The following is a 232498-nucleotide window of genomic DNA, read 5'->3' as shown; positions in this document are numbered from 1 at the left end:
GAGAGATTCTTTATCTACTTAAGACTCAATAACATCAACCTGAGGAGTTTGTGCTCCCTGGCCTGCAGGCAGGGCAATGATTAGTTGGTTTGATTTGGGGCTGCATTAAACATGGAGGCTATTGTTCCTTTCTGATGAAGGTGCTGTGAGAGTAATTTTCCTTTCCTGGCCCTGCAAGTTTAAGAAATAAGGTCTGGTCAGTGAAGCATGCTAGTTCACATCTGTCAAGACAAACTATGGAGAACTCTGCTTTCCATATGGCATGCTGCCATGTTTCTTTCTTAGTTTTTTTCCTGTGGCATCTCATGTTGTTTTCTGCTTCTGACTCTCTTGACTTGACAAGAACCTGTGTGAGAAAATGATGCAAGCCAGAAGAGGAGTTTGAGTCTTAGTGATAACTTGGCCCTTCTCAGACAGAAGGCTCTTGGCAGAGGCGTCAACTTCCATTATAGATGCTGTGGTCAGAAAGGGTTGTTGTACTCATCTGTTCTGTCCCATAGAAAACAGAGACTCCAACTATGTCCAGGCCACTGATTGTGAATCTTCTCTCTGGAGCCTATACAAGAAGCCTATATGCACAAGGAGCTTTTAAGGAATCTCAGAATTGCAATGGTTGGAAGGGACCTCTGATATTCACTGAGTTAAAATGCTTCCTAAAGCAGGTTCCCTGCAGCAGGTGGAATGGATAGGCATCTGGTCAGGTCTTCAGTATCTTCAGAGAAGGAAGCTCCATAACCTCTCTGGGCAGCCTGTTCCAGTGCTCTGTTGCTCTCATGCTAAAGAAATTCTTTCTTATGTTCAGACTGAAGTTTCTGTGTACCAGTTTGTGCCCATTGCCCTTAGTCCTTTTGCTGGGCACTAATAAAATAACCTTTACACATTCATAAGCACTGATGAGATCCCCTCTCCGTCTTCTTAAGGCTTGTCATATTGCAGCTTGGAAGCTGCTACTAATACTTACTAGACTTACTAGAAAATTACAGTATGAAAGAGATCAAGGGGTCTTTGGTTAATGCACCAGCCTGCAAGCTGTATGCTGTAGAGACCAGAATTCTCATTGTCAGTAACACCCCCATAAAGGAGCCAAGGATGCTGAGAATCACTGACACATTAAACTGCTGCTGTCCTCATCAGAAGGCAAGGATCATAGATGTAATTGAATTGTTTCACAGAAGAATTAATAATTTGATGGAAAAAAATGGATTCCAAAAACATGAACCATCTTTGCCCACTTGAGAAGGTGGGTGATGCTGGGGAACATTTTTGGTGGCTGAGTCTTATCAGGGGGAGGGAGAGAGGTGATGAACTCCATGAGTTGATTGCAGGTCCAGAAGCTGAGCAACTCAAGCATAGTGATGTGCTGTGGTGCAGCTGTAGTGTGTCAACTGGCAGCTGTTGGCTTTTGTTGAGAAGGAAGAAAGAAATTTCCATAGGAAATGTTCATCTTTTCAATTTCTCTCTCCCAGTAGTATACAAACAACAAATTCCCAAAGCTTACTGCTTCTTATCAAACTGTAATGCATGTTCCAAAACTTTTTACAATGCTAGAATGAGTCCAAGTCTTCAAATAGTCAATTATACCCACTTGCCATCTACTTAGTTGCAACTCACAGGAGGAGACTCAGGGCAGCTGGAGTTGGGTCAGGGATATGAGGACTCAGCAGTGGATATGGCAGAGACCTGCTTCTGTTGGAGTTATATGGAAAGAATTCCTTGTTTTGAGGAGGTCCAAATTCAAACTGAAACTAACATGTGGAAGAACTTATTTACAGCAAGGGTGCTGGAGCACAGGAACAGGTTACCCAGAGAGGCTGTGGATTCTCATTCTATGGAGATATTCAAGACCTGCCTGGGTGCTCACTTGTGTGGTCTGATGTAGGGAACTTGTTTTAGCAGGGGACAGGCTTGATGATCTCTTAAGGTCCCTTCCAACCCCCGTGATTATCCAATTCTGTAGGCCAGCCTTCGCAGCAAGGGGAAGTGGAGAGACTTCTCTAGTGTATCAGAACTTCTTTTACACCTTAACTGGGGTGCAGACTCCATTTTCTGTTCAGATTTAGGAATGCTGCATCAATTGTGCATCAGTGATGCCAAGCCTAGACCTGCCTCTCACATGGTGCATGTGTTTTATTATTTTGGAGAGCAAGTTATTAATTCTGGAACCTTCCCAGGTGTTTTCATGCAGATTCATCCATACTTCCTAGCTGCTGTGGCTGCAGCACGTGCATGGAGGTATTCAGCTGAATATGGTGGAGAGACTGTTTCTTTCTAACACTTCTCTTAGCTACAGGGGAGTGGTTAGCAGAATTGCTGTTAGAAGTAGATACTGTATAATTAGGTAATGGCATTATCTAAATTTCAGGAGAAAAATTTTAACCTAGCTATAATGAATACTATTTCAAAGCCTTCTGTTTTCAGCCAGATTCTGTGTCTAAAAGCACTGCTGCAACAACAAAGACCTAGAAACTGAACACATTATATTCAACCTTCCGGGAACAACACTGGATTCAATTTTGTTTGATATCTTCATAAATGATCTGGATGGTGGGACTGAAAATATTCTCACTAAGTTTGCAAATAACACGAAACTGGGTGGTGAGATGGACCTGTCATGGGAGAGCCATCTTACAGACAGACCTTGACAGGCTAGAATAATAGGCAAGGAAGAGTTGCATGAAGCTTAACAAAGACAAGTCCTGCACCCAGACAGCATCATCAAACAGCTCAGTGTAGACTAGAATCTTTGTGCGTAGGGAGATGCTCTGCAGAGTGGGACCTGAGTGCCTGCTTCTTGGCAGACAAGAAACTGAACTTGAGTAAGCAGTACTGCATGCAAATCAGATCCTGGGCTGCATCCACAGGGGCATTATTGGCAGAGATAGAGATGTGATCATCCTACTCTGGGCTTGTCAGCCTGAACCCAAAATACTGCATCTGGTTTGGATCCACACAATAAATAATAATAATAAAAATTGACACAGACTTCTGGATGGGATCCAAAAAGGTGTCATGAAGATGAACAGACCAGAGATCCTGCTCAGTGAAGAAGGACTGAAGGAGTTCAGTTTTTTCACCCTAGAGAAGGGATGGAAACATCTCATTACACCATTTTAGTATTTAAGGTGTGACTACAAACTGTACAGAGATGTTGTTCACAAGGAGCCACATGGAGAACAGAAGGTACAAACTACACAGGAATAATTTTCATCTGGATATAAGAAAAAATACTTACAGTAAGAGAAATCATTTATGGTAACATTCTCAGTGATGAGGTAGAAACACCTTCACTGGAGGTTTTCAAGATGCAATTTTATTGATAGATAATCTCATCTAGACTCCTTTTCCCATGAAATACTGGATTTGATCATCTTCCACGTTCCTTTCTGTTTTGTTCTGTGATTCTGTCACCTATGGCTGGAAGTTTGTGTTTAAACTAGAGTTCTCAGTAACTAAGAACAGTGACAAAGAACCAGCATATGTGATGATGAAAGATAATGAGAAAAAGTTTCCCACCTGCTCTGAATATATCCTTGGCACTGTACCAACCTGCAAGCAGTTTGACCAAGGGCAGGCAATAATCAAAATTCAGCAAGCAACCTTTGTAAGACAAAAGGGTTTATTTGTACATTGATTGGGTTTGTGAAGCCAGTGTCTGGAATCTATATTTCTGTAGACTGTTTTTTTTTTTTTTTTTTTTTTTTTAATACAAAATGGTGAGTGTTTGGTAGCAGCTATAAATGATCTATCATTATTCTTCTTTACATTTGCAAATATGTAGTTTATGTATATATTTATTTAACTGAGTTTCATGCCTGTACAGTGATTTTCTGCCTCCAGTTCAATCACTGTCAAATAATGTTGCTGGTTTCATTGGAGTGACTATGGGTTAAAACTATAAAAAGAGCACCTTTATTTATTTATTTATTTATTTATTTATTTTTATTTTTATTTTCAAAGGGGTATCCTTGTTTCATGTGCTCCTACTTTCTTATAAATACTGACCAAGAGAATCCTTTTGACCATTAAATAGATGATTATTGATTTAAAAACTCTATAAAAATAACACAATGGTTGTACTCGAAAAGTGATTTGAAGAGAATTTTTGTCTGGAAAAGCATAATTTCTGTGAATTCTAAGAATGAAATAGATCAGTCTGATGTGAGGCATGCCTACTTGCATTGCTCTGCAAAAGGCTGGATGAAATATTTTTACAATAAATTGATCATTCCAATAGAGGGCAGTGTGTCAGTGACTCCCTATGTTGCAGCACTGCAGTGCAAAGGAAAAGGAAAGAACATTATAGAAGCTCAGAGGTCCAAGCTCAACACAACACTGTCAAGAAATTATCTTGGGAAACAGCCTAAATAGATACTGGAAAAAGCTTTTAATGCCTTAGACTCTTCTAATGGAGACCAACTGTTAGTTCAAGCAGCACTAAATTGCAGCCTGTAAATCTAAAAAAAGAACATTTAGGGTTATTCTCTGTGTTGTTGTTGCAAGCACTCACATTCTTGGTCATACTTACTTAATAAATCACATTGAGTTGCATACAGACATTAAATGACTGAAAAAGTTTACATGGAGCTTCTTTATCTGACTTCTGTGCTTTTTCTTCTGATTCCTATCTGTGCTTTTTGTTTTGATTCCTATCCTTTCCATGGAATATCATACACTGATGCATTAAAAAAAATCAAAACCAAAACAAAAAACAAAAACAAAAAAAAACAAAAAACAAAACAAATAAACAAACAAAAAAAATTAGATATAGTACTATTATTTTTCTCTTTTTGTGCTTATTAGCATCAGCTGCAATTGACCTTAAACAGCTCTTGCTGGAAGATTCAACGCTTTTGAAATCACAAAGCTTACTTGATTGTACTCACTGAGTATTTTCATCTTAAACAAAAATGACAAATTTGAGTTTTCCTCATGGTACTTTACATCTTATCTCATATAAATGTGGTCAGTTCAAGGAACTGGATATGTATTTGTATGCAGAATAGAAGGTTACAGTAATAACAACGAATCCTGATTTACAAAGAGCCATGACTTCTCAGAGAAGTTATTTCCAGTGATATGATAGGATTACAGAATTTTCTTTTAAGGATGGAAATGTCATTGCAGTTCACACTAACTTGCATAGAACAAGTCACTCTGAGACACTGGAATTATAACTCACCTCAGAGAGAGGCAGAGTAGGTTTCATTAGTAACCCAGATGGCAGCAAGAAAGTGATGCAGACATTGCCAAGACAATCTGGGCTTATTTGATAACATATGGAAACCTTACAGTAAAGATGAAGACAATGCTTACACCTTAAAATTGCCAAGAAATTGATAAACAGATATACAGATGCCAAATCATCTGCGTGCCTAAAGTGACAGGAATAATAAACAATCAGAACAAAACTCTCCAAAACGTATTTTTTAAGCTTGGTGTTGTGCTTGTTTTCCAGCAGGCCTCTCTATTAGCTGTACGATGTTATTATCATTTTGATCATGAAGAGTAATATATTAACTTCTTAAAGTAGCAATTTTTATTTATTTATTTTTTTCTGCAGAGCCTCTGGAAGGTAAAATATTCTGCATTAACAGAAGCTGCTTGGATGGCTATATTCAGATGGTTACTTAAGCACATGTCTTGCTTTAAGCTCATTGGTAGAGGTATTGATTTCTTTGGATAGGGAATGGGCTTAACGGGTGCACACAAGCTAATGCCTCAGACTCCACTGGGACTCCTCAAAAACATGGCCTTCAACCTCTCCTCTGTTATAAGGCAGGGAGGGTAGAGAAGAAAATGGTAATGGTAAAGAACCTTTCCAAGGGACAGAAATAGCAGAGTGCCCCTGGAATGTACTTCTCTGTTTGATTTATCCTTCAGCATACACATGGCAATTCAGTAACTGCAGCAGGCAAAAACAAAGGCCAGGAAACAAAAGGGAGAAATCCTGTATTACCCCACACCTCTGCTGGGAGTGTCTCTAGAAACATTTGAATTTCTACTGTAGTGAGAAAATGTGCATGTTGATTAGAGCAATGTGACCATTTAAAGATGATGGAGATGTGTCATAGCATCATCATGTCCCCAGCAATCCTCTTTTCTGACATTTGATGTACATTGTGATACAGAATATATTGTAGTGCCTCAGCAGAATTGTGGGGGCCCATTTACAAGCCCAGTCAATGAGAAATCTGACTTCTAAAATGATTGGACATTTTGCTGTTAGGAAAGTTATGTCAAAAGATGTCTGATAATACTTCAAAGCCAAAAATTTCACGATGTTTGAACTTCATCAATCACAGGGACACAAAAATACCCTAAACCTGTACTTTGTTAGTCATGGAGTCATTCAGAGAAGTTTTGCAAAGCCGGTCAGCTGCTGCTGTGATTTTCATGGCTCTTTCATTGTAACTGAATGTGGTTTTTTTTATTTCCAAATTGTAACAAAAACAGGGGGATAGAGGACTCAGTTTTTAAAGCCCTCTGATAAAGGATTTTATTAATCTGAAGAAATTCCAGACAAGCTCAGCATTTGCTCAGAATTGCTATTGGTTAATTAGTTGAAATGGAAGCAATGTACACATCAGCTTTATTAGGGCTGGGCTGAATCTGCTGATCATGGAGGTAATCTCTTAAGCTCAGTACTGCATTTATTTTGTGGGGATTTTCAAGGGAAATCACAACAATTATTTCTAAATCACAGATGGTGCCTGATCTGTTTACTCTCATTCATGCAGAGTTCCAGGCTTTTGTATGAAGCATGTCTGCTACACACTCTCTAAGGATGCTTAAATGCCAACTTGTGTTTCCATTGGAGTTGCCCAAGGTTGTTCAAAGAGTCCATTCATGAGAGACCTGGGACCTTGAGGAGCAGTGGGCAACTGTCATACAGAGTACCCTGTGCAATGCAGACAAGACCAACAAACATCTCTGGCCTGCTTCATTGAGCCCTTAAAGGCAGAACACCACATGAAAGATTTGCTCTGAACTTTGGAGAACCATAGGTCCGTGTAGAGTTTTAATGCATGTCAGTAGGAAGGGATAGTTTTTATTAGATGTTCAATATAACTGAGATAAAAACCTTCTGAATTCAGTCCCCTGATCTAACTGAACCTTGTAAGTCTTCTGGATATCTTGTTTTTCTCGTGTACACAGACCATTGAAGATACAACAAAGCTACTGCATAAATAGGAAGGTAAGTAAGCCTTTTCCAGGAACAGAGGCATGTCCCATAACACCAAAATTACCTTAACCTTCCACAACAGGCAGGCACTTCACATCAGGTACAGTACAGATTTGTCTCTACCCTACCAAAGGAACATTCAATCCAGTTTTCAAAAGATTTGTCTTGTGGATAGGGGTGGGGTGTAGAGGTGTAGAGTGGAGGTGAATGAAAAAGGGAAGAGGCAGAGAAATTGCTGAGCCAGACTTTGACTGACCCCGTCTAAATGCTGGACTATTCTGGGGAAGTTTATCACATTTCATGAGATCATTTCTGCTATAGGGACATTGCTCAAAGTGCCTGGTAAGTGATCATCAGATGCACCCATCTTACAGCATGATGCGGAAGGCTACATTTGCATGCACATGTAATTAATTAAACAAACACCTGTAAGTGTGTAATCCTTCTGGGACTGACAATTGTTATCTGATGTTGTATTGTGTGAAGCATTTCACCAATGTGTTCCTTGAAAACTTATATTAATCTCTATCATCATCCATCTTTGAGGAACTGTAATGTGCTAAATGTGTAAGTCAGTTTGTACATGCAGAAATAAAGCTGCCATGAGGCTGTGGAGCTGCACTGACATCAACCTGGCATCATGGAATAAAGGGTTTGTGCTATTTGCCAATTAGTGCCATTCACTGTTTATTTGCCTTTCAGGAGAGGTAGGTATTTTACTACGCCTTCCTAGCCAGGCAAGAAATGTATTTTAGTCCTAAAACATCAAAGACCAAAAGAAAGGAAATACAAACTGCACAAAATTTGTTTGTATTGTTTCAGAATACATTGTTTCTGATTTTCTATCTTAAAAATATATGGGTTAATATAAAATAATGATACTCTAGCAATGCTTATTCAAATACCACCAGTGTACTTATCACAGAGTTCTGTATTTGGAACAATTGAATACAATAACCATGCGACTAGTAAACTGCTAGTTTTCATGAAGTCTGAAACATAGATGCTCATGCATGTACTTATTACTACATTTATCTGCATGTCATGCATGTACTTATTACTACTTTTATATCAGATGGATGCAAAATCTCTGGATAAGTCTTAAATCTCTAGGACTTGAAAACCTAATTATGCTAAGATGCATTTATGGCATTTCAGAACCTAAACTTGCATGATCGCACTGTGATTTGAGAGCATTTAAATACATATCTGGCTTTAAGTTTATGCTTAGCAACTTGCAAAATGAGGTCATGGATATTCTTTCTGAATTTTCTCCCGCTTTGAATATGGGCTCCCAAAAATGAGATGATTGTATATTTGGAAGTCTTCATCTGCAACAGCTAGCACTTTGTTTTATCTTTCATTATTAATTACTATTAGAAATACACAAACAACAACAACAACAAAATCAATGTATTTGTCATTTCTTCTAAATGCAGCCCCCTTTTCTTAAGAGGATAGCCTGCTGTTGTATTATTGTGCAGCACGCCTTCATGCAAATATCTCTAGCTCTAAGTCTTCTACTAGCTGAGGCTTTCCTTAAAATAATAGAGAAATAAACAAAGAAATCCAGCAATTTACATATTCAAAAGTTGCCGCTGTAATTTAAATTGCAAAACTGAGCCACTTTTGGTGCACTGGTGGAGAAACATGCAATACTTAACCTAATAGTCTAAGAGAAATCATGAAAGTGAATATAGACTCCTTATGTTTAGGCTTTTATTTTTACTCTTCTTCTTTTTTCAAAATGCATACACAGTACTTTTTCCTGACAGATTCAGCTGATTTAAAGGGAGTTGGGGAAAAAAAATAACAAAACAGGTTTTATTTTCTTATGCATGTGGTTTTTTGTTTGTTTGTTTGTTTTTAATTTTCTTCAGCATTAAAGAAAGGAACTTCATCAACATTGATTGTCATTTACAGAAAACATTCAAAAATCATGTGTGCATTATTATGGAATGCTAACAGTATTGAACTAATAATTTACATGACATAAAATAAGACAAATATCTATTACATTCTAAATTAATATAGAAACTTTTCATTTGACAGGAATGCTGGTCCTAGGAAATTTATGACAAAAAATAAAACCCTCAAATGGTCACTTTCTAAATGAATCAGGCTGTAGTTTTACTCACATACACATAAATTAGGTCTGTTATATTAAACAAGGGATAAAGATCAGAAGAAAACTGCAGGTGTAAAAACACTGTGTGAACTCCTGGCTTCACATAAATCAATGGGAGTTTTGCCATTGGTTTCAGTGGAACCAGGTTTTCACCCAGTTTGCCATTGCTTGTTTGTGGTTTTTGCTTTTTTTGCATCTACAAGCCAGTTAAGATACATTATAGTTATTATACAATTAGCTTCAGAACAAAAAGTAAAATAAAACAAAATAAAAGAATTGTTGATTGCGAGGCGTTTGATTTTAGAAATGAATTTTCATTCTGCTTTTCAGAGTGATTCATTTTGTTCTATGCATTTTCTTTGATTGTTTTGACAGGCAATGCAACTCTTGTGCGTTACCAACAGTGGTAGCAAGTGGTTTGCAAGTAGCATCCCCCCCCCACAATTCAAATTAAATTGATTTAGAACAATATAGCTACAGCCAGGCACCAAACAGCTTGAGGCCTGGAGATCCGGTCTTAGCATCTCATCTCACTCTAACAAAATGAACTGGAAATAGAATAAAAAAATTAGATATTTGAAAGTGGGAAGTTTATGAAAAATCTCATAATCCTAAAAGCAAGGAAGCATTTCCAGGGATATTTCAAAAATATTAGAAAGTTTCATTTAAATCTAAATATCTATTTTAATTATGCTTTTATTTTTGTACAAATTGGTAATCAGAAAATATTAGCCATTAAAGTCATACTGGGATGCAGGAAAAGCATCCAAACAGTTTTTGTGTTATTTATGCTCCTGCCTGCATTATTATAGCTGTTGATGAACTGGACAAAATTTCTTTCTCTGTTACCATCTTTAAAACAGGTATCTGATGAAGGTCAGTTATGGCTTCAGATTACAGCTAATGAGTGACCTGACCTCAGGTTTTAATAAGCAATTAAAAGCATACAAAAATATTTTGCTCCTTGGAAAGAAAAAAATGTTTCTACTAGTATAACCCATGCCAGAAGAATTCATAAAAGTCGTAAGCTGTACGGAAACATTATTAGCTTAAGCAACCTTTCTTCAAATCATATTAGTCAAATGCAGTCTGCAGTTATTAATACAATTCTCACTGTACAGACTCACTCGGAGCAGGTTTGATTGACAGCCCCATCATTTCCCCCCCCCCCCATTACAAACAGAAGTATGCACTAAACATCAATGGCTGGTCAAAAGGCTTTATCTATTACAATCAGTTTCCATAAAAACTGAAGAGTACAATACACTTATAGGAAGCAAGTACATAATTTGCACTTTGATGTTTTTCCTCTTTAAAAAAAATCATTACAAAGTCTTATGCTTAAACAGAGACATAGAAAAAATCTGTGTATTCGCTGTCCCCGGTTATGTACAGCAAAAATTACAGAGACAGCATACATAGTATTAGACCTTCCACAAGCATATATTAAAAGTAATTACATTTGAAAAAATATTTTATTTGTCTTCTACATTTCTACAATACGTACTCAGGTTTCTTTCTTCTTGTTTTGTTTGTTTAGTTTTTAAGTAACTCTCTTTAGTGTTAATCAGAAGAGGCAGACAGTGCAGTTGTGAAATAAGGGATTTTGTTGCTATTCTGATTCTTAATTTATTTATACCATCCATCCATTACAGCCGGAGTAATTAGTTTAACATGGGAATTATCTCACAGCGATTAGCATAAACCTGAAAATACCCCACGCGTTCAATTTAGCTGGGTGTTGATAACAGCGTACTCAGAGTTCTGTTGTGCTTTACTCGTGGTCATAAGTACAATCGCAGAGCCGCACTGCAGCCTGCCAGAGGTCACACCGCAGTCACGCAAGAAGCAAAGACTGCTGCGGCTAGTTAGTTTGTTTGCTAGGATCTCAGTGGCTTTGTAAGAATAAGTGCATGAAAAAATCCCTGTCTACTGCACGAGAATGTATAGCCCACATTTTGTAAGGTAACATATTGTGACAATTTCTGATTAACGATAAAACACCTTTATTTTGCCTGATTCTGACATTGAAGTGACACATTATAAAAACACAACTGTAGTGCATCTGAATCTGAATCCCCATAGAAGCTGACAGCCTAATGTAGTAACTCTGACTTATTAAGCTGTGTGTCTAATCAAGACAAGCATAAGTGCTATTTATTTATTTATTTGTTTTTACTTTTTTTACTTTTTTTATTATTTTTATTTTATTTTAAATAAGCTGGTTTTATCTGAAACAGTCTTCACAGAAAAGCCTGTTCTGGGGTTGCCCATCTGGCCCCAGTTGGTTTTTCATGCAACCAGTTTTTCATTAGTCAATTAATAAGGGACCAACACAATCATAGTACTGAAAACTAGGAGACAATTCTTTCATTCTGTCCAGACAGAGTTTTATATATAAAACACTTTACTGTTGCCAATGTATCACCATAAACAAGGGTCTCAGCCTAGTCCTGGAGCAAATGCTTTTTTTCCCAACAGCAATATCTTAGATCACAAATTAGCAGCTCCATCCAGTGTGTCCAACAAATATGCAAAACCACTGTGATATCTACATTAGATGAAGTTTTTTCTTTATGTTATTCTACAGGAGACCACGTGCAAAGCAAACATCTTCTGCATGTACAGTTACAAAGAAACACATAATTTATTTATTGCTGCTATATCCAATGGTGTTTTCTTTCTCTCCCTATGTGCTGTGCTTGAATTGTGATGATGAAGAAAATATGCAAATGTAGTACATAATGTTTCCGAACTCCTTGTGAGCAGTATTGCCCTCACAGATTGCAGTAACACCCAGGAAATATTCCTCCTTTTATAGTGTGTTTTGTGCATTGCCTTCTTCCATCAGGATGCACAAAAAGGAAGGATTTTTTTAGAGGATGCTGACACATCCACGATGCCACCAAACACTACCTTTTTAAGTGAGCTACTGACCTGTGAGTTACCACTGGAGAAATTTTAGGTCTCTTATTTTTCTCAGTGGCTTTTGCCTGCAATTTAGACTGAATAAACAAGTGGCTTTTTCAGTAGAGTGGTCTGCTGCAAACCTTTTCTGGGATGGCAAGTTTCTGATGTGTTGGACTCTATGACAGAGAGTCATTCTGACTTGCAGGGACAACACGTGCAGGTACAACACAGCTGAGTGAGGAGATGAAGGCTGGAAGGAAGAGACTGAAAGAGACTACTTCCTGTCTCCTGGGTGCAGCCTTCCTTTTAGACTGTACGTGCACTACATCTTTGGGTAAAAGCAAAGTTGAGTCACATTAACACCCAAGGCCTCATTCACTAAGAAGCACAACTGAAAGGAGAAAAAAAGATAAGCTTCTCTGGGAAAAAAGAAATAAAGTTTTCAATGGGTATTTATCCTGCTAGCAAGAACTTCAGTCATTTAGATATAGTTTCCAGCAACCTGAGAATTAAACTCAAATCACAACGAGCCAGTTGGTGAAGAATGCTATTAGGAAAGCTTCTGTGCTCAGGCCTCTCCTTCCCAACTTTTGATGAGGTTATCCACTCATCTATGTGTCGGGAATTCAGAAGATGGAAATAATCAAAACTTACACAAAACCACTGTGAGAACAATGGCAACGACCATAATGAGAAGTGTGGAAAACATATTGGTTGGATATCCAGAGTCAAATATATGGCTGGCAAGACAGCAAGAACTGCAAATTACAGTTATGTGCCATTGCGATGTTAAGCCTATTGAAAACTCTCTATGTAAAACTAGTCATAAGCAGAAGTGCATTTCACGTTTCATATTAGTAGGAAATGTGAGTCTTTTTCACCAGTGCTGTTTAAAAATGGGTCATGTTTGCTGAAGATGTGAAAAGGACTGGTAAGAACACGGAGAAACACTGCTACAGAAGCCTGTGTGTAGCTGTGGTTTCAAGTTTCCCCAAGAGAAAAGGGCAGCTCATAGACACTTCATTTTGTACTGCTTGCTCTTTATAGGCATTTCTCCATGTGGTAGCTCAACAGTACTGTTGCTATCCCTGCTGACGTAACCATTTATTCCACGTCTTTGCTTTTCTTCTTACATGCCTGCAGCAATTCTGAATAGGATCTCATATTAGTAGTACCTCAACTCAGTACATTTAAACTGCACTTTCTCACGCTGATTGTCTAAATTCAGTAATTTATACAGAGGTTGCTTACATTTTGTTCTGAAAAGGACATATCATAAACAGACTGTTTTACCTACTGACTGGAGGTTGAGTTGGAAACAACAGGTGAGGTGAGTCCTGCAACAAGCTGAGGAAATTCTGTCAGTGAATTCAGTTTATACCAATGCTAATTCTGATCACTGGCTGGAAAGCCTTGTCTGGGTCATGTTCACTGGGCAGCTCAACCAGTGCCCTTCAAAGCCTCTAGCATTCTCTTCCTTATTATCACCATTATACTTATATAGCTATTTTTAATAATGAAACATCCCTGAGTGGCATACAGTGCAATATCTGCATCGAGCAGTGATTGTCATTTACAAAGCGTGAAACATAAAAAAGAAAGAAGAGGATTGAGTCTCCAACACGCTGTTTCTAATGGATGTCAGAGATAGGAGTTAGTCTCCAGAGCAGAGGCAGAAAGTGTTGGGATAGGATGTTAGATGTAGGTACTGTATTACTGCCAGGAGAAGAAAGCTGTTCCCAGGTTTCCATTTCACATGTACTTAAAAAACAAAAAAACAAAAAAACAAAAAAAAAAAACACAAAACAAAACAAAAACAAAAAAAAAAAAAAACAAAAAAAAAAAAAAAAACCACTGCTGTGTTTTAATTTGATATGGTTGCCCAAGTTCTGTATTCCTGGAATGCCAAATAGACAATGGCTCTGAAAGAAGGAACCAACTTCCAGTCTGGACCTTGGTTCTTCTGGAAATGGCACAATCAATGAGAAATCAGAAGGAAGGAAGATGTGGGCAGTTTGGATGTGACTAATATGTGCTTTGTAGCACAGCTTTACAGGAGGTGAGAGACAGTGTGGAAAGAAGCCATCAGTTGTGTAACTCTAGTTAAGCTGCCCGACTGCCTTGCAGACTGCTGTGGACTTGCAGTCCAGTGGTGTGAAGCTGAGGGGCTGATGCATAGCAGTAGTTTTGCACCCTCCTTGTGTAGTAGTTGCTAGGTCAGAAATCCCAGCAACACTAACCCAAAGGGAAATGAACATCTATGCAAGCTGTGACCATGAAAGAAACAAATAAAGTTAAACAATCAATATTATCTTCATGGACAAGTGCAGTAGCTGCTCCACCAGAGAGCCTTAACCTCACACAGGTGTTCAGACAGTGATGATGTTCAGGGCACAGCAGAGAAATCTGAAGTGAACTATAGGAAACTTGAACTAAAAGTATTAAAAAGTAAGAGTGATGACATCTCATATCAGAAGGGACCAAGGGCCTCTGACTTCACAAGGGGTTGAACACCTTCTGTGCAGTAGTGAGATGTCTCAATTTCTAGTGGCCTGTTAGAGCTATGGGAGCCTGACTACACGCAGAATCAATTCCCGAATGCTGCCTGTCACAAGACAGTCCTAAAATGTATGTTGTTTTTGGAAATCAGTTGGTTCAGCTGAATGCTTTCTCTTGTCCTGTTTTTTGTTTTCTTGTTTGTTTGTTTGTTTTCCCTAGCAATTACTACAGAAATCTTTCCATTAGAAGAAAATATGACTCTTGGAATTAATTCTTTATACAAAGAGCTGGCAAGAGTGGTATTTACACCAAAATTAAGTCCCTGTGGCAGTGTAACAAATAGTCTGCATCTGCCTGCTTGATGCCAAGGATAATTTAGATCAATGTGGTCCAATTATCTGAGAGCAATGTGAGAGGACTTAATATATGTTTTAAATATTCTTTTTTTGAATATCTGGGGTTAATCAGTCATTAAAAATTGTGTCCCATCTGAAAGAATTGTCATGAAAAAAATCAACAAGCATAGCCAGTTGCTAAAGAGCAGATGTGACAAGTCCTAGTTCTAGAGGTTTAATTGAAGGGCTTCAGATACTCCTGTGGATTAATGAAAGCCAACAAATAAAGCACTGTAGTAATATTGTCTGAAATGCATTTCATGATTGGCTATGCAGTTACTCAATTGAACTTGTACTATTTCATTGTTTATAGCCTGAGGATAACTTGAATGTATAAAATCTGATAATGAGAATGTAAAACATCATATACAAATCACTGTATTAATAATGATGACAGAAATCCAGCCTGTAGCATTTCATCACTATTTCTTGTTCTGTGCACAGTGAACAAAGGGCAGAAGTACTAATTTACCTGTGTGGCCAAACTGAAATCACAGAAAATTAAATAAATTTTATCAGCACTGGTTAGCACCAGTAAATATATGAATAAATTTTTGCTATGAAAATAAACAAATTTCTTGCTCAAGTTCTGTATAAAATAGAAAAAAAAAAAAAAACAGAACAAACAATTTATAATATTATTTGAAGATAATAATTTGTTTAGCAATATTTGTAGTTTGTGCAGTCCAATTTGTGTACCATTGCTAGTGCTTTTAGGACAAAAGAAAATAATCCATTTTCAATCTCAGACTGGATGCTGCTTGTTCTGTGGTCTCTGGCAAGTCATTTAACTGCTTTGCCTACATTTCTTTATCTTTTAAAGAAAGGAAATAGTCCTTATAGACTGAAGAGATCATGAGGTTGCAGTGACTTAAGAACAGTGCTTTAAGGATAAAACTTCTTATATATAATAATAATTGTTAAATAATATGCCTTTTTCACAGGTGATCTTCATTTTATCATCTTGCCTAAGGTATAAATCATAATACCAGCTAAAGACTGATTGGCTCATTTGACAACAATAAAGAATTTTCAATATGTAATACATGAATGTGGATTATTTGTAAACATATCAAATCTCTTTGTTTATTAACCTTAATGATAGTAATAGTTATCTTACTCTATATTCTGTGTATTGGCTAAATACATTACTTTTAATGTACTGAAAATAATGGGTTGTTATTATAATGGATTTCAGATTAGTATATATATATCTAATACATATATATACACACACACACACATATATGTATATATATATATATGCTCATACTGAAGAAGACAAGGAAAACATGAATCCCCTGCAGTTAAAACTGAGTTCCTATAGGATATTTTTCCAAATATATACAAATTGACCTTGCATAAATACTGGTTAATTATTATTATTATTATTCTTTAATATTAGAAGTAGGTGGAGTGTGGAGTCCTGTTCATGGATTTGTCATGTAAAACAGTCTGCATGCAGATAAAATCAGATTACAAGAGGATGCCAACCTTAGGGCTTAAGTGGTATAAAGCAGCATCAAAAACAATGTTTTACTACATTAACTGAAGACATTTTTATATAATCATTGGAGTATGTGATAGAAATTTGGTATAAGAAGTATTTTAGAAATTGATTTATTCTAGGGCTAAGAAATTTGGAAGATTGCATCATTTTTACAACAAATCTCTGAGGAAAATTAACTTGGCTGTGCAGTTTTTGTATCTGTTTTGTACTCAGAATAGATTAACAGAGAAACATATTAGCTAATGGTTTGTAACTGTTCTTGCAGCAAGTCTAGGACTGCTAAAACAAGGATAGCTATGGAGTCATGAGGTGCGTGCGTAAACTTAGAAAGTGATGGTGGGCGAGGGGAAACTTTACCCAGCATCTGGAATAGGGTGTGAATTACCTGTTGATGCAGGAGAAGGAATAGAGGACTGAGATGGGAACTATGTGGTCTTCTGGATAAGCCAGGGGTTTTAATCTATCACCGACACTAGTTTCTGCAACCACTCTGGAGCCCAGCCATGGCCCCATGGGTTCCTAGTGACACAGCTCTGCCCTATGGCCTGGCAGTGTGGTCTTCAACTCCTCCTCACCAGCTCTCAGTTCATATTGCCTTCTTATTTTGAAATAAGGAAATGAATCTGTTCATATCCCTTCCTCTGCTTCTTTTCTACTTATTTCTGCCTCCTCCTATTTCTATTCAACTCCTTCCACTGGCAATTCCCTAAGGACACTTTTCTGAAAAAGCTCCCAACAGATAGACATGATGATATGGACAGAGACATGGCAAGAAGTAAATCCCTGCTTTTCTGCAGGAAAAAGTTTATGGATTTTTTTTTTTTTTAAAATTTATTTATTTATTTAATTTTTTTTAATTTTTATTTATTTATTTATTTTTAACTCTGGCAGAATCCAATACATTAATCAAGACTGCAATTAGTCTGCAAGATTGTGTCTGTGGCAGTCTTCCACTCCTCTCTGTATTCACCTTTGATTTTGCATGCAAATGCACATAAGATCAATTTGGAGATGGACAAAAAGAAAGCCCCAATCCGTTGCCTGCCTCCTGAAGTGAGCATCAAATCCTATGTATGTATGTATATGTGTGTTTAACATATATGTATATATGTGGAATGGAAACCATCAGTCTTGTTTAGGTGATGGTTTTGTTGGAAATAGTGTTATGTTCATAACACTCCATAACCATGGCTATTGTTCATTTTGACTTTCTCCTCCCTTCCTTTCTCTGCTGCTGCTTTTCAGAGCTACATTTTAGGCTACCTAAGGTTTTCACCGAGTTCACTGTATTTCTTTCAGAAAAAACAAAACAAAACCAAAGCCAGACAAACAAACAAAACAACAACAACAACAACAACAACAAAAAATCAAAATACCAAAAACCAAGCCATGTCTTGCAACTATTTTTCAAATAGGCATACAATATAAAAAAAATTAAAAAAAAAAAAATCTTTTGTGTAATCAGAGAAGTGGGTGGGACAGTCTATGTTTTTATTCTGTTTTTCAGATGACTTCACTGACTCAGGTCCTAAAATGTTCACTCTTACATATGCTGTACCCCTGTAGCAGGGAGAAAATTGACAAAAAGCTTTTCCTCTCTCCACTGAAATCATCCAGACAAGGCTTTTGCACCATTGGTATATTCCTGATGTTTCATTTACAGACTGCACATATGCACTACATTACACATTTCAGGAGTGATCCTGTCATTACACACTGGCTGTTGATGATTTAACTCTGACTGGCAAAGCAAATCGTGATTGCCCAAAGTGAATCTAATATATTACTTGGAGAGCAAGAAATGCAGGACAGCCTGGCTGAGCATCCTTTAAAAGTAGGCATGGGACTTTTAAGCTACAGCATGTATGTATATAATACATACATACATATATATGTGTATGTATATATACGGCATATACATATATATGTATGTATTTCATACATGCACAATAATTTCAAAGACAGCTACAAATTTCCACATGCATTAAACTATCTAAAAACATAGAAATAGGCAAGACTAATAAGTGGAATTTTCTTAAATTATATTTGAACAATAAACAGCAAGAGTAATACTGCAAAGTACTGCTCTATTCTCATTTATATCTACAATAAAATTCTATGAACAGTTGTCTCCCAAAACATATCCCAATGAAATAAAATTAAAAAAAAAAAAAAAAGGTAACACCCAGTGTCCTATATTTGTATACTCATTGTCAGTTCAAAAAGAAAAAAAAAAAAAAAAAAAAAAAAAAAAAAAAAAAAAAAAAAAAGAAAAAAGGTAAACAAAGAAAAGAGAAAAAAGACATCCCCACTCAGGATTGCATATTTACATTCTTCAAACTGTAGCGGTGAAAAATAATTCTATTAAGTGCAGAACATTCCTAGTGTTGCAGTAGTGACATTTTTAATAAGTTCATTATGAAAACATTTCTTTTTGTCTTAACAGTGATGCATTCCATGACTACGTGAAAATTTCATTATCCCCTTCACTTGCAGCCAGTGGTTGAGTCTGGATTGAAAAGCTCCTTGTATAATGGAGGAAATAGTGTGTTCACTATATCTGGGTGAGACTGTTTAAATACCTGTAGTTTCTCTCCGTGCAAGTTGCAAAGTGCAGTAATGGTTGGTATCTTGGCTATTAACTGTGAGACATAAAAGAAGAGGGAGGAAACAAATTTAGTGCAAGTTACTAATTCCAGAATTAATTAATATAGCATCTTGTTGGGAAACTGCAAGTGCCAAAACCACATTTAACAAGGAACTGCCTCTTGGGGCTCTCATTAAAATAGTCTGATTCTCACTAAGGTACCAATAAAAGGATTCATGGACTGAACAAAATATGATTTAAGAGGAAAGAAGAGCGAGGAGAAGAATACAACAATGCTTACTTCAATACAATGGAAGCAGATAGTATGATACTTTTATGTTAATGTAGTAGTGGAGAAGAGGTTAGAAAAAGATACATGTCTGAGGAAGGCTTAGATCTTTTTTAACAATTTACCTTTGTCAGAGTCTCATCATCGAGGTGGTTCTTCTGGATCACATGCTGAAGTGCAAAGTAAATCTTTTCCTGAAGCTTCTGGACCTTCCTTGGCTCTATTAACCAGGCTCGATCTAAGAAAAAGGAAGGCAAGAGCTAAGGACAGGTGTGGGGTATGTCATGGATGAACATGGTGCCCCATGCTAGCAAGTGTTTACAGAAAATGTAATTCCCATGAGGAAGGGCATCATAATTAAAAGATGGTTTTGGAAGCAAAGTATCTTAATCAATTAAAGGATCACCTGAGAGTTTAATTGAGATACACTAAGCATACCACAACAAAATAATTGCTCTGTATTTCTGTTTAAATCAGTATGTTAGAGAAAGATGGGAGTAGAAATGAAACAAGATGCAAAGCATTTCACCATGTTTTGCAGGTACATTCACTGCTCTAACTTCATATTGCCTAAGTAAAAAACATATCATGTAATTTCAATGTCTTAATACATAAATGATGAGCATATTGATCAAAACAGTAATTTCTTTGAAAACAACGGAATGTAATAATTGAAAAATTAAAGCAAAATACATCTCATTATTTACTAGGTTTACTAGGCTAACATTTTAAGACTGTATGTTATACTCTTTATAAAAAGAAATGTCTTCCTTCAAAAGAGTTTCTTTAATAATTCAAAAGAATTATGAGCTGTTGAAATGTCCTGAAGTGCAAATGTCTTGTTATTTAAATATATTCTCTTTTTAAACAACACAAAGAAGATAATCTGGAAGAATTAACAATTACAGATTGAGTTGTTTGGACTTATACTGAACTCAAACCCAAAGTATAGGAGGTCTTTTGTAAAATGTGTATTTTCTCATATCATAGCTTCTGGAAACAACAATGCATGAAGCATAGTAGCAGACTCCAAGACAATCTCTAAAACATAATAGTGTTTATAGCACTGCCAAACTCTCTGTGTTCCCATTCTGCAAACTTATTTTCCTCTCTCTCACAGTCAGACTGACTCTCAGACATAGATTTTAGCTTTGCAAAAAGAAATATGAAATTATGTTTTGCCACAGGGATTGAATCTTAACGTACACATTGAAGGGTGTGGGAATATCCTTTTAATTTCCAATGCTCCTTTCCCTACCTCCCTGAGTTACAAACACTATCCATAGAAATAGTGTAAGTTGAAAGACTGAAGAGTATTTCAGCAGATAAAAATCAGGATTCTGCCATTTTTCTGACTGTCTGCAGAGATATCTGTATGGAAAATGTCCATCACCAAATTCTCTGAAAAGAGATAAACCCCAAGCAGGGTTTACTTAGCAGGTAATCAGACAAAGAAAACAATGTTTGTGCATAGCTTAAAGAATCATGACTTTGGAAGGTAAACCAATACTGACAGTGGCCACAGAAACAGAATTAGCTGAGAGCACACACAGTATTGACACAAATAAGCTCACAATAATATTTAGGCTTTACAGGCTAAGTGTCAAATTTTATGTTCTTGGAAAACATGCCTTTCAGTAGTATTAAATCAACACCTAATAGGTGGCAGGTTTAAGCTAGAAAGATTTATCACAGCTAGAAAGCTAGAAAGATTTATCACAGAGAACAATACTTAAAGATTTATCTTTCTGCCACAAAGATGAGCTTAAAAATAGACTGAGGCTGTGGGAGCACAGGTTTCATCACTTGCCTGTCATGGAGTATGCTGTATATAATGCAAGAGTTCTTAAAATCACAGCGTAGGCTAGGTGAAACTTTTAGTACGAATATTAAGTCTGTCTCCCAAAATGTAGTTCCCATCTGCAAGTTCATTTGGACTTTCCACATACCTCTAAATATATTCAAAAAAGTGGAAGAAAAAGTCAATAGATCAATGGCTACCCATACGGGATTTGAAAAACTGATTCAGCTCTACAGCTTTCCTTTAGGTCTTGACTATTCTGTCTTTGAAGACTGCACTAGCCACTAGGCAAGAAAACACTGTAGAAAAGGGTGAAAGATAAAAGAAAAGGTATTCAGCAAGATTTTCAGAAAAGATACTGGCAAGGTTAATGTCTTACCACCCATTTCCAACACTTATGCAAGTGAAGAGTCATTCTACATCATTAACCTTAGAATCAGAAATCAAGTGAAAGAATCACCTCCGATCACCTTAAAGTACAAAATCTGGATATGTGCTCTTAGTCAGATGGAAAATGGGCCTCAAGCTTAGCTTCATAACCTGAACTATTGTGTTAACAGATGTTCTTAGGTCACCCCATCCCTGCTGATATTGCTCTGTTCCCTGTAAATGCTGAGATTAAGAGCACAATAATCACCTTTCAGTGCAGTGGCCTCTGTAGAAGAAAAGCATGAATATGAGTGCTCCCCAAAGAAAGCGGCTATGTCTCTAAATTAGTGAGTGGAAGAACAGATGCAGTTTATTCTCAGAACCAGCGCTTCCTTTTTTTCACTTTCATGTATGTTCGCAAGATGAAACACTTTACTGTGAAGAAACCAGAACATCTAGTGCAGAGGGAAACTGATTATTTCTCTATCACTTTTTATTATTTTTCAAAGGAAATAAATGACAACTTTCAGTGTCATTACAATTTGCACTGCCTTCCCTTGCCATTCACAGACTTAACCCAGCTGAGATAGAGCTTATTTGAGTGACACAAATTGGCAGTCTTTTAATGGAAGAGAGGTTGCCTCCTCTCAAGGTTATGATGCTTCAGCCCATTCTGTCTAATTGCTTCTTCCATGACTAAAGATACCCTTTCTTGCAGACAACAGGAAGAAGTGGTCAGCATACGTTAAACACTTTCACGTGTGTTTTTTGGTAAAGGAATAAGAGATATTCAGTGTGTCCTCTTGCTAGCAAGTAGGAAAAAACAACTTGGTCATGAAATGGGAAACTGTGGATCACTGCAGTATTTGCACTAATAATACCAGCTTTAACCTTCAAACTAGATAATGGTTAAAAAACTTGGAATTACTTCTGTGTGTCTTAGCAGAGGCTGCTATTCAAGAGACAGCCAGCTTTGAAGTCAGTGTCATGGCTGATGCTTATCATGACTGAAATGTATTACTAAAGATAGTGGAGAAGGTTTTACAACACATGCTTGCAAAACAGTTGTCTCAAGCCAGTGCTCAGTTGTTAGTTATTTCAAGCACTTATTACAGCTGTGGATGTGTGACAGATGTTGCTTAGCTGAAAGACATGAAGAATTGCAAAGCTCAGAACTTTAATTTTCATCAAATGTCTACCTGTAACTAAATGCATTTCATAAATGGCTTGATCAAAAATACATTAAACCAATCCATTAAAATCAATAGGAAACTTTTCATTATTCAGGTCCAGGTCTAAGGTACAGGACACTCAGAGATGATGGAATATTTCTGTGACCAGATTTTGTCAAATTGGGCTACAATTTTTGTTGCCTAGATTACCTGGGTGACAGAAATATTACTTCTTTTTAGTTTGCTAGAAATCACATATCTGAGTATTTTTCTTTCTCCTTACAAATGAGATGCCTTCATCTGAAATAAAGTGCTTATAAGCCAGCACTGAAACCATTTTATTGCTTATGTCTCTTCAGGAAACACCTAGATGTTAAAATAAGAAAAACTTGCTTGTATGATTGAATGATTCAATCATTCATTTCATTTTTTGTTGCTTGGTTCTTAGCACATTGCTCAAGAATTTAACAGTTTAGATTGCCCCAGAATTCCCAGGTTGTCCTTAGCTTTGCATAGAGTCAGTCTGCTGACAGGTCCCTAATGTCAAACAGGTGCAGATGCCGTACATCTCCATCATGGTTTGCTCTTATCTGTGGAGAAAAGTACTGCTAGAGAGGGACCTATCAGGGTACTGTGAGTCCCCTGTCTCAGTAGAAATCAGGGCCCCTGGGAGTTGTTTCCCAGGCAATTTTCACTTCTATGCAGAAATGGATAGTGGCTGAAGAACATATGTAGCAACGGAAGCACACTAGAGGGTCCTTTCTGGAGCAACCAGATCTCATGTTATACATAGGCACTGGCTTGACCATTTCAGCTCCAAGAAGTGACCACAAGAACAGGTCAGAGGGAAATCAGGAGTAGAGTTCTTTCTGGAGGTATCATTAATGATGAGAACAAACATGTTGACACCATCTGTGCTAGTCTAATTCTGCCTAATGTAATCTCCTCCACAGATGTACAAGAGGGCAAAGTGACCTAGAGGAAGACTTTAGTAGAACAGACTGGAAAAATAATTAATGGTGGGATTGTTTGTAAAGACCTTTCAAAAGGTTACTCTTAATGGGAGCTGGAGGCCTAACTTCCCTGAGGCATGTTTAAAATCCTACGCTAAATTCTAAGGTTGCTTATGTGGAGCTGTGGTATGTGAATACTTGAAGAAGAGCATTTTACCTCTGGAATTACTACCTCTTAAATGGAGTTAAGTTCAGACAGAACTTCATGGAGGTTTTTACTGCTTATGTTCTTATTGACATAGAAGAATCCATTAATAGCTGAAGATTCTAACCTGCTCAGGGATGTGAGGTTTGAGCTCACTGAGGATCCAAGCAGGAACGTGCATCACCTTGGGAAACATATTTCTCTGTGATTTGAAGCAATGCCAGAAGGCACTGCTTATCTGCACGAACCTGCTCCATGCCTATTACCCTCATTCTCAGCACCTATTTCTCTCTCATTTTCCAGTCTGTCTTTCTCTTGCATCATGAAATAACTTACAGACACTAAGGAGATGGTCCTTGACTGAAACATAATCAGTCTTTGCCTGTAGGTTAAGTTCAGATAGACAATTCAATTTCATTGTTATTGTTTTTTAATAAATAACTGGTATGTTACATATTTTGCCTATTTGTAAACTTCTGTGATGGGTTCACCAAATTTGGATCTATTTTCGATAGGTATAACTGCTGACATTCTACCAAAAAGAACTGGAGGTGTGTTTGAGTAATGCAGGTATTCTTCCATTAACACACTTCCTAATGCGTACATACATAATATTCCAGTGTAAACCATTATTTAAGTAGGTAGATTGGAACAATACCTGGTGATATCAGAACAGCAGATGAAAACAAGGCAATCTCCTCCTCAGTAAGCTGTAAGGAACACAAATTCTTTGCAAAGTCAAATGCTTCATTCACCAGATCATCTGAACCTACAGACCACAGAGGACAAAGTCAAAATTAGAAATTTATTAGCTCTCTGACCTGGCTTGAAAAGTATATAGTTTTGAGGGGAAAAAAAGAAAAACAACAAATGAGTAAATGTCTGTGTCTTTAAAACATGCCTTTTATCAGCTATTAAAATTCCACTTGCTCTAAAGATCAACTATTTCATCTACCACTAAATCATGCAATAGAACACAAAAATTATAAAAAATTATGGACACAACTTGTACAAAAAGAACACAGAGATTTAGAAAGGGGTTCTCTTTTCCCAGTGTGAAATGTTATTTATAAACACATATTAAAGCTAAGGAGGAAGAATAACAAGTCCTAATTAAATTTCACATATAAAATATATTAATTAACAGTACAAATACTCTAAAAAATATTTGAAAAGGACCAAAAACATCCAGTAATACACAAGAACACATGTTTTATTCATGCAAGGCAGTGCAATGCTATTCCTTATTCAAGAAAAAAATAAACCTGTATGGCAAATTTTTGCACTAAATTACTGTTCTTGAATTTGGTTCTGCTTGCATCATGCTAAATTTGCCAATTATGTCTGCTTCCATGGATTGCCAAAACACACCCACTGACATTTCAGATAGAACTTTACATCATGTTCATAAATGAAGCAATTGTTTCAAAACACAAATCTAAATGAGCTTAAAAGTTTTTGGCTAAACAGCATATTTGCTAAGTCCCTTCATATGTTTTGTCATAGTTCATCATTTTAGTTCCCTCTTTGCTGGAATGAAATGGCTTTTTGCAGGACACAATTAGTGGAACTAATTTGATATGTCAAGTATAGCTGACCTGCGGTAATAAACCACTTAGCTTCCACCATAACCTGTGTTTTAATCAAAGCTTTAGATGGCAGAGTAAAAAATCTGATAAAATCCTTATAGTGTTCTTTTTCTTTAGAGAAAAACAACTAATACTGGCAGGCACTGGAGTATCTTTTCCATTTCCAGTTTAGAGATTCGGAGGTTTGGTTTCAACATTTACTGAGGGTTTTTAATGTTTATCAGGGCTTTCAGAAGGATAAATCTGTCATTATTTGGACCAACATTTATTGAAAGGTTTGAAAAGAAAAAGTCCAACATACCCAAGGCTTTGAACATCTGCATCCCTCCATACTTCCCTTCAAACAGAACAGTATTGTTGAGTGGGTTGAAGGCACGGCACATTCTCACCAAAACCACTTCCAAGCAGCCTACAGAAGAGAAAAAATAGCAAAAGTGCCACAAATTATTGCAGGCCAAAGCCTTCTGGAGGCATCAAGGTAATATCTCACTGAATTTGGGGAAAAAAAATACATCTCCTTGAATTCAATACAGGAAATGAGTAATTTCTTGTCCAGTCAGACTAACTTTTCCTTAGGCTTATTTTCTTCAGCGCAGCAAATTGATACTGTGGACTTAATATGAATTTAAACCTGGGCATATAAAGCTAATTTGAAATACTTTATCCTGAAAACTCTTGTTTCCCTTATTTTACTTTTAGGCTGGGGAAGATCCAAAGGAACAGATTTTTTATTTTTTTTTTCTTTTCTTTCTTTCTTTAAATATTTTTAAATTAATTAATTAATTAATTTTTCTTTTAATTCTTCTTACAGAATTTCCTGTTTAGGGAAAACAAAACAAACAAACAAACAAACAAACAAACAAACTCTGAATTTGAGAATTCTTTTGCAGATAAATTTTGGAATGAAAGACCAGATTTTATAACTTCTTCTGCTAGGCATTAACTGCAAAACAGAAAATATTCCTTAGGTGTCTGCATCCTTTGCCCTTTGCAGCTCTGATGCCTCAATCCAGTCCCACTTAAGCCACAAACCCCTGTGTGCAGAGCAAGGAACACACCCTCTTTCAAATGGAATGAACAGTTCCCTCTTGAAACAGGAAGTACTTCTTATGCTTTAATGAGTCACCTCACACTGCATCACACCTTTTACACATGGAGGGAGCGAGAAACTGATATGACAGGGTGAATGCAGTTAATTACCAGCAGTGGCTCACTTGGTCATGCCATTTAGTCCTGCTGAGTTTAGTAGAGTTATTGCATAGTCACAATAAATCTTGTCATGCTTTCTATGGAGGACAGAAATTACCGCGTCCCACATCAGGGAAGGAAACCCTTTTCCACCTTGCCCTTAAGCACACACGTGCACACGCAGGCACGCACAGAGAGCATGGCCGGAGCACGCTGCTGTAATCCGCTCTCATTTAGTCCCAAACCAACTGGCGCCAGCATGGATTTTCCCTCCTGTGCACTGGCTGGAGGGTATCTCTGTAGTCTCATTAAAAAGATTAGAGATGACCACAGAAGCATTCACTAATGACAAGTGGGGATTTACTGGGTGGCAGATGACTGATTCAACCAGCTCAATCCACAGGGTCCTTCCACTACATGTCAGGTTGGGGACTGCAGTTGCTGCAATGACTCTGTGTGTATATTTAATAAGCACAAGTGGCTGTAGAAAGTAGTGGATCAGAAAACAGTAACATGACTAATGGGGAAAACTATAGAAGGGTTAATGCAGCTAATGAAACAGACTGAAAAGTAAGGTTCTGTCAAAGCAAAAATGAGCCAAAGAACAGGACATGTGAGCACATTTCTACTGTACTGGGAGCTAAACCAGTCTCAAGCACTTGGTGTTTACCCACCTGACTTAAGGAGGAGAATTTGGTCATTCTGGCAGAGCTCCATGAAGCCTGTTATCCGCTTTGCAAACTCCACCACATACTGGATAGCATGAGTGATCTGAATGGCACACTGCTGCCAAAGAGCTTCCCTGGTCTTCCGGGAAAACACAGAAGGAAGAGTAAAACAATAAGCAAGTGAGCTCATCTATGTGCTAAGAACTTGCAGGAATGCCCAGTCTTCTGACTAACTCACCCCCTAAGCCCCCACCATGTCATAACCAGTGGCATCTCTGCTTTTCAAGGTGCCTGACAACTTCCATGAGAGGGCTGTTTTCATAGGTTGATTGCTTTAGTGGTCCAGACTGTGGCATTACCTCTTTGAAGAGGGAGAATACATCAACCAGTGTTAAAATGTGATTTTAATGTTGACTTTTGCACATGAGAGACCAACAGCGGAACAAACAATGTAAACAACTCAGTGTACTCTTAGAGAGAAAGTGGCACAGTGTTACTGAGTCATATAACAGAATATTTTTACTTGTTTGAATCTTTAAAAAATAACTGGGGTATAATTACTGTCTGAATAGTGAGTACAGGAAATTTTTGTCTCACTGATAACTATTTTCTTTGAGTATGCGTGTGTGCAAATGCCTTGGATCAGGTGCAATAACTCTGCAAGCTGCAGTATATTTTCACTTCTGCTTGTACTTAGTCCTGTGGCTTTCCTAGGACAAGCAGGAGTCTCTTCAGTCTCTTGCACAATCAGATAATCTCCAACTGATATCTGTCTGTAGAATCAATGCTAGTGATGGAGGCACAAGAGTGCGAGAGCACATCTTGATTTCTGTCGACTGAGCTACATCTGAAGAGGTGCCAGTAAGAAATATTCTGAATGGGACCTGAGAATTACAAAGGCAGAACAAAAATTCATTGTATTGAGACCTTTTTTTTTTTTTCTATCACTTCTGAAAAACCTCACTTTAAAGAGTAATTTAAATTTATCATTTACTGTTTATGGGTCATATTTCGTTTCTCACAGTGAAAAGATCTGTTACTCACATAGAAAAAGAATGTGCTTCTAACATCTTTCAAAATGATAAGGAAACAAAGGGTTTCTTATTATAATTTTTTGAAAGGCTTTACAAGAGAAAAGACCCAATTCTCATCACATTAAAGTTAACAGAATTTGTGCATAAGGTTTATACATCTGGAAACAAGCAATGTGTAGAAATCTGGATTCTATGACCATGTCTGAGTTTTGACATTAACAAAAATCCCAACATGATGGAAAGCTATTTCTTCTCTTTATGAAATATCACTCTTCCGTTTTCAGTGACCAGGGTCCTCTAAGATACTTAAAAGAATACTTTAACCAGCTTGTCCTTGTCGAATAGTTCATGGCTAACGATTTCAAAACATAGAGAGCAGCAGAAATATATTGCAGGATTGTACCTTGCTCTGGTAAACCTTGATTTCTTCATACGTGTGGGTTTGCCATGCTAGCTGGTGTAATTCCTCCATTGTATATTGGCATGTCTCCAAGTGAGATTTAATGATATTCTGTGCAATTCGATCTGAGGAGAAAGAAGATCTCACATGAGACATTTTGGTGAACAGCAATTTGCAACAGCAAAATGCTGAAAACATTAAAGTTGGAAAAGAAAGATATATATATTTTTAACCTTCCCTTCCAATTATATTTCTCACTTCTTTCCTCCTCTCCCTCCTTTGTCTCTCGTTCTGTCACAAATATTTCTGAAGTTGTCTGTTGCAAGATGTTTCAGCACCAAATACAAAGCCAAAGGATGCTTGACAAATAACAGATCCGCACGTGAAAATAACAGTGAATCTTATCATTATTAGCTGATCAATTTCTGAATCATCTCAGTGGTCTCTAGCATGGTGCTAGCAAGGTGTGAAAGCTGCAACTTGGTAGCCTATGTTTTAGAGTAGAGAGGAACAGCCCTCATACTCTGTGACAGTGCATGATTAAGTTGCATTAAAGTTATTCTGAAAACAGCTTTACATACTATTGCAGGACAAGAAGAATGGGATGCAAGGGGAATAGTAAGCATTGTGCTCTGGCTGGAAATCCCCTTGAGACTAACAGTAAACTTGCCAGGAAAGTAGTGAAAAAAGACCTTTGCTCCATAAGCCACTTGAGTGGATTAAGGATTTTCACAAAAAAATTCTAGCATCATTTCATTAGCACTGGACGTGGAAATGTCTTGATTAAGCTATTGAAATGTGATGATTTCTTAACTTACAGCTTTGAGACCTGTATGTCTAAGTGAGCAGTGGAACTGAACTGAAGCACTTGTGGCAGAATGTGCATTTATCAGAAAAAATATTATTCAAAAAAGGAGAGGACTCTGGTAATGCATTAGCTGAGCCCGAGTGCGTAAAATATAAAGAACTAGGAATGTCATCATTTACTCATCCATATCCTCAACAGTCTCCTTACAGTGGGTGGATCTGGTTCTTTGGAGTCCCAAAATATTACTGTTGTTTTGGCCAAATGTTATCTGAATTTGAAAGCACCAGCAAGAAGGAAAGCTGAAAAATGAATTTAAAAATTCATTTTGCCTGCAATCACTGCTATAGGAGTATGATTTAAAGGAAGTGTCTGTACTACTGTCACAGTTAATAAACAGAGGCTGAGTGGAGAGGTTCTGAAGAAAGCACAAAAGAATTCAGGTTTTTGTACAAATGAGAATATCTAATCAGTCTTTACAGGTACTTTTAACAGGTTGACATTGCCCTTAGGTTTTCTATGAAGGAACAGACTCACGAGTAATGATAGCTAAAAGTGTGTATTAGCAATTACAGAAATCTACCCAACATTTTGCCATGGAAGAATGGATGCAAGTTTGACTTCATGATGTTAAGATATTGCATATAGTAGTTAAAACATTAGAGGTAAATGTGCTTTTTGGAATAAAAACATGATATATTTTAAACTTTTTTTTTTTTTTTTTTTTTTTTTTTTTTTTAAGGATGAATAAAGGATAATTTAAGAAATACTAGTTAATAAACCCTGTTCTGTAAAGTAATTTCAGACTTTCAACCTTATATTGACATATTTAAAACAGTTTTAATAAAATCCATTTTCTGAAAACATCATAAGCTATAATGTATCTGACTGTAAAAAACATAGATTTTTAAAGTTGTGTTCCTGGATTTAACCAGAAGAAACTTAATTATAACTAGAGGAGTGTTTAAATCCTTTATTTAAAACACCACTGTAAGACGTACGGTTTGAACTACTATTGCAGTTCCTCAGTCTAAATGGTGAAGTATTTTGCCCTCTCCAGCCTCTGGCTGATCTCCGTTGTGATTTGTAGCCTAGCTCCACAAGCAACACTATTTGTTATGCAAGGATGAAACTATTCATGTTTTTGACGTAAATAAAATAATATATAAATACAACAAATACTTTAATACTACTGCGTAGCCAGATCAGATGACACTGCTCACACCTTTTCATTTCACTGACCTGATGTCAAATATATTTATATATATCATAATATAATATATATATATAGTATATATATGCAGTTCTATTTTACATCACTGTATATATTGCCAGTCCTGTTGTTTTTCCTACCTCTTACTTATTTAACTTAGGATCAAAGGACTGAGTGACAATGCATGGATTTTCAAGGTTTTGTGGGTATGGCATCCTGCATTTTATCTCTATACACCTTTCCTTTATGCCCTTATGCTTTTGTTGAACTGACAATAAAAATCATTTAGACATGAAAAGGACTTGGGCAATTGCGGCAAGCAACATCTCCAAATGCTGACATCCAAAGAGGAACAAGGTGCAAGAAGGACTTGCAAATCTTGAGCCACAGGCTCAGCAAGGCTGAGTATGTGATGTAAAGGGCACTCTGGGTCTCAGGGGTGGAGGATACTGCTTATTTTGTGTAAGTAGGCTGCCTGCTTACACTCTGAACTGTAGCCCCTGGATGGTGCACATATATCTTATATGGGATGTTCAATGCTGACATGATGCAAAAAGTAAAAGGAAAAGCTTCTCTCAGCTTTGCAGAGGGCCCAGGAAGCAAAGATCCAATGCAGACAGAACAAAGAACATAACTCTCAAAGGGATTTCAAGAAGCATAGTCTATTGTTATGTCATTTATAGATTTTAGCTCTTTTTACTCACATAGTTGGAAACTACGCACATCACTGCAAATCCCATGCAGAAAGGAGCTCCTAAACCATTGGGAATAATGTATAGACATCCAATCTAAATCTATTCTGATGGATGGCAACTGATACTGTGCAGAATGCAAAATATAACACACTTCTGGGAGACTAGCAGCTCTGAAGCATTGCTGACAACTGAGTTCAATCAAAGAATGGGACAATGAAGGAGGAAAGCAACTTAGGTCAGTGGGAGGTGAGTCTTAATACAGAAGCTATGGCCTCAGCTCCATGGCAGTACCCTGCTGGGAGGATTCTCAACAGCTATGTTTCTCCTATCCTACAGGATAGAAGATTCTACTGCCATCTTTTCACACATCAGGTCTGGACTTCAAGTCATTTTCATTTTTGTTTTCATTTTCATTTTCATTTCATTTCATTCCATTTCACCACCTTAAGCCAGAGATTTCAAGGGTCCCCTGACACTAGGAAGCTGCAGAGACGTATCTCTAGCTAGAAATCCTGTTTCCATGGGATGCAAAGGACTGGAAAGACAGTGACAGTCTTATGACCTCAGTGTATTTCCCATTGAAATGTTGTCAGTGTCCATAAGGTACATCAGGTTTGCAACTTTCATTGTATGAAATAACAACTAAAGAAATGTTGCTATTAAGAGTGATAATAAAACTTTGCAAAAGTTTCCTTTATAAGGAGCATCTGCTGCAAGTTTTTTAGTAAAAATTAATGACTTCAACAAAAAGGAACTACCGAGACTGTATGAAAATATACCATCAGAAGTAATAATCACAACTGTAAACTGCATGATTTTAAAGCTTATCTGACATAGTATGTAAACGTTAGGTGTTTCCTCCTCTGATTTTGTCTGGGTTTATTATATCAGAGTTATGGTATGCAGTGGGATCAGCTAAGACTGGATAACAACATGGGGAATCTGAAATGCACAGCATAGCCTGGCAGATTGACTCTGGCTGGGAAACATGGGCAGTGGCTGAACTCCAGCATGCACTGTGATGCAGAAACATTTCCATTAAATAGTTAAGTTCTAAATTTGAAGATTTTTTGTTGTTGTTGTTGTTGTTACCCTGATATTTTTGTTGGAAAACAGACTATTTTTGAACAAATGCTGTAATTCATTAAGAAAAAATGATCTCTAGAAGGAAGTATTTGCTTCCAGAGAGGCACACTAGAAACAAAATAGGCACACTAGAAACAACATCAATAGAGAAAATGATTAATGGCTTTAAACAATATGAGGTCTTGAAAAATCAGAAGTACTCAGAGAAGATACATCTTGGAGTGATCAGCTGTTTTTCATTTCTGGACTGTCCATGTCTTACTAGTTTTCTGCACAGACTCACTATCCTAGTTGTACTGTCGCATTCATTCTCAGGTGTGACAAAGAAGCCTAGATATTGTCGGTTTATAGTGCCTCTGAATTTCCAAAGAAAAGTAAAGCACACCAAAACAGTCTGTGTGGTAAGCATCTGTTCTGTAGTAAAACATGCAAAAATGATAAATATTAGAAGCTGATTTTATGGTTTCATCCTTTGGATTATAGGAATGTCTGCCAGTAGGACTGGTTTCCCAGCACAGATAAGAACGGGAGATTTAATATGTCCTGCTTTCACAGAAATCTCCAACACAACAGGAGAGACAAGAATTTAATTACAGCACACAGCTCAAATCCCCAGTGAGAGATGTCCCTACCAGAACTCGACTAAGCCCTGACAAAAGTGGTGCAGAAGAGGGAAAATGTGCTTGAGATATTTCAAATTCTTCCCACCTCCTCCCCCCAAATAACTGATTAATGGGAAAAATTGACAAAACAGGTTCTTTCTCAAATAAATAAGTGGACAGTCATTGAGTTTGGGGCAGCTCAGACTTGAACAGAGCAAGCTGCAGGTCATAGGAGGGCTGAGGATGTTCTCTCCTGATGATGGAGCCAGAAAGATGTTGAATTATCAGGCAGACAGTGGCATTCACTGGGAGAAATGCCCCCACCGTGAAGAAGACATCAGCCCTTTTGTTCCTCAGATTGTTCTCATGTGACAAGATCTTGACAACAACAGCCTGTGTTTTTTAACAGCCCTGCTGCATGTACCTCCATTACACGCCTCTGCTGCCAAAGCTTGCTCCCGAAAGACTTGCCAAAGATTATAGTAAGAAAAACTGGAAGAAAGTAACAGAAATTGAAACATATCAGAAAAAAAGCTAACTAAAATTTAGAAAGAAAGGCTGAGAAGCTGTAAGTTGAATAGTACTGCTATCCAGTGAGTAGGAGAAATAAGCAGCACCCAGCGAGACACAGAAACAGTATTCAACAATGAATTAATGAGGACTTTGCAATGCAGCACTGTAAAATACAGTCAAATTTATAGTAGGAGATGTCCAGAAGAAGCTGAAAATCATACTTCAGGAAGCTGAAGATGAGAGATTATCTGTCAAGAAGATTTGTTCCTATTCAGAGAACAATTGTGGGCTTTTTGAAAGAAATACTTTGTGTATGCATGTAATTCTATGGTTTGTAAAATGCAATTGGTCAGACAAGATGGTCGCAGAGCTTGTAACTAGAAGGAGTGACAAAAACATGAATGAAAGATGTACACATGTACTGTGAGAAAAACAAAGGCTGTCCAACATGCAAGGGAGCCTGGTAACAAAAAAAATGTCTACAGAATGTGCTCCTGGTTTTGCAGTGTAGTGGATGCAAATTAGGCTCTTAAAGCCCGTGCAAGAAAGGGAGAAGAAAAACACATGATTCTGCAATGCTGGCCAAATGAACAGAGCAGTAAGCCCTATCATCATTAGTGCAACAAAGCTTTGGATGCTTACAGACATGTCATTGCCATTCCACCATCCGGCCTCCTTTCTCCCCATGATTTACTGGGTAAAAGGCACCTCAAGCATGTACATAGGAGCAGCCTGCAAAGGCCAACAAGATGCCACCTTCTGGGACACTTATGGGCCTGGCCATGGCTTCTGTCCTGCCCTTGTCTGTCACCTGCTGAGTGTTTACCAAAACTTGTCAGAACCTAAATTTTTGAGACACCTCCTTCGCTTTTTTGAAGTTGCACAGTAGTTAAAGTACTAGGTGCTCCTGACAGAAAGATAAGACAGATAACAAGACTGAACAGCCAAATTCTATCAGCAGAATTGGCCAAAAGTGTATGTGGCTAGGGAAGACCAACAGTGCACAGACAGTACAGCTACGTAGCATAAATGTGGGTCTACAACTTACAACTTTTAGAACAGCAAATGACCTTTTCTATTTCCATTTTTAGCTATTTGTCTGAGTTCTTCCTTCCTTCCTTACCTACAAAAATTCTTTATTTTAGGTTTCAGTAGATGCCTCACAAAAGGCACTCTGAAAAGGTTATGATAGCTCAAATATGCATTGCACCAGTGGGTTAGGAGCTGCTTAAATCCAAAGTACGTACAGAAAGCTGAACATTGCAACCTAGATAATATAAATCAGCCTAGCACAGACCTGCAGGGGTCTATCATCAGCTGATGAGTCAGCCTTGCCTTTTTCAGACATTTCCATGTAATATTTGGTGATATTCTACTGCAGCACTGAGGAAAAGCTCCAGCTTGGGGTCAAGTTCAGTGCTGGTGGGTATGAGTGTAATAACTCCAAAGACTGCACATGACATTCACCAGCTGTGAATTTGGCCTGCTAAGTGGAAATTATCCACAGGATTTGGCAGTGTCTGCTTCCTACAAGCTCTTTAGTTCTTTCATTTGCCACTCTTTTCTCATGAGAGATCCTAGTTTTTCTCACCATTCTCTTATTTTGCACTGGGAACTGAAGAACTTTGAAGTATGCCTCCTAAAACACTGATAATCATCCCCAATTAAAATGAATAATGAATTTTTAATTTGCCACTTACCCTTAGGATCCAGTTGAGTAGCTGAGAGCTCATCTCAACTTATATCCGAAGTTGAGCTCTCACAGGGATCCACTTTGAATTAATGCTGCAAAAACATCACATCTTTGCCTGGCTGCTATAAGCATGCATACCAGTTCATAAAAATATCAAAACTCTATCTATAAATTCTCAATAAAATTTATTTTATAATCAAAAACATTTTTATACTCAAAATAATGCTAGTCTAGTACTAAATCAACACTTCTCTGTGCTCTAATAAAAGAGAATCACAACAACTTAATATGATCTTTTTTTGAACTAATTTCACTAGGCAGATTCTCAAAAAAATTATGAGACAGCAGTAGAGGCAGCAATGCAGGTACTGAAGAAAAAGTATGTCCTAAAGTGGCTGTCATACAAGAAAAATGGGTCCCCAATTATTTTTTCTTTAAACAATTTGACTGAATTTTTTTTTTTTTTTTTTTTTTTTTTTTTGCATAAAACCAAAACCGTTTTTCCTTAAAGTGTTGGCAAAAAACAAACAAAACCCCCCAAAAACAAAAAAACCCTCCATATTTCATCTATCCCCATTTTTCTCAAACCGTAATTTCTTTCCAAAAGCCTTTGTAGATGGACTTCTAATTTCCACAGCTCTCATTTATTTAACAGATTCATAACACCACTCTGTATGCAGCCTAGGAAGTTGATACAAAACATTAAAACTCTCATATGTGACTAAAAGATCTTGAATATAGCTCAGGAATAATGTTCTCTTGTGTTCAAGTTATTGAATGCTTCGCATCAGGCACAGACTGAACATTAGGGGAACATTATGTGTGTGAATTCTGTATTTCCTCTCTCTCTCTCTCTCTTCATATAAATGGGTGTATTACTTGCGTTTCCAAAAACAAAACAAAACAAAACAAAACAAAACAAAACAAAAAGGCAAGAACAAACCAACCAAAAAAACCCCACAAAAACAAACAAACAATCAATCAAACAAACAAAAGGCTAATCACTTACAAAACATGACAATAAAATTCAAGGTCCTACTCCAAAGGAACCTAGAGTTTGGACTAAGAATTCAGTTAAATCCTAGAGGATTTACAGAGTAATGATACTTTTCCTGAGTCATAGCCAATTTAGTGTAAAATGCATAGTTTCAACTAATTAGAAATCATTTAGCTGGCAGCAAAAGCACGATCCAAGGCAATGGCTAGAGATTACAGGACATGGGCTCTGTAGGCACCATATAATTATCACAAATTTGTTGAGATGAGGTTGAGATGAGCCGCTTCTTAGCTTCTTCCAGCACAAATTTCACAATTATATTAAAACTGAAGTTGTTAAAAATAAGAATGTGTTTTCATTTACTACATTTGAGCAAACACGATTAGTGTGGACATTGGTCACCATAAAAGCTAGAAATACACAAAACATGGAACTGTTTGAATACTAAGACTCTGTAATTAGAGTTGGAAGCATTTTCTTTGTAACAGTCCTCAAAATGTTGGGAGAGCCTATGGTTATTGGAGTACCTTACTCACTGAAATAGACATATTTTCAGATTTTTATAAGTATTTAATATTGTTTAGGTAAAAATGGTTTGAAGAGTAATGACAAAACATTCAACAGCAATTCTATTTTCCTGAAGACATCTGCACTGGATCAGAGTGACGTCGCCACATACATTAAGAAGGTGAAGCAACCTGATTATTGTAAGCAATTGTAGATTAAAAAAAAATAAAATAAAATAAATTCATGCAGTCACAAAAAGGAACACAAGACAGTGCTCTGTACATGAATATCTTGCCTTAACTATTCCAATTTTTTATGTAATTTTCATCTGTGCATAAGTATTTCACTATGAAAAACTGTATTCTGATATTCATCTTCACAATTTGTCTGACTTTCAGGTTTCACTGTATTTTGCCTCAAACACATGCATATTCTCCTCTCATGTTTCACTCCAATCTTTTTCTTGTATGTTTCTACTCCTGTACAAGAACAGTGTTGCTCTTTGAAATGAACTATCAGAAATGTGTGGACTATAAAAAGGCATTGTTCTCTACAGAGCTGGGAACAAAATCATAAACTGCATAAAAGGCTTCCTTTACTATAAGAGGGAAAACAGTCAAGTGCATGAGGTGAGCAATTAAATTTACCACATAGAAGGTAAGCAGTGTGTGGAAAAGAAGTATGGCAATAGGAAGTCACAGTTAAGAAGCTGCATGCGCATTGGGATTAAAAGGAAAAAAAAAAAAAAGAAAAAAGAAAAAAGAAAAAAGTTAAACCCAAGTTTTTATTGGCTTCCTTGTGGCTGCAACTTAGAGAACAACTGAAAAATATTGTACAGGCTGACAAAGAAACACAGTATGGAGCCCAGATTAAGCTCTCAGAAAGCACAGAGTGAGTGTACATACTGTCAGTGCCAAACTACAGGAAAACACCACGTAGAAACACTAAGGAGAAGGCAGCACTGACACTGTTGCTCATATCATGCAGTAGGCAACATATCACTAATAATTCAACGCACATGGGTTTTTGAGATAGCATTCTACTTCTGTATACTGCTGTGATTCCTAAATCATCACTGCTCTGTCCTGCTGATTCTCATCTGCAGTGCTGTGTTTGCTGCCTCACGGCCTTGCTAGACAAGGTCCATCACATGCCCCATACTCTCTATGCCTTGGCACCCGTTCTTGCCTTTTCAAGAGTTTCTCGCAGAAGGGCAGGTATAATTTCTTTTGCTACTGTCATTATTGTGTTGTACAATAGGGAATCTGCTGAACAGCTATTCCTACACCTGACAGCACTAGCTTGCCTCAGTACTCATTATACCACTGGCTTTACGTTCATCTTTGTACATGGTTTATAATATGATCAGATTCACTGTACAGAGCTATTTCTGAAAAGAATATCATGATGTATGGTAATATATGGGATGCATGATATGGTATTTTACATATTTTGACTGCTAGAAATGGTTGCTTTCTAACTGTCTTTTGGATTCTCATTAAAGTGAATACATTCTGTCATGTTTGCTTATGTAAGAAAATATGTCTTCTGAGAAAAGGAGGAATTTTATGTACTTGCTTTAATGTATTTGAAATATTCCTACTTTAAACAAATATTATCACACTTCAGAAATGTGTCCAAAAAGCAAGAATAGAATAAATAGAACAAAGATCACAAAATGTTTCCCATGCTCAACCTCAGCTAAAAGATATCATATAAATTTACTAATTAAATACTTGATCCAGTGATTTATGTTTTTCCAACAGTCATAACCACATGGACCTCATTGTTCTGGGTGCTGCAAAGAAACACAATCAGTTGAAATTTTCAATTTCTTAAGATGCATAATATTCTGAAATAATTATTTTCCTCCATGTGAAAAGAACTCCTAAATACATTCCTACTTGCAACATTTATCACTGTAAGCATAAAGGACAATAACTAAAATGACCTTTTCTGTAACTTCTATACTGCACAGTCTGTAGTGTGATCAAGCTCCATTGACTACTGTGGATAAAACCGATGAAGTTTTATTAGTCAGATGGCATTTGACACATGAACTTATGTAATTGAAAGAGAAGTCAAATTCCATTCAAAAATATACAGAACATTTTACAACTCACAGGAAAACCCACTCTTCTGTGAGAGTATCTATTGTAACTTCCAATAGTTTTAGATTAATTGCTTGATCATGTAAATTTGAACTAGACACAGATAAGAAGACACACTGTGTCTTCCTTATTAGACTGCTGCAGTTTGCACTGAGTATGGTTGAGGAGAAATGCCAGAATCAATATGAGACCATCCGAAGTCGACTGTAGATACGGTGAGACAGTGGATAGGGATTTGAAAATCACAGGGTGGAAAATCTGGTACTTAAATACAGTAACTTCTAGAATGCACTCTTTATTTTCTAAATCTAAATCAAGAGTAAACACAAACTCTGCTCTCTCTAAGTCTTCTTAAGCCAGTAAGTGCTAAAGAACACATTTAGTTAAGTATAGCAACATAATCACGTATTTATGAACATTTGGATTATTTAAACTGTTGGGCTGGGCAACATAAAGTCAGTAAAACCTGTATGTAGACCTGTAATTAGTCTGCTTCTGATCTGTAAATTTCGTTCAGTAAATACATATGTTTACAAACAAAGATTGCTACTCTGGAGCTGAGATAAAAAAAAATAAAAAAAAATAAAAAAAAATAGAAAAGCACACAAAGTTTCAAAAATTTTACATTTTTTCCAACATTTCTACCAAACTATATGGATTTTTTAGTAGCTAAATCTATTTCTAAATAAGTGTTTAAAATCACAGTCTACAATTATAAAAATCTATTTTCACTTCCACATCAGCCCAGATTGACTGTTTCAGCATCGTAATACTCAAATTTATTCCTTCACTTTTCTGTCCATTTTTCATGAAGTAGATATGTTTCCTAACTGAGCTAGGCTGTCAGATAGGTTCTAAATCTTGCAATTCCGGTTTCTTCTTTAAGTGTACAAAAAGGGGGATTAATAAATTAATTACTTAAACAACAACAACAACAAACCAAAACAAACAAAACAACAGAATAAGGGTTATTCGTTTTTATGCATGGACTGAAATGAGCACAGAACTGAAATATTAATTTATTTTGATTGTCACCTTTAAATAGGTAATGGTGGTTAGAAATGGTGCCCTAGGGGTATCTGTACAGAAATGCACATGCTACACATTTTTAATTCCTCACTAGATGGCAACATTGCTCTGCTGAAACACAGCTGCAAGGCTTCTACTCTCGCTGTAAACATCTGTCCAGCAAAATTTGACTGTCAGCTTGGGAGAGAGGATATTAAACCGTGGCTTAGAAAAAGAGATGAGGAAACATTAGAGAGGACTGTGGTTACACAAGCATAGTTTGTGTTTTACTGTGTGGTGAGCTATGGCCTTGAAGTTACAGACAAGAGGGTACATCAACATAGCTGTTATTTGTGTCACCTTAGGAATGGGTTTTAAATATGAATCAGCTGATCCCCACAAATAACCCTTCAAATAACATCTAATGATGAAAGTATGTTCTGTAAGCTGTCCATTAACAAGAAAATCCAACAGTTATCACCCTTGGAGAAGTGCTTTTGCAGCCATCCAGGACAAGGCACAGCATACTTCTTAAGAGTAGGCACAGAAAATTAAATCACTTTCTTCAGAAGATAACGGGAAGGTTTCTACTTAAAGAATAAATGTATGGGACCAGCGTGCAATTGTACCATCAAAGGAGTTGAGAATATTCCCACATGAAGATCTTTCAAGCCAGAACAACGAATAAACTTAATGCTAAGCTCGTGCTTGTGGCAATGGAAATTATTTACTAACTCTATAGCACAGAAAGTTGTGGACTATATGTCCTGAGATGAATGGATGAAGCCAACTAAATTAAGGCTTACATATGCACCAGGTGTTTTTTGCAGTTATTAAGGAGGCTCTGCTTTTACATATATTTTCTGAGTCAGCTTCTAACATTTTGCATGTTTTACTTTGCAGAAATATTCTAGCCAATGAATAAGATTCAAGAAAGCTGTATGTAATAAGGGTTTTGGCAAGTAGTACAGGTGATGCCTCTAGTTCCCATCACACAGCTGTAATAGAGGGCTAAATGTCCATGTTAAGATACAGATAGGCTCAGGCTGGGGATAGGGAAGACAAAGCTTGAGCCTATGTGCATTACTATTTAGCTTTAGTTTTGGTAGATATTTAGGCTCTTCAAGACACCGGATACTTTTAAATACTGCAGAGGTTGAGGAAATCTAATAAAAATATAATTTATTTATTTATTTTTTTAAATTTGTAGTTACAGGAGCTCTGAATATTTGACCTCCTGTACTCTCTGACACCTTATCAACTACATAAATACATAGGACAAACTTTATTTTGTCCACAAATGAACTTTTAACCCATCTGTTTTATCCATGGTGCTCACTACTATTTTTTTTTCCCCAATTTTAAGAAGTCATAGTCTGGTAATCTTAATGACAGCTAAGGCAGGGAAACCTTTCCCTTAATTTCTGCAGACCAAGAACTGAGCCACATATTTTGTGAGAACAGCATGATGCTCAGTTCTGTAACAGATAATGTTATGCACATATATTGAAACAAGACGGTCTTCAATTTGACCAAGTCTAAAAATAAGCCTTTAATACCTGCTAATTTAAATTCACACTTAGGAGCAAGTATTACCATTCCTCTGTGGGACTACCAGGGTCAGGAAACAGAGATCCATTTTTCCTTAAAGAGTTCCTGAGCACTGTCTGACCTCTGCCACTCTCTCTGTGAGGAGAAAACTGTTCCATGTACAACAAAATCCTTGCTTTGAACACATGAGCAGATCTGATGCCAGAGTTTGAACTCTTCCCCCAAAAGGAGAAATTTCTGCCTTCTTCCAGAACTGCAGCTGGCCAGGGAGAAACAGGAACAATCACTGTGTGATTATTAGGCCTGTGTGGTTATTTACCAGCATCAGAGTGATTTCTTGGTGTTTTGAGTTTCCCTCTCTCTCTCCCTTTTTTTTTTTTTTTTTTTTTTTTTTTTTTTTTTTTTAAATCAAGAAATGAAATACTGGCTGGGACTAAGCATAATTCTACCTAATGGGAAATGTCTAAATGTCTCACTTTTATCATTTTTTTTCTCTATCACAGGCTCTGGCAGTTACATGAGAAATTTGTTTCTGTTTATGAAAGACTACTTTTTCTTAGACTCAGCCTTCTATTCTACACAAGACATTATCCTGCTTCTCCTGTGATCAGATGATATGCATTTATATCCTGGAACATTCAACTCATTTGAAGGAATATAATAGTTCTATATGCCACTGAATCTATATAACTTAATTTGTCAGCACCTCTTTCTCTTACACCCATTTACTGACATTGTATTAAGTAAGTAGGCATGCAAAGCAAGATGAGCTATATTTTGCTTGCCATACCACACTGATTATATATTGAAATATCTCCTGAAACTTTTGAACCTCAAAGTTGTTAAAAAGAACAATTTCCATTTATACTACTAGGTCTACTGAAGATCAAGGATCTCTTGCATTTAAATGAATGCATATAACAGTTAAAGATCACATTATGTCTGATAATTTGTATTACTTGGGGGACAATTAAAAAATTAAAATGTAAAGAAAAGAAAGTAAGTGTTACGTAAATCATTTGGTAGAGTATCTGTTGTAGTTTAAGCTGGAAGGTGGCTGAGAACCACGTAGTTGTTCACTCACTTCCCTCTTCCCCATGGGATGGGGGAGAGAATCGAAAAATGCAAAGGAGAACTAGCGGGTTGAGAAAAAATTATTCAGTAAGGCAGGGAAAAGGGTAATAATTATGACAAATATATATACATATAAATATATGGAACAAGTGACGCAGAAGTAATTGCTCAGCATCCCCTGTATGATTCCCAGCTAGCTCCTGAGCAGCAGAAGAGAGCCAGATGCACTCCCACCTCTTTCAGAACTCCTTTCACTTGATGTCATATAGCTTGGAATATTCCTTTGACCAGTTTGAGTCAGATGTCTTAATTCTGTTCCCTTCCAGCTCCTAGGGTCCTTTGCTGAGAATGGCCTTGGCTCTGTGCAACATTGCTTAGCAGCATCTATAAACTTCAGTGTATTATCAGCATTGTTATTCTTCTAGGACTAAATCATAGCTTAATATCAGCCTCTCTGAAAAAAACAACTCCAACCCCTCCGAAACTAAGTATCATAGAAAATATTATTTCTATAACAAAGTCAACTTGACAGGGAAATGAAGAATTGATATTTGATTTCTGAGAGAATCTTACTGCTGTTTAGTGAGCAAAAAGAACATGCTGAGATAATTTACGCAGTTGCAGCAAGTTGTTTAGTCAGTTGCAGCAGGGACCCTTATTAGAGCTTGTATTACAGGCATTTAACATTTTCATTAATAATCTGGAAGAGAGGGTTTACGGCATGTTAAATAAATGAGTAGATAGTTCTAAATTGAAAGAAGTCACAAAACATCAGTGAGGACTGAGATCTAATGTAACAGGATTAAAAGGATAGAAAAATAAGGAAAAGAGATTCAAGTTTAGTCAGAGATTCAAGTGCAATCAGAGGTGTCTCAATATCTGACCCATACATTAAGAATGTAAGTGAGAAACAAAGCAGTAACACTGAAGGAGTAAGAAGTGAACTGGATATTGGTTAGCATACGATGGAGAAGCTGCAACGACTGTTTTGATTCTGGGCTCACCGTGAAAGAGTGTGGCTTGGAAATCTTACAAAAAGCTTTAAGGAGCTCAAGGATGGAAGGATTCTCACACATGCCTTTATGAGGAGTACTGCATCAGGTAAGTGGTAATTGTAATGTGCGTATTTGACGAATATGAGCACAAGAGAAGCACAAAAGCTGGAAATCTGAACCTTGTAGAAAGTCTTTAGTAAGGAAAACAATAAACATAGCTTAGATACTTAACAGTTCAGTATATCATCAGGAAGGGTAGTATAAGAAATTTCTATTAGGTACAAGGACAATGTGGTACAGCTTTTCCAACTCTTACATTCTCTATGATTTCACCTACCAGTTAAGACTATAACTGCTACTTAACATGATTTGAGATTATTTCTAGGTTTCATTGGAGTGAGCAAGATACAGTGCTACAGTAAAATTTAATCTCATTTTAATATGAAATCAATGTACCCTTCTGCTCAGTTTTCCAGCTTTGACTGTGAGACTGGAGCTATGCAGGTATTTCCACAACCCACTTCAGCATTGAGAGATGTTTTCTGCTTGTTTTTAAACCCTGAAAATATAATTTACCTCCACACTAATCCCAGTACTTTATGGTACATCTCTTTCACTTTTTTTGGTAGTGTCATTTCTCTGTTATACTACCTTATCTCTCACTAATACTCTCACTTTCGTGTTGCAGGTATCTTAAATCACATAAAAGCAGAACTTGGGTAATATCAGAAATACAGAAGCCCAGTTTTCACCTTTAAATGGATGAGAGGCAAATCCCAGCACCTCACTTCTGCTGTTGGCTCAGAGACAGACCCTTTGTCATGTTTTACTCTCTATGCTCAGGGCTTTTTCCCCCTTCTGTGCTCAAGAACTGGAACACTAGTTTGATGATATGAAAGATGAAAGACTAGTAAATGTGGTTTGAGGTATTGAGTAGTCAGTTTTAGACCTGGGAAAGCAAAAAGCTTGGTGAAAATCTAAGAATGATGCATTGTTTCTATGTGGTCCTGAAAGAAGTAAAAGTTAAATGCTTTTCTACACCTTCATAAGTCAGAAGATATCACTGACTTTAGTGGAATCCTTTAGTAACTACAGATGTAGTCCAAAGGCCATATTTTCTCTGTTGAGCTTACTACTATAATTAAGTGTAAACACTAAATTGTAGATTATCAGAATGGTTGTATTTCTGATACATTCTTGGGTATCTCTGGGAACACTGCCCATAACTGTTGAAATCCCTTCTGATCTGGTTCACTGTCCTGTTTCAGGAGTGAGGCTAGTACAAATCCCTTTTGAGTATTATTCATATAACAAGAAGAGCTAAAAAGGGAGGTGAAGAAAATGTTCCACTAATCCTCTGCACAGCTACGCTGTGGGTATAGGCCTTTATTGGACAGCCTAAACCAAATGTGACCTAGAACATGTCACAGGCATACAACATGGGCACAATGATGTGTCAGATCTCCAGGGCTAACTGTAAGTCTGACTACATGTATACATGTAAACATCTTAGCATACATTCATGCGGCAGTAAGGCCAGGTCAGAGCTCTAGAAGGTGTTTATGGTGAGACATTAGTTCTTTTGTTATGAGTGCTCTTGAACAACTTCATCTTTTTCTTTTTTTTTTCTTCTTCTTTTCCTTCCTCTTTCCTTTTAATTAAATCCCATTAGAGAAGTGTAGCCCTTTTGATTATATCCTCAACCACAGCTGAATCAGCCTACTTCACTTGTTAAGGTGGGAAGCACTAAATTAGGATGCAAATCTTTCATTGCGTTTATTTACAATGGAGGTATTATCCCTAGTTAAGCGTGAGAGATAAGACGAGAGGCATTAGATGTACACAGATCTCTTAGAGAAGAATCACCTCTAGTTTTTTGAACTGTATTATATAACAGAAAGGCCTCTTTGCATGTTTTCAAAGAAGAAATGAAGGAACAAATGCTTCACCAGGGCATTAAAGCATAGAAGAGGGGATATTCTCACAACTACCTTTACCCTAGCTGAGTTTGCGTATCTCATGAGATCAGACAGCTTGCTCTGCATGTACGCCCACATACCAGAAGTAGGGAAATTGTACTTTTTGACAATGAATTAGCTGCTATTGGGATTCTGAGTGTTGACAAGAATATGGCTGGCTAGCTGAGGACATCATTTAAGCCACCTAGTAATGAGCTCATTTGAAGCAAGTGCCATACTACTAATTATCACTTGGTTCTGATTGATTCATCACCTGCTTTGGTGTTCCCATTTCATAAATAGGAACATAAACTGTCTAGTTTAAGAAACAGAATAATATGCAGAGTTTATTTAACACAGAACTGACTATATTTTGTCAATTACTGTTAGACTGATTTTCTTTCCTTTAGACCCCGTATGTGTGTGCACATACGTATATGAGTGTGAACAGTTAATTACTGTATGACCACATATAGAATGCTTGTATAGCATTTTAATAAAGGCAATATTGTAATCTGGTTTGCATTTACACATTGCAATTGAGAAATAATAATTTTCCTTACCTATTTCAGTCATGGATATCCCCGGAGCTAACTGCCCATTGTTGAAAGAGCTATAGGTAAACAAGTTTGGTACAGAAGTGAGGTCATAGATAGGTTCCTGCTTTATCTGTTTGATTCCAGTCATGTCTAACCCAGACTGATCTGGAGAAGGCTGGGCAGAATCCACGTTGTAATAACCCTCAGACTTTGGCAGGTCGATGACATGCCCATTTGAGTAGGTGCTGCCCGTTTCATTATTCAGATTGCCCAAGCCGTTGCTGATGCTGTTGCTGTAAACCCTTGCAAGGGCTTCTGCCTCACCGCTCTGCTGCTGCCGCTGTTCCTGCAGTCGCTGCTGGTGCTTCTGCACTTCAGCATACAAGCTATCCCTCTGCTTTTTGGACATTCTTCCAAATTTCACAGCTGAAAAACAAAGCATAGTGTAAACCATTGTCATGTTTCTTCTCAATTTCTCTCAACACCACTGGTCCCCTGATATTCACTTTTAGCATCACTTTTGCTGTGGAAACTTATCTTTTTTTTTTTTTTTTTTTTTTTTTTTTTTTTTTTTTTTTTTTTTTGGAAGAGAAAGGATGCAGAACTTTACACCATATTCATCTCACAAAGGAGAAACCATCATCTGCTTGGATTTACAAGGTGACAGTGACTTGACAGGAGGGGCCTTAGTCAGGCAACTCACTTTCTACTGTGAATGTCAGAAAGTCGATGCATCCTTTCCTTATCTCTGTGTTCACTGAACAACCCAGAGCTGTATGAAACACACAGTCTATAGATTCATAGTTGTTGCATTTTACCAACTTTCCACAAACCTTTAAACTGTGCGCTAACAGGATTAGTACTCTGGATGAAAACAAGCCCTACAGCCCTATTATCACATTCTTTCAATGGGGTGTTATCTTCACACTTAAAAAAAAAATAATCTTGCAGGTTAGATTTAGAACCTAGAGGAAAATAACAGATTGGAAGGTAAACAGGACAAATGATTGTTGTCTTCTTCACGGAGAAAAGTCTCAGGGATTTACACAATCAGTTTACATAATCCCCATGCACAAAATCCATGCATTCCTTCTAATGAGAAGGGCAGGAAAACATCAGAGTGCAAAGTAGTACTGTCTCCAGGAATAGGGCTCACTACACTGAGATTGAAATTTTTGAAAATGACAGTCTGATTGCTGAGGAACTACAAGGAGTAAAACCATACCCTATATGCACAGTGGTCATTGATGGTTATCTGTTCTTTATTTTCTCTCTCTAAATTCTGGCTTTTTACTGGCCTAGATATTGAGATGTCAGAGAAGAGGAAGCTATTAATCATGCTTTAAGATAAATGAGATCTGTCAATTAGGATACATTCAGCAGAATTTATCAGAGAACAGATAGGAGGACATTTCTCTGGAAATACTTATTTTATGTATTATGAGGACTATTTCCAAATGCTATTTCCCATCCACTTGTAATGGAGATCAGTACAGAATCATTGCACTTATTAGTGGCTTGGTTTCCATTTTGGCTGCATTTCAGTTATAGTCCTCCAGAAGATTCTGAGCCTACAGATGCTCATAAAAATACATATATATATATATATATATTTATAGCAAAAAATATCCAAACAGTAACAATGAAACACAGAGAAAGAGAACTCTATTAGAAGGAAATGGCATAAAATTCAGGGGATGGTAGCCTTTTCAGTTTATTTTTTTTCTTACCAGCTCCAGCTTACTTGCAGACCTCCACACAGACTGTGTGTACTTTACATAGATACTAGCTGCTTTGCAACCAGTCCATTGTCCATTGCACACTGTTATGGACAATATATAATGACTAGATTTTGAGAAATACAACAGCATGTTTTCTTCAAATGTAGGGTCTCCGTAAAACCAAACACCCACAGTTTACTCTCATTATGTATTTATTAATTGGATTCTCCAGCTGCTGTCAATTAGCATCCTGCCTCTGCATGATAAAAATGAATCTGTTACATGGCTGAAAGGTAAAATTCACATTCAATTTTTCTGTCAAAAAAGATTCATGCAGGCTATTTTAAACTTGCAAGAACTCTCCATATGATTAAGTATAAACACTCTCACATCCACAGTGAGAGAAGAAAGAGATGCTGACAGAAGAATCCCTCTTTGTACACAGCAGTCCCTGCATTATAGGTTGGGAAGACAATGCTGTGTGTTAAATACTTCTGTGATATCTCAAATACTTGGAAGGTATTACTTTTATTGGGAAAGTACATGCTGTTAAATTACTGAAATTTTCCTACAGTGCCCTCCAGAAAGAAGCAATAGCTATGGTGTGAAAGTATACTGCATGCTAGGCCCAAAAGGACTCCATGAATTAAAGGTGAGACAGCAGGGTCCCCCTCAGTCTGCTGAGACAGGTGAGTGGGTTGTTTCAGTGAGACATGAAACACAGTGAGGCAGGAAAAGAACTATTATAAATGTAAAGCAAGCTTATAAACTCTGAACTATCTTTTGAAATAGGTCTTAAAGTAACTTCATCAGTGCCTGCTAATTCCAAAGAACAACTTTTATAAACAAATGCTGTCACATAATCAAAGGTAATATAGCCTTCCTGAAGCAAATGTAAGCTGCCATTTCATTAGCAATGACATTTTTCTCCTATAGATCCAGGCATGGACAGGAGGCAGTGCACCAATTAAATGCTTTTTTTCACAATGCAAAATGCTTGGTCAAGTGTTCTGAATAAAATAAACAGGTGAAAAACCTTAACATTATCAAGGTGTACCTTTCTTTTTAAACAGCCTATTCACGGTCACAGACCTTTAGAAATCATAAGGAAAGGGATGCTTCCTCACACCAGTATTTAATGTTGTTAATATAAAAAGTTATCTAAACTGGAATACAAATTCTTCTCTCCACAGATAACTTTTGTGATTTTGATCAGAACAATGCACTTCCTATCCAACTCTTTCACTTCCAACCTAACATTGCTTTCCATTTTGCTATCTCCAACCCTCTTCATGAAAATAGCTTCCATTGTTAACTTAAGATCTGTGTCTCACAGTGTGTACGTTACAAAGCAAGGAGCTTCTCCTCTCTCTTTTTCTAGAAATCTACAGGGAGTTTAAGTAAGTCAGCAGAGAAGAAGAGTTTCAAAGGATTTAGGCATGAAGCAGGAATCTGACTCCTTACCATCTCTAGACATTCCCAGGGCAAGACATTTCTGCAGTCGGCAGTGTTGGCAACGATTTCTGTTGGTTCTGTCAATTAAACAGTTTCTCTGCCTTGGGCAGGAGTAGGAGGCATTGTTCTGCTGACTCCTCCGAAAGAATCCCTAGGGGCGACGAGGAAGAGAGAAAGAGTATTACCATGTGAGTATATGTGCACACACACACACACACACACACACACACACACACACACACACAGAGCCATGCAAGCTCTCATGTAGCGTAATGTTATTTTTGCTAGGGCTTTGCAGATGCACTAGCCTTGTACAGTGAAATTAAAGAGCATTTACTCCTCATAAGGAGGATTTGTAATTGTTCAATAAAGAATATAACACTACTTTGCTAAAGGACAAACAATAAAGAGTTACAGAATATATTCCTATTGTGTAGTAACTACCATGGATCATCTAATTCTTGCCCTTCACAGATGAAAAGCTTGTCAGCATTGGTAAACAGATAACATTAAAGTACTTGTTCTGACTATTTTCCATCTTTATTGAAAGAAACTTCTAACATCCGGCACTGGCTATACATAGCATTAGAAGCTGAAGTCTGCTGTTAAATTTAATCTGGCAAATGTTGATCTGATCTGGAGAGCCCATACACTTTGGGAGTGAAAAGTAATTCAAATTCAAACATTACAAAAGCACTAGGATTTAATGGCTGTATCAGGTAAATCTGACACACAAAGGAGAAAACAACACCTTTAGACACTACCATGAGAAAGTAAAGATATTTTCCATATCAATGGAATATAATATTAACCATTTAATCTATCAAAAATAGTTCGACACTCAATATCCTGGAGGGTTTTTCTGGCCCGTTGCTGGCTTATTTGGCTAAATTTTTGAAGGTGAGAAGTTGTAATGATTTATGAGCTCCTAAATGCTTCAAACAGCACTGAGAGGTACTGTTACTGTAGAAATGACATGAAGTGGCAGAAATTAAAAGAAAGATGAAACCAGGGAGAAAGCATTTTATAATACTCTTTTCCTTCCTGTAAAATAAAGCACAGGAGGATCAGCGAGTTGAGAGAGAGGGAGAAAAACAAAGAAAATAATTTAATTGACAAACTTAGCAGCTTTAGAAGAAGGTAATTGTATGGTTGTGTGGTGGGCGAGATGAAGGATGGCACAACTACTGCAAGAAACTATGAAGGGAAAGCATCATTATTGCACTTAAACTAGTCACTGGCAGAAGTGACACCAAAGTGCTTGTGACTTTCCGTGTTGGTTTGTAAACAGCTCTCAGTGGAGTCAGAAAGGAAGCGCTGACTGCACTCATCAGGCAAAACCATTGTTATCTTTGTTCAGGCTGACAGAAGATACTAATAAGGGATGGGATTTACAACTCCTGTGGGTTTCTGGGGGAAGGAGTGGGAAAACAACAGGGTGATGTTGTCACAGGACTTGATTTCCATGCTACAGGTAGCACCTGTAATCCCACTTCAGTCCCTGAAAACCAATTTAGGGTGGCACAAGATGTCAGTAAGAGTGGGCAATAAGCATGATGTTCCAATGAAGAGACAGCAGTGATAGTTCCTGAGATCGATGATCCCAAAGAAGCTTACTTCATCCGGCCCATGCTGGCTTTATCAGTGATTACACTGTGCAGTGACTATTAAATTAAGATTTATGATTTGCATGGTTAAGAGCATGGATATCCTTTAGGGAGGCTCTCAGGAAAAGTTCATTGTGGACTTACCTGATCCTAGTTGACCAAACCTTCTTTTAGCAGTGGAGATGAGCTTAATGTTATTGCTAGATGGATGACAATTGCAGATATTTCTTATCTACATGTTGAACCTTACAGCCAATTTTGTTTTTGACGTGAGGAACATTTGCTGCTTTAGATTTTAGCAGCTCTTATGTGATATGGATTTGAGAGAAGAAATGAGTTAAATTATGTTAAAATAACCCACACAACCATCTAGCATCAACTGTGTCTTATCACATAGTACTGTTTTTATCTATTAAGGCTGATCTCCTCTCACAAGAATTTGTTTGTATTTTTTTCCCCACTAACTTCGATCTCTTACAAGAATTTGTTTTTTTCAGTCACTGCCCCTCTTAGGGAAAAATCAAGGATTACATAATGAAGTTAATCTACAGCAGATAATTTATTTCTCCAAGGAGACTTTTGTGCTCTGTTCTTTCAGCAAAGATCTAAGTGCTTTCTTACAGAGAAACCTTTCATTTCATGTTAGAAGATTTTTACATAACATTAGTTATATTTACTGGGAATAATACTGTTCTGGGGAAGCAGGACACAAGTCATTACTGAGGAGTTAAAGGACATACATAAAGACAAGTTTTCCAGTGTTCTCAGAACCGACAAGAAGTCTTTCTGCATCTTAAACAGTTCAATTTATCCATCACTGGCAGCCTGAGAAGGGAATGGCCTCTTAAACTGTCCTCTAGATCCTTGCTGTGCTGTGGATTACAGGAGGCCTCCCACCAAAAGAGGTCACAGAGACACTGGGATGAAAATACATCCTTGAGTTTCACTCTTTCCTTGGTGACTGCTGGCAGAGCCACCACTTTCTTTAGTGGGTCCAGCACACTGCTCAGCCTATGCAGGTGTGCAATATGAAACTGCTGTAGCCTTTACGATACCCCTTAAGCTCTTACGATATGCATTTGCAGTGGCAGAACTAATGCATAGACACAGAGTGAAAGGATTTCCGTTCCCTTGGAGTCTGTAGCATTGCCAGCGGCAGTGCAACCCTCCAATACCATTCCCTGAAACGCTGAGGCCCTCTGGTGCCTGGCCTAATGTGCACGGTCTTGTGGAAGCCCTTCTGGCCTTCTTGTAATACTCTTTCTCTTAATTAGTTCAGATTCTAATGTGCTCAGACAAAAGGAGCTAGAAATGACCAGTTATTAGTATATGGGCTGAACAAAGATGTATTTAACTGCTGGGCAAAGAGGAGCAGTGTTGCACTACCTGAGACAGTGCTTAAATGAAGAGAGAGCTCATGCAGAGATGCCCTCCACTGGGCCTGATGTGAAGGCCGGACATCTTTTTTTCACAAGAGGCTTGCAAAACAGCATTAGACTAATTGATGAGATACTGCAAAACTGGCACAAAACCCATAGATTTTAAACTGCTCTAAGTGGAAGAAAAGCTCTTTATCTCAATAAGTGTCCCCACATAGAGCTAAGAGTATTGTCTCCCCTTGAGGCACACACAAGGGCCAGAATTAAGCCTGATCACATCTACAGGAGACTGTACCCCTCAGTGCACTGTGGAGTCTGGATATAAAGTCAAGATGTTCCTTTTCTGCTCCAAATGTTTTTCTTCTATATCTTTTATTCCAACATTAAAGTATTAGATCAATTAGTACAATCCTGTTTCATGCAATTGTTGTAAGAAGATGCTTATTTCCAGTCCAGTCTCACAAAAAGACAGTGTCACAGGGTAGGCTTTTCATTTAATATCCTTAAAGTTTCTGAAAGAAATCAGACCTTTGAGAATATATTCCTTCTTAACACACTGACACTAAATGCATTGTTTTGTGAATGAATTTATGGATGAGTTTGTAAATGTTTATAGATTTTTCAGTTGTTCTGAGATATCTTAAAGCATTAAGTATGGAGAGACTTTCCATTTCACTCTACAATTATCTGCCCACTTTTGAAAGTACAGGCTTGGGATTTTTAATGTACAAGAAACCAGAGATGCTGCCCTTCATCTTTACAACTTCACTTTTACAGTCAAAATAATTCCAACACATTATTGGTTGTAAAATTCTGGTGTTCCATAAGCAATTCCTTATATATAAAAAAGCACAGAGTCTTTCTAAAATTGTAAACAAAAACCTTTCTTGTGTTTGCTTGGTGTCTGATTAGAGATATTTGAGCCATTTGAGCCATTGAGATTTTTTTTATTTTTTTTATTTTTTTTTTTTTTTTGTCTAGCCTCCCGTTCCAAACAATTCTACTGTGCTGGAGCCTATAAGTAAGAAAGCAAAGGATCCTTTTACATTACCCATAATGTCATAATGTAAGGTGGTTTTTTTTTTTGTTTGTTTGTTTGTTTTTTTTTTTTTTTTTTTTTTCCTTTTGGAGATCACAATTTGGCCTGCAGAGAATACAAAGGGTATAAAATAGGACTAAACTGACACCTGTAAGCTTTTAAGATGTTGAACTGAGATATCACATCAACTTCTAATGCTGCTCAGGCTGTATAGGAAACAAAGTAACAAATCCAGTTCTCAAGCTTATTTAACATGTGTGACTTCAAGTTGCCTGCCTTTTTATCAGCACTTATACTGCATCAGATGCGATTAATTCATGTTTCAAAAGAGGAAGTAACTCTAAAGGCTATTTGATGAAAAGAAGAGCAACCAGTAAAATTAGGCATGAAATGCATGTATATAAGCAGCAGGCTTTATGGCCTTTGGTGTTACTTGCTTGAAAGAGTGTAAGAGTGTATTATTACGCACGTAGATGCCTGAGGCTAATGCAGATGCTGATGACTGTGCTGTATTAAAATCTCATACCTTGCAGCCTTCACATGTGATGACTCCATAATGTATTCCAGAGGATTTATCACCACAAATTTTGCATGGTATCACTTCAATTTGTGCTGAAAAATAAGATAAACATTTTGAGTATATAATTCTAGTTTGTTTCCTTCTTCCTTCACACACAATCTTTCCCCCCTCCCCTGAAAATATGAAACTGCTTTTTATTGTACTGTGTGTTTTTGAATGCTTTGATTTGGCAGATTTTAATTGCTTCACATTAAGTATCTACTGTTCCCCACAAAACTTGTCAACATTTCAAGCTATCTCATGATTAGATATTTTTTCCTCCTACTCTTCTCTTTTGTTTTTACTTGTTAATTTCATCATTATTATTGCTAACGACAGTCATTAGTCATTAGAAATTCTAAATAATTATCTGGATTCTTCCTGCTTACACTTTTACAATATTCATGACTTTACTATTCATTTTGCTGAGGTGGTTTTATGTGTTATATTTTGATGCATTTTTCAGACCTGCAGAGGAGATGAAGTTTTCATATCCTTCAGATTGTGGGTTAAAAGCATACAAAGATAACAGTCTCACTGTCAGAGATGAACTTGTAAATGACCACTTAATCTCTCATCCATTTTAAGCTATTTGTTTGAGAGTCAGGGCAGAGGTAGGTAAGACCCACAGACTGAGGTTAAGTACACAGTGGCTGTGTGATGCAAGAGACAGGAGCTATCTGAAAATGTTTGAGTATGAATTTTTTTTAGATCCCTTTATAAGCCAAATGATTAGGAAATTGCTATTTTCTATGTTCATTTTCTTCCATAGTTATTTTCTTCCCTCAGTTACTTAGAATCCTGTGAATTTCCCATGGCAAAATTGTAAGAGCACACACTCCTAAATGTAAGGTGGGCTTGTGTCTTATCCTAGTCAGAAGAACTGAGGAGAAACAAAAAGTCTATTTTCTTTTCAGTAATTTGTTTTCCACTGTGAGATATCATTGTTCTCCTCAATTCTTTCACCACTTGGAACTAATATCATGCTTGCTTAGTACTACTGGTAGATGTCACTTGTGGTTTAACCCCAGTAGACAGGCAAAGAGCTTCTTGCTCACTAGTTGGATGAGCGAGAGAATAAAGAGTGAAAGTGAGAAAACTCATGGGTTGAGATAAAGACAGTTTAATAGGCAAAGCAAAATCTGTGTGTGCAAGCAAAGAAAAATAATTCAGTCACTACCTCCCACTGGCAGGCAGGTGGTATTCACTTCTAGAAAGAGTATCTTCATCACATATAATGGTTACTTGGAAATGCAAAAACCAAAACTCCTAATATCTCCCTCTTCTACTTCTCTTCCCCCAGCATTTTTTTTTTTTTTGCTAAGCACAACACTATATGTATGGCATAGATCCTTTGCTCAGTTGGTGTCAGCTTTAATGGTCATGTCACCTCCCACTTTTTCGCACACTCCTAGCCACATTGTTGTGAGAAGCAGAGAAATCCTTTGCTCAGTGCAAGCAGGTTTCAGCAATGAACAGAACATTGGTGCATTATCAACATTATTTTCATCACTAATCCAAAACATGCATCATATCAGTTACTAAGAAGAAAATTGACTCAATCCCAGCTAAAACCAAAACAGCATCTTCCATCCTCAGGTTAACATTATCCTCAGTTTACTGCAACATTTGTCACTCAAATACTCAGGCAGTCCTGGTGAGATCTTGCATGGTAGTGCGACCTTGAGGACAACAGTTGCTAGCCCTTAGTACTTTGGTTGAGTATGTTCAACTCCAGAATGGACTGGTAGTCAGGGAAACGAGAATAATTCATAAGTACACCCTAGAACAAGCATCATGTTTCAAATCTGTTGGTACACAAAAAGTCTGCAAATGACAGCACTAAATAAGACATGCACTAAGCATAGTTGTGTTGTGAATACTGTAATTGTACAGTCTGGATTTTGCCCATGCTACTTATTACTCCTTTCAGGAGACCAGTTCTCTAGGAGTTCTTTCCTAGACTTCCTTGAAGTTAAACAACCAAATCTCAGAACAGTCCTGCTGAAAGGTACATTGTATCCCCCATTTCATGGAATTACTTAGAGTAGGTAAGCACTAAGGGTGAACATTAAAAGGTCTCTTCTATATGTCAGTAACTATTCCCCTGAAACACCATAACTCAAAGGAAGGAGGAATGAGGGTCTTTTACGAGTGTCTTAAGAAACATCCACTTCCCACTGTCAGCTCACTTTCCTGAGATGATCTCTCTGATCAAGCACATTTCTAGGAAAAGTAAATATTAGCTTAGACAAGCAAAACAGTTTTTTTCAATTGCCCAGAAGCCAGGATGGATAAGATGAATTTTACTGTAGGAAAATGCAATTTGTTGTTAATATATTTTAGGTGGAGATAACCCAGGCAGAAATCTTGGCCGCCCTTGAGTTTAAGAAAGTTCATATTAGAAATGCAATTTTCTATGTCATCTGTGGTTTTGGGATTAGTTTCTGTATCCTGTTTTGTTTTTGCAGACCAAGAGAGGTAGATTTACTTCTTTCTAAGCTAATGTACACAAGCCATCCAAGCATAACACGTAAAAACAAAGGAAACTCTGCACTGAGCATAACTTCAGCTTCTTGGTAATTTTTCCCTTATCCTCCCTGCAGTAATCAAAACATTTCAACATGCACCTCCAGGTACTGCTTTTTCAGAAGGCTCACAGGTCTCTGCTTGAGAGTCATGTGAAAGGTTCAAGGCTAGGGTCTGGGACCTTGCACTGCTTTATGCTCAAAAGTTCAAAGACATATGTCAATGTCAGAAGCAGTGACTACTGTGACAAGATGAGGAGATCTTCAGGAGAAGTAATGACATGGGAAGAAGAAAATAAAAACAGTTTGAAGGTACTTTTAATGCGACTTGCATATACTGTTTGTAAGTGATAGGAACAGAGACAGAAGTATTGATCCTGTGACACACATTGCATTTAGCAGAGTGCTCATTACTGTGAGCAATCAATAATTCCATACGTGACTTGCAATTATAAGCACTGCACAAGAGGTAAATATTTCTGGATCAGGGCATTAAATGTGATGGCTCTGGATTTCAATTAATATGAAATAAACACTCCAGGCTTGCAATTCATCAATTAATTCAAACTGTTATTCAAAATTAACCATTCTATAAATTAGTAAGTACAGGATCTCTAGAAAATTGCTACCAGGACTCCATAGAAAGCTCTTCAGGAAGTTTGGAAAAGTAGACTCTGCAGTTGCCTGCTAGGTATTTCTTTTTGTACATAAGACAGCAAAACAATTTAAGGGTTCGTAACAGAAAACTAAGAGTGATTAGTTGTACAGGCCGGATGAAAAAGAAGACACTGTATTCCCCAAAACATCTTGAATTACTGTAATTAACACCCACAGTACCAGGTTTCTTTTGCAGATTTAATGATTGTCGGGGACTACTACACATTTTCACATTGCATCTTTGTTCAGACAACTATACTTTTGCTTTGTTTTTCTTCTTTCCTTCTCTCAGACCAACAGTTTAGGGAACTGCATATCCTTCTCATGTGTATAGCTGCTATAAAATAAGAAGCTCACTTCTGAATTCCTTGTAAGTATAAAATACATCAATTCAGTACTGACTCCTGAATACTGAAGTAAAAAGGAAACTGACAAATAATGAAGTCGCCATAATGATAACTTTCAGAAGCATATGGAAACAACTTATTTTCTTCAAAAAATGAGGAAGTATATAACAGCAAAACTACTTATCTGTGCTATTAAAGCCTTTCCACTTGCCTTCTTACCCATCTACTTTAATAATGTGTGTAAGAAAAACAGCTTCTGTCTTTTTCAAGCAATAACATGGGTTTTCAACTGCCCATTTGTTCAATTTTTCAGCAAGCACATTCAGTTTTCATCCTGTCTTGAGAAGTATCACTCAATAAATGTCTGCAAAACCACCATCACCCAAACCACTAATAATGTTTGGATACATGCTGCATCACCGATTGTAACTTCTCTCATCAGTACCACAGGATTGTCCTTCCTCTCTGTGATATTCACCTCCTGCTTCATCCTTAAGGTTAAAGTTCACTTAGTCAGGGAACTTCCTGTAAGTTTATATGATATCCTACAAATTGGAAAGCAGCAGTGAAAATTATTTAATTCTACATGACAAGTATTAATAGTCCACACACACTATGTTTACCACCTGGAACATAATTCATTTTCTCAGGACAACAGGAAGAGAAGAATTCTATTAAGTAAATACAAAATCCCTCTCATACATTTGAAACGAACCCTTTAAAATGAAACATTCACTATTTTGTCATACAATGCCCCAAGAGAAAAAGGATTAAAGATTCGTCTCTTCATTATCAGAAAAAAATTCACTCACTAGCACAAAATTCATTATTTTAAAAGTAGGGCAATAACCAGATTTCCAGTACTGCTATTTTGATGAAATCAGGGATAAATCAAGAAGTTACACAGTTATTTGCTGAGTTCCTCATGAAACAAAATAAAAATTCATCAGTGCAACTAATAGGTCTACAGTATATTTATGAAAACTGCTGTTTACGTGTACAGGTGGTCTGAAAGAAGAAAACAACAAGAAAAAAACAAAGCTTGCATTTCAGCTAAATACCTGAGGAACTTAATTCAGCAGAAACAGGATTATAACCTCTCAGACTTTTAGCTTTTGCTTCAAGGAATAAAAAAGCAAAAACAAAACAGAACAAAAAAAGCAAAAGCCTGAGCTTTTAATATTTAGTTCCTGATAAAAAAGCATACTAACGTGTATTGAGAACAAATACTGAAGAAGAAATCCTCTTTATAGTTTGTTGATCCAGGAGGAATCGCATGTGGAAATCTCAAGGCTAATCAGAGCGGTGGTAAAAAATAAATACATATTAAAAAAATAATAATAATAAAAAAAAATTAAAAAGCTCCTTCACAGTGTCAGATTTCCCAAAAATCTCAAAAGGAATTATTTGGAAGAAAAAAAAAAAAAAAAAAAAAAAGATGAACTGACCCACAGGTCTTTTATCATAGTATCCCTAGATGATTTCAAAAGAAACACATTAATTGTTCTCATATAGTTGCCAGCTCTCCTGCTTTTTCCATCCTGGTATCTGTGACAAGTTTTTTCCTTCCATATTACCACCAATAGAAGCTTCTACAAACAACGTTGCCAAGTAAAACTTGATATCTTCTTTGCCACCAAAATTAGCTATTATCTACAGCACGACTTGAGGTGCAGCTGAGGATACTAGCTACATTTTCCAGCCTCTGATGTACCTAATGCAGTAAGAGCTACATCATTAACAACATCTATGTCAGCTAATTAACACTAGGTAATGTTAATTAATATGTCTGTAGTTACATGTTTGCTGTCAGCCATACCACAAATGACCCATTAGAGCAAGCAGACATGACCACTCTGCTTTGTAAAATCGAAACATTTATACGCTGTGGGACATACAAGTCTGGAACCTGGGATTGGTGCCATCTATGAAGACTGCTGGGTCCACCCATCCCAGTGTATTACTGCAAAGCTGATGATTTTCAAATCAGTCAGTCCTGCTGCTCCAACATGGAGACATGGAGATGCCCCAAAAGCAACAATACTTATGTAACTGTACGTCTCATGGAGAACACATGATAGAACTGATCTATGCGTGGTTTGTAAGAACTTATCACGAATTTCAAGAAAAGCAGTTGTCCTGGCTGCTGGATATTATGAAAACTGATAGATCATCACTCAAAATAGCAGAGTGATAGATTACTGCTAAAAAAACTGTTTTTTCCATAAATCTACACACTTGTCATGTCTGATTTCTTTCATGGTCTCACAGTCTCAGCTGAAGTTTATTTAGCTTATAAACAGTGTCACTTGGTGACACAGGTTTTTTCATGACACATTTTCTTTTCCCCTTCCTCTTTTATGGTGTAACATGGAGAAAAACAAACAAACAAACAACAAACCAAAACGAATAAAAAAAAACAAAACAACCCACATCACTAAAAAGAAAAGCATAAAATTGCATGTCAGTTCTTTTTACAGCTCAGCTCAGGCCTTTAATGCATGGCTGTTCTAAAGAGTACTGTAAAAGAAGAGACTTCAAGAAAAAACTTTGTTTTTTTTGTTTTGTTTTTGTTTTTGTTTTTTTTTTCCAGTGGATAAAACTAACAGACAGTTAGAATGTGTATCCTTATTGTGGGTGTACCGGAGTTTGAAAATAAGGTGCTATATATCGGTCTTCTTGCAGGATTCATATGTGATAGAAAAATATTTATAACCAAACTCTGGAACTATATTTCAGATGACATTTTGTATCTGTTGCTACCATGACCATAATAGTGTTTAGAGACCACTGTCTAATGCTTTGAAATAGACAGATAAAATAATATGAGTTCACATGATTATAGATGCTTTAGAGCTAAAGGCAATATCCAGACTGCTTGTATAAGCTATTATTATTATTATTATTATTTTTTGTTACATACCAATTTTGGAATAAACCTGGAAAAAACTGTCTCTGCTTATTGTCTTTACATTCAGTTGTAAAGCTGAAATTACACGGAAAATAATAATAATAATAAAAAATATTTTTAATGCCCTTTATTTTCTTTCTGAAGTGCAACTACAATGGATCTAGAAGTGTAATTTAACAATTTATGCACAGTAATTTTTTGTTATATTTGTAATCACTTAGGTATAGAGATGAGATTTTTAGCTAGATATATTATCTTTTATTAGACTAAAAGATATTTTTGTTTAAAAAAAAAAAAAAAGATTTTGGGCATCTAGCTTTTTATCTCACCTGAAATAGGAACAAGAGACTTCAGGCTTAAGGCCGGTTAAGAATAATTGCTAAGAGCAGAATTTCATTATGCTAATCAACTAGAAAAGCTGCAAGATATGCAATGCAGGATGATTCTCTAAAGAACAAGATGATTGTGAGCAAGAGAACCATAAAGGTTTTAAGAGTACAGACACAGTGTTATTCTAGATTTGATATACATGTAATTTGGATTACCTGTTCTTTGTTCGTGACTTTTTTTTTGTTTCTTTGTTTTGTGCAGAACTGGTGATATTAGGACAGAGTGGTTGGGGAGTGTGGGACGCTGTCTGGTTCTCAAGCTGGAAGGTTGCAGAAGGTATGCAGAACCCCTTGCATATTGTGCAAGGCAATGATGGAAAGCAAAGATCAAGTACAGCTTAGTCACCAGATTCAAAAATATGAAAATCAACTCACCTCCCAGAGTCTACAGCTCAAAAGTCTGACTGCTGAGTAGCTGTGCTCAGCGACATCACAAAGGCTCAAAGGACTGGTAAAGTTTGACAACTCGTGATGTGCTCTGTAAATCTGCACTGCTGAACATTTCTATATTAATCTATTAACTCTTTTTCCTAGTAACTCATATGCATGGAAATTGTGCGTGTAACTTCAAAGGATGATGCTGCAGTAAAACAAGTTAATGTGCAACAAAAAACAAGCTGCCAGCCAACAATTTGGACTCCTTAGGTGAGTTAAAATCAGAGATATTTAATTAAATACTCAAAGCCCCAGACTAGGCCCTCTGGAGAGCTCAGAAACTTGCCTTATTTGCAGCAAAAGATTTAAGTATATAATAAATGCGGAGTTATTACAGTACAGTTTCTACTTCCCTCAAAGACTCAAGCAATGTTTCTGCTGATACTGCACACTTTCCCTAAAGAGATTATTATGGTAATCCCAAATATTATACTACCCAAGCTATCTTACATTTGAGCTCATCAGATCCAATGTTCTGCAAATAATCTCCAGCAGCTTTAGACAGTGTTTATATAAGCTGGTCAGAATGGTTCTTTGAACAGTGATGACCATGTTTTTCTATGAAATTCTCTACAGAGCAAATGTGCACTTGTTAAAAATAAAAAAAATAAAAATAAAAAAAAATAGCAGCTTGCACAGATAATACACTGAATACACATAGTTCTTTCCAGAAGCTCTGTAACTTTGACAATCTATTTCTTGTAATTAATTAATTAATTAATTAAGAATGTTTTCCTTACACACTTTACGATATTGCAGCAGTTTATCAGAGACAATTCTTTTCCCTTCTTACTTTTCTTTATTTTTTTCAGATATCTATCCACTTTTTTTTCTTTTTTTCTTTTTTTTTTTTTTTTCCCTTCTTCTTCATTTTTTGTTTTTACTTGAATAAATGGATCAATGGACTTTGTAAAGGAAAGTCCAGGTGGCATAGGAAATGTTTATGATCTATTTCATCCATCAAGAGTGGGTTGAAATTTTAGTGCAGTCCTCCATATCTCAGTTGTTACATACTACACATACAGAGATTAGCGCTATTCAGGTACAAAGCCCTGCAGCATAGAGATTGCAGAGAATGGGCTGAGAAATATTTGTGTTTTAACGTTGTGACATCACACAACCTTATCCTTCTCCCATCCAGATGGTGAACAAGTGAAAGGACCACTGTACAGTGCAGGCCACAGAAGCAACTGGCACCCAGCATTTTCAGTATTCATGACTCAAGTGCCACTAACCAGAGACTGAAGCCAGCCTCAGTATAACTGGAGGCTTCAAGTATAATCCTATTTAACTCCTCCTCCACTACTACTTATCTTCTGAACTGCTTCCCAAGCACTTGTGTTGATAAGGGGACAAAAATGTGCAGCAACACCACAGCTGGAGATCTAAAAGAAACAGCAACATCCTGAGGGATGGATGATAGAAGTGCAATATTGCAGTGTAGTGCATATGAGTAAGGATTTAAGAAGGTTGTTCACTCTGTGGATGTACACAAATCAGAGCTGCTGGATCTACAAAGAGTGTAGTTTCAGAGAAATTGCCAGCTGGGTCAGAACTGTCTTCTATCATCCCACTTCTTGAATATTCTGTTTCAAATATTTTACTTCATTTAAAATTTTCCTACAAATTCTGAAACACTCAGAAAACGTCGAGCATTTTTCCTTTGGGAGCATAGATAGATAAGATAACAGTATGGAATCAAATAGTAACTACATCATTATTTCTGGAAATTTTTAAGCTCAACAATGCTAGAAGTATATTAAAAGTATAATAGAAACAGAAATATCTCTATGTGATACTTGGAAGAGAAAAGCATTTTACCTTTCGTAGCAGCTCATCACTTAAATAACCCAGCACTGCTTCATTTTTTGAACATTCAGTGTTCAAAAATTGAATGTTCAAATATATACTGACTTTCACTGAGGTCTCAGGTATGGTTTACTTTTTCTTAACAAAATATTGGAAAAAGTAAGAAGGGAGGCTGAGATTTTAAAAAATTCAAACCTAAAACACACACAGATAATTACTGTCATGTTAATTTTCACAGGAAAAAATTGCATGTTTATAATGTCAACCATACTAGGGACAAAGAAGCACCTGAATGCCCAGAAACTGTTGCATGCAGTAGCATACATAGCAAGTTCCATAATTTTTACATTCGGAATGAACCTTTAAAAAGCAAATATACTTATTTATATATAAACTATTGTTACAGTTAGGTAACTGTATATACCTCAGTAGATACTGCACCCAAGTGTTGCATTTTACTTTACAACATAAAAAAAATGTTACTTAAAATGACTTAAAAGCATTCTTGAAGTACGTTCATCAGTTACTAATATACCTGGAAATTTTTAATTTCTACATTTGTCCCTTTTTCTATGTGTAATTAAGCTAGTGAGAACACACAGAAAAAAATATTCACATCCAATAATGATGCAAAATAATATTCATCATATTAAAAGTATCCTGCTGTGGAAACCAAACGTAACATAAAATACTACTTATGCCTTATCAATTAGCCTGATACCTATTTGATTAGCATAGCTGATGGCCTATAGCACATTACTATAACTAGCTAAACACCCCTCTGTATTTCCTTGAGTATGCATGACTACAAAATAATTTAAATATTTAACTATAATTTCCTCAGTGTTCCCCAATATACAATCTCCAATACAAATTACTACAGTTGTATCACTTATTGTAGGTAGGAAATGTCGCAATAATTACATTTCTGTAATTGGTGTTTTCTTTTATCAAATCCTGAAAATTAAGCACAGCAACTAAAGTAGTCCAGCAATAAGCAGTGAAGAAGTATATAATCAATCATGACAGACTATGGACCACAAACCAAGGTGTGAGAATAGCAAATCAGAATGAAGGGAAGCACAAAGGTTTATTTTGCACCTTGACAAGTGAGATTTTTGTCAACATCTCTGCCTTTTCTTTTTCCCCCTCTGAACTTCAGAATTTCTATTTCTGTATAAGTTTAATTCCTGGAATCTTTGAAAATCTATTAATTGAATGCAATTAAGAATTCTTAGTTGTACCACTTTCTGAATGACTTATGCAAGGTATCTTCAAGAAAATTAAGTCCGATTCGACCATTACAGTCATATACTTTAATTAACAATACTTTGGCAAACCACAAGATGTAGTGCAATTTAACAAACTAAAACATTTTAGTAAGCTAAATATATTGCATATTTTCAGTCCTAAGAAACCACTAATTAATTCAGCTTTTTATGTGAAATGTGTCAGGGCTTAAATCTTCTTGCCAAAATAGCTAACTGTAATGCTCAATGAAAAGTTGAGAGGGAAGAATACATAAGAATAGTTTATGCTTCTTCTGTTAATGAGCATGATTCACTAGTGAAAGTTGTCTTAAAAAATGGGAGAGTTGCTTTTACTTTCTCTCTGCCTTTTTTTTTTTTTTTTTTTTTCTCTCTCTTTTAAGACAGAGGATCATCAGTCTGAAGAGGCCCAAGAAGAAGGAACGGCAAAATGTGTTTCTACTGGTAAAGATTCTGGTTCTGAGTAGTACTAACTAAATCTGGGGTAATTCAACACACTCCAGTAGAATTGCAGAAGTACAGCAAAAAGATCTAACTTACACTATAACTTTACATAACAGTCATTTCAGTCAAAGGAATAATTTCCCATCCCCTTTTCTGGAACTCTTTCTTTATAACACCTTCCGCCATCCTTTATGCACAATATAACTTCTACAAGGCAAAACGATAAGATGTATAGACAGCAACAGTAAAACAATAAAAGTGATTTCAGCCTGAAATGACTCAGATGTGTTCTCTCCTTAGAATGTCTTGAATTTTACCATATTTTTTTATCACCACTATGGATTTTCACTTTTACACATTTTTATTTAAAATCTTTGCTCTATCTTTTGAAAAGCAATCAAATCAGCTGGAGATATTCTTGGATTTGCATCTGTTGCATTCTGAAAAATGTTATACTTCCCAACTGTCTACTTACCAATTTAATCTGCCATTTTTTAACACAGTAGGAAGAATTAATCTTTAGTAAAAGAGGAGTTTTCTCAAGGATAGATTTGGGATGTTGTGATTAATATTTTCCTAATTATTTTTCATGGGAATACCAGACAATTAAAAAAAGTAAGAAGAAAAATATTTGAACTCACCAGTTGCCTCTGTTTTTATTCTGTGTTGAATATCACACATTTTGTAGTAAATAAATAAGATGCCTAGGTGCAGAAGAGTATTCCCTATGTGGTCACACCTGTGCTGCTGCAAAAGTGGAGTCTTAACAGACTGCATTAACAAGATTAAGTGGAAGAAGTGCTAAAGGCATAGACTGTTCCATTTCATTAAAGAAGGGAGGAAGACTGCTTGAGGAACTATGTAATGAAATATTTTATTCTGATACCATCTTTTCATAGAATGCATTTCTTACTGCAACCGAGTCATTTTAAAATAATACTTATTTTCTGGAAATTTGGCACATTAGTCTCTGTCTTCCTTTGCTATTAGTTGCTTTCATTGCAACTGAATATTAAAAAATGCAAAATTAGAATATCAGATATAAGATTATAAAATTATTACAGATTTAAAAAGAACACCTTATGACACAATACATGCATCATACCTAAGTGTATCCAGACATAAAATGTTAATTTCCTCACAGTGTTTCTAGACACTGTGTGACAGACCTGACTGAACAGCACCTCTTGGAGAACCACTGCACTGAAGTAACATCAAATGAATTCTAGTTCAGCTTGGTTTGTGCAGCTATTTAGGGAACGTAGGAGTAAGATAGGGGCTCTAGGGGCATGAAAGTTTTTGTTTTATTATGAATCTCCTAATACAGTTGGCCAGAGCCTGAAACAAGTTTTACACAGGCTTTCTGTCAAAAAGAAAGCAAAAGAAAGCAAGACATAAAATGAAAGTGCTGATACTAGATAGCTAACACATTAGTCTTTGTGGGATCTTTGCACTCAGAAAGATTCCGTTACCCGCCTGTTACACATTCCCAGGCATTTTTGCTAGCATGGCTCTGTCAGTTTATTTCATTTAAAGGTAACCTTTCCTTGCTACACCATTTTCTCATGTCCTAACCTTTTGCAGAAAGTACTTGTTGGAATAGAGATGATTCAGATTTTAGCAGTTCTGTTCTGCTAGCTCTGCATATTCATTCCCTTGGAATTTGTGTCAAAGATGAAACGGAGAAGACTTCATTTTCAATACACAGTAAGGCTGACACACAGAGAAGATTGTTAATCCTACCTACTATTGAAATAAGATGTTCAAAATTGCTAGAGTCTCAGACTTTGCTTTTCAGTGTTTGTTCTGATAAGACACAGAAGTTGAGGAATTTTCAAGAAAAGAATTTGATGCAAGGGGAAAAACTTGGAGAGGGTTCCAAAGTTTATGAAAATAAGGATGATTACTGAAGATTAGAAGTGCAGAAAACAAACTAACACATGAGCTGGGAATAGGCAGCCTGAAAAACATTTTTCCAATAAAGAGGAAAAAATTCTTTGAAGGATAATAAGAACCAGGATGAGTTAATTACTTATAATAACTCATTTGAATCTACACAAACATTACGCAGCTATTTTTTCATGACTGTTCCAAGCACCAGTCACGTAGGCTACATGTGATGCTGTGGGATTATAATCTTAAACAAGGAACCAAACTTCTGGCTTGCCGTGTTTCAGATGAATAAAAATTCCCTGGCTTGCTAAAAAAAAGAGGAATTGCCTTCTCTCTATTATTTCATAAGTGGAAGCCTTTGATGTTATGGGGCATAATATTTCTTGACTGGATAAATAATTGGTGTATAATTTTCCTCCTGTTGCAACAGCATCTCATTCTGCTGAAGTAGTGATTGCCTAACAAGATTTCTATGTCTCACTGTTCCATAATATATTACAGTTCCCTATTAGACACACCACTTACAGATAAAAAACATGGATCAAAGAAATGGCCAAAAGAAATGAACAACATTTAAGGTTTTTTTGGGTATTTTATTCTCTCTCTTTTTTTTTTTTTTTTCTTTCTACCCCCTTCTCTAGTTTGTGTAACTGAATATTAGTTCTGCCTGAGTCAGAAAAAAATCAATAGAGTGCTGCCAAATATTACAAACCTTTCTGATGCAGGAATTAGCATCAGATTGGTGCTGAGAAACAACTCCAGACACACTGGTTTTCAAACTGAGAATCACCACTTGAGTACAGCCTAAACTGAGTACAGCCTAACTGCAGTCTTGCATGTCTTACAGGAGGTACTCCACCTCCATCAGCATTGATGCAGGACGACTTTGGACTCAGAAGTCTTTGGATCCAGAAGAAAATGGCAGTATTTAAACTCTTACAAAAAATACAATGAAAGAACATACTTTTCAAATCTAAATTTGCAGTGGTCAAAATGTATCTCACTGACTCTCAGCTGAAAAAAAAATGACACTGAAGTACAGCTACAAAAGACGAACAAATATAAAATGATAACTCCACTCATTTATAGGATAGAGTCCTGCAGGCTCTGATTTCCATGCATTTCTAGCTGCATTTTGACCAGAAAGTTTTCTTATGAGCTTGGCCAGAAATAAGAGAGAATCTGAATAAAGGGTTGACATATAATTAGTTGCCTATTTTTTTAATTTATTTTTATTTTTCTCTCTTCAAACTGTTTGCGAGAGATAATTTTAAGATAAAGACAGGCAAGAATGTGAGAGTGATTAATGCTATGAAATACAACCTTATTCCTTAACAGTCTGGCAGTTAATTCTTTCATCAGTCCAATTTGCTTTGCACTTCCAAATATCTTATAACACACAATCACATGTTTAGGTGATTTAGAAAGAAAATAAACATCAAAAGTTGTTGCACAGACACTGACTATTGCACTACAGGAAAAAGCAAATAAAGAAACAAACACAGTGCTCGTGAAGAACAAAGGTATTCAAATAAAAAGAGGTAACTTACTGGATATTGTGGGTATTTCATAGGACAGTGAACACTTGAGGACACAATTTTTCTGGAGCCATCCTAGGCATGTTGGTAGTTCATGGAGTCCTCCAGCTGTGTATGTGAAATCTGTTCTAAGTGATAACCCTGGCTTAAATGATTTGGCTGGGTGAAGAGTAATCTAGCCATCGTTTTAGGGGCTAAAGAACATGGGGGCTACCAAGCAGGTGCAGTGGGATTCACTTCTGCCCAGACACTTTGCTCTTGCTAAGAGCAGGAACAAGATGCCTCCACAGACAGAAATATTTTTCTCTTGCTCCAGTTTTTTTATTATTATTATTATTATTTTATTTTATTTTATTTTATTTTATTTTATTTTATTTTATTTTATTTTATTTTATTTTATTTTATTTTATTTTATTTTATTTTATTATTATTTCTTATAAATCACAGAAACATCCAGATGTCTAGGGAGCAAAGGGAATGACAAACACGAGTGTATGTATGTGTACAAGCTTTTATGGGTTTAGAACTTCATTTGGTGTGAACTGGTCCAGGGCTGCTGAAGTCAGCGAAGTCAGTCAAATTATATTAACTGCAGGTCAGGTCCTCTATCTCATTTATTCCCTCATTACAATGCAGTTAAAAAATAATGGAAGACAGTGTTATTAAAGAGGCCATAGACTGTACTGCTCTCCTCTTGAAGGCTGCATATTCAGCCCCTAGGTCTCAACTTCCAAAGCCAGAGGAAACTGAGTGGCTGCTTCTAGTTTGTGGCTCTGCACGATTTCAAAGATGAAGCTTTTGCTGTTTCACTGTAGGAAGCAGGTATTGTCCTTGGGGAATGTGATCAGATGAGCATGCCACTTGCTCTCTTTTTCTTTGTATATTCTTTAACCATGCAAGCTCTGATCCACCTTGCAAATGTCCTTTCGGAAACTGGCCTTCCTCCCTTGTGGATACAGAACAGAAAGAATAGCCTTACTGTATCCTGAAGTCTTGTGATCTGTAAATCTAAGTCTCCACAGCCCGGGGAACATTTCAACAAGGTGAATCAAGTTCTATTCCACTTGTAAGCTAAAGATACAAAAATGGTGATGCTACCTCCTGGTTTAAAGAAAAATCAATACAATTGTATATAGATTCCAGGGGCTTTAATCAGGGCTGCTGTACATACAAGGGAATCACAGCAAAAGGATAGGTGGCAAGGTATTCTGTTGGTTCTTTCCTTTTTGTTCTGTTTTGTTTTCTGAGACTGGGTGAAGAGTCCCCCCATTAGAATGGGTGAAGAGAATGAAAGAGAGCATGCCAGAAAAGGTCAATTAGCGCACTGTGCAGTGCTTTTTAAGTTCAAGGACTTCTGAAATGGTAACAGAGGCTATACCTTTATGTACAGAAAAGAAGGATCTTTGGAGAACCTTATAACATTAGGGTGACAGACTTCCTCTGTTGGTATGACCTCTAACAGCTTTGAAACATATTGAATTAGCTTTATGAACTGAGAACTAGATGGTTATCCATACAAAATTTGAAGAAAATCATGGACATGTAGGAAATAGTAGCTCTGAACCAAGTGGAAATTGCTGACCTCAGACTTTCAGCTGGTCTATTATTAAACTTCACTGCGAAAATTTGCAGTGTCTGGGAGACTTGTTCTGAGCGAATTTTTTTCTCACTGCTTCTCATTTCACTTTCCAAGAAGCGATATGCTCCTCTTGATAAAAAGTCTGTTTCTTAAAATGGATACTGCATCCCTTTGGAACACATAAGGAGAAATCAAGGGCTAAATCCAAGAAGTAAATCAGGTATATTAGACTTTTACAATGTGAATGTTCACAAAAATACCTGGTAAGACCATCAAATAATGATTGGAAGCTACTGATTTTGAAAGCAACCATCCCCATGTATTCATGATTTCAAACCTCACATTAAACCTCGTGTCAAATTCTCCATAATGGATTTTAGCATTGGAATGAATTGTTTTCCATCAACTATTTCCTGAAAAGACGGGTCAGCTATTATGCTTCTGGAACTATTGATAATTTCCACAAGTCTATTTTCATAGTGGTGCTACTTCTAGTGGGGCTGAAACTATCAGTATCAAAAAAGACGTACCTAAAAGAGCTCTTTTGGAAGCAAAGTGGTCATGAGTACTCCTCAACATCCTTTGTAACGCTATATTCTGAACTATGCAATCAAAAAACCTTTCAAAATACAGTAGACATGGTACCAATGGCTCACCATTGAGTGACTGTCTTCAGATGAAATCTGAAGCAAGGTCCATGTTTACTGTCATGAGTCAAAAGAACTATTCTGTTGCAATGTATGCTTAATATTTGTGTAGAAATGCAGTTTTCTTTTATAAAAGCAGAGCAAATAGACATACTTTTGTTATGACTGGAGATTATCAGAAAAAAACACAAAAGTTCATATTGGGCAAAGCATTTTCTTCCACTCTACATTTAACATGTAATGAATTGCAGCACTTCTGGACATGAAGCTAACACTCTTTGCATTCACAGGTTGCCAAAGATTTGAAGCACTGGATAGATTCTGTCAATGGGTTATGTTTCATACCTAAATGATTCACCAATACAATGTTAGTATTGCTATGATTAGAACTACCAGTTGGTACTCTCTTGTTTGTCACTTTCTGAAAAGTAGAAATTCCTTGACAGTTGAACATATTGGCCCAATTTATTCAACTTTTATTTTCATAACAGTCTGAGTATGGATTATACAGTCCAGTAATCAAAATAATAATAATAATAATAATAATAATGGATTTATCTATTTGCATAGGATGAATAACTCCCAGGTTTTGGCCAATTACAGAAATGATTTTTTTAATGATAGCTGTATTAAAACCTTACAACACTCATCCCTATTGCAATAATGCATAATTTTATATTTAATATGTATGTTATCATCTCACTTTTACAGCCACATCTACTCTAATAATCTGGTCAACTGTTAAAATGGCATCTCTTCTTCCCCTAGATCGACATTTTTGTCTGATCTCAACTTTATAGAATACTGGGGGCTGCTGGTTATCATTAAGGAAGAGTTCCCTTTGGACCAAGGGATAAAACTTACTCTGGTGGACTCTCACTGGTCATACTTGCAGTAGCATCATAGGAAACATATCAGTTGAACTGCTGTGCAAAACATGGGATGGAGAGAGTAAATTTAGCAAGGCTTTACTTTTGAGGCTCAACAGCCTTGCGAGAACTAAACATTGTTTCCTCATGCGTCCCCTAAACAAGCCTCATTCACTTGCCTGAATCTTTGTGCCTCTATAAGGAAAATAAATAAATAAAAAAAATGACCCTTCTGAAGCAAGAGAATCACTGTTGTCTGCTTCAGAGACCATACTGGCTGAACTGTTAATCAAAGCTGTAGCTTACGCAAGCCTGTGACTCTCAAGGAAAGCACAAATAAATCATCCAAGGCTGAATTTTTTTCATTCTTGAGAAAATCACTTTCTTCAGTTCTTTCTAAACCAGCAGAATCAGCAACAAGACATTTTCTTGAACTTACTGAATTGGTCTTGAAAAATAAAAACTAAACCACAATGATTTAAGCAAGTATTGTAATTACTTTAAGCATTAACTGAAATATTTTAAAGTTTGTACAAGACCAAGTCTTCAATACTTCAAACTAAATATGAAGTGAAGCCTCTTGATTTTACTCTCATAAAGCACTCTGAGTAGATTCTACCTCCTACAATGTGGTGCACTTTAAACTGTGGATTACACTCTATAATGTCTAGTTGGAATTCTAACAAGACAGAACTGTTTATCCATCAGTAACCACAATTACCTTAAAAAACTTAGGGAAGCCAGCGTAACCATGCACAGTTCAGTCTGAGGATTTTATATATCTACTTTAATGTAGGGAAACAATAATTGTCTCAGGCATGATTGCATTGTATCTTTGGTATTTTATTGCCAGCAATGCTGCCTTTGAAGAGTGCTTGTAGCACGCTCCTTTAGTCTGCTTAGTCCAAAAACTGGAAACAGTGGAGCAAGATGACAAACACAGCAAAACTGTTTCAGTAGGGATCTTCTCATGAATTTTTGTTACATCCAGCTGGGGGGAGAAGGGAGATTTTATGCTTTACAAATGGGAACATTGCCTGCCACATCACAAGGTCAGCCACAAAGAAAGCTTCACTGCTGGGTTTCTAATCTCAAATCTCATGCTCATTAATAATACACAGTACAACATCAAACCTTTCTAAAACAACAAGCCCAGAACTTTGCTTTAATAACTCTGTCAGCACTTTTCCTTTGCACCCCTGAAGATGAGGATTGTACTTTTGACAGAAGGAGTGAGTGCTTTTAAGTCACTCTACTAAACTCTAGCACAGGATTCTGTTACCAAGTGCAGTGTGTGAATAATAGATGCACAGGTCAACAATAATAAATAAATAAATAAATAAATACTAACTAAGGGTCATGTGTGTGGCAGGCAATAGAAATGTAGTGGAGGATGAGGATGCAGCAGCCAATGTACTATGCTGATATTTTAACTGCTGTATTCTGTAGGATCTCCAAACACATGGTAAAGCTAGTGACACCAATCTTGGAGGTCCTCCAGGATGGCATGAAATGGAGTACAGAGACACTATGCTCAGTATGACAGCTTTGTTCTGGTTGCTGACACAAATGAAATGCTTCACATAAAGGCCAAAGAAGAAAAAACAAAAAAACAAAAAAGCAAAAAAGCAAAAAAAAAAAAACCTCCCAAAATTTTGGTGCTTTGACAACTGTCATCTAACAGCATTTTAATTCAAGGTGAAGACGGTAGACCTGTATAAAATGACTAAACGCCTCCACAGGATATGACAGGTCAGTGATTTATTATTGGATCCATGTGTTTGTAGATCAGTCACACTGAAAATTTTGAGTAGACAAAGTAAATATCTTAGGTGTGTGTCTAGGATAATCTCATGAAGAATTTAATTCTGAAAGTATAACAAATTTCCTCATAATTTATCTTATCAACAAAATGGCATCAGAATGAAGGTAAAAGAGTGAATGAATTATTCTAGCACCAAGTGTAAGTGACTTCTTGCATGTTTTTTAAGAAAAACTCTCCTGAAGTATCTATTATATATTTATTTATCTAGAACATGTCCAGAGAAGGGCAACGAAACTGGTGAGGGGCCTGGAGTACAAGTCTCTTGAGGAGCAGCTGAGGGAGCTGGGCTGTTTAGTCTGGAGATGAGGAGGCTCAGGGGAGACCTCATTGCACTTTACAACTTCCTGAAGGGAGGTTGTGATGAGGAGGGGCTTGGCCTCTTCTCCCAGGCAACAAACAGGACACAAGGAAATGGCTGCAAATTGTACCAGAAGAGGTTTAGATTAGACATAAGAAAGAACTTTTTCTCTCAGAGAGTGGTCAGGCACTGGAATGGCTGCCCAGAGAGGTGGTGGAGTCACTATCCCTGTCAGTGTTCAATAGGTGTCTGGATGAGGAGCTATGAGATCTGGTTGAGTGGCTTGTTGCACCATTGGTAATGGGAGGATGGTTAGATTAGATGATCATGTAGGTCCTTTTAAACTTTGTGGTTCTATGATTCTATGATTCTATCTGCAACTTCATTAGGACTAAATAGATTATTGCTTTCTCAGCATAACTGTGCAGAGTCTGTTGTTAAAACTACAAGGGAAAACAGAATCTGTTAGTACCTGTGAATGACAACCACAACAGAAACGTGGCCACATAATGAGGCAGAGTACAATAGCTTTAAAGCTTCAAACAGCAGTAAAGACCAATAAATGTAAGATGTCTTTACCAAACAGAATTTTGGGGACATTTTGTTAATTAGGGAAATTTGCATTGTATATTAGAACTGACGCATCAGAGCATGTTCTGAAGACACAGTAAGAACTCTTAGTAAGAGCTCCTCTCCCCTTTGAGCAACTGACAGAGCCTATCACTATCTACAGGATAAAAGTAAAGAGCAATACCAAATGAATCACAAATATAGTTTCTAACACACTAATGAAATAGTACACCTTAGAATCCTAGATTAGAATCTTGATCCTAGAATCAAATCCTAGATCCTTAGAATCTTAGAAAGTGTAAGCTGTAAGAAGAAAAGAAACTACTAGAATAGTGGTCTCTTGCTGGAGTTTTTTCATTGCTATCGTGGTGCTGTGACCTAGGGCTGGGTATGCTGCTCTAGAAGATAATGAAAGAAATAAACTTTATTGAAAACAAGAAAATGATTAGATGCAATATTTCTATCTCCTAAGGAGATATGGTACATGATGAAATTTGGTTAGAAAATCTCAATCAAATATGTGTTTCCTGTAATATTAAATCTGATACTTGTCTAAACAAGACAAGTCTACTTGTCTGAGGGTGGAAGAGTTTCTGCTCTAGAGACTGTGACTGAAAAATTTAAATGAATTTGCTTGAAAAAGTTAAATAGCAGAACAATTTTACTTATTAAAGTTAAGTATGAAGATACAGTCATATTCTTAAGTACTGAACTGCAATCATATTATAGCTGTCAGAAATGGCATTGCTATTAAAAATGTTTTAATTGGATGGTATACTCAGGTCTGCTTATAATGATCTTTTTATCCATTTTTCTTTTCTCTACAAGTGCTTTTTCTGTGGGGGGAAATTGTACGACTTTCTATCATCTGCCCCTTTGCACAGTTCTCATGTAAAATGCAATTACTGTGATTTTCTGCACCTCAAAAGTGCAGCCATTTTCCATAACTACACAGACAGAAAGAAAATGACCTGAATTCAAATTATTGTACAAGAGAGAGACCTTACTAACATGGCTTTTATTACTCAAGATGACAGTAAATAACTATGGATAGCACCAGAATTTTCAACTCAGGTGGTTATCCACTTGATTACTAACTAGCCCTACCTTATGTTCCCTTGGACACTAATGACTTCTTATGGCATGTCTTAGAAAAGCTGCATCCCACCAAGAATTATCTAACTAGGTAAAGGGAAAACAATATGCTAAGGATATCTATTTTAGGTGCAGCCCAGGTTAACATTTTCCTATTCGGTGTGTCTTCAGTTCTTAGATCAAAGAAGGCAACAGAAATGTAAAGTCCTGCAGCATCAGAAGCCTTTCTTCTCACTTTCTTAGCAATTACTGTTAAGCAAATCTGTCATTCAAACACAAATATTTTGCTTAGCAAAACAATACTAAAAAAAAAAATAACAGAAAACTTTATTAAACATGTCAGGGAACTGTTATATCTGCTAAAAAAAAAAAAAAAAAGTAGAGATGAAGAAAAAAAAAGAAGAAAGAAGAGCAATTCAAAACAGATGTTTTCAATATGTCTACCTGAAACCTTTTATAACAAAGTTCCCTCTCCACATCATTGATCTAAAGCTTTAACTAGCAGACAGTAAAGTCTGAAGGGAAAATAATGGTCTTTTAAATACCTGGGAATGAAAGGCAAATTGAGTTAGCACAGTGTAAGAGGCAAGTAATTACATAATGTCAATCCTGTTTTATACAGTTCAGTCTTTAAACAGCATGCAAAGAGAAGACATGTCTGGGAGAAAATATGAATCTTCTTACTTCCAGTGACTCATGCACTCTTTTCTCAATACAAAGTTAGGGACATTACATTAAACAACAGGCTCTTTGCTTAGGGGTATCTCAAATGCTGCTACTAACACTAGTAGTCTATGACTCTAAAATTTTCTCTACCTTTTGTCAGATGTCAGTAACTAACTATGGGAATACAAATCTTTACTGGGTAACTTCCAAAATGATCCTCTCTGCAAAAATAATGTCTATTATCTCAGTAAAGCAAAACAAAACAGGAAATACATAAAAAATTGACCTAAACTTAAGGCTGAAATCTTAAGCAATTTTATACCCTGACAGAGATAATATTCAATAACTGAAACACAAGTAAATCCCTGAAAGCAAACAAAAGGGAGCTTTAGATGGCTCATGTCTAAGGTTTGCATTGATTCACACCTTTGGTTTACTGTGTCTCTCGTACTTGTATTACTACTTGTGATATACCACATAGATTGATTCAGTAGGATTTCACATAACACAGTCAATGTCAGAAAAGGCATCTAGAAAACAGAGCAAGGACAGACAGGAAGCCAGAACTCAGTGCCACTTGTTGACTAAATTTTCTAAGAAAGAAGGTCACATGGCACTGTGAATTTCCAAGGAAATGCTATCCCTTAGCCTAACCCTGAGTACTATGCTTTCGCTAAAATTTACCTTAACTTGTCCCAGATGCAATATTTGCACCAACAGCAATCATTTTTTGTCCACCCTACACAGAAAATAGTAGTTAATGATCTTAGTATAAACTGGTATACTCACTTGAGAAAATTTCAGTGATATATGAAGATGTGGTCTCAGAATCCTTTGCGTAAGTGATGCACCTAGATGTATTTTAGATAGGATCACAGATAGCTTGGAATTGAGAACAGCTATTATGATCATGATTTTCTTTTATTATAGACCTCCATTGTTAATCCTAGCAGGGTGCACACAATTAAATATGTGTGATACTGAGTATCTCAAAAGATTACAAGCTTTGACAGCTTGGCTTCCTCCAAAAAGGTATAGATTGCATGTTTTTCCTGTGTAAAGCTATGGAGAATTTGAAACTTTTCTCTGTCATGGTGCCTAGAAGTGGTTAGAAGACAATGTTTGGGTTAGAGTTCTTCTTTTTTCCCTTTTCCTTCTCCTGTCCTTTACTGCTTTCATAATAAACGAATTCAGCACTGTTGCTTGCTACTCAGTCTCCTTTTCCAAAAGCCAGCTTATGATGCCTTTCTGCTAGACTCCCAGTGCTTTAACTCCTTATTGTACATTGACATTCTACTTATCATCTCCTTTTCTCAATGTTCTTACAGATTTAAAACAGGCATACATAAAAATATACTTAAATATACTTCCCATGCTTTCTGTCCGATAGAAACTGAATATAGGAATACTTTCTTTCAAATCCTTATTTCTTTCCAGGAGACAGAAATAAAATAAAATAAAATAAAATAGAATAGAATAAAATAAAATAAAATAAAATAAAATAAAATAAAATAAAATAAAATAAAATAAAATAAAATAAAATAAAATGGGACACTCACAGTGTGATTTGCAACTGCCTATCTCTGTCTCAATATAACATGAAATTTTGAAAGTGATTGTCTATTGCAACTGTCAACTATTTCTACTGCCTATTCACCGCTGCATGAATGACTCATACTTGCTCAACTGCCCTATGCCCTGGTCATTCACTGCAAGCAAGTAATGTTGCATATGGAATTTTTCCTGCAAAACCTTGTTCTCCTTTGCAAGTTAACTGCAGTGCTTAGCTTTTGCATCAAGGAAGTATCCCAGAAACAATCCTCTGCAAAGCATGCAAAGACACTACCAGTCCTACAACAGAAGAGGTCAGACTACAAGGTCATTAGAATGACCTTACTGTGCTTCAATAGTCAAAGTGTATTGGAGAAGCTCATGACATAACCCACTGAGAAATCCTTTGGTCTTTAAGTATCATTTGTTTTGATTTAAAAACTACTGATGAAACTCATATATAAACTGAGCAATGACACACAGAGCAATAATGTCAGAAATGTCAAGTCTTGTGAAAGAAAATTTTCACCTATCACCTGTGAGGATGTGTCACATAGATTTACATGAGAAGTTAATTGGGGATTTAGTAGTAACAATCATGCTGTGATTGCTAATTATGATTCTGTTACCTGAAGTACTATAAAGGATATATTTTCCGAAGCTAATATATTAGTTAAGGGCTATTCTTTCCTGAAACTTCAAAACTGTGAATCAACCAACAGAACATAAATGTTTCTAAAACAAAACTACACTTACATTGTATTTAAATAGTAGTTACAGACATATTCAAGAATATCCCAACTCAGAAATAGCTGAAACTCCTTTGCTGTGACTCAAGATATTTCAACTATGTGCAGTTCCCCCAGATGTCAAAAACAATGAGAAATAAAGTAATTTATAACATTTGCTACATAGAGAACATCTCTAGTGAGAAATACTCTCCCCTAAAAGAATTCACTCAAACATACACACAAAAAAACCCAAACAAAACAAAGAAACTAAATCGTAAATTTTAATACAATTAGTTCAGTACATGATCTGCCATATGAATCTGAGAAAGACGATTTTAAAAAGTAACTTCACATAACTAGTTTAATTCACACAGAATTAGATAAAGTATAACTATATTAATTGTAGATAATATTCTTTGTCTGCTGTCATTTATCTATTTATTTATTTATTTATTTATTTATTTATTTATTTTTATTTGCCTTAATTTTGTCTGAACTACCTGCAGGCATTAAATGTCCATGTTAATTGCAACACATATCAATGAAATAACTACTAAGTATGGTATATTTATAGCTCTTATCATTGAAAACAATATTTTTTGTATCACAATAGTCTTGTTCAACATCAGAAGCACTAGGCAAAATAGTTAGATAAGGCATATAAATAATTAAATTTCAAGTAGTAGCAGTGAATTCTACATCCTAAGTGCTTTTAACAAATATTTTCCTAACTCTTCTCATACATTTGAAAATGACTATTTCAAGAGATGGCCTGTCACTGCTGAAGTCTGTTGACATAGTATGTTTCTTCACAGACATAGTTCTGATGGCTGGGTAATTGGAATTGTTAAGTTGTGTATACTCAGACCAAATGCCTGCATTCTTTTTTTCAGCATTTCATATTTTCTTGTTCTTTCAAAGTGTTGTTGGCACCATCCCACTTTCCAATTATGACAACCTATGTAAAATGTATAGCCACTCGAATCTCCCCTCCGAAGCTAAGAAGTTAAAAGTTTGCAATCTGAATTCAGATTCCTTTCAGTAGTACTTAGTTTATGATGCTTAGAGAAAGACTTTTCTTTTCCCCCTCAGATAAACACTGTTTATTTTAACAATTTCAAGTCAATAAACAATGAGTTCACTCAGTGATTCAAGCAAATAAATAACTGTAAGGTTCCAAATTGCCCTTATAGTTAATAAGCAGGGAGTCAGAAGGAACTAATGAGGTTTTGAGCTCTTCTTGATATGAGAATGAAAAAAAAAAAAAAAATGCAGAAGGAATACAGTAGAAAGATGCAGTTGGTAGAGAGAGGGTTAAATTTTTACTTTTGGGACAGTGCTGACAAACCAGATTTCACCCCAGATATCTCCCAAGACTAATTAAATAATATATTTCTATTTATTTCCTCTGGATTACATTTCTATTAATCTCCAGATGAATCCCTGGGTTCACTGTTAAATCTTGAACATCCACCCCAGTAACCAGGGCATCTTTGAGCTTCTTGTGAGATGTGCAGAATAATATTATTTATGGCTGCAAAACTGTGGCAGGTTAGTTGTACGGGTGCTCACAGAATGCTAACATCACTTGCTGCTATTTCTCCTTGTTTTTCTACAGAGAATGATTTCAGAGAAACAAGAAATTTGTGAAATATAAGGGGAAATGTAAGATACTGAAAACATTTGAAGCTATGTCTCAAATATTTGCCCTGTAATGATGGGAATATTTACTCTTGGTACTTCATATATTCATCAAGATGGGGGTCTATGCAGAATAAACTGCATCCAAAAAAGTTATTTTTAAATAAGATTTTGATTTTATTTCCTTTTTATATTTATTTATTTATTTGTTTGTTTGTTTGTTTGTTTATTTATTTATTATTATTATTTTCTTATTGCAGGTCCTGAGAATTTAGCCTGAGATCTGACAATCTAGATATTTCTTTCTTGTTCTATAAATTAGGTAATACATATTTTCTGGAAAAATAACCTTTATTTTCCACTGTCTCCTCATTTGTCTTCTATACGCAAAAACTGAAAATTCTGAGTGGCTAATCAATCTGCTATGTAACAGTCATCTTGATGATGCACATGATAATGCACAAGAACAAGCAGAGCAAATATCACTGTCTCAGCTGATCTGACTCTTACAAATGTGGAAACAATATAAAGAATTAAATCTCATTAAGTATAATATTCCTTTTTGACAAAAGTGATAATAAAATTTGAATGCACCATAGAGTTAGCATAATAGAGTTAGAAATGTTCAAATTTAATTACATTAAAAAAAAAAGAGAAGAATTTATTAAAAGTTGAGAAATGAAGACTCAGAACAAATGAATCTCATTCAAGACAACTACAGACAGATCTAGATAAACTGTTCTAAAGTTGCAACTTTTTTTTCTCTTTGTTAGACTAAATGTCTTTCTTACTATTTTGATTGAAATGACTGTAAATCATTGGTAGCTGTTTTGATCACAAATAACTACTGGTTGTATTTCCATTGCTTTTTTTTTTTTTTTTTTTTTTTTTTTTTTTTTTTTTTTTTTTTTTTTTTCTCCTTCATATTGCTTCTCCTTTTGTTCAGGGAAGATTCAAGATCTGCTTAAGATCCAGAGCCACGCATTTGATTTCAGTCCGAGGCTCCACTTGAGTAGTACAACCCTGTTACAGTTTACACAGTATCACTTTGGTCAATACAATTGAAAGCTGATATTAGCTGATCAGGTATAAATGATTTGCAAGGCTGAATAGTCCTTGTGACAGGATAGTTTTCCACTACTATTTCTTCTTCTCCTGCTTCTACAATTTCAGATCCTAAAGCTACTGCAGAGTGCTATAATATTTGAGGACATAACAGCAGGTCTATTTTAAATTTCTGACTTACTATCACACAGTTTATGTGCTAAGGCACATCAATTTCAGTTGTTCACAGAACGTCTTCTATTTGTCTAATAATTTCTCAAAAACTTATATATCTGTCTTTGTGTGCTTAAAAGATATAACGTTCCCTATTTCTTCACTTGCATTGCTAATAAGAAGCTGCCTGCCTACATATGACTGTATGCTTTTTTCAACCAACCTGGAGACACGAATACTAAACTTAGTGTTCCAAGAGATAATAATAGTTTGTGAAAAAGTAGTCTGGACCCATAAATAAGTGAATGACTTGACTTACATTTACATCTATAAGTAGTTTAATATCAATGATAGATACAGTATGGATAGCATTTAAGAGCTAATTCAGTTAATGTATAATGTGGGCAGCATGCAAATTGGACACATTATGCCTTGCTAGCTTGGCACACCAGAAATTTCCATTTCTATTGTACTTTAAATCTGCATCAAGGGGCACACCTCATGTTGCTTCAGAAATCCTATGTGTAAAATTCTCAATTAGATAAATATCAGGCTTAACACACATAGTAATTTGTGATTAGAGAATGCATGAAATGAAGACAAATAGATGTGAAGCAATATAACACATGACCTGGGAACACAGTTGCTTACATTGTTTTAAGCTATTAAAATTTGTTTCTATTTACCGTATCTACCCACTAGGCTGTCTGACAGTCCAGTATGATGGGATGAATTGAATTGATAGAGGTTGACAGCTTAAGGACTACTTTCTTGAGCCAAGAACTGACAGAAGATAACACCAACCATAGCCGTATGCTTACATAAAGATCTACCAGGAAAAAAAAATAGTAAGAATTATCTTTGTGATGATTTTGAAATACATAATTAGTGCATTTGGACAGTTGCTTACCAGAAGCAGACTTATCAACTAGCATGCAACCAGGTGATAAACATAAGCATCGCTTGCAAACAAATCATTATGTCTCAGAAAGTTCACTATTTTTTATAATATGTCATGGCATAAGCTGGGCAGTCAGCAGTGAATGGAAAGAATAGAGGAATCAGTTCCATGTAAGTGCTTAAAGCATTTGAGACTTTCATATCAAGAGCAATAAGGCAAAGGAAAATACTACCAGTAACTGGAAACAGGAGTCAGTTGGAGTTGGGCCAGAATGTTTAGATGAAGTGTAAATGAACAGTTTTGCCACAAGGGCTGTGTGCCTAACGTTAACATGGATATAGCTAACTTTGAAACAGTACAGAAAATTGAACATAACATAATTAATACATATAAGGGATGGAAAATTGACCCTAAAGGAACAAATGCATTTATCTGAGACAGGTTTGTGTAACTGGTGTTGATGGTACATTAAGACGGGAAGAGGAAGTTTTAGAGTTCTATTTATATAGCTACCATTAAAGAGAGTTGACATGAAATCAGTTTCTCTGCAGTTGGATATAACACAAATATTTTCTTCAGTGTCAGCTGCTTACAAGATCCTGCCTACGTTACTACAGTGTTTTTTATCATCAATAAATATGATTTCTGTGTTTTTACATCAATAAATATAATAATTTAGAAACATTTTCTTAAAGAGTTAGTGACTAAGGCCTAAACTTGATTGAAGCAATTATGATCAAGAGAGTCTATGTGAAGTCATGAGCCAACCAGACTGAATAAAAGCATCACAAGGGAATCTGACCATTGGTGTGTGGAAATAGCTACTTTGTCTTTCATTTTTGGGCACCTCAGTACAAAAAAGACATGGAGGTACTGGAGCAGGTCCAGAAAAGGGCAGTGAGGCTTGTGAAGGGCTTGGAAAATCATCCCTAAGAGGAGAAGCTGAGGGAGCTGGGGCTGTTTAGTCTGGGGAAAAGGAGGCTGAGGGGAGATCTTATTGCTCTCTTCTGGTATCTGAAAGGTGCTTACAGTGAGAGTGGGGTAAGTCTCTTCTCACTGGTGACAAGTGACAGGATGAGGAGAAATGACCTCAAGTTGCACCAAGGTAAGTTTAGGTTGGACATTAGGAAGCACTTCTTTACAGAAAGGGTAGTTAAAAACTTGAATAGGCTCCCCAGGGAGGTGATTGAGTCACCATCCCTGGATGTGTTTAAGAGCTGTTTGGATATGGTGCTCAGAGATATGATTTAGCAGAGGGTTGTTAGAGTTAGGGTACTATGGTTAGGCTGCGGCTGGACTTGATGATCTTAGAGGGCTTTTCCAAACTGAGTTATTCTATGATTCTATGATTCTATGATCCTCACTCAAAAAGTAGTCTTCTTCACTTACCTTTGCTTTTTTACAAAAACAGCAAAAAACAATAACGGCAGTAGCAGTGTTCATGGAAAGCTCCCCACCAACCCCATTCCCCCACCCTGCATACACATACACAAAGAAAAAAAGAAAAGAACACCAAAAATCATCCTCCCCTCCTCCTATACTTATAATAGAAATTCCTACAGTGCATATTTCTATGGAATTGTAATTGGACAGATTCCAAAACATTCCTCAGAAGAACCTGGCCCAAAGTGAAATACAGTGATTGATCTGAAAGAGCAAATAGGGAAAAACAGTAATTAAAATCAGCACTGAATAAAATAAGCTAATAGGGCAGAGAAGAATTGTCTGGTTTCTGTTAATTATGACATAGGACGTAGCACATTAATATGGTGTTACAAATAGACTGAAGTGAGTAATTTTAGTCTTTTCATTTTCCACATAGCTGGGATAACATCAAGGAGAGCCTCTTTAGGACTACTTAGGCTCACTATTTAAAATGTTGAAAGATCCAGAAAATCCACAGCAGCCAAACAGCAGAGGATATATATACACTTTACACAAACTTTTCTGTCTTATACAAGGAATCCTGAAATGGTATGTCAAATGCACATGATTCTCAGCAGTAAACTTTCAATTTTAAATTCCTTTGAAATTCTGTATAAATAACTGAATTGTTATTTAATTTTGCATAATATTTATCATATCTTGTTTTGAATTATTTTTGTATTTCATACTCAAATACTTTTGTGAAAAGGTGCTCAAGTGTTATGCAAGTTTTTAAGCATAACTCAGTAGATGAAGAAGAGCTGCAAAAATCACAGTGGTGAACAAGCATTGTAAAAGAACAAGTAAATGTAAAAATGTAAAAAAAGAACAAGCAATGTAAAAGAACATTGTAAAAAGAAAAATTAAATCATGACCTTTAATTTGAACATAAATAAATTAATATTATCCTACCATTTTAAAAAGGGCAATATCTGTAGTTTGTTACATTTCAGTCCAGTGAAGATGAACTACAGCAGAATCTTTCTTTTGAAGAAAATAAACAGTTTGAGAAAATGCTCAAACAATTTCATTCAGTTTAATATAAACTACAGTTACTTATACCATTTAGTCCAAATGAGCTTTGTGAATAATGGTCCTTTACAGAATCTGCTAGTTGCTATTCAGTTGCTTGTAGAAACAAACATACCTATTTACACTAAGTATTACATTAACAACAAAAATGCATCACAAGTACTTTCTCAAGTAGCTGGAGAAAGCATATTTCAGTACTAAGCAGATGAAAATGTGCATTTCAATGTAAGTACTGAAACAGTCTATCAGAATATGTATTTCGTATAATGGGAATTGATAGCTGCAGTAGCCAAATAACATAACTAAGAGAAAGTTTATTAGGGAAGTTCAACAGCCAAGAAAAGCAGTTGAACTTACAGCTAAATACACTATTCCCCAGTGACACAGGCTTAAAATAATTGTTTCAGAGCAACATCAGCATTTTGGGGAAATTTTATTGTTTAAAAATATTGAAAATGCATGGATATCTTTGAAGAAAAATAGCAAGGAAAATCTCGTTCACTGACAACAGTGACTTGAGAGCATGTCTGTTTTCCATGATGATTGCTTCCCCCAGTGCAAAAAGAAAGCAGTGATGGAAGTCAAACATAGGTTACAAGCAAGCTTGGCTGAACAATCTTACTCATTTTAAAAATTTTCTTCAAAGTCACAGAACTCCAGGGAAAGAAATAAAGCAATTGTGAAAGAAATGATAACTACTGTGAATAAATTCTTGATGAGCCAGGTACTCAGGCAGATTTAAATAGTCTTACAGGACTGAGCTGTTCAAGTGGTCTCTGTTGTTAACTGATGTTCAAATGTTTACAGTGTGTACTCTATCCTGTTGCGGTACTCACTCACTATCAAAGCAACCCTTGTAAGATTTATTTCCTGACCACATGTAGGTGCCATTTCCCTCAATGTTTTAGTGACTATAAGTACTAGGCAAGAATAAAAGTAACACCTAATTGCAAGAGGAACTTCTTGATAAGGGTACCACCGTCTAACCCTTGAGTTACACACCTCATACAAATAAGCCAAGAAATGTAGGAATATAGAAAACTGATCTGGATAATTCCAGATCCAGTTTTCAATTTCTGGCTTTCAAACTGGTAGAAGAAACAGAAAAGATCCAAGAGGAGGATTATGCTTTATACATTGCGTGTCCTTAGCATTTACCTGATGACAATCCTCAGTGCTCCCCAAATACATACGTATACAAGCAATGGGCAGAGAACCACAACTAAGTGAAATATCTATTGCTTCACTGCTAGACAATGAAATAATCAGAGGGACAAATGAAATTTACTTAATGCATTCTGTTCTTTGTCTGAGATCATGTATTAATGTACTGCAAAAACAAGCAAAGCAGTTTAAAAATAATTAACTGAAAGCAGGTTGGCAAAGTGTACAAAATGTTGTGTAAGCATCAAAATTCATCACTGCACCTCATTTACTTTTAGGTCTATTTAACAAGGCCCAAAACACAAATAATATTTGTAAAGATTACAGACTGCTCACAAAACACTGTCCTTTTCTTTTTACTTTTTGAAAATGTCTTAATTTCAGCCTATTTTTCTCCTGACTCACAAATAAAATTTTTTCTTTACTCGAACATGGCAGACCTGCCTGGAGTGTTTTTCTGATAACCCAGCTCTCAGCTATGTTATTCATCCACAGATAAATGCAATTCTCAAATATATTTTAAGTATGTTTTCTTACAGTGAAAATAATCACTGCTGCTTCACAGGATGTAAATATTTTCTTTATAACTACAGTGTGAATCTGAAGCTGTTGTTAATCTTTGTGTCAGTGAATTTCTTCTTAGCAACCACAAAGATTTCGTTTCCTCAATACTGTGAATGATTACTGCCTTCCTGTGGGTTAGTAAGGGAGAATCAGTTATGATAACGTAAATATAAATGTCTACAAGTTACCCATACCTTCTGCCATTGTTTTTAAGAGGAACAACTTAAGAGAACTGAAGTTCAGTGAAATAATTGAATTACCTTGTTTAAGTATTTCAGCTGACTGGCACAGATCTCACAACACACACATATCACTTTGAAAGCAAAATATGGCCATCATTATTGTTATTGTTCATCTATTTGACAACAGATGCATGTATGATGGAAAATTTATTGTCCTGTGCAAAGCTACAGCTGCCTTGTGGTCCTCGAATTGTAATAAGAAATAATCTATAGATACTCTATCTTCAGCATTCTGTCCTTTCCTACAGGGTAACTTCTGCCATCCTTAATCTTCTGTATACCACAAATCTTAATAGCATTGGCTACTCCTGCCAGTGTTAATATACAGAACTTTGCTGAAGTTTAGCTTGCTTCTTCAGAAGTTCCTTAAAAATAGCACTGTGATGCTTCAAATGCACTTTTCTTAGTATTATCACTCTGAATCTAAATCCTAACCAGATGAAGTTTAACAAAAGCAAGTGTAGAGTCTTGCACCTAGGGAGGAATAATTGCATGCACAAGTACAGGCTGGGGGATGAACTGTTGGAGAGGAGTTCTGCAGAGAGGGACCTGGGTATGCTGGTGGATGATGGGTTGGCCATGAGCCAGCAGTGTGCCCTCATGGCCAAAAAGGCCACTGGCATACTGTGTTTCATTAAAAAGAGCACAGACAGCAGGTCGAGGGAGGTGATCCTCCCCTCCCCCTCTACTCTGCCCTGGTAAGGCCTCATCTGGAGTACTGTACACAGTTCTGTGCTCCCCTGTACAAAAAAGACAGGGCTCTCTTGGAAAGAGTCCAGCAGAGGGCCACAAAGATGGTGAAGGGCCTGGAGCATCTGCCCTACGAAGAAAGGCCAAGTGAGCTGGGTCTGTTTAGCCTTGAGAAAAGAAGACTGAGAGAGGACCTGATCCAGGTCTGTAAAGATCTGAGGTGTGGGAAGCGAAGTGGTGAGGCCAGGCTCTTCAGCAGTGTGTGGAGAAAGGACAAGGGAAAATGGCCAGAAACTGGAGCATAGGAAGTTCTGTACAAATGTGCACAAGAACTTCTTTACAGTGAGGGTGATGAAGCACTGGAACAGGCTGCCCAGGGGGGTTGTGGAGTCTCCTTCTCTGGAGATATTCAAGTCCCGCCTGGATGCCTACCTGTGTGACCTGGTGTAGGGAACCTGCTTTGGCAGGGGGGTTGGACTCGATGATCTCTGGAGGTCCCTTCCAATCTGTGATTCTGTGAAATCACTTGGTTAAAGGAGAGGGCTTATTTGCCTCTGCTAGATTTGTAAACTCAAAAAAAACCAACAAACCTCCAATAGACATAGAACCCCACTGGTGTCTTTTTTCTCTATCTCTTACACCCCAAAAGTGCTTTAAAACAGGAGCTTTTAAAGACCCAGTGCAGTCTTCTTTTACAGTCTTTTAGTAATCCCACCACCACTTACATGAAATTCATTATTCTTTTGTAGGCGACATACAGAGATCAAATATCTGTCCTGTAGTTTCCTGAATCAGCCATACACTATCTAGACCTAATTTATCCCAATAACAATGGAACTCTTGACCTGCAGTGAATTAGAAGTATAATCATTGGTTGTATAACATGGCATGCTGCTTTCACTGAGATTCATGAGATATGGCTGGAACTGAGCACGTAATTCTGCTCATGCTGCATCTGAGCAGCTAACAAAATGAAACCTATGAAGAATATTTATTTCTTCAGCTGAAAAAATAGTGCCATTGTATCACTGGACATTACCAAGATGCTTTGCATGTGAGAAATAAAATCAGGAGTTCTTATGAAATTCAGCAGCAGCAATCCGAAAAGTCTTTTGTACATGTCCTCTACCCTACCTAGATCATTCTTTTTCCCATATGTCATAGGTTTCTGATCAGAACTGACTACAGGAAAGTTTTATTTTTTTGTAACCAATTAGGTGTACTGTAAACTAACAGGTGTACTGAAAAACAGTAACTGTAAATATAAAGTTTTAGAAGTCTGACATATATAGCTATGACAGCTACTCACATTTACAGATATACTGTTCAGATACATTGGTCATCAACAATGGAAAAAAAAATTGTGTTTCATTTCTGCTTGTATTCTCTGGCCCTTGCTTAGAAGGTATATACATTCAAATTTGAAGGTTTAAATACAAATTGTCTAAAAATTTCTGTGATGTTCTGATCTGAAAACAATTCATATACAAATTAGCATAGTTTAGATTTATGCCACTGGGCATGAAGAATAAATATATAGATTAAAATTATGCAGTGGGTCCAATTCCTCTGTATAAATTGTTAGACTTCTATAGAGTCATTAGCTGCACAGTGACTAAGCCCTGATTTGAGATCAGTATGAGAAGTCTTATCATTGAGATTTCATGAAAAGGAGACTTCTTTCAATTAGATCAAATTAAAGGATAGCAGTGTACAAAAGCATTTTAATCAATCTGCTTGACACCATTTCAACCTTTGGCCACTTAAACAATCATAGAATCACAGAATTGCTGGGGTTGGAAAAGACCTTCAACACTGTCAAGTCTTATGCTTAAGTAGATACTTTTATTTCTAAAGGATGATTTCACAAACAAAATAAAGCATCACTTATTTATCTTACATTTTTTCTAAGCTATTATCAGGTGGTAAAAACAAAATAAAATCCCCAAGCAATGAATCTACCTTCTTCTGTGCTGGCCTAGTGATCCAACTTAGTTAACACTTTAATAAATTAAATTCCACGTGGATTGACTTATATTTAAAGAACTAATAAAAAAGACACCCAAACAAATAAAAGAAAGCAGAAAAAGAAAGAAAAGAAAAGAAAAGAAAAGAAAAGAAAAGAAAAGAAAAGAAAAGAAAAGAAAAGAAAAGAAAAGAAAAGAAAAGAAAAGAAAAGAAAAGAAAAGAAAAGAAAAGAAAAGAAAAGAAAAGAAAAGAAAAGAAAAGAAAAGAAAAGATGGAAGGAAGGAAGGAAGGAAGGAAGGAAGGAAGGAAGGAAGGAAGGAAGGAAGGAAGGAAGGAAGGAAGGAAGGAAGGAAGGAAGGAAGGAAGGAAGGAAGGAAGGAAGAAGGAAGGAAGGAAGGAAGGAAGGAGGGAGGGAGGGAGGGAGGGAGGGAGGGAGGGAGGGAGGGAGGGAGGGAGGGAGGGAGGGAGGGAGGGAGGGAGGGAGGGAGGGAGGAGGAAGGAAGGAAGGAAGGAAGGAAGGAAGGAAGGAAGGAAGGAAGGAAGGAAGGAAGGAAGGAAGGAAGGAAGGAAGGAAGGAAGGAAGGAAGGAAGGAAGGAAGGAAGGAAGGAAGGAAGGAAGGAAGGAAGGAAGGAAGGAAGGAAGGAAGGAAGGAAGGAAGGAAGGAAGGAAGGAAGGAAGGAAGGAAGGAAGGAAGGAAGGAAGGAAGGAAGGAAGGAAGGAAGGAAGGAAGGAAGGAAGGAAGGAAGGAAGGAAGGAAGGAAGGAAGGAAGGAAGGAAAGAAAGAAAGAAAGAAAGAAAGAAAGAAAGAAAGAAAGAAAGAAAGAAAGAAAGAAAGAAAGAAAGAAAGAAAGAAAGAAAGAAAGAAAGAAAGAAAGAAAGAAAGAAAGAAAGAAAGAAAGAAAGAAAGAAAGAAAGAAAGAAAGAAAGAAAGAAAGAAGGAAGGAAGGAAGGAAAAAAAGGAAAGAAGGAAAGAAAGGAAGAAGGAAAACAACAACAACCAAAAAAAAAAAAAAATAGAGCTGAAACAGTCCAATATTATGTTACAGCACTACTTGCTAATTTCCTACAGTGAAAAAATTGAAAGCCTATATTTCAGGAAGAAATGAAAACCATACAATTCATTTTTGAGCTGTGTTCATATTTTTATTGTCTCAAGAAAACTAACAACTCATTGATCAACACAGATAAATTTAAGATGTTCAAAGCATCCTGGGTTTACTGTCATTCTGTAGAATAAATACATACAGACACAGTGTCTTATGTCTAAGATAGAGGGAATCTTGAGTTTTCATAGTATTTGCACAATTAATATTTTATTGGTGATGAATTTTAATAACTCCTGGAGAAACATCACTGAACACTTACTAGAGGGTGGATTCAGTCATGCCTACACTAGTAGACAAATGGGGTCAAGCTGCCATTCCAGATTTAATCATATTCTGCTTCCTCAAATCACACCTCATGGAGGATGAAAAGATTCACCCTCCATGCACCTCAAGATGCTGCTTAATTTCTGTATTATTATTATTATTATTATTTAATTATTTTTATTTATTCTAATTAAGGGAATAACTGTCTGAATTTGAAAAGTGTGGTAAAACTGAATGAGAGGCAGGTTCTCCTAAACACCTTTTTCAGAGAGATATACAGGCAGAAAAGGACACTCTGGTTTTATTACTAGCTCTACTAGTTCCTGAAAAGTCTTTTTGGGTGTCTTTGTAGTTCCCTTTTAATGTTTTTCAGAATTTCCAGTAATCTGATACATTACACTTTTAAAATCCAGAAAAGGCACTGAAGTCATTTTATTATTCCCAATATCAGAAAAATAACTGGATATGCAAAAAATGTAGAGTAGAAGGTATCTATAATTTCTCTGTCATTCCAACACAGGATACCTGTCTCTTGAAGCACGTGGCAGAGCTTAATAAATTAGAAATAGGGTCTAACATGACCTACTGCATAAGCCCAGCACAATCACCAAGCCCAGAAGATCTGTTCTTGCACCTGCTCTCGATAAAAAAATATGGTTCAATTTTACTCTGTCTATTTTTATTTATTTATTTTTCTACAACTCACTTCATTGTTTCATCTTTAATTGCACTTAGAGGGTTTCCTATTTCAGTTTCCTTCCAGAACCTGTGTCTTGCTGGTACTTAGACTCAGTGTGGAGTGGAAAGCATCCCTTTACTTTGTTGTAGGCTTGAAAGGATGCAATCCTTTAAAGTAAAATCAGAGTAGCTGTCATCAGCAGCGATGATAAAATAAATACATTGACCAATAAATTTAAAATGTCACCACAGCTTCCTTTTTACAGCATTCTTATATCAAAGACTTTATTGAACTCATAGAAACACGTGGAAAAGCAGCCTTCTCTTCATAGAGCAATAGGTAACCTAGCTAACATGAACAGACTAAGTTCCTAAAATATTTAGCACTGCAGTCAGCAATTTAAAATTCCATTTTGGACTATGAACTAAGCCTGAATCAATGGCATCCCTCGGAGACTGGTCACGACAAAGACACATTCCAATAGTATTTTCTCTTAAACAAGATATTATATTTTCCCAGATACTTTTGCACTTCTACCTTAAGAAGAGGTTCTAAGAGAACCCATTACCTTGAATTTGTTTCACAGCAGCCATCTACTCATTACCATTTTATGTAGAGTGATGCAAGGCAGAGGAGGACAAAGTTTGTGTCTAGTCCATCCAACTAGAGCACATAACCATTTTAGCTTTGGATAAGGAACAAAAAAAGTGTGTTTTTAATAGTGCTCACACTGCTGTCTTCCCAAGATCGGGATAAATGCAGCTGCTTAATCCTTCAGCTCAAGAGGATTTTACCCTGAGAAAAATCCTTGTTAATTATCTTACCTCTATAAATGGCGCCAGTATAGGGTGTAAGTCACTATATCAGTCTTTGTACAGAAGCTGTCCATACCCCATCCCTGAAGGAATTCAAGGCAGTGTTGGATGGGGCACTGAACAGCCTGTTTAGCTGGTTGGTAACCTTGCCCACAGCAGAAAGGTTGGAACTGGAAAATCTTTAAGGCTCCTTCTAACTTAAACCATTATGTGCGTCTACAATTCTACGAATAAGCTCAACTAACAAGGAATTATGGATCTGCTTCCCCACTGCATCAGTGTCTTTTCTCTCACTAACAAGTTTATTCTAACCTCACTTCTTTCTACTGTAATTAAATTGTTTTACAGGACTTCACAAAGATCTACCATACTCTCACATGTGCTGAGAGAACAGGCAAAAGTGATTGCTGAACAACTTCTCTCTATCAGCTTGGAAAACAGGAGAGGGGCCTAAAGACTGGAGGATGGCCAAAGTCATGCTCGTCATCAAGAAGGGTAAGAAGGAGGATCCAGGAAACTACAGGTCAGTCAGCCTCACCTGTATCCCTGGAAGTGTGATGGAACAACTTGTACTGGACACCATCTCCAAGCAATTAAAAGAGAAGGTTATCAGGAGTAGTCAACATAGATTAACTAGGAGGAAATCATGTTTGACCAACCTGGTAGCCTTCCATGATGTCATCACTGGCTGGGTAGATGGTGGAGAGAAGTGGATGTTGTGTATATTGACTTCAGCAAGACATCTGATACTGTCTCCCACAATATCCTTGTTACAAAGCTAAGAAAGTGGAGGATAGATGAGTGGACAATTAAGGGCATTGACAACTGACTGAGTGGTAGAGATCAGAGAGCTGTCATTGGTTGTGAAGAGCAACAACTTGAGGTGTTCCCCAGGGGTCAGTGCTGGATATGGTCCTGTTCATCAGTAACCTGGATGAAGGGATAGAGTTCACTCTTAGCAAGTTTGCTGATGATACAAAGCTAAGAGGAGTGGCTGACACACTTGGAAGACAGTGTTACTGTTCAACAAGACTGGAGAGTTTGTCAGGGAGGAAGTTGATGAGGTTTAACAAGAGCAAGAGTCTCACACCTGGGGAGGAATAACCACATGCATCAGTGCAGGCCAGGGGACGATCTGTTGGAGATGAACTTCTCCAGTGAAGAAGGTCCTGGGGGTCCTGCTGGACAACAGGTTGACCATGTGCTAGCAATGTATCCTTGTAGTCAAGAAGGCCAATGGTATCCAAGGACAAGGAACAATAACCTAAAACTTGTACATAGGAAGTTCCATAATAACATGCAGAAGAAATTCTTTATGTAAGGATAACAGACCCCTGGAACAGATTGCACAAACAGATTGTGGAGATGTCTCTTTGAATATCTCCTTCTATGGAGATATTCAAGACATGGTTAAATGCCTACCTTTGAGACTTATTGTAGGGTACTTGTTTTAGCAGCAGGGTTGGACTTGATGACCTCCTGAGGTCCCTTCCAACCCCTGTGGTTCTGCAACTCTGTGAAAGCAGACTCATAATTTATAGTTCAATTAATACTATTCTCTGGACTTTTTATCTTCAACAGACAGTGATGTAACTAGAACTGGAAAATGGGAAGAAAAGAAGGGTTCACTTCCTGGCTCTGAAACTTGAATTACTCTCTTATTAAGCATTAATTATCAACAAGATGTGATTTCTTCCTTCATGAAAACTGTGGAGCTTTTCTTGTATTGAAACTTTAAGTGTAAGAAAGTTCCACAGTATGCAAGGCATTAATAAAAAGTAGCTTCCAGGCTACTCAAAGTTTTCCACCAGCTAAAAGTGAACCATGAGGTAATCAATACCCAAAAACAAAATACAGTTTTTAGCTTCCAATGAATCATGCTCTAGACTGAACAAATGCTATGATTTAATTGTTTCTGATACATCAATTTCACATGCTTGCCCCAAGTAATATTCCCAACAGTAGACAAGATATTTGAAATACTGTCACGATAGGAAAGAAAATAATTTCTTATCTTCCAAAACCATTTGTTTTGCCGCCATGTAGAAGAGACAGTAAACTTGTGGAATAACTTATGTAAAAAACTTGTGTTTGAAATAAAGAAATAAATAACAAATATGCTCTCCTCCAGATCTTACATTGAACTTCTGAAGACAGATTTTGATCTGTTGTGGTCACGTAAAATCAGTTCAGTTTCTTTGTTTTTGAGCAAATTACTTTAGGCTCACCAGCATTACCAAGATCAGAGGCTGATTAAATAATTTACCCAAAGGCATTTGCCAGTTTAATATAGGAGAGTTGAAATTAAAGCTTTGGAGCTCCAGCCTCCTTTTACATTGGTCTTCTGCAAGGGAAAATGTAGAACATAATCTGATTCACTAGTGAACTAATACTTTTGTACTGTTTCTGACTGAATGCTTAGACCGCATGGAGCCATCCTATGGTCAGCATTGTCCTTCATGCTATAAAGCATGCATAACTCACAATCTAAGTTAACATTCAGGCAACAGATTCAAGTCTCTAAATTTAGGAAATACCCAAGTTAATTCTTCTGTCTAGTGTGTATGCACTATAACACAAACCTCAATTACTCAATTCAGGGTTGACTTCTCCCTAGAACTCTACCTCATCTATTAACAAGGTGGATGGTATTCATTGAAAAAGCAATCATTCAATAGCTTATTCTCTTCTAGTTACTCACTGTTTGGCCTGGTCTTATCTACAGGATGCACTGCACAACACTGCTCTAGAAACAGAATTCTTATTTTTATCAGAAGGCTTTTTTATATGTTCACTGATATTAAAATACTTCATAAATGTTAGTATATTCATTTTTACATTATTTTATTTAGGTATAAAGGTATAAGGCCAACTTTAAAGAGCAGCAGCTGAAGGATGAGAAGACTTAACTGAAGGAAGCATACAGAATATGTAAAATTGTCCCCTCTCTGAGGAGCACAATTTGAAGCAAATGATTTCAGGAAGGGTCATAGGACCACAGGTTCCCAGATCTCAGCTCCAGTCCTTACTCAGACAGTCTCAGGGGAAATGTCCTGCTTACTACAAGCCTGTCAGAGGTCCAATATAAATAGCAGTTACTTGAAATATAGCTTCGAAGTGCTGCAGTGTCTCTCCAGATCATGTGTGAAATGTATTTTCCCTGAGGTGAATCTCCATGGTAATGGGAGGATATGTAGGTCTGAGAATCAGTCTGCTTCTGTCAAACAACCGGTGTTCGCTCCAAAGCATGGTGCTATCAGTATTACATTTCCTCAATCTTGTCCTTAGATCTGTATCAGTGTGTCTGATGATTCTGATGGCTAGGCATAAATCATGGTCCACACAGAGCAAAACTAGAACACAGTGAACTGCAGCATTGGTGCATGAATTTCTTGAACGGCTTTGACTCACAGGAAAATATCAGTGGAAGTGAAATAATAAAGCAGTGGATCAAAACCACTAGACAGACTACAGCAAGGGCTGAGCTGTTATGTACTAACTCCTTAGGTCTTGTTCACAAATTCTGAACAAAAAACAGCTCTTTCCTGATTTCACTACATCTACCATAAAACTAGTGTGAATGCAATGTGTTATGCATGATTTCTCTCTCTCTCTCTCTCTCTATTTTTTTTTTTTGTTTTTGTTTTTAACATGATAAGAATATGCATGTGTTCTCAAAAGTGATCCAGAGCCAAACTGAACAACTTAGTGACACAGTAATACAAAGCTTGATTTTGATGATACCTACTGGACAACATGAAGCACTGTTATCAAGCCTGTTCTGGATGCAGATGAAATGTTAAAATTTTCAGGAACATTTATTCAGAGGGAGATAAGCGGTTTTGGAGAAAAATATCATCCCTAATTATGAAATCATATGATATCAGTCTGTGACACTGATTTTATACATACATATTAACGCTAAGAGTGTATGTGCAAACCTAAGGAGATGTCACATCCAGTAATAATTATAATATTTCAAAAAGTTAAATTGAAATATCACAGTAAACTAGCATTGACGCATTCATAGAGGACTATAAAGGAGACAATTCAGTTTGAATGACGCACATATAACTTGCTTAGAATTCAGTGCTGGACTTGTCAGCTATCTTAAAGAGGAAACTATTATTGTTATTACTATCCCATAATTTAAATGGGGAGCAGTCTCATTTACGTATTATGAAATAGATTTCAGCATGTTCTTAACACAGCAGACACCGCACCCACATGGACAGGCCCTTTAGCTGAACAAGTGGAAAACAGATGGGGGCAGCAAGGTGTCTGCATGCACCTTCCACTACCCATGGCATGCATCAGAGAAGCCACTGCGCCTACTTGGGGGCTCATTTGATTGTGCCCTGCTGAGCAGGGTGACACCTCAGCCACCTGGGCCAACTGCCGAGCCCTTCTGGTAAAAGCCTCCTGCTCCATTGAGCTGCCTGTGGGAGTGCCGCCTGTGGTAGCAGGGTGTGCTTCTGCTGCAGTGCCCATGTCAGACATGTTGCTTTCTGCTGACGCGGCTTCCCCTGCTCTCCCTGCTATGTGCTGGTCTTATAAATCACTTCAAGAGCACTTGAGGACAAAAAAGCTACTTGTGTTTTCTTACCCGCTACCCCCCTCTCCAGTAACACATAACGCATTTGTTCAAGGATTCATTAGCAAAGCATTCTTTAACATTAATCTAGGGAGAAAATCCTGCAGTGGTTCCTTAAGCTATTGCTCTGTTAACACAGAGAATAACTAGTCTGCAGGCTAGAGATTGCAAAATGCTTTGTCCTTTCTACTTTGCAAAGCAGTATAACTCATTAGCAAGCCCTTGCTAATTGAATTTGATTTAGTGTCAACACTGTCACAGTCACACAGAAGCACACCAATAAAATTTCATTCCCGCTTGCTGTGATCATTAAGTCCAGTTGTCTAACAACAAGAGCTCTGCCTTTGTGGTGTGGGTTGTCAGATCAGGCTCACAGGAACTCTGCATTTCAGTTGCAACACAAAATAAATAAAAGCGCCAAAGCTGCCATCTAAAATATAAGATTAATGGAGAAATTCATTAGTTCAAATGACATGCATAAATGCTGCTGTTGGCTGTTTTATTTTATTTTATTTTATTTTATTTTTTTTTTTGGGGGGGGGGTCTGATCCCAGTTATCAAAGCCCTGTGGACCAATAGAGATTTGAAAGAACAAGTACCCTTTTTAAAATATAAATCTTCTTTCAAATAACAGAATGAAACTGAGAAAGTAAAGATGAATTGAAAGTATGTGGCTGAGAATTATGGGACTTCATATACTGAGATTGCTGTTAGGGTTATTATTATTGTTTTGTTTTGTTTTGTTCTTTTCTTGGATGTTTAAACAAATAAAAAATTATAAGCAGCAAAAATTTGTTATACATTTTCTAACCTGACTAACTACTACTGCTACTACTTCTATTCCTACAGACACATCCAGGAACAGTTATTATTTAGATTTTTAGCATTAATGAAAACAGAAGAAAAATACTCAAAAACAGAAGGTGCCATTCACAACTATAAAGAAACACTTAATGATCTAAATGATTTTCTTCCTTGACTCATCATCAATTTTTTTCATTACTTAAATAAAGTTGTGCTTTCCTCTCCAGAGGTGGAAGCTCTACTCTAGGGTTCACAATACCCTATCTTCTCTTCCCTATCTTGAATTCCACTAGAAAAAAAAAAAAAAAAATCTTTTTTGTTCATTATTGTATATCTCCACCAGTAATACACCATTTACTTTCTCTTACACTGAATCTGAAAAGCCTGAGACAAACTACAGGAAACTTTAAACTGCAGATTAACTCAGTTTTTCACTCGTAACCACTTGTTTATTCTCTCATTGTGTTCAAAATTATACTTAACAATTTAATAAATCCAAATTGATTTCAGTGAAGCATTTAAGGGTACATTTTCTGGGGCTATGGAGATTTTTCTGTGAAGGTGTGGAGACGGAATGGGGATGATGTATCTTCCTCTGCACACTTCATAAAATACACGTGTCTACCTAGCCTTTAGTTGAGCTCTCAGGGATCTCTAACCCTCCCTTGTCATATGTAGTATGGACAAACCCTGAATTCATTTACAAAAGGACAACAGGCTGTTTGTACACCGCATGCATGGTATTTTTTGAGTTTCATGCATAAAATTACACTGTTCATTGCTGTCACACACTGTATCATTTTAACTGCGTTGACTACTGGCAAATAGCAGCTTCACATATTCAGAAACTTTGGGCATAAGCACAGCAGTGGAAGCTACTGGGGAATATTCTCATGATAGTCAGAGGGTAAACCACTGAAAAAACACATTTTATGGCTGTGTCTAAAAACACCTAGACCATTGAGCATAGACCTACCCACACTGCAGAAAAATAAACTACCCTTGAGAAATCTGTATATTTACATACAGTACTTGCAACTCAAAAGCAATGGGTTAGTCAAAGTTTTCTTTTCATTTGTTGATGATGTTATTAAGCATTCCACTTACTGCAGAAATATTTTACCCTATCAGTTTTCTAAACTTTCATCAGCCTAAGATCTGTGCTCTGATGGTCTTCAAGTCTCCCCCTTCGCAATGAGCTATGAGTGGAATGGTGAAGGATCTGATGACTTGTTTTAAGGGGCAGATTCTGGATTTCTTTCTTTCTTGCCAGACTGCAGACATCAAATACTGGGCAATACCACACTTCTAACAATTTATTTATTTATTTATTTAATTTATTCTCACATTTTCCTCTTCCATTAATGAAGACACTATGCTTATGATAACATTTTTCTGGAACATAACATTTCTCCTTTGGAGTTTTCCTGACAAACTGCTGCCTCTTCTCCATGACTGACTTTCGGGGAGTAATGGCCCATTCTTTCTCTATTCTTTGTGATTCTTCCTTAGTCCACAAAAGCATGTTCCTATGATCAAAGTTCAGAATAATGGAACTGCTCACATGTAGACTTTTCTCTCTGCACTAATCTGTACTCAGAGGGACCCAAAAAGCCTCAGAATATGTTAGCCTCTTCCTTATCAAAATGCCTGGGTGGGAGAAGAGTTCAGAAACCTGCATTTCATTTCAGAAACAAGCATTTGGTCCCCAAGTTGTGTGTAGGATGTTGCCTCACTACATTCTGCCACTGTCTAGACTATTCTGTAAAAAATTCTAGTCCATATGTAAAAGGAATAGACCAGACTATGTCTCAGTTGCCTAGTACCTATTTTTAAACTCTGCAGCTTTGTGTCATTACAGCTAACAACAACCAACTGAAGTACAAGAAGAAGTCCATTTTTAACCTTACGTAAGAGGTGCCTAATTACCAGGAAGTGTATTCACAGCTCACTTTTGGTGAATAAAGAAAGACCTGGATTACTTGCACTATTATCAGACAATGGCACCCATTTGCTACATGCCTGAACATCTTGGCTATTAAGTATTAGAATGAGCAAAGTTAAGACTGAGAAAGTAATGTTTGAAAACAAGGCTCTTTTTTTATCCTTATTTTGGTCTGATGATTTTTGATATTGTCACAATTTTAAAAATTTCCTTTGAAAATGGAAAGCTAAACTAAATGTAAACTTTGAACCTTCCCACCTGTACTTCCTTACATTTTGGTGCCATGTGATAGATCCCAGCAGAGGGGCAGTCTGGCAAAATGGAGTCTGACAGGGAACTGCATATGAAGCAAAGGTGTCATTGAATTCCTCCATGCAGAAAAAATGGCACCCACTGGCACTCACTGACACTTGCTAAAGGTTTCTGTAGACCTAACAGTGGATGTGAACACAGTGTAGTGGTGGGTGGTGCATTTCAGTAATGACAAGAGCAACAGTGGATCACCTCCACTGGCTCAGATTTTTATGAGCATGGCCTGCAGACTCTTCCTTGCCGGAGAAAATGTACCACTAATGGTAGTGCTTATGTTGAAAAATTGTGTTTTGTAGCTGTGGTTTTCCTCTGTATTATTTTTCTCTTTGCATCTGTTGTAGTTTCCATGGAAATAAATAGGAGGCATCACTTTCAGAGCAACCTACCTGTTTTTACTACACTTACAGCAGAAAAGTGCACACAGGTTTGATTTTTCCATTAGAAGAGGCAGACTTCCAAACAAGTGTGAGGGAAAATAAATTATTTTTTCTTTTGTTCTTTCTGACCACAAATACATAGATATTCTGTAAAGGGCCAGAAAGGGGACAGATAATGTACTATGTTTTTGCTACTTTCAGAAGAATGAAGATGACGAAAAGACCCTAATGGACCTATTTAACCTACCTACCTTGCTTCATCTGAAAAGATTTTGTGTTACATGATCAGAGCACAAGAACAGCTGAAAACCCGTAAGTAAAGCACATAAAACATTTTCACAGCCATTTTACTCACTGTCTAAATAAGACTCTGATATTTCAGCAAGTGGGACAATAACTCGAGACAAAGTCACAATTACAGTGAAATTATGATTCTTAAAACTGCAAAGGATATTTCTCATATAACTGCTATTACTTGAGTATTGTATGAGCAAATGTAAATATTTACTATAAAGCCTTGTGTAATTTTAGTTAATGGAACAGTATTTGTTGGATGTGTTAATATTTGTGAAGGAGTACACTGTACTGTACTCTCTGGAGTAACTGAAGACACGTTCTATCCATAATAAGGATCAGATAGCAGCATGGAAAACACTTTCATCTAGAGTTACTTATATAGTAATGCAGAAATATCAATGGGACTGCAGAGGAAGCTTAATTGGGTTTCACAAGTTGCGTATTTTTAATTGTTGTGGTTATTCTTCAAATTTTACAATTAAAAAATCCTGGCACTGTCATAGAGAACTTTATAGCAAAAGATATCTGTGGAACTGTTTATGTTTTCAGCTGTTCATGATGCAGTTAGGGAAGAGCTACCACTTCTGTCCAGCACAAAAAGCCTTTCACACAGCTAAAAGCTGTGAGGTTTGAGGGATGGTTACAATGAAAATAGCCTGGAATAACAGATTGAATTAGAGGAATGTCTGCTCAGATTGAAAAATTCCCAAGAACGTAAATAAAAACATATGGCTCCATCTCTCCAGATTTGGCAAAGTATACTATAAATGTATCTGTTCTAAACAGGGGAACAAAAAAGCAAAAACATGTACAAACCTTGAAACTGTCAACTGAACTGACAGCTTAAATCACAGAAGAATACAATCTGAACTATGCATGGCCAGTTACTTGGCTTCATCTGCTGCAGCCCACTGAGCAGCCTGCAAAGGACTCCTAAAGTTGTTTCAGATATAGTGGGAAAGCATTTTGCTACTGTGGGTATTTCACAGGTTTTCTCACTCTGTAACAGGAAATTCAAGGATCCATTAAAAGCAAGCTACATAAAGTACATCAGAGACATCTCATCTTCAGCATTGTGTGAGACTAGATAAATCATATGTATGAACACCTGATTCTGATCTGAGATGCATTTAACTCCCTGTCATTTCAGCAACTGAAGATTTTACCTATGTCTTCTTGTAACATTGATGATCTTCCTTATTACTCATATACTGTGTCTTCTGAGGGTTCTACCCTGAAGGAATACTGAAACACCTAACTTGAACAGTCCGCATGGTTATCTTTGCCTCTAGGAAAGGCTGTGTTTATGGTTGGGGAAAAAATAAAACAAATCGTTAGCTCTTTCCCTCCTCATTACTTTTATTTTTGATCCAAATGTTCTACCTCATAATGTGGCCTATCTGCCCCCACAAGTAGTTCTGATTTTCAAGACTGATCACCTTCAGATTTAAACAAAAACAATCAAAGGGGAAAGGAAAAACTATGTGTCTTTTTTTTAATCATCAGAAAAAAATATAAATCTCAGTCAAATCAGACCTGTTTTTCAAATGATAGTTAAAACAATGCTTATTTTTCTGCATTAGAGTAACAAAAAGCATTTTGGTACTCTAAAGTACATTTTCATTTCATGGTGGCACAGTCATGTATGAGCTATGACTTACGATTTGATAAAACAGACAAAACAGTTATAATAAATTCATTTAGTGAAAGCTAAAGAAAAGACCTATATTCAGTATCTTTTTTTTTTTTTTTTTTTTTTTTTTTTTCAAAACCAGTGTTCTTAAGGCTATTATTTTTGACTGGGGTTTAAAATAGTATCACTTAACAAAAAGTTTTGTTCCATAACTAAGTTTTTCACTGAGACAAACAAACAAGCTTTGGTTCCTATTTCAATTTTTGTTAGTCCAGTTTCTAAAAACTGAACATTGTGCCTAAGTTTCACAAATTACTCACCACAAATTGGATTCAGATACTGTGGAGGACAAAAGTTTTCAGTTTTTTACTTGTCCTACTTCCTTCTACAAATGTTAAGGGGCTCTCCTAGTTACTGCAACTCAGTTGTGGTGAGTAATTCCAGCAGCAAAGCTAGCCCTCTTTCCTTGGGCACTCTCAGAGTTTGGAGACAAGCCCAGGAACATCCAGCTCCTTAATTAATAATGCATCACTGTTATTTCAGAAATGTCTCTGATTTCTTCAGGCAATAGCATTTCTGTTAATCCTGTAATTAATTAATATGCACTAAAGTCTTTAAGAAAAGGGTGGGTCATTCAAATGTTCCTTCATTAATTGTAATATGATTATAAAATAATATATCACTCCATACCTCTCTAGTAATGTTCCACACAAGTAAAATTACAGGGCAAATATTTCTTATATTTCAATTTAAGAGGGAGAAAATTCAGGTTCTAATTATAAATTAACAATGATAAAGTTAAGGCAAAATTATTTTATTTTTTATTTTATTTTATTTTTAATTTTTGCAAATCAGGAACAATTAAATAGATTAGAATGCATCTATTTTAAGGTAACGATTTGTCACACTAGCTGGATGGAACTATACTTATATGTCATATGATGTTACTGACAATTACACTGTCCTTAAGATTATAAAAGTAATGTGCAGGAAATTAAATTAGATATCATATATTTATTTTCATGTTAGTTCAGTGGGACAAGTTCATTACTGAATTGTGAGGTTGAGTTAGAGTTTCTAAAATTTCTGTCTTTCCACACAAAAAAGCTTCATTATGATTATTATTTTTAATATTCTCTTGCAGGTAATTGCCTTTTTACAGTGGAAAACAGTTTTTCATTTTGTTTTGTTTTTTGACTTGGTTTTAAGGAGTCTTTCACATCTGAAATTGTAGGAAACATTTTTTTCTTGAGAATGTAGCACCCAGAGATCACCAAAACACTCACAACTATTGCTGCATGAAGCTTATATATCTGCACAATTGGAAGGGAATTCAGGTATTTCTCCTTCAGAGCACTTAACATTAGTAACCATGGTAAAACAAAACTTACCTTTGTCTACCATACCACTGTAGCCTGTCATTACTGTGCTGCTCCCACCACAACTCATATTCCATTTATGAACCCGTCTGATTCTGCATTAAAACCTGACAAGTTGGTTGTTTTCCCAAATTACAATTACAGAAAGATAAAGCCATGGAAGAAAAGGCCATCTATAATTAATAAGTAGCTTGATAAATGTCTAGCGGTGCTAACTATGCTACTATGGTTTCCTTCAGTAGAATAATGTGTTATTTTACATAGAAGCATGAAGAAGCCAATCTGGTTCCATCTAGAGGAAATCAATTTACTTGTTTTTAATGTAAATGCTTAAAACTCTTTACAGTAATTTATATATCTGATCAAAACTGCATAAATCATTAAGAATGGGCTAAATCAATCTGAATACTGGACAAATTAATGAAAGCAGAAAATTAGATATTATCTCTGAGAATGAAAACCACAAAAGCAGCAGTTGCACGACTAAGTTGCCTACATAACCTCAGTGACAATTTGTTTTTCAGACAAATGAATAAATTTAAAGTGACAAGTGCACCACTGGCAGAAAACAGGAAAATTTCTCTTGGAAACCCTTCAATACTTACTGTACTCGCACTGTAATAGTAAAAGATTATGGCAATTTAAGAAGCATAGACTTATATGTAAGATAATTCAAATATATATATTTACAGTTAGGTGATATGTAAACATATATATGTTATCTATTTATATGTATGCATGCATTCTATGCTGTCCAGCTGCAAGTGATTTCAGTATGTGCAGTAAGGATTAAGAATAAGAAAGCAGTATATCTTTAGAAATATACATTGTACTTGTAGTAAACATTCCCTGCACCTGCAGTACTTCAGTATACTTGCTTCTGAGAATGAGGTCCTTCACCACCTGTGTACCTGAACAAAGATACCTGATCTGTGAAATTCATGCCAACTAAAACTCCAGATCCTAGTTTCATAGCTGCTGTAAATTCAGATAATTACACGGACTTTATTGGAACTACTAATTTACCATAGTTGAGGGCCTGTCCAAGTTTACTTTTATGGTGTGTCACATTTGAGAATAACAAGATTAAAAGTGCAATTTATCACTGGTGCAGAAGGTGTTACCAAAATGTTGTACATCTGTTAAATCAGCTGCCTGTATATTTCACTCTTTCTTTAGGTTTCAAAAACAAGCCATTGTTTTCTGAAGAGAGCTTATAACTGTATGATCACACAATTAAACCAACACATGTATACAAATATCTAATCGCCCCTTACGAACATGTATTAGTTGTATTAATGGGGTAGGTTATTAATTAATACAATACCTCTTCCAAAGTGTTCTGCTGTGCAGGGACAATTTTTCTAAACTCTGACAATCTACCCTTCAAATATTCAGTGTTATGCATCTTTGCGGGGTTGAGTATATGGTAGAGACTTCGTGCATGCTCAAACAGGAGGTAATCCTACAAGATTTGTGTTTTTTTGTTGGTTTTTTTTTTTTTGTTTTTTTCCCTTCGGTTATGAATATACAGTGTTGAAGCTAATGACTTGCATCATTTAAATTCACAGCATGAATTCCAGAACATGGAAAGCTTAGAAATAGTTACAATATATTTATTTTTCTTGATGAGAGACAGAGCTATTTCTATTTTGTATAAAAGTCCCAGTGTACTAAGTGACAGAACAACTTTAATTGTCTTGATTTTTATTTATTTATTTATTTATTTTCTACACGGACAAAAGATTGAAAATTACAAGTTACTTATTATGAGAAGAAATGTGTTATGTTCTCATTGGTTCTTGGGAAAAGAAACGATAGCTCTGTTTATAGCCACATTCGTGCTGTCACTTTCCTATGTCACTAGGTAAAACAGGAAATTTTATCATCATCATCACCACATTGACTTTCATTTTTGGAAAATTAATGTAAATACATGCTGCAGACAAACATAGAAATGAAGCAGTTTTAACCTGATTCACTCATCTTTCCAAAAGTGCTGTCCAGTGCTGAATTATATTCAGTTTTGTATTCAACTATGTCATACATATTCAGTATCATAACTGCAGGCTGAATTTTGATAAATGTTTCAGGGCATGGAGAAGGGAGGACAAAAGAGGACACTGACATATACACAAAAAAAGGTTAGCATGTTTTGCCCCTGAAATATTTACGTTATTTTCTAATTTACCATGTATAGACTGGCTACAGAAATTATAATAGCCAAAGCAAACATCAGTTGCTGAGAATCTTCAAAAATCTTTTTAATAGTAAGCACATAATAAAGTATATTCTATAACAGATCTTCCAAAAAGTCCTGCTTTTTAGCACTTTCAAACCTTGCTTCCTACAAGTTAAATGTTATATGAAATATATGTAATACTATATATTATATATATATAAATTATATACAAATTATACACTGTTAATACAAATTATGGCCCTATTTTACAAGAAATATGAATGATTTGCAGTCCCCCTTAGCTTTCAGGTTATTTCATGTATAAGCCAGCTGCAGTTGAGCTGACCTGATCCAGAGTAAGAATAATAATAATAATAATAAAGCCTAAATGTACACATCACATTTACATAAGAAGGAGAATTTGGCTGCATCCAGCAACTCTAACCTTCTTAACAGAAACAAAAGCATAAATCTTTCCAATACAGTTTTGTGTGCTGATGACCAAGGTACCTTTTTAATTTACGTTTTCTATAAATTATCAAAATTGTTCTTGAATTGTTAAAAGTCTCTGGATGAACTTGATCAGAGTTCAGAGACTGTTGCTGAATGAAACTGAATGAATGAAAATTTCTTCTCAACTTGTTTTATTCTTTCACCAGTAAGTAGTATCAATTTCTACATTCCTGCAAACAAGGTTGATTTGAGATTTATAACTCAGCTGCAAGTGATTTTGGCATTAACTTTCAAGTTAGTGTTCTTCAAACATCTTGATTTAGTTCAAAATAGTGACTCAAAATATCAGGTATTAGATAAAGTTTGTTTTCAGCTTTGAAAAAAATATTATTACTCTTTTTAATCCTTTGAAATCCACAGAGGAATCTAAGCTCAAGAATTTCAGTGATTGGCAGACAGCGCTTCCAAATTTCCTTGCATTTTTTGCCTCTCTTTACTCTCCTGTTCTCATATATATATATATTTTCTTGTTGATCAAAAACACTGACAGTTGAACAGTTCAGCTAAATATAAAATTGTGCAAATGTAGCTCAAATCCTCTCTCTATCTCAGCAGTCATTTATAATATCATTCGTAAACTTCTAACAATTTCAGTTAAATCTAGTGACTTTTACAGGCCTCTAAACATTTCTGAGATTACACATTTTGATCCCAATTAAATTCTAACTATGTGATCACACAAAAAATTGTAATGCTCATAATAGAAGTAATGAACCTACAAAAGCATTTAATAATTTAAAATAACCAAGGACTCTTTTAAAGATTTTAGAGGATTAGGAAAAAAGTTAGTGGAGGAAAAGTAAATTCAAGTCCACTGCTAGAGTTACTTTTTCTTTTTTTTTTTTTTTTCTTTTTTTTTTTCTTTTTTTCCCCTGTTTGATCTTATTTCATAAGCTGCATGTATATATATTACTATGTATTTCATATGAAAGGAAATTGGTCATGTATACCAGTGTATATATGAACAATCCAGCTAACTCTCATGATTACTTTAACATCATGATAACTGCTGATGAAAACAGATAGCTTAGGCTATTCTGCTTTAATGTATGTATACACATGCACAAATAAAGGTATCTCCTTTTGTTTCCAGCCTTCATACAGTAGTATACTTAAGGAAGTAAAAAGTCTGGCCAGAAATTTCTGGCACTGTAGAAAAAACTGAAACTGAAACTGGGCAGGTAGATTTAGTTCAAAGTATTTCTTATGTGTGTGTTTTTATTTATTTATTTATTTATGTTTTTATTTATTTATTTATTATGTGTGTGTGTGGTGAGCAGGACTAAGGAAGTCATCCTGCCCCTGTACTCAGCATTGGTGAGGCCTCACCTCGAGTACTGTGTCCAGTTTTGGGCACCTCAGCACAAGAAAGATATGGAAGTACTGGAGCAGGTCCAGAGAAGGGCAACGAGGCTCATGAAGGGCTTGGAGAATCAGCCCTACGAGGAGAGTCTAAGGAAGCTGGGGCTGTTTAGTATGAGGAAGAGAAGGCTGAGGGGAGACCTTATTGCCGTCTTCCAGTACCTGAAAGGTTCTTACAGCGAGAGTGGGGCAGGTCTCTTCTCACTAGTGACAAGTGACAGGACGAGGGGAAATGGCCTCAAGTTGCGCCAGGGCAAGTTCAGGTGGATATTAGGAAGAACTTCTTTACAGAAAGGGTGGTTAGGTACTGGAATAGGCTCCCCAGGGAGGTGGTTGAATCGCCATCCCGGGATGTGTTTAAGAGCCGTTTGGATGTGGTGCTCAGGGATATGATTTAGCAGAGGTTTTTTTTTTTTTTTTTTTTTTTTTTAGAGATGGGGTACTGGTTAGGCTGTGGTTGGACTTGATGATCTTCAAGGTCTTTTCCAACCTGGGTAATTCTATGATTCTATGATTATGCTGATGTTACTTTTGTTTAAAATTATTGTTTAAAATTATAAACAGTTAAAACTATGCTACCTTTCTTTTCTCTTCTGCTCCACTTTGACAACATTACATGTAATATTTCAATGCAAACATCTAATATTTTGTGATTTCTCCCAGTGTTACACCATTTCTGCTGCTTTATGGCAACACTGTCTGGCCAGCAACACAGAAACATTAAGATAGTGCTGACAGCTGACCATCAAGCTTCCATGACATTTATTTGTAGATGCATTTTTATGTCTAAACTGAATTGAAATTAACCTTAGCCTCTGCAAAAAGTAACACGAATGTCTAGAATGCAATACAGTTCACACATTTATGGTGGAAATTCTACTACAGTCATCCGTATAAGAGTGTAATTCACACCTTTTGTATGAAGCCAACATAAATAAAAAGATGGACAGGCAAGAAAGAGCTGAGCATTTTTACCCACTAACTACTATTAAATGAGTGTCTGAAATTTCACTTCAGATGATTATATGAATAAATGAACCCTAAAATGTGATAAGAATTTTCACATCTTCCAAATGCTGTATTCTAATGTATAATTTTGTTTAGACCCGTGAAAACTCCTCTCAGGAATTTATAAAATAACTCACATTTTATCCTCAAAACAGATAGAACAACATTGAATTCAATTATCACATAATTTGTTTTACTATTTTCACAGCTTCTCACCCACTGAGTACAATTTTCCCACCATATTTATGTGTAATACAAAAAACAAACAAACAAACAAAAAAAAAAACAACAAAAAAAAACCTTACCAAAAACAAAATAACAGACAATCAAAAAACCCACAAATCTTTGAATTCCAAATACATGTATAACTGCACAGAAAATACACATACATACCCCTCCTTTCTGTCTTTGTAAGATAATTAATGCAACCTAGAGAAACCTTTCCTTATTCATTCACCGTTTTTCTTGTCACATGCATTTGCATTTTTTGCTTACTGGAGCATCTTGTTCAGGATGATAGTGGGCCCATCCTAGATCTTATGCCATCTCAGATAGTGTATGATTGTGAATCATTCCAAGGCACTTCTTCACACTATGCAAAAGCAGATTTTTTTTACATGCAAATTCTTATTTAAATTCATATTGAAGCTACTTGAGTTTAAACGTGAACTTTACTGAGCTGCATGTTTATTCTTCGAGCTGTTTGCAGAACAATAGATTGGCCTGTGCATGTTGTTGGTTGTTATGGATCAATCGCAAAATCAGCAACTTCTTGGCAGTGTGTTTTTACAATTTGTTGTGATACCAGCTGTAAGGAGAGAAAAATGTTACGCTGGCCAGTTAAGTCTAATCATTCTGCAGAGATCTGCAAACCTACCCAGAACTTTATGGGAGATGTCAGTGTTAAGAACGATAAAAACTGGGCACAGTTTATTCAAACTAATTTATGTGAAGCTTCTTAATGGCTCAGAATTTCAGTATATAATGGGTTAATACCACGGTTTAATTCTCCAGAAATGCTTTATTCAGAAATCTAGGTTGAAATGACATATAGGCAGAAGATAGCTGACACTTAGTAGCAATACAATACATGATTTTTGTGGAGTCTAGTTAAGTCTTGGCAATACAAATACAGTAACTGACAGGACTTTAAGGCTTAAATATATACTTTTAAGAAGTGTCTAAACTGTGTGTTCAGCAGTGTTGGCTTGATGCACGTCTCCTATGAAAACTTCTGGTAGTCTTACAGATGCTAATTCCTTCTTTCTTTCTGACATATACAAACTGCCGTGTCAAATCTACATTCAGAAGCAGCTAAACGAAGCATTATTAGCGCTTGTTTGCAGCTACTTCTAAAAATGAGTCCAAGCCCTAGCTTGATTATACAGTAGTATAAAGTTAAACAGTAAAAACTTTCAGGAGCTTAAAGACAATACATAATAGACAAAATACTGCTTTCTTGACTGCAGGGACTTCCAGACTTGCATTTCATAGAATCACAGAATCATAGCACCATTTAAATTAAAAGGGGCCTTAAGGATCACCCAGTTTCACACCCCTGCTGTGGGCAGGGCTGCCACCCACAAGATCAGTCTGCCTGGGGCCCCATTCAACCTGGCCTTGAACACCTTCAGAGATGAAACATCCACAGCTTCTCTGGGCAGCCTGCGCCAGTGCCTCATTACCCTCCGAGTAAAGAATTTCTTCCTTACATCTGACCTATATCTTCCCTCTTTTAGTTTAAAGCCATTCCTTGTTCTATTACTATTAGACTGTGTATAAAGTCAGTTCCCCTCCTGCTTTTAAGATCCTTTTAAGCACTGGAAGGGTGCAATGAGGTGTCACCAGAGCATTCTCTTCACCAAGCTATACAAGCCTAACTGCCTCCAACTACCTTCATAAGAGAGGTGCTCCAGCCCTCATCTCTGTGGCCCTTCTCAGAACCTGCTTTAATAGCCATACAGGACTTCCTGTACTGGAGGCCCCCAAGCTGGACATGAGCTGTTCTCATCAGGAATGCTCTCAATGAGTTCTCCTCCCAGTCTGTACTTGTATCTGAGATTGCCTTGACTGCTCTGTGATTTGCAATTATTAATGCCAAAATTATTTAGACATCAAATTTTGTAAGCAAATATATATTCAGAATTGTCACATAACAAAAGTAAAATCTAAACATTGTCCTGGTTCCGTTTCTTTGTTCTACTTTTTTCCCCTTTTCTTTCTTTTTATTTCTATTTCTTTCTTTCTTTCTATTTATTTATTTATTTATTTATTTATTTATTTTCCCTCTAAAGGACTTCATCTTATTTTTATTTTATTTTATTTTATTTTATTTTATTTTATTTTATTTTATTTTATTTTATTTTATTTTATTTTATTTTATTTTATTTTATTCACCTCATTTCATTTTGTTTCATTTTGTTTCATTTTATTTTTTGGATCCTCCCAGGAATAGTTAAGCCCCTCCCGAAGCAGCTCTTGAACACCAGTTCCTTTACAAATGAATAAAACCTGGTAAATCACTAGGGACAAAGGTCTCCACTGTAGTGTACGTAAAAAAGAAGATTTACAGTCATATGCTGCATTGAGCAGCCTTGTTTAACAGAATATAGCATTCTGTATCTTTGATGGGCTGAAAGAAACCACATGCTAGCTCTGATTTCAGACTAATATAAGACACAGAACCATGTTATATCTTCAGCACATCAGGAAATCAAGCAGTCAAATGGAACTGAGAAAGAAAGTAAGGTTCAACCTGTTTTTGTTGTTGTCCTACTTAATAAATAATATTCCCAGCTTCATGGGTTTTTTGTGTGCGCGTGTGTTTTGTTTGTTTGTTTGTTTTGTTTATATTTTTAATTTTTAATTTTTTTGTTTTTTTCCATTTATTTACTCCCTGGGGCAATTATATGGCATTTATTCACTTTAACAATAGTAGGAATGAGAGACTACAAAAAGATTTTGTGTAACACCATTTAACCCAAACTGTCTCAGGAAAAAGGAAGAATACGTCACTCAATATGTGTGGGCTTCTAAAAGCACTTTTGGATCATCATAGCAGCCAGGTTAGTATTTCAGCCACCTAATGTTTCTTCTGGAACTATCTGCAGTAATCCATTCTTCAACAAAAAGAGACTTCAAGTTTCAATCAGATAATGATTCTGTGAAAGGAATAATAGCCTTACCTTTACTTCTTAAAGACATTCAAACAGCATTTACTATGGAGTGCTAGACAGGGAGGACATGAAATTATGGCACCTGTGTGAAGCTTTCCCAATTGTCCTGAACATTCAAGAAAATTATACTATATTATATGATACAGGACATGAGAAAACAAGCAAAAGCCAACAGCAGCTAAGCTCATATGTACTCCTTCTCACGGTACAGATAGGAGCAGTGAGGAGGATGTAAATATTGAATGGATTATACTTAAGAGAATAAAGAGCTTTTTTCAAATGAAATCTCACTAACTTTTACAGGGGTAAAAACATATCACATTCACGACTTCTAGTGCAAAACTGGTACATTACTATAACGGCAAATTCCAGACAGTCAAAATGGTAACTTTTGAGATGTTTTTGTTTGCACTTGATTAATGTATGACCACATTTTGCATAAATTACTAAAAGATTTAGCTTAAACTGTTTAGGAATACACTTGATTTCCAGCCCTTAATTTAAATATTAATTTGTTTTAAAATAATTTATGTTAAAGATGAACATCAGTCCAAACTGCAGACTAAAAAACCCTTCATATGGTTTTATATCCTACACACAGATTTTGTTTTGAACATTGTGCATGCTATTCTCTTGGTTATCCAGCTACTATAGTACATGAGCTCTTCATGCAGATCTACATGCTGTGGCTTGAGCTGTCCGCATTACTAGTATATTGGTTGGTGTAAAGAGAAAACCTTGAAAGTGGTAATCATTCACTTGCAAATGACAAATACACCTTTTTAAAATATGTGACTTTTTTTTCTACTCCATCCAAGGCTCTTTCCATAAAACTGTATTTTGGATGTCTACCAAAAAAATGCTTCACTTTTTGAAGCTATGTTTAAAGGTTGAATTAGATAGAGTTGTCTAAAATATACAAGGTAGGCAGGGAGCAATTATGCTGCATTACACTTAGGAAAGTAGAATATGTTAAACAGTTTTAGAGAGATACTCCAATAAGCCTGATATCCTCCTTCCATACGTGCCATTCCTACTGCTTTAATGGAACATGAAAGTCTCAACCCTTGCTTGCCTGTAGAGCTGAACAATCACAAAATCATGGAATAATTCTGGGAGCTCTGAAGTCATCCAGTCCAACCTGCTGCTTGAACAGGGAACTGAACAATGCCTTCCTGACACCAGTAGCAACTAGTTTATGCCAGAAGATGACATCATTATTATTTTTTTTATTTTGTAATGCATACATATAAGCCACAGATGATACTTCTGGACACAGAATCATTGAATATTACTATCTTAATAGAGATTTAAGCAGATCTCTCATTTTATCTGTAAAAGCCAGGCAGTTTGTATCCATAGTCATATTCCTGATCCTGGTATAATATAATGTACTTAAGTGTATCTGCAAATTACTTTTTTTGGTAGAATGCTATTACCAGCATTTTATTGTATTTTCTTAACAAACATTTCAGATCTATACAGTTCCCAAAGGGCTCAGTTCCCCTAACTTTTTCCCAAATTATTACTTATCTGCAGGACAGAGTTGCTAAAGAGAGATCCTATCTATCTCTAAAGCTCATCAAAACTTAATTTATCAAGTAAATTATGTCAGGATAATAATAAGATCTGATTCACTTTTACCTTATGCAAGTATAAATTAATTTCCTTAATTTAGGGAAAGATATTTGGGAAAATGTTCAATTTCCTATTTTTTTGTTTTTAGAAACGCATGCATAAATCTTGCATTCAGTTACATCATTTTCCAAATCCTTTTTGATTTATGATTCTGGTGGATTTACTTGGAAATCAAAAGCAGCAGACAATTGACTTTTCTTCTTTTTCTTCTTCTAGATTTTTTTTTTTTTTTTTTAAGCAATGTGTTTTTTGAGAAAATACAATATAATTCCTCAGTATTCTATTGACTTGATTTCTTCTTATCCTTAGGAATATATATTACCAATTATTCACTGACTTACTCAAATGAAAGAGAACTGAAGCTATTCTCCTAAGTAAAGTTTGCTATTCTCTGAAAAGGCTTACCAAGAAATGGATACTTCAGCAAGGGAACAAACACAATAGATGTTGCACACTGCATGGAAAAAAGAAGCCCTTTATAAACCAATCAATTTACTTTGTGTCTAGCACATATCCAGTGACTGTTTGATTGTCTATCTTAGTGATAAAGGGTAGTGAATGTCTTTCTGGGAGAGTGTTCTCACAGATTTGCACAATGGTTTATACATCACAGGCAACAGGAATACTGTCTCCCCCAAATTTCACACTGTTCAAGGCTCAGATATTGCTTAGGCATCTCTTTGGAAAGCACGTCTTCAGGTAGTTGCAGAGCACTTTCTCCTGTTTTAGATCATTAGACAGTGACAAGAGCTTTGCTGTGGACTTGAGTATTCACTGTTTTATCCTGATGCCTTTGACACAGTTGCCAACGGGCACTAGGCAGAACTGTTGCTCTTCCCTTCACATTGGCTGGGTGTCTGTGAATTACAAATAGAGCACATGCTAAATTACCCACCAGAAACGCAAATCCCAAAAGTGCTGGAAGAATTCTTTTCTTCACTTTTTGTGTGGTTTTTGGTGCAAATGAGAGCACCAGGATAGCGATTTCAATATGGTAAAGGAAAGATGTGAAAGCTCCAAATACAGCCAACAGAAATGTTAACAAAAAACAAAAACAAGCAAACAAACAAACAAACAAAAACCAAATAGTTCCACAACAAACAAAATAACAAAACAAAGAAAAACCAACACCAATGAGTGAAGCAAAAACCACACAGCATGAAATGTAGAAACTTAAAATAACTTCAAATCTCCTTCTGCAATTAAAGGAGAAGCAGCCAGCTCTTCCTCTTTCTGTGTTTAGAAATGGGTTCCAGCCACCTGAACTTGAGTACCTGCTGCCTGTTGAAAATAGAATGTAATTTGATGTACTAGTTTCATCTTCTGTAAGAAAAAGTTTGGGGATAGAAAATACATTATGCATTTTCCTTTGAGTCAATATTTAATAGAACTGCATGCAATTTTGACTCAGATTTCTGATTTTAAATGTTGCTTTTGTTGCACCATATTTATATAGGTCTATGTGATAACAGCGAGGCATGTGCTTATTTTCTCTATTGAACTACACAGTCTTAATTCACAGCTATTTTTCCAAATCATGCCTTTTTGCAAGTTTATAAGAAGGCCAAGTGCTGCCAAGAAAAGCTTTATCACCTTGGATAGGGCTGCTTTCTGAATTAACAGGTAGGATTAAAATAAAGGTCCTCATTTCTTCTGCAACTTCAAGGTTCCCCTTTTTTACTTTGCATTTAACTCTTATAGTATACTCATTTTACACAAGGATTTGTCAATTAAATGAATTTAATGTTATGTCACTGAACTTTCTTTCTTTTTCTTTTTCTTTTTCTTTTTCTTTTTCTTTTTCTTTTTCTTTTTCTTTTTCTTTTTCTTTTTCTTTTTCTTTTTCTTTTTCTTTCTTTTTCTTTTTTTTTCTTTTTCTTTTTCTTTTTCTTTTTCTTTTTCTTTTTCTTTTTCTTTTTCTCTTTCTTTTTCTTTTTCTTTTTCTTTTTCTTTTTCTTTTTCTTTTTCTTTTTCTTTTTCTTTTCCTTTTCCTTTTTCTTTTTCTTTTTCTTTTTCTTTTTCTTTTTCCTTTTCTCTTTATCTTTTTCCCAAGAATTTAATATTTTGTTCTGTTTGAGTGATATTGAATACTGAAAACAACAACAAAAAAGTAATCCACCTATTTTTAAATATCAACTGGAGAGATTTTAATCTCTTCTAATAAAGCTGTTCTCAATAGATGTTTAATTTTTTAGGTATTACTGGCTTTGAGTAATACCAAAAGAATATGCATATTTCTGGTTGAGTGGGAAGTATCCAGCAAAGGGACTTGTTTGAGCACTGGGAGTATCCAAAGGACTAGCTTTTTCACTGCATGTCATATATCTGGAGAGCTGAAATCAGATTGAGAACTGAAGTCAGATTTGCATCTCAATATTCCAAATACCATTAGCATTGTTGTCTTGGAAATAATACTTCCTTTGACAGATTTTTGCTAACAAGAAATGCTACTTATTTAATTGTTTCTGGAAAACGGCTTCCTCGTGAATTACACCAGAGGTATCATGATAATTTTGAAGCGAAAAATGTATGTGGCTGTACAATCCTCCCTTTCTCTCCCATGCTGCCCCATATATTATCTGTAAGCTCTGACAAACAATGGATGCTCCCAGCTCGCTTTTCCACAACAAGTAATTTATTCACCTTATCTAGAAGCATTTAGGCTCTTATACTTTTTCTTTACTCTGGACTCATTTCTTCTTCACCTGCTCAAAGCAGGTCATCCTCATGAGAAGAAGAGGATGCATTAATCTGTAAATATTTGCATTTCTTACTATTCCCCTTGAGGCTGAAATTTGTTTATTTACTTTGAACTGCTGCTTTCATCACTGAATGAAATAGATGTGCCTGAAGTTCTCTAAGCCCTATAGAAAATAATTGACCAACATCCAGCCAATTAAAAGGAAAGGAAGATGAAGTGTTGGAAGTATGAAATAAAGCTTTTAAGGAGGAAAGGACTTTCCAGAGGGCTCTGGAAACTCCAGTGCCTAAATTTTACTATTTTCAGTTATCCCTTATTAGCTCCCCTGTATTGCAAATAGACTCTAAAAACTACAGACATATGTAACATTTAGAACATGGCCATTTTACCACAATTTTTCAGAATTTCTATCAGGAGTTGCAGGATTACATAATTTCTCACACCAAAAAAAAGTAACAATAATAATTCCAGAACAGATGTTTTAGCCCTTTGTCAATAAAAAGATTACCTCATTTCCACCGAGACTCCAGATTTGAACTCACTGAGAGCAGTCCCGTGGAGAAGGATTAGGGAATCTGGGAGACAAAAAGCCAGACAGCACTGTGCGCTTGCAGCCTGGAAGGCCAACTGCATTTTGGACTGCATCAAAAGAGAGGTGGTCAGCAGGGAGAGGGAGGGGATTGTCTCCTGCTCTGCCCTCTTGAGGCCCCATCTGGCATACTGTGTCTGAATCTGGGACCTCCAGAACAGGAAAGATGTGGAGCCTTTGGAGTGGGTCAAAAGGAGGCCAACAAAGATGATCAGAGTGATGAAGCTCCCCTCCTTCAAAGAAAGGCTGAGGGTACTGGGTTTCTTGAGTCTGAAGTGCAGTCTTCCAGTACTTAAAGAGAGCATATCAACAAGAATGAGATCAGTATTTGATGTGGTCTGATAGTGGTAGGATATGTGGGAATGGTTTTAAACTAAAAGAAAGAAGATGTAAATTAAATATTAGGAGGAAATTCTTTACACAGAGAGTAAGAAGGCACTGGAATATATGTTGTTGAGAGAAGCTGTAGATTCCCTGTCCCTGGAGGTGTTTGAGGCCAGGTGGGATGGGGCCCTGTGCAACCCGATCTAGTGGGATCTACTGACTCTACTACTGCTGTCTACTGACAGCAGGGGTTGAAACTGCATATGACCTTTAAGGTGCCTTCCAACCCAAGCCCTTCTATATCTATAAATCATAAAATTATGATGATTTTATGATTTATAGATATATCAAAGTGCCTCGCTGAACTGTGTATTCCTATCTGTTATGCTCATTAAAAAATGAAAGCTTTAAAGCTTCACCTTTCACAAAAGAAAATAAGCCACTTCAAGTGTATGTTCTCCTTGCCACAAAGGTTAGTCCAGACTATCATTATAACCAATGACAGTTCAGGCACAGGAAACCAGCAATTCAGAACAATACAACCTGCATAATTAAAATATTGACTGTCTAAAAGCTTCTATTATTCTGACACCTGAATTTTCTAATCTAAAGGACTATCAATCAGGCTTTCTCAGCAGTCTCAGTGACCAAGGTCGCCATACACTCTTTTATTAGTCATTCTCACTACATAGACTACTGCAGTGGAATGATGTTTTCCGAATTCCTGCATGCTGGCACTTCAGAAATAATTGACTGTCTCTTGAGCAGACTGCTCCATTTCATGTCCAAGTTTGTGATCTCCAACAATGAAATTGTGGATTTTAGAACGTGGATAAAACTCTAGGGAACAAGCTGAGCCCAGCTAATTATATGCATTTTTGTAAAATTTTATTTTTTATTTTTTAACCATCAGGTATGCCCGTTAAACACTGGCTTTCAGACTGTAGTCTAGAGGTTAGTGGGTGGTCTGAGTCCATGCTCAGCATCCTGCAGCTGGTCAAGCAAAGCTATAACTTTGGTTTTATTCGTATAATCTTAAAACGAGTTCTCAATTAAAAGTTTAGTGTTTGGGTTGAATAGTGAGGAATTTAAAAAATTTGATAATTGATACAAGGTTATGGTTATAACGAAGAAAAAAGTCTGAGAATCATCACATTAAAAGTAGTGTTGGGAATAGTATCTACTCGATAGAAAAATTCATGCCTTAATAGGCAAGTTTCTAGTAGACTCATGTCAATCAATAGAACCCACAACACCAAGTCTCACATGGAATATACTTTAAAAGCCTTATTTACTAATATGTCTTTCTACAAGTCCTATTTCTGCATTCTGAACTGCAAACTCCTTTTTTTTAGTTAACATCTTCACAGAAAACTGTAAAGCTGACAAAGCTGTTTTTCATTGTTATCAGCATTGTGAAGGAGAACGTTTCATTTGTGCCCCGATTCTTTATTAAAAATAAAAATGCCTGGAAATCAATCCAGTTAACTCTTCTACTTATTTGAAGTTTTATATATTTCAGTTCAGTTTCCTGTACTTGTGGTTACTAATGGCGTCATTCAATATACAAATGTTCACATTCTTCAGCAAACTCTTGAAATATGGTATTTCTAAGGCATTTCAGTGTTTTTAAATTGGAGCCATGGAATGGGTTTTCTGACAAGCCTGACATGCAACTATTTTAGCAATTCAAATTCTATAGAGAATTAGCGAAACTGGTAAACCTACTTCTAAAATATCCTATATCAAAATCACCAGTCTCCAAGAACAAGTCATATATTTCTACTTTTCACTGACATGAAAGACAGCTGGTACTTTGAATATCTTTAATATTTGTTTTCAGGAACACCTCTTTAACAACATACATATACAATATACATATATACTTAATATATGTATACATACATACTTATACGATATGCTTAATTTTTTATCTTAAGATTACATTTTTCAGCTTTACATTTCAAATGTAGCATGCCAGGCAGGAATTTCTTTCTTAAGCATTCCTGATCTGAGAGAATGAAAATATATTCAAGAAACAGAAACAAATTGTACAGATAATTCATACTGAAATGTTTGTTTTCATTACCTCCTTTCTTTGTATGCTTTTCTATGTATTGGAAGGCAGAGAGAAGAACATTATGTTTTCTTGTAAAAGGATGATGGGGGGTGGAAGGGTAAAAAGTCTCAGAATGGGAAAGGCTGCTACTTTCATGTAAAATAGATGCATGTTTTTCCTTGTACTCTGGAGTTCCAAATTGCCAATCTTGTGATGCGTTGTCACAACTTATGCGTGACTGGCTGGCTGCAGAGCCTGCTGATCTATATGGAGAGGTGAGAATTTGTCACTATGCATAAGAAGAGAGATCAGTCAGATACAGTGATAGATCTGTTCTTTGCCTGAATTCGTCTGCTGTTATATTACAGTGGCTCAGCAGCTGCCAAATCAAATTCTGAGCCTAGTTTTGTGCTTGAAAAAAATAAAATAAAAAAAAATCAGAAAAAGAAGTAGTGATGTCCTGACACAACCACTTTGGGATGCAATAACTGTGGAGAAAAAAATAATCTTATAACCACTGTAGTGCTGTGATTCTGTCTTCCAGGCCATCTACAATGGTCCTGGAGTTATTCCATAACCTTTCCCCAGTCACTGCAGTGCACTCAGAATGCAGTACAACATAGAGCCACGCAGCAACAGGCATCTGCCCCTCCTAGGGCTCTAATAACAAATATATTTTATATGTATTTTATCCAGTAAATGTGTCATTATTGAAAAAGACAAATCAGTAGCACAGTGCCTAAAAGAGAGCTCCTGCTTGCAGGAGTAAGGAGAGTCCTTAGATAGTATTCAAAGTATTGTACAATGGTCTATTGTTTTTTAGTTTAGTTTAGCTTTGCTTAAAAACTGGAGATACCTTGCTTCAGATAGACTAAGCTCTGAATGGTCTATTTCTCAGGCTAAAGTGTTACTGTCTTCAAGTCATTTTAATACACAGTCATACCAGCAGACACTTTTTTGGATGATACTCTGACTTTTCTTATTGCTAGGATTGCTATGTACCAAGATAACTCAGTGGGCTGACAGGGCTTATGCTTCTTCCAGTTTGAAGCTTAGATACAGAATGGAAGAAAGTCATTGTCTCTGCTCAAATACCTGGCAAGGTACTCCAAGCAAGAGCTGATAAAACCTACCAGGAGCGGTGCCCTTGTCTTTGCAAGTCTGTCCTCCCAGCTGAGAGGTCATGACTGCTTTGCTACTGGAAACACAGGTAACACCTTACAGAAAGCCACTTGCAGCATCCACTCAAACTCAACAATGAGAGCATGTGGGAATGGAAGAAGGGATAAAGAGCATGAAGATAAATTGTGCCTACCTGCCCGCCTGCCTAGCTTATGCATTATTCCTTCCTGTGCTTCCTTCCTCTACTCTCTTTTGCTTCCAATTCTGAGCCTCTGTCCCAATCTCCCTCACACACCATGCTTTGTCAGAACTCTTAATCACAGGCAGATTAGAACTAAAAACTGAATAGTAAGCTTAATTAGCTTAGCAAAAAACAAAACAAAACAACAAAACACCCCCCCAAAAAAGCACATCACAAATGACAAATGTCTAACAATTAGTTATTGAGAGAGCAGCAGTAGCATAAAATAGGCATAGTGAAGTGTCAAGTACACAAGATTTACAGACACCTTTTTTAGCTCATCACTGTGTTTATCATAGAAGCTGTAGTTTCTATGTCTGCACAAGTGGCACAAGACTGCTGGCCTGAACAAGGTCTGTCCTCACTTGAGGGCTTTTAGGCAATCCTATCCATGCCTGCCTGCACAAGTGCCATGAAAGCTTTGTACTAATGTGGATGCTGATTGCAGTGGTGATTTATATTCTCAGTTATTATTTTTTTTAAACTAAATGAGTAATTAGGGAGATAATATCAACTGTATCAAGTGTATTTAATTATAATGCTTAAAGGCTACTTTACTGCTGATGGACAGAAGACTCTGCTCAGCATGCTGCATTCCTTATCACTTGTCAGAAGGAATAGCAATAGAATGTTTTTGTTGTTTTTTTTTCTCACACTGTCATAGTGTAATAGTAGCTCTATTAGTTTACATCTGTACAGATTAAGCTAACTGCTGCTATGCAGTAGCTGGTAATGGAAAAAAAAATAAAAAATTAAGAATTTGTTAACTCTTTCAAAATTTGACTTTGTCTTACAGCCTTACCTTTGACAAGATACTAATCATATCAACCACATCAAGAACCGTGCTGGGGCTGTAGGAGCACATTCAATATACTGTGGACGCTGCTCTATGCTCAGAATTTCCTGTCTAGTCTATAGGAGAGAGACCTTGTGGCCATCACAGTAAACTTATTTGGTCATTAATTTTCTTTGTGGTTTGTATGGTCTCAATAAACGGGAGGCAATAAAACAAACCAGTCACTCATCATTATGGTGCAATGCAACTATCGGTTGCCACAGAATGAAATAACAAGCTGCTTCTTCAGCAGCACCTTCACATCTGAAGCGCAATCCTGTTAGGAACAATGTATTGTTTGCAAGAGTCATTTTATTTAGAGTTCCACTGAATGTAAAAATAGCATTGTTTTATAATAAATTGGCAATGAAAAAGTCACACATTAAACAGAGCTCTTCAAGTACTCCAACAAATTCTGGAAGAAAATATAGCACACATTCTCACTTCCTTTGAAAGTGGCAGCAACAAACAGTAGTCTTGCAGAACAGTTATTGTTATGTGTTGTGCTGTTTCTTACAGAACTGTTTGTCATTGGTGTCTATTTAATTGTGCCTGTTATGCTGGATTTTAAAGCTTAGTAAACACTTTAGAAATCCACTCGGGTTTTAGACAGGCTTGTTCTTTGTGAAAGCTAAAATGACTGGATTCATCAAGGGCAAAAGTCATTCATGGTGCAGGCATAATCTTTAGTGCATTCAGTAGCATGATGAAGAATCAAAGTGGCTGAAAATGAGTACATCAAAGAAGACAGGGTTACCTAGTTAGTGTTCTTGCAGTATTTTTCTTACTTTTCATTTGTATAGAATAAAACACTGCACTTTGCATGTAAAACAACTGTCTTTTCTAAGATTTTTCAACTGACATGCAGTATCACTGTTAAGCAGAGCCTTTTGGGCCAACAGGCTATGCAAAAGGTCCAGCAAAAACACATAAATACATATATGAACACTGTTAGGGAATGTGATGATTTTCAAAAATTCTGAATGTGTATATGTATGTGAATGTCATGATCATGTTGATGATATTTTTGATTATTTGAAAATTCTGTTTTCAATATTCTGGAATGAATCAATAATGAATATTTAAAGAGGTAGCAAAAGGTTGGAGGAACATGGCCAAAACATAACTTCAGAAGACATGGCTATATGTATACGTGCATATCTGTGTGTGCGTGCATGCATGTGTGCGTGCATGTGTGTGTGTATAGATACACAAACACACAAGTACATAAAGACACACATACATATACATATGTGTGTATATATATATGTAAATATATATGTATGTATGTAGATCACAGTGAAGGCAAAATATCTCCTATTTATTTCCATGGAAGCTACAACAGATACATAGAGCACAATAACACTATTTGATACAGGAAATTCACAACTATAGAACACTACTTTTCAGCTATGCAATTTCACCATCAATGAAGAAAAGCCTGCATGCCACACTCATAAAAATCTGGATCAGCGGAGGTTACTCACTGTTGCTGTCATTGCTGCTGAAATGAATCACCCACTGCCTCATTGTGCCAACAGCCACTGTTTGGTCTCCATCAATATTCAGCAAGCACTGATGAAATCAATTGGTGCCATTTACACACCTTTGCTTCATAGGCACTTCCATGTCAGAAACCATTTTATCAGACTGCCCCTCTGCTGTCATCTGTCACATGAAAACAAAATGTAAGGGAGTAGTGGTGGGAAGGTTTAGCCTCTACTGGCATACCAACAACATCCACTTCTGACACTGAAGGGCAATATAATTATTAGGAGGCATTACTTTTGGAGTAGCCCTTGCATATACACATATGCAAAAAACTAGCTACAGATGATTTTAAATACACTTTTATGGTATCTGACAGTAGATCTCCCATTCATTCATAATGTGACAGTGGTGTTAGTAATGAAAACTACTCACAACTCACTATTTATCATTTGCACAAAAAATACCAGTAGATGTTCTATTATCTACTACACTAAATGGATATATGTATACTTTTAAGATTAGACAAGATCTGGAGAGCCGCTTAGAGAAAAGAAACCTTGTCAGAAAACTCTGCTTGGAATCGGGCTTCAGCACTCCAGATCAGTTTATTTTCAGTTGGAGAGGCAATATGTCAGTTCATCTAAAGATGACCACAGACATTTCTGCATGTAAGCGCTGGCTTTAAAGAAATTTAAGAGTTGACAAAAATCTCTGAACTCATGAACCCAAACATAAGCTAAGCCAGCGTTCTCAAGGTAGAATATTTTCAGTAGAAATATTCCAAACAAGTGGCTGTATCCGCATTTGTGACTCATAGATTGAGCCCCAAGGATTGTGTATACAAGGGCAGTGAGAGAGCTCATAATGTTGAAAAAAAAATCCTGTCTTTAAAGGTCAAATAGTCTCCTAGACTTCAATGAGAAAAGTCATTTTAATCGGTCATGTTTAAAACAGCCATGGATAATCAGACTATTTCCCCAAATATAAAATTTATTAAAAATATTAAGGTCTGTATGTCAAAGTAAGTAATGCAACTCTGAACAGATTTTCTTTAAAACACTGAGGCAGAACTGAAGGCAGAGTGTACCTCTATTCCGTGTGGATATTATATCAAAAATAACTGTTACATTGGAAGTATTGTATACATAGATGCTTGGCCAGATTTTTGAACAACTCACTGTTTTCCACAGAATTTGTTAGTCAGCCTCAGATAAAGGAATGCTGGGAACCTTGAAGATTTTGGGCTGGCTGTATGGATACTTTGATTTTCCTTTAAAATTTCCTTGAATCAATATGTATTCAAGAACTATGTTATATCCAGCAGATGTCTCTGAGGGAGAAAAGTCATAAAACTACAGAACAGGTAGGAAAACAAATAGTGCCAACTATTGTACAGGCTGCCTGGCAGTTCGGTTTGATTAGTCGTCGGCAGCTTGGTAAAATAATTAGTAAAAATGCCAGTGTGCTGCTTGTCAGTTTACAGCTTTAAAGAGGTGTTAGCTCATACTGATAGACAGCACTGCTCTTTCCCAGTATAGCAAAAAAGAAGAGTACAGTAAAGCAAAACCATAAATATTAATATGTATCATCAGGTTTACCACTTAGGAATGTCACCTTGTGATTAATAGACTGATACTGAGAGCTATAAAGCAAATCAGAGCTGAAGAAGACTTGCTTCTAAGTTAGAATATAACCCTAATTGTACATTTCAGCATACTGACAATATTTTAAATAAAATAAGTATTAATCATAATATACAGAATAGTAAACTGTTTCATACTGGAACAGAGAGAAATATGTTCATTCAGTTTCAGGCAGTTCACTGTATGAGATCTTTCACAAAAAGGCTTAACTCTTGTTTTCTCAGTTCTTACACTAAAATTGCACTAACATTTTCAGCAAAAAGAAGCATTTGCCAAATTTTCCCAGAGGCACGACTTGTCTTTCTTTATTGAGGGCCCCCACAATTGTGCTTGAACGTTGGATCACTAGGTACATATTTATAAAATGTAATAGTGGTGTCTGCTTATGTGCGCAGGCAGACTTGAACACGGTGACACATTCAAAATTTGGGAGATTTGTAGAACTTTCTGGAGTCCTGAATGTATGCCAGCGGGTGAAGAGCTACTTTATATAATATGCTTTATGTAAGACACTCTTTATGAGTCAGTCTTCTCACAATATAGCCATTGTGTGTACCAGCACCCTGCAGAGGGTTCAGCATCATGTCTGATCTAATTCATGTTAAGGTTTTGCTCTTTAAATGGTTGAATCTTAGAGCCTTCATGGCCTATTATGAGAGAGCTTTAGTTCCACTGACTTCACCACTACAAAGTTTCTAGTGTCAGACAAAATAAACACTTTGCTGCAACACTGTAATATCCTCTTAATTAAGATTTATTTATTTGTGGAAAACTTATCTGGCTAAATTTTGTATTCCTTTAAAAATAAATAAATAAATGAATGAATAAAGATGTATACTCCTTGATAGATGAGTCATGTTTACTACCAGGCTTACTATAATACAAAAATTATAGTTTCTTCCTGTAATCATTCACACCACATTATTTGTATGACAAAAACTACAACCTTTCTAGGCAGGGACAAATGCAGACGTAGTAGTAATGCCACTGAACCATGGATCCCAATTCTTGTTGGCAATTACGAATAGGACTTTATACATTATGAGCAAGCTGACTGCATTTCTTCCTTAAAAACCAAGGAATCACTCATGTTTACTGAAGATGAGTAATGTAATTGTAAGCCTATTGGCAAAATTTGTTCTTTTTACTTCTACCATGCTTTTCCCACTTGACAATATAATAAAATAAATTTTAATCTGTTTTTATTTTATTTTCTTTTATTTATTTATTTTCTGGTCTGTGATTTACTACCTGCCTGTCATCCTATAATGCATGTTTCAGTGTTAGCTAGTAACAGCCATATCACATTCACTATAGCTTATGTGCTAGCTGAAACAATCCAATTATTTACAACAATAGTGTGAGTAGCGTCTCAGCTGAAACTTTTATTCTGACACATTCCTCCACCAATTAAGAACTGGAAAATTCCCTTAGTTTATAGAAGATTGTAAGAGATCTGGAGGAATAATGTGCTAAAACTCCTTCCCATAGATTTTCCCAAGGACTCTCTCAGTATCTAAAGTACTGTTTAAATCCCAGCCCTACCACCCCAAAGAAAAGAGTGTAACAACAACAAAAAACCCTTGTTTTAAAAAAGGTCTGAAAACAATGTCTACTAAAAGCTTGTGTGATTTAGTTTATTTCTCTGCCATATGGTAGTCTGATTTAGAAGCAAACCTTTTTCTGTTCTGCAGCTGCAAGATGTATATGTGTCTGTGTGTGATGGAGGAGAGCTCGAACCTGTATTTATATGCCCAGACACTGAAGTTCAATACCTTATCATTCTTCTCCTATGTAAAGGTGTCAGATACACAAAAATACATGTGCCTTAACCTGTTGTCTGTACATTTGAAATTTAGAGTCTGTGCAACAGTTTAGAAACATCTCAGTATTATTCTAGAAGAGAGTAAGATACTCTTATTTGGAAAAAGGTGTGTCCTGACAATCTGTTACTCAGAGGCAGCATTTATGTTTACCATCAACACAATCAACAGAATCATTATGGAGGTTTATTATTTTCTTTTTGATACTAGAAAAACCTTTTTCAACTTTAAGTATCAAATTAATCTAATCCCTCCCTTTTCCTTCTCCATGCCACCAAATGTAGGTGCTATTGATGAATCACTGTTGTGAATCAGCCATCTTGCCTTTTACCATGTTATGCAGGGCTCCTCTGTAGTCAGGCTCTTTTGTTATTGCTGAAAGTGCTGTCTTGATAGAAAAGCTCTGTGAAAACATTTCCACAAAGAATGCACTTTGAATGAATCCTGAAAAGTTGCATAAACTTTTGGTAAAGGACTGTAAATGCAAGCATAGATCTCACAAAAATACTCCTGGGTTAGATGGCAAAATATAAGTTTTCTGGATCTCAGTTTTCCTTACTTCCATGAATTAGTAGGCAGTAAATAACTATTCATTTCTCACTAAAACATTTTTATATAAGTGAAATATTATAGCAAACACAAGAACTTGGTTTACATTTAAGAGAAGGTTATAGAATCATTTAGTTCTGTCATATAGTCTCGTTTTAATGAATAATAATGAGAAGCACATATTTTCAGAAGGATTTCTGAATCTTCCTGCTTCCCCTCAAGCATTTATTTTGTTGCTGTTCTGTGATCTTTTCCCTTCAGCAATTTCCATCTTTCAAACTATACTTATCATATACAGTTTCCTATTAATTCTTCACTTGCTGTTCTGAGTTCTACTCCTAGAGGGTCCTGACGTCAAAATACTGTCAAGCTGTCAAAATACTTCTTTCAGTCTTCTCCTCTCCCAACTTCAATATCATCTTGAACCCTTTGCTCTTGAGTTCTACTTGTATGGAAATGCCAAATCACAAGAATTTGTACTATAGAATTAAACACCAAGAACGACATTTTTAGTGCACCTTCAGTCATAAAATACTCACTAGAATGACAAAATAAGTGTAGTCTCACCAATTAGCATTGTCAGAGATTACTACGCAACAAAACTATTTAATGACCAACTGGAAATGTTCTGAGCATTTTCAGTGCTAATGCATTGGCATAGGGAAAGCAATACAATAATGTATTCAGAATTACAAATACTTAATATAATAATGCTCACTGTGGAAAATGGGCATGTTTTGCATTTTCAAGTAGTTTTTTTTTATATGGGTACTATAACTTTTCATCCTAGTGGTGCACATGAAAAACCTTAAATAATAGGGAAGAATGCAATCTATATTCTGAATGCTTAATATGCATTGCACATGGTCTACTCATACAGTAAGGCTTCTATTCTATACGAGATTTCTGAACTCATTGAGAATACTTTTGAAGGATAAAACACAATGTACACCCAGATCCAAAGAAAACCAAATTGCTCCTGTTTGTTTTCCAAAACAAGTTCAGCTACTGAATTACATTAGATGCTATATGATAATAGTAATCTCAGTAACCTGAAGAACAGTCCTATTCTGAAAACAGGAACAGTTGAGAAATGGTAGGTATACACCCAGTGTACAAGCTTATAGCTCCTTTCCCTAATGAAGTTGGAGTCCAAGGACACATTCATAGTATCATCATAGTATCATAGTATCGTGCGAGTTGGAAGGGACCTTAGAGATCATCGAGTCCAACTCCCAGGTTTTGAGCCCCCTGTGTAGCGAAGCGGCAGTTCTACCCCCTGCTCCACAGGGGGGATTCGAACCCGGGCCCTTCGGTGCCGCAAGCAGCAGCTTATACCACTGCGCCACAGGGGGCACACTTTCCATCTGGAACATCTAAATAGGAAACAATATTTAAACACATCAGCAAGGTCACTGGAGGTTTTGTTTCTCTTTTTCATTTAGATTCTTCTCAAAATTCATCTGAAATCAGCTGCTCAGCAGCTGAGTGCATCCCACAAGCAAAGTTCAGCTAGGGGAGAAAAAAATTCAATGTGGAGAGCTGATATCCCACTGATAATTTCCCTCGTGTTCAGAAGATATATGATTTCCACATAGAATAGGAATTTTACTTACATGTGGATTTACATCAATGACTGCACATGACCAGCAAACTTCCTCTAAGAGCCCTGGTGGTCCAGTATTTCATTACATTTCTTTACTGCTCACTGACTTCTCATTCCTCCTCTACCCTGTCTTTGGGGAACTGCCACTGACTCAAGTCTATTCCACCCAGTCAAGACCAGCAGTAGCCATGGTTTGTAAAAGTCCTCCTTGGAATCTTAGGCAGTTGGTTCAATGTAAATTAAGTCTCCAGTCATATAAATAAGCTAATTAATGAAAACATTTTTGCATGCACTTTGAACCTAGCTTCTCATTACAGATAAGTAAGGTGGGGTTCTGAGGTTATGGGGACAGAAAGGGATGCAAGCAGCAAGCCCTTTTGCTTTTTAATTTGCACCCACATGTTATAAAATAAAAAAAAAATATGTATTTATTTATTCATAACTGCCAGATTTCTTGTTATATGAACTGCAATGCCTGGAGTAAAGTTCAGTAAGCGTCTCAAAAGAGCTGTTCTTTTATTCAGAGGGAAGTCAAACAATATTTGTTCAATTTTTAATGATAATCTCATTCATATAATAAAGTTACCAGAAAAAATGCTCTCAGGAATATGCAAGTGTCAGAAATGAATTAAAAACTGGCAATAACAACCTACACATCTCTCCAAAAGAAGTTTTTCATTCCAAGGGGCTAGCAGGGTAGCAGTATAAGCATTTATTTATTTTTTTTTTTAATGAAAAAAAAGGAAAAAAAAAAAAAAAAAAAAAAAAGGAAGGCCTTATTGTAATGCGAATATATGTCTAATTCAAATACATACAGTCCACATAGTTGCAGAATCTTCTGAGCTGGAAGGGACCTTTAATGGTCACCTAGTCCAGTTACTCTGCAATAAGCAGGGACACCTACAGGTAGATCAGGTTGCTCAGAGCACTCTCCAAGGATAGTGATTCCAACACATCTCTGGCAACCTGTTACAGTGCCTCGCCAATTCACAGTGAATAATTTCTTTGTAATACTCAGTTTAAATCTACCCTCTACCAGTTTAAAGACATTTCCCCTCATGCTGTCACTACATGCCCTTATAAAAATTCCCTCCCAGATTTCCTATAGGCCTCCTTCATGTACTGGAAGGCCACTATAATGTCTCCCTGAGGACTTCTCTTCTCCAGCCTGAACAGCCCGAGCTCCCTCAGCCTGTCTGTAGGGAAGGTGTTCCATCTCTTGGATCATTTTTGTGGCCTTCCTCTGGACACTCTCCAACAGATCCATATCTCACCTGTACTGAGCACTTCACATACGGACATGGTACTCCACCTGAGGTCTCATCATTGCCCTGTTGACCACACCATTTTGCTGAAGCCCAGGATATAGCTAGTTTTCCAGGCTGTGAGGACACATTGCAGGCTCATGTCCAGCTTGCCAGCCACGAGTACTCCCAGACACTTTTTGGCAGGGCTGTGCTCAATCCTTTCATCATTCAGCTTGTATTGGTGACCATTTTTGGTGCCAGAAAAGATCTAATAGTGTCTTAAGACATAATTCAGAAATTAAGAAAACTAATTAATTAATTAGTAATTAAGGTAATTAAGCTTCTTTATGGCTCAAATTCAATAATTTAAGGTGAATAACTGAAGAAAACTGCAGCCAGACTTTTCACGCCTGAGAACATATATGAAGAATAAGGTTGAAAAGGAATAGCTTGCCTGCATTCTGTAGATTTAATTGCTACCCCTCTAGAAACAGCAAAACCTTCTCACTCCATGATCCTAACATCAGAAGAAAAGAAAATCTTGGCATCACAGAATTGCAAAACTAATGCAGGTGGCTGTTCCCTTTTCTGTTAGTTTTCTTAAAATAATTTCACAGCCATTACTACTTGCTGCCTCAAGTTTTGAAACGTAAGCAAACTCTTTAGTCTTTAAAAAAAAAAATAAAAAAAAAATTAAAAAAAAACCAACAGTTTATGTCTGCTTTTTAACTCAATGAGACCTTAACAATACAAAGTAATGCAGAAATATTCCTTATTTTTGCCAGTATTTTTTTCAAATTTGTGAACATGATATCATTTTTGTAATTGATCTGATCGTTCTCCACATTTAAAGATTATATATAATATTAAAAAAAATAAAAAATCCCCATCTTGCACATCTTAGGTTTCTCCTTAATTTACTAAAATAAATAATTGATTATTTGATCAATCTTAATTTATGTATATTTACAATTGTAAAATCAGTCATCTATTTGTACACAAATAAACTCTGATAGAATCTAAACCCTCAAAACAGAGTTTTGAAGATTACACTTTGAACTTTCTAACAAATTTTGACATTTAAGAAAAGACAATGTGTGAATTATCTCTAGTATTCCAGTTACACAAGTAAATGAAAATGTCCAGCTTTCTTATGGTATGAAGAAAAAGCATCAACTGAAAAGTTAAGAAATTTGTTTGCAAAAAAAAAACCAACAAACAAAAACCAACAAAAAACCAAAAAAAAAAACCCAAACAAGGTCAGGTAAGTTTTAGAGTCAATTAATTCCATAACCTTCTTGTATTCCTACATTTTGAACAGAACAACAAAATCACTGCAAATGAAACTGATAAAAAGGCAAGGAATATAAACATCAGCTTCTAGCCTCAAATTATATTTTCCTTACATCAAATATCAAGAGGAATGATAGGAAACATAAAAGAGGCCCACTTAATTTTATTGATTTTGTTTATTTATTTATTTGAGGTGGTAACATTCATCACAATGAAAATTTTTCTCTGTCAGGGCAAATACTTTAAAGCCAGTGAAATTATGAGAATAACTTAAATACATACAAATAACTAAGAAAAGCTATGACAGAGCATCGATTGTATGTCTATGTAATGAAACAATGTATTTTTAGATTTACAATATTAATGCAATTATATACGCTACGTTTAATATGAAAATAAGCTTAAAGAATCAACATAAACTGGTTTAAATCCAAATATTTTAGCACCTTTCATATATGTTTCTCTTTTAAAATACTAATGGCCTGCATTAGGTCTTTCTGAGAGCCTTACTGAAGGCAGAGAGACCAAACGTGACAAAAATACAGGGAAATACTCCAACATCAAGCCCTTTCACATCTTAAGAGTCAAATATTTATAGATACAGTTCTCAGAAAAGTCCAGACAGTTTATTTAAGGCAATATGTTAAAAGCAAATAAAGATAATTAGCTGATTTTATTGAGTTTTTTTTATGTGTGTAGGTTTTGTTGTTGTTGTTGTTTGTTTGTTTGTTTGTTTTCTTCTGTTGTTGTCATTGTATTTTGTTATTTGTTTGTGGGTTTTTTCTTTTTTTTTTTTTTTTTCCCCCACAAAATGTTCCAACAGCTTTCTCACCTAGCATATTCTGATTTCTACCATGCTAATTTCAGCACAGTGTTTTTATACTTTCTCTTTGTTTCCTCTTCTGTCTGTAATAAGTATTAATTTTCTTAAGTGTATAATATGGAGTAGGGTATAAATGGTGGCTGCAACCAATTTCAGCTATTGAATGACCTAAAATTATCTAGAACTTAAAAAAAAAAAAAAAATAAATGCTCTGCCTTGGATATTAACAACATACATGACCTTCAAGAATTTAGTTAATATCTAAGTGTCCCAGGAGTGCAGCAGTTTTTAACCCAGTAGATCACAGTAAGTGCTACGCTGCAGAAATAAAGTTTCATGAAGCTGAAATGTAACGGGGAAGAGAGCTTGAGAAAGCTGACTCCGGTGCCTCGTCTGAACACACTGTCCACCACCTCCAGTTTTGCAAGAGAATTTTGGAGAAGAGTTCAGCTTCAACAATTCAAATAACTGTGTGAGCCATAATACAGGAAAAGACTCACACTTTATAGCTTGGCCCCAGTTACCTGAACACGTCAGAATTATTGGTCATTAGCTGTCATTGTGTGTCAGGAATTGACTGGAAAAGTGAGCATGATTTGATCCAGTAATATTAAATAATATATGACAAAAAATATCACATCGAACCATGTACGCTGAAAAATATTGGGAATTCAACTTTCTGTAGTGGGGAAAAGTAATAGAAAGAGGCAGATTTATGGTGAATTACTTAGTGCAGTTTATTTAGGAATGTAAGAGAATGAAAGAAACAAAACTGATGTCAGAATGGCAATGCAAAATTCAGAAATAAAAGCAAGGATGAAGACGCAGTAGAAGGATGGATAAACTACCAGAACCCTGTAGCAAGTTCATTCAGTTTATATTTTCAGGTTTTTTTTTCTGTGATACTGTTTTGATTTGTTCAGGCACACCTCTTCAACAAGTCTTTCCATTGAAAATTAACAGAAAGCACAACCATTCTAGTCATGTAGTATATAAAATTCCTTGTGACTTGATTAGTAAATGTTGCTAACATACAGAAAGTTTGTTAAACACATATCTGAAAAGAGAGACAATTAGGACACTGTTTCCAACAGGTCAATCATAAAAACACTTCTACGATAAGAGAAGACAAAATAGTGTTAAGGGCTGCTAACCTAGAAAAAAAGATCAAAAGAAACAGTACAAATTAACAGGAAACATGCAATTAAAGAGTTATACAGAGCAAGGATCTTAGTATATTGTTAGGAACAAGTGTATTGTTGAGGAAAGAGAAATTAGAGAGTAGTTATGGGTTTCAGGTGGACTGACAAGGAGAGATCTGCGTAAGTGGAAAAATACTGTAGACCTGCTTGCAGGTGTGACAGCAAGTCAAAATACAGGGCCAGATTTGTGTATGTTACCTCAATGCTATGATAAATGTACATAATCTAAGCAACAGTCATGAAAAACAACCTTGCTCTTGTTCAGTCCCTGATAGTAGTATAGAAGTGATTAATATGGGCTGTGTTTTACATGCCAAAGATGCCTAAGACAAAAGAAGTTTAACTGGCAGAACAAAAGTGGTTTGGCTCAAGTTTGCTCCAAACATAAAGGAAGTACATAAGAATCAGCTTGAAAAAATCAGCGGAAAAGACAAGAATGCCAAAGAAAAAGGACCGCAAATATTAAGGCTTGCTAAGACAATATGATAATATGGTACAAGCAAAAGACTGTGGAGATATATTAAGGACTAAAGCAGAGAAAATGTAAAGAATATGCACATATTAATTCTACACTGAACCATACTTTACTGTATTGCTGCATACATTCTCCTGAGCATTTTAGGGAAAAAAAAAAAAAAAAAAAGAAAAAAAAAAAAAAAAAAAGATAAGTGAATTAAGAAACCCAGGCTTTATTTTTTAATGAAATGGATTTTTGTCATTGTTAAAAAACACCTTCAGTTATCTTGTGTTGAAGTCAGCTACACCAGCTCAAATGATCATTGTATCTTTGGAGATCCTCTGTCTTTGTCTTACAAATAGTGAGTGGAAAAAGATTGAGTGATTTTACTTCTCCAGCCAGGAGGATCAAGTTTGGCTTGTACAAAAGAATAAATTATTCAATTGGATATTTAATAGCTTAGGAGAACTCCAAGCAACCCCCACACTGAATTTCTGACAAATATTCTTATTGTGCAAGTGGGATGGAGTAGAGAGACAGACATAACAAATACCCTGAGTGGAAAATCATCCTTAGATGCAGTAATTTGTGCTCTATTCTATCCCCAGTGGAACCAAGGGGACTGTTTGAAGAACAATCTGATACTCAGGGTGGTCCATAAATTTGTGTGTGTTAACATGACTGGTAATTATGTTCAACAATATTCTGAAGCTATGGTAGAACAACAAATGACAGAGATACAGCTAGTCTCCCAGCCAAACTGCCACCCACAGCGGTGCCCGCTGCTGGTAGCAGTGGCACTGAGGATGACACTGTCCAATGTTAAGACTGTTGCTGGTCCACACTGCTTTTTTCATCACCTTTAAAAAATCTGACGTTGTGAACTCCTGATCAATGTAGACACATAGTCAATATATAACTGGGAGCCAAGATAATTTAGTTGATTACAGAGCATGGAAAAAACACAACTGATGAAGCAGACCATCCTTATGCAGCTTCAGGACCTCAATAATCCTTCAGAATCCTTGTTTACTATGTGGCAACAGATATTGTTAATTTAGAAGGCAGCAACATCATTCCTTTAAAAGTGAATGATGACTTCTTGCTTTGACAGTGATCTCCTAATGTGCTTCCAATTATGATCTTTAAAGACATTGATACAGCTCATCCATTCATGCAAATTACAAGCTAGAGAATATTATCACAGCTTTAGCATTTTCAACAAACTGGTGATGATTAATACAAGTTGAAAACCAAAACAGTTGCTTATATTGCTTGGTAGTACAGCAGCTAAGGTCTACATATGCAGAGGTATAAAGACATCACAACACTCAGTTTCAGAGATTAGATGAAGATCAGTGAATATGCTTAGTCTTCCCTCATGATGTTGAATTTTGGACATTTTTTAGAAACTGGGGTGAGTATGGGGAATCTCCTGATCATTGGAAAATGAGAGTGAGCATGTTCCCTTTAGCACTGTCAACAATACATCTAGGGAAGCAGCTTCTGCTCTAATTTCTAACTAAACAGTTTTTGTTGTTGTTGTTGTTGTTTTGTTGTTTTCTTTGTTTGTTTGTTTTGTTTTGTTTTTTTCAATTTTAAATTGAGAAGACTCTGAGGTCAGAGTATGAAATTTACACAGTCAGTCTTACTCTATAGGTCTGATGAAAAAATGCTTGCACTGTTTCTGAACCAGTAAGTCTGTAGAAATACTGTGAGGTTCATATCTTCTAATTACCAATTGACAGCAGCAGTTTAGGGTACTTCTCTGATCTGGAACATGACCACAGTTACAAAGGTCTATGCTTGTTTAGACTGGAGAAGAGAAGGCTCCAGAGAGACCTCACTGTGGCCATTCAATACTTGAATGGAGCATATAAATAAGAGGGGGAATGGCTGTTCATGAGAGTGGAAAGTGATAGGACAAGGGGGAAAGGTCTTAAACTGACACAGGGGAGGTTTTGGTTGCATATTAGGAGGATGTTTTTCACACAAAGGGTGGTGAAAGACTGGAACAGGTTGCCCAAAGAGGTTGTGGATGCCCCATCCCTGGAGGCATTCAGGTCCAGGCTGAATGTGTCTCTAGGCAGTCGGGCCTAATGGTTGGCCACCCTGCACATAGCAGGGAGGTTGAAACTAGATGATCTTTGAGGTCCTTTTCAACCCAGGCCATCCTATGATTCTATGATGCTATGAAATGCTCCTAACTGGGTCTTAGCAATTAAAATTAAAAAAAAAAAAAAAAAAAAAAAAAAAAAAAAAAGAAAGAAAAAAGAAAAAAGAAAAAAGAAAAAGCTTTAATCTTCTCCTTCTCCCTCTCTGTTTTGTTGTTGTTGTTGTGTTTTGTTTTTTTTGTTTGTTTTTTGCACAACTTGCTCTGCTAGATATATCCATATGTGTTTATGGACTTGATCCTCAAAAGAACACTCTTTGCATTGCAAGAGAGTGTGCATGTGATATACAAGCAAGGGAAAAAGAAAATAGGATCCTTTAATTCCTGAGGAACTTTAGTATAAAAATCATCTTATGAAGATTAAGTGTTCTGAAGATAAGGACTAGCTTTGAAAGACACAATTTTTGAGTTAAACATTTATCACAGGAATTATACTGCATTTATAATGATTTGGTGTGTGATGATCTAAGTTTTTACAGCATCAGAAAAATGCTAAGGTAATCTCACCAACATAAAATTATCTTCAGAATCAGTGAAGCCATTACAGAGAAGTCAATAATTTCCATAATATATAATAATATATAATATGGATACATCATGAAAAGCTGTATAATCTAGTGAAAAAAGTAATAAATTGCCCAGAACAAGTACTAAATAATTCTGCAGGCACACCCTCATCAGAGAAAGTATCAAGAAGAAAAAACTTCATTTTATTAGAAATCCAAAACTGCACTCATATGCTCTGGAGATTCAGTGGCTTAGAGGAGAACACTTAACCCTCAAAAATTATGACTAAATAATTCTTTTTATTTTAATTGTTAGTATTATTGATTCAAGCTCAACAGAAGGATGTAATATTTGGATAATAAACAATATAAAAATTACTGGAAACAGTGAAAAATGTAGAAAAGTCAGATGAAGGGAAAACATTAGTGGAAAAATACTGGTAAAAGTAGATGAAAGCCAGAACATACGTAAAAATATATAAAATACTAACAATAGAAACATATGTTGTTTTGACCTTTTCCAGTTTTAATAACTGTCACAGAAACATCACGAGATGATAGTTGATTGTTACCAGAGTAAACTTAACTTGAATTGAATTTGAAATCATGAAAAATATTCAGGGAATTATTCTTACAGATAGTGAAGACTTTCAGCACATGATAGAATACAGCGTTTGCCAGTGCAGCTCCCTGTTCTACAAATCCTGATTTTACTGTTTTAACTTGAGAAATGCTTGACTGACCTGCTGCTCACATGAAAACAAGACTCAAAACCAATGCTACCAGCTACAAAAAAGGTCAGCACTAGACTATCATCTGTATCTGTTAGTACAGTTCTGACACACAGCTCTTTTGCTACTATCTACTTGCCCCTACTTTGTCAGAACATGTCTGTCAACCACAGTATATTGTCTGAGTGTCCTGTGAACATTCTTACCAAGATCCATTCACGTTGTAGACTTAACGAGCCAGTGTGATGCAAAAAATTAATATTTCTACACTATCCTAGGGGACAGAAATTCCTTAGCATATACGTTACCTTTTCTTTGGGGTATACCTGAAAGCATATTCTGCTCAGCTTACCTGAGGCTATCAAGGAGCAACCTTGGGAATGCTTACTGGAGATAGCACTCCACAGAGACACAGTGATTCCCAAAGACAAGTTCATTTCTGCCACAGCTTTCCTGGAATCAGCCTGCAACTTGTCATGCTTTTAATCTGGACAAAGATATTCCTTAGATCTTGTCGGTATAGCCTTCAATAAACATTACACTAGCATTCCCAGTTTAGAGGCAAGCTATACTTTCAGGCTGAGAACGCTGCAACAATCATTAAATCCTAATAACAGTTTGTGTTATGAAAAGCATTCTTTTGGGGCACTATTGGGTACTTTTTTAAATTCAAGTTCACTGTGTGTAAAGGAAACCCTCACATTTAAAATTGCAATACATCCATTTTCAATGATTGTCAGTATTTTCTCTGAAGGTCAAGTGCTGTGGACACAGAGATACAGTTAATTCAAATTTTTTCTTGTAGAAGGCTACAGATGAAGATGTTTATAATATCCTTTTCTTTTTTCATCTTGGTAGCTTCAGATTGCTTTCTAAACAAGTGTTGAATTTTGTAGCATTGCATAGTATACCAAAAAGAAATTCCTTATTCATTGCTTTAGACAGCTTTTGAAGAAAGGAAGGAAGGAAGGAAGGAAGGAAGGAAGGAAGGAAGGAAGGAAGGAAGGAAGGAAGGAAGGAAGGAAGGAAGGAAGGAAGGAAGGAAGGAAGGAAGGAAGGAAGGAAGGAAGGAAGGAAGGAAGGAAGGAAGGAAGGAAGGAAGGAAGGAAGGAAGGAAGGAAGGAAGGAAGGAAGGAAGGAAGAAAGGAAGGAAGGAAGGAAGGAAGGAAGGAAGGAAGGAAGGAAGGAAGGAAGGAAGGAAGGGAGGGAGGGAGGGAGGGAGGGAGGGAGGGAGGGAGGGAGGGAGGGAGGGAGGGAGGGAGGGAGGGAGGGGGGGAGGGAGGGGGGGGGGGAGGGAGGGAGGGAGGGAGGGAGGGAGGGAGGGAGGGAGGGAGGGAGGGAGGAATGGTTTGTGTGGTTTTCTTGAGGAGAAGGGGAGTTGTACTTGTTCTTTATCTACTGTTCGAATGAGGAGAAAAAAGTACCCAGTCTTTCTCACTAATAAGCTTTGTTAGTTCTTGTTGAGTGTTAAGCGCACCATATGGTACCCTGGAATTTCTGTGTCTTGACTAAACGTCCTGCAGAGAAGCCTCTTCAAGTTTTCATTCTCTTCTATATGAATATGTTAACAAATATTTCAGCTTCCTGACTACATTCCTCTCTGTAAAGTCCCTTCTGTGCTACTTGCCTCCAGTAGGTGCTGTGAAGTCTGCATGGAATGAATAAGGAAATGATGGAGGACCCCCAGGAGATGAATGTAGCACCAGACATAGAAGATACACTATGAAGTAGATCATGGGGCTCTGTATGGAGCTCTAGTTTTATGTACGAGGGCATTAGGATTTTGCCAGAGATGATCTGAGAACTCATGAATTAAGTACCCAGCTTGATTGTGCCCTAGAGACCATATCTGACAACTGAAAATATACTGGGTGAGTAAAGCAGACTTCCAGAATTATTTAGGAGGGCTTGAACAATTGAACACCATCCAAGAATCAAGTGATTATCTAAAAATGGAAACATGCACATCCTTCTTTCGAAAGCATAGGAACATGTTATGTATCGGAACAGAACGTAGCGAAAAAGTCCCTGGACACCTTAATAACAAAACAAAATTCTTAATAAAAACTATTCTCTGAAGTTACACTTTGACAAATGAAACATCAGATTTGCATGCCTGGAGCAGATAACAGAATAAAACTTGCAACACAATTCTCTGGGTTGCTGTGAAAAACTTAGTAGTATGTATCTCTATATCTTCTCAGTGTTTCTTTAAGCAATGTTTTTCCATGTAAAGCCTAGAGAGCAGATCAGTCTTCTTCACTATTAAAAACTGGTTAAAAATGCAGCAATTGTAAAACTTAAATTCAGTATAATTCTGAGCAGCAACTTTCTCACCACTTTTGGTGTATGTTACTAAAAATGTCGAGGAATAAAACAAGAAAAATATTTTAAAACAAGAAATAAATGATTAAAAAACTCAATTGGAAAAAATGACATACCAATATTTTCTTGAGGAAAAACAGACACATGACTACAAAAAGGTTCTTCAATCTGTGTTTTAAAAGGACTAAAAAAAAAATAATTAAGAATATAATAAAGGATGGCATCTTAAGTTCGGCTTTTTCTGCTTCCATTTTTCCAGTAACAGCTTAACACATGAAGACAGATTCCTCAAAAAGTTTCCTATTTTAAGACTTCTTTTGATTTCCTGAATCCTCAACATACCCAAAGTGTTTTTAGAAATGTAAGGTACTGTTTTCATTTCAAAGATTCTTGTTTAATATCAAATCTTTTTGCCAAAAATATAATATTTTCAAAACAAAAATTTCTGAAAATTTCTCATATTCTTTCTTCTTCAGATTCATTCTGAGGAAAGCCTAATTACATTTTAGATAAAATTGAGGTTTTCTGTCGGTTTATGTTTAGTTGCTTTTCTCCTCAACACTCCATGAAGAGAATAAAATCTATTTGGAAAACAAAGGGAACAAATATAACTGTAAGCTCTTATTTCCTGTTCAGATTGATTTATACATTTATAGAAAATGGGAACATGGTGTATTTAGTTTTTTAAATATTTTTGCTCATACTGAATTCAGTAAAGAAAACTTTAAGTGATCAAAAATCTGTGCAGAACTATTCTTGATAGCTTTCCTTTCACTACCAAACTGACCAGCTGAAGAAATCAGTTACATTTCCAGACCTTTAATCGAAATCTGCTGCCAAAGAAAACCACATAATTCTATTGATTGGTGTAAATTCAGCTGCTTAGCAAAAAGAGCAACAAGTTTCAGCTAAGTAATATGACATAAACTAGCGATTGCCTCTGTGGGCATGAGTTAGTGGATGTAGGATATTTACTAGCAACTGCTCCTCAGAGAAGAAACGGGAAGTCAGTCAAAATTAGATGATAAATAAAGTATAAATATGACTAGCTCAAAAGTATGCACTTTTAAGTGCATGTGTTTGAGCTGACTCAAATCGGCTTTTCATATGTGTTGACAAGCTTATTTTTTATTTATCAAATACTCTTTGAAGGAAACGTTCAAGTAAAACATGAACCTGTTGGGACACATGGATCAGCCACAAAATTAAAAAAAAAATAAAAATAAAGAAATGTACCAATAAATCCTAAACTTAAATCAATTAATATGTGTTTCACTTCATCTCATTTATCTAATTTTAGCCTAAAATATATTTTCACAGCTGTTCATAACATTGTATGTCAAAGCAACATTTTTGTGTTGTTAGCATAAACATGCACTACCACTAACAAACTTCTCCAACATCTGAATTTGTTTCACTTTGTACAAAGTGATACTCAAAAGGCACATCTGTAGTGTGGCAAAACAGGGCTTTGATGTCAAGACTCCACAGAAATGCTTCCTACTGACTAACATTCATGGAATTATGTAAGCACATGACAACTCTATTCCTGATGAAAAGATAGCCTTGTAAAGTATAGGGGAAAATATATCCTAACTCATCACGGTGGCCCCAAATTCATGGGGATAAAGATGACCTTTACAAAATTACATGCTAGAAGAAAGCAAAGCCATTCAGAACTCTCAAAGAAAGTAAACTCATTCAAATGAAATAATAACAAGTGTCATACGTTAGGTTTTGAGACTTCTGAGAATGTTTTCATGATATTCTCCAAATATGTTTCAAACAGTGCTATTCAATCAAAAGATGCATTTTCAAAAGCAAATTCAAATTAATTTTTGATGCATTTCTGCTTGACTTAATGGCTTTCTGCCTGTTATTTAAAAGTAACAAAACCCTCCTGCCCTAGAATACACATTTGTACCATTCCTTCATTATCAAAGCTGAATAATGAAATAATGTTCATTCCTAAAGTTCAACCCTCCTCTAGTAGAAAAACTAAGTCAGCATTTTCTAAGGGAACTTCTTTTAAAGGATTTACAGAAGCAACATAAGTATCAATATTCACAGTGCAAACTCATATCTTTGTTCTGGTCTCTCTTGTTCACTCTGTCTCTTTTTGAATTTCCTATAAAAGCTAAATTAGGTCTCAGAGGCACTGCACCACTAAACAAAGATCTCTTCTAGTCCATCATAATGGAAGTAAATGTACTCAGGAGGGAGATGTACCTAAAGGAGAGACTAAAGTGTCTCCATCCTACAGTTCTCTCATCTTTAACACAGATATTTTCACCCCCTCCCTTCATGAAGTTCCTCACACTCATGCATTTGTCTTTCCTCCTTATGGCATTCTCACTCTCAGGTGTGTAGACAGTTGAATTTACTTAACTGGGATATAAACCTTTTCTGGCTTAATATGCTAAGCTACTCTAACATCTATATAGGTAGCTCCAAAAGTAATGCTTGTTAGTTAGTTCCATGGTAACTACAGTGTGTACAAAGAGCACAATAACACTGTTTTACAGAAAAAAATATATATATATTTTTAACAGTCAAGATTTTTCTCAGCAATGAACAGAGCCTGCATGACATGCTCACAAAAATCCATGTCAGGGGAGGTGACACACTGTTGTTGCTGCAACACACAATCCACTGCCTTACTGTGGTTACATCTACTATCCACTGTTTGGTCTCCATTAACATTTAGCAAGCAGCGGTGAGTGTCAATGTGTGCCTTTTCACACAGCAACAACATGTAATGGAATACTGGCAGAGAGGTCCAACCAGCATCCGCCTCAGATACTGGTGGTAAATATAATAAAATAGGAGACATCACTTTCAGAGCAGCCCTCATATGTATGATTCTTGCTACAGCTTCTTCAAAGAGATATATATTGAAAATAAATAACTTTTTTTTTTTTTTTTTTTTTTTTTTTTTTTTTTTTTTTTTTTTTTTTTTTTTTTTTTTTTTTTTTCCAGTATTTCAGTATTCAGGACAGCAGTTTTCAGAGTATACATGTACGGTCTGATCTACAGACTTATTATTACTTAATAACAAGCCAGTTCAGCTCTCCTTGTTATTTCCAGTCTTCTGTAGCTAATGAAAAAAAAAAAATAAACTCTAACATTTACTTAACTTTAACATCAGTGGATTAAAAGGTACAGGTACAATTATAATAATGTCTCATTACTGGGGCACACAGATTTAAATGAGAGAGGGAATGAAATAAATGAAAAATACCTCCAAAAATTTTATTTGTATAATTTATTTTATGTTCACCTATTAAATATATATATATATATAAAGTATATATATATAGTAAGTATATATATATATATATTTTAAAGGTTTAGGATATTAAATGTACTGTGAAAACATAAAAAACAGGAATGCTGTATTCAGTTGAAAAGACTAATATACAGACACATATATATTACTTGAAATTTGCTATTATAGATTAAATGTAGATTTATGATCACCTTTTTGATTGGACATTGAGAAAACCTTGCTGCCATACATCTGAAAAGGATTCCTTTGAACTAACTTTATTGCCGACAGAAAAATACAGAATCATGTTTCAAAACAACTGGTTTAATCCTGGTCTCTCTGCAATGCTTATGCACAACTGTATTTTTCGCTCAGTTTTCTATCACTGAAACCTTAAAAGCCTGGAATATGTCTGAATAGGTTTAAATATTTTTGCTGGAAATGCCCCAGTAACTAGAAAATAAACTGTGATTGCTTATGAGAAGTCCATAACACAGAGAGTCTTATGTTTGTATATTAGATTGCAAGGTTTATTGTAACACATGGGAATCTCTTTATGTGATACAAAATTCTAATGCTTCTTTCATTCCTGCTGTGTTCTCTTTCTGTGTCTGGCAAATTCTTTAGAGTTCTGATAAAATTTTTTGAAGTTTGTAAAAGCAAACTAAAACTCTAAGCACAAGAAGCAACGTGAACTATTTTTTGTATTTGCTACATATGATACTATGTTAACATACTGTACTTCAGAAACAAACATCTTCTCTTATCAAGTGAAATGATTTAGAATTAATGACAGATACAGAGCCTATAAACAGATTGCAGATGTAGGTTCAACACCAGGTCGGTTAGTGACAGAACAAAATAAAAATGCCATGGCACTTGGTGGCCTGCTTGAAGTAAGCTGGTGGTCTCAAAACAGACCTCAATGGACTTTGTTCATAAAACAGGAAAACAAAACCCACCACATAGCGCTAATTGGCACCCCTGTTGACACTGTCAGTAGCAAGGCCAAGGTTATAACGGCCACAGGAAAAGGGTCTTTCAAGGTCAGTCTCGAGGCACAATAGTGAAATGACATGGGAGAGAGACTGTCTCAGTGCCATGGCCAGTTTGGCTCCTGGGATCTCATCTGCACCTAACGAGATCAACCTGACAAAGACTTTTGTTACATCAGTAACCTCACCCATACAGCTATTCAAATGAAAAAAATAACCATTCTAGAATAGTTTAAAATCTTTGCAACTTATAGAAGAGTTAACATCCTCAAGCCTTTGCCAGTGAAGAATACATTACATATGAAGGCAAAGATAGCACTCCCTGCCTTAGAAAAATCCTTGCCAAAGTTCCGATTTAGCTAATTTGACAAAATTCCATTGCAATTTGTTGTAAAAAGTAAAGTTATTTACTTTATAGAATAAAGACTCTGACTGTCTCCACAACAGAAAGGGAACTATTACCATCAAATATGTAGGAATAGTCATGTAGGGAAGAAAACGACACAAAATTATACCTTGTATTGGCTGTCTTGTACACAGAGTTGTCAAAAACAAATGACCAAATACAAAAACCATTCATTCATAAGCATAATAATAGGCAGCTCTAGTATGTACATATACAAGCTTGTCTTCAACCTGCCTTTCTAAGCAGTGCAATATAGAAGGATCTTCCTGTTCTGCCCTTTATACCAATTCAATGGCCATTTTCCATTTAGTTCGCCAATAAAACACCATTTGTGATAGAAGCAGCTCCTTAAGTGAAGAAGCACAAACACTACAAGAATGTGAGAGATACCAAAACAACTAATAGCTCATTGGAGTTGGGGATTAATAGTAATACTGCACATAGAATGTAAAAACTTAAAAATGCAACTTCAGTGAAAATCAAAACCCATAATCATACATTTAAATGTCTCTTAGAGCAAACAGTACTGGAAAAGGTATACTATTTCCTCTTTTCCTACTCACTGTAAACTATAAAAATACATAGATATTTAAATTTGTATGCTTATACATAAATATATCTGGTGAAAAAGTTACATTTTTTAAAATTCACAAAATGGTAAAATAATATTTATTTTTATGTATAAGAATATACTTCAATTTATTCTTTAATTCTTCAGCATTCTTTTTATTAAGGAGTTTTCAAACCACCTTATGCATAAACATATCAAAATGTCACACATTCCCTAATAAAATATGAAATCAATCTATATACATATCTAAAACATAAAACTATTCCACTTATCTTCATAGAATAAAGTAAGTAAAAAGTTAATGATGGTGTAGTAGTCCATACAATAACATAATTGTTGACCTTCAGACAGTGGTCAGTATTTTCACAGAAATAACCTCATAACTTAAAAGAAAAATAATTGTTAAAGAATTTATATTATTCTTAATAGCAAAATAGAAGCATTTCCTTTGATATATTATGAAAAATTACAATATGCATTTAATAGTATTTCCTCTTCTGAAATGATTTCATCCAGTTGGCCATTTCTGCCCAAAAGATAATGTAGGTTAACACTGGGTCAAAATCTGATGCATTCCCAAACACTTCAATAACAGCATAGACTCTTCTCTGAGACGAATAACCTCCTTTAGCTCAGCTGATCCTGAGAATGGATGAAATAGATGTTAACGGATGACAGCTTGGCTCTCTGCCTGTTTTATGCTTAGGACTTACAGAAAACTACAGGGGGGAGGTGGGAAAGCAGAGAATTCATGTAAATGAAACTCCTACGCTACCAGAGTAGTTTTCCGAAAATTCAGACTTCCTTTTCATTTTGGTTATAGAGAATTCTGTGATCATTTCCTTCTGTAATGAACTCTGCAGGGTTGCTACAGAAGGGAAAGAAAATCAGGGGCAGATATTTAAAAGTCACCCTGGTCTTGGGAAAATGGAGAGCATCATGGCAGCATTCTTTGTTTCACTTTGAGGAGAAAGGATTTAAAGGAATTATTTCTATTTAAACATAATTAAAAGTGTTTTGTTGTTATTAGGCAGAACATTATTTCTTTAGCATTATTATATGAAGTAGGTGTAGTGGAATATTTTCTCAAAAAAAAAAAACAAAACAAAAAAACAAACAAACAACAAAAACAAACAAAAAAAAAACAAACAAAAACCACCCAAACCAACAAAAAACCACAATGACTCCAAAAACAAAAACAAAAACCACACAAAACCCAAAACCAACAAAACTACAGGCAAATTCTTTTACTGTGCAAGAGAAAAAGCAGGTGCTGGAAACCAGGCAGTACACAGGGAAGTAGAGATTTATCTCTCAAGCACCTCTTCTATCTCCAAGGCTACAGGCACACAAATGTAATAGAGGTACATGATGCAGATGTACCCAAGCCAAGTTTTAACAGGTTATTTCTACAGCATATCCTAAACAAAAATAAAACTCTATTTGAGAGGGAAGAAAAAAAAAAAATAGAGTGAAAGGGGCAAAACATTCTGTACTACATAGACAGGTATTGTGATCTAATGAACTAATCAACTAAACCTACATTTTCCAACACATGAATGAAACTTATTGTCCAGCAGCTTTCTGTGTGTACTGCTCTTTAACTACTGTAGATGAAAAAACATTATAAGAACAAGAGACATAAAATAAAAATACATATATATATATGTATATATAAGCTAGGAAAAAAAAATAAAACCACAAAACCAATGCATTTGCTTTGATCCAAAGTTTTAAAAGATCAGGTTTGGCTGTATTTTGTAAATGACATTTTAATTTTGCAAATGACTAACTTGGCTGAAACACAGTGAATGCCAAGCTCTTACAGACAGCTTACATAACTACATATGTGATGTTCCAACTTCTAACACTTTGAGTAGCAGAGCTCTGGATATACATAGTGAAACGAATTGGAGCGGATTTCTAATGTTAGCATTTAGCTAAATGCCAAATAGATTGAAGCCCTATTACAACAAATATAAATGCAACACCAAATAATTGGTACAAGGAATAAATTCAGATTGCATATTCAATTTTTTCTTACTTCACTCTTTCTTTCTATTAATCCCACTTCTCTATTTATTTCTAGAAGTATTCCCATTGCAGTTAACTCACCCTCAAACAAGTAGAAACTGAAGAGATCAATACTTCCAAGTACAGGACTGTTCTCACCACCCCTAGGTCCCCACAAAGCAAGTCAAAACAACCCCTTCCTCATCCTTCCTTTTTCTATACTTGTCCTTCATGTTTTGATTTTTTTCTTCCAGGTCACTATCCCTCTTTTGAAACACCACAATTTAGAAACTTTTTTTTTTTTTTCCCCCCACTTTTTCCTTCTCATCTTGTCTTGCACTTGTTTAAATTCCCTCTTAAAATTATATATTTTCCTCCTTCAGTTTTACTGTCCAACTGAGATATCATTTCTCCCTCATATTCTGCTGAAACCAGAAAATGACATGCTGCAAAAGGTCTTATTTAGTGGGAGTGCTGTGAAGGACAGGACTCAAGAGATTGTAGCAATTGCTGATTTAGAACACATCTTAGTTCAGATGTTTATTAAGAAATAAAAATAAATTGCTTTATCACAAAATTAAATTTTAGAATTTTGGCAAACTCAAATCAAGTAATTAACAGGGAAAGGAATTTCTGTATAGGATTATGAAATAAGATGGTTTAAGTTCTCTTCTGTCTTATTCTCTCAAGGTGATATTGTTCAGCTCCATCATCTAAATCATTAGGCTGCCAATAACCAATAAACCATATTAGACCATTAGGTTTGGAGCAAAATGTTTGAGCTAAGTCTGTAGGGAATTCTATATCAAAATTAAAAATACAGCTTGGAAAAACTACAGCTCAATTCTGCAGAGAGACTGCACCCTTCTGATGTATATATACACCATAAAGTGCATTTCCTTGAAACACATATATGAACAATTTCTCAATAAATCTTTGTGTGATAATTGCTGTTTATCAAAATGTCTCAGTAGATATTCCACACAAAACTTCACAGAAGATTATTATTTTATTTATTTATTTTTTATTAATTATGAATTAAGTTATGAATAGTAGCTTCCAGTTACTTTTGAAATTTCATCTTTGATATTGCAACAGCTGCAAAAACACTGATAAAGACTTCATTTTCAATCCACAACAATAATTTAATTTCATAAACATATAGTAGTGCAGAGTGATAGTAACGTTCTTTAAGCTATTGAACAATTTCCAGCTTGAATTATTTTTAATGGGTCCTGATGAAAAATTCTTGGTATTTATTGACACTGTTTTAATCTTCCTGCTTAATCATTTGACAGATTAATACAAACAGAATTTTCCAAAATCAACAGCAGTTAGGAAGTATGTATTAACAACCACGACTCCTCAGTAAAACACATCCCAATAAAATAAATCTGTTCAGTATGTGGCTTCAGTTGATACTATGTCACAGTTCTAGGTGTAGCATTAGGTTATTTAGAATACATAGGCATTTGAGTCAAATAATGTCAAATAATGACAGCTTGAGTATAAATACACAAACAAACAAGTTCTGCTTGATCATCATTGGAACCTTCTCCAAAGAAAAATAAGTTTCCTCTCCTCACAAATGTCTGATGACTGAATGGTGTCACGCCTTATTATTAATACACTTCTCTATAGCCATTGCTTCTCTGTGCTACTAGACTGTGCTACATTTGTACATTTCTGTGTTTCCACCCTATATGAATATCTGGACTCAATTTCTGTGCATGATCTCTCCTTTCTTTCAGTTGATTCCAATTATATATTGACTCTATATCTTCATACAAATATTGAGCAAAATCCCCCAAACAACACATGCTGAAGTAAACAATGCATTTTAATAGCCATTTTGCTGCTTCATTCTTCTTCCAGACAAACATGCAAAGAAACAATAAAGCACCTGTTCCACTACTCAGTTGGGATCTGAAATGAAACATTTGCTTTCGTTTTTTTCCATCTTGCTTTCAGAAGCAAAATCAGTGCTACACTGTTGAAGTATAAAAGTGATAAAGTTGCTAGAAGTGTGGCAAAAAACAGTTTTCCAAAGGACACCTCTGGCAGGCTCTTAAATTAAGAAGTTTACAGGAAGCAGTTTATTACCCAGTAAAGCAACGTATTTGTCAAGATGGAAAGAGAAGACAACACAGACTAACTTCTTCAAGAAACCAAAACACCACATTTTTGTTTTTGCTTTTTATATATACAGTTCATATACCAAGTTCATATATTCATATATTGATGATGCTCATCTCCAGTTAAAGATTCTCATTGTCAATAAATCTTCCAGAAAAGGATCTGTTCCATACTTTTCACTGAGATAGCTAACAGGAACATGCCATTGACTCCAGGTCTGAGTGTGGTTTCCAGTCATTCTTCAGTGCAAAACGTATGCTAAATATCTACCCTCCCCTTAACTACCCAACTGGATAAAGCCTACTGCACTTAACCTCGTCAATGATAATTTAAGTGTTATGTATTTATAAACAGCCTTGACTTCACTATTCATGCTTTAAGTTTATTTTAGGAGAACAAGAATTTCACCTGAGACCAAAACTACCCTGCTCCAAAATATAGTATGCTACCCTCTTGACAGCTCATTATTTTGACAGAACAGTGAAATGCAATTTAACAACCTCTTTGTCTTCTTTTGATCTAATTTTTCTTCCCCTACATGAACATCTACACTGAAGAAAAAAACAAAACAAACAAACAAACACAAACAAAACAAAACACACCTCATAATACATATTATTTGTAAAAAAGTAAAAGCAGTCTAAAGCCTTGAAGGGTGTAAAAATTAAATGCATGAGAAAGTATGTCTTGTTTGGAAGTGTTATCCTGAAAAACAAAGTCACTCTTAGATCAGCAAAGGAGGGACAAAAATCTTGAAGAGTAATTTTGGTGTGAAGATTTTCTTGTTTTGTTTGGGAAACCTTCCAAGTGATCATGTAAAAATAAGCAGAATGAATTAACTGGAATACTACCTCCTCTATAAGGAGAAAATGCATTAAAGACTGACTTTGTAAAAGTCATAAAAACCAAGCTTATACCATAGCTCTTTTTTTTAGACATACTAAAATGTTATCTCATATATCATATTCATGCCTAAGTCATACATAAAGTTTAGTCTTTTTTAATTTTTTTTTTAAACAGTGCTGAATTCAAAGTAAACACAGCAATTAAAGTGATTTATTGACAATTGGTTAGAAAACAATGTTTTCAAACAGTTTTTTTTATACCTCCACATCAACTTAGAGAAAAAGTAACATTTACTGACATCTTTTTTAGCAAATAGAGATTTCCAGCTGAGTCAAGAGCTATATCTGAGCACCAAAGAGATCAAGATAGTTAGGAGAAGAAGTTCATTTTCTTTTGTTGCTTGTTGTTTTGTTTTTAATACAATTACAAAACAATGGGTTTCAAAGGGACACAGAACAAACAGCCTCAAATTTAGCTTGCCCTATTTCTGTGACTGGGTCCCAACAAATCTAACTGAACTACTTGCATAAACAAGGCCTAAGATAGCAAAAAAACCAAAACAAACAACCAAACAAAAAAAAAACAAACAAACAAAAAAAAACCACCAACAACAAAACTCCTTCAAAATGAGTTTCTCTGTCAAGCAACCACAATTACTTGATGTTTACTCTTTAATGAGTATGTCGGTTTTAGTTTTAAGTGTATATGATTAAATTCCAGATAAACATATGATTTTTAAAATGTACTGCATTTTTGTGCAGTACTAAAGGCGTTGATCTTCCTTGAAAATTCTATAGATGCATTGTAATTGCCAATTCATCAAAATAATTCATCATTAACATCATAATAACCACATTTATGTCAAACTGAATTAGCTTATATACTTGCATAAGAGGCAGAAACAGCTGTCATTCTGTTTGCATAAATTTCCAGCGAAATGTGTCTGGCAAAGTTAAGCATGAGTATTACTTTAAAAATTATAGCTCCAGCATACAGAGAGGCAGCAGAAATACAAAGAGCTATACTTCCCATCCACAGGACCACTCAAATGAGCGAGCACTCCTCAGTTAAATAATAATCAAGCCACAATCATAGCTGCGATTATTCTCAATCCTGAGTATAAACAGAGTTCTGAATATACTTATGAAAGGAATATTAGAAGCAAACAGGAAAACGGCACAATCCAAAAATGCACCTTCTGTCTGCCACCCTCAGTGACACTGCGTGATGGCTTATTCTCAAAGCTGCACTACAGACTTTGCCCAGACTGCAAACAGAATCTGAAGGAAAAACAGAACTGAACTTTATAAACATGAAGCACAAGGAACAACATTTTGACATCTATAGTTTGTCTATGAAAGTCATTATGGAAAGCCCCAACTGTGCTAAACACACAAAGCTGTTAAAATTACTCTTTAAAGAAACTGATTTAAATTCAAATGCATCAGGTTCTATAAAATTTATACTCTGGATGAAGTTAATTTATCAGGTTTATTACTAAGCTCAACATCAAGAGATTTAGGACCTAATGTGTAAAATAATGAGTAATACTAATGCAGTATTGTTATCTCCTGATTCCATATAGAGCTTGATTGCTTAAACATAATTTTATTTTTGTTTTTTAATCTACATACAGTTATTTATACAACTATACTATTTAGCCTGATTTACCATAAATGCCGTTATAACACCTGTGGCTTCCCTCATTAAGTGCCCAATAGATAGGGTCGTGGGTTGAAAGGGCAGCATATGGGCTACGAAAGGGCTAGTTAACATAACCCATTATAATGGTGCACTGGTAAAGCTCATTCCTATTCATCTGATGATTAGTTCAATCAATATTTACTCCTGTGTGCTTCTTTTGTCTTCAGCTACAAAGCATGCATTCTTCAATTTCATAGCACAGACCTTGTTTGTGAATTTGTCACATTATTTGAGAACAAGGAAAACAATTTCCTGGATAGCTTGGGAATCACTCATTCCTTTGATTTTGTTTTCCTGTGTCAGGAGACCAGTGTCCATACCACCGTGGATCCTAGTTCCTCCATCTGCTTAATAACACTCAGTGCTGTTGAAGTTATACTTGATCTTCACATTTCTTAGTACACATATTGCAGAATCCATGATAACACCCTACAAGCGTTCTACTAGATACTGCTTTTTAATCACAAAATTCTGGCAACTGATTCACTCAAAATATACCTATTTTTTGTTTCTGATATATTTTTCCCTGTATTGCTGTATCTTAAATCGCGAAAGGCAAATTAAGTAATCTCTTAATATAAACATGACTGCATTGTTAAAGGGGTAAATTATACCAAGTTATTGTTGATCAATGCATTTATCTGTAAAAAGGCCAATAGTGCACATCAGACATTTTCTGTATCACAAAAGAGAAGTTATTTCCAGCTAACGCCTGCCATATCTGTATAGTTTTAAAAATTATCATCATAATTCAGTTCACCAGATTTCTACTAATCAAAGCTCATTTTCTGCATTAGAAAATATTGTTTCTCTTTTTTTTTTTTCTTTTAAGTAAAAATTCCCAAGATAACGAAACAGATAGATGGTTATAAATAAAGAAGCTTCAATACGCTCTCCTTCCCCCCACCCAAACACTAGAATGATAAGACAAAGAAATATAAATGCTCAACACCCTCTCCGAACATAAACTTTGTGTAATTCAACATCAAGTATTACAGAAGTATAAATAGACTCTCATGCTTCAGACTTGTTTATTCCAGAGATCTGTGCCTCTATATGAAAAATACAAATTTGTATTTCCTACCACGTAACACAGTAGCAGCTTATAACTGACTCGTTATTTTCTACGCATTTACTGACACTTATTAAAAATTGACCTGCAAAGGCCTAACACCAGAAACTTCATTTCCATCACATTTCAAGGAGTCTCAATGAAGTCAAATAATGTTATTCAGGTAAGCACCAGTCGGGTGCACCACGCTGTGATGACAAATAGGTTTTGATGTCGTGGGGTAGGGTACTGAGTCTGTCAAAAATCAGCATTGCTTCCATTTTTCCACATTTGTTTTAAATAGTCAGTGCATCTTTCTCAGTTCTTCATTGTTTTTTTTTGTTGTTTGTTTGTTTGTTTTCAGGATAATAGTGCTAAGTGTTACAAATTCAGTTGGATTTCTTATTCCTGGAATAAGAATAGATTTCATTTGCTTTAATGAATATATCAAGATTTCCTGCACTCCTCTATTAAATTAAGGAGAACTTGAATACTTCTCAGTTATCCAGACTATCAGTACACATTACTTAATAACCTCCCTCAGCAGTACCACAAATAGGTTTTGCTTGATTCATGCTTTCCTAGTTGCAAGGATGTCAGGAAAACAGAATTAACTCTATAACATCATGTAATCTGCATCATTGCTCAGTCCTAACACTAACATGAGCAAGCTAAACAGAGAAACTTCTCATTTGTTTCAGGGTCTTGTGTACCACTTTATAAAATGCTTTTGCAAGATTCTGAAATGAAAGCTTGAATGCTTAGTCAATAAATGGGCTACTCCATGCAACAGCTTTATGTCACCTTCACAGATCAAATGCTTTCATGCACATACAGGTAACAAGTGCCCAGATTAAACAATTTGACATAATTTTTAGCAACTTGTTAACTATACATTAATAATAATACTCATCTGTATTATGTAAATCATTCACTAACTTAACAGCTTTAACTTGGCAAATGAGTTTAACAAAAATTAGACTAAAAGATACAATTAGTAAGCCTTATTTTCTTTTTAGTTAGGCAGCAAGTTTACTTCAGAGCACTGAATAGCCATCTTCCACTAAGAAGACATTTCTCATAAATTTTCTACAGTCTTTACTCCCTCATAAGGTTTTTGAGGGGTGGGGGAAGTACGGAAAGGCCATTGTGAATGTTGCTCTTTTTTATCTACATCCTACATTTTACAGAGGGAAAGCCACCAACTTCCTACATCTCTATTCCTTGTTCAGAGGGAGAGATATGGATCCGCTCTGACCACAACAGTACCAACAGATTGAGTGCGCAGCCTCCTGCACTAGACCATTGTTTAGCTGTAAATCAGCATGGCTGTGCTTCCCCTGAAGAATTTAAGCTGGAGTCAGCAGAGAGAGTCATCACTCTGAATAAGGCATGACCATAAATGCAATTGTCAGTGTTAGCAGTGCCATCAGGGGATGGGATGGCAGCAGCTCCTGCCCAGTGCCTGGGGTGAAGCAGACAGTCAGTAGTACAGGGTGGATCTTTTTGGGCAGCTCTTTGGCCTCCATCTCTGATGTGGAGCAGGTAAGCAACCACAGCAATGTCTGCACGCCCCCAGCTTCTTGGGCTGGGAACATCAGCCTGGTCAGGAAAGCCTGGGAGAAAAGCTCACACGTACAAGAGGGCTTCTTCCTCCAAACCCAAAAACAAGTCTAGCAGCTAAACTCATTAAACTCTTAGCATAGATGTTTATAGCTGTCTAAAAAGCATTAATACACAGAAGCTCAGAATCTATTAATTGTGATATTTATTTCATTTATTAGGCAAGCCACAAATGTGATGGACATATATTCTATGAGCATATAGTGTTCGCATTCATTTGATGGGGTGTAAAACGCTGCTCTCATCTCTTGATGCAAGAAGTGCTGAAGTAGTCAGCGCAAAACATGCCAATAGAGGTGTTTTACAACAGCGACTTCTGCACAAGGCTGAAAGTTGACTGCTTGCTCTCTCCGCCCTCCACCCCAACACCTTTTTCTCTCCCCACCCGTGTATTCCCAAGCGTAAGCAAAATGCACACGCTAACACGCACCCTTGGAGCTACAGCATCGCCCTTCCGCACGGACTGCTGAGGACAGCGCAGCGCAGCCCTGCGGGGAGGTGCCTCCAGGTGTGCCGCGGTCCCGCTCCCCGCTTCTTGAAAAAGAAAGCATCAGAGGAGCGAGGCAACCGCTCGCTCGTCTCGCAGTACGGTGGGGAGGAGGCCAAGACAGCACGGGAAGCAAGGCTGCTCCCGGGTAGAACTGATGAGCACGTTTCGAAAGCAACCCTCGACCCCTCGGACTGGGTCTGCTCACACTGCAGGCACTTCATTTAAAAAGCAAAAAAGCTTCAGTGGGGAACGGGGGGAGGGAAGGGGGGGTAGAGGGAGAAGGAGGGGCTGTATATAGGTTTAAGAATTTCCCCCTTAGTTTCCTGGTGCTCTCATTAAAGAAATACTGTAATACTGTGTAGGAAGTTCTTCCTGTTTTCATGAGTTAACGTCAAAGTTACAGTTTCTATAAAGGAAAATCAGACACACGCGTGGTTGTTAGCTCTGACAACACACGCAGCTGAAGGAACGGATAACCCGTACGAGGAAATCCTAGCTAGAAGTTGTTCCTAGCGTCTTCGCCCCCATTCATTACACAGACCGGAGATCCGGGAAACGTGCACGCCACGGGGCTGTCACTCGCGAGCGCGTTCCGCTCCCCGCGAGCTGTCTTCGTCCGGCCCCATACACCGAGGAAGCCCACTTTGCACCCCATTATCTCCTGTGGGGCGAGGCGAGCGACTGACAGAAGAACGGGGGTTTAGGAGATGCGCAACACCCGCGCGTACGCGGGGCTGTTCATCCCACCTCTGTCTGCTCGTTTGATCAATGAAAAAGGGCCGCGAAGAGCCCGTCTCCGAGACGCGAGGGAACAACACGCCCCTACGAAAGGACCAGAGTGGGATACCCAGCACTCAAACCCCAGCGGCCCTTCTCCGTGCCCGGATGATCCCAGCTGTGAGGATGCTTCACGCTGCCCCGCGCAGAGGACGAGGTTCTGACTGCCCTCCGTGGAGGAACGGAACAGGGCTGCGCGGGAGGCTCTCACTCGGGGAACCACGGAGGAGAACTGCGGGCACGTTGAGAAGGTCCCGAGAGGCTCTTCCCCCCCGTCCCATCAGCAGTCCCCAAGGAGGCACCTTCTGGGGAGCCGCGCAAAGACACGAAAAGTCCGGAGAACTTTTTGGAAGCGGGGGGAACAGCTCCCCTTGCGAGCAGCTAACAAGGACCACGGGACAGGCGGGCTCAGCGGTGCTGACTCTGCAGCGAGAGATCGCGCCCACCGGCAACACGGGGACTGTTTAGACGGGGGTGGGGGCCTTGAGGCACAGATATCGCCTATCAGTTCCCTTCCTCCTTGCCCTCCGCGGCCCAGGGCGGCGCCGCATCTCTCCTCGCGCGGTACCCACGGAGAGCACTTGGGAGCACTTAGGGCTGACCCCACGGTTGCGAGCAGCGCACCCCCCCCGCAGCCAAGCCGATGGAGATGCGCGGCCCACCAACTTTCTGCCCCGGGCCTCCGCCTGTCACAAAGCCTCCTCCCCCGGCCCTTTCCCCAGCACAGACCCGCTCCCCCTCCGCCGGCCCGCTTACCTCGCATGGTGTTGGCGACTCCCCGCTCCGCGCAGTCATGAAGCTGGGAGCCCGGGAACCGCACCACGAAAATCCCGTCTCAGAACCCGCGGAGGCGGCAGCCGCCGTGGCTCTGCTCTGTCGGGAAAACCATCCCTCCAAGGCGGCTCCGCGGGGCGCGGCTCCGCGGGTTGCCCGCCGCCGGGCGCGCTCCTCGCCCGCCCACCCTCCGCGGAGCTCTGCGGGGGGTCGGCGGGGCCGCGGCTGGCTGGCGACAGGCAGGGGAGGGGGAAGGAACTGAGTTACGTTAAAAATAAAGGAAAACACACAAACACACACAGACAGGAAAAAGAGGAGGAAGAAAAGCGAGGAGGGCTGAAGGGCTGGCGGAGCATGTGCGCTTTCACATGACACCCGCGCCCCCTCAGCAGCTCCCCGGTGCGGATTTCCACCGCGCAGCGACAGGGACTCAGCGCAGAGCGGGAGAAAGACCCAGGGAGGACGCGGCCGAGCGGCTTATAGCGGGGGGCGGGCGGCGCCGCCGGCACGGCCCCGCCCGCTGTCAGAGCCGCCGCCAATCGCCGCCCGCCCGGCACCGCGCCCGCGGGCGGCACCGCGCCGCCGCCTCCAGCCCCGGCCCGGCCCCGGCCACGCGGGGGGCTCCGCGCCGCACCGCCCTGCGCCCGGCAACTTGTGCCGCTCCCGGCGGGTGCTGTCCGGCAGCCGGGGCTGGCTGCGGTGGTGCAGAGCTGAGTGTTGTCCGCCGGAGCTGCGGAGAAAGGTAACAGCGCTGGAAGTCCCCTCGTGCCTTAATGTTATTGTACGCTGAGAGGGTGGAGCGGCGGGGCTGCTTTGGGGTGGGAAGCCTTCACCTCGGTGAGACTGGCACTTGGGAACTGCTGCCCCTTTCCCGACAAGAGCTAGGAAGTTTGGTGGTGAGTTATTTTCTCACGAAAGAGCGAATCTGGATGCCCAAACCTGATTGCTTTCCCGCTGTAGGACAGGCAGACAACGGTGCAGGAGCTGATCTGTTCCGCGAACATGCGGGATTTCTCCTGAGTTATATCACCCCGTTTAAATTAACTCATGTTTTGCCCGTGAGAAAATTGACTACAGGCTCTTCCCAGTGCTTTCATATTTATTTTCTGTCTGGTAAATCATGCAATACAACCACAGGTCATCTCAGTGTGTTGTTTTAGAAACAAGTCCCCGATGCCAAGGATAGCAGTTTCTAACTCTAACCATAAAATGAGAGATAAACAACAACAACAACAATCCAAAAGAGATTTAACTCGAGTATGTCCATATAAAATTATTCATATCAGCTCCATAAATCCAAATAGAATGCACTTCAAAAAGAGGTTCTATTCAGTTAAATGTGAGCCTGACAAAATGGATTTATTCTCTCTTAGGTGAATGATGAGATGAAATTCTATCAGTTCTGTTTTACAGGAAAGCAGAGCTTTCAATGCATCACATTTGCACTGAAAAGAAAGTTACATATCAGGGTAGAAAAGAGGCACTATGATGCTTTCTCTGGGTACAAGATAGGAAAGCTTCAGTCCTGGGAGTTAGCGACTGGTTTGCAGGAAGTCTCTCTCCAAACACCTGTTTGAAAGGAAACTGAGATGTGAAGAAAGCTCTGCCAGTGTTAAAAATGTTCAAATCTAACTGATCTTGTTAAATTTTGTTACAACAGGATTTAATGTCTAGAAGGTGGAGTCGCTAAAATATCTTGGAGACCCAGCACACAAATTTCCTCAGATATTGTATACTTTTCTTATTCTTGACCACCTGATTTTATTTATTTATGCAATTTATGTAGTGAAATTCATAGCCGCTTGCTAGCATTCATTTGGGACACTGAATTAGAATCTTATTCACAAACCCTTACAAATTGCTTATATTTGCTTACATCAGCAGACTGTTCAATACCTGTAAGATGTTTTTCCATCCTTTCCCTTCACAAGAACAGGAACTTGCAGTGGCGTATTTTCTTTTTAATGGAGACTCTAACAGGCGTGAGTGGCTGCAGATGGGTCTGATTGAAAGGCTCTTCAGCGGATTTTCCCTTCAGCCTTCTCCTCAACCTGTCCGTGGTGGGCAAAACTTTCTGAGATAATTGCAGTAAAACGACACTTGTACTTCAGTTTACAAAGCAAGTTAAAAAACATGGGATATCAATATATATATAATCTTTCTATCGAGTATAATTTACCTAATATCTAACTTGGAGTTTGGGCAAAGCTTTAATTAGCTTCTGCCTAGTGCCTGAGGGTTTAGGAAAACAGCCAGAAGAAAGAGATATTCCACCTGCTTCTTGCTTGGTCTGCTGCAATCAAGACACTTTTATTTCTCCTGGATGCCCATGCAGCAGCCGCAACAAAGGCTAGGTGTATTTGAAGAGGAGGCAATGACTCTTCTTTGGTATTCTGAGTCTTGTTTTTATTGTCTATGGCAATATGACTTTTAATTATTGTAGATCTTCATCTTACCACCAGTCAAAACTTTGATAAGTGAAAAGCAAGCTGTCTACATGCTAAGGAGCATGTTAAATACCTTACACTGCTGCAGCAAGTACAATACAAACTGATTTGGAATTTACAGGGTGCTTTTGGCAAGTAAGAAAAGCAAGAGAAACAAAAATGCCTCTATTTGATTTGATTTTGATTTTGTTTTCATTTACCTTTTCTGTGTATTTTTTTTTAAATCTACAAAACCCAGGTCATTTCAGCCCAAAATTACCCTTATTTTTTTAAAAAATGTGTGGCATTTTTTATCATTTTGTTTTCAGAAGTCCTGATCAACCTTTAGTTTGTTCCTCTGTCCTGGTCCAGCAGTGTCTGTGTCTGAGCTCAGACATATCGATGTCTGAGTTAACATCTACAGCAGCTGGAACAAGTTCTTCCATTTGCAATTTACTCAATACTTAAGATGAGGTATTGTTTGCAAAACATTAGTGGTGGCAATAAAATTATACATGCGGCAAACATATGTGGATTTCAGTTTATGAATACTGCACTGCAAAATGTATGGCTCCTGAAATCTTTGTGTACTCAAGCAGGCAGGCACAATGCAGAAAAGAGTCAAGACTTGAGGTCATGCAGGGAATTTATAATACTTTTCAAAATTTAACTCTTTCCTTCAGCAGTTCAAAGTAAACTGAGTGGTACTCACAGCTCACTGTTCTTGTGTTCTTGTTCTAGCTGTCCTAGGTTTCAAAGAGCTTCTCAAAGGATTTCTCATTTCGTGAGTGCTTCAGAGAAAAAGCTTAGGAAAAACAAGATGCAAAGAGTTAAAATATGATAAATAAGTTGTTTTGTTCAAAATGTTAACAATTACTTTGTAGAAAAAGATGTAATTGCTGTCATACCTCCACTGGAAAGTAAATACTAAAAGATTGCCTTTCAGAGCATTGAATTGCATTAGCACCTTGCCCTAGGCTCCTTGGAGCTACCTCTAAGTCAAGTCTTATCATTTTAACCATTTGCAATATATTCATCAGAGCTGTATCAATCTGTGCCTAATTTAGATTCTTCCATAAAAATTACTGAATGCAAAATAGTCAAAACAGCATCCATGGGCCCCAGTCCATTCCCTTGAATATCAGTGGCCAATTTCTATTGGCATGAAAGGAAGCCAGATAGTTAAGTAGCCATAACTAGTATCTTAGTTGTGAGCAGAGTAAGATTGGTCGCATCTGTCTCCAGCAGATATAATTTCAGTGCCAGACATTCCGAGCTGTATGTAAGTCATGAGACAGAGTTTCTAATTTTGCTTTTTATGACTTGAAATTGTTGGATGGAATGAAATTATTGAGAGACTCATGGATCTGAACTTCTCTTGTAGATTCTTCACTTTTAATTCACTCTCTAAATTCTTTCCCATTTCATTATGCCTGCAATCTGAAGAAAAAGAAAAGACTGACAAAGCACGCACAAACACTATATTGGGTTTATGTCCTAAAAGCCTCATAAACATTATAAAGTTTCAAACTTTCTACAGAATATTATTTAATTCAAGAACTGCATTTTTTTTTTCTGAACTAGAAAAATGATTTTAAAAGCAGCACTAAAAGTTCTGATGCATTCAGAAACAACATTCAGTAACAGAAAATATTTAATTATGCCAGTTTAGTTTTAGAGTCTAAGGTTGTAACATATTATGTACTTGCTTTCTCTCTCTCTCTCTCTTTTTTTTTTTTAATCAAAATGGAAAAAAAATGCACAAAACATACTTCGTCTGTTTCCTCTGTATTGTTAGACAAAATCGATGCCTACCCATACAGAAAGAATGTCAACTCTTGTAAATACTTCATGGCATTTAACATCTGATGTTTTATGTAATACCTCAAAAATTTATTTTAACGTGTGTACAGTTGAGGTTCTTTTTCATACCAGTGTATTGTTGTATAAGTGTTACGGAAGCCTCATTCCTTATATTCTCCCCTGGCCCAATGGCTGAAGTTACACAGGGAATTACCCCAGCTTTAGGTGAAGGGTCAATCACTGGACCATTGTATAAAATGTTCCAGTTAAATATACCTGTGAGCACGGGTGGACAGCAGATGGGTAAATGTTCTGTTTTTATGATGTTTAGTTAAAATGGCTCAGTTGTACTAAGATTGAAACCTTAAAATGATAGTTTGTCTCATAGCATTCAGATTGGGAAAAAGCTACGTTTGATGGTAGCACCTAAGCCCAGATAACCCTGTGTTTGCTCGGGAGAAAGTACAGAATATCTGAATGCTAATGGAATGAGGAGGCAGCAGCAAAAAAAAAACTGCTGAGAGGTGATGACCTCCTGACATTTAAATCCACATTCTCCTTCCTCTGCAGAGCTACTCGTTCCTCAGTTGTTTAGAGGCAATCCAAAAGCAAGAATGGGATTGAGGAAAGGAAAAAGAAAGACGAGAGCTAGAAGGAATATAAAAATGCAAAATAAAACACACTAGCAAAGAAGCAGGAGGCAGAAGACCAACCTACAGATGAGTCCTTCCAGCTCTCCTCCTGGGAGCCTCTGGGGGACCAGGCACTACAGGTTGGCAACAAGGAGATTTTTCAGTGTGGTTTAATGTCAGACGGTAAATTAAAAAGTAAGGATCTATTGCATCCAAAGAGTTTTTTGTTTAAACACAGGGTGATCTCTCAATTAAGCAAACTTATTGCATCGTGGAACCAACTATATATGTATATGTATATATATGTGTGTGTGTGTGTGTATGTATATATATATGTGTGTATATATATATATATATGTATATGTTTACTGGAAAGGCAGAATACAGATTTTTTGTTAATCAGTAAATTAATTTATTTTTCTCATTAAATCCCAGTTTTTCTATTGATGCTTTTTTTATATTTCAAAAACAAAGAAAGTAAAACATGAATTTTAAAAAATTTAAAGTATTATTTTTCCCATTAGTAGCTAATGTCCATTTAGAAAATCATGCTAGTTCCACCCAAGGCTCAAACCCCGTATATTTCTTAGTAACTTCTCTTTTAAAGTAGGTAGAATTAAGGGAGAGTATAGCTTTTTTTTTTTTTTTTTTTTTTTTTTTTTTCTTTTGCACTTCCTTACTGATTATGACTGGAACTTGAATCTTGGATGCAAAAAAAAGTTATATGAATATGAAACATAAACATTTAGAAAAGGTCTTTTGTAGGCTAAAAAATCTACAGAGGGTTAACTCCTATTTTTATGATGAAACTAAAATTGCTTTCAGCTTAATCACTTATAAAATTCATATCCTAAAATACACTGATTTTCAGATGGGTGAAAATATGCTCAAACACTGTCCAAAAAGTAAGGCCAGGGATGTTCAAAGTGCCCAGTGTTGAGTGTTGGCCTAGTTTTGAAGCAGATGAGAATAGATGCAGGCTTTTGAAAATACACATGCTAAAAAGACAGATTTGCTCTTTTTTTTTTTTTTTTTTTTTTTTTTATGTTATGTTAAATCAGATATTTAAAGAGAATAAAAGAGCCTACAGATTGCTTACCCCTATTTTTGGCATGATCCATTTACAGGCCACCACAAGGCAAACAGGATAGTTACGTCAGATAACAAAAACAGTCTCCGAAAGCAGAAGTGAATATCCACGCTCTCCTTTCATTAAAAAGTTCTCCTTATAAAGCTATTAACACCACTTTAATTTGTGCAGTTAATTTTTCTTTCCAGTTCATAGGCTGGTCCCAGGAGAGGAAAAGTGTCCTCAGTTCAACCCCTTGTACGAGGCAGGCAGATTTAGCGAGTCTTGATCTGACAATGTATTAACGCAAATACTTAAGATTAGATTCAGTTATGTGTGGCTTTTGGGTTTTTTTTTTTTGTTTTTTTTTTGAATTAAAATATGTGTCAGGATGCTTATATTGCTACATTTCTGATTTTTTTCCTGTAGTGAGTGATCTAATAGAGAAAATGACATTTTTTTGAGTGTGCCTTTTATTTTATCCATAAATTTTATCTGTAAGTTACGTATGATGTATAAATAATTTTACAAAAGATGTAAGTTAACTAATTAAAAATGTCTAATTTCATTCATTTTTTTTTTAATATTCACTACAATTAGGTATAACTGCTACTGAGTCCAGGATGTATCTCCTAGATATAGAGGTATAAAATTGCTGATATTTGTGGATAATGTGAAAAGAAAAGCTCTCATAAGATATACTTGAAAATAATAATTTCTGATGTAAAGTCAAATTCTTTGGATGTGTACCATCCCTTGTTAATGTCATCATGTATCAATCCAGTATAAAAAAAGTTAATGGTAAATATTTTTAGTATTAAATAGATCAGCGAGTACTATCTGTCTCAGTATCTCCAGCATAACTAGCTCATGGATATAAAAGTGAAAGACAGACCAAAGATCTAAAACCCCTTTAAATCTCTGATTTCCAGTATGGCAAGTTTTACCTGACACACTGCAAATATTCTCTGCTGGTGTTTTACCCTTAAATCCTGAGAACAGGAAAATGTTTTAAAAGCCCACTAGGACACAGTGTGGCATAAAGATGCCAGAACTAGCTTTAAATGAATTATTTTGGGTACTGGCAACAGTCAAGCTGTGATAGCAGAGAGTTAACTTTGTGTTAGAAGTTTATTTTGCTGCATGGGCAAGTTTGGCACCCTGTCCTGCACTACTTGCAGCTATTATAAGATGGCTGCAACATAACATTTTGCATAATACCTCTCATGCAAATGTATCTAACACAGTGGAGACACTTGGCAAAAAGCAGCTAGCTAGGTTAGACTTGCACTGCATTGTAACATACACATTCTAATGGCTTTTAATTCTAACTATTATTTAGTGATAACACCTTACTCCTTCTGAACTTTCCCAAGTGAAATGTGCCCAGTTTTAAGATGCATAGTCTCTCTATACATTAAATATTCTTTGAACATGAAATAGAAGAGAGATTTCTGAAGGAAAGCTACTCCACTATTAATGTACAAATGTACAAATCAAAAGTCAGTCTCCAAACATATATAATTATTGCAAAACTATCATATGAAGCAAACTGCTTCCAGACAGCAAAAATGTGAATCTCTCTCTTTGCTGTGAATGTCAGTCATGAGAACAAGAGGGCCTGGGCCCTCAGACCCATTTAGGTTTGCCGCTGCATGTCAGTGAAGAGGCTCATGCATCAAAACACATTAAGTTTCTTGATGGCTGGACAAGGAACAACTGTCCAAAGAGGTATTAAGCCCAATGGTGAAGGGGTATGGAAACACAATAGTTATTTCAATTAACAGACAAAATATTTTAACTAATAGACAAAATATAGAATCAGTCAGAAACATTTGGATAATGTTCACAAAAGAACAGCAGGAACACAGACTCAATTTTCAATACAGCAAAACTAATGATAGAAAGATAGGCTAAAACCCCATATTTACAAATGAGTGATTATAATCTACAATTAGAGATCTACATGGAAACAGAAATGCACAAAGATCACTGTGTTGTTACCACAACAAAACAAAATGAATATAATGTTCATATTCCTTTTACCTTTCCAAAAGTTTGTGATTTGTAAACACTGCCATCTTAATCACATAAAATTAAATAGAGAATTGCTTTAAAGTGGGATGGAAAATGTTACTACTCCATATTATGCATAATTCTTAGGCTTTTATGGTAAAATGACTGTCTTGCCCTTACAATAGGGTAAAGAGTAAACAGGAAGGTAAATACCAACAGATACAGGCACACACAGGAGAATAGAAAAAAGAAAAAATAGAGAACACAGGTTAAAGAACCACATGCTTTTACTGAAGAAATAGGACCCTAAAGGCACTGCCTGATCTCCAGAAACTCTGACTGATGTAATACTACTTGTTGTTTTCTACAATGTATTTTGCAATAAGTGTGTCCAGCACCCTACAACTACCATGATTATTCCCAACAGAGGAAATACTGAGATGGAATGCTGCTTTATGGTTACTGTAAGATTGTATTGCAGAGGAATTTGCAAGTGTTAATAAGAACCTTCTCCCTTGAGCAGTGACAATACTGCTGGAGATTTTGAAGATGTTGCTCAGTAAGAAAAGAGGGTAAAAAGAAATAAATTTTTGTTTTAGGGCAAGCTGCAAAAACTTTGACATCTGCATTGGTACAGTGACGAAATGAGTTAGTCCAAAACAAGTCTTTTACAAATATTTAATTTTCAAAGGAGTAAGATGGAAATTAGTGATTTGGGAGAACCATTGCATCAACAGACTGACATAGCTACCATTGTTTCTGTACAAAGGGAAGAGTTAGTAATAGGTGAGATTGTCACTGAGAATTTTATTTCCACCCTTCCGTCTGAAGGCAAAAGAACTAGTCAAAGAATAAAGAGGTGGAAAAAAGCTAGTCAAAATAGTAGTTAAACCAACTACTTTCTCTCCATTCTACTGGCATGTATCACTCAGGTTTTGGAACACATTTCTACAACAAAAAGCTGATCAAACACGAAGACCTTAAAATCTAAAGCACTAACAATTTTATTTATTTATTTATTTAAGCTGATAAGTTAACAAGTTTTGGAAAAATTCTTAAAACTTGTTCTTTTGCTCATGAAGAAGTTGATAAACAGTTGAGATTTAGATTTATTTGTAGGTAGAATGTAAGATGCTTAAAACTGCTGGAGAATAAACATTGGCTTTGACTATTTCATGATACAGTGTAATAGATATCAGTTTTTCTTTTGGACTGAAAGGATAACACAAAAAGAAATAAAATAATATCACACACTACCAAATCATTTCAAAATAACACAATTAAAAATGACCATAGGCAGTCAAAAGTATAATGAAGGACATTCTTGGAAGCTATCAAAGCTGCAAAAGGTTTACATTTTTTTTTTCTCAAAAAATAATTTAAAAAAGACTACAAATGCTGCTACTTCTAGTAAATGTTGTTTCTTTTATCCAACAAACCATGTATTTGAAACTGGAATAAAATTTATAAAAAATAAACTGGTTTTCTTTGTTAAATATACAATAATCGAATCTACTCTAAACCAACTAACTAACCATTTTGCATATATTTCCCCCTCTGGCAACCAGACTGTATGTGACACATTTAGAAGAGCTCCTTCCGAACCAAACCTTTCACTCCTCAGTATATCTTCCCAGAGGAAGCCAAAGACCAGGATTCACTTTCAGTCTGTAACAGTTCATTTTCAAAATAAGTAAACTTGTTAAATGTGGTTTTACTAATTGACTTTGCACTCTTGTTGCACTAAACCCGCACTCATTCTTCGACATATTTTTTTACAACTATAGACCATAAGTTACTTGCCTTCAAAACTACGCCTCTGTCAGTTTACAAATTATAAAATTCCACGGATCAATTTTGTTTTCCCCTAACTCTATACATAATTTCTATAAACCACTAGAGAAGTATAGAAATGTCACACAACAGACATGCAAAGCTCAGCTCTACCTGTCCTTCACTGTATTTTGGCCACCAACTTGGCTAGGAAGAAATGAGATGGTCAAAACCAATCATATCTGAGAAACACCACGTAAAAATGCTTTCAATCATGTCTTTTCACGCATGACAATCCATTCAGTTTTTCCAGAAAAAAATTACTTCGTTTGAGTATAGTACAGCCTTGAGTTACAGTTGGATGTAAAACCACTGATAATCATTAGATTCCTGCTAGCTCAGAAAGCTGTCAGATATCTTAGCAAAAGAACTAACATAGGAGGTCTTCCACTGGTTTCCTATAGAATTTTTATTCAGGTCCAAGGACTCTTACCTTTATGGTTGGGCTCCTGGGTGTCTTGGAGACTGCTTAAAGCTCTGGAATGACATCTAGATTCTTCTGGCACAACGGAACTTTCTACAGTAAGGATGAGAGTTAGGAGATAAGGACTTCTCAGAGGCTTCCTTGGTACTTGAAATTCATTTCTATAGCAAAGAAGACCATAAAAATGTTTGCTTCCAAAGAAAAGAGTATTTAATTAATTATATATTTCAAATTTTTCTATTTTCATATCCGTATGACTTTTTTAAAAGAAATAAAAAAACTCGGTACAGTTGAAACATACAGTTTGGTTACATAACTTCTCCTCATTCTGTATCATAAAAAAATATTATTTCCTAAATGTGTAGTAAGAGTTTTGATACTGTGCATTTTAGAAGTGCAGTTTTCTGCAAATCTGTTGTAAAAAATATCATTTTTTAAGTTGTATGCTGTGTTTGCAGTGTCAGGTTGTGATGTAATGGAGAATATCTGTGAAATATAGTGTTTATTTTATGAGATGGAGTGATAGAAAAACTATTGGTACTATATGGTCAAGCTACTAATTACAGGCACTAAGAAAACAGTCAGTTAAGTGAAGTATGTAATAACATTATACTGGTGCTTAGAAGAGAATAATATGAGTCACCAGTATGAGAGAAAACTGTCATTTTTTTTACCTTATTGAGGTCTGAGCGTATATTCAAATATCATTCCATATTTTCATCTGATACGGATATAACTTTCAATTAAGGCCTCCGGTAAATAAATGTTTTGTGTTTTTTTTTTAAATTTTAATTTTTATTTTTTTTTATTTTTTATGAAACTGAGAAATAATCATTACAATATAATGATTAAAGAAAGAAATCCTGATCATTGGAAGAAAATACAAAGTCCAGCAGCAAAATCTAGAAGTAGAACCTTGGCTTAATTTTGTACTTTCAACTTTTCAAATTGTTGCTCGAATAAATCTTCTGCAACACACCACCCATATATCGTATTATCTTGGAAGAGCAATCAAAGAAAAAATTAGAGAACAGAAAAAGTGACAGGTTGATGTACTTGATCAGCTTCTTCTACTTATCAAAACTGAATTTAACAAGGTCATACACTGGCTATACTCAGCTGAATGTCCTACATTGGAAAAAAAGAATACTGAAAACAACAGCTGTGTATCATATCAAGTCATTTTGAACAGGATTTTTTAGTTTAAAAATAATAATAACAATAAAGTAGAAAAATAGAAAAACTCCCTTGTTTCTTGTGTTGCAAGAGTACCAACTTAAACATTATCAGAAACTATTAATCAAAATAACACAATTTTAAAAGATCTGGATCAGCTCCATTTGACTAGTTAACATCTAACAAAAATGCAGTGCTAGAAATTATCAACTTCCCATTTATAAAAATAAGGAGAAAAGAATGGACTCAAATTCCACTAAGTATGATGCAAAAATCTGCAGAAAAATGTACTGATAAAGTAAAAAGCAAGAAATGTTTGTCATACTTACAGAAATTCTACAGGTTTTCCGCAGGAATTTGAGTTAAAACATAATTCTTAAGCAAAATATCTGAGATTAATTCAAGATATGTCACTAATGAATTACTTACTATGTCCTCCTCTAAAGCTGTCCTAACAACTTTTAATCATACTGCTAAAAATATAAGCTGCCATCTCCAAACTAATGTCATATCTGTCTACAGGGGCTCTATCTTTAAAGCTTACACCTTTCAGTGTTGTGTTGCTTTCTTAGAGTAACTTGTTGGCTATCCTGCTCTAAAGAAAAAGGTACAGTTGGCACAACATGAACATCAGTCCTGATGGTTCTCACTCAGAGGGACAGAGGTTTGTGGAGTGAGCTTTGTCCATGAGTCCTTGGAGCAAAGAAGGTGCAACAGCTCCAGTACTGGTTCAGTTGGCAAATGATAGCTGCAGCAGCTTTTTCAATTCATAGACTAGTCTTAGCAACTGCAGCCTCAGCCAAGCATACTGAGCCAAGTTCTGTTCTTAGTTACACTGATGTAATTCTGAATAGATGCTGGCCTGTTTTATTCATTCATAGCTCATACTAGTGTTAATGGATTTAGATATGAAAATAATGCTTATTCAAGCAACCTCCCACTCACATAATATTCCTGTTCCCACTGAAATTAATGAAAGGTTTGACTAAGTGAAGACTTCAGAATTTTGTAAATATTCAGTTAGTGTATAATTCGCTGCCAAATTCAAACTGAGATAAAGGCAACTCTACTGAATTTATTGGAGCTGCATCTCATTTCAAACTGCCTCATAGTTTCATTTAAAGCAAAAGAATCTACATGCTTGCAAGAGGGTCTTGAGATAATAAATGTTTCAGCAAGGCTGCGTAGAAAGTGTTGGTCTTTATTTCATTCACCCCAGCATAAATTTGGGAGAATCAGCTTTTGCTCTCACATATATTTGATGCAAGACAGTTAAGAATTGAGAATCCCACTGGGCTTTTTTTCCTGTTTTTGCTTTCTGCATGTGAAAATAAAAAATAAAAATAAAAACCCACACTGTTTCTCTCAATAAATAAATATCCCACCTAACTGTGTTCTGAGCTTTATAAATGTGCTTAGAAAGAACCAGTTCTGTATCTAAGCAGTAATTCCAGAAAAAAAATATAATCCATCTTTATTAACAAGTGATGAGTTTTGACTTAATGGCCTAAGGTAAAGCCAAGGGCAGATAACACTCTAGCAAACTGTCTGTTAACTTCATTAATGACCGACTTCCTCAGGATTATTACTATTATAAACTAAATTCAGTGGTTTAGAACAGAAGTTATACAATTCTGACTACCCTCCCTCCCCCTGCTTTTAATTCACTATGACATGATTTGAGGCACATTTAGGAGAACAGCTATTTTTAATTTAGCTTTTCTGTCCTTTTCGTTATCCTGACTACCTTGGACACATATATTTTTAGCAGAAACCCAAACCCTATATATTAGAAATGTATAATTCAGATAAAAATCTAAACATTTAAATTTGGCAGGGAGGGCATTAAGAAAGAGCGAGTACACTTCCGCTTTATGGATGGATAAAACTGATGCCAATTAAAATTCATCTGAAACCTAACCGGGTGTATTCTGCCTGCATCTGTTAGGAACTTTTCTCTCCGCGCATTTCTTTTAACACTGTTACAAAAGAGAAATGCAGTCAAATGGAAACTAGTGTAAACTTCATGCAAATGACTCACACTGCTTCTGTATTGCACAAATCCAACCTGCCGTATTTTACCTAAGCAATGCAAAGGGTCATAATACCAGCACAATGCTTAAAAAACAGCAGTAGGTTTTGAATAAAGAGCTCTGCATTCTGCTGGCAGACGAGGAGTTCAAACAGAAAACATGCCAGCAGTATAGACCAATGCATTATCACCCCCTCCCTCTTGCTGCATAACTGTGCTTCATAATGTGCCATAACATTGGCAAGCACAGCTCAGAGCTTTTTAAGAACACAAGGAAGCTCATGAATAATGGTTGAATCAGGAAAGTGATAATTAAATGAGACAACTGAATGCCAGTGGAGTTCCCAGTGGAAAATACTCTTCAGTGAAGATCATCTCCACCCTTCATTTCACCGTTTTTTAGCATGCCATTGCTATAGATATTTTTCAAACCAACAGTTTAAAGAAAACATTCAAGTTCCTGAAAACCATTTGTGATATTTTCATATGTAACACCTTTCTTAAAAGATAAAGTATTTGCTTTTCTCCAGAGAAAGATTAAAAATAATAAAAGTAAGAGCTTCCATTAGGATATGAGTTCTCAATGAAATAAGATATTTTCCTGTTTTACTGAACAAGCTGACGCCATAAAATTCATATTAAAAAAACTGCAGAAACCATCAATATCTAAACATCCTTGCTTAAATGGTTGCTTCATGTCTCTCCTTTTACAGGAATTGTAGCTCTTTTCTTTCTACCTCCACTTCCACCTATTCAGTAGATGCAGAGCAATTGTGAATAATGGTGGAGGGCTACTCTTCAGCAGCCTATCCCAGAGAAGAGAATTCTAAGCTTTCTGCACCAAACCCGTCTCTACTGACCTCTTGTTCATCACAGCACCCCACTCCTTCTGAACTTGTGATGCAAGGAGATGTTGCCTTTGCACGTTATTCAAACTGCAGTGGGACTGTGAGCAAGAAGCTGCAAGCTGAGGACCCAGCTCCTTGTTGTTATGCGTACTTGCTAAATAAGTGCACATTCTACTTCTACATTGCAGGAATTAAACTCTCAAGAAGGAAAAGAGAAATGAGCCTCGTTATAGGATGAAAAGTGGTTTTCTGTTAAAACAGTAAAAAGTCAAGAGACTCCAATATGTGAACATGACAGTAAAACGTGATTGTGACTGTTAGCAACACTTTTGTGATTTACACTGTGTGTAAAAATCATTCATTCACTTATTTTCATTTGAAAATAAGTTGATCTTGGGTGGTTGGTTGGTTGGTTTTTTTGGTTTTTTTGGTTTTGTTTGTTTGTTTGTTTGTTTGTGTTTTTTTTGTTTTGATTTGTTTTCTTTTGTGTGTTTTCTTTTCTTTTCTTTTTTAAATCACCTGCCTCTTCATTCTTAAAAGAGCCAAAACTGACTCACAGTGAATCTCAATGTTCCTTTTCAAACAAACTCAGAACACTTTTTTTAATCAGCAGTGCTTAATATATCTAACCTGACAGCTTTGCATTCAAGGTTGAGAGGATATTTTTAGCATCTGAAATATGTAAAAGATCTGGAGAAAATTGATTCAGGGTAGTTTATGTAAAGCATCACACAAACTATTAGCATTTAAAGTATATTTATGTGATTTTCAGAAAAATGCCCGACTTACATGAGAAGGAAAATGTAGAAATCCTTTTACAAAAAACCATAAAAGGTCAAATGCTTTATCACACCTACATTACAAGATTGCAGAAATAGATTTCTCTCATACTTAGAGGGAGGCTGTGAAAGTCTATCCACATGATTTATTCACAGACCACTGTAGTAGTCACAGAGCCTTGATCTACAGCAGAATGTTCTGTGTGGGGTATGCATAAAGGCACACAACTGCTCTTAAATCACACAAGAATAATGGAGGGAATTTTATATTATTTTTCAATAAAGTATTTTCATACTTACAGCTGTCTCCTCTCTTGATTCTGTAGATTGACTAGACAAGTTATGCAATTGAGATTTAGTGTCTAGTGAGTACACACAGATATTTTGGGGCTTTATTAATGGGGAAAGGGAGCCATTTCCAGATTTGTTTCATGCTGTTAAATTACACTCTGTGGGTTTTCTGTTTGTTTGTTATTTTTTGTTCTGTTTTTTCAATCGTGGAACGAGTATGACTGTATAGGCTAGGACACTCTTCTGAAAGTTGGAAAACTCTGAATCACCTCTGTTCTCAGGCAGACAGCATGATGTGGAGTATTGATTTAAATGGTTGTTTTTCAGCCAGATTGGTTCCCTGATCCAGTTCACTGTGCAGGCTCACAAGCAGTGCAATGGAACAGTAACTGAAAGAGCTTGCTTGGCTTTGGCATAACTAACAAAATGTAGGTCCCAAGTAGATTCTGTATACCACTTTTTTTTTTTTTTTTTTTTTTTTTTTTTTTTTCCTATTCTATTTCAAAATAGACAAGTTTACTATATGTTGTTACAGTTATTCTTACTAAGGTAAGGACTGCAGGATAACAATGAATCTAAAATATTTTTTGTTTTTGTTTTTGTTTTTTCCCTCCACAGATTGCATCTGTTAAGTGAAAGAAGTAAAAATAATAGAGAGTAGTAAGGTCTACTTTAAGGACACACACATGTTTTATTCCATGTTTTTGCAGATAGTGCTTATGCCACTGGCATTAGAGAAAAAGATAGTGGAAATAAGGCTCTGCAGAGTGCTATTGCCAATTTCACATTAGAGATCATTCACTTTATTTTTACACGATGTCAAACTAGTAATAAATGACTACAAAGAGATCCTTATAGATCCCCATATTCTAACCTGTAGATAAAAAGAATATAAAATTTCATAAAATATTACATGGAAGAGAAACTTAAAAGTTTCAGACTTGCTCATGAAGATGCAGGTGTCAATAGCCAAATACAATTCTTTACTTCATAAAAAAAATAACAAGGTGCCTTTGATGGTACAGGTTGCCGGAATCAATTTCAGTGCTAATGTTTACCTTTGTAATCTTTAGGGAGAATTTGTTTGGTGAATAAGACTATCATTATCCTCTTGAAAAGGTTAGATTATTGCCCACACTTGGACACAGACTTAGGTAAAGCATGTTTGCTTTTGTCTAGAATATCAATGAGGAGGAGAAAAAAGATGGGAAAAAAGACAAACATCAAAAGTGTACAGACAGAAAGATTCATCTTAATTGGCATTTACTATTGCATGTTTTGTTTAACAATCAATTTTAAAAATAGGAGTGCATATTATTGTACTGACTCACAGTAAAACTAAAGCTGCAGTATTACAAGTACATATTTACACTTTCTTTTTACAGAAATTTGCTCAAGCACACAATTCCCTAAAAACAACATTTAATGAAAAAATACAGCCTTATACTACCTTTCAGGATATCTTTTAACCTCCTTTACCATTTCCAGCTGTGAAGCATATGATAGAAAGTATTATACAAGTTCACTAGATTAAAAAAAGAAAAAAAGAAAAAAAAAAAAAGTAAAACATGACAGCAACAAATCTGCAGTCCTGGCTCACAGCAAGGCTGTGGGCAAGAGGCACTGTAATCCTGAGGAAGTCTGTGTCACTAATAAAAGGGGCATTGCTGTCCCTTTCCTTTACTTGCATGTCATGTTGATGTATCTGCACAGTGAGACAGAATAGGTAAACTGTCTGGCTGTCAACTAGCCTTGCAAAAACAGCAACCTGGAGAAGTGGAGACAAGAAGAGGAGTCCTTCTTGGGAACAGAGCTGGCTCTGGAGTGACGTGCCTCTAGAACCACAGAGTGCAGCTCAGGACCTTCTTTGGCGTGAACTAATCTCTCAGTGGAAGAAGGCTGGGGAAATAAGACCCTGTGGAGAATGGCAAAATATCCTTCTTTTCCCCAGTCATTTTCATAGGTAGGCAGTATACACAGAAATACTATCAGATAAAGTGAAAAACACAAGTTTTTCAAACATTATCTATTTTTGTCTTTGTTTTCTTTCTCCTGTTTTCCTTTCCCTGGTATATTCTTTTACTCAAGAGAAAAAAATGTGGAAAAAATGGTGAAAGTGAATGGGGTAAAAAAAAAAAAAAATCTCATCTCTGACTAGACATTTAATTTCTTGTGATTTGCTTGTTATTTCCATTCATCAGTTGCCCAATAATAAGTTTAATAAAAGAGCAAACTTTTACTTCTTTAAAGCACAAGGAAATCTCAGAGACAGGAAAATCTGATTCAGTCAGAATTTTACAGAATTTTCAACCTTTTTAGTAGTATATATATATTTTTTTTCATTTTTCTTTTTCTTTCATCAAGCCCTTTGTTCCAAAACCACTGCAAATAAATTCCTGTGGTCCTTCAGGAGCAATGTTAAAGAGAAATTACAGTTATGACCAAGTAAGAGCATTATTTTTGCATGTAAATGGGAAGATTACAGTGGAAATTGTTGGCAGCACTACGAAGGTTTGTTATTAAAGCATGCTGCTAAAACCATAAAGCTTTTAACACAAGCATTACTTTGCACTTTTCTGCCCTTCCTGTTTAAACATCTCCAGCTCTATTCTGAAGTTCAGACAAAGGGTAACTCAGGATCATTATATTCTTACAGGTAAAACTTGAGTATTGAATCTGAGACCTGTGTTCTCTTCTCTTTCAGGACAGCAATGACTGTCAGCAAATCATCTAAGACAACAGAGTTTTAATCATGAATTACAAACAGCTTACTAAATTTACTTCTTTCTAAGGTTCTGCCCAGAATCACCAAATCATAATTGTCCCAAACCAGAGCCTGTCATATACTTGTGATCTTAGCAGGAAAGAATTCAGTCTACTCACTGCAAATTCTAAACCCTTTCTGTGAATAGATTAAACAAATGTTGTCTTGTTTGTGTTCCTTAATAAGCATTCTCACTCTTCATTAGGAATATGCGTTGCACAAGAGACAGTAAAAATCATGTATACAGATGTAACCTGTTTGTTCCATGTAGATATCAAGGACAATGCTATCATGAAGTCTATGAGGTGTTGAGGTCCTCACTGGAACCCAAACAATTGAACAACATGGTAAATCATAGCAGAGGTTGTACCTCCATTCTTCAGGAAGTAGCCTCATCATATTTTCTACTTAGACATACAAACATCTGTTGCATTAAACTCTTCCAACCTTAACATTTTTAGATAGAAATTTCATAGGTCTTCTGTCGTGGCTAGATTGAATGTGCTTCAAAAATCTCAGCTAACACTTCAGATACTTCAGTGTAAAATTTCAGAGATAATTTATTTAGAAAGTTCTAATGACCCTTCACTATAGTACAGCTATCAGCAATTGGAAAAGATTAATTTTTACCATCTTCATGGGAATCCGTCTTAGTTGACGAAGTTAGAAGCCTAATTGAAATCAAAGTTTGTAACTGACAGATTAAATGTTTAACACAGCTTAGTAGATAAAATCTCTCACATCTCCTCTCCTTGGGATATGGTTTAGGTCTTTATCAGTCTTCTTTAGACTTCACATTTGCTCCCTCCTCAGAGAATACTTCACTTCTTCCTTCTATTTTAGGAGACCTGTGTTAATCCACACTGATTTTAGGACCCAGGAATTATTTTATTACAACACACATGGGGGTCATCTCTGTCATGGATCAGGATTAAGATTTTAATTTAAATCTTTAATTGCTAACTGAGGTAGAAAATTTTAATAAAATTAATTTTAAAATTCTAAATCTTATTTGCAAATATCAGTAATTAAGGGGATTCTGTTTCATACATTCATAGCTCTAAAAGTAATAGAAAGTGCAATACAGTACTGGCCCTTTCACTTTCTTCAACACACATGATCCACATCTCTGTGAGACTCTGAGTACCCACTACTCTTGGTAGTTTTATATCACAGATCTATTCAGGCTTTTTCTATAAGAATGACTTTCTAAACACTGCAGATTCCCAGTGATTTTCCCAGCAGAACTGCTCCCTGCTTTTCTGGCACTTACTGGTGATATCAGGTGTGCAAAACCCAAGCATTAGAAATTAAAGTTTAGATGTAGTTCTTCATCACAGAATGGCTTGAGTTGGAAGGCGATCAATGCTTAACCAGTTCCAGTCTCCCTGACATGGGTAGGGGCACCTTCCACTAGCCTATTCTGTGGAAAGTTCCATCCAGCCTGACCTTCAGTTCCTCCAGGGGTGAGGTGGCCGCACCTCTGGGCAGTCTATGCCAGTACCTCAACTCTGAGTTAAGAGTTTCCTCATATAACCTAAATCTCTTTCAGCTTGAAACCATTCCCCCTTGTGCTACCAATCTCAAGCAGAAAAAATAAGTCAATCTCTTTCTCAATTTTAAGCTTATTATAAGGCAGCAATGACATCTCCTAAGAGCTTTCTTCAAACTAAGTAGGCCCAGTCCCCTCAACCTTTCTTCACAGGATGGATGCCCCAGCCCTCTGAGCATCTTAGTGGCCCTCTATACACATTCCAAGAGCTCTGCATCCTTCCTCTGCTGGAGGCCTGGGAAAGTAGCAGAGGAAGACAATTCCCTCTCTCCCTGGTGGCCCCCCCTCTGCTGACGCTATCAAGGATACTGTTGGCTTTTTAGGCTGCTAGCTCATGTCCAGCTTTTCATCCACTGGGACCTCCAAGTCTTTTTTGGCAGGGGTGCTCTCAATGAGTTAGTTCTTTTGCCAATCTGTACTCATGTTTTAGATTGTCCTGACCCAAGTACTGCACTTTGAACTTGGATTTGTATATTAATAATGTCTTTCTTGCCTCAAGCAAAGCTTTTTATAACTCCTGAGCTAACAGTATTGACCCTTATCATCCAAACATACATATTCCTTAACCTGTGGAAATTTGAGTGGGTCAATTACACTAAAAGACAAGTGTACCTCCTTTCTTACCTCCATTACTTTCCCATTTCCCAGGAGATGTGATTTTCAAGGCATCTCACAGAGAGTTAAACTCTGAGTTATGGGCTACTGCAGAGCATTAGACTGGATTCCTATAAAAGCAGAACACATAGTGCTCCCACTGAAATGTTGTGGCACTATGTGATTGTCAGCATGCCTCTCCACAGAACATCATTACAGAGAAGGAAGCTGTGGTAGAGACAGAGAACAACTGAGAGTAAGAACTACATTTACATCAGCTAACACTGAAAAATTCATGAAAACCACTAAGCTCAGTATTTCTGCTAATCAGAATAATCTCTGACGTCTGTTTTGAGAGTGAAACGTAAAATAAATATTTAAGAAAGCAGAGCAGAAGACAAATGAATATTATGGATATTCTTTAATATCTCAGAAACCTCTACAAATGAGTCCTACATTCTAAAACAAAAGCTTTAATTAAGTACCTGAGATCCTCATTGGATTGTGGAGTCTTTAAGTGATTTTTGATGCTGGTCCAACTGACACGTTGAAGATCATGCAAAGTGACAATGAGCCACAGACTAAGTTTTTTCTCTCAGTTTTCATGAATTCCAGCACAATAAATTAATTTCTGGATGATACTTAAAATCTGTTTCAGATTTTCAGATTTTCTGACTAGAAGATTTCTTCCTTCCGACCTTCTCTTCCAGATGTCTTCTTTCTTTTCTCTATTTCTCATATCCTGGACCATTTCCCACCTCAGAGCACCCAATCCTGAAACTAATGGGGCTTTTCTCCAAATTTCAAATAAACGGATATGGGTACAGTGAATCAGCACAAAACTTTTTTTTTTTTTTTCTTTTCAGAAATAATAGATTTTTCAGAATTGTAGTCCAGTTTATGAGATAGGGTTTCCCAGCTTTGGCTATGGTGTCTAAATTAATTATCCTGTAATTAATTTGTCTACATATTGCATTAGAGAGTGGTATTAAAAGTTATTCATTAAGAAACCCGTTATAAACATAAACTTTTGTTGTAAAAAAAGGTCAGGCTTTTGTGAAAAATGCAAGAAAATATTTAAGTAGTACTTTAATTTTTTCCCCCTCCAAAATTACATGGGGCACACAGTTTTAGTGGGCTTCAAGGTTCTTTCCTCTTTGTGGGGCATGTCACTATCTCCCATCAATTTTACATAAGAAATGAAAAATTCTGAGCTCTTCTCTGAAATCTGAGCTACGTCCTGCATCACACGGATTTCTTTGCTTTGATGAGTTGATTTGGCTTATAAAAAGATGTCACTTTCAGTTAAAATATAAGTGACAGGAATATTCAAGAAGTCTTTTCTTCTTTCCATATGCGAAAAGATGTGTAAACATGTGCTGTATATATTTTCCTCACTTGGGCCATACACTCTTCTTTTCCCATTGATTGATCAACTTTATCCATTATTAGTACAGAGTATTATTTGTTGAGCCAGAGTAATACAAACAGAGGATTTAAATTTATTGTGGTTTACAGAAATGCATACCACAACCATATGAATCTTGTTCCAAGCTCAGAGAAAATCCCGTACTCTAAATTCAAAAACGCCTACATTGAATGTAATCTAAGTATAGCAGAGAAATTGGTCTTTAGAATACCTCACTTTGGGCTAAAGCAGATGAAGTCTTTTGAGTTAAACTGTTCTACACCAACTGATAATTACCCATTTAATCTCAACAAAAATTATTTGGTAATTAGGTATGTCACATTTCATGTCTTTTATAAAACCAATAATGCCACAGCAATCAGAGAAGAAAACAGGGTAGGAATTGTGCTTTCAGGTCTGAATGTTAACCCCTAAAAGTGCTGATTTATTTTGCTTAAATGTAAATGGCATAGGGGCCATACTTTATATTTTCATTTTAACTATTAGCAGGTATGTTTGTCTTTATGAATAAGCTGTACAAAAAGCTAGAGGACAATTTGTTCTGACTTTCTACAAGAGAGCATAGTTTTGAAGGAGCCCTCCAGATCTGGCATAAAGCACAAAACATACTTTAATGTATAGGTTATTAGATCTGAATGGCAGGTTTCTGGGTCAGTTTCACTGATATCTCTTTGTTGTGCATTTTCTGAGATTCAGTATATTTTTAGGTTCTAAATCTGCATTTCTTGACAACGCTTCTGTGAAGACCCAGTGCAGTTCTGACAGAACCCTGATTTATTCAGGTTTCTTGCAGTCTCCAGATCTAACCATGGTTAAAATGTTTTGACTTGGTGCAACGATATCACAGGTGATGCACTGCTGGACATAGGCTTCCTCTTCTCCACCTATTCATTTCTAGAGTGATGCCTCTTCTTTTCTGAGCAACAAACTTATGTTGAAGTATTTATTAGTCATTGTTAAAGTATTTTTTAATATAATTAATGGACTGCTTTAATTTAAATCAAGAAGTAAAAGAATGAAGTTTCCAAATAAAGTGACTATACTGAGTTGTCAGGCATCTCAATCCCCTGACTACATTCAAGGAAATGAAAGTACATGGCCAAATTCTAAGTAGTCACATTATTGTTGCTACTCCAACATAGCTACTTAAGAATTGGTTTCAATCTCTTTCCTTAAAATTATACAATTCCTAATATTGCAATTATTCACCCCCATAACCCCTACTGTTTTTCTCCAAGTGTTAGTCTATTAGTGCTTCTCAGAAATACACGACACTGATTTTAAATGAGCTGATGAGTTTATCTCTGCAGATAATCACTTGTTGAAAAACGAATAGCCTCCTATCACACGGTCAGAAAGTACCATGTGCACATATGAACAGGTCCCATCCCAAAACTATTTCCTTTAAGCCAACTGCACACTTGAGAAGTCCAAATGGGTGGGGAATAGAGAACATCATCATTCTTCTGTGGTTTCCATTTCCTATTTTTGATTCAATATGAATTCAGCATTGCTAATAACCTGAAAATTCTAGTACATCTAAAGGACATTTGGTACATATTGAAAATGTCATTATCCTTTTCACAGCATCCTGGGAAGACAGGCATAGGAGCCATTTTGTCTTAATACAATTTTTATTTGAGGTGATTCCTTGCCATCATGTCAGCTTTCAAAGAAATACTGCATTGCAGATGGCACCAAGCTGAACAGTGCAGTCAATACACTGAAGTGAAGGGAAGCCACCCAGAGGGACCTGGACAGGCTGGAGAAGTGGGCCCATGAAAACCTAATGGGGTTTAATACGATCAAGTGCATGGTGCTGCACTTGGGTCAGGGCAATCCCAGGTATTTATACAAAGTCTGGGAAGATCTCCTTGAGAGCAGCCCTGTAGAGAAGGACTTGTGGTTCCTGGCAGACAAGGAGCTGGACATGAGCCGTCAGTGTGTGCTTGCAGCCTGGAAGGCCAACTGTGTTCTGGGCTGCATTAAAAAAGGGGTGGCCAGCAGGGAGACGGAGGTGATTGACCCCCTCTACTCAGTCTTGCGACTCCCCATCTGGAGTACTGCATCCAGGCCTGGGGCACCCAGTATCGGAAGGGCATGGAGCTCTTGGAGCAGGTCCAGAGGAGGGCCACAAGATCAGAGGGCTGGAGCACCTCTCCTATGAGAAAAGGTTGAGGGAACTGGGCTTGTTTAGTTTGGAGAAGAGGAGGTTCTGGGGAGACCTCATTGTGGCCTTTTAGTTCTTGAAGGAAACATATGAACAGGATGGGGAACAGCTGTTTAGGAGGGTGGATAGTGATAGGACAAGGGGAAATGGTCTTAAACTCTATTTCCCTCCAATTTGCTTCCTGCTTTTATTTTCCATGAATAAATTAATTTTACCAAGAGCAGTGGAAGAATTTCACTCAAAGAACTTTGTTTGGGACTCAGGAGCTTGTGTGGAAAAATTATTTCTTTTTGACGTCCCAGTTTAGAGAGGAAAGTTCCTCATCAGACAGGAGGACTGAGCTAGGAAGTGTATCTGAATTTGGAATACTTGACCACAGTAGGCAACTCTCAGTTTCATTGTCTACACAGTCTTCTTTAACAAGGGCTCACAGAAAAACACTGTATAATCCTTTTTTTCTCCTAAGGGTTGTTTTTTCAAAACATCACTAGTTTTTTTTCTCCTTACTAATTTGAAAAATATTGCAGTATTTGAGTTGTGAAAGCAAAGTAATGTTTATTTAATTAAAAGCTGTTCCTATTGGAATTTTTTCTTGTTGGAAAGACAGCATTTAAGAATTATTCAGCTAGGCTTTGGTTTAGCTATACTTTGAAACAGAAAAACATACAGGAAATGATGCATTAAAAGCTTAGACATTTCTTACTTCATCATACATGTTACAAATTCTGTTACCATTCCTTTTATTCAATTTTTTAAAAAAATAAATTTATACATGTTTTATCAAGCCCAGCTCCATGATTCATTACATTCAATAATCACATTCACATTACACATGCTTTTCCAACCATTGCTTTTCTGCTCCCTTTCCATATTCCTTCTGTCCCTTTTTCTTGTATTAAAAGGACTCCTGGAATAATTTAATTTTGACTTAAATCTCTTCCCCCTCTCCCTTAGGCTGTGAGGTTGAATTAAATAAATCCTACTAAAAGTAATAAACTACTCCTAGCTGTGGCCTGGTGATATCAGTTGTCAGGTTGTCAGAGTAAATGTGAGGACTGAACTTACTGTCACTTCTACTGGGAAAAAGAGAATCCAAAAGACCAGGAAACTGTCAAGGGAAGAAATGCTGAGTCTCAGGCATGAAACAACATGAACTGATAGAGAAAAAAGTAGTCTTCCTAACAAAAAATATATATATATATATTTATTTGCATTGTCCTAATAGCAATTATGTCTTTCATAGTCAGTATTAGAATATATTTACATGAAATAATTGCTGCAGTATTCACTTACACACTGAACTTTCAAAGGGAGATAACCTTCACCCAAACAAAACTCGCCAGACAAAACTCACCAGACAAAGAGAGGGAAACCTGAAGAACTGCCCTGTCCAAACTCTCTGGGATACCGCAAGTGAGCACTGCAACACTGTAGAATTTATGGGTGTGACTAATACAAGGTGACAGTTCAGTTCAGATCTCTCTGCTTGTCTTTAGTGAGACTATTTTAATGAAATGTTTGTTTACTCTTCAAAAGCTGAACTCAGTTTGCAGGGAATGCCTATAAGTCTGAGTATAAGTCTGAGTCTGGTTTGGAAGAGCTAGATATTAAAAGTGACTAACAAACCATAGCGTTGGTGAGTTGGTCTCTCATGGGAACAGCAGCTTAGAAAATAACAGCCACTACTTCAGTAAAAGCAGCAGATCCTTGCCTTCCGGATAGCCACAGCTACAGGAATTCCCTGGGGAATGAAAACAGGAAAGGATCAAGAAAGATACTTTAACAGGTGTTATTTGAGCACGTTGGTGGATATTTTCAATGATGACTTTAGTAAATTGACGCGATGATTCTATCATTTCTTATGAAAAATATATATGTGCAAATGCTTACAGCAAGTAATTCTAGCTGAAAAAGAGAGATTTTAATAAAACAATAATAATGATGACAAGTAGCTGCATACAGCAATAAATATAATCCATCTAATCATTCTCCATGAATGAAAAATCTAAATAAGATAAGCACATTAATACTGGGATGATAGTTTTGTTCCAAATTAAACTAAATGCAAAATATGAGTGAACATGTTACCCTAAGCCCTGTCTATAAACCCACATGATCGGAAATCAATGGACTCTGCTAATATGGGGAGCTAAAAAGAAAGGGGAAAAAATTACAGCATATATTTCTCTCAAAATATTGAAGAGATGTTAGCCAGCATGGCATCTGTATTTAGTATGTGCTTTTTCATGAGAGAAGAGAAAGATGCACAGAGATTAACTATAGAAAATAGCACTGCATGGGGTACCACTGAATGCCCCATGGGATGCCTGGACATTCCTAGCATCACAAGCCTTTGCAAGGAAACAGCATCATTCTCTGACACAGCCACAGCAATTTTCCACCAACTTTCATTGGGTCTTAGACCTGCAACCCTGTACTAAGCCTTCTTTTTCATCCAGCTGCACCATCATGGATCTGTGGTCTCCTGCAGACAAGGAACAAGGCAGCATGAGTCTGCCTCAAGAGATCCAGTTGCCAACACTGTCTGGAAGATGACTGGTCTGTCTTCTCTGTCCCTTGCAAGCTATACTGGCATTCCTCACAATTTATTCTTTCTGCCAATTATTGTTTATGAATATCTTTTTCTTTTATAAGTTCTTTGTCATGAGAAAAATTTTCTTATTAGAATGATTTTGCTTAATTACATTTTACTTAGGATCATGACTATGACAGGTTCCCATTCATATATACAAATATTGCTGCTTTGAAAATATGGTAGTTCTACTGGGGAAAAAAAGCTTAATTGGACACCCCATGTCTGCAATAGGAGTGGGTTTCCTGCTGTGGCTGCTGTCAGCAATTGAGTTGGACTTGATGATCCCTATGGATCCCATCCAGCTTGTGATATCCTATGATTCTATGACTCCAATGAAGATCAGACTTCTGATTTCTTTCCTTAAGAAGCTACAACTTGAATGCACATGATTACAAGTGAATATCATTGGCTAATTTTTCAGCATCTCAACAGCTAACACTAATGAGCACAGATCAATTTCTGCTATTTGCATTAGGAAGTGTACCAATCATTTAAAAGTCTAAGTTTCAGCCTTAATAAAAAAAACAGACACTAAGAAACTGTAATGTTCACTTAATCATTGATGAGTACTCATATAACTTTTATGGTATTTAGGTATTTAACTACAAGTAAATACATGTTTTATGATTGCTATGTCTGAATAGTTCCAATTTAAGATGGAACTGTTACTCATTTCATACTAAGTAAGGCCCAAGAGTTGCTAATTTAATATTCACAGTTATTTGTTATCAATTTAATCACAAAAAGAAAAAAGATTAATCTGCTTACCATTGACATGATTTTTTGGAAGACTGTCTTACGAGACAATCTCCAATATTAACATTTATATCAGCAGAAGCAAGAGTTAATTTCTTGTGTCTCAGCCTTTGATTTTTTCTCACTTTTCGTATGCTATGAAAGCATATAACACTATTTTTGTTTGCTTTTGCACTGTCCCTTTTAATGGATCATCTTTTTTATTTTTGTTTTTGTTTTTCCTTTCAAGATTTTTGTGTTGAAATACGCCAAATACACAAATAGAAATTATAGATAGTGCATAAAAGACATGTAGTAAAGAAAATAACTAAGTGCACTTTGATATACACAGTATAGGGGCATATCACACAAGATTTTATCATAGACCAGATTAAAAGACTTTGCTTTATTTTCAGCTTCATTTTCTTTTTCTCTGAATAAGACTTTTGTGGAAAGTACAGTACTTATGATTACAGTATTTTCTCTACAACACACGAATGCTGTTATTAACATAGTTTACTAGAAACAGCTCCATCTTCACCACACCCTAGCTAAAAAAATGCACCTGTACTCAAATAGCAACATTTACCATACTCCAGCATCAAAGTTAATGGTTGTTTTATATACAAAAACAAGATTTCACTCAGATAATGAAATTTTCAACCAGTAAAAGATATTAGTAGAATTCATAGTGATGGAAGTTTTAGAGTTTTGCCTCACAATTTCCCTACTCTGAATAGAATTTTAGTACATATTCACGAATACTTTGAATGCAAGGTTAATTTTGACCCCTGAAGTTCTTAACTGATACATAAAAACTCCCACTGTTTTATTATCACCTTTGTTTAACAGGTTCACTTGCTCATCATGAAACTTTCTGATCAAGAAACAGTGTACTGTATTTTGCTATTACACAGGTACTGGGCAGCACTACTTTTCTTGCCAGACAAATATGCCGTATATAGTATACTTAACATTACTTTAGATACATCATAACAAAATAAAACAACTGAATTGGCTGCTGATTTTGAACATTATTTTGTGGGTTATTTACTTTCCTATAAAGCTCTTTTAGCAAACTCTAGGCTTATATTTTTCAATTCTTTCAATAATCATTTTAAAATAAAACCTTCTTAGTTATTAATTCAGTGGTAAAAGTGACATAAAAACACACTAGTAACTCAATTAACAGACCTCTATTATTATTATTATTCTTTTTTTGAGATGAAAATAAAATTGATCTCACAATATAATCCCATTCTATTTTATTTTTTTAATAATTCAAGAAAAAAGTAGTTAGTCCTATTTGCCAATTTATGCATAAGGGAAGAAAAGTACTTTTTTAAAGGCTTGTCCATATTTCATTCCCTAATGGCCACTAGTAGCCTCTTCTACATATCATACTATGTTTTCATAGGTTGAGATTTTCAAAATGCTTGGTTATGAACAATTTTGTTTATTGTTACTGAGCAACTTGCAAAGATCTTTTCAGATCTTATCTTTCACATAATTAAAATGAGTCTGTGATAAAAGATGTGAAAAACTAGATATCATCCACAGCAATGTTATTTAGCAAGAACAACGTATATGGTTTTTGGGTACCTCAGGGCAGTACTTGAATAAGCCTGCTGGAGCTCAAGAAGTCTTTGGATAATCCTCTCAGGAATGTGTCTTGATTTTTGGGTGATTCTGTGTAGAGCCAGGAGTTGGATTTGTTAACCCCTAGGGTCCTTTCCAACCTGGAAGGAATTCTGTAATTCCTTAAGAAGACAGCAGTAAAGCAAAAGTAGCTTTATCAGCTGACTCTCTCAAGATGTTTTCTCCAGCAGTAGTGAACCCATACAGTGATGGTCAATGGTTCTATGTCTAGAGATCTGGGGACAAGTGTTGTCCCCTGGGGTTAAGTGGTCTTATTATCTTCATAAATGACATTGGCAATGGAGTTCAGTGCACCTTCTACAAGTCTGTAGATGATATCAAGCAGCAGGCTGTGGTCAACACACCAGAAGGATGGGATGCCTTTCAGAGTGACCTAGAAAGTCACGAGCAGCAGGCAAACTTACTTCATGAGGTTCAGCAAGTTCAAACGCAAGGTCTTCTACCTGGGTAGAGGCAACATCCATTACTGATACAAGCAGAGGGATGAAAGGATTGAGCATAGCTCTGCTGAAAAATACCTGGGAGTACTGGTGGATAGGAAGCTGGACATGATCCATCAATGTGTACTGCAGCTCAGTAAGCCAATTTTATCCTGGTCTGCATCTAAGGAAGCATGGCCAGCAGGTTGAGGGAGGTGATCCTGTCTCTCTTCTCTGCACTGGTGAGGCCTCACCTGAAGTACTGCATCCAAATTTTGAGTCGTCAGTTCAGAAAAGACACTGACCTGTTAAAATGTCTACAGAGGGGGGCAACAAAAATGATCCAAGGGTGTTGAACTCCTCTCCTACAAGGACATACTTAGAGAGCCAGAGAAGAGAACGCTTCCAGGTGATGTGTTAGTATCTTTCAGTATCTAAAGGGGATCTACAGGAAAGAAGACAGACTCTTTAGCAGGGTCTGTAGTGATAGGGCAAGGGGAAATGGTTTCAAACTTAAAGAGTATAGACTTAGACTGAATATAAGGAAAAAGTCTTTTACAGCGACGGTGATGAGGCAATGGAACAGGCTAACTTGAGATGTAGTGGAGATGTAGTGTGTGTGCCCTGTCTCTGGAGACATTCAGTGCTGAACTGGACAGGGCTCTAAGCAACATGATCAAGTTCCAAACATCCCTGTTAATTCCAGGGGAACTGGACTAGCTGACTTTCAAAGGTCCCTTCCAACTGTGAGGATTCTATGATACCATAGACATCTACTGTACCTTACACATATGCTCTTGAAGTACTTCTAGAAATCATACTTTTTAACCTTGCAAAAGAGTAAGTAAATTCTAAAATCTGTTAATCCTTCTGTAGAATAATTCTCTCTCATATAGTCAAAGTAATTGTTCATGTTGTTAACAGTACAAGAAGGAGAAAAGATGAACCAGGAGATGGCTAAAGTAATATTTTGCTTTATGCATCACAGGTAAATTTAATTTTGTGCTTTAGAACTACCCTGAAATATCCTTTTATTTTTTCCCCACATTTTACCACAGAGTAATGGAAGTTTCTGTCTGACATATATATTTTAGGGTTAATTTCACAAACTTAAGAGGAATGATTTTGGATTTTATGAACATCAGTGCCAACATATCCTTGAGTCCCTATGATGCTAAAGTTTATGATGAATAAATACTAAAAGCAAATGATAATCCACACATTCAGAAAACACCTGAACACTATCTTAGGAACAGTGGTGGCAAAAATGAAAGGATAAGCATATGCACTGCAAAGGGAGAAGTTTTTTGATGTGAGTGAATGTAGTGAATATACTGGCATTTCCAAAGTCAATAAGGAGAGCCATCAATATCAAATCAGAGTCTGTGCCACATCTGCTTTGCTGATATTCTTGTCTTATCTGCATGACAGATAGCAAGATCTAGGAATTTACCATTGTTTTTAAACTTCATTTCTGAAGCAGCTGTGAAGAACTAGGCATTTAAAAACTGAACTACAGCTTTCTGAATACACGCACATTAGAAGGAATTTAATAGAATATGAGTCAGTGACTATAATCGAGAATATTAATCTCCAGAATTTGTGTGTAAGTTGTTACTTCAACCTGCATAAGTTACTCTTCAAATCCAGGTTCCAGGTTCACTTGAGTTTGATTGACTGATGTCTGTTCTGCCTGGTTTTCATCTGGGTCTTGTGTATTATATACAAAGTGTGTTAGATTTATTGCTCTGTGACACAGAGTAGACTGAAGTACAGAAGAAAGGCAATGTAGACTTTCTTGTTATTATATGCAAGATCTTAATTAAATTAAAGTATGGGCACATTCAGTTCTATCATGAACCTGAATAAATTTGAAATAACTCCAGTGACTTTGATGATATTAATTTCAATGTACACCAGAAAGAAAACAAATTCTAGTGCCACTTTTTTTTTTTTTTTTTTTTTTTTTTTTTCTATTGTAAGTGCCCATATAACACCTATCTGAGAAAATATCTGATATCCAATATACAAGTAAACTGCATTTGAACAGTTCATATTGTATTGGACTGCACAAGTATTCTACTGCAGCATGTGTTTTCAGCACATTAAGATAAATTACATATAAATTGAGGAGACATAAAGCTAAGAAAAGTTACTGTGAAAAGAAAGGAAAAGAAAAGAAAAAAGATGAGAATAAATGGTAAAGTGAAAAAGATGCGCAAAGTTGAGAGGACAGAAAAGAGAACACATCCATAGAAGTGAGCAATACTTAAGTGAGGAGTTATAATAAGTATCTTTTATTCCAAACAATGCCTTTTTCTCTACTTTTTTTAGATGAATGGGCTGGAAATATCACACCTAAGTCAATTAAGAGTTAGATACCCTTTTACTTTGTTCATTCTGAATCAAAGCTCCTAAGCAAGTATAAATGTATTGTACAGTGAATGCAGAGGTCAGTGAGGGAGGCATAAAGTCTTTTCATGAGAGAAAAATTGTGATTTAAAGCTTAAGCTCTTTCAAAGGCTCTTTGGGGGAAAAAAATAACATTCTGCTAAATGTAGAACAGAAAGAATACCCAAACAGTCTCTCTCTCATTATTCATCACAATTAAATAATCAGAGACACAGTCTTGACTGGCTAGAGCATATTTCTGTGCTGTTTTGGTTTTAGAAGTGCTAGTTAATCAGAGCTTTTTATATTTCAGTTCCAAAAGCCTGTAGAATCATTGACTGTATGAATTCACATGAAATTAAATAATAATAATAATAAAAAACCCAAAAAACAGTGGATTTAAACCCATACTTAAAGACAATATAAATTATTTAAACACCAAGATTTTCATTTTTATATCGATATTTCCCTGACCTAGGACTATTTAGATAACTGCTTGATCTAAATTTCAAATTCTGTGAGTGAAAATGTTAGGATTTTTATGGTACTGCATGAAATCAAATTAAAATATTGAACTCAAAAGTGCAAATAGGAGACTATCTGGGGAAATGAACTGATACTTGCTAATACTCCCACTTTTTCATTTTTCCAGATTCCTGGTTCTATCATCGCTTCTTTTCTTATATCCTGGTCTTGCATTTAAAACATTCATGTCCAGAATCTCAGAGCCTTTCTCCACTGCATCTAGATTACTATCCAGATGCCCAACATGGAATTAGGTATCCTATTTGGTCTCATCGTAATTCTTCTAAAGCAGGGGATGCTCACAGGGGGATCACAGCTCCCGTAAAATGGAAATGCTTCTCCCTTGGTGTTCCAGGCATGTTCCCGAGAAAAAGCTAGTAGCTGAGTGGAAAGATCATTCCACACTACATCTTCTCCTGGGGCACACTAGTAACCTGAGCTAATCTAGCTGGAGTTTGGTAGAAGGAGTAAATTCAAGTGAGTGCTTAATTATTCTTCATGCACCTGCAACAGCTTGTGGGAATGAAGAGGTGTGTTTCAAGTGCCTGAGGACCACAAGTCATGTCCGTGTCAATTCAGATTAAGACAGGATTTCCATTCAAGTTTTCCTACCACAGCCTCTGATTTTTTGAAACCTTTCTCAATGAAAAAATAAATTTTAAATAATTTCACATGGTATGGTTTTCAAGATGGCATTCCTTCCTTTTCTGTCACTTCTCTTCTGGTTGTAAGGATGGTCCTCCCTGATACATCCAGAGATTTGTAAATAGTCAGATCTTTGGGTGATATTTGTTCAAGCGTCTTATTTTCCATTAAGACACTTCTAAATCTGTTGAATGAACTACTTCAGGTTCTTTCTCCTCTTTGTGTCTAGTAGTTGTTGCAGCTCTTCAGGCATCAGTCTCTAGGCTTTTACTAGGACCCTGCTACCCACTTTTCAAAGATCTGATTTCCTTCCTGTATGTATTGAATAATAAATGTCAGTCTTGTAGATAAGGGAACCAGTAATTGTACGCCAGTGAGATCAAACCATGCATGTCCTTCACACACACACACACACGCACAAATAAAAAAATAAAAATTAAAAAAAAAATCACCTCCCAGGATTTCCATTCTTGGCGGGAAGTGAATGTACTTAAACAGATTCTCTTCACAGGTTTCTCTTTAAAAATCAAATATTTATGGGCTATGTACAAAGAACACCACTGAAACATCTTGGAGATCTAATATCTCTGTTCTGTTGCTTAAATCTAAAGGAAAGAACTTTGCTACTGTACACGCTTGTATGTTCTCTGAATTCACAGAATTCTCTCAGAGCACTCCCAAAGAAAACTGGTCATGTCCTAGAAGCTGAGAAAGGTCTATTAGAGACTGGTTTACAGTATTCATTCTTCAAAGTCTGGCTATTTAATATTAAAATTAAAAAAAACAAAAAAAACAAAAAACAAAACAAAAAAAAAAAAACAAAAAAAAAAACAGGCATTTAAGATTTTGAAGTAATCTGTATTCTTTTCCTCTAAATGTCACAGGCTACACAATAAATTGAGATAACTTATTTATTTAAGGCATTGCCCATGAGTCTATTTGCTGTCTGTTAGAAGAACAGGTCATGTCTGGTAACTTTTATGGAAAGAGTATGGTTCAGCTACTGATATGTTGTGTATTGACTTTCATATAGCCAGTGTATTTACACCAACATTCCTACATAAGTAGAGAAGTTTGTTTAAATAATCTTTAGTATTTCGTCCAATAAATCTTACTGAAAACTAGTTAAACTTAATTTCACACGTGTGTATAAATGTTTGTGCATATGAATGCATGCTAACTGGTCTACATGAGCTTATTTTAATAGCTTCTTAATTTAAGAGTTAATATTATTTGACATTATAAGTTTTCAAACTACTGATTATTCTTTTACTGTAATTGTGGCATTATTTCAGCCATTAGAGACATTGCCTTCATTACAGAATACTACTTTTTGAATAATTTCTTCTCATATAAGTCTTTATAAATAATGGACTCTCTGACTCAGCTCCTAACCATCATCTTTTATTATTATTATTATTATTGTTATTATTATTATTATTATTATTACTTGTTTAGTTGTTTTTGTTTAGCAATATTTTTATTTTTAGCTGAATTATTCCTGAAAATGCAAAATAAAGGTGTTTCATAGGAAAAGGAGGAAATAACTGCCACTGCTATTGCCACCTAATTCTCAACACATTATCTCTGCAGACATACAAAAAATTCTTGGACACAAACTTTGCTTTTTCACTCATGGGAAAGATTTAATCCTAATCTGCTATAACTATAACAAGTTAATAGTTAATTTTCTAAAGCTTTTACTGAGTATAAAATGTTTATTTTATTTTATTTTATTTTATTTTATTTTATTTTATTTTATTATTTATTTTCTGGGCTAGAGGGAAAGAATCAATTTGCAACTCTTGTAATTCAAAATGTTCCTAAATAATACAATAAATGTAGAAATACTGCCTTTGTAGCTAACAATTGTGAAGGGTTAAATCAGGAAGGTAGCCAAGTCCCACACAACTGCTCACTCCTTTCACTCTCAAATTATGCTGGGAAAGTGAATCATTAGGGTGAAAGCAAGAAAAGTTGCTAGCTGGGATAAACACAGTTTAATATTTGAATGAAGGAAAAGAAAAAATTCAAATGATGCATAAGTATTCAGTTGCCTCCGGAAGACTCATATCCAGTAGCCAGTTCACAAACAAAGCTAGCTTTGGGATACTCTCCCCCAGTTTTTATAATTGAGCATGACATTCTGGGGTTTGAGATATATCTGTGATTTATGATTTGAATACTTCTGGCCTGCTGTATTGACAGCATCTCCCTGCACTAACACAGTGGGGCTGAATGAGACGGAATACACTGTTACTATTCTTCAGCAAAACAACGTTGAGTTATCAACATTGTTTTGGTCAAAGATCTGAAGCACAGGGGCATTATACAACTCAAATAATGGGTTATTTTCTACTGAGGTTAAATTTCCTTGAGGCACACATCAGATTTCCACGTTCTTTTTATCCACCAAGTAACTAAGATTTTAGAGAGAAAGAAAACTGGTGAATGGCTTTGCCTTTTAGCAGGGAAGGTGTAACTGTATAGTTCGTTGCCAGCAGTTGCTTACATTCACCAGGGAGACTTCACCTTCTTCCACAATAACTAAGGGTTTTGTCTGGTCAGTTAATAGATTCTGCAGTGTTAATCAGTCAAGTGGCTTGTGTTGAAGTTGTGTGCCACTGCTTGAATGTCTCAGCATCTGTTGCTACCTGCATAGTTTTTAACAGCACATTGCATCTTCAGTTTTCTTGGTCACTGTTGTGTATGGCATGTGACATAGTGAAGTAGTATTATTTTCCTCTGTTCAAGTATCTGTGATGTTGTTTCTGAAATGATTCCACTGACTGACTCAATTCTTTCTAAGTACTAAGTTGCCCCAAACTTTGTTTTACAAAGCCCAGGGTGGTGTTTTGGACAGCAATATTTGTCACAGGATGTGTTACAGCTACACAGCAATCACTTCCACCATTTAAGCAAATGAAGTTTGCCTTGACAGGCTTGTTGCAGTATGAAATAGTCAAGCCTCTGTCAGGCCTTCCCATAACTCAATCATCATCCTCCATGCAAGGGAGGACTTAGCCATCTGGCTTGATTGACAGTCAAGTTTACAACTTGATCACTGTATTGTGTGTCTTCCTACATCTCCTGAAGTATTATGGACCCTCTGAGCTATCACAGAATCATCATATGGCTTGAATTAGTAGGGATTATCCAGTTCTAATTCCCCAGCATGATGGGGACCAAATGGGAAGGGTTGTCCAGGGCCCAGTGTGGTCTTCAACACCTTCAGAGATGAGGTATCCATAACTTTTCTGAGTTCCTTTTCTTTTCTGTTCCAGTGCCTCATCACTCTCTGAATTTCCTCTTAACTTCTAAACTAAATCTCCCCTCTTCTAGTTGAAAACTGTAAATTAGATAGTGTAAAAAGCTGGTCTCCCTCCTGTTTATAACTTCCCTTAATGGTCTGGAAGGATGCAATGAGGTTCACCTGAAACCCTGTGTTCTCCAGGCTGAAAAAGCCCCACTCTTTCAGCTTCTCTTTGTGGGAGGAGTGCTCCAGAACTTTCATCACCTTTGTGACCCTCCTCTGGACCTGCTCCAACAGATCTTTCCTATGCTGGGCACCCTGGACATTGATACAATATAGGTCGAGACAGAAGAAGGCAGAGTGGAGGGTAACAATCAAATCTCGTGCACAGGCCGCCACCCCTCTTTTGATCCAGCAGAGTTACAGTTAGCTTTTTGGGCTGCAAGCTGATGCTGTTGGTTTGCATCAAGTGTTTCGTTCACCAGAGCCCCCAACTCTTTCTCTACAGGGGTGCTTTCAGTGAGTTCTTCTCCCTGACTGTACACATATCTGAGATTGCCCCAACCCAGATGCAGCACCTCTTACTTAGCATGTTGAACCTTGTAAGATTTATATGGGCACACTTAAATAAGCTTATCCAGGTCCCTTTGGATGGCAATCCTTCTGTTATACCAACTGCACCACTCAGCTGAATGTTTTAAGTAAACTTGTTGAGTTTGTACTTGATCCTACTGTCTATTTTGTTGCTGTTAAAGATGTTAAAAAGAGCACAGGACACAAGAAACACCCATGTGGGACAGCGCTCATCACTAGTCACAATTTGGACACAGAGCCATTGACCACAACCCTCTGTCGGTGATTCAATTGGTGGTCAATTCTGTATTCACTGAATAGTCCACCCTTCAAATCCATATCTCCCCATCTTAGATCTCTAAGAATGTGGTGCGGGACCATGTCAAAAGACTTGCAGAAACCCAAGTAGGTGACTTCAGTTGCTCTTCCTTTATCCACTGATGCTGCTATTCCATCAAAAAAGGCCAGATTTGCCAGACATGACTGGCTCTGTTTAATTTCCTTTTTGACAATTTGGATGAGGGGATTGAGTGCACCCTCAGTTAGTTTGCACATGACACCAAACTGGGTAGAAGTGTCAGTTTACTTGAAGGTAGAAAAGCTTTACAGAGGATTCTGGATGTGTTGGATTGATGGGCTGAAGCCAACTATATCAGCTTTAAAAACACCAAATGCCAAGTCCTGCACTTTGATCACAAAACTCCATGCAACACTACAGCTTCAGGACAGTGTGGCTGAAAAGATGTACAGAGGGAAAGGATTTGGAGCTGTTAGTGAAAATCTGTCTGAATATAAGCCAGCAGTATGCACAAGCAGCCAAGATTGCCAGTGGCATCCTGATATGTACCAGAAATAGTGTAGCCAGCAGAACTAGGGAGGTGATTGTCCCTCTGTACTTGTTCTTGATGAGTTGTTCCTCAAGCGATGTTTTCACTTTTGGGCCTGTCATTGCAAAAAAGACATTGAGGCCCTGGAGCATGTCCAAAGACAGGTAATGAAGCTTGTGAAGGGTCTGAAGTACAAGTCTTATAAGATTTGGCTGAGGGAACTGGAACTTTTCAGTCTGGATTAGAGGAGGCTCCAGAGAGACCTTACAGCTCATTACTACAATCTACCTGAAGGGAGATTGTAGTGAGGTGGATGATGGACTCTTTTTCAAGCTAACTAATAACAGAATGAGAGGTAATGGTCTTTAGTTGTGCCAGAGGAGGTTCAGGCTGAATATTTGGAAAACTTCTCAGAAACGGTGGTCAAGCATTGGAACAGGCTGCCCAGGGAACTGGTGGAGTCACTGTTCCTACAGGTTTTCAGGAAAAGGGTAGAGTTGGATTGAGTGACGTGGGTAATTTCTATGATCGTGATGAGTTTTTGGTTGGATTTGGTGACCTCAATGGTCTTTCTAGCCTTAATGATTCTACAATTCTCTGATTCTATGAATAGTTCTTGATGAAGCCATGCTGGTTGTTTCAGATCACCCCTTCATCTTGTATATGCTTAAATACAGTCTCCAAGAGGATCTTCTCCATGATTTCCAGGACACAGAGTAGGGGCTCAAGGTTCAATTGTTCCCTGTTTTGTAGATATCCAAGTGACCACAGCAAATATATGTGGTGAAATCACATACTGAATCATAGTCTGTGTTTGAAGGGACCTTTAAACATCATCTATTCCACCTTCCCTATAATTAACAGGGATACTTACTGTTTGATGAGTTTGCTCAGAGCTGATTTAGCCACACCTTGAATGTCTCCAGGTCAGAGCATCCACCACATCTCCGGGCAACTTATTCTAGTTCACTATCCATACTGTAAAAATCTTTTTTATTATGTCCAGTCTAAAGCCCCCATTGCAGTTTGAAACAATTTCCCCTCGTCTTATACCAACTGATACTACTAAAGAGTTTGTTCCCTTCTTACTTCTAGCTCCCCTCTAGAAACTGAAAGGTGGATATCAAGTCTCCCTGGATCCTTCTCCAAGTAGAACAGCCCCAGCTCTCTGAGCCAGTTCTCATAGGAAAGTTGTTCCATACTTTAGATAAATTTTGTGGCCCTCTTCTGAACAGGCCCCAATAGGTCCATTGCTCTTCCTGTATTGAGGACTCCACATCTGGGTGCAATACTCCAGATGAGGTCTCACCAGCATAGAGTAGAGAGGCAGGATCACTTTCTTCAGTCTGCTTCTTTAGATGCAGCCCAAGATATGGTTGGCTTTCTGGGTTGCAAGGGCACATTGCTGAAGGATTCTGGATGACCATGCCTAAAGCATCACTGAAATCCAAATAGATGACACCAGTGGCTTTCCTCTTGTCCATTTATGCTGGAAGGCTACCAGGTTGGTCAGCCAAGACTGTGCCTTACCACATGCACTAGCTTCCAGGAGGATCTGTTCCATGATACTTCCTGACATGAAGTTGAAGCTGACAGATTGGCAGGTCCCTGGATCAACATTTCCAGCCTTCTTAAAAATGTGTGTGACATTTTCCACTTGCCTTGGACATTAACTGAGTGCCATGATTTTTTAAATATCATGCAAGGTCAGTTAGAAGTGAGGTATGCGTATTTCATTTCAGATCCACTTTATCTACTTCCCTGAAATGCAAAAACAAAAGGGGAAAAAAAAAAACAAAAAACAAACAAACAAAAAAAAAAAAACACCTCTGAGAAAAATGAATTCAGATCCAAGAGCAAGCTGTAATCAAATAAGGATTAAGAATTAGATTTTTGGGTGGTATTATTAAGAAAAGAATGTGAAAAGATGATTGGAAGTATGCTTATCCTGTGATTTGATATAGAGAACATTTCACATAAAATTGATTGTAAATGCAAATTAATGGATTTAAGTCATTGATTTAAGATCTTAAGTGACTAATTATAGGTTTGAAAACAGAGCCCTTTAAAAACAGGAAGAAAAATGAGCACCTAATTGTAAAAGAAATAAGTAATGTTTTCAGTGTCTAAGTGTTTTCATTTCATTTTGTATTTCCTGAAAGGGAAGAATTGCTATTAATTCAGAAATTTATTCTTTCTATCTGTCTGTCTGTCTATCTATCTATCTATCTATCTATCTATCTATCTATCTATCTATCTATCTATCATCTATATATCTATATATCTATATATCTATATATCTGTCTATTTAAATTGCTTATGAATGATTATCTTCTTTAATGAAGAATATTTCCTTCTTAACCATTCATTACATACTGCCCTGGGGAACACAAACTTGCAAAAATAGTGTTGTTTCTACAGTTTGCAAGAAAAATAGAAATTATCTTTTTTATTTCCTTTTGAAATCTTTTTGATTTTCTTCAAAAACTTTATCAGCATTTCTACAATACAGAAGGAAATCGTCCATCAAAATACCTGAAAATACATCCAAAGATTTCTGTGTATATGAACCAAAAAATTGCTTGGAGTTGACATTTAGGGATTACTCTAGCATGAATAAGATAGCTTATTAAATAATATATAATAATATATATATATATATATATTTTAAATAGTTGGAGTGTGAACACTACCCTCCTCTTAAACTTGTGTAATCTTGTGCAATATCTGACCCATTTTTGGTACTATAGGAATAGATTCAGATAGATAGAAATAATTAATAATGGGTGAATACAGGCTGGTCAGAGATTCAGCCAGAGGCATAGGAGGATGCAATTGCTGATAACTCCCTCCTCTCTACCTTTTACCATTTCCTACCATAGATTCAGTAGATAAGTGAAAAAATCAGGGAAAAAACAACCAAGAAATGGAATACGGTCTAACAGAAGAAGAGCTGTGGAAACTTCTTCCTGATCTCTGCATATGGGTTGCAATTCTGATCTTCTTAGTATTATGACATCTCTGGAAGAAGTTTACATCTTACTCATATGCTGTAGATGTATGCTTTCATTTCCTTCCCCAACTTCAAATTATTATTGTTATTAGTTGTAATAATAAAAACTGAAATTTCTTTTGAATATCTAATATACTCAGAAAATCCTGAAACTGTCCATTACACTCATGTCTTCTTACTTTCTTCAGTAAGAAGTGCAAGTTACAAACTTTGAGAGTTTGTTAACTGACTTAGTAACAGGCAAGATTTCCTCTTGAAACACTCTTATTTTGTCAGCTATTAGCTAATGGATTGAGAAGTTTGTATTATTAAGTGTAGTAAGCTAAGTGTACATGAACAGTATTCCTAAAAGATAAAAAGAGAAAGAACTGGTTTACCTCCTACTTATATGGAAATATGACTTTGAAGATCATCTGAAAAAGGTATATTTCATTCTATCATGCACTCTACAGTAAGAAATAAATATAACTATATGAGAGACAAAGCTGTAATGGATTTTTGTCCATGTACATGTTATAAGCATTAAAAATCTGATAAATTATCAACTTCCAGTATTTAGTATCTTTTCAGAAGAAGAGAATCTTTGAGGCTATGGCAGTAAACAGCATGATGAATAACTCATCATTGTTAGTGATATTTTATTCAATATTTAGTAGTCCTTCGGGTCTTCCCAGTCTAAAGCCTACTGAAAATGTCAACTATATTCCTGTAGGATCATGTATCACATATATCATCATGCTGAGTCAAAAACTTAATCTGTCCATTTTTATCTGTATTTCATAAAATGCGTATTACATTTCCAGTTCTCTGGTGGTAATATTTTTGCAGTGCTTGTAAAATTCCTCTTTTCAGTGTCAAATTAATAGCTTTAGGAAAAGCAACCAGACAATTTCTGGAACTGAAAAATGCTATCACATATGTGTTTGTATGGTTGCGTGTAAAAAATCATTTTTTTGTTTGTTTGTTTCTTTTTTAAATACATATATTGTTTCTAGATTATTTCTTGCTTAACAAGAACAACAGACTATGCAGGGTGACTTTGAGATAGACGAAAATGCAATGAAATCCCTTCACTGGATGAGAAAACTAGATATTAATATGGCATTAATACTGGTAAAATAAATAAAATCCTTGGCATAAAATTTGGTTTAATCAAATTTTTTGTTTAATTTCTCTGGTAAGATTAAGTTGTGGTCACAAAAGCTCTTTACTTTGCAAGCCTGCACCAAAAGCCTGAGTGGTACAGTGGAATTAAGGATGTGCACAGATATTACCATATCAATTTTGAATTCTAGAAAATTTCTGGGATCTGTCTACAAAAAACAGGCAAGAACTATTCTAGGAACTCATCTTTCTGAGAACCTTGTTACTTCAGTGTCATGGAAATGCTTTCATTTAAGATAAAAGTTCAGGTCCTCGTGTGCATTAAGTGAATCAGATATTATAGTTTTAAAAAATAAAATAAAATAAAAATACTTAGATTGCTGTAGAAACACAAGGTTCTTGCATATAATATTCTGATGATGAGAAACTGAACTGAATACACCAGGATTAGACAGTGGTACAAAATTTCATAGCTAAGTAATCTTCGCAGAACTGGGATTGAACTCAGCCCTCTCACCAAAGATCTCAACAAAACAATATTCTCAAATCACAAAGGAAACGTGTCTGTTTGGAACTGAATATACACAACATATAAAAGAACAAGACTTATTAATGGTGAACTCAGTGCCAAATAAGATGTTTTGCATTACTCTGTGAAGACATATTAAATAGAATCACATATTGGATAAAAGTAAAACACGTGCTAAGGAAATAGGACATTATATTTCTTGCTGCAACAAATAGATATATTTCCAACTGAAACTACATGGAAACTAAGGTTTAGAAGTACTGTGGCAAATAGACCAAAATTTGTTAAGTCAGAAAGCATACCCATTCAGAAAAGCTGATTCACTTCGGCCATCATATTATATTATTTTAATCTTTAAAGCATTCTTACTCAACCCACCTTCAAACAGGAGAACTGTAAGTTCAACATGAAATACAGTTGCCCGGCTGTTCTGGATGCTGAGTTCCCCTAGTACAACTCAGCTATAGATCAAAACATGTGAAAAAAATTATGTGAATATGATTTTATCATCCTCCCTGCCAAAAAATACTCTAGGTGCTGATGTACATTTACAGATCTTGATTTGCTGAATTAGTTCTAATTTTCTTGCAAATTTTATTCCTCTTTATTGGATTACAGGTCTCCTGCCAGTGATCTTCTCATTCTAGATAACTAAAATAAAAATAAAAATAATAAAAAATCTTCATAAATACATAAATACATAAATACAATTCTTCTGTCTTTCTGTGTTTCATTGCACACTCCCATTCATGACACATTATTTCACAAAGCCTCACTGCTTTTAATGGCTGGGAGTTTCTTGCTCTCATTTAACAATATCTTAATAATTCATAGATGATTTCAAATTAAGATGTATGTCCAAATTCAAACAATTTAAAGAATACTGCTCTTGATAAAGAAACCCACAATTTGAAGAGCTTATTCAGAATAATAATAATAATAATAATAATAATAATAAAACTCTTGAAGTTTGTTCTGTTTTCCTTTACTAAGAATTTCTATAGTTATCCATACTGATAGAAGCCAAGAACTGCAGCAAGGTATTACTGAGTCTTCATGACACAATCTACCTCTGGAAGGGATTATGTCATATCTGCATTTTGAGGGACCTCATCATAAATATAAATCTCACATATATTCTGGATTTTCAAGAACAATCTAATGACCCATAAGCTTTCTGTGAATTTCTTCTGGAAATGGATTATGAAGATGAAATTAGTCATATATATGTCACATATTGGTCAATATTAAATGCAATCACAGAGACATAATTTTTAAAGAATTGCACTCAATATCTTTTTTATTATGTTAGGGATGTGTTACTACTCTCATGCAACAGCAATAATAAGTATATTAGCAATGAGCTTTGCTGCCAATTGATAACAATGTTAATTTTTATAAGATCCATAAAAAAGTTTACGTCAAGCAGGAAAAAGATTCTTTAAAACCAAAACCAAAACAGAGCTTTGAAATCCAGAAATATATGTTGGAACCTTCAGATACTTAGATTGAAGACATATTCCTTTGTATTTGATAAAAGAAACAACTTTATTTATTAATTCAGAAACTGCATTATCATATCCTTGACTATAAATTCTCTTACATTTAGGTACTAGGTTTCCTAATGTAATACAAATATAATGTTTTGATTTTGAAGGGAGGGGAACAGAATACAGATCTTTCAGAGATAAAAATGGCCAATCATAATGCCTTCAGCAGAGCAGGGCTAGCACAGATATGCTTCAGATATGATCTTCAGACATTTATACCACATAAAAACTTATGCACTTGGGCCTGCAGACACTTTGTCAATTTTAAGATACAGCCATACTGGTCAGAAGTACAGTAAATTAATATATATATACATATATACATACATATATATATATATATATATATAGCTTAGCAACAAAAGGTACTCCCAGTCAGCTACAAATATCTGCTTTTTGCACAGATGTCACAACATCCTAGCTTTATTGTCAGTCTTTCTTCACTCACTTCAACTCAATAATGATAAAATCAGGATATTTAATTTTAATTTTAGTTATCACTTAAACTTGTGTTCCTTAATATGAACTGTCTGTCTTAAGAGAATAACACAACATGAAAATTACTTTTAATAATGGGATGTATTTTAATGGCCTTGTTTATAACCAGCATCAGAAGTGAAAATGCTCCTGTAGATGTGTGCCAGTTTTCCCATACACGTGTGCCTTTTTCCCCTTCAATCACTCTTTTTAACCTCAGTCATTTCCAGAATTCCACTGAAATGCTATGTTCAGCTTTTACTGAACATAGACCTAATATTCCTTCAAGTAAGGGTTAATAACCTTTCTACCAACCACTGATTCTCTATGTGCTCTCTCTCACACACACGCACAGTGAGGTACACTTGAGTCATTTGAGTCTTCCACGGCTTTGTCTAGTTTAACTGGAGTAAGTCAGTGGACCAAAAATTGTTGGTCCCAACATGGCATAAAGGCTAGTACTACTTCTTAAAAAGTATCTTCTTAAAAGATGGTACACATCATGGCAGTCCATTAGGACTACTGAAGTAGGCAATAATAAAGCACTAGGTAAAAGATCAGCCTTATGAATTAAGCTTTTTAAAATAGTTTAGATTATTTTTCTCCTTAGCAATGTTACTGAAAGTGCCAAGAAAATAAAATCCTGGGATGCATTTTTGGTTACATACAAAAATAAATAGCAGGTCCATAAATACTTAGAATGAATCTCTAAATACAAGAAAGAAGATTCTGCCCCTCTAATTCTGCTCTGGCGAGAGCTCACTTTCAATACTGTGTCCAGATGTGGAGTTCTCAGTACAGGAAAGACATGTACCAGTAGGAGCACATCCAAAGGAGGGCCACAAACAAGATTCAAAGAGATAAAATACCTCCCTTATGGGAACAGGCTGAAAGAGCTCGCGCTGTTCAGCCTAGAGAAGAGAAAGCTCTGGGGACACCTGATATTCACTTTGAGTGTCTAAATGCAAGGTATTAAGAAGTGGACAGAATCTTTAGTAGGATCTGTTGTGGCAGAAAAAGGAGAAATGGAGCTTTAGATTGGATATAAGAAAAAAAAAAAAATTACAAGAACAGCACAAAAGCACTGGAACAATTCATCTACAGGGGATGCCACATCCCTGGGATCATTCAAGGTCAGGCTGGATGGGGCTCTGATCAACCTGACCTAGCTGTCGCTGCTCACTTCAGGGGATTTAGACTAGATGACCTTTAATTGTGCCTCCCAGCTCAAATGATTCTACAATGACTCTCTGATTCTACTGATGCACACAAGTAATAGAATTGAAAAAGTTCTGTTTTGGAATACTACTAAGTTTTTAAATACTTGTTTTCTTGTTTATAATCTGCAGTATTCAGATGAGAAAATCCTAATATTACTTGCAGATTCATGTTCTTAAGTGTATGGAGGAAATACATTTTTAATTGTTAAGGATTTTTTTTTTAATTGTTAAGAATTAAAGAAAAAAAAATCTAAGGTTCATCCTATAAAAGGGACATTTCTAATGTTGTCATAGAATGAAATAACTTCACGTTAGACTTTGTAGCTTTTCAAGGAAAAAGTAAAATTTTTCCCTGACATATAGCAAGAGTAGAAACATTTTTCTCCTAGCACTGCGCTGTGAAAATAGAGGATAAAAAAAACTGCCCAGTGGTGGTGTTGGGTCTTCTTCTCTGGAGATATTCAAAATCTGCCTGGATGTTTTCTGTTGCAACCTCCTGTAGGGAACCTGGTCTAGCAGGAGATTGGACAGAATGATTACCAGAGGTCCCTTCTAACCCCTGTGATTGAATTAATTAATTACTTTATCATCTAGTCACATTATTTACCCATTTTTCTCTTTAAAAAATTAATTTTCATTAAATACACTTGCACATCTTATATTTTTTCTGCTCTCTTTCACTGTCTTCTGAGAAAATACTTGAATAAAAAGTAGTAAAGTGGTATTGCCAAATGATTATTTGCTGAATGTGAAAAAAGGTATCTGATACAGATAAACAAAAATTCAGACCCATAGATCTGGATCATTATGGAGGTGCCCTACTCAATAACCAAAACTCAGCAACATAGCTTGGTTTTGTTTGATTTTTCTACCTCTGGCTCATCACAATATGCACCAGGGAATGAAATTCAGAGTTTGCTCCCAAATAATGATGTCAGTAAAAGGAGATCAGTGCTACAAGACAGTGCTGAAAAATTATGTCTTGCACTCTTTTATCTAGTGAAGAATGCACATGAAGATATACATATTCAGTGTATTATCTCGGTATAATCTTTTGTGGATGGAAATTACATTTCACTTGAGAAAGAGAAGTAGGAGTATATTCATTGATACAATACAGTGATTTAACAATGCTTAATTATAAATAAGATAGTGATTTAACTGGATTTGAGATGGTAAGGTACACTTGATTATTTGCATAAACACCCTCACCCAGGGGACCCTTCCAGTGAGTCACAAGGTTTAGAGTGAATTCCTCTGCTTTCTGAACTCCTTATCAGATGTATGTAGTTGTGGCTGAATCCACTTCAAGTCCCAGACTTGTTCAGTGGTTTATGTTTAAATATCGAGGAGGTCCTTTTGTTGAGTCATAAAGTTACATAGTTAAGGAGACAAGGTGCAACTGAATCCACTCCTAGTCCTATATATGTCAGTGTTTTTTGTCTATGGGACTACATACACACAGTAACAATAATATTTATATTTTCAAAGCTAAAAAAGTTTAACTAACCATTAGCCACCTGCTGAGAATCTGAATCAACAAGAAGTCTCTTGACATCAATGCAGAAGGGACCTCTGTAGCACATGTATCTTTGAAAGGTTGTCTGTCAGAGAGTAGATTCTGCCATGCAGCTCGCTGACTGGCTGTTGTGCACGAGAGCTCAAGGGACTCTTGGGCTACACACTATTTGTAGAATATGATAATTGACTTAGAGTATTTGGTGCATGCTCAACTGGCTCTTGGCTACTGAACCAGGTGTTTGCTACCAGTTCTTTCAGTCTGCCAGTTTTAGACAAATTTGTGGTCTCAGTGAGATGGTGTTATAACTACTGTGCTCAGTGTCTTAATTAGGCTTTGTGCATAATGGCTCGGTCAAAGGAGCAATTTGGTGGTGATGTGGGGAGCACCTTGTCATACGCCAAATCAGAACTGCAGTCAATTCACCTTAACTTTCACAAAGCTATGATACAATTATTTTCTTGCCTCTGTGTCGTGAATAGTATATTCATGGTTCATGTGCTTAAAGATTTGTAGCAAGTGAAATGCTGCTACTCACAATAAGCAAACAGCTTAGTCATAAAGAATTGCTATTAATTTTGCAGTGCTTTTCATGTTTTGAGTGGTAGGAGTTGGATTATTTGTTTTAGCATGTGCCAAAATTTTACACACAAATAATAATCCTATTATGCAAACATTAGAAGCAATAAGCGCATTCATGTTAGAGTTAACAGAAGCACAGGTAGGTGAAACATGGAATTAAAAACTCCCACTGCTTTTAGAAACCATCCCAGAAGAGTTTTCTATCTTCTCTGTTTTCCATAATTCGCTCTTTCCAGGACATGGTGTATCTCTTCTGTATTGTGGGAAATAGTGATTAGAGGCTTGTGTTCAAGGTTTTGGATGTATTTGAAGCAGTTGGCATAAATTATCATGTAGCAGATTCTTTATTAATGTTAAGATTAAATTCAGTGTCAGTAGGTAATAAATCTTGACTTTGTAACAACTGAAATGATGCAACTAGTTAAAACTGGTAAGTTGTAACTGAAAAATCACTTATGATTTGAGTGAAGTTACAAACACAAATATTTACTTCTATCTACAGCAATGATACCATTGGACCTACTCAATTCAGTGGGTCTAATTCTATTTGGAAACAAGAAAAGATATCCCAGATTTTTCCATTCAATTTTCATCCTCTGAGTTACTTACAACCCACCCTGATATGTATATATGTATGCAACATCCCTCTCCTAGAAACTAAGGAAAAAATTTTCTTCTGTAATGTTTTTCTCAAGGTATTTTTATTTTTTATTATTATTTTTTTTTCCTTGCATAGTCCAGCTCCCTCACATCAATATTTTACATGCACTTCCTGCAAGATTTTCTGTGCAACATTTCATCTTTGCTTACCTGGCATCTTCTCAAGAACACTGTCTTCTTGAGCAAGGCCTTGTGTGTAACAGCCAGGCCAAAGGAGGATATTAGAAAGTAGGAGCACGCTGTGACATCATCAAATTGAATGCCAGGATTTATACAATGCATTTTTTTCCCTTATTTATTTATTTATTTATTTATTTTTCCGTGTGTGTGTGTGTGTGTGTGTGTGTTGATGTAGCAAGGTTTTGTAGCAGGAGGTATCAGCTCACTTTTTGGGGTTAATTTAGTATAGGAGGGACCTTTCTTTATACAAGTAAAAGTTATAATTTTTGCTTACTTCTTACAAGTCCTTTCAGATTACCTATGTGAGCACAATTATAACAATAAACTCATATTGTTTTTCAAGATGTTATTTTAACATTGAATTTTAATTCTTATTGCTCCAATAGGAAATCATTTAACATGGTCTAGTCTAAGCAGTAGAAGTCTTCTGTTTATGTTTTATAAATTCTTTGAAACTTATAGTGGTCAGAAATATTCAACATCTAAGTTGACTAGTTTTCCTTTTCATTATCATACATTCCGCATAATTACATATTTGGGGTGGGTTGTAGAGAAAGGTTATTTTTTCACTTTGTAAGTAATACAGAGAGTACTTTAGCCAAAGCATTGTATTCATCTTGTCCCTTTGTAGATAAGATCCTGTTACAGAACACTAAGACTGCCATTTTCTGGAGAGTTTGACAGTAATCAATATGATTCTTACTGACAAAATAAGTTGCTGCCATACAAATTAATCAAATGAATAGCCTAACTTCCAAGCAAAAGAAAATCTGCTATGACTGAAAGCCAGATGGACCACTGTTCATTTTGATATGGGAGACTTCCTATGCAGCAAAAAAGGCAAGAGAAACAGATGCAGCCATCTCAGCAGCAAAAGTAGGCATTGAACACTTTTTAGTAATGTCTAGGAAGCACATACAACATGTACACATAAGGAAGATCTCTGACCACAACAAGAAACAAAAGAATTCAAAGGTTCATCATCTCAACGCCAGTGGGTTTCTTTTCTGTGTCCCAAAATGCTGGCATTGTTAGAAATACAAGTGTACTTGATTTTCCATCCCTATTTCCTTTAAGCACCACAATCTGTGGCTCATGACTTCAGTAAGGATCTCTTCCCTTTGTTGTACTAATGATGTACATAGCAAGATTTAGCAGAGAAACAGCATAAGAGAAATATAACAGTTGGCTCAATTTTCTGAGCTTTCTTAGCTGAAGCAAAGGCAGACTTGACAGTGTGATCCTCCCAATGGCCCCAGTATCAAAATAAACAGGACGAGCTCCTATTTCTTTGTGCTTCTCTTAAAATGGAATAAGGATTTTTATCTGTTTATTTATTTACACTTTTGTACACAGAACATGCCTTATTCTTATTGAGTTCCTGTCACTTAATCGTGGAATAATAGAATCATAGAATTTGTTGGGTTGGAAGGGATCTTAATGATCACACAATTCCAACTCCCTGCCACAGGCAAGGCTGTCTTCTACTAGGTCAGGCTGTCAGGTTGCCTAAGGCCCCATCCAGCCTAGTCTTGAAAACTTCCTGGGACAGACAACTCGGTCCAGAGCCCCGCCACTCTAAATAATTTCCTCTGAAAGATCCAGTCAAAATCTCTCTTCTTTTAGTTTAAAGCTGCTCCCCTTAGTCCTACCACTGCTACGACATGTAAGCAGTCGGTTTCTATCTTGTTTATAAGCTCCATCTAAATACTGGAAGGCCACAATGAGATCTTCTCAGAGTCTTCAGTCTCCAGGCTGAACAAGCCCAGCTCCCTTAGCTTGTTTCATAGTTAAGGCACTCCAGCTGTCTGCTCATTTTTGTGACTTCTTTGAGACCTGCTTGAACAGCTTTTTGTTCTTATTCTGGGGACCCCATAACTGGATGCAATACTCCAGGTAGGGTCTCATGAAGGCAGAGCAGGAGGGACCCTTCTGGCCACATACCTTCTACTCAGGACTTCAACAGTATTTATTGGAGGTCACATCACATGACATGACCACCTGTCTTGATAGAGAAGTGATCAAAGGGTTGAGCACAGAGTAGACTGGTACTATGTTAAGAACAAAGCATGCAAGTTATGACAATGATTTTGGGAGGACGATTGAGAGTACGGTGGGACACCAAAATTCATTTTGCAGTTTCAAGTACAGTTACAGGTTGGGTGGAGAATAGCTTGAGAACAGCCCTGAGGAGAAAGACTTCGGGGTGTCAGTTGATGGACAACTCAGTATGAGCTGGCATTATGTGCTTGCAGCCCAGAAAGCCAATTGTATCCTGGGTTGCACCAAGAGAAGCACTATCAGCAGGTTGAAGGAGATGACTCTACCATTATACTCTGCTCTCATGAAACTCCACCTGGAGTCCAGTGCTGGACCTCCCAGCACAAGAAGAAGATCAAGCTGTGGGAGCGAGTTCAAAGGAGGACCATGAAAATGATCATTGGGCTGGAGAACATCCCCTACTAGGACAGGCTGAGAGACATGGGGCCTTGTCAGCCTAGAGAAGAGTAAGCTTCAGGAGGACCTTATAGCGGCCTTCCAGTACATGAAGAGGGCCTACAGGAAAGCTGGGGAGGGACTTATTAGTAGGGCATATAGCTACAGTATGAGGGGAAATGGTTTTAAACTGAAAGAAGGTAGATTTAGATTAGATATTAAGAAGAACTTTACTGCGAGGGCAGTGAGACCTTGGAACAGGTTGCCCAGTGAGGTTGTGGATGCCCCCTCCCTGGAAACATTCAAGGTGAGGCTGAGTGGGGCTTTGACTTACTTGGTTTAGAGGGAGGAGTTCTACCGATAGCAGGTGGTTTGGAACTAGGTGATCTTAAAGGTCCCTTCCAACCTATACCATTCTATGATTCTATGACTTTTGGTTAAGAAGAGTGAATTCCTCCAGAAGGAAGAGAATTTAAGTCTCCCTGTAGAATTCATTTTGCCCTGCAATCTTTTGGATTTATGTTCTGCATTTTAAGAGGACAGAACATAGCAAACTTCCACTTCAAAAAGCTACGTGGCCAGAGCCATATGCTAGCATATAACAGGAAAAATAAGTGTCTTTTCAGTTGAAGGCATACTACAACTTACTAGAAATCATATACTTGCCACAGTAAACCATGTGGTACTACTACTTCTCAGCTGGAATTATGAAGGCTGCTCTAAAAGGAATAGCTACTATTCACAGTGACAGAGGGAGATGTTATGGAATGGAAACATTGTGGAGGTTGAACCTTCCTGACAAAATTCCATTACATTTTGTTGCTGTGCAACAGGTGGCAGCAGAGGGGCAGTCTGACATAGAAGTACATCTGAATCGAAGGTGTGCCACTGAATCCTCCATGTGGAAAAAATAAAATAATAATAATAATAATAATAAATCACCATTTGACACTCATCAGTGCTTACTGATGAGTGATTGACACTCATCAGTGCTTACTTTAGGGAAACCAAATTATGGATGTGAGCACAGAGAAGCAGTGAGTGGTGCCTTTCAGCAGTAGCCATCTCCACTGGCACAGACTTTTACAAGTGCAGCATGGAGACTCTTGCTCATTGCTGGCAAAAATGCATAGCTCATGGTGGTTCTTATGTTTCTTTGTAGCTGTGAATTTGCTCTATCAAATAGAAAATAAGCAAAAGGCATTTCTTTTAGAGTAACCAAAGAAACCTTGTCACAGCATAGACAATTTACTCTTAAAAATTAAAAAAAATGGTTCAATGTTTTTTTATACTGTCACTACTAGCATTACTAGCATTTTCAAGGTGTCTTTATTCAGCTAACAAGATATTTTAAAAAATTTCTGGAAGATGGCATGAGATAAGTACTACATGTGATACTACTAATTTCTGTCAAAAAAAAAAAAAAAAAAAAAAAAAAAAGAACCACAAAAAAACAAACAACAACAACAACAACAAACCAAAACAAAAAACCTAAGTATTTTAATTTCCAAAAGAAGTGCAGAAGAACCTTAAATTAGATTTATTATCTTGTGAAAATAATTTCAGTTAAAAATGTCAAAGGGAATGGGACTCATTACCTGACAACAAACTGTGTTTTTTATATTTTGCTGCCAGACCAATATCTGCTTTAAGTACTCTTTCAAATGCAGTGAAAGAACCAGGGATGGAGCAGAACTGGACCTGAATGAAAATGTGTTCTCTCACATCAGTGTCTATTTCTTTCATTGGTAAACTTCCCTCAACAAGCTAGGCACTCGGGATTGTTACAGCAACTTTTTTGCCTTTTCAGAATATGGAGTAGGACACACAAGATTAGCCTAGGCAATTAAATCCTCCAGCCTCCTTATTATAGAGATACAGATCTGCCAGGGTACTTTCTGTCATAAGCAAATAGAGAATTTTCTTGCTTATTTACTGTCATTAACAAAGAAATCAGGGAACTGATAAAAAACGTCTACATTTACTAAAACAGCTTTCACTTTCACTTTCACTTCCAACTCACATGATACTATGATACTATGATACTATGATACTATGATGAATAAAAGATAAATTGATGTTTCCAAAATCAAAACACCAAGGAAGAACAGAGTGTGCAATTATCCATAAGAACAGTGGAACATGATCAGCAGAGATCTACTGCAGAACAACTAAAAGAAAGCAAAAATAGAACTTGTGAAGTCATCTTCCAAGTGATTTAGATACCAAAGCTATGGAGGGAATCCTCTCAGACCGAAGTTTACATTGCCTACTGCTGCAGCCTTATCTGCTGTACAGTGAATGATCTTTCCAATTATTGTAAAACAAGGAAAGTCAGAATAATTCCTCATTGGAGTAGATTGCCTTGCAAATGAAAAAGGCTGAAGGCTTAATTGTGTTTGTCACATACAGAGCATTGCTCTGAGCCAAAGCTGAATGAAAACATATCGCATTGGGTCTGAGCACTTATCAAACCTGAAAATTCTTTATTTTCCTTTTTTCAGTTTAAAATTCATGAGAAAAAGTGTGATTTAGACCCAGCAAATCCTGACTCAGACTAGCAATGGGAGCAACTCTGGAGGCTATCTCTCCTGAAATGGGATGTGAGTGGTGAGAAATGTTTGTGTAAGGAACAAGATATTTCTCTCATCTTCATATAAAGGTCTTAAGTTTTTATACATAATGAAAATAAATATGAAAATAAATATTTTTAAGGGATTGGGACCATGTACAGCTGCACTGAACAAGATCTGGAAGAATAAGCTTTTAAAAGAAAGATTCTTTGTTAAAAGTTCTTTACTTCCCGGTCAATCTGTCCTGCCTGTATGATGTCTTTGATCCTTTCCTGCGTGAAAAGGATATAGGATAGCAATGTATCAGTGAGAGAAAAACACGGTCAAAAAGACAGAAACTTGAGCTCACTTTTAAGGTCTTATACATACAAAAAAGGAATTAGAAAGAGTATGCTTAGGGAACTGCTATGAAAAATATTAATGTCATATACTCCTTGAGAAATGATCTTCTTGCCCTCATTGTGAATAATCTGTATTTATACTGGTGCAGTGGAAGTCAGCTTGCTTGTTCTCCATAGGAAAGATGCAAAACAGACTTTGTTAAAATATAAATCCCATTCATATTTTGTGACACTGAGCCATCAGATCAAGCATTCTGTGAAAATTCTTTTTAAGATAAATATTTTTTGCTTTGTGAACTTCCCATCTAGTGTCACCTGGGTATGATGTCTTTCCTTCCTGGAGCTTTCTGTACCAAGGCACACTGGCAAACCAGCAAAGGAGAAAGTCTGTATTTGCCTTCACAGAATTTTTTAGGATGAACGGAAGACTTTACTTTAATAAATATATGCGTATTTCATCTTTAAAAAGACTTACTTATAAAGATTTCTTAAGGCTACATATAATTCCTCCCATAGGTTTTATTGCAATCTTTTCCATGGCTTTATCATCCTCCATTTTTATAGGTTCTTTTTGCCAGACTGCAGTTATCAAGTTCAGATTAAATGGCTCTCCTTTAAGTCAAATCCAGTGCTATTTAATAAACTGGATGGCAACAAGACATATAAAGAACATTGTAGTTGCTCCACTTGTCTAGACAATGTGTATTTCATTCCCATTTTATATTTAGCCTCAAGCATTAAGCAGGTGAGTACAAAGGCCATAGCCCTCCTGCCAGGTTCTCTTACTAGTTTGTAAGTAAGATGTTTAGTAACATGTTGCAAATGTAAATGCATCACATTTGCTCAGATGTTTTCTTACAGGAAGACAATCTTTGACTTTATTTTTAATTAGTTTTCATTAAATGTTAATATTTCACTGTCTTACAACACAGAAATGCTTTGACCAACCCCCAAAATGACCTCTTTCCCTCTTTGGGTCAGGTGTAGGTCACAACCTACTGCTTCCTCTACACACAATCTCTCAAGCATAGGAAAACAAATTCAAAGGCCTCAGGTTTCCTGTATGAATCTTATCTGACCATCAACAACTGATTTTGTTTCTGTGTTATGTAATAAATCCATCTTCAATTGTAACTTGGCTGAAATGTACTGCATTTGCCTGTCCTGTCAATTATACATTTCTTCTGGCACTTGAAAAATATCAATCACAGAGCATATTATTCTACTGATGCTTTTGAGTCAAATTAGTAAAACCCATGGCAGGTTTTTTCTTAAACCTTTCTGTCAGCAGGGATGGACTAAAAGGAATAGTATTATCTTGCCGAGTTTTAAATAAATACAAACAATGTATTTTTGTAACAGTTTTATGCTGCTGATTTGCTCAGAATTTCACATCATGCTATGTAGCTTTCCAAGGTACTGAACTATCTTTTTGTTTCTGTTTTCCACTAAATCAGACATACTATAAATGTGACTTGCCCTTCTATTTTCCATGAAGCAGATAACACTGCAAGGTCATCTGCTGGCCCTTTCTGGAAGACACAAAAGAATTAAGAGCTGTAGACAATTATGACAGGAAGGGAAAAAAAACATACAGTACACAGTCACCTGTACAACAAACAAACAAACAAACAACAACAACAAAAGCACACAACAAAAACCAGTGACTTAAGCAGGAATTGAAGCTTTCTCTCATCACTACTATAGCTACTGTACAATTTCTTGCCATGGTTCAAATCAACATTAAAAATACTTTATAGTACTCCAAGCAGGAGGCATATTTTACACTTAGTTAATTAAGAATAGTTAAGTAGTTAAGGAGATCTAAGAATAAATTTCTTTCCTTTCTCCATCATAAACATATGAACTTTTTTTTTTTTTTTTTTTTTTTTTTTTTAAATGAATTTACGTGTCTCTTATACTTAGCTGAGAATCACAGAATCACAGAATTATCGAGGTTGGAAAAGACCTAAAAGATCATCCAGTCCAACCATTACCAACACTTCTCAGCTAAATCATAATCCTCAACACAACATCCGAACATTTCTTGAACACTCCCATGGTTGGTGACTCCACCACATCCCTGGGCAGTGCATTCCAGTGCCTGATCACCCTTTCCGAGAAGTAATATTTCCTAATGTCCAGCCTGAATCTTCCCTGATGCATCTTGAAACCATTCCCTCTAGCTCTATCACTGATTACACGAGAGAAGAGGTCAACCCCCAGCTCACTACAACCTCCCTTCAGGAAGTTATAGAGAGCAATGAGGTCTCCCCTGAACCTCCTCTTCTCCAGGCTGAACAATCCCAGCTCCTTCAGCCGCTCCTCATAAGTCCTGTGCTCCAGACCCCTCACCAGCTTCGTAGCCCTCCTCTGAACACGTTCCAGGGACTCAATGTCTTTCCTGTAGCGAGGGGCCCAAAACTGAACACAGTACTTGAGGTGCAGCTGCACCAATGCCGAGTACAGGGGGACAATTACCTCCCTGTTCCTGCTAGTAACACTGTTTTTGATGCAAGCCAGGATGCCCTTGGTCTTCTTGGCCACCCAGGCACACTGTTGGCTCATGTTCAGCCGAGCATCAATCAGTACTCCCAGGTCCATTTCCTCAACAGAGTCCTCCAGCCACTCTGGCCCAAGCCTATAGCGCTGCCTGGGGTTGTTGTGTTTTTTACTTTGAGTGGCAGACATATATTTGAGTAATAAGTCAAGAAATTTTCAGTGCCTAGTACAGATCCCAATATGTCTTGTACATTTGCAACAAAGAAACAAAACAAGGAGTTTCTGTAATGCAGTAAAATCTCAAGGTCTCATAAGGTCAAAACAACATTATTCTAGAATAGTTTAGGTGGGAAAAGACATCTGGAGACCATCAGGTCCAATCCCACTGGTCAAGAAGGGAAACCCAGAGCAAGTTGCTCAGGATCATATTTGGACAATTTTTGATCTCCAAGAAGGAGAGCATACATCTCTGGGTAATCTTTGCTAATGCTTTGTTACCCCTACAGTAGAGAATTGCTGCTTGATGGTTAGTCAGAAAATCTTGTATTCTGGTTTGTAATCATTGCCTCTTGTCAATGGGCACTCTGAAAGAGCCTGGCTCTGTCCTTACTGCATGCTCTCTTCCAGTACATATTTGCCATGGTCACCATGACCATTCAAAGATTTTTGATTGCAGCCTCACAGTCACATCTTTGAGTTCCCTCAGCTCTTGTGGTGCATCCTGTTTGAGACCATGGGCTTAAGTATGCTCAATGTGCTAAAGTATTCTCTAACCTGATCCTCTTCTACCACGGGTATGTCTCTCTTACTCAAGGCTTTGCACCTGGTCTCTGGGATGTGAGATTCATGAAGGCCCGACTTGCTAGTAAAGACTGAGGCAAAGAAGGCATTTAGCACATCAACCTTTCCATTATCATGTGTAACTAAGCCTCAAAATTCATTCATTTTCCAGATCTTACTTTTGCCACCAATGTACTTGCAGGGAACCTTCTTGTCTTTTACATCCCTGGCCAGATTCAATTCCATTTTGGCTTTAGCTTCTCTATTTTATTCCTGCATGCTCAAACAATCCAGTTCCTCCCTTCAATTTTTCTTCTTGTGTCTTAACATATCCAAGTGTGCTGTTGTAGGAGCTGAGTTGCACAAAGTGACTAACTGGAAAGAAGAGGCAGAAATAGAATCCCATGGGAAAAAATGAGAGCTGAAGTATACTGAATTACATAGCAAAGACTTAACACAGTTCTCATGAAAGCCTGCCATTGATTTCCATGGCTTTGAACCAGTCTTTGCAAACTGCATAAAATAGCAATTACTTATGTCAGTCCTTTAGCTTTTGGTGTAGATGTTCAAATGGCAAATAATAAACACTTCTCAAACTTCCTCAAAACCCTCAGTTTGTATCTGTACTAGTTCAACTTGTGATGGGCTTACACTACTAAAGGGTTGAAATTACAGTATTTCTAAAGTACTCAGGAAAGGATAATTCTGTCTTCAAAAAAGCAGAATTCCTGATCAAAATACATATATATGTGTATTATTTCATGCAAAGGAGAAAAAAAAAAAATTGGAAAAACCTTTTTTGGGGAAATAAGTACAGACAAGAATACAATCTAATAATGATGTTACGCTGTAAACCTTAGGGGAAGATAAATTTAGATTTGTGTGTTACTGAAAATTTTACTTTGAAGAAATGGAATTTACACAATCAAATACCAACAACACCTGTCATCTGTTTCTAGCAACTGATCTCTTAATCATGAGGTATTCATTTCAAAATGGCTACAGGCTTTAGAACAATACAGATCTGTTCAGAAGACCCTTTGTAATATCATCATTCACAGACCAAAAAAAATCCCTCTTTTCTCCAGGTAAGCTACCAAAACAGGCTCAAGAAGGCTATGGCATGCCTTAGAACCAGTGCCACACAACATCAAAAGGAGGGTAATAGAGTGGTTTCAGCTGCTCTATCTCTGTAGAAGTTCTGGCATCTTTTGATATCTTTGTCTCTCAGCATAGACTTACCACACTGTTGGAATTATTTTGTTTCCTTCCCTTTTTTTTTTTTTTTTTTTTTTTTTTTTTTTAAATGCAGTTTGTCTCGAGGCTTGAGCTCCAGATGTTTTATTATTGTAATTCTTGAATTGCTGGCAACAGCTTTCAGCCCATGGTTTTAAAGCTGTGTATTTCTGGCCTCTTCATTCCCTTTGTTTGGAGGCTGGATTATCAACAGCTTGGCAGTGGTGGCTCTAGGCATGTGGCACAGGCACTGGTGCTGCTGCATGGGGATCTGCACTTTTGGAAACCCTGCTTTGTCAGCAATCCCTGGCAGCCCTCATTCACTTCAGTAGCATGCTAGGACCCCAGAAGGCATATTCAAAGATGAAATGAAAGCTTTGCTGTTCTACCTGCCAAAAGCTGCCTGCATCCCTGGTCACACTGTTCAGCTTCTTTAGTCCTTGTCTGCATTTAAAAACAAACCAAGCTTCCAGTAAAGAATTTGCTTCTCTTCAGTGGAGACCAGAATGCCGACTCCCTGGTTCTCTTCAGCTAAAACCTTTCCTTCTCTCAGTTTGGAATTGCCAAGCTGTCATATCCAACTACCCTTAGGTTTTCTGTGTGGTTACAGAACTTTGCCTCAGGCAAAACATACCTTACAATGTAAAGTATTTCAGGGTCTCTAGCACTGCAAAGATGAGAGGTGGGACAACTGGCACTATACTGTTTGTCTCATCAAGCACACCAGAATGAAAGAGTCCTCTCTTTCCTGCACAGGTTACCAGAAGCATTAGAGGTCACTTACTATGAAAAGCAGATCTCTTTTCTTTCTCAGAAAACAGACGAAGACCCATTCTCCAACAGAGGCTAGCAGTGCTCCCATTAACAACATAAAAATAATTAAAATTAAGATGAAAATATTTGCTGTCATTGCCATCAAAAGTAAAATGAAAGTGGTAAAGACATCATAGCTAGTAAAAATTAGCAGTGGCAGAAACTAAGTTCATTTAGACAAAATAATAATAAAAGGCTTGCATTTAATAGAACATTTCTTTCACTTTGGAAGCTTGCAGCTTTTATATATGCTGAAGTAAAACTTTGCTGGTTCCTTTCCTTATTTAACCCAAAGGCTTTTGTGTATTAATAGAATTTGATAATTCTTATTTATTTATTTATTTATTACAGCATTTTATCCTAAAAATATAAAATTTATTTATTTTTTTATTTCTCAAACTGAAATATTTCACTGGAAGCACTGATTGCCAGCAAAATGAGACCGCGATGAGAGTAGAAATGAATATTTTCCCACAGTTCTTTAGAATACTATAATATTTAAAAAATAATTAGTTTGATTTTAATGACTTTGGTCAGTGTGTTTCATGAGTAACAGTCATGGTGAGGTCAGGATTAGTCAGTACTAGAGATAAGACTGAATCCTTTCACCTCAAAAGTAAGGGGATGACATAAGACCAGATATGCTTTTGTTTCAGGGAAAGGCTGCTGCTCCTGAACTACCAGGATAACAGAATGAGTGGAAGTGGAGATGGCTGTTCATGCATATTTTGTCTGTATCTGAATAGAGCTGGAACAGCATCAAGAATCTGTCCAACAGGCCATTAAATGTCATGGGCAAGAGGTGGGGAGAGGACAAAGCTAAGGTAGCTGAACTGCATGGTCCAAAGGGGTATTCCAAGGTTATGACACCATAACCATGAGGGGAAAGAGAAGACTGAGAACTCTTGTTATGAAAATTCCGTCTTTCTTAGCAACTGCTGTGTGTATTGAGGTACTGCTTCCACAGATGTGGCAGAACATCTGTCATGTTAAGAGCACAGTTCTGACTTTGCCTGCTAGAGCCCCTCAGGAGTTTCACTGGACAGATTCACAAATGCCTGCCTGCCAGAGTTCCCCTAGGGCTTTCACTGGAAAGATTCACAAACATTTAAAAAGAAAGATGATTTACTGAAGTGACAGACATAACAGGTCTGGGATTGGGATTTGTTGATAAATGCACTAGCTGCAATAGCACTCGTATATGATAATATTGCTAGCAAAATACATGCTTTCCCAGGTATCCTTTACCAAGAGGTGAAGTACAGTACTTTTCAAGAAGGTATTCTTATTCTGATGAAGGAAGGGGAATGCAGCTTCACATCTTCTCTCTCTTCTCTCTTCGTTACTACTTTTCCCTGTCTCTCTTCCTTCTTCTTTTCTTTGCTGTATTCTTCTCTGCTCTGCTCTCCCACCAAGATACTTTCCCTTGTATCCTAAACTTTATTTGTTTCTCTCACTGGAGAGATATTTAATATGGCTTAGATGGAGAGCTGAGCAGTATTGTCATATATGTTTAGCACATTCTTCTTAGAGCTCATTAATATACTGAGGGGTGTTAACTTTAATATTAATTTCATGGTTAATAAAGCAAAAGGCCTCACCCTGCTCTCACAGTGGCCTACAAGATTTTGTGCTGAAATGTTATCTATTACTACAACAACAGAAAAGACAACTGTGCTTCTGCTGCAAGACTCCCACCTTTGGCTGAATCTCATGCTGGCCTCAAACATATCCCTCCCAAGGTTTATACAAGAGATAAGCAGGTACCAGCCTTTTTAACCATTTATGTGAAAATCATGTGTCTCTTGCAAATGAATTCTTGCAGAGAATTCCCATTTTCTGTATGAATCAATACTGAATCTGAGTCTCAATGTGTAGAACCCAGTCTTGTGATCACAATGGATGTTTGCAGTAGCTGAGGGAAGGGAGCCTTTGTCTCCTGACTCCTATACTTTAACCACAAACCCCCTCTGACTCAAATCACTGTTTCCACTGTTGCGGAGTAAGACATACAAATCCATTTAGATCTATGTCTTTTCTTGTTTTGTGTATTTAGTTAGCAAAGAAAATCCAGGGAAGAGTCCAAAGAGGGCAACAAAGATGGCTAAAGGTCTGGATTATCACCCTCATGAGGGACTGCTGTGGGATCTAGGATTTTCAACCTGGAGAAGACTGAGAGAGGATGCTAATGGTTATAAATATCTAAATGGTGAGTGTGGATGGGCTCTTTTTAGTGATGCCCAACAGGTCAAGGGCCGACATGCACGAACTGAAATACAGGAACTTCCATCTGACCATAAAGAAAACTTTACTATTAGGATGACAGAGTACTGGAACAAGCTGCTGAGAGATGCAGCAGAGAACCCTCTGGAGATATTCAGAACTTCCCTGGACACTTTGCTCTGCAACCTAACTGTAGGAAACTACTTTAGCAGCAGGTTGGAATAAATTCCAATCCAAATGATTTTGTGATTCTAACTCAAGCTTTTCTGTGTAACAGATGGAAACTAAAATCTTGTTTCTACCTACTTTATTTCACTCTAATTTCATTACTTTCTTTGAAGTCTGAAGATTTATGTTTGACAGAAAGCATATCCAGAATTCAACTTATAAGAGTTACGATATTTTGCTCCTACTCACACTGCATTGTTCAAGTGAAAATGCATGTTTTAAGACCTGTATATTATATTTTTTTAATTTTTTTTTTTTTTTTTTTTTTTTTTTTTTTTTTTTTTTTTTAAGGTGATAAAACATTATGGAAGATTTTAGCACAGTGAAACAGATTTTCAGTTATATTCTAGATTAAAGAAGTAACAGGTGGCGGTGACAAAATTCCTGAACAATTCTCTCTTGACAGGTCCTGATATAACAGCTGAAAGTACTCCAGATGCAATAATCAAGTCAAAAGATCATAAGAATATAGAACATCATAGTCAGGCAGTGTCAGCCAGGATAGTAATATACCTTTTGAGAAGAGAGTGAGTAATTTTAGTTCCCCCTCATCCTCTAAAATATAAGATTGAGGGAGAGAGAGATTTCTTTTGAAAATCTGTGTTTTATTTTGACATTTACAAAATGAAATGTTTTGAATTCCTATTTTAAAATGGATTTTCTTTTTCAGACTTATCTCATTTAAAACAAAACTAAAATAAACAAAAGCATTTCCATGCTTCATGAATAAATAAATAAATAAATAAGAAACCAAAATTAATCCAAATTCTAAGGATAAAAAATTTGATGACTGGTTTGTTCAGTTATTAAAGAATTAATAAAGATAAGTTGCTCTATCTTCAATAGACAGTGAAAATTATTAGTAGCTCTAACTTCAAGTCGAGAAGCCTGGGAGAAGGTACAGTTATACTGCTCTGCTTGAGTAAGATAAAACTATCAGCCAACAGCTACTGAAAATATTTAATGACATTTTGCAGAAGTGTTCATTTAAATACCTAAAATAAATGAAAATTAATGTTATCAAATGTTCATACCTGATAAATCAACAGGCAATAGGCTGACTTGTAAGTCTCATATTTTCTCAAAACATGACAATTTCTTGTGAATAGATATAGTATTTTATTCCTTTATCAAGTGACTACCCAAATATATTTTCTAAGCTCTTAGTGAGCCAAGTTCAAGTAAGGTAATCGTGAGCACTTTTCCCCTGTCATGAACCTAAGTGTTTCATATTTTAATTGACAAAATTCACATCTTTTAGCTTTTCATTTAGATTTTCATAAAATGTGCTCACAAAGGCAGATGGTAGGCTGTTATTTTTAATTCACAAGACATGTTAAATATATGCCATATGTTATAGAACTTTTCAGGCACAGCCTTTTGAATTCTATCACAATAAACTTATAAAATTACATAAAAGGGAACTCTCACAGACAATATCACCATTTCAGGCTACATTTTTGGAAAAGGAAGTGGAAATGGCCAGTCTTTCTGCTTCATAAAATATAACTGTCAAAACTACTGAATTATAGTTGAAATGCCAACATCATCTGGGGGAGCGACACAGTGATCTCCCTTCCAAGCCTTCCAGCCTCGACAGTTCTGTGATTCTGTGATCAGTGTAGCAAGAAAATACCTGTGGGCTTATGTAATTATATTTAGACATAGGGAAAAACTTATTCTCTCAGAAAGTGGTCAGGCACTGGAAAGGCTGCCCAGGGAGGTGGTGGAGTCGCCATCCCTGGTGGTGTTCAAGAAGCATCTGGATGAGGAACTACAAGATATGGCTTTGTGGCTTATGGTAGCAATGGTAATGGAAGGATGGTTGGACTAGATGATCTTGTAGGTCCTTTCCAACCTTGCGAGTCTATGATTCTAATTTTCTGTTCTGCATATAGGAAATATTCCCTATATGCTCAACATGATCAAAATAATATGCTTTCTTGTAAACAAAAGGCTTATGGTGTTTGACACTATTGTATCTAGTCACCTTCATGGGAAGGGTAATGGAAGCAATGATAAAAACCTGACTGAAGCTGCACATAACTTACAAGGAGACATTCAAGCTGCAACTGCTCTATAACAGAAGCTATGAAAGCTGAAGCAGCAACAGTAAATCAACACTGGAATACTGTTATTTGTTTGTTTATTGAAGGACGCACTTAGTGGATGACTTCCACTGTCTAAGGTATCACTCAGTGTTTCAGAATGATGTACAGGATCTTAGTGGTGAAAGAGAAACACTGCAGTATCTACATCCAACACATTACTCAAGTTCTGGTCTGTGAATGTTCAGAGGCATGGAGACACATACAGCACTGACAACTTCAGTTCAACCTAATAGAGGGAGAGATATGACTCCCAGGGAGGGAAATAAGTGCGTTGACAAAGATGGGGAAAAGGTAGTCATGTTGGAAAGACTTCTGCATTCTAATTGTATCAGAAATCCTGTGTCCTGTTGTGGCCGGGACTTGTGTCTGGAAACTCCAACAACAACTGTTGAAAAGGGTGTACATTTGATAACCCTTGTGCACCACTGACCAGACTGACTAAAACAGTGAGAGTATGAATGGGGATGTCACAAGCAAACATTGTTAACAGTCCTCTTGGTTTGCATGAGCATGTTACTGTGGTCCTGTATTTATTCAGCTGCCTAACACTGCCTGAAGCCACTGGAAGAGAAGCTTTAAAGAAATGGTATAAATGTATGTGGAGAATAGCAAGAACACTTCTATATAGTGCAGGGATGGATGAATTTATTCATTATGAATTATTCATAATATAACTTTTGGCATTTTTTTTCCCTGAATACATTTCTGATTATTTTAATTATTCAGCAATGTGATCGAATAATTTCTGCACTTTTTGTTATCATCCATGAGAACACTTTTATAGGTTTTTGGTTTCTTTATTCAGTATTCTTCTTAACATATTCACTGGCACTTGATTAATCCAGCCATTTCTGGAATTCCTGACTATCTTAGATTGCTAAAATCAGTAGACTAATGAGATCCAGCTTGTTAGAAATACTGTTAGAGAAAATGGATAACATTGATTTTTTAAATGATTTTTTTTTTTTTTTTTTTTTTTTTTCCAATTGTGAACACCGCTCACTGTTTTCAAGACTAAGTAGATTTACAGAGATTCATTTGTTTGTAATAAAAATATTCTTAGAACTTGTAATAATGTTGTGCTTGGACAGCTTTACTATTGCAGACACCAGCAAATGCTACTTTACAACAGTTTCTGAAGTAGTCGCTGACATTCACATTTGTTAAATGCAATTAGACTGGATTTAACTTTAAGTTAAATCCAAGATGTGTTAATTTAGCACACTGAAGGTGTCTGATTTTATATACTGAACATGAAAGAAATGGAATCAGGATTAGAACTTCTGTCTTCAGTGATATTACTTCAGCTTTAAACCAGAACAAGAAGAGATTCAGAGACTGTTTAAATGCAGGCTCTCATTTTGATAACAGAAAGCTGTGCAATGAATAACTATCTTGTCTATATGTACAGATTTGTAGTCTCTACATCTGTCAGAGTCTAGAGAACAGATAAGAAACTCCACACAAGTAATATTTTTCTTTCTATTATTCCCCTGTTTAGTAATCCTCTAGGGAGTAAAACTGCTACTGAAACATCAAATCTTTTGAGACTTACAACATAACAAAAGCACAAAGGGTAATAGCATTACAATAGGAATGTCCAGTCAATGCACTCTAGATATTGTAGCAGCATCAGATCCCCCTTGCTAAAATCATCAGTGATATTTGAACTCCCCTGGATATGATGGACTAATTCTCATCCTTGAGAATTGAGTGGTTGGGCAAATATAATAAAAATTTAAAAAACATAAACTTTCTACAAACTTTCCTTGCCCAGTTACCATGGAAATGAAAGTGGAAAGACTGCTGGCAGTCAGTAGCTTAGTGTGAGAACTCTCGCTTGCAGATGTCAGTTCCTGACTGTTCTCTGAAACCCGCGAGTGTTGGTTTAAAAACTCAGCTGCAAATGATGTCTTCGAAACTGCAGATTGAAGTTGAAGTTGATAAACCAGTTTTAAAATTGGAGCTTTTAAAATGTGAACTTCTTTATATTTCTACCTGGCTGGTGAGACAAGTCTTTTATAAGCAACAGGACTGGTGACTGTTTTTCCAGTCAGTGTCTTCTATGACTGGATTTTCTTTTGGTCCACAAGAGCTGCAGAGTTTACTGAAGGGCTTATCTATTTAAAGAGGGCACAAGGTTACTTGTTTGTTTGATAAAACTCTTGTGGATTTTGTTTATAATTTAATTGCTTAGGTTTGCATAAGTGTACAATAACAAGGAAGATTAATGGATCAGATATTAAGTCATCAAGTGACAGTTTTGTAGACAGTTGAAAATAAATGTTAAGTTTAATAATCTATTTGACTTTTTATTCCCTTGCATTGATAAAATCACACCGTTTGAACTCAAAGCCAGGGTTGCCACAGTAAACTTATTACTGTAATAAAAATCCATTCTTCATATCACAAATAAAATGCCAGAAACATATATACCAGGTATGTCCAGTGAACATTCTCTGGATCATCAGTGAATTTATTCCACTGTGTATTTTTATAGTTAATTTATGCTAACTAATTTATAGCTAACTATACTTGAGTAATGCACAATGTGTATATGGTGTTTTTTCCTAACATAACAGTCTGAAAAACAGATAAGGATTATTTATTTATTTATTTTTTTAATGGTATAGAGTAATTATCATAGTAATGCATTATTTTCCCTGGATTGACTGCCTGTCAGTAGTCTAATTCAGACAGCACTAACTCATTCACAAACAGCATCATTAGGAGTTGTGGCAAATAAGTGGCTAATGTGGTCTGTGGAGTACACTGAAGTCCTGAAACACCTTTTCCTTCTTTTTTTCCCTACTCATTAATTCAATTTTCATGGCTGCTTCAGCAGGTGGAGTATTTCATCTTCTCATCTCATTAATCACTTGTGGGTTACTGAGGAAGCTATATTAATATCTGGTCAGGAGATAAAGACAGTGTAATCCATAACTGCTAGCAATAGCACAGCCAGCTGTGGCACCATCAGTCTGTAATATTACCAAAACACAAGTAATGTATACCAGCTAATATGAGGCATCTGAAAAGCAATTTAGTATCTCTCATTCAGTAACAAATATTACTGATTAAGCTACATGAAAATAAGAGAACAGGAGACAGGACTGTGGCAAAACTTTTTGACTGGATGATAAATAAGTTTGCTTTCTTATCTGTTTCACTGTTTTCTCTTTGTGATTATTTATTACCAGTTTTCTCTTCACTGTCTGTCTGTCTGAGAGCAGCTATAGTTTTACTTTCTGAACTTAAGCAATCTTTTTTTTTTTTTATATATATATATATATATATATATATGTAAATGAAAGACACCTATAAGCTTTTTAAAAATTATTTTATTTTATTTTATTTTATTTTTATTATTTTTAATTTTTCCTAAGCTACACTAACTCCTGGCTGCCAAGGCTCATCAATAATTATCCAGAAAAGCACCCAGCAAAAGGATTTACCTAAATTCCTATATGTATAATTTGCTGTCGTTTTATGCACTCAGGAGCACTAGGATGGAAAAGAAAAACACTGCAGCAAAGACTCTAAGACACTTTATGGGAACAAAGATGTTTAGAAGACAAATAGGATGGCATATCATTTTAGCTGTTGTTTTACAAAACAACATGTCATAATATTTTGCCAGTTATTGGTCTTTAGTAATGAGAATAAAACCATTGAACGATCTGACCAATCACAATTGGTAGTTTCAGCCATGTGCCTAGCTCATGTTCAGAGAGCAAGTTACAGGAGAGGTCTTCATTTTCTGAACACCATACACCATCTCACTAGTTATCTGGAGCTCGTTACCCACTTCTTGCTGTAGCTGTATGCCTGTCTTCATCCTTAATGATTGTTAGGATCTCAGGTCTTTTGAGATGGATCAGAGTGCATACTCCTGCTAGGATTTGTGAAGAAGGTGCTAATTAACACAGGTGGACTGCACAGTTCTTCTGAACTCTGTAGCCTTAAAGTGGACCAAATCAGAGCTCTCCTTCACTGGACAGTTAGTTACAGTCATCAGTCACTGTAAATGATTCAGTCCCTTATTTTCCTTCTTGAGACACGTTCAAACTCTTGAAGATCAGCGTTTCTAACTAAAATGCTGTCCTGGTTTCAGCTGAAACAGCATTAATAGCAGGCTGATGTTTGGCTGCTGCTGAGTAACGGATTTGCACCCCAGGTCAGGCTGTGCCAGTGGGTGGGGAAGTGTTGCTGCCAAGATGGCACAGTGACAGGAGTGGGGTGGAGACAGGGCAGCAGGCCTGAACAAGAGGCTATTTCATTCCACATGACATCATTCAGAAGGCTATGAATCTGTGGGTTGATGTATGGAGGCTGGCTTCTCTTGAGGGATTAGCAGGGTGTTGGTTGGTGGATGGTGAAACACTGCTTTGCTAGCATGGATCAACTGGTGGAAAGTGATATTGTTAGCTGGGTGTCAGTTGGCAGGTGGTGAGTAATTGTATGTACAGATATACATATAGTCACAATCACATTTTTGTTTCTGTTGTCCTTTGTTTATTTTATCTTAGTAAACAGTTTTACCTCAGCCCACAAATTCTTTGTTTCCAGTTCTCTCACTCATTCCACTAGGGCTGTGTGGTACTTAGCTGCCAGCCGGGTTGAACCACAACAAACACAGTTTTGCATCTCTTGCCAGACAATCCTCAAGCCATTTATAATTCTTCCCCATTGTCTTCTCTCCTTCAGAACTTTTGCATTCCTCATTTAATTAGGAGTAATCCATAAATGAAATATTAGTTTGAAATTGCTGTCAATAAATTTTTGGAAGATTTTTTGGTACAGTTTGGACAAAATACTGAGGCATTTCAGCAAAAAGTGCTAAGGTGTATCTCCCTAGGACCAGTACACTGTATATTTATAATTTAACTACACAAAGAGTTTGAGTAAGCAAGTAACTGGTCTATACAGACAGAGAGGATGTGTTTACTTCACATTTATTTGGCTTTGGCTTCCTTGTGACCAAGGGGTTTATATAGCATAGTTAGCAATAACAGGAATGTCATATCTTCTCAATGTTTTTGGATCTTTTTTGTGGCTTCCAATTTGCCTGTCTGTCCCAATTCCTTCTGTATAATCAGCTTTGCAGAGGTGGTATTGCCAGCTGGTTACATAGATGCTAGGCTGATGTAAGCTAATTTACACTAGTTGAGACGCTGGCTCTCAGCAGTCAGTTACCCAAAGAACACTGATTTTTAACTAAGAGACTACAAAATGATCTGAAACCTAGCAGCACAGTTGTGTTCCCCTCTAGTAGTAGGGGAGTGACTAGTAGGAGCTAGTAACTCACTCTGACCATGATAACATCTGATTTGTGAGTCAGTAAAATCTAAATAATATATTTTTAAAGTTATGTACATGACACATTTAATCATTCTAGTTTTCAATCAACTCTTTATTACTGCTATAAATACAATGCTATCTTGGCAGAATTCTGTAAAAAGGTGGTGACAGGCATCAAATAATTCTTATAAATCCAGCTTCTGAAAATCAGGAAACATCAAACACCAAAGTTACATATAAGAAATTTCAAAATAATACCAAGTTCCTGTTGGATCACAACTGCATTTAGCTTATTTTTTACACCATGTCATTTGTTTCTTATAAGCTTACCTTGAATATAGTGAATACAGCTCTGGCATATTGAGTCAATATTCATTAACATTCTTAGGACCTCCCTTACTGTCTCTTGAGCACACTTTCTATTTATATAAAACGCTCATATATCCATAAGGTACTAGATTTCTCCTTTTTTTCTGACTTGAAAATATTATTCCTTCTTCTGCTACTCATTTAAGCTTCTTACAAACTAAAACATATGCAACACTTAGATGACAGAAATATTTCAACTGATTTCAATGGTCTTTGAATCATGAGATAATAAGTATACCAGAAAAAAAATATTAACATACATTTTTTAAAAAATAAAATGGCAAGAAATGTTGCTCTGTTTTGCTCCCTAAACCATACCTCCATGAGATAATCTGAAATATTTTTCCTTCTCATTATGTGGAGCAGGGAGAAAAAGGAAGAGACAGAAATGCATTCTGGAAATGCGCATATAGAATCTTGCAGACTGCTATCATAGCATTAGTTAATACTGATTTCTTGGCTGAAATTTCATATAAGAAGCGTTATTCTGAATTCAGAAACTGTTTAATTTACAGCTGCAACCACTGCCACTTTGAGTTGATCAGTGTTGTGTTATACTGCTCTTCAGGTTTTCTCCAAACTAGTTTAATGTGATTTCTCAGAGGATTCAAATTTGAAAAGAGATTTCAAAGAAACCTAGCTCTGTTTTATTAAGATGGGAAATTTGAAAGAGCATTTTTATTGACTATCCATATTCTGCATGTACAAGTATTCTTCAGTTGAGTGTTCCATTATAAGTCTTTTACTATAGCACGTGCTTGTGATCAAATGTCCCATCAGAATCTTCTTTAGACAGGCAGAATCAAAACTAATGAGCCAGTGCACCCAATCAGAATTCATATTGATCTTCCTCTAGGAAAAGAAGAACTTTTCTTCTCATTAGCATACAGCTGCTAAGTGTCATACAGTGCAGGCTGACTTGAAGTTTACCAGTTTTGCACAGTGCGTGTGTCACTGCTTTCTAATGGCAAATGACAACAGCCAGAAAGGCCACCCTGCTAACTGTGGGAATACAATAAAAATAGAGAAATAAACAAGAAATATTCCAAGCTTTCCAGTTAATATTCCTTGGCATACTGTATGTGATAGACCACTAATCACACTTGATTCTATGATAAATTTGAATATTAATCCCTTCTGAATAGGGATTAAGCTTCAGTATGTAGAGGAGGGATTCATTAGAATTCATCTCATCAAGACACAGCTTGAACAAAGTTCCACAGCCCTCTGCACTGCAGCTTTTTCAGTGCTGACAACAAATTGCCAAAACCAGCAGAATTAACAGTGAGTGGCTAAAATCAACAAACTGTAACCTATGAATGTCCATATTTTCTCAGTCAGAAATGTCAGTGTTGTAGTTTGAAGAGAGCTATTTTCAGGCAAAACACTTTCTGGGTACTTACAATAATCAAATCATCACAGAGTCCTGAAAGTGATGACAGTAAGTAAGGGAAATACAGCAGTGATCATTTTGACAAAGCATGACTGTTCTGAGGCCTCATCTTTTGATTTATGCATCATTGGCCTCAGACTCACAACAGTTAAATTACTTCATTGATTCAGCGTGATTCAGACTAAATATTAACACATCATTGGGATGCCCTTTCTCTGGAAACATACACACACTCTGGAATAGATTTGACTTCCACCAAATGGTATTCATGTAAATGCATAAAACAGTGCCTAATGTAATATGTAATATACTTAACAGTAGGTCTTTTTTTTTTTTTTTTTTTTTTTTTTTTTTTTTTTTTTTTTCTCCCTGTTGTCTAGAACTGAAGAGTATTTTGACCACCAAATTAAAGGCAAAATATCCAAACTTTTAGGATTCCATTCTCAGTTTTGACTAAATTGGCAGCATTTGTGGACACATGGAGCTTTGCTGATCACATAAGCTGAAGATTTGGAATTGTCCACAAAATATCCTGCTACTGCAGGGAGAAATAGCCTCAGGTGTTCTGAACTCCAGTTATTTGTTTACAGTAAATCGTGCACAGCTATACAGCAATACAATTCTACATGCTCTGCAAGTGGAATACTGCACTGAAAACTGACAACCACTCACAAACAACACTGCTTCTCTGTGTGACCAATAATATCTCAGCAAAAAGGACTACGGATAACAACAGGCCCTTCACACAATACAAAGTAACTTTGAGACATGGTTAATCACACATTTAAATTTCAAACAGAATATGTCATAGTCTAAAGTCTCATTCATTAGAAGCAGCAAAAATTGTAGCTAATTAGCTTGAAATGTACGTAAAAAGTCAACCAAAGATTGAAGTGAGAGACCTATTACTGTGTGACATCACCTGCTGAACTCTCTTGTGTGCACTGCAGCCATCCAAATCAATGCTCTGTAATAACTGACTGCAAAACAAAGTTGTTCCATGTGGAATGGCAGATATGGATCTCCCAATTTTATGGTCACCTTTTCATCTATAAGAGAATGTTAGTGTGAAAGTGCTCTTCAAAGGAGAATAGTCACCATATAATACATAGAATCATGCAACCCTTAGAGTTGGAAGAACCTTTCAAGGCCATCTAGTCCAACTTCCCTTCAATGAACAGAGACACCACAGCTAGATCAGGTTGCTTCATATATCTATGTGGGAAGTAGAGGTACAACACATTCTGTAGCAACTTTCTATTCATTTTGCTTGGAAGTTTACAAATGCTGTTACCAAACACCATAGTATAGTTAGTGATAATGGCACTACTAAATATTAACTCTCATAATTTTAATTAGATTTCTGTTGCTACCTCAAGTTTTTCCACATAATGCACTAATGTTAACTAACATAACTCTTTTGACTATAAACATGCTATACTTGTGAGCAACCTGAGGTTACAGCTTAACAAATTTTCTTAGGCTGAATTAGAACCACTTCATCATTTCTCTACATTGGTATCCTTGACAGTAGAAGAGATGTTCATTGAAACAATAAAAACTGTGCACGCTGTGACTGAAAGAGGCATATTTATAACTTAGGGTATTGGAAGTAAGTAGCCAAATTATGAAAATTAAAGTAATACAGGAGCAAAAAGAGTATCGTGTATCTTTCAGATGTCATACTTAGGGTAATAGAAATTACTAATAAACTGAACCACCACCACAACAACAACAACAAAAAAAGAACCAAAACAACAACAACAAGAACTGTTATAAACCAGTGCATGGGCCTCTGCAGGTTGCCCAGTGAAATGTTTCAGCACATTTTTTGTTGCCTTACCAATACAGTAACAACCAGTGCCCACTGGAGGGAGCAAAGAAGAAAGTGCTGGAAGGTTGCCTAAACCGGTAGTTAACCAGGAAAGTGGCTGCTCTGTCCTAGCAATGAAGTTTGACAGTCATTAATTTGCAGTACAATTCATAATTTATTGTCATGTAAATCTGACCTTTCTTTTGCTGTAAGAGTTGAAAGTTAGAATACTGTCCTACTCACTGCATTAAAAAGACTCTAATTTTCCTGTTTCTCTATGGGTAACTACCAATATGCTTCAGAAAGTACATATAAAAGTCTCATAAATGCAATATGAGTGTTATATGAGCTCCTGACTGCTGTAATTTATTAGGACAAGTTGAACATAGATTTTATCACAACATAGAGTAAATGTTATACTCAATATACAGATAGAACATGATTGTTTATTAACACTGCATTCAAAGAGGGGTGAAATTTAAGTGGGAAGTGAATTTTTATAGAATCAGAGAATTTTTGAGTCAGAAGAGATCTCTTATGATCATCTGCTCCAAATCTCCCACAATGATTACGGGCACCTACGGCTAGATTGGATTCCTCAGTGTCCTATCCAGTCTGACCTTGAAAGTCTCCTTAGACAGGGCATCCACCACAACTCTGGACAACTTGTTCCAGTGTTTCCCTACTCTTACTTTTTACTTATATCAAACCTAATTCTCATTTAGTTTGAAACCATATCCCTTTGTCCTGTCACTCTTGATCTTCATCCAGAGATCACTGAGCCATTGGCAACCACCCTTCTGGATATGGTCTTGCAACCAGTTCCTCATACACTCAGCAGTTCATCTAAGGCTGACAGTTTGATAGTTTCCTGTGTCATCTTTTCTACCTTTCTTAAACTGGGTGCAGCATTGCCTTTTTTTCTATTTACCAGGAATTTCACCTAACTGTCATGATTTTTCAAATGTATTTGGGAGTGATATCAGCCATTTCACCAGGACTGTGGGATGCATCTCTTTGGGACTATCGACTTATATACTTAGGAGCAGTTTCATATTCACAAAACATGGTCCTCATGGGGGATTTCAACCACCCTAATATCTGTTGGAAGAGCAACACAGCTGGGCACCAGCAATCAAAGAGATTTCCAGAGTTCACTGAAGGTAACTTCTGCTCCCAGCTGGCACAGGAGCTCAAGAGAGGTGTTATGATAGACCTTGTCCTCACTAATGAGAAGGGGCTCATGAGTAACATGAGGCTCAAGGGCATCGTTAACTGCAGTGACCACATAATAGTAGAATTCAAGATCCTTAGGGCATCAAAGAGGGTGCACAGCAAGCTTGCTACTCTGGACTTCAGTAGAGCAAACTTCGACCTCTTCCGGGAACTGCTTGGCAGGGTTACATGGGATAAAGTCCAGGAGGGAAGAGGAGGCCAAGAAAGCTGGTCGGTATTCAGACTGACTGACCAGTCAGACCATCTCCTTCAAGCTCAGGAGCACTGCATCCTGAGAAAAAGGAAGGCAGGCAGGAATGCCAGGATGCTTCTGTGGATGAACACAGGGTTTCTGGAGTTACTTAGGTGCTAAAACAAAGTCTATAGGGAGTAGAAGCAGGAACAGGTTACCTGGGAGGACTGCAAAGAAGTTGTCCAAACAGACAAGGATCAATTTTTTGAAAGCTAAAACCCAGATAGAATTAAATCTATCCAGGAACATAAAGGGGAACAAGTTGAAATTCTACAGGTATATCAGTGATAAAAGGAAGGCCAGGAAAGAGATGGGCCCTCTCATTAAGGAAAGTGGAGACCTGCTCACAATGGATATGGAGAAAGCTAGGTGCTCAATGACATTTGTATTCACTCTTCACCAGAAAGCGGTCTAATCACACCACCTGAGCTGCAGAAAGAAAATGTAAAAACTGGAAGAAGGAATATCTGCCTGCTGTAAGTGAAGATCGAGTTTAAGACCGTTTAGAGAACATGAGGGTGCTCAAGAACATGGCACCCAACAAGATTCATCCACGGGTTCTGAGCGAACTGATGGATGAAGCTGCCAAGCTACAATCTATCGTACTTGAAAGGTCATAGCAGTATGATGAAGTTCTCACTGATTGGAAAAGGAGAAACATAAACTCCATTTTCAGGAAGGGAAAAAAAGAATGTACAGGGAACTGCAGGACAGTCAGTCTAGCCTCTGTGGAGAAGGGCAGGAGTGCCCAGGTGTACCTCTCCACCCAAATTCCTAAAATCAGTTAAATTCCAGCTGGAGTAGAACATGGTAGAGACTGGAAAGGCACCTCAGCATCTGCAGTACGTCATCCTTGTGAAGCCATCACCACCCCTCTAGGGTGTGCAGCATCCATGTTAGATTGTTGCCCTTTAGGAAATATGTATTTTTAAAGTTAGATTCTTCAGTAAGAAACACATTTTGTTTTGGAAGATCTATCACTGAAGAGCACCAGTAAAGTTGAAAGAACTGCAGGACCTCCATTTTGGAGATAAGGTCAAGAAAGAGATTTTCCAGAGAGTCATGTTTCCAAATTTGTGAGGAAAACATACTTACACATACAGGGAAAGCAGAATATATTTTAAAAATGTATGCTTGAAGACAGCCATTAGAAACTTCGCAGCTGAGCTATGAGCACTAAATGATTGTGGCATCCTGAAAATAACACATGACCATGTAACTACCATGCACACACATCCAGGATGAATTAAAAGCACATGTGTTACTTTAATTCTGTCACTTCTTAACTTTTATGTGCTTTGGTTTTCAATTTTAATTTTCCTTTAATGCAACTGTGCCTATAAATAAAAATGCTTAATGAGCCCACAGCTGGTATCCATCCCTTATAGCTATTGCTGGAAAAGCTCCCTGACTTTCTTTTCACCACCTATCATTGTTCTTTGTACCAAGCAATTGTGGTATTTCAGTAATAAAACCCATCTTTACAGAGGTAGGGCTTGCTTTTACCTTTTATATCTGCAACATTTACTGTGTTTTCTGCAGAAGTGCTAGAGAACTTACTGGGAGCACTTCATATTTAGAGAGTGCCCTATTTCAAAGAGCCACTAGAAAACTTCTTTAGAGAAGAACTGAGGAATGAAGAATATTTCAAGCATTTGATAGTTTGCACAGTGCTATCCTATTTAATGTAAATGATTAACTCATCCATACGGACTCAATTTCAACATCTTCACTGAAATCTGGGCATATTTCTATTGAAGATTCTTCTGATGCTTAAGAACACAATAGGAAAAAGTTTTTTTCCTGAGTATATACCACCATTATATTTTCCACTCTAAGAGGTTTCTGTCATCTATTTAATGAGTATCTAGAGTGTATTCAGAATTGTTTCTATAATCTTCTGTTAGAGAATGGGGTTGTTGCTCATTCATTCAGTTCTTCAGCCAGTACCAAGCCATACTGGGACATCTCTGATTCTACATTCAAGATTATCCTATGAATCTGCAATCAAGACTATGTATCTACAAGCAGTGAGCAATAACCAATCAGTGTTATTGGCCACTGTGTACAGTATCATCCTTCAGGAGATGTCATCTTTAAAGAAAGCAGTGAAAATCACACAACACATATCTAGAATTCAGGTTAAATCACTTTCCTTTCTCAGAAAGAGAGGCAATTACTCATTACAGTGTGAAATAGCATTACAAAAGAGAAAAAAAACAATACGGTCAATTACTAAGAATAGAGAATACAACTGGCAGTATTTGTTTCAGTTATTATATGGTGTATAATAAGAATAAGAAATTAGTTGGGAAATGTTTACATGCAGATGGAATCATGGAAAATGTGGGGACAAAATTTGTAGGAAGTTTTGGAAATTGTTATAGTTTAAGAGATTTGTTCTCAGTGGAACAAATTTCCCACTAGGACACATATTTCTATAGAATGAAGTAACTGATTTATTTCCAGGGAAATATATTAACAAGAAAGTTGATAAAATATGGGGTTTTGTTTTGTTTTGTTTTGTTTTGTTTTGTTTTGTTTTGTTTTAAATCACCTTGGCTTTATTGCAGAGGATACTGGAAATTTGCTACTCACAAAAACACTGGCTGCTACTTTTAAGTAATAGAATCATAAGATCATAGAATGGCTTAGGTTGGAAGGGACCTCAAAGATCATCTAGTTCCAAACTCCCTGCCATGGACAGGGTTGCCAACCACTACATCAGTCACTAGGTCAGGCTTCCCAGGGCCTCATCCAACCTGGACTTGAACACTTCCAGGAACAGGCCAACCACAGCCTCTCCGAGTGGCCCATTCCAGAACCTCACCACTCTCACAGTGAAAATCTTCCCCAGAAATTTAATCTATATCTCTCCTCTTCTAATTTAAAAAAATTATTTCCCTTATGCTTATAAGATCCCTTTAAGTATTGGAAGGCTTCTATCAGACCTCCCCAGAGTCTTCCTATCTCCAGACTGAAAAAGCCCAACTCCTTCAGCCTGTCTTCATAGGAGAGGTACTCCAGCCCTATGATTATCTTCATGGCTCTCCTCTGGACCTATTTTGAAAGCTCCACCTCTTTCCTGTGCTGGGAGTACCAGGCATGAACACTGTACTCCAGAAGAGGCCTGGCAAGGACACAGTGGAGGGAAAAAATCACCTCTCTTTGTTCTGCTGTCCACCCCTCTTTTGATGTAGTCCAGGATGTTGTTGGCCTTTCTGGCTGCAAATACACACTGCTGGCTCATGTTAA

The 232498-nt window shown here is 36.5% G+C and overlaps 1 protein-coding gene across 1 annotated transcript; it reads right to left on the bottom strand.

The window, feature by feature from the left end:
* Positions 1-18917: 18917 nt before the first annotated feature.
* Positions 18918-155763, bottom strand: RORB (RAR related orphan receptor B). The gene is made up of 10 exons (XM_072359597.1): positions 155344-155763; positions 53955-54040; positions 49413-49554; positions 46252-46653; positions 28884-29005; positions 27453-27585; positions 25892-25999; positions 24660-24770; positions 19627-19739; positions 18918-19267 (listed from the first exon to the last, which is right to left on the bottom strand). Exons 1-10 carry the CDS (start codon positions 155348-155350, stop codon positions 19112-19114), a joined length of 1380 nt encoding a protein of 459 aa, XP_072215698.1. The 5' UTR covers positions 155351-155763; the 3' UTR covers positions 18918-19111.
* Between the last annotated feature and the right edge of the window lie 76735 nt (positions 155764-232498).

The sequence above is a fragment of the Excalfactoria chinensis genome, chromosome Z (assembly GCF_039878825.1).
Source record: "Excalfactoria chinensis isolate bCotChi1 chromosome Z, bCotChi1.hap2, whole genome shotgun sequence".
Taxonomy (NCBI): domain Eukaryota; kingdom Metazoa; phylum Chordata; class Aves; order Galliformes; family Phasianidae; genus Excalfactoria; species Excalfactoria chinensis.
The sequence above is the reverse complement of the archived record's forward strand: the minus strand, read 5'-3'. Positions and strand labels throughout refer to the sequence as shown.

Bases quoted from the DNA above. Each gene is read 5' to 3' on its own strand.
- RORB (XM_072359597.1), bottom strand. The intron at 46,654-49,412 runs GTAAGGAGTCAG...TTTGTTTTTCAG, and splicing joins CCTGGGAATGTCTAGAGATG to CTGTGAAATTTGGAAGAATG. The intron at 26,000-27,452 runs GTGGGTAAACAC...TCTCTTCTGTAG, and splicing joins AATTCTCCTCCTTAAGTCAG to GCTGCTTGGAAGTGGTTTTG.